This window comes from Myiozetetes cayanensis, unplaced genomic scaffold (genome assembly GCF_022539395.1).
Source record: "Myiozetetes cayanensis isolate MyiCay16 unplaced genomic scaffold, myiCay2020 scf2-11, whole genome shotgun sequence".
In the NCBI taxonomy this organism is placed as follows: domain Eukaryota; kingdom Metazoa; phylum Chordata; class Aves; order Passeriformes; family Tyrannidae; genus Myiozetetes; species Myiozetetes cayanensis.
Genome location: NW_026087411.1, coordinates 9,051,856 through 9,322,252, shown reverse-complemented (window position 1 = coordinate 9,322,252; position 270,397 = coordinate 9,051,856). Strand labels below are relative to the sequence as shown.

General features: G+C 42.2%; 2 protein-coding genes and 1 long non-coding RNA gene across 5 annotated transcripts; all 3 read left to right on the top strand.

Moving 5' to 3' along the window:
- The first annotated feature begins 61,795 nt into the window (after positions 1 to 61,795).
- LOC126640197 (uncharacterized) lies at positions 61,796 to 90,877 on the top strand. 2 transcript variants are annotated; one of them, XR_007628955.1, is made up of 5 exons: positions 61,796 to 61,839; positions 79,512 to 79,651; positions 82,970 to 83,093; positions 87,185 to 87,397; positions 90,752 to 90,877. It is a non-coding gene; the product is annotated as an uncharacterized LOC126640197 (long non-coding RNA). The 2 variants fall into 2 exon arrangements; XR_007628954.1 differs by having other exon boundaries at positions 82,967 to 83,093.
- A 14,090-nt stretch (positions 90,878 to 104,967) lies between these two features.
- SPTLC3 (serine palmitoyltransferase long chain base subunit 3) lies at positions 104,968 to 186,293 on the top strand. 2 transcript variants are annotated; one of them, XM_050315788.1, is made up of 13 exons: positions 104,968 to 105,436; positions 107,604 to 107,769; positions 134,408 to 134,599; positions 136,181 to 136,335; positions 137,169 to 137,317; positions 147,408 to 147,532; positions 149,745 to 149,838; positions 158,989 to 159,094; positions 166,479 to 166,698; positions 168,824 to 168,950; positions 180,428 to 180,563; positions 181,580 to 181,709; positions 184,041 to 186,293. In XM_050315788.1, exons 2-13 carry the CDS (start codon positions 107,656 to 107,658, stop codon positions 184,152 to 184,154), a joined length of 1,662 nt encoding a protein of 553 aa, XP_050171745.1. In that variant the 5' UTR covers positions 104,968 to 105,436; positions 107,604 to 107,655; the 3' UTR covers positions 184,155 to 186,293. The 2 variants fall into 2 exon arrangements, with proteins under 2 accessions (XP_050171745.1, XP_050171744.1); XM_050315787.1 differs by lacking the exon at positions 104,968 to 105,436 and having other exon boundaries at positions 107,235 to 107,769.
- A 28,756-nt stretch (positions 186,294 to 215,049) lies between these two features.
- Positions 215,050 to 255,229, top strand: ISM1 (isthmin 1). Its single transcript, XM_050314564.1, is given in 9 exon segments — positions 215,050 to 215,396; positions 215,398 to 215,497; positions 215,499 to 215,517; positions 216,161 to 216,663; positions 237,264 to 237,500; positions 246,003 to 246,270; positions 249,300 to 249,443; positions 251,558 to 251,647; positions 253,324 to 255,229. Coding segments are annotated over 9 exon segments (2,226 nt in total). The 3' UTR covers positions 253,842 to 255,229.
- The last annotated feature ends 15,168 nt before the right edge of the window (positions 255,230 to 270,397 follow it).

Genomic DNA, 270,397 nt, shown 5'->3' with positions numbered 1-270,397 from the left:
CTGTAAGGAGAAAAAAACCTCTTCCTTTCTCCTTAAGAATATTCACATGCAAAAGCTAAGCCCCTGCTTCACATCTTTGTTCTGGAGTTTGTCTCCCTGATACATTAATTCATGGAACACAGGTGGAACATTTTCATTGTTAAGATCCAAATTAAGCTGTCTATCCTGTAAAGGATCCCCCCTGCCTGAAGCAAAACAGAACTGTTAATGCATTTTTTATAAACAATGCCATTAAAGATGCATGAAAGATGTGTTGTAAATATTAAAACGGAATTATCACTTTTTTTTTTTTATCCCTTACTCAATGAAACATAGCCCAAAAATCTCCAGGTCAAATTCCTTCTGATGCAAATTAAGCCAGACCCTTTGAAATGCAAGTGTTTTGCCCATTCCCTTTACTACAGTGTTGCAGTTTCTTCAAGAGCTCTGAAACAGCCCCGTGAAGTTGCTCGCAGATGTGGCGAGTTCAGTTGTGGAACTCACAGTGCAGTAGTCAAGCTATAAAAACACTTGAATGTGAGCAGAGCAATTACAGAGAACATGTATGAATATTTCAGGAGGTGGTGTGGTCTCCTCAGCCTGCTCCCTGATCAAGGCAGGTTTGACATGTCGCTGCAGGGCTTTACTTGAGGAACCCTCGTGAGCCGTGTTGGCCCGAGGCTGGGCGTAGGCATCTCCCAGGCACGTTGCCTGCTAGGCTGTTATCCCACCTAGTGGCTGCTCTCCCTTCCCACAAGACAGTTTTTTTTTCCCCCATGATATCAGTGAAACAAGTCAAGGTTTGATGTATCACCCCGGTTAGCAGTGAATGTGCTCTCACATTGCTTAGTCAGGTGGTCAAACCCGTGCCCTTGCCGTAAGTGCCTTACACCGGGGACGGATTTCATGCTCAGGTGGGTGTTCACATCATCTAACTTTATACATCAAATATAGATGCCTGTTTAATGCAGCCAGCTTTGCAGTGAGAGTACTCTGCATCACCTCTTACTTATATAATCACAGAATCACTTAGGTTGGAAAAGACTTTGAAGAGCATCGAGTCCAACTGTAAACCCAGCACTGCCCACCACTAAACCTTGTCCCCAGGTGCCACATCTACATGGATTTTAAATACCTACAGGGATGGGGACTCCACACCTTCCCCAGGCAGCCTGTTCCAATGCTTGACAACCATTTATCTGAATACATTTTTCCTAATATCCAATCTAAACCTTCTTTGGTTTATTTCTTTAATCCCTGCAGTCCTTAAATGCATGACTCGCGTTGACTGGATGGTCCAACTCTTTAGATCGACTTATCTACCCAGAAGAATCTCTTGATTCTTTTCATGGTCTGTTTTCCCTTGATTTGTTGTCAGTCTTGCTTTGTGGGAAAGAAGAACTCAAGAGTAAAGGCAGCTGAAGTTCCCTGCACGTACCTGAAGAATGTCCATTGCTCACTGCAGAGCAGAGATTTAATAATGAAAGTCACCCCAGAAAATTAATGATTAATCTTAATCTTTTTTTTTACAGAATCAATGAATCTTCTTCAAAATGTAGAACTATAAGAATTGTTTTCATGTCTATTGAAAAAAAAAAATCACATTGTTAGAAAACAAGACCGTTTTCCTGACCATCATCCTTTACTAAATAAGTCTCAGTATTTAATTTCTTTTCCATTAAGCAAAACATAAGAAATTAATTCCTTCAGTCTACTGACATTTATTTAAGTGAAAATATTCCCACCTGTGCTGTCTCTGCCAGTGCTCTGGAAGAAAATTTTCCCTAGAAAAGTGAAAAAAAGCACAGAAAGCTTGACGCACGCTTTCTTTTTCTTTTCCTCTGCTGTATTTTTTTATAGATCTATAATTTGGTGATGAAATGCATTTACCACCAGTACTATACTCAATTTAACAGTCAGCTCCTTCATGCAGGAACCTGTAGCTCCCTCCTCCCTGAGCTGCTTGCTGCGTGCAGCCGGGGAAGCTGTTTCCCAAGGCTCCCAATTAGCTGCCTTCCCAAGCTGTCTTTTCCAACTGGATCAGATATTCAAGATTCCCTTCATGTCTCCCTGCTACCCTTTAATTTACATTTCCAGCAGTATCCTCTGCAAGTGGTCTGCCACCTGGTTATACCAGGGAAAGTTTTGCTGGATCGGGAAGCCCATTGCGGGGTGCAGGGAACCAAAACTTCTGCAACCTCCCAATGCTGCAGATTCCTGATTTTGATTTTCCTGGGGCTGAGGGATGCTCATGCAGTCCGTGGATGAGAGGGTTTTCCATGGCACAGTGATCCAGCAGGTCAGTGTCAGTGCACAGACATCCCTGGTAAAAAAAGTAAAAGAAATAATTCCTCACATTTCTACTACTTTGTTTCAGAATTTGTGCTATTTAAGACTTGTGGGCAGCCACTCACTATCTAAAACTTATTTCCAGACAAAATCTGGTAATGAACTCCCACTTAACTGATGATCAGTTTCCAAAAATAATCGCTCTGGAATTAATGATGCAGGATGCTTTTTTTTTTTTGTTTTGTTTTTTGTTTGTTTGTTTGTTTGTTTGTTTAATCACTTTATACCAAGATACACCAGAATTATCAGATCAACTCTAACAGGATCTTTTACTGTAGTCTGAGATCGTAATCTTCAGACTAAAATGAAAACATCACCTTAAACCTGCAGCAAAGAGCACCTTCATGCTTGTTGCAGTTGATCCTTCCTGCAACAGGGAGGATCAACAGCATATTTGACCCTGTATTTTGAAACGTGTGAACTCAAATGTACCTGAAATGCAAAGAAACAGGAGGGGGAATAACCTTCCCCCCTTTTGCCTCCTCTGGAAGGCAGAGGGGAATTTCTCTTTGCACTCAGGAGTGTCCTGTGCTGTAAAGAGTTCATTGGTCTAATTTCTGTGTAATGTGACTGGACTATAAAAAGGGGGGTTTGGTGCTTTTAGTGTCTTTTCTTAAGGAAAATGAATTTTCAGGCTGATCCACTTCCAAAGTTCAAGCAAACACAGGGTCCAGGCACAGCAGCGGAACACACACAGTTATCAAGATGTCTCTATTTTCATTAACAGCTAAGGAAAGCCATTACAGTTCTGAAGCACTCTGCTTTTGTCTTTTGCAGAGATCACTTAGCTGGAGATAACTAGGGAGATGCCTGAGAAAAGGAGCAATTACAGGTAATCAATAATCCTCAAATGGCAGCAATTAAAATTCTGGGGGAAAAAATTATTAAAAAGAAAGCAGGCAAGGTAACGGCAAATCATCCATCAGCTATTCAGAGAGCTTTTGCAGATCTCAACTTGAAGAGAGGAGGAGTTTTTAATTAAATCATCGTTTGAGGACGCCATTGATCCTTCATGTGTGACAATTTAGAATGCAAGAAACAGCTTTGAATGGCCATAATCGTAAAAGATGTGTTTGTTTTCCCCCAAAATGAGCCCCTTGCCTGGCTATGGAAAAGAGATGATTCTGCTGAAACAATGCGTGAGAGCTCTCTGCTTTTAAATGATCTAATTTCCATCTCCTTTAGCTGAGTCAATTTGGTGCAGTAACATATGTCTTTGTTTCCAAATAGAGACGTCTGTAGACAGCATTTTCCATACAACTTTGTCCCTTGCCCCAAGAAGATAAAACCAGTGGATTAGGATTCCACAGGTGTTGTGTTTCCATGACATGAGGCACTCGAGCAGATTGACTCGGGAGGTGCTTTTCCTCTGCTCCAACCAGGGCACAAATTCCATTTTTAGTGATTCTCACCAGCCTTTTGGAGGCTCAGCCCTGGGGGGGTCCCTCCGTGTCTTAAAGGGGCAGCAGGGGTGTTGCATCCTTAGAGAGGCACCTGCTGCTCTCAGAAACAATGGCTGGTTTGGGCTGGCATCTCTCAAGGCTGCACAAGTGTTTGCTCCTGCTCACTGATGAGGAGGAGGAGCTCCCAAATCCCTTGGCCAGCTGCTGGCCAAGGCTGGGGATGAACTCAGGGTTGCCCAATCTGCCTTGTTATGACCTAACTGGCCTCAGGTGGTGGGTCGGGGGTGTTCCTGTGGTTTTTCCTGTGTGGGAGAGGGGTATCTCTGTCTAGCCTGAAGCCTCACCCATGTTGCAGGGAGCAAGCCTGAAGTAGTAAGTTTTTTTGTGCTTTCTTTTATTCTGTGGAGTTGTTTTGTGTGGGGGTTTTTTAGCATTTTTGCCTTTATGGTGGTAGAGTTGATGGTTTGTTGGATTGGAGAACATTAACTGCTGTGCCTGGGGCTGGTTTGCCAGAAAATGTGAGTGTAACCTTCTGTGTGTTAAAACTAGAAAGACTCAGCTCTGCCAGGGCTTTGTATAACTAAAAACATTGTGGTGGTGATGATGTTTGTGTTGGGCTTGATTCTGGAGTTGTGCTGTAGGAGTCTGCTGACAACGGGGTTGGCTCAGGTGAGGGACTGTGCTCTCTGTCTCTCAGCCCCCCAAATCCCCTCAGAGACAGACAGTGGGTTAGAGATCTTTTCTCTTCTTGATTAAATATCTACAGATGTATTGAAGCTGGTGAGACTGCTCACGGGGGAGAGATTAAGTATTCATGTGAGCAATTGCAAGGTGAGGCGCTCGACCTTGCTCTGCCTCATTTCCCTGCCCGGCTGTACAGCAGAGCAGTTAACACGACCTGCCTGTGTCAGAAAGGAAAGGTGTTTGCAGTGTCTGTCTCTAGTCACCTTGGGGCATAAAAGATGGCACCTTTGGGGTCACATACAGCTCTTTTTCTTGTAATGTGCACCTGCATTTTGGGGCAGTCTGAAGGAGATATTATGAGTTGCCGTGTCAGTCCCCTTCTGTCCTGGTGACTTAAACTCCCAGCTCCCAAGCTTTGCCCAGGGAGCAGGTCCTGCTGTCAAGGTGCAGGCAGGGGTTACAAACCAAGCACCTACTCTTCCTTTCCTAAATAGATCCAGAAGGCCTTCCTGCAGTATCCTTTTTCCTCAGGGCTCGAGCTGTGGGGCTACCTCAAGGTGCTGCCTTCACACCAAACTCAGCACACCTGAAAGGCTCATTTGAGCAGCCCAAAGGCTTTACAATCAGTGTATGTCCAAACACTGCTTTGCTGTTCATTCTCTGCTCCTTTAAATGGAAACCTGTAGGTAACTTTTCAGAAAGAGTACCATGTGTTATTAATCAGCTGGGAGAGGTGAGAAAGCTACTTTAAGTGTTCAGTTCAGTCTTGTTTTTCTTCTTCCACTTGGTAACAGCAGGGCAACAAGCTAAACTTCATGGTGCAACAGTTGTTATTTAATAAGGGTTGATAAAAAGGCATCATTTTGCATCAGAATGGATGCCCTGTAGTGGATGTCACACCCTGGCTAGTTCTTGGTCTCTTGCAAGACATTTGGGCAAGGGAAAGCTCTGCAATAAGGCTGGGCTGGCTGGTGGCTGGGAGATGTTTGAGAGGAACCTTCCCTTTAAAGTTCATTCCCTTTAAAGAAAAACATCCTCATCTTCCCTCAAGTACCCAGCACTGCTGATGTTCAAGTTGCAAAACATCTGTGCTTCTCTGCTTGCCGCTTTGTAACAGCACACAGCTCTCCAAACACTAAATTTGGGTCCCATATTGTGCTTGTAGGCAAGAAAATGTCTTCTCTGAAGACCATGACCAGCAGTACTTTGGGGAAAAATAAAACAGAAGATGCTCTGTCTTTGGGTTTTTTGGTTTGCTTTTCTTTTTTTGGTTGGTTTTTTTTTTCCCTATAAGGTTTCTGTTGGATGCTCTATGGTGACGAACCACTGAACATTGCTCTGTGCTCTCTGATTTCTCTCATTCCTATATCTTTTTGAGGAGGAGAAATGGAGCCACTTACAAACACAAACTGATAAAAAGAGTGACCTCTCCGTGACAGCTGATGTCTTCATCTTTTGAGCTAGGTCAGAGTAGTAATTAGAGGACATTTTCTTTGTCCTCCCTTCGACCAAAAAGGAGAGCAGCTTTAGGCGTTTATAAATCCCTCCCCACTTGTCCACATCCAATGTGTTGGCCCAGTTGCCCTTTGGTTTTTCCAGAGAGGTTCAGAAAGCCCCAAGAGGTACCAAAAGAATGATGATGCTCTCCACCATGTGAGGTTTCTTCTTTGTCATCTCTGGATGAAGCCCAAGCTACACTCTCAAATACACAGCATCAGCAACGCTCCTGGGCTTCTCCTCTTCCTTTCTGCTTCAGTGCAAAGGTTAAAGCAGGTGCCAGTTTTGCTTATAACAGGTTTAAAAAGGAGCAGAACTCAAAGGAAGCCTCACCAGCACGCTTTGCTTTCCCACCCAGCAGGGATGAGCCGTGTGGCAAATTGTTTGTTAAATTGAATCTCGCGTTCTGCGCTCCAGCAGGAGCAAAACAAGAGGTGCCACAATTACAACTTCATTCCCTGATTACCTGCCTCAGCGTGGCAGCAATAAGCATTCACAATTTGTCCCTGCATGGCCAATTCATCTTTAAACTGAAACGGCATCTTAATTGTAACCACTAATAGTTGGCTTCAATCAAAAATCACTGTGAGCCGCTCCAGCTACACTGGCTGGGGCTCCCAGCACTCGCTTTTGCTGGTTAAGGGACTCAAATGAGATCATTGTGGGTTTATTTATGTATATGATCAACAAGGGGGGGGGTAGGGGAGGACTGGCAGCCATATAAACTCTGGGGCATCTTTATCACTTGGCATTAAGCTGGGGAGACAGGTCAGCTGGGATTTATGGGTTGGTGCGTGCGGCTCCTTTTTACAGCTTTTGCATGATTTAGGCAGAGCTGGGCTTATGGATGGAAAAACTGAGGGAGGGGAGGGTCTTGGGTTTTGATTTCACAGTTCCTGTTGATGACAGTAGCTGTAAATTTCCAGGTATTTTGCAGTGAGGCTGCAGCTTTCAATTACTGGTGGAGAGATGCAAGTGTCAGCAAAGCTGAGTGAGAGCAAACCCTTTTCCAAGGCAAACGTTTGGGGGTGAGAGTCTGCAAAAATCGCCTGACGGATGTGAAATCTCTTCCTGGTTTGTGACAGACTGAGATTAAACCTGCAGGCTCTTGGGTTCAGCAGCTGAGGACAGAATTTAACAGTTTCCTCTTCTTACAAATCCTGGGGATGTTCTTCTCTTGTGAGCAGCGCTGACTCTCAGGGAGCAGCCACCCTCCCAGGGCACCTGGAGGTGAAATGCACGTGCAGGGCCCAAGCTGGGGACCCATGAGGGTGGCATGGAAGCAAGATAGGACCAACAGAGCCCATAAGGATGAGATGAGACTTCAGCAAGGGCTTCCCTAACCCAGAGAGGGACCTGTACCTGCTTTTCCACCCCATTAAATCACACTGTGGATCGATAGCAGACAAATGACTCTGGTTGCCAGTGGCTGGTTTGTGAGATTTTTCTTTATTATGGCTTCAGCTGAAGTGCTACCACAGAGGGAGAAGGTTGAGACTAATCTAATTTCTCTCCTAGGCGATAATTACCCAGGTATGTAAACCCTGAGAACGAGGCTTATGCTCCTCCTATTGTAAGATTTCAACTCCCCTTCTAAACCCATAAGTACAGCTCAAAGGCTTCAAAATCACTGCAGCAGTGAAGAACCTCTCAGGGTAACTGAAGGGAGGGGAGGATGGGCTGGAAGAGATGGGTCAGTGACTCCGCAACTGCTGTATGGCCCTGCGAGGCATAGGAGGAAATGGCAAGTGCTGGGGGCACAGCCGGGGGCAGGCAAAACACAGCTCCTAATTCCTGTAGACACCTCAGTGTCCTCTGATGTCAGAAACAAGGTTTTGAGATCTACTAAAGGGTGTTTTCTTGCTCCTCAGCACTCTGAGGTGCTCTGTTGACCTCAGGGAACAGGAAAGAAAAATGTTTCCGTACCACCCTGAAGGCTCAGGACGAGCTGCTTCCTCTTCACGTGAGTGTGCAAACACTGCACGGCCTTTCCCCAGCTAGGGGTTCCTGCTGCTGCTCTTGCACGGCTGGGAAATCAAAAGCACTTCCACCAAATAAATAAAGCTGCTCTGAGGGTTTCCTCCTCCCTCTGCCTGCCAGCATCTCTGAGGACAGATGATGTTTAACAGCTCTGTTCTCTGCTGTTAACTTCACTCCTTTTTGTGTGTTTGTACTGCTGTCTGCTCTGTTTTTGCTGTAGGAAACTCCTTCCCTTGCTCGTGCCTGTGTTGCCCCTTGCAGCTCTGCTTCCTTAGAATGGAGCAGCTGTATCTTCCTTCTCTGCTTTTCTTCTTTTCACTGGACACCTGAATTACTTAATATAGCACCCAGCTCCCCACCTGCCCCTGGCCACAGACCTTCAGCCTGTTTGCTGTTAGATGCCCCGTCCCTGGAAACATTTTAGGTCAGGCTGCACAGAGCTCTGAGCAACCTGGTCTCTGCTTGTTGAAAGGGGGTTGGAGTAGATGGCCTTTAATGGCTTCTTTCCAATCCTAACCATTCCTTGGATGGATTCTAGGACTGTCAGGTCCTATACACTGGGCTGAAGGAGGTTTTATTTGCACTATCCATGGGTTTTCAGACCAGGGGCTGAGGTTCAACTGCTGCTTTTCCAAAGCAGACTAGATGAAGGTGTGATGCTATGCAAAAGGTAAAAGAGTTTAATCGCCTCATTCACGTTTCTGATGCCAGACACACCAATAAACAGAAGAAATGTTGGATAAAGACCAGAGGAGTTTGCAATTAACACATTAAACAGATCTACCAATGGTAGGATCAAAAGTTGAGTAGGAAGTGAAACACTCGTGCGATGTGACTGTGGCTTTGTGTCGATGATTTGATTTATGCTGACGGTAAAGGCCCATAGGAAACTGATGCTGCCTTGTGAACTCCCTCTCCTTTCATGTAAACTGCTTCCCACAGTCTGGCACCAAACAGATAATTTCTCTCTCCTTCTTGCCTCTTTATAACTGCGTAATCTTCAGGATCTGATTCCTGCCTTTGCTGTGTACTCACTCGTTGCTAAACAAACTTCTGTACGTGTGCCAGGCAGTATTTTGTTGACAAAAATCACTTTGTCACCAGAATTACGTGTACGTGCCTGATGAAATGCCTTCAAGTGACAGAATGCTTTGAGTCACGTGAATTTAGTCAGCTAAATGATACTGGGGTATTAAACCAAGAATTTCATCAGACTCCTTCCTCTAAGGGAAGAATTTCATTGATCGTCTCTGAAGTTGGACAGACCTGTGCAGTCAAATGTATTTATTTGATGAACAAGCCTGTCATGGCCTTAAAATTGCTGCAACAGGACACAGACTCAGGGGGAGCTTGTTATTAGGGGCTTAAGAAACAAACTGATGTGGTGGGGTCAGGACTGAAGTTTCTCTGAGACGTAGCACTAGGTGGGATTTGGTTTTTGCACATCATGTCTCTGTGGTCGTCACCGCAAGGGGTGAGATTTTGTTCCCCATGTGACTTTCATGATAGGAAATGTGGGTTTGGCAAAAAAAAAAAACAACCAAGAAAAAAACCCACATAGTTTTTTGAGACACTGGGAGAAGAGTGTCAACATCACGCAAAAACCAGAATAATCAGATATTGCAAACACAGTGGGGCTTCCACCTTTTCTTGGAGACTTTTCTATTTCATGGTCAGCTCTCCTGAATTTTCCTAGGGCAGGCTTAGCTGCTGCTCTGTGGGTAATGCTAAAGCAGGGACGTGCTCTGCTTGTCTCCTCTGCAGCACCTATAACTTTCTCTTCTCAGTGGTAGAAGAAATATGGTTTGGGGGATGGAGAGAAAAATAAAAACCCTATATTTTTTTTGTACCCAGAGAGGTCACAGAGACTAAAAACGCCACTTGGTTTTGTGTGTGGTTATTCCTAATGATGTGGTTGTCATCTATTCTACCATAGAACATCTTGATTTAATCTCTTGTGTCCTTCTCCAGCTGGATGGTGGGTGAAAAGGGATCCCCAGGCATTCATCTCTGCTGGGATCCTACATACAGCTATAATAATTAATAATAATGATCCAAATTATTATTCCTGGTGTGCCTTTGGCTGTGTGCAGATGAGGCTCTGAAAGCCTTTCAGACAGAGGGATAAGAAGCAGTTACACTGGCATGAGACAGACTCAGGCTGAATAGGGTAAGGCAGTTTATTTGGAGTATTACTCTGCTTTTTCACCAGGGCACCAAGTTGGGAAAAATCAAGGCACAAAGGGTTGTTTATATGCTGGTTACTCCTCAGGTGGCTGCAGAGTCAGGGTAAAGCCACCTGTAAATTCACCTGGGCAGTTACACCCATTGCTGAAATTTCTGGCTTGTGACTCTCTGTTGCTACCTCTAATGAAGTATTCTCTTTATTTTAGTTGCTTTTGTTTGCTGTTTTGCTGTGGGATTCCACCAAGATTCTCAGTGGGACCCTTTCCAGGGACCCTGCTTTTGTGTGCACTTCTGTGCCTTTCCCCCACATCCTTCTCTCTGGGACACACGCAGAGACTTTTCCCTGTCTCTCTTCTCCATGGTGGCCAAGGGCTGCACAAGCAATTAATGCATTAGTTACTTGTTCCCTCTCTAAACTGTGAGGCAGCATTTTTATAATTAAAACATGAAAAATGCCTCCAGGTATGTTTGTGAAGTCAAAACCCCACAAACTTTAGTCTACTATTGAGCAAAGACAAATGTATATGTGGTGTCAGAGCTGGTGCTGCTTCCTGTTAAGTGAGGGGTTTTTTTCCCTTTTGCCAACTGATTCATCTCTAAAATAAACAACCAGTGTTGAAATTAAAGCACATTAATGTAGCTGATTTGTAAATAAAAAGGAGAGTTAGCCAGACAGAGCAGAAACATAAATAGAGACCAAATGTTGTAATATAATGAGAGACGATGCTTCTGCTTAGAAAAAGATTCTCATCCTCCTGCACGCTCGTGGTAGTGGTGGGCAGGCACATGGGCTGCTGGTATAGCAGAAATGCCATTGCCTAATACTGCAAATGGTGAGATGAATTTGTTATTTGAATGTTCATCAGTTATAAAAAGCATTTTGAAGGTCCACAGCAGTTACTCACTCGAAGGGTTTTCCTGGAAACGCTTGTCAGAAAAGTTTATTTTGGTGAATTGCACTGTAAATATCCTGTCAAGCCTGGGGGAGTGGGAGAAGTCCAAACTTCCATTACTTCCTCTGAAAAATATCCGAGTGTGTGGAGGTGGTTTGGGGTTTTAATAACTCTCAGTATAGAAACAGAGAGGTTTCTGGTCACAGTAATTTGGGGGACGTGGCTGAGCGCGTTGTTGCTCCCCCGTGAGAACAGCCTGCGGATGGATATTAGGACCGAGATTATTCAGTAGGACGCACTTGTGCCGCACAGGGAAGAATTAATTGACACCTAGATGTGTTGGGGGTAGGGACAGTGACAACATATGATGGATGGAAGGCGCAGCAGTGAGAACAGATGTACAGCTGGAAGGACAGTGTGATAAATGTGCAGCTTGATATTTACAGTGCCTGGGAAAACGCTCCCGATCTGATACCAGCTCAGTAGCTCAGTCGTGTTCGAGTGCGGTGGTGACTTGATTGATTTAATTAGCTCTCATTAATGGCAGTGAAGGTAGTTCAACAACAAGCAAAGGAGAGCCGCGCTGAAGTGTTGCATGTTAATTGCGCGATGATTTGTGTTATGGGACGGCTCTTTTGCGTAAGTACAAATTAGACGGTGAGTTGTTTGGAAACACCGGTGTCGATCCTGGCTGGGAGCAGGAGATGTGAGAGGTGACACTGCTGCATTGTGCACCTTCCCCATCCCAGCACGGGTTCTCTGTACCCCAAGAAGGTTTATAGCCTCCAACAAGGCTCTGGCCACAGCCCGCAGAGCTCCTTCCCTTGTCACCCTCCTCCCTACTCACATGAATAAGAGGAACCTTACAAATCAATATTCTCATTACAGCTTATAAATTATTCTTTTGATCTACATTGACTCTGAGGAGGGAGCAAGCTGGCCCAGGGAAAATTAAAATAGCCCCTAAGGCAATATCTACACAATTTTTAATTTTTTTTTTTTTAAACCTTTCTCATGATAGCATTTTCCAATTCAATTTGGGGCTCTTCAACAAACTGCAAAATGACAACATTTGGTCAAACAAGCAAATTTCCTTCCCACAGTTATTATTTCATGTAAGATGTAGCTAAACTTGATATTGCCTGACTTATGTGGGAGTTACCTGTCTCTGCCCCGTGCTTCACTGCTCTTTATAGCTCTCCACGCAGACATGGAGACCTGGCATTTTCCATGCCCAGAGTTTGCCTCAGGCTGAGCTCTTTGGAGATGTCAGACGAACACACCTCCAAAGATCAAGATAAGGACGAGAGAGCACCTCCTGTCTGTTTAGTAAACTAATTGTAAGAGCTATTTACTTCCCTCGTGCCTGGGTGAGGAGGGGAAGCAGGCTGAGAGCAAACACGGAGGATGGGAACACGGTCAGCAGCAGTACCTGTGTGGCATTGCCTAATCCTGCTGTGCCTGGAGAGGGAAAACTGAGGCAGATGATGGAGGTGGTGGCATGTCCTTGCTGGGATGTTATCACCAAGGAGTGATAAATTTACAGACTGTTGGTTTAGAGTAGGTTAAACCCATCTGGGCAAATCATCTTTCTGGTGTTGCGTTTTCTTTGTAGGTGTTGCTTCAGTGACCTTAGAACTGTTTAAAGGGGGATTGTTCGTGGGTGGTGTTTGTGTCCTGTGAACAGAAACCCCAGTGGGGCAATTCCCAGGCAAGGTGTGCATCACCAGAGGCTGCAGCTCGGTGCAAGTGCTCGTGGAGGTGGTGTGTTTGTCCTTTAAAGGAAGGGTAGGGCTTCATTCTGGTCTTCAAAATGGTTTAAAGGAATGGGAATTAACAAATCTGTCTTGCCTTTGCCATTTCTTTGTGAAAACAAACATACTGGGTCTGTGCATGTGTGGAAGAGGAACGTGACCACACCTCCACCCCTTCTTCAGGAACCTTAATGCTTGATAACATCGCAGGCAGATCTAATTTTACAAGGAAAAGGCTGCTTTTGACTCCAGTCCTGCCAGACACAGACTACAAAACCTCTGTCTGAGGCTTTGAGTCCCTTGATCTGCCTTGCTGCAAGCTGAGGAGAGTAAAGATGAGCCTGCCTCCGCCAGCACTCTCCAACTGCAGAGGCACTGTGAGCTGATGCTTTCTGAAAGGTCAGAAAGGACCCCAAAATGCCTTTCTCAGGTAAGGGTTTGATCCCAACTGTGAGCACATGGGCAGAAATACATAGCCCAGTTGGACTCACACATCGTGACTGGATGAAGCCCAGAGACGCTGTGAGCTGGATTTCAGCGCTCAGTGGGGTCTTTCCTTTTGGAAGCAGTTTAAGGTACCATCCTCCACAACTGGGGTTTCAAACAGTCCAGCCTTAAGGGATTTGGGAGCTGTTTACAGGCTGGGCTCCGTGTCCCTTGCCCACATTGGATGAGCTGGTTGCTCTCTTTGCCTGTGCCAGCCTTTGCCCTCTGAGGGACAGTGGTAAATCACAGCAATTTGCTCCAGCTGCAGGGCAGCTTCATGTGAATGCACATGGGAATGGTCTGTGTAGGCAAATTAACTGTACAGCTGTCCTGGCTCATGAGGGCCACTTTAGGAATGAAAAGCAGTGTTTAGGAGCTGGCTCAGCTGTCTTCTGGCAAAGAAGGCAGCTCTCCACCTTTCTTCCATGCCTGACACAGTGTTCAGAAGTGGTGGCAGAAGCAAGGTGTGTGCAGTGGTGTGTGCTCTCCACACACATTCCAGGGCTTTCTGGACTGGAGGCTGTTCGTGTTCAAGTCTTACCTGTCTTGTCCTTTTGCCCCTGCAACTTTCTACTGATATCATGGGGAGCATTTTTGTACTGTGAGAAAGTGGCTTCTGTGGGCACCTTGGACAAGCTGTTAATGGGGCCAAGCCAGGGAACTTGAGCTGTGGTGACAGAGCTGGTGCAGACTGGCGAGGGGCATTTTGAGGTTGCACATCTCCAAATCCAAAGGGACAGTGCCTCCACCTCTGCACAAGGTTTGGGAGGAAGACTGGCTGCCACCTCTGTGGGGCTCAGAGAAAGTAGCCATTTCATGGGCAAGAAAAGATGTGAAATGCTACTTGTCTTGGTGGCAGAGAGGAATCAGGTTCTGCATTTACGGATGCAGTGCAGAGTAGTCAGCTCTTGTGTGATTAGGCAGGTCACTGAACTCATTTAACCTGTGGCTTTGGCAATGTGATGGCATTAAGAGAGGGCTGAGAAAAGAGTTTCTCTCCTTGAAGAAATTCATAGATGTTGACCTTCTCTTTTGCCCTGAAGGAAGGCGAAGAAAGATGAAAATGAAGAGGTTCTGCAAAGGCAAAACTCACTGTGGTTTCAATTTATTGCAGCCTTTTTTACTCCATCAGGTTGTTTTGATGTTAAGATTAAAGCAACTCCAGTAAAATAAATTCCATGATTATTTCCCAGAGGTTATGTGTGTTGAGTGCAGTTTTCCAGAGGAGAAACCCATGTGACTGGAAAAATTCCCACTAGAACTTGAGACCACCAGGTTATCTCTGCTGGGAAGGACAAGGAGGCCCCAGCACTGTCTCAAAGTGTGTCAAATCCTGTGGCTGCCCCTACAGCAATGCCCTGAGCTGGGGTCAGCTGAGTTTTGGGATTAGAAGGACAACTGACCAACAGGAATGAGGAATCTCTCCCTTTTTACTATTTCAAAGACTAAGTGCTTGGTATTATTTAAGAGAGTTTTGTCCGTTTTTACTAACATGACCTTTTTTGTGTGTAAAACAGAAGGATTTCTGCACAGAATCCACTCTGGAAAAAAACCTGAAACTTTCTGAGTAACACAGCTGAATTTCCTGAGGTGTAACCCTTTCTCAAACAATTCCTTTCCAAAATACAGTCCCTTGGTTTATAGATTTGATGAGGAGATAACATAGTGCAGAAGGCTGCTTTACACCCTGTGCTCTTTCTACACCCAACATGAATGCTGTGCTTTTCCTGAAATTGTCTCCAGCCCTGTTCAAATTCTATGGAGAACTTGTTTTAATAACAACTAGTCTAAAGAAACAAATTTTATTATCTAAGAACAAAAGGGACCCTGGCTTTTAAAATATACAAGCTGCCCATGTGACACACAGACACCCTCTTTGAGCAGGAAGGGAATGAATCCTGCACCTCCTGACTTGGTGAAGGTATTTGAGAAAGACCTTGGCCTTTAATATTGTTCATATACTTGTATTAAAAGCCCTCCCTTGATGTTCCCAGCTTAGCAAAATCCTTTGTTGCCGTTGTGGAGGCAGGTTTTGTTCATCACTTTGTCAGCTGTGTCTGGGGAGTTATTAGCAGTTTTCATTAAACCAGAATTTCGGCTAAGCAAGTTGCAATGTTCCAAGCATAAATATAATATAGAAGTTGTTGAGGGCTGGTATCATGTTTTTGGGATGGATAGCTGCAGTAACTTCATTTCTGAAAGGACTGTGTGTAACTGGATAGAAACTCAGTGAACAGACAAGCCTGAGTGAATGGTGCTTTTGGACAGAATTAGTAAAGTCCTTTGGCTGTCTGCAGATGAAACCATTAAAAGAAGCCTGTTTGAGTAAAAACCCTTCATTTCCATTGTTATGCAGGAAAACCTCAGGGGATCAAAGGTATGTGTGTCTGCCTTGGCCTGTTTTCTACTGTGAATAGGAAGGTCATATCTGCAGCATGTTCTGTCCTTCAAAAGATGTCAAAACTTCCCCTCTCTCTGGAGAAAGAAGGTAACTGGCCTTGAGAATGAAGGTGACTTCTCCCAGGCTGTCACTCACCTAGTGCTGAGGCTCCATGCTCTGGTTTTTGGGTGGGTTTTTTTCCCTTTTCTTTTATGGGACAGTGAAAATACAAAATCCAGACTTTCCAGCAAAATAGCTCTTAATTTGATATGCAGGGAGCTGGTTAAAGGATGTACTTTGCCCTGTACATTTGGCTGGATTTTTTTTCTAACACTCTTATTTGGGTTTTGCCTCAAGTTCCTGAATTTTGATGCTGATGGTGCTGTGTTTTCACTGTTTCCCATGTGAATGGGTTCCTAACAGCTTTACAGGAGTAATAATAGCCAAGCATGGAAGCACATGCTCGGAGCAGCACAGAGGGAGGCCAATTGAATAGGGAAGAAAAGCTCGGAGCTGCAATTCTACAAAATCGGGTCCTCTTTACATTGGGCCCAATCTTCCTCTTCAGGCAAAGATTTTCACTTGCTACAGACACAAATCTCAGCTAATTCTTGCTGCTGCTGCGCTACCAATTTTACTGCCGTGGCGGCACTGATGGAATTGCTCAGCAGTAGGGCACATGTCTTCTCACCAGCCTCTCTACCCCAGCCATCAAATACACTTTTCCCTTCCTCCTACAGAGCCTTGAGCCACTTAAAAAGGGTCTGAAAGAAATTCATGTGGTGCTGAGCTTTGACAGCATCGAAGCTGCTGTACTCATCAGGCCTTCCCCTTGTGCAAGTGAGAGCTTTTTGTGACTGTGGAGGAAGGGCAATTCATTTTCATCTGTCATTCCCAGTTTTAGCCTTTATCCCAGAGTTTTAGGAATAAGCACAGCTTCCCACCAAGAGTCTGCTGTTTGTAGCATTTTGTGTGATGCCCTCATGTCCGCACAGCTTCAAGTGACTGAACCTGACTTGGTTTACTGGTTTTGCTCCAGAGAATGTCTCAGCTTTCATTGTGGCTCATTCATAGATTTAGGGATAAAATACTGCACCAAACTTATTCAGTATCTTCTTCTTACTGAGCCTTATTGCAGTGCCCCCTGCACATAGATCAGAGCTGCTTAGCCCCGGGTTAAGTCTTGCTGGAGAAGTGCTCAATCAATGAGAAAAGTGGTTGGTGTCAGGGATGTCGACAGGTAAAGGCATCACGCTGTCATCACGGTTTTTTGACTACGGAAAGATCCTAGTTAGGAGACTTCTCTGAGAGCACTTAAACCCTCATTGCCCACTGTCAAGAAGCCAGCTTCTGGATTAAGGAGGTGACAAAAAGGCAATTGAAAATCACTGCAGGGCAAGGGCCTGTGATGGCATTTGCTCAAGGCAGCAGTGCTGTCCTTCAGCATGCAAAGGGGGAAATGGTGTTTGCTTTTGCCCTCACAGCAGGGTCTTTCTGAGCGTGGCAAAGCTTATAGTTTGTAGTAATTAATGTAATGTTACCTTGTTGTTACTCTGGTCATCTAAATGTCACTGCTTCTACCCTCACTGGTCTTTTCCATTTAGAGAAGCCTGGAGAACATGAAAATGAACCTTAGAGGTGCTTTATAATAAAAAGCCTCATCGGGGAGGAGGGCATTTACTGGGCATTTGAGGTGTGTGGAGAGACGGAGGGTTGGGTTTCCCCCTAAGCAAATGTATGCTCAGATCTGTTCTGAAAGAGGCAAATAGAAATGCTTAACTTTGGTCAGCCCTCTGAGGAATTTCTGGCTTTTCTAAAGGTTCTGTGCCTTCCTAAGGCAGATGGTTGTTCCCAAGTCACATGGCAAAATGATTAGGTGAAGAGGAGAGCACTCCTTCTACCCTGGCAGAGAAAGGAAAGCAACTCAATGCCAGGGCATGCAGAGGGAGCCTGAGCATTTTTGTTGGGATCACAGGAACACACAGCTTTGGCTCTGCTTGTTTGTAGAGGCAGCAGCAAGAAACACGTGAACCCTACATGCTTCAGTAGCCAGCATAATTGAAATCTATGATAAAATGTAAATTAACAGAGGGGAAAGTGGTCCTTCCTCTTCCATCTGAGGTGTTTGCATCCATTTTATTCAAGATGATTGCGAAGAGTGGTCCTGTCACTTGAACATCCCTCTCTAAAACCAAATACAGGGTGAGAACCCAGTACCCTTGATCCTGACAAACTGTAACCTCTGATGTTACGGGGCCAGAGAAATGTTTCTGAAAAAGGAATTTGTTTTTATAATTTATATATGTGTGTGTGTGTGTGTGTATATAAATGTATTTTTAAGGAAATTGTAATAAATCTTGTCACAGAACATGCAAAATCGCTCCAGTGAATGGCATGCAGTATCTGCCTGGGTTTGCCTGTAATTAAGGAGCCCGGTGCTGTTAATTGGACACATAAGTGGTAGGCCCTGATTCGACAGTGCATTTGTGAGTCCCAGTGTGTGAGACATTCCCAGGAAGCCACAAAGAGGATGTTCCCTTGGCTACAGAGGGATATACTTAAGTGCTTTTCTGGAAAGAGGCCATCAGGAGTCAGGTGTAGGGACTGGCAGAAGCAGTAATAGAGCAGTCAAGTTGCTTTACCTAATGGCCTTACAGAGTGGCATCCTCTTTTCCTGAAAAACAATAGGAATGGGGAACAGGATGTTTACGACCAAAGGAAAGGAGTCCTGTGTGTAACACAGCAGAGATACAGGCCCAGGGTGATGGAGTGGATTTTCTGTAATTAATTTTTTTTTTAGCTTGCTAAATGTCTTAATCTTGTGGGATAAAACCATCTTGTGCAGCCAACTGCTGGTGGATTCTGTAGGAGAGGTGAGAATTAAGCTTGTTCCAGGTTATTTACTGGAACAGCAGAAATCTGTATTCAGTTATTCAAGCAGCTGTTGTCTTGCTATGAGGCTGAGAGAGGCTGTGAGCAACGTTCAAGAAACTGGCTCTAAGGGGAGATGTCTCATTTTATTGGTTCCATTTGAAAAATTACATTCCTTCATTTCCTCCAGAAAAGAGCTGTGATCTCCTTCTCCTCCCACTCGTCACTTGCAATATAGCAGCTTTGTGCAGCATGTAATCACAGTGCTGGAGCAATAATACTTCATCCAGACCTGCAAGGGGCCTTCAGCTCCCCAGAAACACAAGGGAACTGCAGTCAGAGTTTTCCTACCTTCACCAACGTGCAAAAGCTCTCTGGGGCTCAGGGGATCTCAGCCCAACTGCTGAAATAAAGAGACTTCTGAGGATATATATATATATATATACATGGTTTTTTTAACCCTGCAGGCTGAAAGAAATGGCATCCACAGCTAGTTATCCCTTGGGGGTGGTGGAGAGGAAAAAAGCTGAAGAACAGAGACAGGCAGACGTGTCACTAAATTAATGTACCTGCTCTGCTGTGGGACAGCCACATCAGCGTCACTGCTGTCACCTGGCACCACCACGGGCATTGAGTGAGAATGAGCCTGTCACACTTCATTTGCCAGGCTTTTGATGATGGATTTGGTAAAAATCATTGCCTGGGATGACGGACTTTTCTCTTGTATGAATGACAAGGGAGCAGGGGATGGATCCCGGTGGCATCAGAGGGGTGGTGCAAAAGCAGCTGTAATCTCTGGGGAATGAGCAGAGGAGGAATCCCAGCTGTGGGCAGGGAATACTGTGGAAAGCCTGCAAGCTGCAACAGTGTATTCCCCTGTGGGAATAAGCTCCAGCTTATGATACATGCACAGAGAAGCCCTGAGCCCTAGTAGTGCATCTTGTGGGGGCTTCCCATTAATTTCCTAACTCATGGATGGACTTGACTGCTTCCATAAGGGAGCACAGGCTTTCAAATAGGGAGATACCAGACATCCAGAGGTGTAAATAATGTGAGCTGTTGGCGTGCAGGAGAAAACCTGACAGATAGGTCCTGCAAAATTATGAAGCGTGTAAAGAGGGCTGGGGAAGCTGCAGGCCAACTTTTCCTTTCCTTCTGTGGAGACTTTCCAAGGATAGACTACTATGAGAAGTCTCACGTTTACCATAATGGCAGGGCTTCCAAATCTGAAGTCAAAATTCAGGTAGTCTGCAGCCCTTGGAAACTCAGTGAGTGATTCAGTGGAGCTGGGCTGAATAACTGGGTTTGGATGCATTTGGATTCCCAGCTTCCCTGGAAGTTGATGTCAAATGTGCCCTGTGGCATCTGAAATACTTTTAAAATCTGTCCCTAAATGCATTTATGCCGCAGGAAGCGTTGGAGTCCACAATCAAAACATGGAATTTATGACAAAATCGGTCCTGTGGCAAAGCCTTAATGCTGCTCACCCAGAAATTAACACATGCAGCACTGGTTATGCTGCAGACAGAAGTGGAGAAAAAATGTATATTAAGAGATATTTTTTATTATCCTGAATAAATTAGTGAAGTATCCCAATCTCCAAAGAAAATCTTCCTGGACAATGTTACCAGAACAATGATATGGGCTCAAATAATCAGTGATGTCTAATTGCTTCAAGAAGCAGTATTTGGTTCATGTCCCCTCGTGGTGGGGCACAGCTGTGCCTGTCTGTGCACTCACTGCCCTGGATTCTCACATCTCACTGTCACCCTCAGTACCCTGAGTTTTGTCTGAGTCCCACATTGGTACAGGCAAAGAGGGCCTGGCTTAGCAATGCCCTGGGTGTTGTCCTGTAAAACTTTCTGGTGGGCAGCAGCTCCCTGTTTTGGGTGCCCCTTCTCGACTTCCCCCCACTGGAGCCACGCTGGCCTCTGGGGCAGCTCCCCGTGGGAACTGGTCACGTCTCCAGCCTCTCCCCGTCAAGCAGGAGGACACACTTCTTCACCTTATTTTTGGAGCAGTGCCAGCTAAAGCAGGGCTATTAAAACTAATTAGATAAATATATATGTATTTCGTAATCAGGCAGTTAATTATGGCTTAGGGAGCAGATGGCAGTCCCTGGCACTTACTCATCTATTCGTAGCTGGTTTCAAGTGAAGTGTATATATATTGCAGCTAATTATGGCACAATGTAAAATATGTAAGTAGTGGTGAACTTGGCCCTAGTCTCATCCATGTCTGAGGAATGCAAGTTGTTTTGGGAGATCTGTACCTACTGTTCCCCTGGTAACACCTCTTTCTTCCCCTCTCCATAGTTTGGATGACAGCACCTGGCTTATTATTAGAGCTCAGGCTATCAACTTCTTTTTTTCTTTAGAAGATTATAAAGTGTTTTACTCGGTGTTTTTAAAATCCAGATGGGTGGTACAGAAATAATGAGAGCCCTACTGCTGCTGGAAAAATATGGAGATAGGAGCTCATCAAAACATCAAATAACCATTTGAGTTTTTTACCAATGTCATCTGTAAAATTAGTTTGCTAACACCTGTGAAACGTTATATCATCTTTTCACACATCCCCCAAGCTGGAGTTTCTGTTGGGGAAAAAAGAAAATAATTTGCTGAAACAGAGATTAGGAAAAGCTTGGAAACAAATACGGCAAATGAGGAGGCTGAGTTTTGGCTCATGACACCAGTGCACCCTCCATATGCTTCTCCGAGTCTTTTCCTCAGCAGGAGAGGCCCTTCCTGAGCCTGGAGCATTTGTGCTCTCTTCAGTGTCAGACTAGGAGATTATCAGGTCTAATTTAATTTGAGAGTGTGAAGGTGCTGATTTCACGAAGGGAGAACAGGGAGATGGGAATTAAATGTCAGAGGGGTATCAGCCTATGTGCCTGATGAACCATAGGTGGTTTATTTTCCTTAACAATTCTAAGGCATTTCGTTCCTGCGTGAATTATGTTTTCAGGCCACTGTTGTCTTCAGCTGATGTGATAACACCTGAAATGATGTGATCTAAATTTTTTGAGCTTGTTTTAACTGAGTTCAAGGTATATGAGAGTAAGTCTACCTCTAGCTGGTGAAATCCCTTAAGCCTTGTAGATCCTGGCACTGAAGAGCTAAAAGAATCCATCACAGAAATAGTTCATGAAGTCCATACTGTTGGTTCTGATGAAATTTTTCAGTCTGTACGTTCCCAGGTCAAGGATATTTCTGCCTCCTGTAGCTCACTATATGTATGAAATGCTTGCTTTATTTAAAAAGCTTTAGAAATTTTATAGCAGCTCACATAAAATTGTGTGAAAGGCAGGCAATTACTTTCTCTTCTATTTTTACATTGTGACTGAAGAAGCAGAATATTTGGGAACATGTAGTCCCTTTACATGCAGTCTATTAGGTCTGCGTGAATATATTCATATTCTGATGACATGTAAATCAGAAGAATAATGGTGTTTTGTCACATGAAGTAAGTGCTGAGATCTAAACACTGAAACAACATGTTTTGGAAGAGCAAGTTGTGTTTGGTTTGGGGGTTTATCCCCCAAAGGGCAGTAGTATTTAACTTAAAAAAAAAACCGCAAACAAAAAAACCACGACCAAAACATTTTCAAGTCAAGGCTCTGAAATGAAGTATTTTATTTAGATAGTCTTGATAGATATTGTTTTATTTAGATACTCTTGAAGGATCAAGAAAAAATAAAACTAATTTAGTGCTGTTTTCCCCATAGCTTGATTTAATTATTTTATTTTCCAGTGAATCCATCAGTTCTGGTGGTAGAATTAAATTAAAGAAAATGCTCATTGTTTTCAGTAAAATGGTGAAAATAGAAGGATGCTGGGGTCATGCAAGAGGTCTTTATAGTTCAGGAGTATCTAGTAGTGAGTAAAATAAGGAAGTGGTTCCTGAAGAAGTCCACTATGCATTGCGCCAATTAAATGATAAAGGTATATAAGTACAGGATAATGCTGAAAAACTAAAAGCACATTCCTTTGGTATCGCCATTGCCAGAGTTTTAGGAAGACAGATCTTTGCAGGCTCCAGGGACCCCTGTGGATGAGCATCCTCTGTTAACTCAAGCTTCTCCCCACTCCTCCTGCCTTTGGAGCTGCTCTCTTTCATTCTGCCCGGCTTTGTCCCTTGTAACCTTCTCAGAAGCACAGAGAAAATCAACTGAATTATACTTGTTTTGGGGAGATTGGAGAATAATGGAAGTGGCTGTTATGGATGTGACACACAGAGTGCATCCATTCATCCCTGAGGCACAATGGATGGAGGTGTGAATTGATTTTGACTGCACTACCTCCAGAGCCAGGACTTCAGCAGGAACCTTACAAAATAAGACGAATGGTGTTCCGCAATGTATAGAATTATATTCTTTGTTCCTTAAACACATCTTATGCTGAAGAGCATCCAGGAAAGTTATGTGATCAGAGAACTCTGTGGGAATTCTGGTAGTTTCTGGTGCTCTGGAAGGGCTTCAGGGAACTTGCAGTCTGATGCACGCTGTCAAATTTGCCTGCTGGGTGGTTTAGCAACGAGTCCGACGAGGTCAGCCTTCTTAATTTGGTAACTGTGTTGTATAATGTTTCTGTCTTTGTGATTTATCTTTATTTCTGGTATTTTTTTCTTCTTATTAAATCATAATTTAAATTTTAATTTTGTTAGAGCAGAACACTTTTGCTGTCACATACAGAAATAAAAGTGACATAAGCATCCCTGCGTAAGCACATAGTTGTGCTGCAGGCCAGGAGGCACTTTGCCTGCATAGGGATGTTCTGAATTTTCCTTCAAAGATCAGTTCCTTCCTAACTTTGTGACTGACTGTTGTGTGTGTGTGTTGACAATATTAGCCTAATTTGGCTGAAGTTTTTGGCTGGTTGCCGTCTACCATTTTATAATCTAAAACCTTTTCTCTTCTGTCTCAGAGTTTTATAAACATAATATAAATTCTTAAATATTTATTGAATTGACTTTTAGATTGAATGCATATCCCGTTTACAAGCATTCATTGTTCTCATTTTATCTCAGAGATTAAAAAACATCTGGGTTAAAACATCCAGTATTTCCCCAAACTATATCATACCAGAAAGGGGTGAGAAAACCCAAATCTAGAACAGTATTAATGAACCTGTAGTATAGCTCATAGTTTATTGGGAAGTATATTTATTTTCTATTAATTTGTTTAATGAAAGAATGACAAACAAAAACTTATTTGAAAAGCAAAGATTTATTCATCATTGATTTATTCATCCATAAATTGCTGTGGTGCAACTTTGAAGTCCTTGAAATGACACTTAGAGCGTAGCAGTGAGTGCTGAGGGTTTCTATAACCACAGGTGATCAGAGCTGGAGAAAAAATTCACCCAGAGTGTGTCTATTCTATATATACTAAAAAAGAACATTTCAAGGCAATGGAAATAAAGAGGACATAAGCCCCCAAATTCAAGTCCTGTGAGCATAGACAGGCTTCCAGCTCCTAGAAACACACAGCCTTTTTCCCCTCCAACTAAAATTTAATCCTGTTAATCTAGTGCTGGACCTCCGTAATTTGTTCATTCATAACTGGAAATTAATTGCTGACACAGTACAAATGCTATTAAAATTATACTGTAATAATCACATTTGTAAACTCGAGGAGAAGGAAGCACTTGGGAAGGAAGAGCAACCTCATAGTAATCAAAATCACTCTTGAATTTAGTGCTTCTGTAGCATTGTTAATAATAAATGCAAGGCTATGTGTCCTGCTCCAGCAGATAATTATACTTGACCAGGCTGAATTGATTTGCTTTGTGTTCAGTTGAGCTGAACTGACATACAAGTGGCATACAAGTAAGTTTATGGCACCTGTCACTCTTCCTTGATTAAATGACCTTTTCAGAGATACAGAATTAATTTTCTGAAACGCTTCTGACTAGGAAGGAAACTACCTTGTTCGCATTGGCTTAGGACAGGCAGGATTTCTTCCCTCGATTAGAAGGCTCAAGGAATGCATAAATAATGTTTAATTTATCCCATATACCGAACCACTCAAAATCAGAATGAATCTTGGAGAAATCCTGTCCCTCATAACTGTGATTCGTGAGATACTTTCAGTCGTTCTTATCTTTGCCATTGAATTGCCCGTTACTCGAACACTTCCCCAAAGGCTCTCTGATTTGTAGCAGCCCACAAAAATTTAAGAACTCAGACTTGTAGCTATGATGTGTCTAAACATCCCTTTTATCACCATCAGCCTCCAGCTGGGAAGGTGACGCTCCCTTTAGTGGGAATCTGCTCCCTCCATTTTCCGCCCAAGCGCAGTCAGAATTTGCTCTTGGTTTAGAGGTGGCCCTTGCAGGAGTCAATCATTTGCCAGTCATTTCAGGTAGCTTAACTGTGTTCAGCCAGGTGATTTTTTTATGCTCCTTGTTTAGTGGATGCTTTTAAAAGTTATCCTATATGGTTCCAGGGCGTTGGGTGCTCTAGAGGATGTCTGTCTATCCTTGCTCTGCAAGAAGTGGATGCTTCGTGCTGTAACGTTCCACTAACAAGAAAATCAATATCTTAAGTCCCATCCTGTTACAGTCTTCAAATTCACTCGGTTTAGATGTAAATTTTTTAATCTTCTCTGGAACTAAGAGCAAGGGAAGAAAGCCCAGCAATTCTGTAAATGGGTTTAGATCTTGAAGGATGTGACTTACAGGGCAACACATCTTGTCTCTTATGTTTAAGGCTGAAAAAAATGTATACACAGTATCCTCTTTGGTATTGACGTGCCACAGGCAGCAAGGACAGACTGTCACAAAGCCTGGTTCCATCGTCTCAGTGTTGTAAGCAGACAGGGAAGGAGCCAGTCCCTTTGCACTCTCTGTAACAATGCAGTTTTCTGCTGCAATGTGGTTTGCTTTCTGCACAGAAGAAATCAATAGACACTGAGGAAGGACAGTGGAAAACATTTGGGTGCTTTTAGTAGGCATTGACTCATGCAGCTTGTTTCATCATGGCAATCTAAAGCAAGAGCTTAAATGTTTCTAACTCTTTGCTCTTGGTGCCAGAGCTCTCCAGATGGTGGATCACAGTCCCATTGCAAGGAGCGTTGCATGGATTTATTGCCTTCCTGTTTTCTTCCTTCTTTCTCCTCACGTTGCTGTTATTGTCCGTGTGGAGTGAGGAAACCCTATGGACTGATGGAGTAATACTCTGGCACAGCAAGGACTCCTGTTATTTTTTTTTTTCCATTATGAGAAAATTAGGGGGAAAAAAAAAAAAAAGTGATGCTGGAATCTGTTGTTTCCCTGGAGAAAGAAAGGAGGTAGACCAGGGTATGGGGCACAAAGCTTGGAGAAGTGGGAGCTGTAGGCACACACTGTAGTTGTTCTGGGAGAGTATCACTATTCTGCCAAAATCCACCCTGTCCTGACCTGACTGAGTGAACTGAGCTACCGGGTACAGCTTCTGTCTCCTCTCTGACTTGAGGAGGTGTTAAAAGCTTGGCTAGCAAAGGGCAGTGCTGCCAGGTGCCCGTCCATCACTTGCTTGTTCCTGTTCCCCAAGCAGAACAAGTTTTCTCCAGACACTGGGAAAAGTGTCAGTAATTTAAACAGGTTTTGCTGGTGAACCGTGCCCCCGGCAAAGCCTCGCTGCTCAGATCCTCTCCCTCCACCCTCGGGAAGCCTGGGGTGCACTTTGAGCTTGCTGTGGTGTATCTTTCCTGACGTGGTGTGGGCAGAGGGATGTGACCTTGCCCTGAACATGGTTTGAATTACGGACTGGTTTCCTTCTCTGCCACTCCTTGTTTGCAAAGGGGAGATGACAATAGTTCTCTTTTCCCTTCCTTCACGTGCTTTTGGTATTTCTGAGCATGGTTTTGAAAATCCTGATGGTGCAGCTCATGAAAAATGTAACTTGTGTGTAGTTGCAAACACAATGTTAATGCATTATTAAGAATAGTGTAATATATTGATTACTCCATAAGTCTCCAAGCTTATACCTTCCTCCAATTAGTTCTTGATGCTATAGGCTATATAATTAATGATGTATTGTCATATATTGCATATATTTTAAGGTTATCCGAAATTTTCTTGAGGGAGCAATTCATATAATGTTGCAAGGAAATCACCCCTCAGCCTCCCAAACTTTTAAATTGATATTGAATGCAAAATAACCCTGGTTATATGATTTTAACCCTTCTGGGGAGGAAGGCCTGGAAAAATGTTTCAGGCAAAAACCTTTGAGTGAGGCCTATATAACCCCAAAGTGCTGCCATAGCTGTTCACCCTCAGCAGTACAAACAGTGGAGAAAAGGCAAGGCCCTGGGACAATTGTTTTTATCAGCATCAGGCTTCCAAACTGTGTGAACTAGACAATAATTGAGAGGAAACTAATTTAGTAGCGATTTCTATGAAGCCGGTAGTCCCTGCCTCAGTGCCCATTTAACTTAGCACAGCAGGGAGCCTGAAAATATAGACAGTAAAATTCGCCTTTCATAATGGATGAATTAATTTAGCCAGCCTAGTTAATTCAAATGCAAATTATGTGTTGAAAGTGTCCATTATTTATTGCTACATCTGAGACTCACTCTCTGTTTCTCTCCTTAATTTCTGAAGTGCAGTGGAGAAGTGCTGAGCCACTAAACGCTCTCTTAGACGCCAGCCAATTTTAATACACTTTCAAATGACGTTTGATTTTTATTCTCTTGCTTTAAGGCTCATTTTGGGGTTGTTTATTTGCTTTGACTTGTTCGTGGTTTCCAGCTGTGGAACATTTCTGCTGCCAAGCATTTCATTTTCAAGCGAGCGGTTGGATATCAGGAGGAACACCTCATCCCAGCTGGATGACCACTGCCAGTTGCATCCTATAATGTCCTTCAAGTTAGGTTGGAAAGCAACTGTGTGGTCCTGTTCTGTGGGAGTGTTTGCACATGGAATTGTACTGGCATATGTAGGAGTCCTCCTATTTTCTTCAGGGCAGCTGGTGTTTGGTATTCTTCCCCCCACCAATTAATTTCATGACATTGTAAACTTTTGTGGCTGTGTTTTGAGTAAGGACAACCACCACCTGAGATTTCCTACCTTCACAGGAGGATGATATCCTTTTGTGGAGGTCCAACCATCTTGCAGTGGCAGTGCCAGTGCCAGAGTAATCCCAGGCACCGCCCATACAAGACTACCCAGGGTAATAAACATTTTATTTGAGAAGAACATAAGAAAGTGAAGGTAGAGACAGAACAAAAGAAAACAATGGGATATGTGAAAGTTGTGTTCTGGTGGTATTTCTAGGGCTTTGTTTGTTAGCGTTCAAAATCTCTCTTTGGGATTATTGAACCATAATCATAGAATCATTTAGGTCAGAATATACCTCTAAAATAATTGTGTATAACCATAAACCCACCCACCACTTCCAAGCCCACCACTAAACCACATCCCTAAAGCACCATGTCTGTACATCTATCAAATACCTCCAGCGGTGGTGAATCAGCCACTTCCCTGGGTGTCCTGTTTCAGTGCTTGACACCCTTTCAGTGAGGAATTTTTTCCTAATATCCGATCTAAATGTTCCCTGGAGCAATTAAGGCCATTTTTTATTACTTGGGAGAAAATAATTACCAAGTGGAGGGCAGCTCTTGTTTTACCAGTGTCCCCTCCAGAGCAGAGGTTCCCATTTGTGTCAAAGGAAGGTGGCATTGTTGGACCCATCAGCCAATTGCTCAGGGGGAATCCATTGCAGGCATCTAACAAAAGATGCTGGAGGACTCCCACAAAAAATAGATAGTGGCCAAGTAGGAAATTGGACTGCAATTTTGTAGAGAGTAGATGATGATTAAATTGTTCTGTATTGAACAGCAAGTAAAGTCCATTTCCATTCACTCTGTGCACATAATTTGCCCTTCCATGTAGAAGGGGAAAAATGCTGTTATTTTCGCCTGGTCAGACAAATGGAGCAGAATGGTCGGACACCCTTGTAAGGGCTGCCAAATTGTTTCTTTTCACAAGAAGAACAGTTTTTGCTAGACATGGCTCTCCATTTACCATTTTCCTTCAACATTCTCCAAAATTTCTGCATAAAACAGATGAGGGAAGCGCTGTGATCCTTTCCCTCACAAAGGTGAGGACTGATTCTTCATCTAAGATCCTGAATAAAACTCCCAGTTTCACTGGCTTTCCCATCTGGAGATGCCAAAAGCCTGAGGACCCAGCCTGGAGCTATGTATGCTCTGTGAGCCCTACATAACAACCTGGAGAAGAGAGCCTGAAATATCATTTATTTTCCCCCATTTATGTTCCTTTGAGTAGGGAGAACCTTTCCTTTCAAGCAGTATCTTTCTACCCTGTGAACATCATCCAGATCTGATGGCAAGGGTCAAACTGTGCATGTTATGTTGCTCCATGTCCTCCCTATTTCTTGTCTTGGATATGTTTTCCCCTGCACCAGCATTGTTAAGTGCTATTTCTATTCTGCTGGCAAGCACTGGGAAAACACACAGTCTTAGACATGCATCTGGGAGAGCAGGATATGAAAGAAAGGAAGACTGAGAACTTTGCTTTGTGCTCTTCAGGTGCCCTGATGTTTTCAAATTACTTGGATATTGTGGCCTCTTAGAATTTAATTGGGAAAACATCCCTGATGGTAAAAGAATTTTCTTCTTTTTTTAATATTCCCTTTGTGTTAATTTTCTACCCATTTCTTAAATTGGTTGATAATTGTATTCCTACAGTGAACATTTGGGATTATTTTTCTTAATGTGCATTGTTTTTACTCTATTCCAAACCTGCTTGTTCTAAAAAGATTTTATTTTCTTAGAGAGGTTTTAGTCCAGATTTAATTTCTTATATTTAGGCTTTGTACTGTAGCAGCAACCTTGCATAAGCACTACAGGTCCTTACAAATTTGATAATTATATATCAATTTAGCTTAGCACATAGTTTGCAGCCATGTATCATCTGTTGCTTGCAGCCTTAGCTCAGCTGGCGAGGCACAAGGCAGGGAGAAACACTCAGAAAGGAAAGTGCTGTCCATCAGCCATCCCAAGTCTTGTTGGTTCATGGGGATACTTAGTAAGAGATATCCCTTATGACAGATCTCTTGGTTCAGGATGGTGCAAAGAAGCACTTGCTCTATCAGTCTCAATTTGAGCCATGTTCAGTAAGAAATCTTACAAAATAAATATCTTAATTTAGGTGGAATATAGCTGCTGCAATTTAAATTTATATGCTACCTCAAACCGAATTAATTTTCAAGTGTAGACAAGCTTTAAGCACTCGGAGGCTGACTTTTAATTAGTGAAGCTCTGACAGCACTGCCACAGAGCTAGTTTATCTTAATGATAAACTTCATTAAGTTTTCCAAGCAACATAAGAAAATGCAAATAAGGCAGAGCCCCTTAAAGGGCTTGTGACTCCTTCTGTAGCTTTTATTACTGATGTGATTTTCAGTCATAATCCCATCAGCTCCCCCTCATTATTGTCTGTGTCAGCTGCATTCCCAACTTGGCACTGTACCCAAGTATTTGACTGGTACAGCGTTGCCTCTCTGTGAAGATGGCAGGAGGTGATGCTGGTTTTGGGAATGATGTCCAGCCATGGTCCTGAGCAGTCCTGCAGGGTTTTGCACCATATCTGTGGGAGATGGTGCAGGCAGAGTCTGACTTTCCTGCTTTCCAAGACACAGACCCTGCTGCGTGGCCATACCCCAAGAAGCAGAGTAGCTGCTGTAGCTGATGTGGCCCCATCCCTCAGAAAACATTAGTTTCCCAAAGATATGTGTGTTATCTTGGAAGATTAACGTTATGTTAACATATAATTTTCCTTCTGCTGGGAATATGAGCTAAATAAGGTTGGTTTTGCCTGTGAACGCCATTGAGCTCTCAGATGTCTTTGTTTTCTGTGTTAATCAGCAACCTGGAGCTGCTTTACTCTACAGCCTGAAAACTGGAGCAGCTGCAGTGATCCAGGGAAGGATGAAGTTGCAAAGCACATACAGCAAAACCAGGGCATCACACCAGCCAGGAGATTAAACACTGCTGGCAATTTTCTGCAGCTCTGAGACAGCTTTTTTTTTCAATTCCTTATCAGGATCTGGTCAGTGACTTATTTCTGTTCTGCTCATAGGCAATAGATTTTGAGTTGTTTGGTGTGTTTGGTTTTTTTTAAAAAAAAAGCCTCATTAAGAAATACAAGAAATATAGTGACATATATTTTTTTATTTAGTGGAAAGCAGCAGATTCTTATTGACATTTCCCTACCTTCCCTATACTCTCAGGACTGCAATGAAAGCCAGCATCAAACTTCTGGAGCTGGCCCAGCTCCATGAAAAACTAGGCCTAGAAGAAAATTTATTCTGGGGAATGAGAAGGAAAGAGATTTAGAGGAAATAAAGTTGGTTTGTTATTAGAAATAAGTGGGGGACAGTAGAAGGAGATAATGTGTTTGTTTAACAATGATTTTATTACACATGTGATGTACAGTGACAGTATGTTAAATTTCCTAGTCAACAGGGATCTATACAAAACAATTTGTGGCAAAAGGAAACAGATGCAGTTCTGTCTGCAGCTTCACACATCTGCTCTGCAAGCCAGCGCTCTGCCTATAATTCTTTAGGAGGGATCCAATAAAAATGATATCAAATTTTATTGTGTTGGTGGCACTAGTTATTAGAGTGAGGAGCCAGAAAGCTTACCCAGGGGCTGAACTTTTCCCATCTTTCGGTGCAGAACAAATGATGAGGCTGTCACTGGTACCAGTGATACTACAGTGTGAAAACAGGAAGAAATCCTTTTGGACCATTGAGCATGGTGGAGTGGGGAGGGTAAAAACAAGTGGCAAAGCTCAGAGATGAGTAATAGGGAAAGATGCACTGGGAGGGAGGGAAATGAAGTGTTGAAATGGTATTTAAAAATAAAATTGAAAAGAAAAAAAGAAAGGAACCCCCAGAAGTTACAGAAGAAATCTGTAGAATGTATCTGCCCCTGCTCTATTCTTTAATGCTTTCAGATATAATTTTCCATGCTTGTATTCTGAATTTCAATGGCTGTAGGTAGGGAAGTGAAGCAGAGTGGAATGAGGTAAAATAAATAATACCAGCTTCCATTCTGGATCAGAACATCTACAAAAGGATTGGAATGAAACCCAACTGACCTCCCTTAAAATCAAAACTGTGTCTTTTTGGATTAAACCACATAAATTCCCCTTTGTGGGGGGTCCAGCACAGGACTCTGAGCTACCCTGGATCAGATGGAATCAGGTCTGTGGAGGAGTGTGAGGTGCTTCCCAGTATAACAAGGATGCTGGGTCTGAGCAGCTGGTTCTGTTCCAATTTTTTCCTTGTGATGGCCTAAATTTGAAAACCCCTGGTTCGAGAGGGTGTTTATAAAGCCACTTCTTCAGGGCGTGGCTGCACTGCAAGTTCCAGGGTGCCCCAGGTCAGAGAGTTAAATCTCCTCACGCTCTTCTGGGGCTCTGGTGTTCCCACCACAGCCTGAGGCTACGTATTCTCTGTGTGACTGCCATGGTCTCTGGCAGGTCTCTGGCCCAGGAGGAGGGTTGTGCCAGTTCCCTGAGGTATTTTGCCTCCTGCCATTGCCGCTGGGGTAGTGGAGCCGGCAGTGGGAATCAAGCAGGGACAGCAGAGGCAGGGAAGGGGGAGCCGCTATGTCCTGAGGGGCCGTTGGCTCCCCTCACGCCTCCTCATGGTGCCTCGCCCTCTCCAGAGTCCTCACCACCTGTTTGCGTTGTACCCTCATGCGCTAAAATAGCAGGTTTTGCTATTTTTGTGTGCTATGGGTTTTCCTAGAGTTCAATAACTAAGAAATCCCAGGTGTGATGGCGCGTGCTCTTACTGAGGCGTTGGGTGTGGCAGTCTGGGGGTGACCGGCATTATTCTATCTCCCTGCTTTGCTTGGGTGATCACAGCTCTGAGGTGCTCAGTAAAACTTCTCGCACAGCCCAAGAACAGGCCTCAACTGTTTCCTTGATTAAGTTATTTTTATTAGCAGGGCCCTTTATCTGCCAAAAAGGAAGTTCAAAGTGCTGGTGGAACAACCCCTCTCATTCTAGTGAAGATACTGAAGTGAAAGCTTTTCTGGTCATGTATCCTCCATGAAATGTAAATAAGTACCAGGCTACGAAGCTTTTGCAGAATACAATGTTATTTAGAAACTGAAAGACTCTTGCCAGGTAAAACAAGGGACAGATTTTTTTTCCCCCCCCTCTAGCAACAAAACACTGCACTTAATTCCTTCAAGTTTGTTAAAGCTTTGTGGATATGTATTAGGGTTTACCTTATATTTAAGCTAGTTTAGTTTATTGAATTATGATAAACATATTCAGATACTAGAAATCCTATCAAAATTAGAATTTATTTTCCTCTTGAGGCTTATAGAATTTGCAAATAAATCCCCATTAAAATATAACAGAAGTTAAATCCAGAACCAAAGTTTAAAAACCTTCAGAGAGTAATGTCCAAATACAACCTTTTGGGACTTTAACCTGAAGTGATTCAATGTTTTTCATGTAAAAATTAATTTCTGTTTGCAGAGCCACACTGGTGGTTCTGCAATATTTTATCCTGACTTACATTCCTGAATCGTTGCAGTGACCTGTGGGAAGTGTAGTTCCTCTGCAGGCTGAGGTGTTTTGCTAGAGAGTTGCATGTTACCACTTTAACGATGCTAATATTTTGACTTTATCTCGCCAACCAAATATTGCAGTACCAGTTTACTTAACCTGAGGCAAAAATATTTTGATCTCACTTGCTAAATGAAATCCAAATGTTTTCGAAAGAGCAGAGCTTTTCATTCCAAGAATCTCTTTTCCAGCATAAGTGTATTTCAGTGGAACACTCTGGAGCCATTACAACTTCCAGACTCAATTTCAAAAAGCACAATCTTTTACAACCTCGCTTGCTAGATATGACCAAACCTTTCTGCGTGTCTTTTCTGAATAAGCAAACCCTTGCTTATAGTTGAAATGAAGAAAACAAACTTTTCAACATTGATCTTTAACTGGTTAGTTAGGAAATGTTTGAGGAAAAGTTTTGCCAGGTAAATACATTCTTGATTATTTTAGGATAAAATGAGTCAGGAGGATAACTAGGCAAATAAAATGGGTCAATATTTAAGAACAGTTTTATGAGTTCTACACAACTACACAGGAAAAGCCAATGGCAACGAGATTATGGTGGCAAATATGCTTAACAAATGTGACGTTTCTGATGCTGTTATGACCCATTCGCTTATCCCAGTTTGAGCCTGAGATATTGATCTGTGGAAGTCCTAAACTCTTCTGTCATGCTGTATGGGTCTCATCCAATTCAAATGGCACATATCTATTATGATGCCAACTTTTACAGTATAGTTTTTCTGAATCTAGCTCTATGACCACTATATCTTTGTATTTTGACTCATTACAATGTATCCTGGTAAAGCTTGTAGTATTCAAGGGCAGTCTTTGACTTATTTTACAGGTGCTTCTTAAAATGACTGAACTGCTGTTATGCAATTTTATAATTTAATTAGTAAAGACTTTAACATAAGCCTCTGAAAGCACACATAGGGTTCACACTGAAAACTGGGGAGTTTTGCTTCTTTGACAATAGTTTTTGCTTATCTATCAGTAGCAGATATTAAGCCTTGGTGGAGCAGGCCATTTTTAGCCTTACCTCTTAATCTGTGGTAGAGACGTTAGTGCTATTTGCTTAGAAGAATACTCTAAAATCAGAATGTAATTTTAATATGTTTGGTCATGAAACTTCACCTTTTAGCCTTATTTCATAAGACAAATGATATTTTTATACCAAAATCATTAAAATTTAAATTCAGTCTTTTTGTGTATAAGCAACTAAGTCAAAACTTTTCTCAGCACACTGCACAATCAAAGTAAGATAAACTGCCCCTGGAAACCAGCTGTCTTGACCAGCTACCTGAAGAAACACAGAACTTACATTAGAATGACAAGAGTAAGGGGCCAAATTCCTTACTACTTAAGGTTTTGAGACATCAAAACAAAACAAAAAAAAGGGCCATTGTAGCTTCAAGTTTTTCAACTTTTTACTTCAGCTCAACAGACGTCTCGTGTGTTAGCAACAGGGTGGCCTGAAACTGGGTCTTGGCCTGTGCTGACAAAGGATCTATTTGCTAATTGCTGAGGATGATCCAACTGGAACATTTGGATGCTCTCAGAACAGCAGGGTGCACAGCCTATTCAGAAACCTGGAACAGATCACTGGAAGGCGACAGATTCGGATAAACCCAACAGGCATGAATTTCCAGTAGCGTCAGCTTCTGCAACCCTATTTAAGTGGGAATGACTGAATCCACAGATTTATATGAGGTGATGATTGTTTATTTTTACTTTGTGTTAAAAAATAAGGTGGAAAATTGGGTTAATAATTCTGAACAGGTCATTTTTTCCCCTTCAGCTCCCTTTCATTCATTCCTGGCTGAGCAAATGTTTTCCTTGATTAAAGGACTGCATACAGTGTCAGAACAAAATGCGCTTTTTGCATATTTGCTTATTCTCTAAAGCTGAAATCACTCTTGTGTCGGTTTTCTGGTAGTTTTCATGGTTCAAAGACCCCCTCAGAAATAACTGAAAGAGGTGTCTTGCAGAAATTCAGTTAGCAGAAAGCAATGTAATGAACAAGCCTGTTTTGGAAACCATGAAGTGCTCTCATCCGTAAGAATAATCCTGAATAAACTCTCTGATAGCCTGAAGCCCAGCCTGTTCTTTGTGGACTTGTGGGTAATTGCCACGGTGAAGAACATGCATATATTAAATTAAAGGTATGATTTTTAAATTTTTTCTTCACTTAGTTAAATGCATTAAATCCCATACTTGCTTCACTTAATGTCAGCATAAGGCTCCAGGCATCCTGGTAATGTAATAACCAATGGAGTCATACACAGGGTTGTTCTGTGGCAGGTGACAGCACAGCTTTGCATTAATGTGAGGTTTTATTAGTAACACTAATATATTCTCTTGTAGGGACAGTGCATCTTGCAAAAAGGTTATTATTTTTGATTTGTGTAGTCTGGCTGTATTTTATACTGCATTGAATAATGCCACATTGGGGAACAGCCAACCACGGGTGTGTCACCTGTAAAAACAAACATCTTGCTCGACTGCTTTAAGTTCAACCCTTGCTTTTCTCTGCTTGGATTCTGAGTTGTGGCTGCTACCAAAAGACAGATTAATAACCATGGGATTAGCAGCATAAACATTGTGTGAGTGTGTGTGCTGCAGAGGATATGCCTGATCTTTAGGAGACGACAAAATAAACTCATTTATGCTTCAAGAGAAGCAAATCAGCCTCATAGGCCAGCAAAATTTTCCATCCTATTTCATAGAACCATGCTGTAATCAGCATCTTAAATTGTATTATCTATAACATAAGGTCATCATGCAGGAGCCTGGTGGCTTATGTGAACTGCAAATCACTGCCCTGGTAAAAGAGCTTTGCAAGAGACACCATAAAAGTCCCCCAAACTGAGAAAAGCCACAGAGAAATGCTTCTAAATACAGAGCAGCTCCTCTCACAAGACAGCTGGCTGAGAATAAATAGTTCACAATTGTAAATCAGTGGTTATTTCTTGTGATATCAGTGATGTTTCTTGTTGTATTATGCAGTCACTATGAGACAGAGAGCATTAATTCCCAGAATATATATACATTATTGTGTTACAAAAAGTACACTACAGACAACAAGGAGAGTTTTCAAAAGCAGCAGACTGACCCAAGCTAAGACAGCCCATGATCAGAGACCTTTTTGGGAGCTTTTGAAAATTCACAGCCAAAGGGTTTGGGTTTGTTTTGTTCCAGGAGCAGGGACCTGCTGGGGGTGTGCAGGAGGTGTCTCCTGAAACCTTCTTGGAGGTGGCTGTGGTGGCTGCCTGGTTCTGGTGCCAGGATGTCCTGGAGACAGCCCCAGGCCTTCCCTCCCTGCAGCTGATCCACCTGTCTCTGGATCTGGTTCCCAGTCAGCACAGTTATGTTCCTCTGTGGTTATTAGTGTCCAGCAGGATGGACATGTAGGAACCCAGAGAGACTGAGGGGCATTTTGAGTTCCTACAAACATTTGGTTCCTACAAACTATTTGCCAAGTGTTTCTTATAAATCCCCTATCAAAAATAGTAAGATCTGTCAAAGTTCCCTGGGATTTATAACAGCCTAATAAGCATAATAAATGACTGTATTAGCAGAGGGAGAACATGCATGGCGTGATTAATAGATTTTTCTCAAAGTCATAGATAAAAATGAACAGCAGAAGAAAGGAGAAGCTTCATATTAACTCCGTGGGAGCTCTTGTATTAATTGGCACATAATCAGGTACAGCTGCTAATAATCAGGCAGCTCTTTAAACCAGCACACACAGAGTACTGCCAATGCAGCCTGAAGAACTAGAGATTAGAGAATATACAAATATTCTTTGAAACTCAGGTTGCTGGATCAAAGTCCTGTTTTCTTATAAACTTATGGATCCCTGGTCCTGGGTTCTGTAACACTGTGGGATCCCCTCATGTCGTAAACCATCTCTTCTCTCTCTTCCCCTACTTGCAGGTCACTGAAAAGTATCTGTCAGAATATCCTTTTTTTCTGTGTCCTGCACCTTGATAACACCGGTCTTCAGAGCACTCAGTCTTTGTGATGGGACATTCTGCCTATTCTTTCTGGGATCTTCTTTTACTGGATATTGTTGAACTCACCTCAGAGCCACCAGTGGGCCACACAAAGGCAGGCAAGTTCAAATAAGAACATAAACTCAAGAAAGAAGATTGATTGTGTAGTAACAAAGGATTGAACTCTTGATTACTCCCTTGGAAGCATTTACAGGCACAGCAAAAGAAGCCCCCAAACATTTCAGAAACCTACAGTGACTCTAACAACCACCTTTTTTCTAGCTGTCACTTAGGGTTTTTGCTCTCAGCTATCAAAGTCAAGGGGCCAATTCAGCCAGATGCCCCCTCCATGGGGCTGGCTTTCTGAGCAGGTTGTCATCCTGGTGTTTCCATTAACTTTAATACTCAAAGGTTTTCTTGTTACTGTTGAATGCAAACAAAGCTTCAAAGACCTCTCTGCTTCTTTGCTCACTTAGGGTCTCCTGCCTCCCTGCAGCCTTAGCATGGGGGCTTTAAGTTCACACAAGTCTTAGTGGGACATCTTTAACATGAAGCATGACAGCTCTGCTTTGTGAAGAGGGTCTCTGGAGGACTGAGCTTTTCCAGTTCCCTTTAGAAGGTGAGCTGAATTGAATTTAGAAGCATTTATGTAACGTTCTGTTAATCCCTTAAGTCTACTTGTACGACATTTATGTCTTTTGGCTTCATGACACTCCTGCAGTGACCGTGCAAGCCACGTTGCTACACACTGGTCATTGTAAGGTTTGTTCTGCCAAACAGAGATATCCCAGGAGTTGGGTTATGTTGCTTTAAGAAGGGCTTTTGGGACTCGTGAAACGCCATTTGTTGCAATCAGTCCCAGCTGTGACAGCTTTCATGTGTATCTTTACAAGGCTAATCAGAAGCTGCATTTGTTCCTTCTCTGCAAAATACCCCTCTCCATCTTGGCCTAAGTGTTCCTCATACGAATATTCATAAATATTATATTAATTAAGTATGAGAGATGGTCTTTCTTCTCTTATCTGAGGTTCTTCCTCCTGTTCATGTCTGCTGCACGCTGACTTTATGATCTTTTCCCCAGACAAGAGAAAGGATAAATGAGTAAATACAAACACTTGTGTGAAAGCTGCTGCCGGGTGTTGCCTGGCGACTAATAGCTGTCAGAGCCAAATTACCCAAACTGCTCTGGAGACACAGGTGATTAGCAAGTAGGGACCTCAGGAACAGGAAAAAGCGTGAAGGGGAGATTAACTGAGTTCAGAAGAAGCAGCAAAGGTTAGATAGTTAGTGATGTGCAGGCTAAAGCCCCCGAGGTAATCACTGTTTTTATTTGTTGCTGCCTTTTTTGTTATGCTGATAGTAGAGTGTCTTTCCTTTCTGTTTTTTTAAATGCCCTCGTTTCCTTTTTGGGCTGAACCCTGTGGTTTGCTTTTTCTGATGGAAGTACGAAGGGTTGGGATGTGGGTTTTGTAATTTCCTTCCAAAGGTGTTACTCTAGCGAGTAAAGCTTGCCCTGTTTTGTGCATTTGAAAGGCACAAGCACAATAAAAGTGTATGCAGAGTGAAATCAAAAGTATATGAGGTAGGTCTTGCAGGACATCACACTGATGTTACTTATCAGCTATGGTGGTTGTTGTTGTTTTGTGGGTTTTTACAGGTTCATTCAGAGCAAATAGGTACTAGATAAATCTTTACAGCTCGAAAAATATGCTTGGAAGCCTCTTCTGCTTTTTAGATATGTACAATTCATTCTGGTTTTCAATGTACTGAATGTGAAGATTTCTCTTTAAAATACACAGGAGTTTCTTATCTGTCTGCATGGCGAGTCTACAGAATTTATTTCTTTTTCAATTTTCAAATAAGAAAACAGGAATGTGGCTTTTGATTGGAAGGAAAAATAAATATGAGGAAAATAACAGACAGCTGGGAAAACCTGGAGAGAATGGGAATAGTGTGTAAGAGTTATTGAAAACTCTGAAAAAGAGGTATGGGCAACTATCCTAACTTTGTGACTATGCTTTAAACTCTGCCTCAACAGTTCCTTGTATTTTCTGAAATGGCTTTGCCTTGATTGTATTTTAAAGCTTAGAGATTTTATGCTTATTTTTTTAGTTTTCAGAAATGCTATGCTAAAGAAATATGAACTACTGAAAGCAGGGCACACATCCACTCTGGGGTGCTGCTGGTGATCTCATTTACAGGAAAGCAAAACATTGTGTTATTTTGGATATACCCTGTGTGTATCTCCCTCTTCATTTAGTGTGTAGTCAGCACTAAAAATAACATTTCACCATATGTGAAGAACAAGAAGTGATCAATACAAAGCCAGGCTACCTGCCAAGGAAGGTTGTGGAGTTTTTGTGGGTTTTGTTGGTGGTGGTGGTGGTGGTGTGTGTTTGTTTGTTGTTTATTTGCTTGATGGGTTTTGTTTGTTTGTTTGGGTGTTAGGTTTGTGGGGTTTTTTCCAAATATCAAAAACATAAAACCATGAAAGAATAATACTGTTATGAACTTTATTTATTCTGTGTTGTTTTAAAAAAATAATTCTTAAATATTACTTCTTTTTCCCATTTTAGAATTCTCAAAAGTATAAATCCTGACAGTTTTGGAGGTTTCTGGATTCTTCTGAAGACACACACCAGGAGCTGTTATGCCTCTTCTGAAGGTAAGAAGAGTTACCATTCTTTTTTTGGTGTAGAGGGAGAACCAGTGAGCTTTAGTTTCCCCAAGGCCATGGTTTGTGTGCAACCAAGTTTTCCTGTATGGAAAAGTGCTGCAACCACTCAAAAGATCAGATTTGGTGTCACCCTGAAGCAAATAGGCTTTTTTACCTCTTTGAACTGCAAGAGCAGCTTTGAAAATATCTTTAGTGTTGCTGTGATGAAATACACTGCAATTGAATAGAACCATTTGGGCTAAGAATGAAAGAACTTTTATCCATTAACTTAATATATCTTTACTTGCTAAAGGTATGTGGTTAAGATATAGACAGTGCTACAAAGAGATGAGGAGCCTGGTGCATTTAAGATTCATCTCATGATGATTCATCTCTCTCAGGAGTGCACTCAGAAATAAAAAAAACATACTGAAGACAGTTCATTTCAGTCCTGTCAGAGGATCTTGGGATAGCAGTGTTGAACGTCAAAGCAGTAGATAGGAAATAAACCCAAAACTTCACTGGGAGCAACTGAAATAGATGCTTTTGTTCAGTATGTTTTTCCTATCAGATATTATAACAAGTCCTCTATTGGAATGTCTGTGGGTCAGACCCTCGTGTAACTCTGACAGAGACCCTTGGTACTTCTGGTGTCCTCGAGTTCTGGGACTCCAATAAGTTGGAGCTTTGTTTTTCTAGTGTAAAAATGTGTAAATTAGAATAAGTTGCATGAATTGTACATAATAGTTCACTCTGGCTCCTTTGCAAGTGTAAAAGCAAAGTGTTGTGTCTATTCATGGACAGCTTGGCTGTTTCATTCTGTCCCTTATGCATTCAAGGGAAGATCTGAGTTGTAACACTAGAGAGATTCTCTGACCAAAACTGTGAGATGGTTTTGTTATTCCTTTAATTTACCCTTTTCTTGTTATGGCTTTCCATCCAAAAGGAGTCTCAAGTTCTATATGCATTTCTCTGTAAATCTTTCCATTTGCTCTGGCCTCAACTTGCTACCCACAAACTGTATTTCTGATTAAATTTTGAATCGTAATAAGAGAGAGAGAGAAATGATACATTTCTTGCACCTGTCCATGAAAACCTGGGTATAAATCCACATTGTGGGTAAGGAGGCAGCGGGAGGAGAGAGTTTTGTCTCTGTTGCTGCAGGTGCTGGCAGTGACAGGAAGCAGACAAGGTTAGTTGTTGTTTACCTTCCCTAGAGCCTTTTCCTTGCCTGTGTCCTGATAAGTCAAGCTGGGATCATGCAGAGTCGTGTGAGTGCATGGGAAGCTTGGGAGGGGCCTCAGGTTTTCCAGGGAAACCTGAAGCCAGACTCTGCTCTCACCTCGGGTGGGAAGCGGAATGAAATGTCTAACGCTGGGTGACCTCATCCTGGCAATGAGGTTGTGAAGCGAGGGCAATTCTGAAATGAAAACTCTTTGCATCTGCAGCCTCAGGCTGGGAATGATGAAATGACTGTCATGAGGGTACAGCTCATGGGGGGGCCCAAATACGAAGCAAGCTGAAATTAGGCTGCTGGTCAGCTGCCTATGCCATGTGAAACAAGTGTATATGGTTTTCTAAGAGCTTCTGAAAGATGTGCTGAACTGAGAGATGTTGAAAATGGCAATGCAACTTCCTTCCCTTTGCTTCTGCTTTCTTCTTCCTGTCTCAGTTCCACCTCGTCTTACACCTCCCTTTTGTTAATCACTTGAGCAGCACCATTTCCCCCGGCACCTACCAGCCTACAAATCTCTCTCACTTTCCACCTGCTTCCTTAAAGATTAGTTTCGTGTTGTGATCCACCAGAGTAACCCACCACACACCTACCTGCAGAGATTGCAGGAGCAGTTTCCCATCACAGACAAAATCCCATCAAAGCTGGAAATTGTTTTCTTTATGTGAGTGGCAAGGCAATTACCGAGCTGAGTGACAGGGGTGGAGGAGGGAGTGCATTTACACCAGGAGCTGTTGCTGCAGCAGAAACTCCTGGCAGGAGAGCAGTGCCTGACTGACATCCTTTGGCTTATTATTATGGGCCCTGTATAAATGGAGTAGAAGCAATGACTGTTACTGCATTTCTAATCAACAAAGTGTTATGCCAGTAATTAAGTTTCAACCGACTTGCATCTCCTTTCTAGGAATTAATTGGAGGCAGATATGCAGATTGCTGGTTAATAATAGAACAGTTATAGTTCTATAATCACTTTCTCCATGTTTATCAATTTGTTTGATTGCTTGTGTGGCAAATATTTGATCCTGTATGTGTCTATTAAGCCGTCAGAGTGTTTTATAAACATCATTGTTTATCACGTTCATCTTAAAGTGCTGCAACTTGCAGATCCTAATAGCAGCAAATGGAGAACTTTATTTTGCAAAATAGACAGAGAGAGGCCTTTCAAAGAAAGCTCCAGATTGTCCAAACCACATATGGATGTCAGAGATGGGAACAGTGTGAGCTGTGTGCTGAACCTATTTTAAACTCCCACTCATGATTTCCAAATGCAGCACTCTGTCAGAGAGCAGGAATAGAGAATTTTGGGAACTATAGCACTCGTGTAAATAAAGGCTGCAGAAATCTGGTTTGGCAGAAGTGTTAATAGTTATTATATTGCCATTTGTGGTGGCAACTAAAACTGGAACTTAACGGGTAGGTGCAATGAGACTACAATTGATTGGAGAACATATTTATAATGTTTACTGCCCAAAGAGGCCAAAAAGGTTTGCAAAGGTATTGTCATGTTTTTTTAAAAGGTGACGTAGGGCTCTGGGAGGGGAGGGAAAATACCCACGTGTTAGTGGCAGATGCATGTTTTGTCTGATGACCAACGTGTGCCACAAAAGCCAAATCCAAATGCACGTTCCCATAACTTCCAGGAGGTGTTTCCTTCAGGAGAGCAGCTCTGCACTAGCACAAGTTTCAGTCTGTTCAGCACCCACTCATTTGCAGCTGCCTGGAATACATCTCCTGGCCATGAATTAACAAATTGACAACTCTATTATTGAACTGGGAGCCAAATATCCATTCACCAAAGCCTGGGCTTTGTCAGTGTGTGGGTTCTCTGTGCCTGCATTCCTGTCCTCAGGATTTCTTGCAAGTGTGTCCTCCACCCTCTGATCTAGCAGACCAAAGATAAAGTATTCAGGCAGAGAGTCAGCCAGCCAGTGTTTTTATAAAATAAACTGTGTTGTTTGGCTTAGCTAAGCTACTTTCTTACACCTCCTGGAGGAAGAGAAGGCTGCTTGGGAACAATCATAGCGTAGGAGTGTGAACAAAGAGTTCAGCAGAAATCCAGATGTATGTTTTATTTATACTGAAGTGAAATACTGTTCCTTGTAACAGCTGATTTCAGGTTTATACATGAAGCCTCTGGACAGTTCTTAATTTACTCGGCAACCATCGTGCACAGGAGTGAGCTGGTTTGAAGTTTGTGCCTTTGGGATTGCACAGGATTGCAGAGTGAGGCCCTCCAGCCTCCTTATCTACCAGGAAAAAATGAACTTGCTTAATTCGGATTTTCCCCTTGTTACATCTTTATACAAATGACTCTCACCGTGAACTTGCAGCTTGTTTTTAATCAGTTCCTGGCAATATTGCTTTGAAAACACCCTCAAGTAGCTCTGGAGAAAAAGTAAAAACTCTTATTGTTGTCTTTTTTCTATTCCCCATTTCTTTGACTTTTCGGCAAAAGCGTTTAATTTTATGTTTGAATGGCAGGTGTTGAAGGTGGTGCAAAAAAGCAGATGCATAGGCAAAAAACTGAGTTACAACCAACAAGAGAAATGTATATGCAGGAACCACTGACAACTAACCTTCAGATACTTGAAATAGACTTGAGAGGTGATTTTATTTTTTCAATCTTGTTTAATCTGTTCTTGAATTAAGGAAAATGATGAGAACCTCCAAACTACCTTTCAAAAGGCTTCCCATTTTAGCTCTCCTTACTGAAACTTGGCTTGAAATTGCTCCTTGCTCTCGATGAAAATTTAATTTCTCAGTATATTCACTGGACGTGAAGGTTTGAGTTTGTAACTATCTCTGCAATTACATCTGTGACACAATAAAAATCCTTTCAGTAAAATACAAAAGGTGACATAATGAAAGATTTATGTAATTTTATAGCGGAAGAATGAGGAAGAAAAAGAAAATGTTTCTGAGTGAGTTGATAGGAGGAATGTGCATCGTGGACTTTAAAAAGGAATCTTCTCTGTTATAATTCATCTCTTCCTTCTTCTCTGATCCACCAGTCTGGAGTCCTGTCCTTTGAATGCTTGAAAAGTCCTGCCACTTTTTTTTCTTGAGGGTCATCAAATCCAGTTCTGTAGCTCATGTTTTCTAGGTCTCTGCCTGTTTTCCTGACTCTCCTCTGCCCTCTCTCCATTTGAGCCACACACGCCTACAAGTAACAAACCCACAACTGTGGTATCGAAGCCATAAGAGACTGATTGCAAAAGTCTTTCAGTGAGAATTTGTTCTATGCGGAGATTTAAATCACTGCATGAGTAAAACTGGTGCTTTGAGTCAAAAGGAGCTACATTGTTCCAGGGTTGTCCTCCTCAAAAGTTTTCCAATTAGGATATCTGCAACTAAGCACAAAGTTTCATGTAGGTCTGGGTGATGCTGAATGGTGTTTATAAGGCTTGTTTCACCATCATCAGCATTCCTGCAAGACCATGGTGTCTGAATGCATTGTGATTTCTAAAGTAATATCCTCAGAGCTGAAGCTTCAGCTGCTCATTTAACTTTAAATATATCAAAGTCAGTTTTCAGACTTGTTTTAGGGGAAGACCACTACCTTACGTCAGTTCAGCCTTCTCTCTGTTGGATATAAGGGGAGCCCCAAAGAATTATAGACCCAGCTGAGGTGTGCCTGCTGCTACCTTAAAGTAAAATGAAGATGAATGAGGGCTCCAGATGTTCAATACCTCAATCATATAGAAAATCTGTAGCCCAAGTCACTGAACTATTTTCCTTCTACTAAATCAGAGCGAACTGTGGTTTTAGCAATAATCCTTGTACAAGGTGGTGCTCCATAAAATGACTACAGAAAATAAAAAGGAATCAGGTCTAATGCTGAAAGACAAGAAAATGAGTTGTGTGGTGGTTCTGCTGGATATTGCAGAGCCTCTTAACCTCAGTGGGGACTTATTTTTAGGAGAGAAGAAACTGTTCATGTTCTCTCCAGCGAGGACTGGGAATTTTCGTGATAATGAAAGGCGCTATGAGAAAGCTCTGGGGATTTAAGGCTTGTTTTCGCTGCACACAGAATTGCGGAAAATTTCCTGTTAAATAAATAAATAAACTTTGACTGGGAACAGCTGGCCATAACTTTCTGAGCCAATAGACCTGAGCATCTTCTCTCTGTTTTCTTCCTCCTCCTCCTCGCCTTTAGCTGATAACATACAGTTTATTTGTCATGGAGCCAACCCATCCTACCATATGCTTAAAATGCCTTTTCCCACTCCTGTCTCTGGTGCAAGCACAAGCTGCTTGCGCCGTGTTCTGGTAGAGGCAGGAAACACCCTCAGGAAATGTATGTGCAAAGGCAGAACAGACTGTTGATTAAAACACCAGTGTTGACTTGAAAACGTTGGCCTGGATATTTCTGGTATCTCCAGGCTGTGCCAAAACACCTGCACATCCCACCACCAGATGTAACATGCTATGTAAATATTAACTGTGTGATTTCTTTAAAACTAATAAAAAAGAGTTATCCTTCCCTTTCTCTCATCTCCAGGCTTTCTGCTCTCTTCCTGTTTATCTGGATTGCTTTTTTCTGTCCCCTGTGGCAGTTGTTTGGTATCGTGTAACTTCCTTGCAGTTCAAAAGGAAAAAAAGATGGATAATTCAAATATTAAGACTTCTGTTGAGACCAGATAATATTTTTCAGCTGAAGCAGCAATGTAAAGAAATTATCTTTATGGTGCAAATCTATTTTAATAATGGTTTTTAAAAGAAAATAAGCTTTCTTTTTGTACTGTGAGAAGATGAAAAAAACACCCAGATCTTTGCCCTACTTTGCTTTTTGGTATGCTGAGCTGCAGAGACTCAACTAGATGTGTGAATATGGACCAGTAATTACTTTTTCCGAAAGAACATCTTGTTTCAGCAGATAATTGTGGTCTTGGGTATCCCCAGTGTAGTTTCAATGGATGATGTGTGGTCCAGACTTTCCCTTTGATTGACATTCTGCTTCTGATTTATACCAGCTGCTGAGCATCCCAGAAGTACAATTTTCTGACTTTAGGTCATCCTAAGTATTTTGTAAGGTTTAACAGTGTATAGGACTAGCGCAGGGTCTTTGAGTAACAGGAAGCGATTTTGTAGACAAGAGTGCATTAAAAAAGTAATACTCATAGACTGGGTATAAGGCTTTCCTACTCTTTCCTGTATCTGAACGTTTCATATCTATTTGATGTTTCATCTCTTCAGATCTCTGGACAGAAAGCTGAAATCTCTTAGCCATTTCCCTGGAGAGTAGCTCACTTTTCATGTACACCAAGGAGTTTCCTTAGGCTGTGGTACAGCAGGAACCTGCTTTTCAACTTCAAGACAGCTATAAATGCCAGGGAATTGGGGAAAAGCAAAATATTTCTTGAAAGCAAAGGAGAAAAATTGATTTACCCATTATACTTCTGTCCTCTGGTCATTCCCTGCATCTCTCTGACAGGAAACCACAAAATTGAGTCATTTTCCTGATACCAAGGGAAAATGCGGTATCAAAGAGCATTACTTTGTGTTTTGCTATTGTTACTTTAGTATAAATATATAGATTGGTATGAAAGGTGCTCAGAAGAGATGATTCACTGTCCATAGCTCAGAGTAATGAGTCCTAGCAATTTGTTTTTGCAAAGGTTTTCATTCCTGTTGTTGCAAAATGTAGAGTAGCAGTTTCCTCTATAGTCTGTGTTTCCCTTACATCCCTAAATAACTCTGACATTCACACTGAAGCTTTGCAAATTTGGTAACTTTTTGAATATTTATTTTTTAATATCTATTCTGCTTTGAGAGATTTTATTCAGCAGAAGTTTAGTGATACAGCCACAAAATGACGTATTGACTTCTAGCTGGCAATTAGAATTTTTATAATATTTTTTTTTCATTTATATGAGATCTGTCAATGCTGTGATAACCATCAGATTCTAGATAATTTAGGTGTGTATTCCTGGGGGAGGAGGGTGAGGAGGAAAGGGTGATATATCTACAACTAAAATCAAAGGGAATGGTTTCTATTGACATCAAAATGCATCACAGCCATTAATTCTGCTCTCAGTTGAAGCTTTTGTCCCAGAGGGCTGTATGACCTTCTGTGTGCTGCTGAAGAGCTGCATTTCAGTGGGATGTGCCAGGCCTGCTTTCCTTGGGATGGACTAGTTGTTCCCTCACTTTCAGTGGAGTGACTTGTCTCTCTTTCCTGGTGTTCCATAACATTGTAAGACAACAACGCCCTTAAGGCATCCTAAACTTTGTCAATACAAAGCGAAAAGAGGAAGGAGAAATCGGGCACCTCTAAATAGAATTAAACAGTGAGAGGATAGATGCAAGCTCTATGCTAACATGCTTTGTGTCCAAAGTACCTTGCTGTACTTTAAAATAAAAAATAGTAGCTTACCTGGAGTATTTTTCCAGGCAATAGACTTGTAAATCTCCTTACAACTACTTCACTGTCTTTTCTCTCCTATTTGATTTACCCATGACTTCCTGACCATAATTTTAGCTTGTTCTTGAGCTCACATTCATGTCTCTGTGTGAATTAACTGATTAAATTCTGGTATTCAGAATAAATATTTGTTTTAGGCTTACCTTTTCCCATCCTGCCTGTTTTAACAAACAAATGTAGCCTGTGTTTTACCAGCTAAAGAATATAATCCTCTCTCCGTCTTTTTTGTGCGTTCTCTTTGGGTACTGGAACGTCGCAATTAGTTCATCCTGAAGCCCTCTCTTCTCCAGGCTGAAAAATCCCAATTCCCTCAGCCTTTCCTTATAGGAGAGGTGCTCTATCCCTCTAATCAATTTGGTGGCCTCCTCTGGACTCACTCCAACAAATCCCTGTCCTTCCTATGCAGGAGATCCCAGAGCTGGATGCAGCACTGCAGGTGGGATCTCACCAGAGCAGAGTAAAGATAAGACAGACTTCTTTCCCTCTGGAGTGTATCCCACACTGCTTGCCATTTCTTTCCTCCTCGTTCCCACTAACCTTAGTGGTGAGACTGTGTTCCAGAGCAGGTTTAGCCTTATGGGGTGGATGCACATCAGCTCTAAATCCTGTGCATTGAAATGTCTTATGCAGAGTGAGACCTAAAGGAGGGCAGATTCTGCCCTCTGTGACCACACCAGGCATAGTGTATAAACCCAGCTTTTTCTGTGGTGTGAACTAGAACATAAGTAACAAAGAAAAAGACACTTAGTGGAGGTGAAATGCATGAAAGACCTTATCACATTAAGTAAATGGTAGTGAAGTGCAAAAATGTTATGTAGCACCTTGTTTGTCAGTAAAGGGTATCTGAAGGACAAGCAAGGGCTCTTTTCTTTCTTTTTCTTTCCTTCTCTGCCCCCTCATTCCCACTAGGAGTTGAACAGTCTGAATCAATTCTTCATAAACTTGTTATCCTTACCTGGATAAAAGAAAGTAGCTAAGCAGTCATGTAGTCAGGTAGGGAAGGAATGACCTATTCCCTCTTTGGAACAGAGTTCCTTGATGATGTACCATCAACTTCCAAGTCTCTTTTCGGTATGTTTTTGGTTTTGGTGGTTTTTTGCCCTGCAGGGCTTTATACATTTTCATAGCAGTGTGGTTTTGGGTTTTTTTCTCTCAAGTCCTTGAGCTTCTAGCTCTGCTATCTGAACAATCTTACCTTTGCCTACAATTTCACTTTTCTTATCTTGGACAGCTCTACTCTATTTGTTTTTCACAGCTCATTCTCACAACTTAGCAATTTTCTCAGAAGTTTGAGTCAAGGTTACACAGCTGTGCTGTATCAGCTGGCCTTGGATCACAGACAGCTGAACCCCTGGGATTACTGCCAGAAAGTGAGGACAAGAAGTTAATTCATCTTACTTCTAATCTAGCATCAAAGTTCTAGTCTGAGTAAGTCCAGGTAATTTGAACAAGGATATTTTAATGAATTAGTCCTGAGAAGCAAAGAATGTCAGAGGTAGTAGCTGTCTGATCCTTGTTCTAGTCTTTCTATTGGAGATGCTTGAAAAAAGGATTCTCACCCAGCCTTGCTTGGAGCTACTGAGGGAGGTGCATGTAGGGGCCCACAAAATCATCATGAGGATCCCAGTATCATGGTTGTTTTCTCTGGGAATAACATCTCTTTAAAGAACTGAAATGGGAAATGCTATTCTTTTTTTCACTCTGAAGCTGTTTGGTAAGTCTGGGTAAAGATACAGATGGACCTGCAGCAATGTTGAGACAGCCCCGTCCTCAGATTAATTTGCAGAATGTAGCTAATTACAATGACAGCATTTGTGCTTGCTTTTCTTCCTGTAGCTTCTGTTTGCAGTATTCTGTGGCTAATAAAACTGTCAATTTTCTTTTACTTCAATAAAAGGTCACCCCCCAACAACAACCCTGTGGCTCCTAACAGCTACTGCCTTTATTAATATTTAAAATGTACACAGTGATATTTCCAAAAGGTCAGACTTTTAAAAGACATAAAATGTCATCCCTAATTCTTCTCCCTCCCAGCCTTTTTCTCTGCCTCCTCTTCCCCGTGCAAGTTTAAATGTTCCATTTTAGACACAGCATTTAGCATGGCTTGTGTTAAATCAGATAAACATCAAGTGTTTCCCTGTTGCAGTAGTACAGAGAGGCAAAGGATAAATTTGTCACTGATTCACAGCCCAACAACTTGTGTACATAGTTTCCAATTCTGGCTGTACCACTGATTCCCTTGAGTTAAATGAGTCATTTGTTCTGTCAGCTCCTGATTCAAGAATGTGTTTAAGCCAGAGCCTACCTCCAGGCAGGTGGGGTCAAGAGGGTATCAAGGCTTCAGCTGTAAATAAGAGATTAAATTTTTCCCTCCCTAAGGCTTCTGTTCTTTCCATCTAACAGGCAGTCTCCAAAATGAGGAAGGTAATACTTCCCTCTTCCTAACCTCAGCTCTCTCAAGATGGCAAACTCTGCGTACAGGCTCAGTTTCTCCAAGTATATTTATCTAAACAGCAGCATCTCTTTCTGCTCTGCCTGAAAGAGAATTGAGAAGGGAAAGCATGAATTTCCTTTGTCTACTGGCCAGGTCAGAAAATGGTCACTTTTGCCATAGGAAACATGATCATCAGGGGCTCAGAAGGTCATTTGATGCATCCTCTGCCCAGAGACACGATTACCAAGTCTCTTATTCCTGGCAGAAGCTTGGTCACTCTGTTATCCTGCTGTATTTTTAATCACTCACAGAGCAGAGATTGCTTCCAGGCCTGTTTTGTGATGAATCAGAGATTGTTCACTCATATTGCACGATACATGAGCACTACCCAGGCTCACAGGAGTCCTGGTGAATGAAGGATTACTGGATTCTTTCTGAAGTCCTTTCACAGAAATCTGAATTGCATCTGCGTGATCCTAATGAGTTGGTGATCCCTGTCTTTTTCTCAAGATTCTGCTGTCACACAGCCTCTCATTTTCTAGACTGTGACTGGTTATAACATCTATCTGAAAGCACTCAACGAACTTCATCACCTCCTCAAACTCAGCATCTTCAGAACAAGATGAAACACTGAGGAGAGAGCTCTTGTTTGTCACTGGGTTAGTCCCTCTGCTCTTTTCCACGTGTTATGACAACATATGAAAATGCTTAAAGAGCTGGTCCCTGACCAGTTACTTCATGGTTATGGTTACTTCTCTTGCATGTTCTTATCACATCCACTTTTTTTTTCATGAGTTTTTCTTGTATAGCTGCTTATTTTGCCATAATACAGGGTACTGCATCAGACAATCCAAAAATACAAGTGAAGGGCAGCCATTAGTTTTCAGTAATAAATTACCCAGTAAAGATCTGTCAATCTGGAGAAAGATGTCCAGTGGACAGAGTTCAAGCCTGGGGAGGAGTAGCTGCTGCTGTTCCTTAATGCCCATGACCAATTGACAGCAGATTGTTATTCAAGTCCTTCCTCCTTTCAAAGATTATATTTGATTTTTTTCGTGACAATATAAGAAAAGTACTTTCTGTGCTGAAAAGGATTAATGGCTGGTATCCATCAGTCTAATTTTCTGTAAGGAAATTTCAAATCCAGCAGAGAGTCAGAAATAAGATTTTGTAGGTCTGCAATTTGGTTTGGGTTTGTTTGTTTTAAAGGATTAAAGTTATTAAAAACAAAAAAGTGCATTGGTTATGATAGCGTATGATAGAAATACGATTTCCTGCTGTGGTTTGTACCTAAATTTGAAACCTGTAAAAATCCCCAGGCAATGTGGCCAGGTTAAACATCTTGCATTCAAACCAGTTTGACAGTCGCAAAGTTAGTTGTCCCTCTATCCCAATAAGGTGATGATGGAATTGTGGGGTGCTGAATTCCATAAGGAGGGCAAAGATTGTTAGTGTTTCCTTCCAAAAAAAGAGGGGGGGGCTTGGGGTAAAGGACAGGAAACCCCCCTTGGGTGTAATATCAGATAAATACTCTTGGGGATCATGAATTAGGAGGCCTGGATCAATGACCTCTTCAGCTGAAAGAGATTCAAACTTACATTTCTTGGTCGCCAAGGCCAGACCCCGTTTCAGCTTAGACCCAGGTGGTCAGAGTCACCTGCACATGTGGAGATGGAAGGGGTAGGAGTAAACACAGCATTGCTCTCCCAAAACCTGAGTGCAGCACAGTAAATGCTGCTGAGAAGGGGAAAGGGCTGGCTGGAGCAGTTAAGTGCAAAAAGGATCTGTGAGTCCCTGTCCAACATCATCTTCAGGCTACATCTGAGTTCATCAGGCTTGGAATGCAGGGAGAGCAGTGGCATTGAACTGGTAAACATTCATTTCTTTCTCAGTTTATTAGATGGCTTAGGCAGCTACCAGCAACCTCTTCCTCCTTCAGTGTGCTGGCTTATTAATCGATTTTTAGGTGTTAAAGTCTCACTGTGCTTTGTACAGGGTTATTAGAACCTGGCTTGAATTGTGTGTCCCTCATAAATCTGAGCCGAAGGATTCATGCAGTAGTTCTTCCAGTTCACCTGTGGGTAGGTGTGGTGAAGTCTACTTTGGAAGCAATATAGGAAATTATTGATCAGGATTTAGGATATTAGGAAGTGATGTTCAGTGATTACAAGCTCTGGAGCTTGGAAATGTTTTTGTGCTGTGTTCTTCAATGATGTATTAAGAGAATAACGTGTGGGAAGAAATGCTTCATTGCATGGATTTTGGCCAAACAGTGCTCAGGACACACTGTTAAGGAACTGGTCTCCTTAGTATTCCTTTTGGATGTTATAAATACCAGGGTAAGAATTTCAGTCCCTAAAATCTTCAGAAAAAGGAACCAGTGATGAATAGTGAGTAATGAGCACAGCTGGAACAGGACTGGTTGAAATCAGGAGCACAGAGATGTTTGATTGTGATTTTTAGGGAGTGTAATCTACTATTTGTGGGCTTAGCAATTGTAACTCCCTTGGGTTTTGTAGCTCTACTGATTTATCTTTAACTACTTTGCTAGTGGTGTGGTTGAAAATATAGCTGTAGTGATGTGTTCTTAATGAAAGCATAAATATCTGAGTGAATGTAGCTGGCATATCCCAGGCAGCAGGAGTTTCTGTACAGCCCAGTGAAAGGTGGCAGTGAGTAGAACAAAGCAAATTAATAATATGGGACGTTTTTGATCAGGAATTCTTAAAAGAGCCAAATGTAATTCTTATTCCACTCACCTCTTTGTTTCAGGGAAGGAAGCAAGTTAAAAAAAAAAAAAAAAGATACAAAAATAGTGTCAAAAATAGTTTGTGGCTTATTTTTTGTTTTCAAAAAATGCCTGGGTTTATTTTATCTGAATTAGCTTTTTTTTAAAGATTTTCCTTTATAAAGTAAGGAGTTTAGAGCTGTAATGAAGCGCTCCATTTAGAACTAATATGTATTTAAATCTAATTTAGCAATTTTTACTTTTGCTTATCACTGTAAGGGTTTTTCCTTTGGATTAGGTAAATCAGATCCCTTCTTCCCTTCTATGCACAGTAAGCTGAAAGTATTTTTGGACAAATCAAATAATTCCTCATTAGAAAACTCCACCCGCCTACTCATCAAACCCCAGACATTGTCAGGTGAGTTTATCAGATCAATACTGCAAAACTGCTCAGGATTAACAATTAACCGTGACTAATTGTGTAATCGCTGCACCGTGGAGGTGACAAACATATTCACGGCACTTCACAGCCTGATCCAGATTTACAACTCGGCTCTCCTTTGTCCCAGCTAAATACCTTTTACCCTAAGGTGGGTGATGTTTGAGTTTAGCCTAATTGGCTTTCTGTTTACACCATCAGTTGTGCTAAACCTCGCCCAAGCCTTAGTTAGTGACCCCTCTGGTGTATGTTACCACTGTGCACATGCACAGACCGGATCTTCTGTCTCTTTTCTTAGTCTTCAGGAGGTCTTTAATTCATAATGTATGGGACAGAAAACTAATGAACGGTATGAGAAAAATAGGCAACTGCTTCCTTTTCAATATGTGGAAGAGTAATATCTGTGTAGTCATCATTTTGGGTTGTTGTGGTTTTTTTCCTCCATACTGCTGTTTCTAAAGAAACATGATCTAAAGATCACCACAACAGAAACGCACCACCTTTCAATTAAATCTGCTGAGCAATCACCAGTCTTAAATTCTGACTTGCAGCAGTGAAGTTTAGTGAAAGCGAAGGCCACCTGTCTGAATAGGATACCTGAGACCACTTTACCTGTGGACAGCTGTGATCCTGCCCTCACTGTAGACCTCCATTCTGTATTTACTGCCTTGCTTGCAAAGCAAATTTATCTTGCAGCCACACTCATTGCTACGTAATCATAATTAACACGAGCAAACACAATTACTGCAGGGCTCCAACAAAGGAAGGGTATGCTCTTACCCATTTTCCGCCTTTTAATTTTCCACTTAGCAATATTTTATTAAAGATAAACAGAACTCTTGTCAGCAGAAGCAGTTTTCTTCTGTGAGCAGTGAAAGAGGGGGATCTAAGATAAGCAGACCTGAATCAATAGAACTGAAAGGTTACTGAAAGCATAAGTGCTCCTGGTTTTGAAAGCTAAGCCAAAATTTATTTTAGCCAATCCATCTCACTTGGTGTCTCCTTTCTTTAGAGATTAATATAGTGCTAGAAGGGAGTGTTGTTTATTGTCCTCTCTTCTTTTATTCTGCTCAACCATGTTCCCTCTGAGAAACCACAAACAGAACAACCAAGGGCAGATGTGGGGCAGAAAGGTGGAATTGTGGTGCAGTGAGCAAGGGCTGAGGAAATGGGATTTTGGCAGGGAAAGAGGCAGAGCCAGGGAATGCTTTTGCAGGGTTTGTCCCCTCCCTGGCTTGCACCAAACTCCCAGAAGTCTGTGTTATTGCTAAGTTGTAATAACCTGACTGAAGCCAATTGGAAGCTTCTCTGGAGAAAAATTCCCTCCATCCCTGCTCTAGTGAAACCTTCTGTGCTGTAAAGGCCGTCTGAGGAAGGAGCTTGCCCCTGTTGGATAAGTGCTGTATCACAGGCTCCAGTAACATAGGACAGTTTACAAGGGGAAGACCACAGAGGACTTTAAAGACTGCTCATTTAAACAGCAAATAGTTGTGCTTTGATTTTTCCTTTGCATTTCTTGCCTGAAAACCAATCTATAGGTATAATGGTTTTGTTATTTTTACTTTTGGTGCTTTTTACTTTTTCCTGTATTTCCAGATTTCCAAGGTGCTGTAGACTTGTGGATGATGGTGGTTTGTGGCTCTATTCATGCAGCTAAAATGGCAACTTTCTAGGACTAGTTCTGTTACTTCTGAAACTGAGGGCTGGATCTGTGTAGAGCCACAGTGTGATTCTACAGAGCTCTTTGACCAAAGATATTTGATCAAATTTATATGATATTACCGTGGCATTTTCCCCATTTATAATACTTCGATTTAGTCTGTAGCTAATGCCTCATCCTCTGTGATTCAGTTTCAATTTTATTGACAAGAATTACAATGCAGTTGCTAAACTGGGATGCACTTCACAATAAAGGTAATTACATTACTGCTGCAGTATAGTTCTGGTTCCCTTATATGTTTTGCATTTCCTAGTCCAGGTAAACCTTCCTGTTCTGCCTCACATTTTTTTATTTCATGTCTTTATGTTATACTCAACAGTTTAGTTATATGTCTGTAGCATTGCCAATAGTTCCCAGATTTATTTCTTTATCCCTTGATATAACAATATACTTATTTTCTTGGAAGGAGTTCAGCTTCACTCCTTAGCATATCAGGGAAAATCACTGTGAAAGAATGACATTTTGGTGAAATTTATCTGCTTTACATACAAGTAGGATAACAAGAAGCTCAGCAGAGCAGCTCACCAGGTTCCCTCCTCCCTTTAGCTTCACATACAGTCCACTTTCTTTTTCTTAAATATGATCAACTTGCATACACACGTTGTTGAATGACAGAACCTAGAACACAGATTAGTCTCCCACTTAGGTCATTTATTATAGATTTCTGTTTCTAGTCAGTTAAAAATTTCTTCCAGTAGCTGTTAGATAGAGCTGGAATGAGGAAAGTAAATAGCACCCCTAATTGCTGACCACAGGATATAGAAGAGGGTTCTTGAACAATTTTTCTCTCTAGAGACTGAGCTGCCCTCAGCCTGCCCACCAATAGTTTGCTCATCTCACTATTATTCCAGCAACTGGGAGTCAGCATTTCAGCAGTTGAGAGGGAAACTGTTTTGGTTCCATAAGCAATCCAGAGAAGTACCAAATGTATGGTTGGAAAGAGATATAAATAATTAACAGCTACATTATGGGTAAACATATATGGATCCTTCACCTTTTTTAGGCTTGTGTTAATACTCCATAATGGCAATGGGACCCCTATGAATGGATTATCACCTTCAGATGAAATACAATGATATGACATTTAGAATTCATTTGTCCTGCTGAAAAGGCAGTAAGCTCCAAGGTGCCTGCTGGAATTCAGATAATCTAAGTTTAATTACGAGTTCTGTCACAACCTTCAGATGTTGCTCCCTCTACTGCACATTATTCCTTTCTTGCATTGCCCACTTGACTTTCCTCAAGAAAAACTTGCTGTGGAAATACCTGTAGGTTTTAGTTCAGTCATGCTGCTGAAAGCTGGGAGAAAACAAAATTGTTCTGTCTCAAAATTCACAGTGCTTTGTGCTTTTTAGACAACTAAAAACTTAACAGGAGAATTACGACCTATTTGAGGGTGACTAAGCCAATTTGTTACCTAAAAAACAGCCACTGAGTTTTTAAATTATAAGAACTTTCAAAGTACTACAGGTCATAACAGTGAAAAGGTTTTTTTCACTACTTTTTTTTTTTACTTTCTTACTCATCTTAAGTAGAAATAGAAAAGTGCTTCAGGTTCCCCAGAACTTTCTTTTTCCCTTCTTAAGAAAACCCAAACCATTATTCCCATTAAAAAAAAAAAAAAATCACATAATTTTTTCTCTATTCTTACTGTTGCTCAGTGCCATGACCCACCTGCTGTGGTTCACTGTGCCATTGGTAGGTTACAAATAATTGAGGTTTGTGTGGCTGGGGACTTTGGCAAGTGAGAGTGAGCTTGGTGGGTGTTCTTGCTCCTTTTCTTTGTTTTCATTTCAGCATTTTTAATAGTTTATCCCAAAGTAGTGCTCAGAAAAGTAGTGGATCACCAGCTTTTGCTGGCAGTGTTGAAAAGAACTTGTTTCAGTATCTCAGTATGTGCATGTGCCTTCAGAAGGGCAGTTCAAGGCTGGCCTATGAAAACTTTTTCTCCTGCCCTGACCTTTTCCAACCAGCTGATGTTGGCACACGTAAATAGCAAACTGTGCAGATGGGCTTGGTTTTTCTTGAATAGACTGAGAGCAACAAGTCTGGGGAGTGGTACATTGAATTTTGATTTGAAACTGAATCCCCAGGAGTGGGAAGGTTATTTGACTGCTTCAAACCCACTGAAATGCCAGTTTCCTGAAGAAGATTAATTTGATATGGGGGGGAGGAATAAAAATCAAGAGCCTGCCATTCTAGCTTGAAGATTGAACTGAGACAGGCCTTGTCATGTGTAGCTGGCTGAGTTTCTTTCACGTTTGAATTTCACTCCTTGAAAATGCTGAATTAGCCCATCTGTTCACATTTAATTTTTCCTCTCTGCTGGGACTCGTGTTGGTCTTCTTGTGTGTCACTCAGGCACGTTTCCAAATGTAAAGTATTCATTGCTTTCTCCTGAAATAGTAAAAATGATGCCTGTTATCCTTAGCTAACAAGAGCCTCCTAGGATACCCTGTAGTACAAGGAACACTTGTCCCTAGAACATGTGTGTGCTTCATCTGTGCAATGCCTTTAGTTTTCTTGGATGAATATTTTCCCAAAGACTTAACTGTTAAACTCTGTGCTGGGTGGTGTTGCTGCCCCAAATTGTTTTAACTACACTGAAAGTGTTCACACTTTGAGTAATGCTTCCTTTAAATGAAGAGCAACAAGGATAATTAAACTGAGTTGGCATGCACTTTAAATTAGGGGAAAATTTAAGTAGCTTACAGAGGATTGAATGAGCTATGAAAAAAACCAACCAGCCACCAACAACAAATCCACAAAGTATTTTACAAGCATGATTTACTAGTTTTTAAATTTATACCTACTAGAATCTGTACCTCACAAAAAGGCTTTGCTCCTGCCTCAACTTAAAGTCAACTTCTGCCCTCTTGCCAAGAAAGAAGTCAAGGGCTTGTCACGCATGTAAGCATAAAAATGAACATTTGAAATATCTGTGATCTCAAAAGCTTACTTATATAGCACTCCTTATTTTTGCAGTGAATAATTCAATGCCTTGCAAAACAATACAAGAAAGCACTAGAAATGCAGAAAAATATTTCACCAGAAGTAAGACATGATTAGTAGCAGTGTTTAAAATCAATATGTAAGAACTAACCCTGTTCCTGGAAGTGGTCACTTTTTCAAATTTTGGCTTGAGAAGTCACTCCTGCAGGGACATAACACTGTCAGGCACTGAACTTTTCCAGGTGACACTTGAAATTTCTTCTGTGAACACAACACTCTCCTCAGTGAAAGCCAAGGAAGTTCAGCAACAACCTCTTTGCTAGTTCATGGAAAGAGCACAGATGTGGTGGCGTAAAAACACAGCACAAACAGGTTCTGTAAAGCATAGGTTAATACTTTTTAGTGTTAAAAATATAAATGAAATTACCTGAGTAGCTCAGTATCCGTTAAATTCCTGCTGATTAAATGTTGCTCTCCGTTGTTTTGATGTCTCTACTTGACAAGAGCATTTAGTTAAGTCCCCAAAGTCACACATAGTAAAGCAGATCTTGTGCAATGGGTAGGTTGGATTTGTCTAAGTGGAAATTAATAGCTCTGAAAACCATTGCTGGGTAAGATGCAGCAACAAATGCCCAGGTCCTGTGCCTCTTCCCAGCTGAATGCTGGATGACCTGAGCTGCTGCTTAGGGTCACACAGTAAAGCAGCACCAGGAACTGCCTGGGCTGCTTTTTGCTCAGATCTAGTCCTGACCGTGGTCTGATGCTGGTGGAACCCCCAAGCCTTTTGGGGTCTCAGATGAATTCTGAACTACTTGTTCCCTTATATTTGTAGCCTATAGATTCCTCTCTTCAGTATTGTGTGTGCTTCTGCCCCCCTACCAACTGCAGAGTATCTAGTGTATCCTATTTGCCAGCAAGCACTCCTAACAGTTTGGTGACTGCTAGGAATTCTACCCTGTAGCTGTCTGCCGTGTTGGATTGACTCAGTACCTCGTGTGGGAACTGCTGAACTGCTTTGCATGGCAATTTGGTACAGGGAGAGAGGGTAAAGCAGTGCCTGTTACCCTGGTAAGAGGGCCATGAGCTGCAGCAGCTGAGCTGGGCAGCATCAGGAAGCCTGGAGAAGGGAGAGGGCAGGAATGAGTACCACAGGCTTGAAATAAACTGTCTCCCCTTGCAAATCACAGTGCTGAGGTGTCTGGGCCAAGTGTTGCCTCAGTCCTACCTTCTCATCCTTGGGCTGCTTTCAGAACTCGATTCCTATGGACCTGATCCCTCTGCTCTTGGAGTATTTTGCCATATGCTGCTCTAGGGATCTGTAGGCACACTGTGGATAACTGTACCCTCTGTCACCTGCACACCTTACATCTGCTCTCCCCAGGAACAAACAGACAGCTTCAGTGAGTTAGAACTGACACACATTTGACCAGAAGTTCCTCCACACTTCAGGATAAGTGTGGATTGAGAAGTGTGTGTATCTGTATACCTTGGCACAGAATTCTTTTGCTATCAGATATGATTCCATAGAAGAGTGACAAGGCATAGATGTTTCTCTCTAGGTTAACAAAAGAGGTCTGGATACTCTGTTTGCTTGAAGAACTGTACCATTACCTGATCCATGGTGGTTTTCAACAGCTCACGATCTTACTGCATCCTGGTTATCAATATTACACCAGTTCCTGTGACTGGGAATTATCTACCTGTGCTACTTCATTCTTGGTAATTAGAGTGACCCCTTGACAGAGCAATTGCTCTTTTCTGCTGCTTTTTTCTGTGCTCAGTCGGATCCCTGAATCCTGGGCACCATCTCCCAGGTTTCCAGAGCTGTGCTGTCAGAAGGCTCTGTGGTGTGCAGCCTCCTGTGCAGCCTGGCTGCCTTTTGGCACTGAACCAAGACCCTCCAGAACTGACAGCTATAGTAGAAGATGATGTATTACACCTACTAATTTCTGGATTACTGCACAGCAGTTTACCTATTTAAATTCTTCTATGGAACTGGGGACTGCCATGGATTTCAAACAGCTGTTCGCCGCCATTGACACTTTCAGAAGTTAATAAAGCTGACTGCAAATTGACCATTGAATAGCAGGAGGGAAAAAAAAAAGGTAGAAAATCAGCTGTCTCTGTTGCACAGAAGGTAGCTCAGCATCCCCTGCCTTGAAGTGTGAAGTAACAGAAGTTTGTTTTTTCCCCTCTTTCTAGTGAGTTTGAATTTCTAAACTTCTCATGGGTACTGTAGACTGTAAATAGAATTTGAACTTCTTAACCTCAGGTCTCCACAGTATGCGAAGCAGAGAAGAAATCTTTTTAGGTACAGAATATTCTTCTTTCCTGGCACAAAGCACTCTTGAGTAATTTATGACAAGGAGAGGAGAAACTTTTTTTCTTAAAATTGGAAAGTACTTGCTAACTGGGCTTTAGCTGTGTATTGCTTCCCAATTCCATGGCCACAGGCAAAATGGGTCATTAGGTTTCTTTCTGCGTCTTTTCTTCTTTCTCCTGGGCAATTTTTCATTTCTCATTCTGCCTTTTTCCTTACATGATATTAAACAAAGATGTTTGTGCCTTTTCTTCTCTGTATAACGCTGAGGAAAGCTGAATTTTGTGTACTTTTTAATATATTTTGAATAGATCCTATCCTGCTCCTAAAAATTGCAGAACTGTTTTGCTGTGGCTTCTGACAACCTCATTAGTTTGTTACCAGAGGCAATTCATTACAAATCTCAAAAGGAGAACAACCCAAATATGCCTGTGTTGGGGCACCACTGAGAGCCAGACAAAGTAACTGGGAAGGAACTAACCTCCTTGGCTACTTTCTTGGGGGTTTTGGTTTGTTCTTGTTTGGTTGGTTTTGTTTAATGGGAATTAATGAGATAATGGAAAAAGTTATAAGAATGTGAAGAACACATGCATCTTCTGTTCTATACATTAATTTTAACTGCATCATTGCATGCATTCCTTGAAGACTGCAGGATCTTGTGGTCTATGAGGACACTATTCCAGATGCAAGTTTGCTTTGTACCTTTTCCGTTTTGTGGGAAAAAGAGAGGCAAGACCTGAGCTATGTCTTTTAATGGTGCTGCTGTTTCAAAAGCCAGTCCCTGAGGAAGTCTTGTCAGTATGATGAATGAGAGTTTAGAAAACAAGCATGTGCTAATCAAACAGGAGTGTGAGGTGGATGACTGTTTAATTTTTGCCAGAAAGTGTAAGCAAAATGACCAGTTAGGTTTTACTGGATAGAAAATGTGACGAGGGATAAAGTCTTTACTTGCTGTGCTAAGGTGTTTTTATCCAAGTCCAGTGGTCTGACACATTTTCTGACAGTCCAGCCTAAAGCTTGCAGTGTGTTTGCAGGGACATGAGGGAGAAGGTTACAAAAGCAAATTTTATCCTTCTAAAGGTCACGTGCCCAAGGCACTCTCTCTTCTCACTGCTGAGAGATGCTCCAAATTCTCTGAGTTAGGCTCTGTGGAAAAACAATGCAGGACAAACATATCCTTCCCTCTCTTTTCTCTCCTTTCTTCCCTCCCCTGGACAGTAGAAGAAGCTGAAAGAGATTCTAGTCTTAGTCTAAAGCAGAGTGTGGAAAACAGTCCCCAGAATCCTGAAGTGGCAGAATTTGGAAAAAACATGAAATCTTCATAATTAACCTTGAAAAAGGTGCTGTGATAATGCAAGTCTGGTGGCTGCCTTCAGTCCTAATGTGCAAGATAATTTGCAGAAGCTAATTTTCTGGCTCCTTTTCCAAAAAGGCCCATAAAAGCACTGATTGGTTTTGCTGGTAATCTGTCAAACCACAACTGGACTGAAATCATTACTTTATTTCACGCAGGCTGTCAAATAGTTTTCTCCACATTAATTCTCAGCCACCAGTGACTCTGGTTACATCTGAATCACTGACCTGGAAAAGCTCTGAAAGTCGCTGCCAATTCCCCAGAGCCATCCAGATTCCCAGTGAGAGACAATTGTATGGGAGACCAATTAAAATAGCATCTGTGAATTAAATAAATCTATAAAAAGCATCTATTTTCCCCTGCAATGTGCATGGAAATTAGCAGAGCTTTTTTTTAAAATAAATAAATAAATAAATGCCTGATGAACAAATAAGCCTCTTGGGAGAGGAGGGGAGGAGATAAACTTTCTCCTGCATAAGCTTGGAATAATGAAAGAGCAAATGAAGTCAAGCAGCGCTTCATGCAGGTAGGAGCAAAGTCTCTGTCTCTGCCTTCTGTGCTGCTGCAGCTGTAACTCTGCCACTGGGAAAATGAAGAATATGCCTCAAAAGAACAGGAGCAGAAGGAAATTTGCCACTAATTCCGTTTTCTCCCACTTTACAGGCTGTATTGCAGGTTGACAGCAGTAGGAATAGGAGTGGACAGGGACTGGCTGCCTAGATATGGTGGAGAAATGTGACTATTTTAAGACTCTCAAGGCAGAAGGGGTTGCACATTCCTTATGCTCAATGTAGGTGCTTCAATCCCCTCTGAAACCTGAGGTACTTTATCTGTAGCTTACTGTCAGTCCTCAGGAATACAGCTGATTGGGGAAATGCTGAGGGAGTTGTTTTCTTGGAATTCTATCCAAAGCAAAATGCATTTCAAAATTGACAGGTGGGGTTTTTCAGGAAGAAAGACGAGGAGGAGATGTTTTTGAAACAAGAAGTTTTGAAAATCGCTTATTTGTATTTTTTCCAAATTAAATATTTTGGTTCACTTCATGTTTATAATTTTATTGTTGATGTTGCCATTTGTCCAGATTTGGGATTTTGGTGTCTTAGATTCAATTCCACTGTGGCTTTTTTGCACAGTAAAAGAAACAAAAATCAAAATAACCTGAATATCTGAAGAACTAAACCAACCTTTTTAAATGTCCCTGTTTAGATACTTTTGATGCAATTTGTGCATTTTCCTCTCCGATTTGGACTGAAGTCATGTTCCAAATCTCTGTGACATTTGAGGAACGAAAATTCCTGTTTCCCATACAGACCAGGCATCTTGTCTTTACTTCCAGTTAAAAGAATGATGAATGTTGTCACCACTGCTTGATAGTAGTTTAGGATGGATTAACCTTCAGTACTAAATCAAAACTGTGCAGACAGCTTAAGATATACAGAGTATTTATTTTTCTTTTCTTGTGGTGAAGCCTTTTCATTGTTCCTTAGATAATGAGAACTTTCCTACCTTTCATGTAAACTTTTAACTACATGGTTTTGATCATTTAGCTGATAATCCTACTGATGCCTTGTTTTTATATATATTTGATCAACTGCTTGTAACCTAGAAGTAGGTTTTAAGTAGTTTCTGACCAAAAATGATTGGCACAGAAAAAAGGGAGCTTCGACAGGGAAACTAAACCTGGTTTTATTCCAGTTTTTTTCTTCAAACTAAAACAGGCCTATTTTTATATAATTGAGTTGCACAGTTTCATTTTGTAATTTGTGGCACATATCACTAATAGAAATGCTCAATATATCAAAGAGTGATGTATGATAAAGGGTTCTGATGCAGAACTGCAGGCATGGAAATGGACAGTTTGTGATGATTGGCAAGACAGTTGGTGAACGCAGGTGTTTCTGAAGCTCCTGCCTCCCTATAGTTATTTGTCTTGCAACAGGCATTTGCCAATAAGTCCATTATGATGGTGCTCCTCATGACCTCTAATTTTCTTCCCTGCTTTCTTGCCATTTGCCAAAGATGCTGAGCCACTGCTTGCCAAGAGAGAGCCATACCCTGCAATATGGTCATGTGTGTTATCCACCTAGAGCTCAGGCCCAGGCAGGTCTGCAGCAGATTGTCCTGCTGCTTTCTGGGACCTCCAGAGCCTGCTGTGTGACAGGTTTTCTAGAAGTTTGTCAGTGAACAGATTTGCCACCCACAAAAGTACAGACTGCTTCGTGCATGTCAGGTTGCTTGATGTCAGATTTCTTGCTAGATGAGATGAAGGGTAAAATAATAGGTTTACCTTCAAAACATAGCTTTGCAAACGTGGAAAAACTTATTTTTAAAAGTTATTTTTAAAACAACAACCTTTTTTTTTTTTAATGTTAGATTGCAGTTACTCTAGAGTTTCTTGTGGTCTAAGCAGCAAGAGTTGGACTCTACAGCTCTCTTGATTTTATTGCTAAAGACAAATCTGGGAAAACGTGGCATGGGAAATCTGTCCCTTTTCAAGCTTATTGTTTGATTAACTCTTCTTTCCCATTTTTAGATATTGATTCTTGGAACTTTACAGATGTTGGGACATACTTAGCCTCATGTGGCCATTACTCTGCTAATGCTTACCCTTCTGGCACAACGTGATTTTACCTCTGTTTGTCGCTGCCACAACCCAGACTCTGCACTTCCATCAAGCTCTTTATGGTGCTCTCTAACAAGTTCTTAACTTTAACAGACACTGGGTCTTTTTTGTGCATCAGAACCCAAGAACTTGGCACCTGTTTAAGCACTGAACTTCACTCTTGGAAAGCTTTGCCCGAGTTGAGCACTCGGAGCTGCTCCAGCCTGGCACTGCCGTGGTGCTCTCTGGAGGTGTGTGTTGGACTCTAAAGGCTGACAGTGTAGACAGGGAGCTCTGTCGTGTTATTCCCGTGGACCTGGATGTGCAAACTTGTCACTTTCTGTGTGATACATTGCGTCTCTCTCCTTCCATCCACCTGGGATGGAATTATCCATGGAAAAAAAAAAAAATATGAAAATTGGATGCTTTTCTGGCAGACGATGATGCTTCTGTCACAGTTGGGGTTAAATATAGGAGGGAATTGTAAAAGGAACTCTTTGATTTCTGAGTCTAAATCACTACTACCCTGTGTCTTCAGAGAGTTCTGGATCAGGCCCTGTGTTGTTTTCCTCGTGCATTGTAACGCTCCAGCCCTGGGAGCTGCAGGCTCATGGGCCTCAGCTAAGGGGTTTACTTTCAGATAGAGATATAGGGTTCTTTAATACCTCGAGATAGTGTCAAGAGAATAATCCATGGACTCATTCAAGGGATTTCTGTGTTAATTTAGGGGGGAAAATAAGGGCACTTGGCAAAGGTTCAAAAAGGGCACTACACAAGCTAGATAAAATGTTCCGCTGCAATACCAACACAGCACAACACTTAAGTCAAGATCCAGTCTATCCACAGCATTTCAGTGAAAATCCAGTCCCACCAGCTCCAAGCCACTCAAAGCATCCAGAAAGGAGCAACTAAAGAGAAGCAGAGGGGGCAAGAAGAGAGGAGAAACAGGGAGAGACAGATCATACAGCTACCACTGAAACTTTGTGGCAGACCAGCTCTCACATGTCCAAAGGGCAAGGCCACGACACGAGGCAAACACACGCCTATGGTTTTATCTGCTCTGGTCCCTATGATCACCCTCCCCAGGCAGGGTCTCTGACCTGCTGGCCACTCTGGGGTTCCAGGCCAGGGTGAGAAGCAGTGTTCCCACTGTCCCTGCCACTCTGAGCTGGGTTAGGGGCTCCAGGGTGTTACAGTTTTCCTGAGTTCTTTGTGACCAGCAGCTGCTCCGGGGCTTCCCCATGTGGGTTCCAGGCGCTGTCGTGAGGGACAGGACACCACTTCATCTCCAGGGGGTTCGACCCATCCCTTCCCCCTCCACACACACACTCCCCAAAAGGTGGCTCTGACCTAATTAACACTAATGTGGTGTCTAACATGCCTGTGTACCTAGATAATGCCAGTATCAGCTTCTTAATTGTTCTTAATTTTTTCCACAAGTTGCAGAGAACTGGAAATATTCCAGTGCCTGCTACCAAACGGTAACATGTTTATAACCAGTCTCTTACTTGAACAGATTGTATCTCTGGAGTTTATTTGCTTTTTTCAGAGCTATTCTCAATTCTTCCCAGGTCTTATTAGCCATCATTTGAGAAAGGGGGAAAAAATAAACCACACTTTGATTACACATATTGATCTTATATCTTAATCTTTGCTGCTCAGATACAGGTATGTCTCGCATACGCCTCGACAGACTCTGAAGATTTATGGAGCTTGAAATGATTAACTCTGAATTCAAGCTCTTGGTTGTTTTTTTCCCTCCTCATTTGGGGTTTACTTTATTATTCAATGGATGGACTAAAACTAGCTCCTTCAAACAGGTTCTTAAAAGCACATGTATAGAAATAGATCTACTATCCTATTTACTCAGGGGTGAAATCATATTAACATTAATACTTCATAAGCAAAAACACATTGTGTGCATAGATGATGTGTTAGTGCCCTGAATGAAAGGAATTTATTTTTTTCCTCCAACTCTCAGAGCAAATTAAAGCTTGTTCATGCTGACTGTTTCTGACTGATAGGAAGCTTATCATCTGTGCCCCCCCCCATTCCCTCAGTAAATAAACAGATATTTTTACAGTATTTCCAGAAGAGTTCTTCTAAAAGGATTATATATTCTATAGGGGTTTACTACTTATCCTGCAGAATTGCTTGTTATTCCTGATATCTTCTCTACCATATCACCTGCTTCTGCAGAGGAAACTGCTTGCTTTGTGGAGAGCAGTGAGCAAGCCAGGGGTGGGCAGGAAGAAGGGAAACATTCACTTTGGTCCTCCACTTAGCCCTGTCTTTACCCAGTCCCTCTGCATCTTTGGGATCTCCAGCATGGTTCTTGGGTCAGAGCTATCACAAGGCTACCTCTGTAGAGTCTCTAAATAGATGAGATCCATGGTCTGTCATTGCTTAAGCAAGAGGGATACCATGGTACTACAGGCAACTCCTGAGCTGCTTTCACCTTGGGAATAACTCCTTTCCTTCTCTTTCTTCCTAGTTCTTCTTATGGTACACATGGGTCACTCAGACTGTTCAAATAATCCATGCAAAAAACTAAAATCTAGGCAGATAAATACCAGTTCGGATTAAACTTTCCAGTGACACAAATGCCAATGTGTTTCCAGTAGGATTTCCTGCATAGACTGTTTTCATGAGCAATCTTCCCTCCATCCATCCTTCATGGATCAATCAACCTTAGTTCTTTCTGCCAGTGGACCCACTTCCATCCTCAAGGCCCCACTTGTTAGGTTCTGACTATTATGAATAGAGGTGGTAAATTTATGTCACAGTGGCCCACAGAAAGCAGTGGATTTCTGGCCAGAATACTCTTCTGGCTGCCTCTTCATGATTGCTTGGTCTTAGATGAAGCAGTCTTAAAGGAGGCCTGATCCCAACTGTTCTGAATCTTGGCACAGGCTTGGATATTTCCTAGAGGCATCTGAAGGTCTCCATATTGAAGGGAAGTTGTGGTATTTGCTCAATGAACCTTATTCCTTTGTCTTTATAGCAACATTTCAGATATTCCTTTCTGTCCTGTGCCAACATGGCCCTGCATCAGTTTAACAACAGCTTCTGGGTGACATGACTGAGGTGTAAATGGCAAGAGTAAGATAAACTCCAAGTTACCATAAGAAATACATTATAGAATCATCAATTTTGTGACATCTTATTTTGGCTTCCCTTTTGCATTGCACTTGGCACCTGGTCATCATCAGTTGCAACTCACTTTTAGCATTATTTTAATCTTACCTGGGTTAAGGTGAACTCAGTCATCTGCATTCATTTTATGGTGCTGTAATGGTACTACTTTGCTTGTGCTATTGTACTAGATTAGTTTGGAGTGCTGTTTTTAACCCTGAGCGTAGTGCTGTGCAGATTCCTGCTCTAATAACCCCACTGAAAAACCCTGGATGCTGGAAAGGAAGGGAATTTAGCCCTGCCAGGAAAGCATGCATAACAATCCAAAAGGAATGGAGGCTACAGCTAATAAGTCTTTGCTGTTCCAGTCACCTGACCAGCATTTCCAAAAGACTGAGATCCCAGTCTTTGGTTCTCAGTCTGCAATCAGCTTGGCTATGGATTTGGAATAGAAACGAAGTAATAGGTTCTTGGACACTGATCAAGCACTATTAAGCAAAACCCATCATAGGTGACTTGCTGAGCTAGAACAATACTCTGTTTCCCATAATAGTCAGCGCTGTGCTTCCAGAAGGCAGCACCAATTATTGTCCAGTGGACAGTATAATATGCTTACATATCGATTTTCATAAGGCAGGAAGGATAAGACTTTCATTTTGATGTATTAAAAATGCACAGACTTACAGAAAATCGGTGCCAAATAGAAGCCTGACTAAGCAAAAAACGTGGCTTGGACCCTTTTCACTTAAGGGACTGACTGTTCTGAGGTGGTTTCATGGCAGCTGTATTTATCAGAGCGTGGATCAGAATAAATCACATTATACTGGAGCCATTTATTTGTAAAAGCCATCAGCAAGACTTCAGGACACATCTTGATGTCTCTCCTAACTTGGACCATAACATTTTCTCTCTTAGAAGGACCGCTGCACAGACCAGGGTCCTCATGGATGTATTGTAGAGCTTTATCAAATGGTCATGTGTGTCTCTAGTTCTACATCCTGTGGTGTGGGAGAAAACCAACAGTGCTTCTGATGGGAATGAGAACTGTGCCTTTCAGAAAGGGGAAGGACACTCTCTGGTTTGGATGTTCCCTTAAAGGCACGAGAACTTCTTCCCTGTGGTGTCACAGCAGGATTCAGGATTACTCTAACTCCCATTCCACTGATAAAAAATGCATGAACACAGATACTCGTGCTGGTACTGTTAAAAAGGTGATTCCCCCTGAACTGGCATTAGCATTCCAGCACAACTCTCCTTGTGTTTGCTGTTTATTAGCTCTGTCTACTCTTTCTTGAACGTGCATTCACTCTTCTACAGCTTTCTTGTGGTAGTGACTGTATAACGGAGTCTTCTGTGTGTTTTAGGAATTTAAACAAATGTGACTGGTATGAATGAACTTGCCAATTTAGCAGAAGCCTTGTTAATGTGGATTTTCAGTTCTCATTAGCTGATCCAGCAAGGGATCTTGTTTCCACAGGGCTTGTGTTGGACACAGTGGCCCAGCCCTGGTTGGAAAAGTCCTTTTTATGTAGAGAAATAGGTTAAGATATCCAAGTGTTGATAGACATCTCAGGGGCTTGATTAGTTAGTTCTCATACCGTCCTACCTACCAGAAATAAATTTCATAATATCAGCTAAAATAACCAAAAATAACAGGAGAAATACTGAAAAATGGGGGCAAAGAGAACATCCTCAGCTCACAAAACCTGTGCTGTGTCAAGTGGATTATTGTGAGAAATCCACGTGCCAATTAAGAACTACGGGAATGTTTTACTGCCCAAAGAAAAATGTGTTTAATTAGCATTATTCTCCAGTATGTTTTGCAAAGGGCATATCTGAATATTCCAAAAGAGTCATATAGCTAAGTGCCTAGAGCCCTGACATGTTTAGGAACGATACCATAATCACGTACAATTTCATCTCTCTCGTTTCCAGTTGGCGTTGAGGGCTGTCATGCTCGCAAAGCCAGCAAAGCACACGTCTGCTACGGCCTGGGGGGTGGAAATGAAAAAATTCATAGGTTTCAGAGAGATATATATGTATATATTTCTGTATTATTTTATAAAGGAAATATAGAAAATATTTAGCAGGGACAATAGGAAGCTGACAGCCACCCAGACGGGGTGAGAGTAAAAGTACTTGTTTGCCAGAGGTTGGAGTTACAGTAATGGGTGTGGATGTCTTAGCAGCACTTGGAAAATTCCAGATTTGATGCTGTTATGCCTGTCTAAACTGTTGGAAGATACAGGTGTGTGTGCTACTAACATTTTTAATGTTTGTGGTTGCTTATTAGTTTGGAACTTCCAATCAGTGATTGCTTTTCTGTTTTTCAACATCTGGTTTTTTAATTAAAAATCCCTGCATAATTTACAGCTCGTTCCACATCAGCTTGTTCTCAGAACTGTTGTCAAAACCAGTTTATTCATTGCTCTGTCTAAATAAGCAAAAGGGAGACAAAAAGCCATCAAGTTTCCTTAATATTGTTTGATATGATTAGATTTTAAAAAAACACTACTGCAAGTGCTGGTGGTAGGTACTGTTCCTTTACATTTGGTGGCTCTGTATCTCAACTCCTTAGTTTCACTTCTAAGCGCTGTAGCATGTAGGCTTAATTTTCTTGTGCAATCTGAAGCATTAACATGAAAAAAATCTTTAAAGCTTTCTTGCAAGATTGTGTTTGAGTGATTGTGTTGGTCAGCAGAAACCCCAACTTCCAGTTTGGTTCGCTCCATTTCTTCTTTTCCTACCTTTGTGACAGTTTTGAGTAGCGAAGGTTTCTGTCCAGGACACAGCAGAGGCAGGTGCTCATGCTCCAAAAACACCAATGTTTTTGTAACAAAAAATGAACAACAAACTAGAGTTGAATATATATGAGTATATATAGAAATGTCTTGCTTTCAAACACAAAGGCATTTCATCTCTTTGCTTTCTTTAATAGAAATGCTATGCCTAGGCAAGATAATTTTTGTGTTTGTTTGCTTAACTTCTGCCTGTTGCCAGGGATTTTTTTCAATACCCATTATGTTTGTGTTCAGATTGTATAATATTTCTTTTTACATTAGGCTGTTCCATTATGGCAGGCACACAACAGCAGTACGGGGAAACAATAAACAGATTTTTACAATGTGGTGGAAATATATGGAAAGAAATATTATTTTTCTTTTTAGCAACCTTTTATTAAGCCAGAAGTTTCCTCCAGGGAACAGACAAAGGTGATCCTCACAGTCTATTGCAATGTGTATTAGCTAGTTTGGTTCATCTTTCATTTTGAACTGGCTGCGGATGCAAATTGAAACCTTTCCAAACAGCCTTGAATCTTTCAAACCTCCCAAGACCTGAGCCTCCATCTGCAACTAATTTTGCAGATGATTCATCTCTTGTCTTCAAAGAAGATACGGGTACAAATTATAATCGTACTAAGCCATCTCAAACTTCTGAAATGTTCGGATGAATACAAATTTGCATCTGTTTTCTTTACAACAGACTGAATCAAAACTTTTACACTTAATCCCCTGAACTTTTAGAGCACTGAGTGCTCTGTAGTTGTGCAAATCAGGCCAGTCATTTCTGTGCTTCCCCATTACTCTTGGTGTCCATCCTGAGTGCCAAGTCCATCACACTCAGAATTTGTCCAAGGCTAGAGCATTTGCTAACACAGAGTGACAGGCCAAGTGTCCTGAGTCCTACAATTGGTTTGCATGTCATAGTGCAAAAGAGCATTTCAACAGATGCCCAAATTACAGCCAGAACTGCAACTCAGCTTGGCTGAATAATACTGAGCCCGCTCTCCATGTGTAAATCTTTGCCTCACCCTGGGGAATAGCTGGCTGCTCAAGTGCACCCAGAGAAAGCTCCTTTCTAAGAGGAGGAAAGAGGTCTTTGCACCCCGGTCTGCAGTGCACTGTCTTTCCTAACCCTGCCTTTCCACCACCTTTCCAGATTCCCCTTTGGTATTTAGTGTCCATGCTGCCCCTTTCCCGCCTGTGCTCTCAGACATAGTCCAGGCAAAAATATCGGAACAGTGCTAACACATTTTTAATGCCAAGTTTGGGGTCTGTGTCTGTGCTTCCAAGCAGGGTGAATCTCCCCTGATTTACTTCAATGTCAAGAGCACCTGGGCAGACCTTTAAAAATGTCATTTTGGTTTTCAGTCTTTACTTATCTCTCTCTCTTGTGTCAACACTGTTACACACCACAGAAGGTCTGAACTCTTACCTCTTCCTTTCCTTGCCACTCCTTGCAGCTCCTTTTCTCTGCTTTGGAACTGCTGCTCTTTTCCACAAACTCTCTTCTCCTCTAAGGTGCCTCATCAGAGTTCACATGGGTCACCACCTGACCTTCACCAGGATGTGGCCTAGTGCATCTGGCATCTCTCTCTGATTCTGGTAAAGAGAAGTTGATGGTGGGTCACTTCTCTGTTGAGAAGCTTTCAGAGGAGTTTAGTTTCTGTGGCAGGACAGCTTTGTGTGTTAACCTTACAGGAGCTTCTTCCTGATGCTATGCAGTCTTAATTTTACACACTGTTCTTTTTTAGAAAAGTCTGTGTATTCCTTCTCTGTCCTAGATGTCCCTTCTAGCTTAGGTAACCCGTCTCAAATGCAGTAGGTATTATCCACTTCTTCATTTTCCTTTTGTGTTCTATGTAATGGTAGTGCCTGTGTAGCAGTCTTACTTGTCTAGACCGACTGTGCCTGTGTTTTGAAGCACAATACAGTAACTACTATGAAAAAAAAAAAAGAAATAGCGTAACTATTTTTTAATTCTTATTTGAAAAGCATGAGGTCAGAAAAAAGTTTGATGCCAGCGGTACTCAAAAAAATGCTGCAGTGCAAGTGCAAAGCTTGCTGTGATGGGTGCACTGGACACTTTCTTGGATATCATCTTCCAGACAAGTATATCCTACAGGGATCCAGTTCATGCACTTTGAGACAACCCTATGTCATGAGGAAAGTAAAGCATGTAAGGACAATTGGGAGATTTGTTTCAAAACAGTACATAGATCCCAACTGTGTTAAAGAGGACTGATGCAGGAATCCCCAGAAATGAAGGCCTTCCCAGAAAGGTGTGTGCAGGCTGCCATGTATCTTTAAAAAACCATGGAAATGAGAAAGAAGGATGCATGCTGTGCCGCGAATTCCTGTCCTTTGGTGGCCCATAGGGTGGGACCATCATCAGAATGTGGTTGAAAAGGAATAGATCTGCATGGGAACTACAGGATCCAAGTTTGGAATTAACCTTTCCTTTACAATCAGCCACCAAACTGGCACATTGGTACTCCCTGAGATTTAGCACCTCATAAACTGGCAGCCCCAAATGACCCAAGGATCTTTGAATTTCAGTTGTGTTTGTGTGTACTTTTGTTTTCATGTATGCCTGTGTTCTATACCTTATACCTAAGTTAGAGCATGGCAAAATAACTGCTTCTTTTTTAAGAACGTCACACAGAAGTATGGAAATATGCTGATTTCAGATACCTTTGCAGTTCTGTATAAATCTTACAGCCAGAAAGCCCTAGCATGCAACAGCAAAATCAGACTGCAGAACAGAAACATTTTGTATTAACTTGTAGATTAAATTGGTTGCATAGAAAATGTATTGCTGAGCACTACACGTATTTGTGTTTCTGCAGTACAATATAACTTCTTAAGTCACTGTGCCTCTGAGGAACTGTGGGATGCCTCCTTCTACAGGAAAAATGGAGCACTGGGTAGTCTTGAATCTGATGTTTGGACTTTTTGACTTAGGGGAGGAGACGAAAGGAAAGGATCAAGGTGCTTTGGAAAGGAACAAGTGTGGAGAAATAGAAAAACTGGACTACCAGTGAGTAGAATGAGAGGTCTGAGAGTCAGATATCAAGGCAACTGTGACTCTGGGCCAGATACAAGTGAGACCAGAGGGTCCACAAGTTGGCTGTGATGGGGTTCCACGAGTCCCAAGATTAGGGAGACCACAAAATCTGTAAGTCTGGGGGGGTTGACTAAGTGGGATCCACTTGCATGTGTGTCTCTCTGCATGAGGCAAATGGAGATTAAGGATCCAGGGAAAGACACTGGATAGGCTGAGTGCTTAAAACCAGTTACTGGAGGGATGTTGAGTGTGGAGGCAAAAGTGTTTGTGGACCAGCAGCTGGAGTGGGGCTGCTGGTCCTGAGGTGCCTGCAGCTGGGAAGAGCAAGGATTGAGGGCAAGCTGTTGGATAGACTGAGTGTCTGAGACCAGTTGCTCGGTGTGTTTAGATATATGTGTTTATATATGTGTAGATGTATATGTTTATATATATGTATATGTTTATATATATGTATGTGTGTGTATTTTCTACTAGCAGGCTTTAATCTTGCTCAACCAGAGAGGAAGGTGAGGAGGCTGTTGCTGTTTGTGTGAGTGCTCAGTGTTTCTGTCTGCAATGGCCCCTGTACCTGACCATGTGTCCATGCATATATTTGTTATATACCTGTGTTTTTATGGGTACCTCTTAGGAATGGATGCCCAGACTCGCTGAACCTGGGAACATGGAGCTGCAGCAGCCTCGCCTCCATCTGGCTACTGCATTTGGCAACATGTTTGTCACAAAACTCCATGAATGCTAAAAAGCTATAAGGTATTCAATATATATTTTTCTATCGGGACTGCTGAGAAATAACAGTAGGTCTTCATGAGAAAAATGTTGCATAAATTGCTTCAGACCTCCTGCAGCAATAATTTGCTGCTCTGCTTGGTGATCGCTGAAAGGCTAAGCCAGAGAACAATATTCTGTTCTGTACAGGCAAGAGCAGACTGGATTTTGTTTGTGTGTCATAACATCCATTCTGTAACAGGCTGGAAAAATCTGCTGGGAAAAAAAAAAAAATCCGATGAGGAAGAAAAGTTAGTTGGCTGAAAAAAATGCTACCGAACAAACGCACACTCCGTTTCTAAGCAAGTTCTTGTGCAGATGATATACTGCCCTCACTTGGTACATTTCACTTCTGCTGACAGAAGTCCTGCTGCAGCTTGCTCATAAAACATCGTGACAGAAGGCTCAGAACAGTCTCCCATGTTAACCCTGGCGAGTGCATGATGAAACCCCACCAAACCAGCGTGGGGTCCTTTGAGCTACGTTCCCTATTCATTTGTACGTGGGTTCACACAGAGCTCGTTTGAAGGAAATGCTTCCAAACCTCTTGGAAAAATCTAGACAACAGATATATGGCTGTGAATATTCTTCACAGGGCTCTATTCCATTCATTGGCTTAGTCTGGGAACTTTTGGTTTGAATAAAAAGAGAAAAAATGTGATGTTTCTAAACCACCAAGAGGCTTAGTCACAAAATTTAAATACAACATTGCCCTCAGAAGATAAACATCTCACAGAGCTCATTTCAGGACTTGTTACCTTGATATCTTCTAGACAAGGAGTTGAAACCTAAAAGATGAGCCACTGTTTATGCCAGTTTTGAAGTTCCTCCTCCTCCTCCCTGCTGTCAGTCTGTTCTAGCATAAGTAAAGTTACACGTGTGTTCTGCAGGTGGTTGAAGGGTCAGTAAATTGGCTTTTCTTGCACTGGAATATATTTGGTTATGATCTGCTTTGATTCTTACTCATTTTCTGGGAATGGGCCATGTGTAGTTGTAGGTTAGGCAATAATTTGCTGACAGACTGGTTGTCAGAATAATGCATAATTATGTTTTTCTTGGCCTGACTCTGGTGTCTCAGCAGCTACTGTCAAGACCAGCCTTAGGGAGACAAATCACTGCTGTTGCACCACTGAAACCAGTTCAAGTAACACCAGTATTACACCCACAGCCTCCAACTGATGATACTGAGTGTCAACAGTGATGATGGCTGAGCAGGGAATTTGCATTTAGGAGCACTTGGTTGTTGCTTTTCAGGAGGATCCATGACTATTCAGATCCCTGCTCTTCCTCAGACCTAAATTCAGTATGACCACAAAGAAATGTCAGCCTTGGAGGGAGACAACCAGGTTCCCCTCTTGGTAGCCTCTATAATGCAGGGGAACACTGCATAAGTCAAGATGTACAGCAATGGAGAAAACAGCTTTAAAATACTGTCTTAAAAAGGATAGGTTATGCATCCACATTACAGATTCAATAATTTTATTTGTACAAAATTGGCAGACTTATACTACTACTATGTTCTCTTCTGTTACTGAGAAGACACTGATGTTAATTTTGGTCAGCCGGTGGTGATTATTTCACTGTGGAAATCAGATCCTTAGCCTCTGAGCAAACTGTGGTAAAAAAACTTTACAACTTTTTAATATTTTTTCTTTCTCTTTGCTCAATATTAGCTTTTCAGGTAAAATCTTGTTCTGATCTGAGGGCAGCAATCAGTAATGCTGTATAAGCTGATGTGTACATAATCTTCCCATTTTACTCCGTAGGTCTGTTGCCATCTTTCAGTTTGTTCTCTCATCTGATATTTCTCAGAAATGTCTTTTTCACTGATCTAAATCCAGTCTGGAGCTATTATATGACAGACAGATTACAGTGTTCGTGTGCTCCCATACTGAACCAAGCTACAAATGAAAAAATAAATCTTGCCTCATCTTGAGAGTTGGTACAAATGTAACTATCTGAAGTTGGTAGACATGTAACTGTCTGAACCCACAACTTTTACTTGTTTTAAATGTCTTCTCTATCTGGTTTATAACTTCCCAAATGATTTCTTTCGAAAACACAAAGAAGAAGGTGAGAATAATCATGAAATTTGTACTGCTTTCAACTGGGCTTGCACAACTACCTGCAGTGCAGGGCTGTGAATGAGAAGGCCCAGACAGACCCCTCAGCAATTTGTTATTGCTGTGATGCTCTGAACCTGTATCATGTGTTACATTCACAAATCTAAAGTTGGACCTCACAGTTTTCAATTTCTTCTTCTGTTGTCCAGAAGTTCATGTTATTTTTATTTTTGCAGTAGAATTTCATAATCCCTAACAAGGGTTAGAGCTATGTTGTTTGGCACAAATTCTGCCCTTGAAACCCTACTGTCCAGTATAATGTCCAGTATAATGAATACCACAGAAGAAAAACAGTCAATGGGAATAAAATTTTAAGTGTCTCTTCATTCATAGTCGCAGTAGAAATCAGAGGCCGCTATTTGGCCTTATAATGTGTCTCTTCTACTGATCTTTGTCACATCCTTAATAGTGGGAAAAATCAGGTTATGGAAGCCAGGATCAGCTCCTTAATAGTGTGACACTTCCCAAGAGTGGCCGTAAGGTGACAGGATCAGTCTTGCCAATTCTTGGATGCAGCTCTGTCCCCCAGGACCAGCCATGGGAAGAAAATCTCTTGCCTGCACCTCCCATTCTTTTGCTGGGCTGGATCCATGACAGATGCAGTAACTTTCACAATTAATGAAGGATACTGTGATCAAGACTCATCCTAAAGGTCCTTTATGCCATTTCAGTATAATAATATGTATTTTAAAAAGCATGACTAATTTACACCTGCTATATGTGGGTAAAAGTCTGTAAATTGGCCTCCACGTCTGAGAAACCGCTTGTAAATAGAAAGCTGATAATTATAGGTATTATTCTTCTCAAAATCAAGAAAATGGACATATTTAAATCGCGACAGTACTGTGCAAAATAATAGCTGAAGTGCTGAGTTCCTCATTCCCACCATGGGCCCTCCAAAACTGTGTCAGTGTGTTCATGGCCAGTGCAGGAAAGTTTGCCCCAGATACCACTTAAGATCCAGCTGTTCCATGACAAGGAATATTTCCCTTGCCTGAGCAGTCCCTTCAGGCTGTGATTTATTATTATTATTCTAACATCTGCAGGCCTGGTTGTGCTGGGGATTGTACAAACAAGGGTGACAACTCTCACCCTTCAAATCTGCTGTCAGAGACAAGGTAAAGCAAGTAGGCAGGTAAAACAAAAGGCTAAGGTTGAGGAGGGATGGAGTAGTAAAAATTAGACATTTGAATATGTGGTTCTTGGGGTTTATACATTTATTTTTATAAAAATATGTTTCTTTCCTGATGTGTGAATTTCTGGTAATATATCAGAAGTGTAAGGATATAGCAGGGATTGATCAGTATTGTCTGATTTTTTTTTTTCCACCTGTGGTGTCTGTGATAGCCATTTTCAAACTGGCTTTTATCATGACATTAGTATAATTCACCTCAGCTGTATTTTGAGGCTGATGTTAATCTGATCAGAAAAAAAAAAAAAAAAAGAATTAAGCAGTATTGCTCACTTCTAAAATTAATTTAAAGCTTTCTGAATGCCCAGATCACAAATGTTCCCTACCTAATTACCTGATGCCCTCTTTCTGTGTGTCATTGTATTACTTTTTTTTTTCCTCTTTTTAATATTATGGAAATGTAAAATAACTTGACCTTGAATAGATACCTTGTGGGGATTCCTTTAATATATGCAGTGAATTAGATGAATGCCCGTTGATAGCTAAAAGAATTTCAGCTCTTCTATTTCATAACAGAGCTTTGCACTTCAGAAGCAGAAAGGTTCCTGGTGTGAAAGACCATTTGAATTTGGTCATTCATTGCATTTTTATTAATTTGTAATATGTCAAATGAATAAGCGATCTCTCTCTCTCTTCTGCTGATTAAAAAGTTCTATTAAGAACCTGGATGATAAATATATATGATATGAAATGAACTGAGTTATAAATCCAAAATGTAGACATAATGTAATAAGCCACCTTTTCCTCAACATCATACTCCATTTTTCTAATGTGTAGACACCTATTGTCAGCTTAATTATTTCAAGGTAAGATCAACCTTAATTAATCAAAGTAGACTAAGGCTGTCTTTGCATTATTTAATTTTTAAAAAGAAGCGGAGTAAACGTATTCATCATTCACACAGTGCACATAAATTAAGATACAAGAACACAAGAGGTTATACTAATAAAATGAGTCATAGTAACCAAGTATGGAGTTGGGGTTAATACTTCATTGACACAATGAGGGACAACTTGCTGGCGTCGTCTCGGAAAGAAGCATTATTTTGTCAGCTGCCAGAGGTGCCAAGCAGAGAGCCTGATATAAGGCAGGCAGAGGAGAGGGATGACCCTAAACTGTAAGAAAAATGGGCAGATGTCAAGCTTATTACCAGTTTTTTGTATTGTCTGATTCCTGTATAAAATGCCTCTAAAATCCTGAGTCAAAGCCAGCCGTACTGTTAATCAGTTTAAGTAATCAAGCGTTAGTAATCAGGGCATTAGAAGTAATCCAAAGTTTGTTTTTAAACAGCTCAGATTTTGTGTGGTGGTTTTGGGTTTGGCTTTTCTTTAATGGATGCAAACCATGTTTATCAAGGGCCTGGCTCCCAGCACTGACCCTGCTCACACCTCATTAGCTCCACTTCATGGCCCCATTTGGCATCTCAGGTAGGACCCGGAATATCAGTTTTGTGTCCACCCCCTCACTCAAGGGTAGGGTGCTTATGTAAAGACTTTGGAAATTACATTCCACATCTAGAAACAAATCAGTTTAAAATCCAGGATTGGTGGGAAACCTCTCTCATTTTCCCACTCTCAGTGTGTGTGTGTATGTTTGGGGAGAAAAGGGTGGGGAAAATAGGTAAATTCAGACCTGAATGGGGTGGGGAATCATTGGGTTGCTGGTGTTCCTATATTGGTGGTGCAACCTCCCCTTTCTCTCACTGCAAATCTGGCAGCTTTTCCTCAGAGCCAAGCTTCATTTTTTTTTGATTTTTTTTTTTCACACAGCCTTAGTGCCGTGTTTTTGTGGCAATTATGTAAATTATATGTCACACCACTGCATATTTTCCACATCATTTGATTTGACCTTTAAAACTAATAAGAGAATTATCATTTTTGTGGGTAATTTGTGTTTCATGGTATGAGACAGCAGGACAGGGACTGATGGGGAGAATATCAGAAAACACAGTAGTCATGTTACAAGATAGTACTGGAGGGCCATATGCAGTATGCAACTGTGGCTGCTGTGAGCTCCTGAAGAGTAAATTAGAAGATACATTATGAAATAAACTTCCCAGAAGGGAATTTTGTTTCTAATAACCTTCAGCGAGGTCTGGGCTAGCCATTGTTTTTTTGGTTCATAATTGTTTCTAATACGTGCATTGATATCTCATCATAATTTGTGTGTAGATATGGATATATATTTCAGGTAATGTAATAAAGAAAATTACTCTTTCCATACAAATGGTGATAGGTTATACCTCATGATGCATATGCATGTCTAATCCCACTTAATCACACCAAACTCTAGCTACATTCTCCTTAAGTAATCAATTCTGCTGCTTAAACATACACTGTATAATTTGTCAGTTATTTTTGACCAGTTTTAAAGCTGCTGTAATGAGCTTCTCTATGCATCCACTTGTTGAACTACTATGAAAGGCAAAATGATAAAGGCAAACAGAATTCTCTATATATTCTCTTCCCCAAGATGCACAGAATAAGCATGATGTTAACAGATTCATCAACAGCACTGTAATACTCCTTTCTCAGCCTCCTTCTCCCTCAGAAGAACCTCTGGAAAGTTCAAAGTGTCAAGAAAATTGTTGCAGAATTGTGATAAGACACGACATTCAAGCAATGAAGACTTCCATAACACCGCCTAAATGCCTTATTAATCTAACATGTGTCAGGTAAGATTTTCTGTGTGTTTAGGATGACTCCTGGCAGGAGCACAGGATTTTCTGTGTGAGCTGTGGTTCAGGGAGGGGGAGGACAGAGTCTTATTCTTCTGACAGAAAATTAGTATTTCAAATGCATTTAGCAGTGGTGGAGAGCTACCCATACACAGAGCCCTAGGAAGTGATGGGAAAGGTCCCCACCTGTATTTTGACCACACGACTGATTTTTATATGGCGTTTAACTCTCCTTATTTTTTGATTAATCCCCAACAATTTCATTTGGTGTTTGTTTCATTTTTGCTCTTTCCCTGTTCTTCAGTTCCTGTGTTTGTTCTGCCATGTTTTGGGTTTAGTAGCAATGTGTCCCACCACAGCAAAGCCACAAGGCAGTTCAAGTACTTGAACATGAGCTTCTGGTCTAGGCTTACCATGCAATAAAAATCTACCTTACAGGTCAGATCAGAAACCAAATGAAAGCAAAAAAACCCCCCAAGGCCTTTTTTGCATAACCTGATTAATTTTGCGGTTGCATAAGACCTGTGAGCATCCTGTAAATATTCTTCTCACCTTGAAAAGAAGCTTGTACCTGTTTCTCCTAATCTTGCAATGCATTTGGTTCTTTTTCCCACCTTCTGCTTCTTTTTTCAGCTGAACCCACTTTTTCCTTTTCCTTGACGCAGCATATCTTCAGGCTTTTTCTTCACAGAGAGAAATGTAACAAAAAAATACCAAAACCATCTGACTTGAACACAGAGGCACCCAAAAACTTCATGCCAAGTTCCAGCTTTTTCAAGGCAAATTACAAAAATGCTAAAAGCTTAGTAACTATAGCAGCACAAACACCACCACTACAATATGCCGCAACAGATTGTTCATATGTCACTATTTTTCCAAAGTTCCCTGGCAAACATTTCCATCAGTAAACAAGTCAAGTGAAAGAATTGTAAAATGGCCAGCAAAAAGCCTCACATCTTCTCAGGGTAGTGAAATAAAATTCTGCTACTTATCACTATTATGCTGTTCTTCAGCCCCTCTTCTTTCACCTGTGCTGACAGACTACAGTTGTCTTCCTTTCTGCCTGCACAACGGGGCTTTTGCTTGTCATGCCACCCTCTCCTTTATATTGCAAGTTTATCAAAGCAATGTCATGTCTAAATGTTGGGTCCCATTCTCACCTGGGGGGTGAATTTATGTAGATCCATTAACTTTGTGAGAAAGATGACAAATCGTGTGAGGTGGTGAGCTGGCACGGCGTGTCTCGTGCAGCATGGTGCACACCAGTGGAACTGAAAAAAGAAAAGCGTTAATAATGCCAGTTCATCAACACTTAGAGACAGATTGATGATTCTTTTTGGTTTTCTATTGTCTATCCTGCTTTGCAGCTCGATGTGTCTGGGTATCATCAGAATTTATTGTTGAATGAAGTGTCTGGGGAAGAGGCCAATTCATGCTGTATGTTAAAGATGGGTAAATGCTAAGAGTTTGAGGGTTCGTACTTGATTATTACTGGAATAATTTTTTGAAGCTACAAAGTATGTATTTCTACCATGCCAATACATACAGCATCTGAATCTGGATTCAGATGGAACTGGAATTGGAAAATCACTGTATTTCTGGATAAAACAACTTAATTTACCAACATTTGAAACTGTTATTCTACCTTAGAAATGGAGGGGGTTTTTTTCCCTGTTGTTGATAATTCCTTTTCATTTGAATGTTCCTTAAAGTTAAGGAAAATTACAATAGATTGCATTATAACATTTGTCTCTTCATATATTGAAATAACCTGGAGAACTCCAACATTCACTGAAGCCAGTGGAAGTTTTGCCATGAATGAATTTAACTTCCAACTCTTAATGCTTTCACTTAGCACATGAAAGGATGTTCTGGCTGTGCTTTGACTTTGGCATTGGCTGGAGTTCCAAGCTGTAGGGATCAGTGAAAAAAAACTGTATGAGAAAAAGAGATATTTCATCAAACACCCAATCTGATTAGAAACAATACAAACTTGAATGTGTAAATGTATCTTTTACTAAGAAAAAAAAAAAAAAGGAGCTATAAATGGCCACGGATGTAAAATGTTGTGGAAGTATCCATAACATATATCTTTAAGAACAGAGAAAATATAATATTTTTTCTAGGCAATTCAGAACTTAGCTAAGTATCTAGGACTTTTCTAGTTCAATGGAAGTGCATGAGCAAGGCTTGGGACAGGGAATGGAGCACAGTAATCCTTCCTCCCTCTTTCTGGCCTCATCAGCGCTGAATTCTCCTTTCATCTTCTTGGGATGGGGCAGTGAGTGCCTGTGGAGTTGACTGCCAGGTGAGAAAGGCTTTTGGATTTGGGAGGGTTACATCTCTTTCCCTCCCTATCCAAAAAGAGGGAATTGATTTTGTATTCTCTTCTGTAGTGTTAAAGCAATGGGCAGTGTTGCTGGGGAACAGATCTCCTTGTAAAGCCCACTGCAGTGTGCAAAGGGCGTGGGGAGCTGGACATTCTTGTGAGCCACAATATATATCAAGTCATGTGTTAAAATGCATTTTATTTTATTGCCCTTTCTCTAAAAGAACTGTTCCTTCCTCCAGAGTTCACTTCAGCTCTGTCCCCTGGAAGGAAAAGAGAGGGGCCCTGCAGCAGTTACTCTGTTGTTCCCACATGGCTGGCCACAGTGTTTTATCATAGCAGCAGCATAACCAAAAGCAATCATTAAGTCAGAGTCCCAGGCTGTCCCCTGATCCACTTTTTAGCAATTTACACATTCATCACTTGCTCTCATGCCACCCATCCTTGACTTAGCAAGCATGATGGACTGCACAAGCAAGGCTTTTTATCAGAGCTTTCAGAAAGCTGCATCCATACATCACCTTCCCTGTTTATTTCTCCAAGTGCCCTTTTGCAGTGCTCCTTTCTTCCCATGCAACATCCCAAGAGCTGTGGTAGAGCACTTGAACTATGACTGACTTAACTGGTGTCATGAACTGAGCCTCCTGCCCTCGCTGGCCTGAGTTAATTATGACAAAATTAGCAACAGGATTTTAATCTTTGTTCAAGGAACCTCCACAGTTCACACAATGAAATAGTGTTGAGCAGCGTGGTTGGCCTTCTCTCCTGCATTTATTCCTGCATAGCAAAGCTCTGAGTTCCCAACAGGCTTAAAAAGGCAAGAGTACAATGCAAACCCATTTGTGACCTTACTGTTGATTTATTCTCATCAGCCAACAGGTGCCTCAGACAGAATTCAAACTAATAAATGCTAAAAGACAAAACTAACAATGAAATTACAGTGAAATGTGTCAGGACAACTTCTAATCCTCCTTTTTTCACAGCAGTGAAAAGATGAGAGAAGGGAAAAAGAATGGAAAAAAAGGAGGGGATGGGAGACAAAGAAGAAAATCCTGAAAGAGTTAGTGTCCCAGAGAGCTGCATAATGATTAACAATTCTTTTCTCAAATGGTAAGTGATTCTTTCTCAGTCCTGGATGACAATAGAATCATAACTCCATCAAAATTACTTTGAATAGTCTCGTTAATGACACACAGTCTTGGTTTGTCTCTGCCTCAATGTCTGATAATATTTTCATACCCGCTATTGAATGTGTGTTTAGCTTTGTCCTCCTCATTTGTACAATACATTCATACATATCAGATCATCTGCTTTTGTACTTGGATGTTCAACAATTCAATAAAAGGTTAACAATAAAAGGGAGGTAAAAGAGGGGGAGGATAAGATGAAGGTTTCTTTACAGTACAAGCTAACTAAACAATGGAAAGTGTATTATATCATCTGTAGAAAGCAGCCTACTTCATCTACTTCTAGCCACAGAGGATATTTAGAAATCACAGGCTTTAAATATGATTTATTGAAGTACAAGCTTACCTTCTTTGCATAGACTAGAGGTATTTTCTTCTGAAATAGCTGATTAACAGAAGCAGCTCCCTTAAGAACAACTGCACAGAGTATTCTTGTCAAACCCCTACCTTGTATAAATATTTTTAATTAATAGATGCCTTCATCAAATACAAGAAAAAATTAAGCATTAATGCTCACCAGAGATCCTGCTATTAGAGTGATTATTTTAGATATAGTTTCATTTGCAGATGTCATTAATTCATTTTTAATAGATCACTAATTTAGTTTTATCTGTCTCTTGCTCAGTTTTTGCCGAAATTAACAGGCTGTGCTTCCTTCAAAGCCCACAGCTTTCCCCTCCCACTTCCTTCAGGCTCTCTACTCTCCACAGAGTGTGTGTTTAAATTAGCTGCACCACTGCAGGCTGAGATGGCGATTAATCTGCACATCTGCCACCAGAGGGGAGTTAACGGTGTAGCTGGGGGACTTGGAGCAGAAAACAGCGTTACTGCTGCAAGTCATCTGTGCTGTTTGGGAAGCAGTAGTTGTGTCACACAGGAGCAACCTGCCCTTGAAGTATCTTCTGCTCCAGTGAGTGGCAGTGGGGATTGTTGCACAGCACATAAACCTCCTTTTGTCAGCTTGCATTAACCATGGAATTGACTTGTAAGACATTTGTACCTGGGGAGAGAGAGATGAGCGATGTCCTGTCTGTGCCAAAGGAAACATCGGTGCCTCAGCGCAGAGGGGAGATACCAGACCTGGTTTCTTGGAAAACTACGTTGGTGTGTTCAGAGTTTTACCCCAGCTTCTTCTGCTTTATAGGTGTTTAAATTGGAGGTTTCTGTGCAGCTGTACAGGAGAAGGTGGCTCCCAGAGCAACATGTCCAATAGCTGAACGTGAGCTCGAACAACTCTTTATTTGTTATCCGTCTCAGCAGTTTTAGGCTTGTGCACACAGGGTTCAGTGCATATGACAGCACTTCATGATTATGCTGTTGACAGGCTGAGAAATTTGGGGCTGTTCAGCCTGGAGAAGAGAAGGTTGTGTACACTCCTCAATACCTGAAGAGGCCCTACAAGGGAGCTGCGTAGAGGGACTCCACCAGGAGCTGTAGTGATAGGATACAGAGTAATGGCTTAAAACTGAAAGGAGAGAAATTTAGGGAAATTTAGATATAAGGAAGAAATTCTTTACTGTGAGGGTGGTGAGGCACTGGAACAGGTTGTGGCTGCCCCATGGAGCTTGGAGCAACCTGGTCTAGTGGGAGTTGTCCCTGCCTTATGGCAAGGAGATTGGAACGAGATGAGCTTTGAGGTCTCTTCCAACCCAAACCATTCTATGATTCTATGTTGCTACAAGTATAGTGTCCAGGATAGCAGGAGATGGGGATAAATGTTCTCTCTCCCTTTAAGACTGAGAAGTAAAGGAATGGAAAATTTCTTTGATCTGGTACAGAAGAATGGCATGACTTTTTCTTTCACTCACAAGGAAGAGCTATGGGATGAATCTAGATCTTTTTGTCCCAGTTCCTTGTTGTTTTATTACCTGTGAGTGGTATTTCCTAAAGGGCAGCACCGTAGTCCAGTCAGCTTTGCTCCATTGTAGTCAATATGTACTTTATCACTGACTTTAGAATAAATAGAGTACACAGTCAACCATTACAAGACAAGAAACTGCTGATTTTATATTGATTTAGTGAGTAAGCTTCTCCAGCAGTGCGTCTCAGCTTCCAGCTGGGGATATTTCTAGATTTAATTTTAATCAGATCTCTTCTAAAAGGGATTAAAGGGTGCCAGTTGTGATGAGGACCCTGGCGTTTCTACCTTCTGGAAACACTTTTTTAATTTTATCTCAGCAAGTTCATGTAATATGAGCAATGTTTCTGTGGGGATAATTTTGACTCTTACTGTTCTTAGGCTGAATATGAACCAGTACCTCATAGATTTAAGGACCTATCTCAGTCAGAAAACTGAGAATTTTAATTCATAAATTTTCCAGTAAGTGACTGGGTGGAGAAAGATAATAATATTTTTAAAAGACTTATACTGTGCATTATAGTAAAAAAAGACAAATATTAGTGCAATCATTTAGGTATTTCTGAAGAACAGTTGGATTGTGGGGACCATGAGAATCTTCCAAGACCACACTGTATCTAGGAAGGGAATTCCTGTGGTTTGGCAGTGAATCTGAAGTAGCCAAGCATAAAAAGAGAAAAGTCTGTTCATAGCAATTTAATATTATCAGCACTCCTAAAACGAGCTTAAGGAATAACTGCAGAAATGAGGGCAAAGCATAGTTGTCCTTCTTGTGCCTTTTAAGTCAGCTCCAGTGACAATGGGCTGCTGAAGATCCTGACAAGGAGATTGAGGTATGCAGTCTGAGCATCCTCAGAACCTATATCAGAACCTCTAAAAAATTTCTGATAGGAATTTTCCTAATTCTTGGGCAGGACTACGAGCAACTGCAGAAACTTAAGAGCTTGACACTAAAGGTGTGAGGAGCACTGTCTTAAAGACTTTGCAGTAGCATGAGATGTCCTGTCCATATCTTGAAATCCAGCGCGGGTCTGTTCACTTGCCAGATCAGCAGATCTCACAAACTTCAACTCAGAAACATAAAAAGTAAAATATTCTGAAACAGCAGGGAATTTGGTAAAAGAAGAGGTGGAGACTGCAGGGAAGAATTGCAAGTTTAAGTTAAATCTGACAGCAGATTAAAGTAACAAGAAAAAGTTTGATAGCTCCATTATAAATGCATTAACTGTAAATATGAAATGCAGCTTGCTTATAAGGAGCTGTCGATAATGTCCATCAACACTGGAATGAACAAGTACTTGTATTGATAGGAGTCCTGGCAGCATTCCATAGTGCCCCTCTCTGCAGTGCCCTCTCCGATGCGCTCACAGGGAAGACTTGCTGAATGTCACTTGTCCACAGCTATTGCCACAAGTTATTTTTGCTGCTAGGGTTTTTAAGTTTCATGTAGATGCCAAGGTAACCTTGGCATATGTTAAGGAGCCCTGGCTGTGATGGTTCCTCTGTGGGTGACAGCCTGCTCCCGAGGAGAGACTGTCCATCGCTGTATCAGCCACATATGGAGATGAGTGTCTGTGAAGAGCTCCCACAGGTTCAGCACAACCCAGCAGTCTGGACAGTTCCCGGCATCTTGGCAATGGAATGCAGTCATCTGTTCAAATAAATGAAGTCCTCCAAGAAGGAGGCCTGCTGTATGCAAGATAGTGAGACCACGGGTTTGAAGAGTTGCTGAGAGTCTGAAAAGAGATTGGTTCTTAGCTGAGACTGTGGTGGTGTTTGTTTGGTGAGTCCCCACTGTGCAAGGACTTATGTAAACTATAAAACTTGCCCTTAGGCTGTGAGCTGTGTCAACTACTGGACCAGAAACAATTTACCTGGGGTTGTTTCACTTCACAAATACAGTACCTTTTAATAGATTCTGCTGCCATATAAATGTGGGCTACGTATTTTTTCCAGTAAAAACCTGGCCATTGGGGTTTTTTTCTGGCGTTACACAAAAAATTTTGCCCGTTGATTGTTCCAGATTAAAAACCTGCTGTGCATTATATGCTTTCAAAAAAATACACCCAGGCATCACAATAAAGGCAAGATTGTCTGTATTTGCAGAAGAAATGAGAGGTCCTTTTTCACTCTCCTGTTTCCAAACGTTTTTGCAGGTTGAAGTGTCAGGGTGGATGGAACAAGAAGGACCTCAGGAATATCATGACTGTAATCAGTGTCATATCCCTGGTCTTCTGCCTGTTCTTGTTCACCAGCATGTGAATGTGCTGATCAACACCCTCATAACCTTTGGCAATTTGGCGAGATTGGACTCTGCTGAAAGATTCCACACAAGATGAGGGTTTGATACCATGTGAATTCTCCCCAGAGTAAGTAACTGTAGATAGTTTATTTTTTTTCTGTTATCACAGAAAATAAACCTTTTGCATATCTCTTAATCACCATCACTCTCTTACATCTGGTTAGCACGGTTTTGTAAACAGCTGCGTGTCGAGGAATGGGGTGTTAAGGTAAGTAAGTAACAGCAGAAATTACATTTGCTAAGTTTTATTTTACCTTTCTCTTGTGAAATTAGAAGCGGTGTTTTTCCAAGCATATTTGTTTAGAATGATTACCTGAGTAACTTTGAGCTATAAATTCCTTTTGACATCTGTTCAGAGGAGGCAATAATTTATTTGGCATGTTAGTCATGTGATAGCATTTCTGTTCTCTTAATGGCTGAGCCATAAACATTCTTATCAGGATCCCAGGTTTTATTCTAGAATAGTGAATTTGAAACTATTTTTCTATGTGGATTGTTTGTGCTCTTTTCCACCAGAAATGCTTATATAAAAAAAAAAGAGATTTAATCTAGGCAGTCTGCTTTCTGAAAAGGAATAAATTTATGTAAATGGAATTACAACCCCCAACTGGGTTTCAACCTTGGTCGACTAATCTGGACAAAAGTATGAGCATTTTAATGACAAAATGCTATCATATTGTCCTCTGTCCTTATTTCTCTTCAGATCTTCAGATTTCTGAAGTCTCCATTTCATGTTGCATTTCCTGTCTTTCCTAAGAGGAGAAACCAGCCTTTTTTTGACTCCTGCATATAAAAGAGTGCAAATTCCATGAAGCTTCAAGAATGTGCCTCAAATCCAAAATATTATTGAGTTAAAATTGGTATCCATGCAAACATCTGTAACTTTAGCTCTTCTGTCCACTAATCTGAACTATACACTCTTTCAAGATGTGCTTATTATGTCTTTTGAACAATGAATTTGTCCATAATGAAGTAATTTATTTTAAATCCTAAAGAGTAGAGGGGATTTCACCATGACAATGGTGATTAATTGTAAATCTCTGTTAAGGACTAGAGGTGTTCAAAATTATTCTCAATGAGCTATGGAAATGATTAATCTTTTTTTTTCTTTTCTCCTATTTCTGAACTGATCAGGTTTTCTATGAATGTGTTAATTGCTCCAAAATTCTTCTAACTCTTGCCACTTAGAAAAAGGCAATTATTAAAAAGGGTTTGGGGTTTTTTTAGGAACTATCTCCTGCTACTAGTTCTTTCAGAATCTGTTATTTCTTTTCAGGCATTTGATTTGTCTGCTTAAGCAAGTCTTCTGTTTCTACACTATGGTTAGATAATTTAGTCTGTTAAAATGAGAAAATCACTGAAAAGATCTAACCCATAATGACTTGCAATATTACTTTCCAGCATGGATAATTATTCACTGACTATTTGTGAAGTATTTAGGATTCATAAACATCTTCAGGGCTAAAAACATTTGTCATGCAGATACACATATGCAGTTGTTAATAATAAGCCACAAATAATAACTGAATGAGCTGACAGTGCTTATGACAAAATTATTCACTTTTTTTTTTGTGGTATTCAGCCAAGTCTCCTTAGGGTGTGTAAATAACTACTGACTTAGAGATTCTAAAGGGTTATTTTCCTGATTTCCTAGATAGTGTAGACCAGGTACTCTTGTGTAGTTATGCTGGTTGATGGTTATATCCATGTGCATTTATTGTTTTAATTCTGCTGAAAATACATAGACTATGAAGGTTTAAATAAAAGCAGAAAAAATCTGGTATAGAAATTGATGAGGCTGAAAAAGAAGAATGTTTAGTACAGCAGTCACATATTTAAACAGTGCAGCTCTTGTGTCATAGTTAAAATTTTCTCCATATACAAGGTGGAACAGTTCAGATAATTTCTCATTCCTTCTTTTTGCAAAATTGTGTAGAATCCTGATGGGAAATAGATTCCAGAGAACAGTGACAGTTGTTTCTCTGTAGCAAATATGATTGTCAATGGAAAGAAATGCAAGACAGCCATCTGTTGGCTTGTGCAGCAACCTGCTTGTTTCCAGGTCCCGGGGTGGGCTGCTGGAACCCCAGATGGGAACAAGTTCTGTGCTCATGGTGAGGGCAGATGGTGCTTGTGGACAGTTTAAATTCAGGATGAGCTTAAGTCCACTAAGAAGTAAATGTATGCGTGTGAAAACGGGTCCTGGGAGTGCTGCAGACATCTGGGATGCGGGCAAGGCTTTGTCATCAGCAGGTTCCTGGGTGTACAGGGGATTTCTGCATCTTTTCCCAAGTAACAATTCTGTGCTGCAGAACTTTGTGACCAGCTGGCATCAAAGGTGGTGGGTTCAGCACTGATCCACTGCTTGGGGAGAGCAAATGTGCAGCTGATCTCAACATGTGTGACAGTGTAGTACAGGAGACTTGCTTGTCCCTGGACTTGTGTGACACCTTCAGGACTGCCTTGTAAAGAACACAAGGGTGAAGATCATAATCGTTCATCTTTAAATAGCTAGGTTAGTGTAAGGTTTGAAGTAGATATTTTGGATCTTTTTATTTGGTAGATTGTGGGCTATTGCTAAAAATGTTTTCAGTCATACAGATCATTAAGTGATACAATTAATAACTGGGTCTTTGATTGCCCAGATCTCCTGATCCAGATGAACAAGGCTATGATCCGTTATCATTGCCATTCATGCTGAGGGTCCTGAGCCAGCATATCTTCTTTCCCATCTCAGATACTCTCCCAGGCTTCTATTTTGAACTGATTTTGTACCTCTCCTGGAACTGGGACTATTTAGGTAGGTTTAATCCCCAACACAAAGGAGGTAACTTCAGCCTGCTGTCTACCTCCAGATCTTTTTATTAGATAGAGGCAAAACAGTGGATAAACTGGCTCTCCCTCGTACCACAGTCTTCAGGGTAATGCTTGAGCACAAGTTCTCTCTGTTTTGGGCATCAATAACACCAAGAGCTCTTGATATGGTACCATGGTGCTGTGTGTTTGGGCAGGGATTTTGTGAGCCTCTCACCTGTTGCTGCTCTCACTGGCCAGTGCAGCTACATGCTGGTGCTCAGGTTTAAGCTCGCAACCCCAGCAATTTCAATGGAGATTTTATCAGTGTTCTTATCTGGCACAAACTGTACAATTTTTGAGAGGTCCCTGGCTTGCTTTGTTTTGTTTTGTTTTGTTTCCTTTTTTGTCCCTGCTGAGGCAAATTACATTGGAAGCTAGGAAAAAAAATTGAGCCAGTGTTGAAAATCACCTCCTATATGTTCCTCTGAGTGCAGATAGATTGAATTTCAATTAAAAATTAGAGTGAAATGAAAGGTCACTTGTTAATTCTAATGTAATTTTAAATGGGTATAAATTAATTTTGTTTTTTCTCTGCCTTTAAGTTCTTTCATGTGTTCTTTTGCAGGTCAGTGAAATCACAAGAATGGAAAACAACCAGTGGGTTGTCAAAGGTCAAGGCAGAGGGCCAAGGGGGTCTGAACCATAAGAAAGGTACCCAAATAATTGGTTATGCCAAATAATGGAGCAGAAGGCTATGCTGGTTGAACTGCACTAATGATTTGTTTGCTGCATTTTGAGGCAGGCACCCACTGTGAATATTTGACACATGTGATTGCTTTGGTGGAGATATGCAAGTTGTTTGCAAACACCAAGGATTTGACCACTGCATTCCATGTGATGATCGTGTCTCATATTGTCAATTCCTGTGCTGTTTCCCACCCCCTCCCCACGTCCCCCTCCTGTAATTTGGCTTGGATTGTGACAACTTCTGGTTGTGATGCATTTATCCCACGTTTTATTACCAGTAGATTAATATTCTGTTTTAAATGAGGTTCAGCTAATTCTGAACTGATAGAACTGGAAGGGTAAGGGATAGGCCAGTTTGTTAACATCTCTACAGATCCTACTGTGTGCTGAATGCCTGCTGCTCAGGTTGTAACTGTCTGAGAGTTTTAAAATTGTATAGAGAGAATCTATGAATTATAAATTCTCTAGCCCCTAGCAGAGGATCAGAATTACCCTTTGATATGGCCATATATACCCTTAATGCACAAAAATGTTCTCTAATGTGTACAGGAGGTACAGTCCAGTGGTTTCAGTTCAAACTCAATGAACAATTCAGTTAAAAAGGCATTCCAGTCTCCGTGTATGCAACTATTAGAGTAGGAATAATCCTCATATCCCACTTGCTAATACAGTCCTCTTACTTGAACACAAAGCCCCTGAAAGGATGGAAGAAAAAGGTTATACAGTTTCAGAGGAGATGCCTGACAGATTGTGTGCTGGTGTTGAGAAGCTGACCTTTCTCCTAAGTAAGGTTTTACTCTTGCTTCATCAGCAAATTGTAACAAAAAAGGTCTAGACTGGTCCTGATTTTGTGTTATATTGAATATGAATTTCATGGCTTTGCCTCCATTTTAATCTATAAAGTCTGGATTTTTCCCTTTAATTTAAATGACCTGGTTTTGAAATTGCTGACTGTTACTCTTTGGGGGCATTCACTTGCAGAAGCTCCTGGGGAAGAAGGGGCTGATCCTTAATGTCAGAGGAAAGTACAACTTTTATCCTGTGTACATAACTTCATTTTCAGCACCAATCTGGAGTGGGATATGGGAATTGGTGTATTGGTGTGCGTTGAAGGAAAAGAAAAAGTAAAACAGCTTCAACAAAAGATGACAGTAGGTGCTTTTATGTTACTGAAAGCAAAACAAAAACCCTTAGAAATTCGTGAGCAAAAACAAACCAGTTTTTTAAATAGCACAGAACAGTTTCCCAGGAATTCTGAAGCTGTTTGATTCTGTTAATAACCTTCTCAAGATAGAAGAAGGTTTTTACCTTTGTTGCTCAAGACAGATGAGCTTGTTAAAGCAAGCTAACAAATGTGGATTGTGTCACTACAAATACCGAGGGGGAAGGTGACACTTCAGGTGCTTGCCTCTGGCTAAGTCTGCGAGGCCAGTGCTGTGTTCTTATCTAGGCACAGCCTTTCTGCTTACCTTACAATAAATTAAACTGACTACTTGTCTTCACTAGGGCTGGAGCAGCTTTATTTTTGGTTTGTTTTTTTCCTTTCTTTTACCTCAGGGTAACTAATACACCTTTGTTTTCCTGAGGTAAAACATTGTGAAGGAGAGACACTTTAGTTTACAAGATCAGTGCTGTACAGCTGCCTAAGGTTGACTTACCTCACAGTGAACCTGAAGTACTCTGACACTGCTGTCTTTTTTCCTTTCTGTCTTTTTAATTTTTTATTTTTTTTTTAAATACTCACCCTTGTGTGTGCTAATTACCCCAGCTAAACACAGGGTGTCCTGAGCAATGAATGAAGTTGTTTTAACTGCAGCATTCCAAAGATCTGCTGATACAGAGATCATAATGCTGATGGTAGAATTCCTATCTGGGAAGTAGCTTATCCCATAGGCAAGCAATGCTCTTTTCTTTCCTAGTTATTACTCCAGTACATATTTTAATTTGATTCACTTGTGTGGCATTTTGCTGTTCTCCTTCCCAGATGTACCTGCTCAGATTTAGCTACTTCTAAAGTGCTTTTCCAGCTGTGCCACTGTCATCTGCCCTCCCCTGTAATTAACTTAGGACCAGTATTTGGCATCTCTGCACAATTTATCCTTCCACCTCAGAGTGGCAGCCCAAGATTTTGTGACTTCCCTGCACTTAAACAGGCAAACTCCATTTCCCGTGATTCTTATTTAATTGGTTCTCTTCTGTGTTAAACATGAATTAATAGGTCAGGATTCTGACCCTATTCCTGTGCCACTTCTTCATTTCACTGTACAATGGCAAAAACTCTGTATATCAATATATTAAAAAAAAAATTAAAAAACAAATTAAGATTTCCTTCATTCCTACTGCACCCAGTATTTCCTGACTATACTATTAAAGAAGTTATACTGGGTTAGTTTAGATACTTTTTAGCACTTAGTCTCACTTTGTAATGTTAGAAAGGCTGGTCATAGCTTCGAGGTCAAAAAAACTCATGGAATGTTTCAGCTCAAATACATATTTCTAGGAAATGTATGGCCAGAAAGATTTCTCTGTTTTAGTAAAGAGGTTAAAGAAGTTGGTGAATGTTCAGTCCTTTCCAATATAGATTGGAAAAGCCTACTGCCTCAACAGTCTGAAAAATCTTCCACTAGGTGTCCATTTAGTTTTACTTCCTCCCTTTAAGTAAAAAAAAAATTATCCTCTTAATTCAAAAAGTTTTAGGTATAGATTTGCTCAGAGCCACTCTTGCAATAGCGTTCATCAGTGCTGCCTGTGGCAGTTCAGAAACCAAAATTCAAGTGAGCATAAGCTGGATTTAGCATAATGCTCTCAAGCATAATCAAACATAATAATAACTTTTGATAAATTGGCCAGCTTTCCTGCTAATTTTGTGATTATCCCAGAAAATGAAGTGTGAATTGTACGTTCTGTGCAGTTTGCTGTAAAAGTCGTTTGATCAAGCAATTACTTGACCCAATAATGTTTAGTAATCTTTTTTTAATTGTACAAATCGTTCTCAGTTTTAAGGACGCTCCAGTAATTGAAGATGTGCACTTGACTTTCTAGTCTTAAATCACAACACTGAACATTAACCCACCATCCAACTGGCACAATCCAAGCCAAGTAAGAAATTAAATGGGTATATTTTTGGATGTTGTCATGTATCTGTGTGAGAGCAGGCTATAGTTCAAGGCTTTCTGCACTGTCTGTGCAGCAGCAGGTCTGCAGGTGCCACCAGGGCACCACTTTGCAACCATTCTCTGGCAAAAGGAGTTGTGTCTTTTGTCACTCACAATGTTCTACTTCTTCACCTGCAAATGAGTACCTCTCCTGTCAATTTTAGACTTCCCCAAGTGCTGTGCTGGACTCTCACTGGTTTTATAGCTCATTGTATGACCCGCCTCTCAAAAATGTAAGTAGTGTAAGATAAAAAGCCTGACCTTTCGTGGCCACTTTAGCCTAACCTCACTTACACAGAATCCCACCTGCTTGTGTTTGAAGGTCACAGTTAGTGACATTACAATGTGCTCTGACAGCCTCTGATGCATCTCTCAATTTTGACAAAGCCCATGTCCCTGGCAGCATAAAAAGCCTCCAACAAAGCTGTTTGTGAAAATGGGTGTAGAGGGGATACTGTGACTTTGCTGAGAGTTTTTCCTCAATGGTTGTGGGGTTTTTTTGTTTGTGTTTTTTTTTTTTTCCTCAATGGCCACTTTAGGCTGAAGGTGCTTTTGAGTACAAGTGCTTTGTTCAGTATCAGGTTCCAGATAGCTGTGATTGCAAAGGCTTTTCGGAAGGGTTCAGATCCTGTCTGGTAAGTCCAACCTTTAAACTCCCTTGGCTTCATATACAGTGCAGGAAAGGCTTCTCTAATTTAAACCAAACACTGAAACAGTCTCTTAATGGCCTTGTGTTATCAACAAGAAGTTGGCATAAAACCCTCCTTACCCCCTCCCTGCAGAGGAACTGAACCTCTGTAATTCAGGAAAGGCTTTTTGGCAGTGTCTTTGGCAGTCAGGGTTGCTGTGCCAAGACTGCTACCTTTACATTTCCTTTGGAAAAATGTAGTTCCATCAAAATAATTTCTTGCAGGGCTATTTCCATCCCAAATATACTGTTGACAGATATGTTTGCAAATGTTTCAGTTAAAAAAAAAAAAATCCACTAATTTATTTTGCTTGCATTTTCCCATTTACTTTTGTCTTTTTCATTTCCTTTTATTTTGACAGACTATTATGCTATATTTTCATGTTTAATGTTAAATTATCAAAGACATTTCAGTATTTCAAGATTATGAATTTTTTTCCAAAGTAGGACAAAATAAAATGCTGAAAAGTCAGGCTATGCAACAAGATGGAAATTCTGTAGCTGGTTTCATGTTCCCATCTGTGCTTTTGAGCTCCAAGAACCTGATTCAGAGCCCACCAAAACAAATGGGAATCTTTCTTTCAAACTGAATTATTTTCGTCTCAATTTTAAGACCTAAGAATTTTCAAGAGTTGGCTTTTATTCCTCCTTTAATTTTAAATATTACTGGTGTATCTTCTATGAAAACCCAGCTGGCAGGAGGATATATTCGCTGAACATCCACATTTAACCTACCATGAGAAAGTGAGAGGGCTCCCGTTTTCTTCTGTGATGTAGAGAGTGTGTGTTGATGAATTGAATGTGGAGCTGAGATGAGGCAAAGAAGTGACCTGGTCACAGGTCAGTATTCAAGTATGAGGCTTCAAGTGGTTCAGTGTTGGCTCTGAGCACTCTAACAAATCCTTGATGCCACCAGTAGTGCTCCAGGAGAAGAGACCAGGTCACCTCCCCTGTCACACTTGCATGAACCTGTCTGCCTACTCAAGGTAACACGGGTGGAAATGATAAGATATTATCATGCACAAAGGGCTTCCCTCATGCTTGGTATATTCATAGAGCGAGAGTTCCATAGATGAGGCTGAAAGCTGCTGCTCTAAGACTTGTGGCTAAAGCTCTGGAGATCCTCAGAGTCTGCCCCAGGGACAAACCCTTGTGAGAAAATCTTGCCAGAATGAAGTTGGCTTCTCCCCCTGACTCAGAAACTTTTTGGTGGCCCAAGCAAGCCCATTTCAAGATCACAAGACAGTATCTACCATGCTGACAGTGAGTTAAGTTCATGTGCTTTTCCCAACTTAGCAGCCCTAGGAATTGAGTCTTCTGTAGTGTAGTGTGACTTCAGCATCCATGGGAATTGTGACAGTAGTTTTTTCATGCTTCATGTGTTTTTCCACCCTCTAAAATCATTTGTAAAGAAAAAAATAAGGTGGACAGGTGTTTCAAGAAAACCCTCTTGTGAAATTTCCAAACAGTTGGAAAGACAGGCATCCCACTGAAAAGAACTTCTGTTGTGAACACTTGGCTTGTATACATTTTCAACTTGCTTTCCAAAGAGAATGATGATGCAAAGCAAACATAATACCAGGACCCCTTTATAAATCCTTTGGTTTCCATCTCAAAAAAACTTTTTTTTCTTGTCATGTCAACATTACTTTAATTAGAGCACTGGTGCTTTTAAGGAAGCACAAATAATTGCAGGGCTGTGTTTCATACACATTCCCAGCCATCAGAGGTCAGTGCAAGTTCATTCATCCAAGCAGCTTTAAGGTCCTTTATTCCTCCAGTTTTACACAGCAAGTTTTTGCTAAAGATGAAAATGATCCTCCATGTCTATCACATCTTACTAGGAAAGATGATGTTTTGGAAGAGTGAGAAACTACACAAAATACGGTGTGGCAGGAAAAGCACCACTTAATGTTTGTTCTAGTTTTGGAAGTGTAACTCAGTGATGGCCAAAGGATTGGAATAGGTGGAATAGCTATTACCAAGTGGTCTTCCAGATTTTGGTTAATGCCTCTGCCTCCTTGAAATCTGTTTGACATTAACCCTACTGGTTATGAAACAAGCTGCTAGGAGGGAGCCCCAGGACAGCTACAGCAAAGAACCTCCACCTTGCAATGTGTTATTTCAGTGGCTCGTTTGAGTCCTGTATTAATGGGTCACAGCCAAGTGCACTCTGAAAAAATATCTAAATAGTCTTCGGTTTGACAACATAAAGGTTTGAAGGCTGCATTCTGTGGATTTATAACTGGTTTTACAACATGCTGTATTTACTTCCAAAAAAAAAACCCAAACCCTTGCTATAAACCACTAAAAATCAAAAGTGTAACAAAACTCTGAGGAAAAAAAAAGGTTCAGGAAGATCTGATTTTATTTCCCCAAACCAATACTTTTATCTATATCCTTCTACATCTGTTTCACTGAAAATGTTTCCCTAAAGGAACATGAATAAAATTTTATTTGGCTATAGGGTGGGAGAGAGAAAGAAGGACAGTGAATCTAGTGGTCTTAGTCCCTGCTGCAGAAAGGGGCTGAGAATCTCTGTTATGAATGTGGCAGAGAATGGATTTGAACTTCTGTCTCACGCTATGAAAATGGTCTACCAGTTATGGGATCTTTGCCCTCTAGAGAAAAGAAAAAAAAAAAAGGTAACTAGAATAAATTTAAATGTTTAGGAAAAAAGAACTTTCTAACCAGTTTTGGGTTTGACCCAAAAGAAATATTGAAACATAGAAAAATTCTATGAAATATGTTTTTTCACTCCCTGGACAGCAGAAATAATAATGTGAACTGCTTCTTATCTGTAACTAAGCTATGAAAATAAAATTCGAGCATAGAAGGTCAGTTGAAAATTAAAAATGCAATTTATTAACTTGATTTTATTGGAAGAAACACTGAAACTCTGTCTTGGATAAATATTACAAAATGCTGCTCAGCTAGAATTGCCAAGGCTTCAGGTTCAGCATGGATCTCACTGTATTCGTTGTTTATCTTGAAGCCTAGTTCCCACAGCCATTTATCATCTGCACATCTCAGCTTTCATTTAGACACCATGTTGTTGCTTTAGTGCCTGTAGAGGACCATATGAAAATACAAAAAAGCACTAACTCAAGTGTTCCTCTGCTGCCATTAAAAAAAAAAAAAAAAGAAAAAGTATGCGAAGCTGATCTCACCAAGTCCCATTGCTTCAGGAGCTGGGGCTACAGGAGAAAACATTAAATGTCATTAGACTCGTGATAAAACTGTGCCAGTTGGCAGTGCTGAGTGTGGGAAGGGAATCCTCTCCCAGTATCCAGCTCAAACGTGAGTCCAGGAAATACACATTAAGAGAATTAGCATTGAACTGACTAGAAAACCTTCATAGTCCTGGTGAATGATTTGGGAAATACCAGTATCAGATGCTGTCAGGTGTAACCAAAGACTAAATAAGGCAGAACCCTGATTTTTGTTGCCACATCAGCTACTGTTAATGCAAAAGTCTTTGCTTTTTACTGCTGTTCACTCAGTAATAATTAGCTGCCTCCTGCACCATTACAGTATTGCAAAACAACTTGGGTTTTACTAACAGTGGTACTGAGTGACAGAGATATGCTGTGAGGTCTTAGTAAGGCCATGACAACCTTGGAAAAAGAAGATTCCCTAGAATCCAAACTGTAACCACATTTAATAATCACGATTTGAGAAATGTTACAAGAGTGGCCAGGAATTCTGCTGTATCTTATAAATAGTTATTCTCAGCCTTACACTGTGAACAGCTGTATTGATTTGATTGGAAATCCCCAGAGTACATATGGACTTGTAGGAAGGCAGGGATGTTTGCAGGAAAAGCTGTGGTGGTCTGGGAGTGATTACTTTGTTAAAAAGACTTAAGTTAAAGGTGTTCCTTGTAATCAAAAGGTCATGATAAAGCCAACAGTGGTTCGAGTTCTTGTGAAGTCCACTCACAACTCTAATTAAGCATAAAAGAGGAAATACGGGGTTAATTTTTTGCTGTTCTATACTATGTGAAATCTGGGATTTATCTTTAATTACACTGCTTCCCTAAGCATCATGTGGAAGGTGGGTTTGGTCTGAAATTTCTTGTGCTTGATGTCAGGGTGGATTTCTAACTTTCTTATCAAGTTTCAGTAAGACAGTGAATTAAGTTTGTAAGAATACAAGTGACTTTAAATTAGGCCTAGATAGATCCAAGTATAAATCTTAATCTGGACAGAGTGCCTGGAATCAACAGAACCCTGTAGAGCAACATGTGTCTTCCTAAGAAGGCCATGACTCACTGCAGGGTAATGACAGGATTTTTTTATTTCTTCTCTAGATTTTGTTTTTACACAGAACTGCTGATTGTGGTGTGTGTGTTTGTCCCTCTGTCTTAAACATCAAAATCTGGACCTGGGTGATACTGAAGATGTTGCAAAAGTATTACATTTTCCATTGTTGAGCAATTCTGGTTATGTCAGAGAATATTCTTGAGAGATCCTTTAGTCAAACTTAGATCACTAATAGACCATCAGGCTTCAGACTGGGCAAGTGCCAAACTGTCTCAGTAAAACTGTACTGATCTTGAATTTAACGATTCTAATCTTGAATATAGTGATTAGCTGTATATCCTGGCCTTGGAAATCTAGTGATAAAGATATAACTTCACAGTGATTTAAAAGGGTAAAACAGTATGAGAATTCTGAAATTCTTTGTGACAAGGGGTAGCACGTCCTAAATTGGTTAAATTGGCTGCTAGAGCTGACAAAGGTCAGAGTTTGAAGCATGGCAGTTGCTGTGGGAAGGAAGGGAGGAGTAAGGGCTTTTTCCTGGTGTTTCTTTCGCAGAAGTACAATAGTGAACCTCAGGCTTGAGAATTTCTTCCAACAGTTCTCAAATTCTGCTCCAACCCTTTTCTCTATACACCTGTTTTCTGTGGAAACAGACTATATTAAGCTTTGCCCCACCCTGATGGGGGTCATGCCCCTCTGTCCACTACAGACTGGTGGGTGTCCAGCAGCCAGACCCCACAGCAAAGGGGACAAGCTGAAGCCCTGGACCATCAGCTGAGCCAAGTGAAGACCTTCCAGCAACACTGCCTTTGCCATGGTGAGTGCATGGCACTGCAGGGAGGCTGGAGCTGGGGATCCAACCATGTGGCGTAATCTAAGGGATTGGGGTGGTACTAGGAATAGGTCTATCCCGTGGATGAGCATAGCAGGGAACCAGCTCAGGCACTGGAAACCTTGGCAGAGCCTTTCCTGCTGAGTGTTTAGTTTTTGCCTATCTCAGTCACAAGTCTTGACTCACCTCTGTTCCATTTTTAGCAGATAAAAGGAAGAGAAGGAAACCTTTTGCAGAGAAACATTAATGCTGCAGTAAATCTCTGACATCAGCTGCTGTTTGCCAGCACAGGGCATAAGAGGCGAGGGAAAGAGCCACTCCAGGTAAAAAAGACTGTTCCATATGTCCATTGGCTACAGTGGAAGTGCTGGAACTGAAGGACATGCACTAAACTCACAGCAAGTTGTAGCTGATCACTTAACGGCTTGAAATTTTAGCAGTGTTGAAAAATCAGCCCTCTATCGTGGGTCACAGTCTCCTGTGCAGAAAAGGTTGCCTTGAAGTCCACTGCAGGCAGTAGGCTGCTAAACTGTGGTTGGAATAGTCACCTCCCAGGCTAAGGCATGAATAGCTGGAGACTGGAATGAGACCTGCCTAAAAGTACTCTAAGGCCTGACCTTCCTGCCCTTCTTCAGTGATATGAAATATGCAGCTTTGTTTGACATAAGGATTTGTTTCAGAAAAAGAACTGTAGAGACTGGAAAAAAGTGATTCCAATTGATTCCAATTCTTTACTGAGATCTGACAAACTTACCTTGTGTAATATTAAAATTAGAAGTTACAGGAAATATAAAAATGAACAAACACCACAGAAAAGAGTCTTTAGTTTTCTGATGTCCTGGCAGGAGAGTTGAAAGAATCCAATCATAAACATGAGTGGGTTTAATGAAAATCGTGTGACTGAAATTAATGTGTTGAATAGGACCTGTTGCTCTGGGAAACCTTCAGATTATTTTATTCTATGCTAAATGCAACAGCTTTGAGCTGAACTCTTGGAGACCTGGCTCCTGAAACATGGCAGTGTTTTTGGAATACTGAGTGTGTTCCTAAATCTTCTGTAATGAATCTAGAGTGTTTCAGACTTGTACACTAATTCTTAAATACAAATAACTCCAAGTGAGGAATAACATTTTATTTTGATTTGAAAATTGTATAATGTCATTAACTATAAGTCTTAAACCAAGTTCAAAACCACCTATCTCAGAACTCTGTGGATTTTAAAAATTCTTGGAATAATTTTGTAATGTTACCCTTCCTGTATTTGGCAACAATTTCTAGCATGAATTTTTAAATGCTCACTCACCCTTTCAGCCTCCTATCTGACCCTTGGTGCCTCTTCAGATCACCACTGACTTGAGTGAGGCATGGAATTGAGAAAGAACTGCAGCTAAGTCTACCAAGAAGAAGGAAAACTCACAATAATCAAAAGAAATTCTGCACAAGTGAAAATAGCAGGTTTTGGGGGTTTGGTTTGGTGGGGTTTTTTCTCTTGAACTAAAATGATCAGTAACAAAACTATAGGCAATGACAACAGGAAATGAGACTACAGAGAGCCCATGTATGGAGTGACATTTAACACAATAATCTAATTCTGTGTCATGTCTTGAAATTATTTTTTCACTGGCAATGGGGATGGCAAATAATCCCCTGTATCATTTCACTAAATTTAGTAATGCTAATAAAAAGGTTTTGAAGCATAACTACTGCTTGGATGAGTATTGACCTCATTGGGTCTAATTCAATCAAGTGCTTCATTGAATGAGTAAGAATTGCAAAACGGAGCCACTTGTTAGATTGAAAAATGGGGTATTTTGCAATGCCTCTTTTATTTTCCCAACTGAGTGGCATTACTAATTCTCATCTGGGCCTGTGTAAATCTCCTGCTTCTGAAAGCACTGGACAATTACATTCCAAGAACAATAAGCAATAACTTCTAAGTTTTGTGTGGAATTACTTCATAATTTCCTGCTCAGAGCCTGAAATTTCATCATTAAGCCATGTTTGTTTTGTTCAGTTTTATTAGTAATACTAAGGTGATTTGTCTACCTGTTTAAATATCAGTTGTCTTAATGTTCCAGATGTTTGTAGCGAAGAACCACTTGTCTGAATCCATGTGGTGATGACACAGAGAAGGACCAGATGGCACAGAGCTGTCTTTGCTCCATTAATCACGCTAGCAATTGGAAACAGTGACAATACTACACTGGCTCGTTGTGAATTATGGAGCTCAGCAAACAAATTAGCCTGACTGGCAGGAGGTCTCAGAAAAGTAGACTGCAATCTGCCTTGGACAGCTATAGAGGTCACATCGCTGCTGAAAGAGGTCAGGAGAGAAATGTCCCAAGAAAGAGATTTTTGCTTCTACCTGGTGCTTGTAAAGTTTTTTTTTAGCCTTTGGCTTGGCTGAGTAGTTCTACTGACTTCACTGGGTCTACTACCCAAGTTTTTTATTTAAGGAGTAAGAACTGCAGATTCAACTCAGTAATAAATTTCCAGATAAGGATGTAGTAATGGCATGATCCTTGTAATTGGAAGAAGTGAAAGCAAAAGGCTTTTACTTGTGCTTACTGTTGGATTTTTGCAGCAGGCTTAGTGTCACTCTTTTGGTCTTGGTGCCATTTTTCATATTACTGTTGCATTCTAGCCAGATGTATTTTATTTTTTTATCATAAGATGAAGACAGAACTGTATCAGTTTGGCAATTTATAGAGTCTTAATCCTTGCAAGGAAATCCAAGTGCCAGGTGCTACGAACGTTCTGGGGTTAAGTACACATTCCTAATCAGATATGTGTATCACATACCAATCAGAGACGTATATCAGATAAAAAATGCCAACAAATCCCTAATGTTATGAGCACTCACAGCTTACTGACATCTGGATACACTGAGAGAACTGGTTCTGGTAACATTGCTTAAGAAACCAGGGTGACGGTATCTTTATATGCTTCTGGCTTTCAACCATTGTCCTGTCATCTTACTGCACATGGTGAAAGAACATGAAGGTGCAGAGGTGGCAGGAGGCAACCAGGCCAGCCCCAGGGCTCTGCAGGTGATGGACCTGCCAGACTTGGAGGAGCCCTGCCTGTCGTACCATGCCCTCCCTGTTGCAACGCTGGTTGCGTGCATCCACCTGTGCCATGGTTCTGAGGCGCTCTAGATTATTCCCTGACCAGTATCCAAGCGTTTTGTAGATGCTTCAAGTTGTGCAAGGGCACCTGAGGGGATCTTTCGGCACTGGGGTGCAGTTTCACAGGGATAGTGGCATATCCCTACTTATTCCCACGTATGTATTGGCTAGAGAGGGTTTAAAGAAGCAAACATGGATCAGTGGGTATTCCACGTGAAAATTTAGGAAATTTAGCCTCTAGCCAGTCCTGGTGAAATGTGGATGAGTCTCAAAAGAGACCCGTGGGGATGACTGACCAGCTGATGGCTGGTACTTGCTGTTGCTTATGTTGCTTTGTTGTTATGGTGTCTCCCTATTAGTTAATTTATTTCAGGCTCATTGGTGTTGTTATGTTGAAGTCATTTATTTATCCAAGGCAGGAGTTGCCTCTGACATCCATGGGTCCACATATATTAAATATAAAAATAAGTCTTCTGTGGTATACAGAATTTATGAAGTGGATTTCTGTTGTGAGAGAAGCAATTGGGAGAACCAGAAGGATTTTTTCCTGTGTACTCCACTACTGGAGCATGCTCTGCTGCCAATTTAAACATCATTAGAATATTGACTTTTAACAAAGGAAAAGACTCGGGCTCCCAGTTTTTTCAGCTCCTGTTTGACTTTGGTGTCTGTCCACTGAAAACAAGCATAAAGCTACCTGATGTCTTTGTATAAATCCTTATTGTTACATGTGGCATTTAAATGTGCATCTGTCATGAACTGAAATTATCATGATCTTGCAATGAGATTGCAAGACCATTTCACAACTGTGCCATAACTAACTGTAGCCTGAGATGAGTAGGAATCCTGCAAAATCCTTCTGGCTTATGACATGACAGCTTTCTGGGGAAGAGCTCTCTTGCTTTCTTGCAACATTTACTTGTTTTATTGGTAGGTAATCCAATACTGCCATTATAAATGAGGATGTGGTGGATCCAGTATTGCTATTAAAAATGGGGGCATTGTGGCCACTCCAACAACACTAGATGTCTGACTGGGCCAGAAGTCTAATGGAAGATTAGATATTTTTGTCCCCACTTCGTGAGTGCATCAGCAGAGTTCAGCCTTTTATCCTGTCCTATGTAACAATGGGAGCGCCTGGCAGAAAAGTGATTTTCTTCAAACACTGGGAGACTGCTTAGACAGAGCCCTACCCCTCCCTTTTCCTCTGCTCCGTTGTTAAACCTTGGTTAATTAACTGCATCTATTTTTCTTCACTTTTGCACCACGCTCCTCAGCAATTTGTCTCAGAGCATTTACAAAGGATTTAAACCCTTTTATCCTGTTTTCAAGAGGTGAGGTGGTGAAAAGCCAATAGCATTAACAGGATAATGACAAAGCAAGGAATAAAACCTAGAACCTGGGAATTCATTGGTGGCTTTCCTACAGATTTATAGTAACTGTAGTCACGTCTTGCAAACTTTACTAGCATCTTTGTAGAGCATGGTGTGTGGTCTGCTACTACCCTTAGAAATTCATCATCTTCTTGCCAATGTAGGAAGGCTGACCAGTGCCCAAGCCACTAAAGAGAAGGGCACATATAATCTTAGTAGGATTGGTGTCCCCTGCACTTAAATACACATAGTTCTTGTACAGTCAGCATAATAAATTTTTTTCCTTCCACTTCCCAGAATGGTAAAAATAAACAGGGTATTGCTAGTGGTGGTTTTGGTGTTGCAAAGCACGCAGTTATCAAGTCCTTCCTCTAGTGTCCAAGCAGCATAGACTTGCGTATTTTTGAGGGATAGATTTAAGTGCAGGTAAGCAGTAGCATGATAGATATAGAAACCTGAGTAATACATGGCTTTGAGTAAGATGGAGTTCTGAAGGGCAGAATTCAAATTTTTTTTTTTTTTCAGGAGAAATGCCACATTCTGTTTACAGATCCTTTCTGTTTATTTGACCAGAATTGTCCCTTCTATAAATCTTGTGCTCTGAATGGAATCAGAACAAGAATTTTACTCAGCCTCTAGTGGTATTTGTTTTGTGAGCACTGGCTTTTAGAGCATGGTTAACAGATACCCAAAGGACAGCTCTTCTCTGAGCTTTTTTTAATTGCTCATTCAAACTCATAATTAAATGTGGTATCTTTTTTTTTTTAAGTGCTATTTGTTTGTGATTTAAAAATGTTCTAGACACTGAAAACTAAAATTAATATAACATATTTAATTCGCTATTTTACTCATGTAAAGTCACTGGCGTTTCATGGGCCTTGAAACAGATAACAAGTGCAGACCTAGAGCCTGGTACTAGCAACAGAATTTGCATTATCTAAGCTGTTATCTAATTGGAGATTCCACCTCCCTCATGGACCTAATTGGAAAAAAAAAAAAACCACACAAGAGGCATATGAGATGTTAATTATATCGCCTTGTGCCCTGGAACGTGCGGAGCCTGTTGGGAAGCACATCTGGCAGAGGTTCCAGCTGGGCCAGGGGAACAGTGCTGCTCCTCTGGTAAGTGTTCTGGTCTTACCTTTGTCACAACAGGGTGAAGTAACTGACTGAGCAGAGGGCATGTTTTGCAGATGTTTGATGTGCTGTGGCAAGCAGGGATATAATTTCCAAATGAGAAGGCTTGGTGGGAAGGGGTTTCCAGGGGCAGAGCGAATGCCTTATATTACCTTGTTCCATTTACCAGCGTGCCACAGGTTATTGGTATACAGGGAAGTATTACTAACCATTTTTCCTGCCTCATTCTGGCTTATCTTCATCTCAGTCTCATCTTTTCCTTGCAGATATCAACTCTTAGCCCTTTAAGACCAACAATTTATTTTGTCACTACATATTCACAATTCATTTGAAATTGAGTTATCCTTACAGATGTCTTAATGAAGCCTAAACAAGACTGATTCACACGGAAATGAGGCATTTTTGCCTAGGAAAAGCACCAAAAAGACAAAACCTAGGAAATCTGAATTCTGGTGGTGAATCTGGTGTAATTGTGAAGCAGAACATTTTTGGTGTTTTACTGTTTCTGTGTCATTTTAGTCTGTTAAGGGAATATTTTCTTGACCCAAACTACTACTTCCAGTCTTATTAACTGAAATACATAAATAAAAGTTCTTTCCAATGATAAAACAATCAAGTCTAGTTATAGATTGACTTTTTAGCTTTTTAAATTGTGCTACTCTCTAGTGTATCCTGGAGGGTTTCTACAGTTCTGTACTGGAAATCTCTGGATGGTATGAAATGAGGTGAGATGGAGAAGGAAACATATACAGATATTTCTTTTAAACACAGATCAGTTTGGATCTCTCTCAAGCAGGGAGCAAAGGTTTTCCAGCACACTGAAAACTCTCACTTTGCAAATCACTTTGAAGAAGAAAATACATTTTAACAATTTAATACCTGTCTAAGACAAGTTTACAAAACCAAGACAGTGTTTCCCTGTGTACTTTAACAGTGCTTCATTTAATATTTAGTCACCTGTATTGCACATACTCAAGTTGTAGGCTGTTTTTTCTACATATCACTTATATTTCATTGCCAAGATGGCACAGTAATTTTTTATAATTAAAGTACTTCAATATTTCTGTTTTCCCAGCCTTTCATCCTGTTTTTCAAAATTGATATTATTATACAGCTTTCCTTTAATCTTTCTCCACACTAATTTTAATTATTTTGGAAGGAAGGGAGTCTATTAAATACCACCAGATACCTCTATGTTTCATCACTAAAATCTTAAACATGAGAATTTAGTTCAGCAAAGACAATATATGTATTTCCACAATAAGTAAACATCTGTCTTAAAAGATGTATGTTAGTCCCCCTTAGTAGTTTCACATGTGATTAAAGGCTGGCTTGTTTTAAAACTGAATTAATCAAATTTATAAAAACTTCACTTCTCATTAATTATAATAGCATGCCATTTATCTGGCTATTGGCCAAACTGAGTTTAAAGGGACAGTTCACTCAAGTGAATGCCTGTGCACGTGTCTGTAGGATAGAGCCAAATATAATGTTTCTAGCTCTAGAGAAATTTTCATCTTAATACCAAAGTGTTTTCCATTTCCTTGCATAGTTAATAATGTCATTATTAAGGTAATAACCTATCGTGTCACCTCTACAAGAAGATTTTTTTTTTTAAAAAGGGGGAAAAAAAGTCTATTCTACTCAGCGCAATACTACTTTTTGCATCTAATATACTCGCAGCAGGACGAACCACGTAACTTTAAAATTTTTACTCTGTTTAAAGTTTCAGAAAATTTTGTTAGTTTAAATGGAATCAAATAACTCTTCGCTGACTGTAATTTGGAGAAGAGGAACATAAATGTTTCTCCACGGGGAGGTATTTAAGAGGTGATGTATCTTTAAGTGTCTCCGCCTCTGAATCCACCCACTTCTTGATAGCTGCAGCAGCCTTGTTGACTCACCGGAGCCGTGTTCATGCAATAGCCAGCAATGAGCAGTATTTTTCAGAGATTTTAAGAGCACACCTCTGCTATGTATTTGGCGTTCTAGCTCGCTGGGGCTGAAGGTGTATGAAAGAAAGTTTTACGTTTCGAAGATATTGCAAAAGATAGTTCCTGCTCTCATCCTGGAAAATCCTGACGGACCAGTTGGATACCTTTCAGGCCTTAACCAAGAACTTTATCTTCTCATCCCACTGTCTTTTTTACAGTAGAAAGACCTGAGACACCCTTAAGAACTGAGAATCTGACTAATTTAAACAGATGGCTAATCCCAGTGCTGTCTGCAATGGACACCTACATCATCACCATCAGAAACAGAATAACCTCTTAAAAAGTGGAATCTATAAGAAAAATGGAATTACTAAAGGAATGAAGGTAAGGTTTGACTGTTTGTGCTAATTGCCTCAACATTGAAAACAAATAGGTAGTTGCAACATTACTTATTAAGCTAGTTTTACAGCGGTCTTAGTCTCCATTGAACAGGATGTATGGATTAAGCTTGTGTAAGTTTGTAATCGTGGGACCTAACACTGCTTTTGTCTATCCTCTTAAACTGCAGAGAATTGCAAGTGCTCATGCAAATACTGTTGGTCCCATGGACTAACTTAGCCTCTAGTTCCTATCAAACACAACAAACACCTGCACGCTGAAATGTAGTAGCTTCCTTCTAAAGCTTAACCGGTGGTGGAGTTGACTTTGCAATGTATTAATCACTAGTGGAAAGCTGTTTTGTCAACTAAAGTGTGTGTGGATTGAAGTGTGATTTGTTGCTGTACATGTATAACAAGAATAACGAAATGTAGGCGGGGGAAGCTGCCTTTTCTTGATGTTTACATTACTGCAAGGTCGGTTTAGCTCATGCCTGCGCTCTCCTTATGCCTGTTCTCCAGCCTTGTACTGCTTAAAATCCAAGGCAGTTTGCTTACTGTTTTCTGAAGCTTTGAAGCAGCACTTCTCACTTTACGTGAACGTTTTGTAGAACAGCTGGCATGTAGCATCCTAAAGAATGAACCACAAAACCAACTTTGTCGAGCCCAAATCTTAGAGGTTGTCTTTCTGCAATGCCTGTTCTGACTGGGAGCTCGCAGTCTGTCATGCAGTGTCCTAGTTCTGGATCTCGATGTGATCATTAGTAGAAAGCCTTGTAGTGACTAGAAAAGGGCTGGCTTCGCAGCATGGTTTGATGGTGAGAGGGGGATGGAGGAGGCTGCTTTTGGAGCCTGAGTGCTCACCTGACCATCCCAGCTGGAAGCTCTAGGCAAGCATTGTGTAGAGCGAGGCGAGGGCTCCGCTGTTTTACAAATAAACTGCTATCTTCTATCTTTCTCTAAATGGGGCTCTCACACGCCTCAGCACTCTAATGAAGGCACGCCCAGTGTCATGCTTAATGATTGTCTGGCTTTAGGTGTCTCCCTTGGTATGAGTGTTTCCCAATCGTTGCTTGTGCTGGATGAGGAAAGCAAAGAAAGCTTGTGCAATGATTGAAAAAGGCCTTTCTTGGATTTGCTTCCAGAAACCTAATCCAGCATATTTTTACATATCACATATACCTCCCTGTTGCTTTACACATTAGTTATTTGCTGCAATGATGTTCTGAATCTTTGCTTTCCATATAAGTGATAAATTTCAAGGACTAAGCTTTGCTACTTACTTACTGGTAACCTGCTGCAAATGACTGATTTTGAAAGCAGTAGACTCCCAGGAGGGGATTAATTAGGATTTCCTCCTTAATAAGAGAGAGAAGTAAAGCAAACAGCTAGAGAAGTAAAGAATAATATAACAGAGGTTGAGCAAAAAGGAAATTAATATTGACCTGAAAGCAGTGGCAAAGAAGGAATTAGTAGATATACCTGCTAGATTAGTCAAGTCTTACAAGGACTGTGTGGTTGGAGGAGAAGGTGTTTTACCCTGCTGTGGGATGTGTGAAAGTAGCACTGAGCCATTGGTAAATACCATCCCCGGCTGAGGAAGTGGTGAGGAAGTGAAGCCTTAGAAAGTTCAGGAGGCTTGTCAAAGGCAGATTTGGTAAGTCTGGGTCTAGCACTGTGTTCCAAGTTATGTACCATTTCCTCTTTCTCGCTTCAAACACACTTTGGGAAAGTAGGAAACAATAACAGACAAGAGTCCTGCAGGAACCAGGAATGAGATTCCTGTCTGGTCTGTTTCCCCGCCCCAGCTGCCTCACCCTGTTCAGTGCTTATATGCTATTTTACAGGAACAGATACTGTTCCTTCCTCCCTGCTCTGTTTACATGCCTTGCTGCTGGAGGTGTGCAACTCCACACGGTCTTCCAGTGCGTTTGTATTTGCAACTCCTCACTGAGATGTGATTCCCACTTTACAGCTGGGATCTGAGGAGCAAGGAATACGGCAGCTGGATGCACAAGGAAGCCTGTTCAACACCCAGACTCAGGTTTCTTGTAACTGCAGTCATTTTCCTCCCTCCTGCCTCTTGTGCGCTTTATCCACCATGCCCCAATTTCCCCTAACACTCCAACACACACACCCCTCCCCATGTGCTTTACAGCGATTCAGTAAATTAATTGACCATTGAACTCTATATAGGAGAAATATAGTGCTAGGATATTCAGGGGATGTGACTGATGATGCTGGTTCTAAAACTTGAGACTTGTGGGAGTTCTGAAACTCTTGGGGTCAGTTACAGCTGTGTTGCTTTGCAAGGAGGGGAGGAGGGAAACATGGTTTGCAAGAGGCACCCGGTGCAGAGGCTGCAGTGAGAGTGGCACAGTGAAGGCTTCTAAGCCAGGAATATGTAGCAATAGTTGCACACAACTGACTGACTGGAACATCAGGCTTTGCAGAATTCAGCTCCATCAACCCTTTTTTTCCCAGGGAGCCCACAGGAAGCACTGGCTTCAAGAAATGCTGGCTTTGGAAACACTGCTTTTGAAAACACTGGCTCAGGAACAGTGTGTTTTGCATCTTAATGATGTAAGAACATTTTGTGTGTTTCTGAAATAGAAACAGAGAAAGAAACAGAAGTAGAAAAGCAATTCTGATACCAGAAAACCCCCCAGGTTTCTAAAGAAAGGATTTTGTTTAATGGGTTGGGAAAGGTAATTAGGGATGATCAAATGTGGGGGAGTAGGGAAGCTCTCTTTGCTTCTAGCACTCTGTAGCATACTAAGGACAGAAAGCAGGTAGCTGAGTGATAAAGAAGCAGTGAAGCATCCTACCAGAAGAGAAGCTGTTGCTTTTGGGAAATGATAAACTGCTTTGGGGTGGGACTGCTTGTTTGAATAGCTTCTGTGATTATTTTAAGTTTGACTCACTCAATTCTAGCTGATAGCACAGACTGTCCTGTACTGAGGGACACCAGGCTTAACCACCACCCCCCACCCAGCCTCACTGCATCCTGGCATTCTTTGGAAGTTGGGCCACAGTAAGACCTAAGCTTTGGGAGGTGGGTCATGGACCGTGTCTTAGAGTTTGTTAGTGCTTCTAACACAGATGCTTCGTGTTCTTCCAGAACCCGTAGCCTGGACTTAACCTTTATCCTTTATCAATATCTAACAAACTCACTTATGTAACTGTATTGACCAGGAGAAAGTATTTTCCTAGAGATGGTTTCTTTGCTGTTGCATTGCTGTTAATTGGGTGCCAATTATAGGGGACATTGGAGTTTTAAAACAACAGATGTGTTTGTCCAGGGGAAACATTTTTCTCTGTGGAACATGTGCAACAATTTTATTTCTTTGATAGATCATTTCCTTGGATACCTTAGACTCCAAGACATTATAAAGCTATTTGCAAATTCATTATTTTGCCGTTCTGCACTGAGAATGGCAATGACCTGTAAGAAACTTGCAGTCTACAGCCTTTTCCAGGGCTTTCAAGCTCCTTTCTGAAAGCAAAAAAGAGCCTGGGATGAGATCAAACCCAGTAACTTCTGCCCCACTTATGGGATGGACCAAAAATGCGATGGTCTCCAACATTTGGGGGCTGTAAAATTCAGAAGATGTCTATATTTATTTTCTGTCCTGTGCCATCTGCACCTCCTTCTAACTGTTCTACTCCACTATTGGTTTAATATTCCAGAATCCAGTCTCAGTTCCTTCCATGCTTTCGGCTCCTCCAGTTTTCTTCCACTCCTTTCTGCCCTACAATGTCATTTATTCCCTAGTTAAGAAAACATTGACTGTCTAACAGGAGAGTCATGAAAGGAATATGCCAAGCAACTGTTCTCATAGGGCTAATTTTCTTGCATGTTGTAAAGACCACCTGTAATTTTTTTGCTGTCCTCTCACAAATGTAGACAGCACTTCATGTGTTTTTTGGCTACAAACTCAATATAAATGTAGCTCAAATATAAATATACAAATATACAAATTATAAACTCAATACAAAACTCAATATAATGAGTCCTGCAGGAAGAAAAAATAAACTAATTCCCCCAATCAGAGTCATGGAATAAAGAGTAAGGAGAGAGGGTTAAGGCTGATCAGGTTATAGCCTTTCCAACTGTTTGCAGCCTCAGTTGGGCAGCCATAATGATCTACCAACATAACAACCTTTTTCTGAAATATCTTCACATTTTGGTGTCAGTTTGGGTAAAAACAACAGAAAGGGAACTTTATTGGTCCCAGCTAAGGCTTTTGGACCTGTCCCATTGTGCATGTGTTTGTGGAAAGTGCCATCCCCGTAAGCCATCTGGGTTTCATAGCTATGGTGACAAGAGGGAAAAAAAAAAAAAAAAAATTGAGACTTGGTTTTCAGGCAGATTCTCTACCAATGACTACACCTGTTGCTTCAGCTGCACCACAGATATGAGTGGCCTTCTCATCCTCAGTTCCTGCCTTCTTTTCTCCTTGGTTTCGAGCCCCAGAAATGTGTTGCTCTGCACCTGCACTCTCAGCTAATAATCACAGGTCTCGGATCCACACCCTTGTTTCTGTCATCTGCCCTGCTATGTGATGAGCTCAATGCAATGGAAGCAGGAAACACTTCTGCAACCTGAGATGTCACCAGTTTGTAGGCACATGTAACAGTCACTGACTCTTGTGGAAATGTTTTAAGTGTGTTGCATGAGACTTTACATGCAAGGCTGAGATTTTTCGGATAGCTCAATACCTAAGTGTGCTCCATGCTTTCTTTGCCTCGGTTTTCACCACTGAAGTCTTCCAAGGCTCTGTGTTGTCAGATTACCAGTAGTGGAAGAAGACTGAATCATGGATCTCTTGAGAAATCTCAGCCCATACAAGTGCGTGAGATCAGGAGGGAAGCACCCAAGTGTTCTGGGTGATGTCACGGTGATATCATACTACCATCTTTGAAAGGTCCTGGTTATCAAAGATCACCTGATAACTTAAGGCAGATGTTGCACCTGTCTTCAAAAGATAGATGATTTCTAGCAATTGTTGTGTCTGGGATCAGAGAGAGGAAGGAGACTGGGAGCAGCAGGCACAGATGGACCAAAGATAAGTGATGTTTGACTGACTGTCTTCAGTGATGAAGTGACTAGGTTTGTGAATGAGAGGTGAGTGATGGTGTCATCTCCCCTGACTTTAGCAATAGCATCTTCCTGTGCTGCTGGGGATATTACGGTCTCGACGGGTAGACTACTCTATGGGTTAATAACTGGCTGGATCATTGGGCTCAAAGGGCAGTCATTAATGGTTCATACTTTGCCTGCAGGCTGGAGAGGTTTCACATACGGGCAGGGGAAGCAGGAATCAAGATGCAAGTAACAGCAGTGGGATGTGTGGAGTCTTTCAGGGCCCGGCTGGGACAAAACCCTGAGCACTCTGCTGGGAATTTGGTGTTGACCTTTGAACACCAGGATGAACCAGAGATCAGCTGAGGGCCCACCCAGTCTTAGCTGGGTCTCTTGACCCTTCAGTGCAAGGTGGCAGCATTTCTGTGGTGAGTCAGCACCAGTGATCTAAAAATGGAAAGAATTGGTGTGGAACCCCAGTGGGGCTTCTGTAGGTAATTACCTGGCAAGCAGCTTGTTCTTGCTCAATAGAAGTAATTAGTAAAAGAAAGCCATGGGGTGGCTAGTCCCATTGCCTGCCTACTTATGTCCCTTCAGCATGAGAATTAATTACCTTTGCAAGCTCTAAGTGGCTGTCAGGCTTTCAGAAACCAGAAAGGTAACACGCATTTTCTACCTGCCGTGTCATCGAGGGACAAGGGACGTGGCTGGTTGTGTTCCATTGCAGAAGCAAGGTCATGAATAACAATGAGCAGATAAGGGCTGTTTAGGGACTCTCTGGGTCTCTGTGTGAGGTGCTACATGCAGGATGCAGGAATGACCACAGAACCATGGATGACATGTGAAAGTAAATTTATTTGCATTACCTTGTCAAATGGGGGTTCCCTGAAGCAGCACATGGGCAGAGACACGAGCAGGGACACCATAGAACTCGGTTCATGCTTGGTCTTAGCTAGAGGATCACCAGACCTGCTGTTTTTACCTGTATTTCCAGGGTTCTCACAGGTGTAGTTTACCTCCCTGCTTCAGTCTTTCCCACAGCAGGGCAGGAATCTCAAGCGTGTTCAATAGAGTTCAATATAATCTATATATTATTGAAACACAGACATTCCATTTATCCAACACACAAAGCTAAGCAACAATCAGTATGATTTAGGTGTTCTTCTACACCTCAGCTGCAGGTTGGCTGGGCATGTTTATAATTCACCTCAGCAATCTTCTGCTATGTTCCCACAGTTTCTATAAAACCTGAATTTTCACCACAAAAATGGTTAGGATTGTGCTGCCTCTCGGCTTGCTGTTTGTAGGAGTGCAGTGGTGGTTCAAATCCTGCTTTATAGGGTACTAGAAAACCACAAAGATCCCTTAATTTATCACGATATGTAGGTCTGTTCCTTCTGCCAATAGACGTATGAACTTCTCATGATTATTCTTTAATTTCTTTCTAAGGAAAAATTAACTTTCGTTGTGGCTGGGACTGTGGCATCAACCAGCAAAGCAGGAAATTAAATGTCCCTACAATGACCAGTGGCTCAGCCAGAGAATTCCTCCCGTTCCTGGCAGCTAATTTTTCCACAGAAAATACTTGCAGAAAGGAACCAATACAGAAATTTTGTCAGGCTATTGCCTGAGAGAGCTGTCATTGTGGGATGGATGTTGAACTGGGAAGAAAAACATAATTTAAGGAGAAGAGCAGGCAGCAGGAACCAGCAGTATGGTGTGCCAGACCAAAGAGGAGCTGGAGTATTTTGCACTTTAAGATACATTAATTCAACCAGATAACTAAAGCACTCTGTGAGATATCTTTAGTATAAAAATGTGAGGTGAAGAGGTGAATTTCCAGGGTAGATGCCATCTAGGTACACCCATGTCTTCAGCACAAAGTAACATGTAACCTGTTCTGCCCAGGTGGCTTTCTCCCTCCTATGGTATTTTGAATTTCTAGAAGAACATCCAGTGTAGATGTAACACAGCAAAGCTTCATCGGTTTTACTGATCATCTTTATGGAAATCATTCAGCTGTATCCTTTCCTTCATTCATTTGGTCAAGCACAGGCATGTATTCTGTTGTTTCCCCCCTCTTCCAAAAAATCTGTTTTTCTCCCTCAGTTTACCAAGAACTGGGGTATTTATTCACTTAGCAACAGGAATATGGAAAGACAAATTTTATGGTGCAGAGCTGAGACTCTTAGCCGTTTCAGCTGACATCATGCTGCACTCTGCTTCCTCCAGGAATTTCCATTTGAGTTTTTGCTTCCCTGCTGCTGATTCATATGGTTTGAGGAGCTGCCATACATCTCTCTCTATGACTCACATGTAGCTATCTGAGACCTCAGCCTGGCTAATCTCACAGCCCAAAGCTGTCAGCCTACACCTGGACTCACGGCAATTTGTACCTCCTTGAGCTTTCCTGGGGCTGTTCTGCAGGACAATGCCTCCATCTGCCCCAGCGTTTCAATTTCCTGTCCATTCCTTGTGTTTCCACAAAACTTTGTGTGTCTTCTGAAAGGAGCATTTCTCCTTCTGTGGTCACCTTCCTGCAGGTAAAGGTAAGCTGCAGTCAGGTGTTTATGCAGGCTGTTGTGGGGGAGGTCACTCAGCCTGATGAGAGAGCAGGATACAGATATTTCCACCCAGTCTTAGCAGCCTTGTGTCAGTGACTGTAGTGATGTAGATGGCAACCTTGGAGATCAGGGAATATAACTTGAGAAATAAATTTAAGACCACCTCTGCTTATCACATTGTACCTCATTGTGCCCTGAATGACTCCCAGCCTTGTGATCCCATCAAATGTATCTGTCTCCTGCTCAGACCACCTGCTGATCGAGCTCAAAGCTTCAGGTGCTACACAGATCCCAACACCAAACTACCAAACAATTCAAAGCAAACGAGATTTGGTGAAGGCACTTCAGGGTCAAAGAAAGCATTTGAAATATCGATATGTTTTCCCTGCTTTTCAAGATCATATCCATGCAAGTTCCTGAGTTGGAGCTTTTGAACTTGCAGCAATCTCTTGACATGTCAGTCATGCTCCAAAGGGAACATTTTGCTTTGTCTCTGGCACAAAACCGTGTGTCTGCATGTCTCTGGATGTCTCTTCTGCATGTAAGGCAAGACTCTCCTCTGCAATTTTTTCCTTGCATCACTGGTATATAAACAGCTTTTTTGTTTGCATGTGTGGGTGGTAAGATTATCTGGGAGGTTCTAGCAGATATCAGGGTGTGTTAATCTCAAAGCAGGAAACCTTCTTGGCTTTTGATTGTTTTATTTTGATCAGAAAGGAAACAAAACCCTATTCCAACTGTTTTGATGCAATCTCCACCCCTTTTCCTCCCTTCTAATCACAATCCCCACGGACAGGTCGTTGTCCTTCGTTCCTTTTCGCTTGCTTTGGTTTACAAAAGAGCCAAAGTGAGATTTTTATAAGCTTTTAAGTACTAGTGTGGTGCATCTGTGGGTGAATACATAAGGGGTGTTACAAAGCAGATTCTCATTTCTTTGTGTGTAGAGTCCAGTTTCATCTCAGGTTAGGAAATTATCACTTTCAAATAATCTGGGAAGTAGTTGAAACTTGCCAATTATTACTTTTTGGCTCTTGGTACATTTTTTAACTGGTGTCTCTTCAGGTTGAACTCAGAACCTTTGTTCCTCAAATCTATTTCTTACCCATGACCAAGCAGGAAGTACAGATTCCAAAACAAAAAATTGGGTGTTTGCCAAAACCTACACCTTCTAAAGAAAAAAGTTAAACATTTTTGGTTTTCATTCCGTGACAGGTATGCTGTTGATATATGCTATGTCTAATCACTTTTCCTTTCCATAATCTGTGTTTATTTTCAGATGGATATTAATGTAACTGACAATGTTGACATGCAGTAGTGTGAAATGTTGGACATGCTGTGTGCACTTGTAGAACTTGGCAAAATAATTACGAGTTTGTGTCCTGGGACAGGAGACTTTGTGCTGTGGGAACTGAGGAGCAGCTTTCATAAAATTCAGTCCCACCTTGGGTTAAGCCTTTTGTCCCAGGAGAGGTGTAATTTGTTACATTGCTGAAGAAGAATTAATTGGCCTCCTCACATCTCTTGGTCACCAGTGAAAGGTAAAGAAATAAAATTAGGCAGACAAGGACTGTCTTGAGCCAAAGATACGCAGGATGGAGAAAGGCTGCAAGGAGGCTGTTCTTTCCCTGTATGTCTAAGGATGGAAAGCTGAGCAGGCCCCTTGGTGCTCAGTGTAGAAATCTAGAAGAAATCTGCTGTTACAGCAGCAGTTTGCAGCATAAAGTGATGTCTGCAAGATCATTCCATCTCCCTCCATGTGCAGTGTCTTCCCAAGCACACAGGTTCACCTGTACATTTCCAATAAGCCGTTCCCTGCCCTTCATTAACATCTGGGCTCTTACTAGATTTCTGTTGGGACGAGTGAAATCTCTGCTTTTTATTGTCTTTCTCTATAAATGAAGCCCTGCCATCACCTCTTTGATTTGGTAAAGAAATCACTGAGGTTTGCTTTCGAGATCCATATCTGGAGGTTATGCAAGAGTGAAAGTCAACATTCACTGCTGGTAATAAACAAGACAGCATTAGCAAGCACAACAGATCAAAACTGGAGCCCTGTCAACTTCCCTCTCATTCTCAACCCAAAGTATCAATCAATTAATTTATGCTTTTGAAAATCTTGTGTTGACTTCCTTATGCTTACACCTCAGCCCAATTCAATCAAGCAAATCAGAAGATAAAAATCAGCTTTGCCCACCAATAGGTAGAAAATACTTTACAATTTGCAGAGATTAGTAGCAGGTTTTTATAGCTGTGATTCAGTCTAACTGAAGACTTTTGGAATTCTTGCACGTGGGCTGAGAATCACATGGATATATGTGTTTAGTGATAGTCTGCCAACTCCTCAACAGTTTGTGAACTAGTCAGCCACTTTCAGCCCAATTTAACAAAGGCATGTCATCCACTCTTTCCTTGGTTAGGCAGCTGGGCACAGGAGAAAGGCCCTGCTCATTCCTTGCTGAAAGAGAAGGTGCAGTGAGAACTCATTCCTCCAGTGCCCTGGGGAGTGAGCAGAAGAAAGGAGATTTGATCTATGTCCCAAAAAAAGAAGGAAGTTTCTCTCAGTGCATTCCTTTATTTGACACCAAAGACAGCCAACATGAGACGTGCATAAAACCCCAGAATTTATTATTCCCAGAGCTCACAGTGCTCTCTTTACTGCTGCTCTAACTCATTTCTTCACGGTGCCTATCTTATCGTTGCATTTCTCTGGAATTTATTTAGTCTGTAAACTTGCTGAGATAAAGACATTATTTTTTGTCTGTCCTTGTAAAATACTTGGCACACATAGGGTCAATGTCTATTAAGGGTAGCTTTATTCACAGGGATTTTTATCAAAGTCTTCCCACTTCTTCAAATAGTGGTTTGCCATCAGTGTTGTGTAAAGCAGTTGCTTCTCTCCTGTTCTAGCTGATGCTACTAAGCCGAGATGGAAAATTGTGGTCTCATTTCTTGAGGGACATTTCTATCAGTCTGTCTACAGGTGCAACTTGAGTTCATGTTAAATGTTACTGTTTTGCTGTAATTCCACTCTAATTCAATCAGGCATCAGTTCTTCATCTTTAGAACAGGCTGGTCCAAAGGTGAGCAGTTTCAAACTCATCGTTTTCACGTGGCTGGTGTTTACCCTTTTCACAAAGGCTGTGTAATTTCAGTTCACCTCCTGTTGGTCGAGGAAGGATCTCACCTGCTCAGCACTGGCATTCCAGTGGGAGCTGTATTTCAGAACATCAGTTTAAAGACAGAAATGCAAACCTCTCACTCTGTGACAGGTGATTTCTGTAAGCTCAGGCTGGAGGTTGATGGTGAAGCATTTTGGAGGGCTTTGACTGCTTCTACCTTGAGACTTACGTGATCTTAATGAGAATATTTTGGTTTTCAGGGCTACCCATAGAACTACTTGAGCAGATATCCAAGAAAGGCTTGTGCCTTTAAAACATAGCCTGAAAAGACTAGCAGAGGATTAGTTTTCTTGTTACTTTGAATGATTTTTTTGCTGGAGAAGCTAATGAAAACATCTCTGCACTGTGATGTTTCTCAGTAACTACCTGCCATGGCTGACTGACAATAATATGGTAGCACTGTTTGCTGCTTGTTCCTGCCTTTCTTTTTTCAAGCCCTGTACATCTTCCTGGCTTATGGCTAACATTTCAAGGCTACATTTAATCACTACTGCAGAGTGTGGGGCTGCTCTAAATGCCCACTCAGCTGTGTGGAAAAAAGAAAACAAAAAAAAAGAGGAATTTTCCCCAGGATTGAGAGATGGGCATTGATCTTGTGTAGTAAATCATACTTGCCAGCTATGCCTTCTTGGAATGGGAAACAGCTTTATCTATGAGATTATGATGATAAACAGAGTTATCAAGTCTGATGATAAATTTTCTGATTTAATTTCTTGAGGCTTGTTGTAGAGGTAAATGAACTAGTTACTAAATTACATTCTATGCTATTGGGAAAAAAAAGGCTTTTCTGAAATTGAAGCAACTGCTGGAGTGTTGTTTCTTTATTAACCTCATTTAACCATGGTTAAAACAAGCAGACACATCTGTGCTTTATCTGGTCACATTTTCTGACAGATCACTGCAAAACTGAATAGGAGTTTTTGATTTTTGGCTCTCTTTTCAGCCCATACTGTTCAACGTGTAAGATTTAGCAGAGCTCATAAACAACAGTGTTTTAACGATCGATTAGGTAAGAACATTACCAGGACATTGAAAGATGCAGTGTTTTGAAAAGAATATTAAATTGGGGGGCTAAAGGGGATAAAAATGTGTACACGTGCAAGGCTTTGAAAGGGAAGGATGTCCCTAAAAGCTTCCAGGGGCAGGTCCTTGTGTATGGATACTGGTCACTTTTGCAATAGGAAAATTAGTTATTGGTTAGTTTCCATATAAAGGGTACTCATCAGCTGGATATAAAGCTGCTTATGTTGTAAGCCAAGCAGGTTACAGTTGTAAACAGTTTGGCTTAGGTCTCACTTTCACATCTGTTGCAAGAAAAACGTCCTTGGGAACGAGACATACATGCATTCAACAATTTGTAATTATTCCAGTGTCAATATCAGGGACAAGGAATCAGAGTTGAACTTCTGTAACTCCTCCTCACCTTCAAGTCCAAGTCAGTGAAATCTGTGCTAGTCAGTGAAGGCACAAAGAGCTCTCTCCCGAGTGACAATTGGCCGGTCCGGGTGGAAATGAGGGAGCGAGATAAAGCAGTGGTTGGACCGGAGAGTCCGGCTCGCTCAGTTGTCCCGAGGAGGAGGAGGAGCTGCTTTCAGCAGCGTTCAGCAGTGTGGTAGCGCTGGGGTGGAGTGAGGTGGAGCTGCCCCAGGCAGCAAAATGCGCTGTGAGAATTAGGTCAGGCAAGTGCTGAGCGCTGGCGGTGCCGGCGTAGCCGGGGGGCAGAGAGGGAAAGCCAGGAGGAGGTGAAAGGTGGATGGGTTGAGTCTGTGGCAGGTGATCTCAGCCAGGATGACGGCACGGAACCAAAGGGAAGGAATGGGACAAGGAGGGGAACATGCAGACCTGTAAGCAACTGCAGTCTCAAGGGGAGTTATCTTTTTTTTTTCTTCCTTTCTTTTTTCGTGAATAGCAAAGAAATAAGATCGGCAAGTGGATAGCTGCAGAAACGTGAATTATTTCACAGGCAGCATGTGTATTGACTATCACTCTGAAACGAAATACTCCAGTGTTGACTGAGCATTCAGTTAAAACAGAAGCAGCAGTGGTCTGCTAATACCAGCTTGTTTCCATACTCCCAGTTACAAGAATTCCAACACATCCTCTTTTGTAACTGTTTACAACACACTTACTCTGTTTGTCTGAGCATGTAAGAGTACTTTAATCCATTTTGTCATACATTCTTCAAGGATATATTTAACTTTGTTACAATTTTCTTTCCAGCTCCAAAATTGAACTTGCAGTATTTCTGGGGAGATGTGGACTCCTCTGCAGCGTGTCTCTTGAGATACCAAGAGCAGATTTATTTGAGTGAGGGCTGTGTGTGGGACTGAGATGGGTCTTAGGAAATGAGGATAGAGTTGCAGGTTTTTCTGTAGGAATGCAAGGCTTCCACGTTATTCTGCTGAGATTTGTAACACAGGAAGAAAGTTGTTAGCACTTAACTCTAGTTCACTGAGGAGACACGTGGACATATATGGAATTTCGAAATAATTCTGCCCTCCTTTGCAAACTAGGCGGTCATATTTTTGGAACGGCTCCCACAGAAAATAAAAATATTTCAAAACTCTGTGGTCTGTGATCTTTTCTCCTGACAGTGCAGGAATGCTTGTGTCAAATATTTTCCATTCCTGGCATGGATTTATTCCCCTAGAGGTTATGTTCTGTTTTAATGCAAATAATCTACATGGTGTGATGCACCTGAGTGAGGATACTTTAAAGACTTGACATTCCATTCCAGAACCTTAAGCATAATTATCTTCTTTTCTATACCTTCCTGTATATCCTGTATATACCTCCCCACTGCACTGTCTGACAGTTGCATTTTCAATTCTCTAGGCACAGTGTAGGACCCAGTCTCACTACTTGACTGCTAGAGTTCCAATTCAGTTCCTCTTCCTTTGTTTAGGGATTTTTTCATTTAAAAAACAATTTCTGATCTGTTTTGTTCATTAACCAATAATAGAGGGGACTGGATTTTACCCCATGCTCTTTCTTATAGAGATTCTGTGAGAATGAAGCAGAAATGCATTGGGCAAGGCAGACCTGTAAGTAAACTACCAAACAGAATCTGTGTTTTATAATATTTGACATGAGGTCATATAATCTCTGTGCATGCATTTCTCTGACTCTCCTGAATTGGGCATAACCTTTTCTTGGTACCTTTCAAGGTCCCTCAGAGAAGCCAGAGCCTTTCACTGTCCATTTCTGTATCATCTCCACACAGCAGCTCCAGTAGACACAGCTGTACTCAGCACTTGCCTTGGTCTGAGCTGCCCTAACCTTCCTTCATCCAAAAGGAAAAACCTTTTATTCATTTCCCTCTTACCCTGACTTAAAACCAGAGCTCATAGTGCACTTCAGGGGTTAGACTCTAGAAGGGGATGGAGATATGAATTGCCATATTTTTTTTGCGTGGATGTGGGCAAGGCTCAAGCCAGACTGTTCCTCTGAGTGAGCTGACGTAGATTCCAGAGCCACTACCTCTTGCAGAGGGAAAGCTCTACTAAGGGATATCCTGCATCCAGAAAGCAGCATCAGGCAGCACTTCCCAAACCTGCCAGCTCCCGTTCAGACTGGGAGCCAGGAGCCCCTGCGTGTCACTGAGGCCAGACCTTGCCTTCAGGCACTGCAGAAGCACCTGCCACATGGACTGACTGGCTGTGGAATAAGGAGTGTAGCAAAGGGAATAACGTGTGATCTCCTGCCAGCCTGGGCTGGAAACACTGCTGGTTAAAGGGAAGAGTAAGAGACACTGTTGGAACTATCAGGTCCTCACCTATTCAAGCAATTATTTAAACAGGTAACTCAAGCTAATGACATAGTTTAGCCTTTGCAGCTGACAATTCTGTTTTTCTGAAAGCAAAATTCATATTTGTTGGAAGTTTCTCTCCAGCCTTGTGCCGATGGCCATAGCTGCATTTCCTGAGTGGTGAGTTGTGCTTTATTTGGAGCTCACAGTGCCTCCCTCAGCTGTATTCCCCCACTGACAGACCCTGGATTGTGCCTTGTGAGTCCCTGCTGTTAGGCAGCTTTACCTGTGTTTTGTTCTAAGGGCTTCCACTTCCTTCCTCCTAAGCAGAATGCAGAAAAAAATGTAGGTGCAGGCACTGCAAATAGTAGTATTTTACTACACTTCCTATTTCGTAGCAGCTGCTATGCTTTAAGACATTAGCTTTGATCCATGAAAATAATAAAAAAAAAAAAGGTGGGGAAAAAAGAGCAAACCATACTATCTGGTATGAATTTGGTCCCCACAGGGGCATATTCTTGAATTATGATGGTTGTTGGCATGTCCCTCTGGTCATTCGTGATTTTGTGTCAACTGATTTTTTTACACAGGCTAACGTTTTCCATTAGTCCATAAGGGAGCTGTCAAGTTGGGCACATAAAACTTCTTAATTCAGTTTAGGATGATTAATTTCATATTGAGAACTAGGGGACTACAGAGCTTCCTTCCCTGTGGAAGGGGAAAGCATGTAAAATAAGGAATTATCAGAGTACACAGAGTACACATAGTATTGTTTCAGAATTCACTGTACAGCAGTCTGTCTGCAGCATCTAAATACTTACTTACAGGAGTGTCTCCTTAGACAGATTTTGTGAGGAGTTTGTGGGCATGAGACCTCAGGTAATTTGTTGTTTGAGATTTTTTTTGCTCTATTGTAACTGATTCTTTATTAACTGATTTCTACCATGGGGCGTGTTAGTGAGATCATATTATTTTGCACATTTGGACATTCCTTGGAAGTAAATAATATTTTTCTCTCCTAGAGGGTAAGATGTAAGTAGGTAGGGAAGTGCATACATTGTACCTATATCCCCCCTCTTAGGGGAGTTACTGGATGAACTAAAGTTGTCAGAACAAATTTGAGACCTCTCTCCATTGCACTTAAGAGATACACCTGCACCTTTTGTCACTGCTCATCATTTGCCTCATTGCACAAATGTATTTGTAGCAGCCTTTCTAGAAGGGCACAACATTTATCTCATACTCAGGTTTGTTGTTCTGGGTTTTTTTGTTCGTTGGTTGGTTTTGCTGTTTTGTTGGGTTTTTTTGGGGTTTTTTATTTTGGTTTCTTTTTTTTCAGATGTGGAAGGGTAGAAGTGCAACATGAGGTCTTCTGAAAAGTTTAGTTATCTTCTCTGTGAAGTGTCACTGTCACTTATCATGTAAAGTTTAAACAGCAACTTTTTTTTTTTTCCAAGTAGGAGACTTTGACCGGTATTTAAAAATCTTTCTGTTATAACGGGCTTTAAAACTGTGTTCCCTTTTAGAGAGGGTGAGCCTTCCTTTTGGCCTTTGTTGACAAGAAGTAACATTGGGCATCTTCTGTCACTCCTGAAAGATGTCAGGTAGCTCAGAAGAGCGTGTTGTTGATCAGAGCTTCAGCACATCCCTTCTAGGTGGCCCTGCCCAGTCTTTGCTTTGCCAAGTCCTGTTGCTCCATCTCAGTACTTCCCAAACTCAGGAGCACAGGCATAGATAAGTGCACCAAATATCATATCTTTCAAAGGATTGATACACTAGAATGGTGCTTAAGATGTTAATGGGATAAAGGTAACAGGAGTAGTTTGTTTGGCCACAAAAGAGGGGAAAAAGTCTATATGGTTTTTATTAGGCAGAACTTCGTTCCCAGATTTGTCAAGTGGGATGAACAGATTTAAGTTCTCCGAATATCAACAGAGTAATATTAATTTTATTTAAATTTTAAGCAGAAACTCTGTTTACCTCCTTGCTTCTTCCAACATGCATGACTCAGAGCTTCTCTCTAGCTGCTTGTGTTTCACCCTATGAAAACGTGTTATCAGATACTTCCACAGTTCTTTTTTCTTTTTGTTCCACATTTCACATCATGCTGAGGTTTCTGAACGTCAGGTAAATGGCAAAACAGATCATGAGGCTTAAAAGTATTTTGAGATGTCATCTTGCCCATTTCTGTACAACAAGGCAGAAGCGGTTTTATCTAGGGCTGATTTTATGCTGGAATATCTTGAAAGCTGTTCTGGAGCCTCTTAGCCCACAAGCTGTGCCACTCTGCTTTGGGAGTTTGTGAAAACTGACAGCACTGCTTTCTGCTACTTTCTGCTGGACAATATTAACTTTGGTTATACATAAAATGTCCCTGCCAGAAGTTTGTTCATGTCCATCTGCAACACCTCCATTGCTCCAACTTCACGCTGAACTACATTTATCAATAAAAAGTTCTTTCCAATGTCTGATTTAGATCACTTTGGCTGTGATTTAAGCCTATTGATGCTTATCAGAGCATAGATTACTCTCTTTCCTCTTGCTATTAGGAAGTCATCAAGTCCCAGAGTATCTTTTTCCAGTTGTACAAGGCAGAAACTGACATCAGTGGGAAGAGATGGTCTCTTGCAGAGCTGTTGTACCTGGAGAAGTCCACCTGTTGAGTTCCTCACAGGTATAGGGGTGGGCATTACTCAATAACAGATTGAAACTGCCTTTTCTTGGTGTTTTTCAAACAAAAAAAATAGCTAGAAACAGACAGTACTGTTTCTGTAGATTTTTAGGTGAAAAAAACAAAAGTGGTTGGCTGTTGTTGGTTAAACTGTAACTTCTCTGCATTAGGGAAGAAGTTGGTGAATCTGGGTTACTCTGTAAACTTTCTGTTATTCTCCCAAGATAATTTGGTGATGGGTGAGTTGCAGCTCCTGTTGTGTTGTTAAATTAAATGGTGCCCTGATTTGATCACAGTTGTGATGCTGGCTTTGGTAAAGGGCATCTGACTTTAATTATGCCATGGTCACTGCTGCCAAGTTGCCCAACGACTGGCTAAGTGAATTTGTGTCTTCTTGCTTAAGACAGCTTTTGAAGACAGTGTTTGAAGGTGTCAAGCTAATTCATTTTCTTGACATGTTCATAGGATGGCTGTCTCCCTCATCTTCCTTGAAATCTTCTGTCCTACAAACCTATGTGCTATGCAATAAATGAATTTATTCTGAATTTTATTCACCCTAGGGTTCTTTTTTGATGCTGAATTCATATCCTAGCTCAGAGATGGACCTTGTCTCCCCTCCTACTAAGTCTTTAGTCCCCCTACCTGTCACACTAGCAACACAAGTCTGATTGCCTCTTTCTTAGCTGTTCTGGAGAAATTCTTCTTTCCTCATGATTAAATTGCTGGGGGTTTTTATTATGGAATTTTTTATAATTCTCTTTCCTCTCCATCTGTAGTATGCCAAGATATCTTTATTTAAATATAATTTTAAAGTAGTTAATTACCTTGGAGGAGGTAGCATAAATCCAGCTGAACTCTGATTGCATGAACAAATTGGCAATGACTTTCTCTTTCATCACCTTTCTGAAATATATGTTACTCCTTGCAGTAATGGGAATATCTTGGAGGGCACACAGTTTAAACTTTACATGTACACAACTCTCAGAATAATTAGAATAATGTGCAAATTATTCTAATTACGTGCAACTTTCAGGTAGGAAGTGGGAAAACTGTAAATTACATTTGTGTTCCTTTAGCAAGGGATGTATTATGCCTCCTGGAAGTTTATCCAAACTAGTGCTGTCATCTCAGGAACCAAAGATGGGCTGAGACTGCTTCTGAAGGTTTAGCACATTGAGATTTAAGCTGGTAATGTATTTGGCATCCAGGATCCATGGCCACATCCATTCTCATAGGGAATGTTTGTCTCATTGCTAAACTTTTTGTCACCTGTGCAAAATCCTGGCCCTGTGCCATATAGTGGGAAGAGGTCTGGGTTCCAGTGAAGATTCATTATGCAAGTTTGTGCAGAAGATACAGCATTTTTTTCACAAGGGAATTTTGCATGGAGAGGAATTTGATGGCTAGTTAAAACATTTTCTAGTGTTCTTTGCAAAGTCACTGTGAAGAAAATTGAGTTGTTGGATTGCTTCATGTAGATAGTAACTCAGAATCCACACTGGGCAAAATCACTGACAGTCTGGTTAGAACATCTCAAGTATCTTTTCCTGTCAAAAATGTGTGTGAGATCCATAGGATGAATTTCTAAATGCTACAGCACTTCTGGAAGAAGTTTCCTCTATTAGTAGATCATCGCTGGTGATGTCCAGAAACCTGACAGCCTTTCAAGTGGTACCACTTCATCATCATCTTGTTTGTTTGTTTATTTTTAAAGCCAAAGCCGTAGGATTTGAATGATCAGGAGATGCTCTGATTCTCCCAGGCAGGCAGTGTGATTCCTGTAGCTTTGGAAATCATAGCAAACACTCTGTGCAACCTGACACCACGAACTACGTTGGGATTGCTGTAACCAGAGCATTTCATGCAGTTCTTCTCTCTCTGATCCAGCATGCCTGGCTTTCTATCCTATAATTGCTGTAAGGTTTGGAAACACCTTCTGGTGTTTGTAAGTATCTCCCTGGGTGATACTGAACTTCATTGCTTTGTCTCTAATAATTTGAAATTAATAAACTCCATCTTTGTCCTCATGCCTTCCCAGTTACATTAAGCTGAGTCACTTGGAAGTTTCTGGGAGTAATGGCAGAATAATAGTTGTGTAAGGCCAACATATTCCTTTTTCTTCCTAGTGTTTCTTATTATTGGTTGCAATGTATAGATGTATAGCCATTGGAAAAAGAATTTTTATCTCCCATGTACTGTTGGATTTAAGTGCCTTAGTTACTTGGTATTGGATAGTAGATGTTGTGGTTTATATTACAATTTCTAATACATGACAGTTCAAAATAACGTTTTCTAAGATTTTTCTCCCCATCATCAAATTGCGTTTTCATGGTTTGCTACTCGCATTTGTCCCAAGTCTGTGCTGTAAAGAGTTGTATGTGACTTTTCTTTTGAGAAATACTGTAGTGTGACCATTCTGCAACGTGCACTTCTACTTGCTGGACTAAATTCATACTAGATGAAAAGATGTGCTGATGTTTTCTCTAGGCTTTACAAAAATTGCACACGCTAGACATTTTACTTAATAGTTGCAATTGAACATTCATTGATGCTGGAGTGCACGTGCAGGGCTAGAAATTCTGATATACTGGGATAAGAGACTTCTTGACTGAATAAAAATATCTGTATAAAAATATACAAAACTAAGACAATGAAATGTGTACTCTCTTGAGTTCATATTTCATCTTGTTTGGAACTCTTGCCACTGCTGAATGTTCTTCCTGAACATTATTTATGAGTAATTCTTCTGTATCCTCCCAACCTGCCATGTTACACTCAAAAGTATTATTTCAGCATCAGAGGAAAGGGTTAGTCTGAAAATTATATAGTATGTGTATTGCTTTCCTAATTACATAACAATGTTTTCTATTTCACAGTGTATTTCTAATGCATTTGTCACTCACATCTGCATTGCCATAGTATTAGTGTCATAGTCAGCTTTGCAGGACTTGGTTATTTGGGGCTGAAAGGATTATTGCAAGGTGAATATGTTGGCGTTTAACTTGTGTTCAGCTGAAAAGATTATGCAAGTCTGGAAGGTGAGGATCCTGCCTCTTCCTACCTTCGTGGTGTTTGCCTGTAGTGTGCTGCCTTGGAGGGAGGCTGCATGGTTTTAGTCAGTCATTAGATGGCAGCTGGTTAACAAATCAAAAGCCATTTCCTGGTGGTTGTGAAAAGGATGGTGTAGACCCAGCTTTTATACAAACCTCAAGCAGCAGAACAGAACAAGCAGCATTTAATACTGTTTACACGGAGCACACTCTTCAGAGTTTTCGAATTGTTACGTTCTAAATCTCTGGCAAGTTCAAGAGTGCATGGATTCCTAAGTTATTTTGAAGGTGTCTTCTATTTCCTAAACCTTCTGGACAGCCTTGGAGATTTTTACTCTTGGTCCTTATCGAGTTGTTTTACTACTAAGTCTATCTTTTCTTTCTTGAAACTTCAGTACAAATCAACAGTTATTCTAAACAAGGATTCTGCAGACACACTAATAAGAACTGAAGTTTTGTTTGGCTTGGTTGCTACTTTTAGTTTGTATTGTATGAAGGTTATACTTTCTCACGGCTTTCTCACGTTGCAAGAGAGGCTGTGACCTTCATTTTAGCACCACACACTTGAAGTGAAGGATATCATTGCCAGGAAATTTGTGAAGTAATCTACATTTGTGTCAATAGTATATTCATTAAAGGGAACTTTTGATTTTCATAATTTCAATTCCTTTTTTTTTTTTTTTGTTCTCCTGGAAATTTCATACAGTCATACTCAGAATCCTCCAGTGTCTAATGGATACGTAGGTAATTTGGGGGAAAATACAGTAATTTTGGCACAGAATTGCACACCAGACACTTCAAGCTGTGACTGTCCAGTGGCAAGACCTGAGTGGGGTTCAGGTGGACTATATACCCTTCTCATGGCTGAAATGGAACCCTGTAGTACCCCATCTTCATCTTCTGCTCCAGAAGGTTACAGGCCTCTAAAGTTCTGTCATTTATTTATGTCATTATTTATGTATATATTTATATTCTTCTCCATGTGGCTGCCTCACACATCCTAGGACATCTAAAATCATCTCCATTTAGGGTCCTGTCCCAGATGCTCTTCCTTAGCTGCTGAGGAGGAATAATCTGTTTAGAACCAAACCATCTGCGCTCATCAGATGTTGCATCAGTGGTTCTGTCTGTTCTCCCATCAGTTTGTTGCTGTAGGAATGCACTGTCCTGGTTTGCTCAAGATTTTCACTGTCATCGTGAAGTCTGGTAGATATTGAGCTGTCACGTAGCTCACAGTTTTCAACACTTATGTCTTCATATTCATATCTGTCTGGGAAGCATTATGTAGATCAGTCAGCTTGTATTGTTTTTTAATAGGTTGTGTGCAACAACTTGATAAAGTCTGATCCAGAAACATGCATAAAATCAAATTTCATCTGCTTCTGGATCAGATTTTATTCCTCTCAGGGCACTCATATTCAAAGACAAAGACTTTATTGTTCTCCCAGTAGTTTTATTTGAGGATATACCTGTCTGCACCTACTGCTGCCATATTGGAAGTGGCCAAAATAGCTGAAAAATATTTAATTAAGGAGAGGTTTCAGAAAGCAGATTGGGATTTCTGGGCTTCTTTAGAGCTTGTTGTCTCTACAGAAAGATTTGCATAAAAACATGAGTTCTTAGGTCTCAGTTTCCTTGATGCAACTCCATTCACACAGGTTTACTCATAACTTGTTCCAGCATAAGTGGTTACCTCTTTGCTGGTAAATTCATCGGTGCCAGCAGACAGGTTTGGTACTGTACACACAGTCTGTGCTGTTCAATTCTTCACTCTCCCCTGGATGCAAATCTGCCTCATGCCAAATAGCACAATTGCAGAGGCTGCAGGACCTAAATGCAATGAAAAAGTATCTCCTAACTGTAAGGGTAGCGTGAACAAATATTTAAGTGTTGTTCATGCTATTGCATAGCTATCCTCTATTATTCTTTGCCAATGCAAATATATTTTGCAACTGTTCCTTAAAATGGTGTTGCTAAGAGTGTTCTTAATAGACTTCAAGATTATCTTACATTATTGTTAGAGCAAGCTATTTCAATCAAGATTGTGTGTCCATTATATTCAGTATTTTATACTGATGACCATTCCAATAGCGCTGTTAGATTAGTTGTCAGAGTTATTTTCTGCATTTTAAAAAAACTGAAAGCATTTAGGAAAGGATCCTTTATTATGGGAGAGTTTCTGGGTAGCTACAGAACATGGGAATCTAAGAGGTGTTGCACTTCAAGCTGATTTTGCTGCATTGGCATCACTCCTGTTGACTTCCTTGGCATCAAAATCTTGCCCAGAAATTCTGTTGTTGCAGGGACTCAACACACCGAAGTTGCACACCCTGATTGTGCTTTTGGTTTCCAAGAAGTCAGTGAAATCCTCTATTTTGTCAAATTCCATGGCAAGACATCCATCTGATTGCATTTCATCTGTAGCCTTCCTGCATTTGGGTGTCTTTATGCTGCACCCAGAGATTCCCTACTTGGAAAACATTACTTACTCTGTGACAGGCTACTGAGAAACTGTTTTGATCTGGAATGCCAGCAGAATTTTTAAAACAAGCCAATAAAATGTGGATTAGAGTACACAAAGGGTATTTACTCAAGATTTTTAAAGGCAGCCAAACAATGAAGTTGCTGAGTAGCTGGGCTGCTGCTTAACTTGGCCTTTTTGCCAGAGGAATTGGGGGTTACAAATAAAGGATTTTTGAAAAGGTGACCTGGGAGATGCAGGGAGTGGAGTCCCCCAGGGATCACTGACTGGACCTGTACTCTCTCCTGTTTTCACCAGTGGTCTGGAAAAATAGGTGACAAAATATGTTGACAATACAGAATTCTTCAGGTTAGTGAAAAATCAGGCCTGAACAAGAAAAACACGACAGAACTTTCTCATTGGAGGGGAAAATGGTCCTAAGAATGCAGAAATAGCAGTGTGATCTAAATAAGGTATTTTTGCAGCTGAGAAAGGATATTTGTGAAACTGTGAGCTGTGGCAAGAAGGCAGATAATGTTAACAGTCTTTAAAATGCAACAGAAAAGAAGATAAAGCATTATTTGCAGATGTATAAATCCATATTGTGCCCTCAAGTGTGTATGCAATTTTAATTCACTTCCTCTGCATCTCAAAAAGGTTTTATTGAACTTTCCAGAGTGAAGTTTTTAAAATATCAATTTTTTTTATTTATTCTTTTTGGGTTTAAATCCGTATTAGGACAGGGAGACTAGACTAGAATTATACAGATGAAGATTCTTGTAGTTTGGGGAGACACAAATGGAGAGACAGAATTTATTTAAGTACAGAAAATTATTAGTTGTGTAATTGGCTGAATAGGAAAGCAGAAGGGACAACAACAGTCAAAGTAAACTGTCATGAGGCTATCAGGTTTTTTTATTATTATAAAAAAAGGAAACACATTTTTTACAGATTAAATCAATCAACAAAAGTTGCAATTCATTTTCCCAGCATTTGTAGGTATAAAAATGAAGAACACATTCATAATTATCCCCTGATGACTTATTAAACATGATAGCACAATCTCAAACCTATACAATCTCAAACCCAGCAATTGCTGGAAGTTGGGAGAATATATATATATATTTTTTAGAGTCCTTGCTTAATCAGTTGCTACAGTTGAAGATATGGAGCTAGAAAGTATACTATCTACTGCAGATGTTATTACAGATAATGATATACTAGGAGTGCACAATTCAGCAAAGAACCTGCTGAACTGTGCAGAGCAAATGGTGTAACTAATAATCTTTGAATCATTTCAGGCATTTGGAGGAAATCTGCTGTATTTTATTTCAGTGCCAGCAACACCTGAATGACGTCTGTCTTCACTGTCCACATGCTTTAAATGCAGTCTCCAAATCCACCTCTTTCTTCTCAAATGAAACTTCTTGATAACGTATAAAAAGTCAACAGTAATGTAACACAAAATGACAATTAGCCATTCATCCTCTGACTGTTTGGGCTGGCTGAAATTGCTGAACTTCCTCGTGATGTTCAGTCACCCCTACCCTATGCTCAGATTTGAACTGCTGCACAAAAACACTACCACTTTCTAGAAGCAACAAATCCACTTGTTTTGTTTATTCCCAATACGAGACTCTTTCTCTAGTTTTTTGTGGAACTCTAGGGATGGAGGAAGTACTTTCTGGTTTCCTCGCTTCAGTTTTTAGACAAGACGTCACTGTATTTTTTGAGTTTGTTCTCCTAACTTTGGGCTGTTTGAAGACTCTTGGTTTTCCTCATTCATAGACTGGAGAACGTGGATCACATCCTACTGTGCCTTCTTAGTACTTTACTACCATGGGTATCATTTACTACTAGATTGTTTTTATTGAGGACAGTAGGTGATAGTAAGTTTAAATACAGTCATCATACTGACTGCATAAAATGGCAGCAGCTGAAATAAGAATTCCACAACAGGAGAGTTTTACTGTGGAAGAAGTGTGTTGCGGTTCACAAGTCTGATAGGAGCTTCCCTGTTCCTTTGCCAATAAGATAGACAGCAATAAAGTGTTTCTTAATAAAATCGATAAACAGGAACAGCATCGTTCTCTCCTCTGGGCTCAGGTGTGTTATCACAATCATCACAGCTTGATGCCGATTGAATCGAGCACATCAAGCTACAATGCCAGTTGAATTTCCACAGATGACATAAATATGCTCTTAGCTCGTGGCAAATGTAAGGTAATATGACCGAGCTTAATCCTTACTCCTGAAATATTTGCTTTATCTGATGGCTGTGTGCACAAAGCTGTTGTGACTCATGTGAAGTTTGACTTGACCATGTATTTAACTCGTCCTCATAAAATGTTTTTCATGGTAAATAGGTTGCCCTAAAAGAGCAATTAGCTTGAGGTAGGAGTGCATGTGGAGCATTGCTTCAAAGGTCTACCCTCACATGGTGAGAGCCAGCCCTGCATTCCTTCTCCCTTGCATGGCAATAAGTCTTTCCAAAGCCTAAAAGTGGTTTTGTTCAGCCCTACCAGCACTTTTTTTCCTTTTTTGGGTTTCCTCCAAAGCCTTTATATTCTCTCTTGTGCCCAAGACCCCTTTTTCATTTTTTCTTTTTTTTTTTTTAATTTTTTTTTTATTTCTTTCATGCCCCAAAAAACTTCATGAATCCAGAACTGGACAGCAAGATAGAACTGAAATCAAAATCCTTTGAAGATGAAGACATTTTAATGCAATATGAAGATCAGTAATACTCTGTCCTACGATTATACTGAATTGGCAATTGGTTTTGATATGAATATTCTATTTCAGCTTGATACATTATGTACCTAGATAATCCCACAAGCAGCAATGGTATTTCTTCATATGCTGTTAGTCTTGCTTTATAATATGATCAAAATGTTTGTCTTGGATTTTTTTTCTTTTTGTTAAACAGAGGGAACTGTTTTTTCTGGATTATGTTTTGTTATTTTTGAATTGACAAGTTGGATGTTACTAGACAGTAACTGTACGGCCATCCTATTTTGCAGAAATAAGGGAGTTACCTCTCTTTCAAAGAATAATCTCATGAGCCAAGTGAATATGAGTTGGTTTGAGAAGATTGCAACTGCAGAACTTAGCTTCTTTAATTTGAGAATGGAAATTTTAGAATATTTTCATGACAAAATATTTTGTCCACACACTGTTGTGAATATTTAGAATTTGCTCACAATGGGCTCACGAATTCCAACAATCAAGGATGTCTGTGTGTCTCTTTGTTTGTTTGTTTGTTTTCTTTTACTCTTCTTTATTTTAAGTACCTTTAGAAGTATAGGAGAGGTCACTGAAATGGGATTAAAAGCATTTGTGAAGTCAGAACAGAAATGAAGACTGGGATCATAACGGTTTTGGATACTTCCTCAGATCTGAGGAACATCATGGTAAAGCTGCCCTGTTTTAGGCAGGATTTTGTTGTATATAGGTTAGTTGCTGCAATGGGTTGCACAAGACTTCCAGAAGCGCTCAGGAACAGTGTAGGTGAGTTTTTAATTCTGCCCTTCCCTTTTTATAGCTCTGCCTTGCAAGACAGAGTATTGTGGTTTCCATTTAATCACCTTTGAAATAATTGTCCAATTACACAATAATATATTGCCAATCCTTCATAAGTTTCACGTGTTTCAAAATAGACAAGGGAGTGGTGTTGGAGACACCTGCGATTGAGGACATTGGTGGAGAGGTGAGAAAATGGAAGATATTTGTAGTGGTCAGTAGCAACTGCAGCATTAAAGGTTCTCCTCTTCAGTGGGAGGTCTAAATGTCCCTGCTAATTAGAGAAGAAGACTCGCCTCCAGGTCTAAGGTCTGAGCTTTGATGAGATGAAATGTATTAATCCCAAGTTTCTGTTCTGTATTTTCAGAAGAATGGCGTGTCCAATGGAACTCTCTACAAAAAGACATTTATTGAGCACTTTGAACAGGCACCAATGTATGTCGCAGTTTTTACTTTCGTGGGTTTTGCAGTGGGAACAATATTTGGCTACCTGCGAGATTTTATGAGAGCCTGGGGACTAGAAAAACGTAACGTTGCTGCAGAGAGAGAACAACAAAAAGTATGTATGAAAAAGACATTATGTATCCACAGCTGAGTTTTTTTTCTCCTGCTTGCAAGTGATTTACAGCAACCTGTCGAACTAACAGGGAATTCATCTTTCATCTCAGAGAGCATTGCATAAGGATGAGGGAATGGCACACACTGCACTGCAGTGGAGTTATATGCGTGTGTACTCTTATATACCTATATTAGGTTAAATCATGATTTTTACCTAGAGAAATGTTCACCTTGGTTCCAAGAGTGCCATAATACTCTCAGCAAAATTATATTTCAACATATTAAGTCGATCCACAAAAAAAGAAAACTCAGGAATGCCTTATTGTTAAATATATCGTGTTGTCAAATCTCTTAAACCCCGATCTTCCTTTGTCCCACCTGGCTGCCCTCACATCCACAGGCAGTGATTTTTGTAATTGCTGGCTTATGTTTCCTGAACTGCTGCTCACAGAGCGTTCAGCAATCGTGTCCCGGCACAAGGCAAATGTAGCCTGAATTCTTGCATGTCCTGACTTGGACTTTTTTCATCCCACATAGTTCTAAGTGAAACTTACACCTTAGCAAGATCAGTTGCCTTCCAACTTTGTTTAGAATTTTTGCTTGCTCCTCTTTCTCTGTGCAGTTTGAGTCATCACGTACAGTAACACCTGGCAAAATGAAGGAAAAACGGGAATTGTGTTACTGTTCCTCTTACAAATAAAATTCCTGAAACTGTTTCCTGGTTTATCTTTCCAAAGCTGCGTGCACAGCTTAATGAATATCATTTTCAGTTCACTTCATGGTTTGGCCATTTGTTGATTCCAATTGTGCCAGTTAAATTTTCTTGTCCCTCACCATGGATTACATGTTCATTTAATTCTCCTACATATATTGACTACATGCCATGGTATTTTATAGGTTTTTGTATCCAGTGTCTGGCAGAGATATATTGCTATTTCATATAAAACTTTGTTTAGGTTCCTTACATTCTTTAAATTTAGCTTCCAAGTAAAATCCATAAATAGAAATTGTCAACCAAACCAGTTGTCTTAGCTGGCTGTTTCCATACCTAGTCTAGGCCAGCAATGCCCAGATCATTTATACTGGAGTAACTTTTATCTAATGTATCCAGCATTTCTTGAAATGTAATGAGTTGTTTATCCTAGTTTTGCAGTCTGCTCCACACATAGCACGATGCTCAATTTGAAGCAGTTGGTTTCTCCAAGTGAAAGAATCTTTAATTTTTTCATTTCCAACTTTCAAGATACATATGGAGAGTTAAACCAACTTGTTGACTGTTTAAAAAACCCCGAACAATTGACAACACTCCCCCTCCCCCCCAAAAAAAAGAACCCAATCTAAAAGCACAAGCAGACAAACAAAAAATGATTAAAAACTTCACCCCTTAAACAATCCAACACCATGTTTCAAAAGAATTAAAGTAAGATACTTGATGTTTGGAGTTGCGTGTGACATAAGAATATGTGGCTGTTACAGCTCTCTGTTCACTAATGAATCTGTTTTTCCTTGTTAATTTGAATAACTTGGGTACAGAAGCAGACATTTTCCCAGCAACATAACCCTGTGCATGTTTTCAAACCAGGACTTTGTGCCACTTTATCAAGACTTTGAGAACTTTTACACCAGAAACCTCTATATGAGAATACGGGATAACTGGAACCGGCCAATTTGCAGTGTCCCTGGGCCACAGTTTGACCTCATGGAACGTGTTACAGATGATTACAACTGGACATTTAGGTGAGTCATCTTACACTCTGCACCTCTCAGCTTCAAAAGAATACTCCAGGTACATCTGCAAATTGCTGACAATCTGACCCTTTCCCTCTGAAAGGGGTTGGAAACGCAGTATGGATTTCCAAGTCAATCACAAGTGGGTTTGTTTGGCTGTGTCAGCACAAGTAGAACTGCTGATGCCTCATTTATAACAGCAGACCTTTACTTAGAATATTACAACAAGATTTCTTGTATCCCTTGGTTAGGATTGAAATCACGATTTCTTGCATTGTGTGAATGTTGCCTCTTGCTCTCACAGCGAGTCTTTGGCAGCGGGTTTTAAGCAGATTACAGCTTGAAGATTTTGGTGTATCACAACTAAATTAAACAGCTGTGGGAATTCAGTGCACAGACAATGTGTAGGTTGGCTATATTTCAGTTTAGTGAGAATGCGTCTTGATGTTTCCCACAACATTTTCATCATGTTTAATTTCTCTGTGTGTGTGAGAACACTGAAGACTTTGTGGAAGTTGGTGACAATTTGCTTGAAAAATTGTTCCTTAAATGAAGTCTTATGTTGGTTTATTTATTTAAATCCACAAAAGCAGCTTTTCACCTAATAACCAGTATATTGCCATCTACAACTTGGCTTCTAGAAAACATTCTGACCAAGAAACAGTATTTAGCCAGAAAAAAGAGAAAGGCTGTGAAAACTTTTGGGTTGTTAAAGGATTATAAATTCCCAAATAGAACAAAATTTGGTAGGAGAATTTTGGTGTGCCTTTTTTTTTTTTTCCCTTTTCATTTGTTGTTGGAGAGAAGGTTGCACTGTTGTTTAAAATTTGCTTTAATTCTAGGTTTACAGGAAGGACTATCAAGAACGTAATCAATATGGGTTCTTATAACTACCTCGGCTTCGCAGAAACAGATGTTAATGCTTTGAAAACTGTGACCAGAGAGTTAGAAAAGTATGGGACAGGAGTCTGCAGTACCAGACAAGAAATGGGTGAGTAAACAGCTGGATGGCCACCAAGGTTTCTGTAATTATATGGGTTTTTTTTTTTCACAGATATCTCAAAGGAATCAGATACTTAGAGGATTTGAATTGTGTCAGCAATTGTTTCATAATTCAAAGGGTTGCTGTGTTTTATTTGTTATCACATGAGGGGTTTTTTTTCAAAAGGAAAGATAATTCTGATTTTTGAAAAAGCAAAACTAAATGCCTGGGATTTTTAATGATGGAAGTAACAGGCTTATTTTTTAAGAGAAGTAAAAACCACATGGAGACTTCAAGAACTGTTCTAGGGCAAATCAGTTGCATCACAGATTTATATCAGTTACCACACACAGAGGTTTCAGATTAGTAAAATGAGCTTTTACATAATTATTTCTTTTTAATCCCATGTTCTAAGAGCATATTGAAATGTTTTGTGAGGCATTATTGGCACAAAATAGAAATATCTAGTGTGCCTTTAAGGATTAAACTCAGGAGGGCTCCATCTGATTTTTTGGTTTATTTGTCCTGTATGATTTGTCTGCTTTGTTGGTTTGTGGGCTGCATGTAGTGTTACCTTTCACTTTATATTTTTACACAAAGCCATGCATTCTTAATGGTAAAATTAGTTTATGATTTCAGAGAACATTTCAAGCCGTAGAAATGCAAGGGATGGTTTCTCTTCAGACTTTATCTTTCTTAGGAGTTAATTAAAAAAAAAAAAAAAAAAGGAAAAAAAAAAGGTACACTTGGCAGACTGGAGAAGTCTTTTATAGACCTTTTTTTCCTAATCCAGCAACCTGAAAAAACTTTCAGGTTGCATCTCTTGAAGTAAACTCTGTTCCTCCAGAAATCTTACACAAAAAATACTGTATTTATTTTGGGTCTTTATTAGTGTCTCATTTGCGGGTGAAACAGTAACATGAACCTTGCCACCTGCTTCTTATCTTGTCAACATGCTCTGATTTGCCAGTAATAACTCTGTCAGTGACATCACTCAGAGAGAGTTTACAGATTGACCTAACTTTCCTTTTGTAGGTGACCCATCTGGTGACTGCACTATATGATTTAACCTTAACTGTATGCTTGAAAGTGGTCACCATTTCTAGTCATCTAAGGTACAGGAAGAAGTATTTCTCCCTGTCTTTTTTTCTCTTGGATTTTGTATAAGAACATTCCAGCACATCTAAGATTATGGCTGGTGTTACTTATTCTTTAGCTTTTGCAGAATTTTCTTTAATGGAAGATTTGTGTAACCTTGACTTATTCTGAAGAAACAAACAAAAAAAAAAAAAAAAAACACCAACAACTTATTAAAAGATTTTTCGTTCATTGGCCCTGGCTCTGTTGGAACCTGTCTGTCACCAAGACCTATATAAACAACCTAAATAAGCCTCATAGTGTGATACCCTCTTTCCTTCCTCCTTTATCCTCTTGTGCTGCCTCAGCTCTGCTCTCATCACAGATTTGAAAAGTTCTCAGTTAAATATATATACACGTATACTTTCAAGTGAGGTAGGGAAGGGTCTGTATGAAAGGTCTTACCCTTTTTTAACTATCATTTGTCATCTTCATCTTGGAGAAATAGAACAGGCTGGATTTGTTTCTGGGCAGATCACATTTCAAAACTTTTGTTGCTATTGTGTGGCTGAGCTAAAGTGGTTTGAAGTAAAAATGCAGTGAGCTGCAGGAGCCAAGGCTGTAAATTGCCTGTGGGGTCTTAATCCAAGAGAGCACTTGAACATATTTATATTTTCAAGCTAATTGACTTTGAAAGTATTGTTCTGCTTGTGTGTGCATTTAAGTGTTTGGCATGCTTGAGTTTTTACCTTCTTTTTGAGAAGGATCATTCCACTACTTTGAGAAGATTTCAGAGGGAGGGGAAAATAAGAAGACATAAGTGAAAGTGATTTGAGTGATGTTTGAGAGAATACATGATGGTAAAACTGTCCTTTGCGCTCTTCTGCTTACACTCCTCTTGTAATTGTTCAGTCTGTGGAGTAGGTGTGCAATGCTGTCATATGACAGTGTTGTTTCAGATAGTTTGCTCTCAGACTAAGTTAACGTGAATGTTTTAACATGGTTAAAACTGATAAAAACAGTGGCTGACCTACCTAGATTTGTCCTCCCTAAAAAGATTAAAAACTTTTCACTCCATTTTTAATTCCATGCTCTTCTTAAATGATAATAATAAATCACTTTCTTAGCAAACAGTGTCATTTAAGACATGTTTCTGAGGCTTCTGTGGGATTTTGAATGTGAAAGAAAAATACTTTCCTTTTTTTAAGACCAAGCTAGCTATTACCCCTTAGGAGCAAGATCTTGGAGTTACAGGGTGTAGTTCTGTGAAAGTATTAGCTTATTGTTCGGTGGTCAGAAAGCAAATCAAACACTAGGAATTATTAGGAAGTGAACAGAAAGCCAACCACAGAGCCTTAGTATGGTGCATAAAGCTACTGTTTCCACCTAAATGCAGGAGGCAGCTCTCCATGCTGGAGGCTGGCAGACCCAAGGAGCTCTTTGCAAAGGAAGCTGCAGATGCCAGAACTTTACACATCCTTGCATTCCAAGGGGCACTGGCCACAGGCAGAGGAGAGATCGTTGATAGGAACTAGAAAAACACAAACTGTTATCTGATTCAGGATGTCCTTAAGCTGCAATTAGTCAGAAGCTGGGATACTACTGTGTTTGTTTGTCCTGCCTTCATTCTACCCCAGACATCAGTACGAGACCCCTGTCAGATGAAGGATTATGAGTAAAAGGGACTTTTTTTGTTGTGTGGTACATTTAGTACTAGTTGTTTAGCATTATTTAATGTAATCAGTAGTTTAATATTAATTTATATTATTACTTACATGCCTACAGCCATTGCTAGACAGTCATTAATAGTGAATCTGTTGACTGGTGAATCATCATACAAATTTGACTTGAACTAGGAACACACACATGCTTGTATTGTTATGAAGCTGGGCAGTATTTACAACAAAGGTAGCATATAAGGAACTAATGAAGCAGTAACCTGGGTGTTTTCAGTGTCTCTGAGTACACTAAGATTAGAAAGGTATTAAGACAAGATACTTAAATCAACAAGAAAGAGATGCACATAAGCCTGGGGCATGACTTCTACGAGCAGTAGCTTGGGTGAGTGTGTGAAAGGGGTTGTTTGCAGATGGTAGGCAGAAGGCAAAACCCAGTGATGATGGGTCTGCTTAGAGGGGAAATACTTTTCAATTCTGTGTGGTATGTGGGATGACAGTAGTCCCTGAAGGACCTTGGTGGCAAAAATTTAAGCATAAATAAGATTGTTGGGGAAATTTCAGAGCAGCTGGAGATGTAGAAATGGAGAAAGATCCTCTTGGTCAGAGGGGCAGGGTGGGAGGAAGGATAGGACCATTCACCTGCAATGCTAAGAGTATTCTGAGCACATCTGAGAATGGTGAGGTTAAACTTATCGAAGCCAGAGGAGAAGATGCTGCATTAACTGTGTGAGATGCCATGGAAGAATACAGAGAGATCTGCACCTGTATCTGACAAAATTGTTGAAGGATTTAAGTAGCCATCCAGTATCTAAAGGTGGCTACAAGAGAGCTGGAGAGGGGCTTGGACTCAGGACAAGGGGGAATGGCTTTAAACTGACAGAGGGGAGGGTTAGATGAGATTTTAGGAAGAAATTCTTCACTATGAGGGTGGTGTGAGGCACTGGCACAGGTTGCCCAGAGAAGCTGTGGCTGTTCCATCCTTGCAAGTGTTCAAGGCCGTGTGGGATGGGGCTCTGAGCAACCTGGTCTAGTGGAAGGTGTCCTTGCCCATGGCAGTGGGGTTGGAACTAGGTGGTATTTAAGGTCCCTTCCAACCCAAACCATTCAGTGATTCATTCCATAAGTAACTGGACACCCAACTATTCAGGTAACTGGAGTGTTTGGAACGTTAGGATATTTAGTGTACACTACCCCCAAAAAATCTCTGTACCGTGTTTTGTGTATTTTGATCTGCCTCTCAAAAGTGTTATTTTTTAGCTTAATAAAAAATGCTGACAAATAGGAATCTAATTTTGAAATAGCGTGTATTCCTTCTATATAGTGGGGAAAAAAATGACAGAATGACAACTTGAGTGTGAAGTCCTTTTTTCCCATGCAAATGGATGTATTTTAATGGCTGGAGTGGGAGCTGGCTACTGTTGGAGGCAGACTCACAAGCCTTTTGTCTGAGCCCATCTCGTCATTCTGTGTTTACAGTCAGCCTTTTCTAAGCAATATAACTGAAAATTATTGACAAACAGGCAAATTAATCTCCCAGTTGCTGCTTGCAGGTGATAAGAAAATTAGCGAAGTTACACTTCTTTTAAGATAAGGCAGATTACCGTGCCCTGAACACACTCCTAGGCTTAGCACCGGGCTGGTGACAGGACTGTCACATGGACAGCTGGTAGTTCCAATGCTCCATTTATCTAACTCCCCATTATTCCTTATGGAGATGATCTACATGAGTAACTGGAGCAAATGTATCATTAGTGCTACTTAAGCAGCCAAGCAGGATTCCTGCCTTTTGAAATCCTTCTCCTGTGATTATGCCTTGGACCAAAAGACAAGATGGAGCCTGCACAGAACACTTGCAGGGTGATTCACTCTGGAGGGCATGGTTAGGAGATCACCCTTTAACACCTAACTTGCACTCAGTTGTAGGGCTTTTTGTTCGTTGGAGGATTTTTTTATATATATTTGATTGTGATCTGATTTCTAAAAGGCAGATCTGAAAAATCTGTGCCAACATTTAGTAGCTCCATCCTCTTCACTTCTTCTGTTGGGTTTTAAGGCCTAGTATAAATTTCTAGTAGCATTTCAAGATGGTAAAAATATGTATTTCTCCATTCTTTGTTTTATATCACTTCAAAGCTTTAATTAGGGCTGGCTTGTTTTAAACTCAGTACTGAACAAACACAAATAAATGGTGCATTTTTTCAGTTAAGAGAGAAAAAAACTAAAGTTCCCATAATTTACAGTTTCCAAGTAGGTACTTAGGGAAAAATACAGCCATGTAAATAAGAATCTCTGTGTGTGTGTGTATGCATTTCATAACCTTGGCTACTTTCTGGTGTGGTATGGCATAAATTAGGAAACATGAGAGGAATTTTCTTTTGTCACTTCTTACTAACATCATTTTCCTTTTTGTGCTTACCCTCTCATAAATAGCTTATCCAGCTTCTGATCAAAGGGTCAGGTTTGTTCCTGGTATTTCACCATTGCAAAAGTATGCTTTGCAAAGCAAGATTAGGCTCTGGATAGTCCACCTTCTGGCAGGTGGAATTTAAGGTGTCCAGAATAACTTAAGGGTTGTGTGACTTGTTTAAAACTTAAAATATCTCCTGTATATGATGTTATCTATGCATGTACATGCAAATATTTAGATACTTAAGGTACTGCCATCCAGGCTTTGGCAGGAAGAGGTTGGATTTAAACTGTTTTATTAAACTTGTGTTTTTCTAAAGGGAAAAAAAGAAACAAAACCAGAAGATCTAAATTAAACTGTAAAGCTTTGTAAAAATGAATCTACTTTTTTTTTTTCCTGAGAATCAGTAAATTACACAGATACAGCATTAGATCTATAACACCCACAGCATCTTCGTGGTATGAAAGCCCTATCAGCTGGTAGCAATGTTAAGAAAATTTGAGCATGTCCTATATCTCAAATGATTCCTCAAAACCCACCTATTTTGAGGCTGTTTTATGTGTTAAATGAGGCAACTACATAATGCTGCAGTGTAATTCTCTCCCTCTCTTGCCAGTATGTCTCATTCTACAAGTTTAGGCTTTGCTCTGGTAGTGGGCTCTGTAGGACAGTTGAGACCATTTGCATCATCCCCTCTGAAAGCATGGTGTAAAGAAATAATACCATTTCTACACCTTCTGTTTCTTCATCCTTCTATAAATAACTCATCCGGTCTTGCTTTTGTAAAAGCACATTATGTGTTTCAGTGATACTATTTTTTCATCTCTGACAAATGTCCTAGCAGGGTGAGTTTGTGACCTTAAGTTTCAACTGTGACAAGGAAGTTCAGGTGTTTTGTTCTGTTCCCCACCCTCCTAAGGGTGCCTCTGACAAAGCTTCATTTTCATAGCATAATGGCTCTTATTCACCTGGGTGAGTCACATCAGGGATGCACAGGATTCCCAGCTCTTCCTTTTTCTTCCAGTGACTTGTTGCTCATATCAGTTTACTCCTCCACCTTTTGGTTTAATGTGAGGCAAGCAGGGATTTTCCTGTCTTCTTTGGGTCTCAGAATTCCAAACACAAAATTCTGTTGCAGGATCCTGTTGCCAGTTGTCAGCAGTTTAACCAGTCCGTGTCATTAGTGCCTTAAGAACCTGAAAGACTGTTTTGGGCAGACTAACCAGTGGCACAAACCACCTTGTCCAGGCTGAGAGTGTCAAAGCTAAATAATGACCGTGGACCATGGGAAGTGCATTTTCAAGCTTTATCTGTCTAGCAGACTGACAGTGACTTTTGAGCCCAAGAGTATGGGTGATCCTATGAGAAAAACCTGTCAGAACACAGTGTACTTCATGTTCCCTGTCACCAGAGTGCAGTGACAAGTTAATAGAGGGAACTGGGTCATCAGGTTTTGAAAAGGAGGGGATTTGCTTTGGGAAGAGAGAAGTGTGGGAATCTGTGGAGGTGGCTACCATTGTGAAAGTCCACTTTTGATAAGATCTTTGGTCTTAATGCCTATACAGTCTTGGGTCACAGTAACTCCTGCTGTACCATAGTGCATTCAGCTGTTCGGCAGGGAGGAAAAACTTTCAAGTTATTTCATTTTGTCTCTTAAAGATGCAGGTGCCCTTCTCTTTTTTTGTCTTAAATCTTTCCCAGGAAGTTGGTGTACATTATTTAGTTGTATCCCTGTTGTGTGTGTCCAAACCAAGCTGTAGTTGGCATAAAAATCAGAACAGGTGGAGGATGGGGGAAATTTCTAATGTCTGTGTATGGGGCAAGTGTAGAAGTTATCTGTTTATGCAATGTATTAATAAAAATGTATCCAGTGTATCACTTTTCATTCAGCAGATCATGATGCTGGTCTAGAATCTAGCAAATAGAAGACGTTTTGAGGGCCATGATAACCTCACTTGACACCTCTAAGGTTGTATTTAAGGAAGAGCAGTGTAATTACTGCCTTTCTTATGTAGCTTGAGATGTTGATGTTGAGTTGTTTCAGGTTGTGCTGATTCCTTTGGATCAAATTTGCATCTGGTCTGGTAGTGCTGTTTATGCTTGTTGCAGGGGTTGCTGTGACCAGCTGGGAATGCTAGTGGAGCAAGCCCCAATCCCAGCAGAGCGTATCTGCCCCCTTGTTTCATCCAGTGGAGACAAGTGAAATAATTGATGTCATTTACAATGTCCAAGGACTGACCTATACTGGAGATATCTTATGAAAAGATTAAATAAATGCATAATTTATTAAATAAATAGCCCGTTTAATTGAAACCTGGCAAAATGGAAGCTGATATGCTTTATCACCTCTGCTCAGTGTATACAGCTGTCATGAACCTCCCAGTGTCAGTACTGCTGTGTATTGTTTTGCTTCTTCAGCACCTCATCTCCCACCTACACTATTGCCATGACAATTAACGTAATTCAGAACCAGGGCTCATTCTGCAAATCTGTGTCATTCAGGTTTTTGTTTTGCAAACTGATTCCAGGTTTTATTCCAGGATTTGTGGGCAATAGCCGTGTACAACATCATCTCCATTCACTCTTAGGATTACTAAATAATAAGTAGGGATCGGTCACTTTCGGAATGTTTCATCATCACAAAATCAATAAAAATAGGTCCAAATATGCTGTTCCTTTGTGGGTCATCTAATAGATGCTTTAACAGAACAATCTGTATTGAGTCAGGCTCTTCTTGTTTGTAAAAACAGAAAACATATGATGCAACCCCAAAAAGCAATTTAACTCCACCCCAGCAGCGTCAGATTTATCCCTGGAAAAGTCAGGGACAATTTTGTCATGCCTTAAAATGCCTCCCTTGCAAAGCACACACTGCTTGTTTCTCGTGCTTTCACAATCCTCCTTCTAATTCCAGCTGTGATCACAGTGTGGTTGGCTTCAAGCTTCCATTTCAGACTTCATCTACTTTTGTGTGCTGATATCCCTCAAGTGACAAAAAAACATCTGCAGGGAACACTGAGCGGCTGGTGATGCTGGAACTCTTAGTTGTCTGTGAGTGCTTGTAATCAGATTGAAGACTAGCTGGGTCAAATTTGCAGAAAATATAGAACTAGCCATAGGAGTATACTCTGAGACCTGGGCTGGGCTTACAAGTTAAGATATAGATTCTCACCCACATTTCCAGTGAGCAGCTCAGCTCTGAAACACTGGGTAGTTTTGTGTTTCATGGAGCTTGGCTACTAGATGGTGGCTGTATGCAGAGCCAGCATGTGTATACTGGAATCTGCAAATTCCAAAGATAGCCGTCCTCAAAGAGCTTCATGCAGGGTCAGCTCACATCTACTGGAGGTTCTGCAGAGCCAAATTTTCTTGTCCCGTTGCAGAACTTCTCAGAGCAGAGAGGCAGCCCTGCTCCATGTGCAGTCAGTGTGATACAAGGAGTGCAGAGACACTCTCAAACTTTGCCAGAGTTGGCTCAGGTGTAGCAGAACCCAGGCAGGCTCTGTGCAAAATCAGCACTTCTGTTCTTTGCTGGCCATGTAAATGGTTTTCCACAAGCCCCATGATCCTTGTTCCTTATCTCCTGGCTCCTGGAGAATTACCTGGCTTCAGGATAAATACTTTGCACATTCTTTTCCACGTGAATGTCATTCCTACTTTAGATATTTAATGAGAAAAAATAATGAAAACACTACTTCACTGTACCAGCTTAGCGTTGTTGTAGAAACTGTTCTTCTGCCATTTATATTTGACTTTTTTAATGAACTCTCCTCTGTGATGAAGATCATCTTCCTGACTCATCCTTCTTGTTGAGACGCTGCAGCCAAGCTTCTGCATTCCTCCATTCATCTCCCTTTGTCCATCACAGTGAACACAGCTTTCTTGTCCCATCAATTGTAATTCACTTTGCCTATATTATTGTGACAGCAATTTGTGCAGTGCAAGTGAGGTAAGATATTCACTTGCCTAATTTTTTTCTCCTGTTCCCTGATTGCAGCCTTACTCACAGGGGAAATGCTCGGTCAGAATCCACACACCACTCTCTTTCCTTCCCCACGGATCATCCTGTAAGAGTTCCTTCTGCCTTGGTACCTGCAATGCACAGCCAGGCAACCAAAGACTAGAGAGCTGGCAAGTTGAGATGATTCCTTACTGTTCAAAGCTATTTGTTATCTCAGTCTCTTAACACCACCCTTTTGTTTGTTGCCTTTTGTATTTTGTCATCCTTCGCTGTGAGTTGGGCAGGAAGGATACTGCCTTTGTTGGGTAGCTGGAGCACCTTATTTGTTTGGAGACTTCAGGCACTAATATTAGATATTTGATATGCAATAAAGAAGGCTCTCTGTAGTGTTGCCTTATCGTTTATGTTTGTTATTGAGAGGAAGGGGAGACTTATCAGTTATGGAGAGTAGAATAGCTTTTATACCTTCCAAAGCAGAAACACTTTTGTTTGTCTATCCATGTAAAATCCTGATTAAGGATTTTGTACACATATGTAGGCACTCAATTAAAAACAGAAGAATCTTGTGACTGATTTTTGTTTTCACATCCAGAGAGAATTTAAGAATGCCTAAAATGTTTTCCCCGCATTTCCTACCAAAAAATGAGGTATTTTTGCCCTCATTGCAAGGGAGAGAAAAAGGCAAAAAATTAATCTTCGAAATAAACTATGTCAAGAGTTGTTACAGAAAAGGGAAGCTTTTTTGCCACAGCAGCTGCTTTGCTGCCTTAACAGCTGCAGTATTTATTAGTATTAGTCACAGCTGGTTTGCACCCTTGCTTTCTCTTGCATTACCCCACATGCACAGGGTACAAATGAAAAACCTTCATTTATAGCTTAATAACACATTTCTGGCCTGATCTTCTGTACATTTTTGTGCCTTAATAGCTTCCACAGTTTAATGAGATTTAATATTCCCTGTGCTTATTTCTGCAGGCACCCTAGACAAACATGTAGAACTAGAGAAACTTGTGGCCACGTTCCTTGGTGTGGAAGATGCCATGGTGTTTGGCATGGGCTTTGCCACTAACTCGATGAATATTCCAGCCCTTGTTGGAAAGGTGAGGACTTTCTAAAGGAACACACACAGAACAATCGTTTGTTAATTGTTTGAACTACTGCTGCAGAATTCTGGGCACTCACTGAGTGGAAAGGCTCGATCGAGGAACAAAGCTTGGTATCAGGAATGTGTGAGTCACAAGGCTGATGACCTTGTGACCTTACAAATGCTCCTTCACCGCTTTTGCTAGTGCTGAGCGTTGCTATCACACATATCTAACACCAATTTAAGGATCAGGGATATGGCTGTTTAGCTCCTCTTAATGAAGTTGCTTCTCCCTAAAAGGTAAGCAGATGTTGTATCCCTTGACCAGGTGTTATGGGGTGAAGTATTTGGGCTGCTTGCAGAGATACTGCCCAGCTGCCTGTGGTGAAAGATGACTATTAGGATAGTTTTTACAATGCTTTCAGAAAACAAAAAGCACAGTTCTTTACCATTCCTGATGAACAGAGCTCCAGCCAGTCCTACCAAGAAAGCTGGCAGCAAATGCAAGTCTGAAGTTATAACCATATTACAAAAATAACCATGTTACAAAAATTGGGTTCCTAATTGGGTGGTGAAGGGGCTTCATCTCCAATTTGGGGTACCTAACACAAAGGCATGAATATCCATCTCCTGTCAATCCTGACTCTGGGCATCACAAGCAGAGACACTGTGCTGGGAAGGCTGGGAGCTCCTCTTTAGTTCGGCCAGGTGTGGAACAGTGTGAAGTGTGTCATGCAAGAACAAAACATTATTTCCCTCTTGGTGGAGATGGAATGAATTCACGTAGTGGTGTACGATCAAAAGTTCTTCTGAAACACCAGCATAGAGGTGAAGGCACTTCTTCACTCACTATTGAAGAAGAATACAGCTTTTGCAAGAGATTTCTGAAATATGTTTATACGAGTGTTGGGCAGGGAGAGCTGTTTCAGCTGCCCAGAACATGAACTTCAGTCTGCAGTGGTGCTGGAGAAGTTGTCCAGCACTTTCAAGGGGAACAGACACAGAGAATTAACAAAGGTAAATGTATGAAATTGCAAAGGTCACTTTATGAAATTGCAGACATATATAATAGCTTAAGATACTTGTCCCTTGCTTATAATAATTTTCCCTCACTTACCAGGCCTTATGTGGAGACTCAAGCCCCTGTCAGACATGAGATATTTAGATAAAAGTAGCACAAAAGATATTACTGTATGTATTCTATATGTATTTCACAATTCAGTGTATATCATTATACAATATTATTATATGTTATATATTACAGATATTGTGTAACTTGCCCTATGTTTGGGAGATTTTTTCCTGTGTTTTCCTCTGTAATTAAGCCTAGCAGCTACATTTTCTTGTCAAGGTGCATATACACTTACTGTTAGTGCTGCATACCAGTCTCTAGGAAGACTGTGTGAGAATCTCTCAACCTAGGCCTAATCCATGATTCCAAAAGAAGTATTTACTTAATGTTGTCTTGCCCTTTGGGTAATGAAACCACAGCACAAGATGTTTAATGGAAAGCAGAGCTAAATTAGGGTTCAGGCTTGAATTTCAACTGTGAGTCCTGGCTCCTGTTAATTTAATAAACAAATTTACTTCTCCTGCATTTCTATTTTAGTTTCTAAAAACAAAATGAGTTTTCAACGGAGTTAATTAATAAAAAGTGTATTCCAGGTCAATTGTATATGCATTTACCAGAGAAAGGCTCTGCCTAGTGCCTAAACTTCCCTCAGAGCTTAATGGAGGTGGGACTTATGAGATGAGATCTCCTGATCTCATTTCTGCAGTGGAAAGTGCTGATGTCAGTCCAGCTTTTTTTTTTTTTTTTTATTACTCCTCCCTACACTACTACTGTCATACACTTTATATATGGGGAGGTGGTTGCATTTTCTTCACAACTCAAAATAGGCTGTAGGCAGGTGACAGAGGAAGCAACATCTCTGGATTTTACAGTAAAACAGTCCATCTTCAATAGGGTTATTCGCTACTTTTCAGTTACAGGAGAAATTTGATCCCATGAACCACCTGAGAATGTGCCTGAGAATCTGATCCCACAGTTTCTGCCTGCCTTGGCAGTGCACGCTGGCACCTTCAGAAAAGTGGCAGAAAATCCAGTTCGTGTTTAATACTTACATCTTAAGGGGTGCAGTTCTTTATCACAGATGGGTGTTTGTGCTGACACACGTGTCAGCAGCCTCCCAGTTCGTGCAGATACTCACTGTGCTCCTTCTCCACAGGGCTGCCTCATTTTAAGTGATGAGTTGAACCACACTTCTCTCGTTCTGGGCGCGAGGCTTTCAGGTGCCACCATTAGAATCTTCAAGCATAATAGTGAGTATTGAAGTCGGAAAACTTTAGAGACAGAGTTGTTCACACCTCAAAGGCAAGGATGCTTTCTTTCAATGCTTACTTTGCTGTCAGTTCCCAGGCAGAAAAGATTAACTGTTTAATGTTACGAGTGATTTCTGGTGGGAAAAATTAAGAGTTGCAATACTGTAATTACTGTTGTGTATGATTTGTGTCATCAGGTTGGACCTTAATTTCAAAATTCAGTGTCGTCTTAATCCCGTTGCTGTCTTTCTGACATTCTGAATGACTCTGTGGTGTCATAATGGGTTTATTGTTATTGTCATTCTAGCCCAGGCAGTAAAACATGCTTATGAAAACATGCTTCTGTTTCCAGCAGGTTCAGTGCAGCCAGAGTTCCATTCACATGGCATTACTTTGAAGCAGTTACTCTGAATTCCTAGTGATCTAATGCCAAAGATGCAGAGGGCTGTATCAAAAGCATCCTCCCAAATATTCTTCCAAGTAGAATTTTAGCGTAGAAACCATGCATTAACTTTGCAATCATATAGTTATCTTCTAAAATACTCATACTTTTTAACTTTTATTTAGTTAATAATGCTGCTGTGGTTACTGTCAGAGACATTGGGACTGCCTTTGATGACGAGTTGTTCTTTTCCATTTTCCCCCATTGCAATTCCCCTTTCCATCCTCATTGCTACCACCAAGCAGTGATTGCAATAGAGGTTTAGAAGCTAGAGAAGTGGTGAGGAGTAAGAAGAGAGATCTGATTACCTTTGTAAATAGCTAATACAGTCCCTTCTCTTTATGAAGTGTTGTGTTCAGCCCCAAGGAGAGCAAAAATTAATTATGCATATGTTGTAGAAGGCCTAAGGACGAGTTGGAATGAAAAATACACCATAATTATAATGTGAGATGTTGTTATAATTAATCTCTATTCATAATTTGGGCAAGAAGCAATTTCTGAAGATCATTCAAGAATTAAAGATCACCTGAACACAAATATTTTTACGAAAGTAATTATTCATAGATTAACCTGTAACAAAACCCAGCTTGGTTCACTTCCACAAATCTGGATACACTAAACATGGTTTCTGTACCAGTTTTGTGTTTTTTTTTTTCTTTAGTTGTCCAAAGCCTTATTCCATTCAATGATGAACTCTCACTACTCAAACCCAAATGTTCTCTGTCTCTCACTTCCCACAGCATTTCAAAGAACATTCCAGTTTGAGGAGTGTATTACTGTCAGCTGTGAAGACATCATCTGGAGCTGTCATCCTCACTTTAAGGAATTTGGTCTCTAACCATCCCTCACTATTTCATTTCCCTCCTCAGAACCTGATATCTAAGCTTGTCTGCTTGTGCTTATATAAATTAAAGCTGATGCTCTTTTGAATAATGTGTGAACCTAAAAATAATAGTGAGCTATCCAAAAAGCACCAATCCAGCACTGGAAAATGTAGACAGTTCCTTTAAGGGTCTCAGCAAACCTCAGTGGAAGCCCATCCAGATTGCTTTGGAAAACTTGTTTTTTAAATGAAACTGTGGAAACTTTTGCAAATACTGTTTGGAATTTGAGTGACAGCTTTTGTCATCACAATTTTGTAGGCTTTGAGCCTGAACTTAAGCTGCATTTAAGGAGCACTTCATGTGGAGAAGCTTCACACACTTAAGCTTTCTCTCAGCCCACTGTGTCAGTTTGTTCGTTCCATGGTTAGAAAGTTCTTTAATATTTCCTTAATCATACCCAGACGTTACAGATCTCCAATAGCTTCTAAAATCACATGTGCAGAGATGCATGTCTGTGCCTTTTGCTTTGGAGGAAATAGGATGTGTACTGGGGGAGATAGCACTGGAAGGTGTAATCCAACAGGACTGCCTGTGCCGGAAGCGCAAAATGAAGCAGACAACCTTGTTCTCTGTGGTTCTGTCAGGAAGTAGTGTAATACCAGTCAGTACAGCAAATTAAATAAGGACACAAGTAACCAAACTTCCAGCTTGGATTGGGAGGGTTCTTTTCAGTTAGGCAGATTCTTGTTTTGTTAGATCAGAGCTGTGTTGCTTGTACTCCCAAATTATCCTTCTTGCTAATCTGTGGATACATAGCATATTTCCAGGCATGCCCAAACTGTCAGAGTATGTTAGTGCTGTCATTGTCATGCTTATGAACAGGGGAATTGAGCCATTCTCCATGTCACACTGCTTGGTGTGAGAGCAAAGTTCCTTCTGCTGTATTGGCCCTGTGCACAAATAGAAGACTTTGCACCTTGAATTACCACTTTTAGATCTCTAACAAGCATTAATTTCAGCATCATCCTTTTTGTTACTTTTGAAATCCCACCCACCCCTGTTCTAGTTAAAAAAGGCCATACCCTCCACCTCCTCTTTCTAAGGACAAGGGATTGATGTATGTCATTTCATATACAAAAATTAATGACCCTTTAAAGAATCTGGCCCTGGGCATCAACTGGAGGGAGTTACCCGTCAAAGGCACGGAGAGGGCCCTTTGATGAGCAGCTGGAGCAATTCTCCAGCAAGGTGCAGAAACACACTCACTCTCACTCTGTTTTATCTCACACTAAAGATAAAACAAGATACGCCAGTCAGTACCACCACCAGTGCCTGAGACACGCTCTCTGTGCAGGAGCATCGAAACAAACTCAAATCAGGCAGCAGATTTGGAAGTTCCCTTCTTGCTTTGAGAATGCAGCTTGGGAAATCAGCCTTTATTCCATGCTCCCTTGCTGTTTTCATCAGCCTCTTGAAATGCTGTGTAATACCCTTGATAAAACTGCCGGGAACATATTTACTTTGGCTCCGACTTCCTTGGTTGCGGGGGTGTAGAAGAGACACTGGGAGAAGGGTGAGGTGTTAATGTTTGTTGCATTTATTATAAAGGGGGGGGGGAGATAATTATGTAACAATTTAGTGAAGCAGTTATGTATTTTCTGAACTGTCTGCTTCCTGAATATAATACAAAAAAACCTGCAGCGGGTGTGTGTTAGTAACCTCCCTTCCTAACAAGCTTGCAGATCTCTCTCCTTTTTCCCCCCTGTTGTTGAAAAACTGTTTGTCCAAGAAAAATTACAGGAAATCCTGTTATATGATAAAAATATTTCAAAGAAAAGAGAGTAAAATCTATGATTTAAAACTTGCTACTGAAGCACCTTCATCTTTCAAAAGCTATGCCGTGTCTAATTCTATAAAACTGTGTGATTTTATTTCAAAGCATATAATTTGTAATGCTGGATTGATTTTTCATCTTTCAGAAGTAAGTAACTATGCTTTTATTATCAATAAATAATTATTTCATTGGTAAGACAAGAAATAATCTCTACCTATTACCTCAATTATATATAATGTAATTCTTAATTCTTACAAAACTTAATGGAATTCTATTTCAGTAAGTGGGTAACTCTCTTAGACATGACACTTTGCATAAAATATCTAAATAGATTGTCTAGAACAGACAAAATTTTTAAAACCCTCTGCCTTTCCCAAGTAAAATAAAAGGCATCCATTTTGACAAAAACATTGCACAGGTGTATGAGAAGGTTTTCAAGCCTGAAAATGAATAATAGAACAAAAATGTGCTGTGGACCTCTAAGTCTGTTTGTATTTGGACGTAGGAATGTGCCCTGCATCCTGCCTGCCAGTGAACAATCCCTTCCTTGTAAACAGACAGGAATTTACAGGTTTGGGCTGAGAGAAGTGCACAGGCACACCCCTAGCAGATCATCTGTGTGAGAGAGATTGAAGAGAATATTCCATTTTAGCCCCATAAGTAAAAAACTACTGAGCAGGACATTCCCTTCCTGTGGACTCTCATTAGCACTGTCTCTATTTTTCACCCTGCCCAGGTTATTACCAGCATGGCACAGGGGTTTTTGGGCCTTATAGGGACTTTTTTCTGTTGCAGGGATTTGTGAGTTTTTGTGGATGCAAGCAGCAAAGCTCAGCTCCCTGGAGCCCCTGCTCTGATGAACTGATCTAGGGGATTTAATTTTTTTTTCTAATTTTATTTTAGGACCTCAGTAGTCCTAAATGTACGTAGCAGTGTTTTAGGGGACTAAAGTTATTCTGACCTGCCCATAAAACATCTCCCTTTTTGTCTTTCTGCTGTGGTGTGATCACCATTCAAGTTACCATTTCCCAGGCAGTGATTTTTTTAAGAAGCTGGGAAAGAGTTGCATTCCTACACTGGGAATGCAGGCAGCAGCATGGTCCAACAACTGGTATGCAGTGGGAGAAGGTGGATGGCAGTGTGGCCTTGCTCAGTTGATGTGCCAGAAGGTGTGTCTGATGTTATCCCCACTGGCCCTGGGCTCCAGGGAGTCTCTCCTAGCTTCTCCAAGTGACAGGCAAGAGGGTCCTTCAAGCTAATATAGGGGCTTAACTCAGATGGTTTTATTTTCTGGCTCAGGGAGAGGCTGTTGTATATAAAAGCCCTTTTTCAGGACCTCTGACCTTTATCTTGGTTAAATATTAGCCAAAATCCCTTGACCCTTCCAATAAAACCTGAAAATCAAAACCAAATATTTAACCATTGATCAGCTTGTGATTTTATGAAGGGGTCTCTGTTACAGCAATTCTGGGTCTTACACTGGTATCAGGTGTTCCTTCAGTGGACAGATGAGGGTCTTATGGACTAACTACATCTAAGTGAGTTCTGTTCTTATCAGCCTCTATAAGAGGGCACCGTACAAGGCTTAGGAATTGTTTATTCTTTCTAATTCTACTACATTTTCCCCATGTAGCATCGATTGCAATCCAGTTTTCAGGTTTAGATTTGCCATTCCATGAAAAAAAAAAGTCTGTGGGAATGTTGTGACTGGGCACAGAAATCAGGCCATGTGGGAAAAAATATTCCCAGTTCTCTTCATTGCAAGGGCACTTCACTGAGCAATCAGAACAAGTGATCCTACGAGGAGGGCAGGCACTTGCAATTTTCACCTTGGGTAGGTGAAAAGCCAGCCTCTAATCTGGTGCTTTAATCCACATCTGAAATGGGAATGAGGGTAGTAGGTTCCTAACTCCTCCTTACGCACCTTTTCAGTGTTGTGAAAATACAAAGGGGTTTTATGGGTTCTCACAGGTCAGGTGGTTGATGACAGCAGTGTGTCATGCAAGCATGAGCTGTTCAGGTTTCCATACAAGATAAGGTTTCCTGCTTTGGGCAACATTTGTGAATTTATGTTAGTCCAACTCTGGCATTTCTCAGTCTCCTCAGTCGAGTTACTGCTTTGGAGTTCAGAAAAGAGTGCCATGAGGACACAGTTACCTGAAGGAGCTGTAGTTACTACTGAAGGAAATTTTAGAGGGCAGAAGGCCCTAACTTTTTAGTGCAAATGTATTTTCTAGCTAAAAAGAAGGAAAGAAGATGGGGGAAAAAAATAGTGGAAAACTCTCAAGTGCATACCTTTAAGCAAGCAAGCAAATAAAATAGGGGGAAATGAAAGAGACAAATAAACATGTAAAAATTAGCAAAATATCTCTTTAGTTGCAAAACCCAAAGAGTTTGCTGTGACTTAATTCAAGACAGTTCCTTAATTTATTTTTTTTCCAGAGGTGTAAGTGGCCCTTGAATTTCAGAAGTGAGAGCAGCTTATAGCTCTTACAGAGCAGGATGAAAGGCACATTACCCACTAAGGTTTTGTCCTCCCTGGAGCCTCTGGCCACTATCAGAGACAAGATTATTGCAGCAGATAGGTGGACTGCAGCCTAATCCAGTTTGGCGTGTCTTTTTCCCTGTGACACACACAGACGCTGCCTCAGCCAGGAGACTGGAATATCCTGCTCCGACCACGCTGTGGCCGCGTTTGCCTTCTCTGATTTGAGAAAGCCATGTCTGACTTGAGCGTGAATGGGGAGCTTTCCTGAGTGAGTGCCCTCTGCTTTCACAGAGATCTGGATTGGTTGAGGGGCAGGGAGTGGAATCTCAGGCTGTTACGTGGCTGCAGGAATCACCACTCCCACCACCCCACTCCAAACGAAGAGATTCCTGTGTCGCCACAGCGTCTGCAGGAACTTGGATGAGAGTGCAGAGCGGGAGAAACTGAAAATCGAGAGTTTGGAACACAAAGTGAAAGAAAGAATATGACAAGAGTAGTAGTAGCCTGTTTATTTTAATTAAGCAGCATTCAGCTGACATCATGCGGGAGGTTTCCAGCCCACGCAGAGGGACGGTGATGACATCCCCAGCGTTGCAAGTGCAAGGATGAGGGGTGGAGACACCGTGTCTCCCTGAGCGTGCCTGGGAGAGGGCAGGGGCCCCTCCAGGAGCCTGGTGTCCCACCTGCACTGGAGGCAGCATGACACACTGCTGCCTGCCCAGGTCCAGACTCGTTTCAGCCCACTGGCAGTTTGTGTTCTTGTGATATTTCTGTTGAAGTAACTCTGAAAGATCCCAAACTAGGATTGTGCAAGTCCACTGAGGCACTGACAGATCCACTGTCCCCTCTTGGGAAACTTTATCCTCCGTATTGAGACAACATGCCGTAGGTAAAAGGTGGAAAGTGAGACACTGATAGATCTGTGCTTTGAGTAATTGATCAGGAGGCATTCTTACCACCCCCTCCTGTGCTGGTGAGTGGCTGTTTGCCATTGCCACTGGTAACCCTGGGCTGGGGATGGTCAAACCAGGAAGGACAGTTATTTTCCCTATAACTGGTTATTCAAGATGGACTCGTGCAACTCATCACCTCAGTGTCCCAGTGTTTCTCAGTCTAACTATATTTAATGGGCAAATAATTTGATATCTGAAAGTCACCTGGGCTTGCACTCTTGATTTTCTGGCCATTCAGTATATCCCACTTTCTGGAAAGCCTAAGCACAAGCATATAGAGCACTGTGTCTTCACTTTGAAGAGCAGAAGCAGCCTGCTGTGGGGAATATTAAAGGTTCCAGATTTTCTCCTCCTCCCTATTTCCCTTTTCCAGATGAGGCACTACAAGCACAGAGTTAAAAGGTCAGTAAAACTCATTTGCACCTGAACAAATCGTGTTCACTCTTCTGGCCTCAGAAAGTGTCACCCAGACGTGTTTTTCAGAATGAAACATCAAAAGGAAGTGAGATAGCTCTGATCTTGCAAACAAACATGTTGTTAGCCTGTATTCCAGCAGGACTATGTTACATGTAAAGTCAGGTAAGCTGATCCCTCAGAGAGGTTCTCCCTTGCCTGTGCCCTCATGTAGCAAGTAGTTTGGACAGAGGATCTATTCACATCCATGTATTTTTTAAACAGAGTTATTGCCATTTCACTTCTCTTTATGTCCTCATTCCTATTTTTTCCCCCATGTGAATGTATGTTAAAACAACTGCATCTTCAAGCCATGCTTTTAGCTCAGAGGCAAAATGTCTTTCCTGAAGTCTAGAAACAATCTGGATGGACATGTAGACAAAACACTGAATGGAAAGACCCTGCATGTTTCAGAAGAGGGATTCAAGGGTCCCAAAAGGATTTAGATGGCAGTGGCATCAGTAGAGAGTAATTCAGTGGAGAAAAGGGGGCATCCAAATTTTACTGCGAGTGAGCATTCTGTTATTCTGGAGGAGCCCTTTAATGCTCAGAACTTGAGAGGATTTCTAAATATTACCCACTCCAAACAAAAGAGAACATGAGCAGCTGCAAATGCTGAGCTGGGTTATAACTTTCTCTTGTAAAGCACGAAGGAACTTTTATTTCCTTGATTGCCATCTAGTGGAAACTGTGCTGTCTGCATTGCATCATTCCTAACAGCATTTCCATCTCAGAGTTCACTGAGCTGTGTGTGCAGGTGATTGCACCACTGAGATTAGGGGCAGCTGATGTTCTGTGCTTTGTAAAGTACAGCAAGGACTTGCTAGATCAGGAGATTACTCTGGAAGGTGCAGAGTGGCAGAGGTGTCGCTGAGACCTTCATCTTTCACTGACACCAGTTCTTGTTACCAGCAAGAGGTGAGGCATCAGGATGGAAGGATTCAGGTCATAACCTTGTCATCTCTCAGGTCACAGGTCATTCATGATGCACACACTTGGTGTGCAGATAGCCACATCCAGTCAGGCCAAAACTGAAGTGTAGATCAATATTAATATTTCTAAGCTGTATTCTCTTCACTTGGGACAATTGCATTGTGCAGATTAACTTAGTACTATTTTAGAAAGTTGTAACAACTGTATTAAGATGTGTTACTGAAACAAATGGGGTTATATAACAGAAAAATGCCACTGATTTTCTCAGTCCACAGTTTGAGCTGATCTGTAGTGTTCCTTACAAGACTCTGTAAGGTGTTCTTTGAAAACATTTTGAAATGTCAATCCAGATTCCTGAAAAGTACCAGAATAATTAATTTTGGAGAGTGTTCATTTATGTGGAGGCATCAGAATGCCGGTTAGATTACAACTCTGCAGAGAGTCGTATTTGGCCTGACCTTTATTCCTGTGTTGTTTTTTTCTTGCTTTCTTCCATGTTTTTCCAAACATCAGTGGCTTTCCTTCAAGAATTTTATGAGATTACCCACACTCAGCTCAAAAGAAAGCAGCTAAGTGTCTAACATTGTTCCAGGCCTCCTTATATTATAGAGTCCCACCAGTGCCAAGCATTTTGGCACCAAATTAGTGTATCCATGCCATGTGCTTGTATTCACTTGCCTCCCCCTCTCTCATCAGCAATCTTTTGCTCACTTTCCTTCTTGAGAAGGACAAGATTTCTCCTCCTGCCACCCTGATGTGCTTCATGCAGCCTTGTCCAAACCTTTGCTGAAGCAGTGCATGTTATTCATGAGCCTGTCATTGGAAAGCACCCAAAAATTCACTATTCAGAAGCCCTGAGACACTAAGAGCATCAGCAACCCCTACAGAGAACTGCTTGCAATTAGCCTCAGTAGCAAAGCAAAGTGATTCCCTTTTGCCTTTAAATAGAAATGTATACCAAGAATTTCTAGAAGTTTCCCAGGTGAGTTGTATAACTGGAAGATTTTTGTAACTCTCCTAGTCACTAGGCTGTATTTAATTAAATCAGTTATTGGGTCTTGCCTATTAATAAAGGGAGTTTATCTTTAGGACAAATTCTTCTTTTTTAATGTTGTCTTTTCCTGTATAGGAAAAATAGCACCCAGGAGAAAATCGAAAAGTGCTTAAGAAAAATCTTTGTTAATGTTTTTTCTTCCTCCTTTTTTTCTTATTTTTAAATAAAGATATGCAGAGCCTCGAGAAGTTGCTGAGGGATGCAATAATATATGGGCAGCCTCGCACCCACAGAGCATGGAGAAAAATTATCATCCTCGTGGAGGGCATTTACAGGTATGTGTGTGTTTTAGAAAGATGAGTGCTCTGTCATTTCTGAGGACAGAATGATATATTGAGTGAAGGGAACATTGATTTAGGTATCTGAGGGAAATCTTAACGAGATTGGAAGTTACAGTAATGTTCTGTGATCTCATAAATACGTTGATTTCCATTATATCAGTCTGAACCCTGGATCCTGTAGCTTCAATGAGGTGTTCTGAATCTTGGCTTAGCAAATCACAGTGGAGTGGGAGATGTATTTAAAGCAAGACAGATCAGCTGGTGTTTGTTGTCACAGATGTGGTAAAATTCATGGAGCTATAGTAGGTGAGTTCTGCTAAGTGAGTAAGCTGAGTTTTCTGGAGTTGTTATGCATGGGCAGATCAAAAGACAACTGCACAGAATTAATTAAGCTCTGTGTGTCCAGTTCTTACCCAGCTGCTGGAATCTAAAATCTCAAGCTCAACTTCGGCTAAGTGATATCAGCACCTTTCTGGTAATTAGTGCTGGATCTAATAGACTCACACTTTAACAGAAAAACAATTAAAAGACTGGCTTTTTAAGAATTATATAGTGATATTCCATGTCCGTTCTCCTAGTCCCTGCAGGAATTCGAATGAGAGAGGTGCCTTTGAGAATCTATCAGATAATATTGGCATCAATAATACCTGCAATTATAGGGCATCCTAGTCACGTAGCTCTGGTTCACTCTTGTGGTGCAGTTTACACCCAACCAGAGAGACAGACAGTCACTAGAGTTGAGCAGCAAAGCAGTGGCACCAGCCAGACTCACCATCCTGGGCTGTTTTCTCCAACCTCTCCAGTCAGGAGAATGTTACTGGGAAGGCAGCCATGGAGCTCATGGATGGCACGGAGAGGGAGCCACTGGTGAGTAAGTTAGAGAAGGGAAAGGTAGAGATCATGAAGAGAAGGGAAGGGCTCAAGAAGCAGTGTTTGTACAGTAAGAAGGTTTTCAGGTATCTAGGCAAGGCTGCTGTGGTGATGACAAGAGGGGAGGAGCAGGAGAAGGATAATTTGGGTAGTAGCAATACCTGCCCCAGAGAGAAGGGATGACATGGTTTATAAAAGCAGCATTAAACTTTATGTGCAGGGATATCCTGTGCTGCTGAAATACAGTCAGGCTGGATGGGCAGTTGCTTATGCTGTTTTACTGTGAAATCTTGGCACAGTTGAGCCAATTAGCTTTTTTTTCTGTAAGAAATCTTTTACAATCTCATGTCATCACAACTTCGTAGTTGTCAGTGCTTTCTTTTCACCTAACGTTTTCCATCTGCAGAGACCAAATCAGTCCTTATCTAAACACCTGTCAGTCAGAGCTGAAACAGGTCAGCAGCAGATCAGCTGATCCAAAGCAGGCTGAATGTGTCCTTTCAACCAGAATAAACAGAGCAAAACTGCAAATAAACATTGCTTGGCACTACTAAAAGAAAGCTCAGATTTAAGGACTTTGATCATGAAGAAATTAAGTGGACCACCAACATTTTACTGACAAATATCCCCACTGGTCACATGGCTGGCAGAAAAACCTCCAGCTGCTGAGCTTTGTTCGTTTTTAAATCCTTTAGCCTGAATATTGACCACTAGAGAGCAAGAAGGTAGACTGCTGACACAGAAGCATAGATCATTCCAAGCAGTAGGACAAACCCACTGTCAGATATTTACTATATTAACTATAATATAGTAAATATTGTATGTATTTCCAGATCTATGTTTGATGTAGAGTTTTATTTTCCTCTAGTTTTGCAGTTGGTTTTAAAAGGAGATTTCGTTTTCCAAAGATCAAAGAACCTTCTGTTGGAATGCAAAATAAAAACATGTTAAAGCTCAGAGTACCTCACTGAAAAAGAAGCATAAAGTTCCTTCAGCTCCATAAAGGCTAAATAATGTGAAGACCACTCATGCCCTGAGTGTCTGTGCTTCTAACAGGCATAAAATAGAAGAAAACCAATGCTCAGCTCTCTGACAGTCTCTCATTGGAAACCAGCCCTAGCAGTAGCTGGGTTGGTTGGTTGATTAGTTGTTTTCATAGTCCAGGCAGATCAGAAATTGAAGAGTGTGGTTTGGTTGTAAAGCAGGTCTGCTCTGGCTGCAGGGCCGGTGCCACCACACCCCACCGTGCCGTGTCCCTGCCACCACTGCCAGCCCTGGGCACTGCTGGGAACAGTCTCACAGCCTGGGTAGTCTAATCCAGTCAGTAGCTAAGAACATTAAATATGAAAAAAAAAAAAAAAAAAGCTGGAGAAAGACATATTAGAAATACTCTTACTCTTTTTGTGTGCATGTTCTTTCCTTTCTTGGCCCACACTTGTTGAAAGACTAAAATTTTCCAGCCCCATGTTGGCTAATGTTAAGTTTTCTTGAAGGTTTGCCAGATGACAAATTAACATTCATCAAGAGGGTTTAAGGGGAGGTAGAGTGGAGTTAATATATTCTTCTTACAATAGTTAATACTGCTTTTTTTCTCTTTTTTTTCCATAAAGGATTTAAGTTATGCTTCAGGGACAGCTAATACGGAATTTAAATAACTTGGTCAAAGCCATTCTCCGAGTTAAAATATCTTGATTTGCAAGTTTGGCTTGGCAAATTTTTACAGAAATGCTTTTTCCAGAGATGCAAAAGAAAACACTAAGCTTTCCTTCTTTAAAAAATATTGTTATATGGGACACCATAGTCTTAGTCTGGTGATGTTTATGGTATGGAAAGAAATTTGCCTTCTGTTTCCATTAGGACTCTGTTAAAGTGTTTACACTGTGCATAAGCCTGGACTTACCAACTGGCAAAATTTGAAAAGGGTCATTGTTAGCCAACACGAGCATTTCTGGAAATCAGACTTGTGTTTGAAACCATAAGCCACAGATTTTTGCTTGGTTACAACTGAAGACAGAATTGGCCCCTCGACTTGGGAAGCACTCGAGCTTCATGGCAAACCCATAGCAAAAAGTATATGTTTGTTTGCCTTTTAATGTCTCTATTATCTTAGAAAGAAAAAAAGAAGAAAAATTCATCAGAAGTAAATATAACTACTAGTGAAAGCTGGTTCTTTAACTTGGACCAGCCTAGGAGCAAATATATTCCCTTTGCGTTCCAAACTGAGGGAGACCGTCTCACCATCAATCTTCAGCACAAAAAGCATGAACAACTTTTGGCAGTGACCAGGGCACAAGTTAAACTGACTTGCTAAATCATATTTTTATTATTCAAATTCCAGCTAATGTTTTCCTTGGCTTCTCCCATTTCCAGTTCAGGATTAATCAGTTACTGTGTTCTTACATGGTCCGTGGTGGGCTTCTGCTCTCTTCCATGCCTATTTACTGAGGAGTCAGATAGGCCAAGGCCCAGGGCAGGAGTTATGGGGCATCAGAAACTGATCAAAACAGATTGGTTTTCATTTAGTTTTTTTCCCCTGCTTTTAATTTAATTTGGGTATTTTCCTGTCCAGCTCAGAAAATAGCTCTGATCACTTAGATATTGTCCAGTGCCTTTTCATGTGAGTTAGAAGTTCCTTGGGATTCAATGCCAATAGTGTAGGAAATTTATCGGGGTTATTTTTTATTTCCTGGGATTAAGTGACTGGACTTCCAGAAAAGAATGAGGTAGCATTTAATGTCTTTGGCCAGGGACCAGCATTAAAGGTTAACATTTCTATCATTTCAGTGTATGGAGTTGTATTTGAGGGCAGAGTTGGAAGGTTTCCTTAAAATTATTGCTCTAAACTACAAAACAGAGATTGTTGTATGAATGTACAAGGTTTATGTAAGAAACCAGTGCCTAAAGTAACTGCTAAAATGGAATGAACTGTTAAAATTGGGAGTAACAGGCCAGGAAAGGACAGATTTTCCCAATTACAAACTAGCCTAAAAGGGGAACAGATAAACTTTTGAAATGTTGAAAACATAGTGGTACTATGGGGCATGTTTAGAGATGCTGAGTGACACAGTTATGAAGTAGATAACATGTTGAATATCAGTAAATTAGTTTTCATGACAGGAAAAAAAAATAAATTGAAGCTGTGGTAGCAGAGTAGGATGTAGAAAACTCTTTTCCCAAGAAGTTTCAAAATAAACTGGGCAGAAAAACATCCTGACAAGTTGGAGCCTCTGTTCCAAATGGAGTGACCATCACAAGTGCTCACCTCCTGTCTCTCAAAGCACCTGCTCCACAGTTCATCAGCTGCATCAGGAAGAATGTCAGTGGTCTGATAGGGATTGAATCAAGTTTCAAACTTCAGTGTTCCCAAAACTTGGGGTTATCTCCTCATGTCTGGAAAGTAGGGTCAAACTGAGCTCAGACTAACTCAAGCTTCTGTGTCTGTCCACCAAACAGGGGTGACGAGGGTCAGCTGCAATCTAGAAATTTTTCCTCCCTGAGACAGGGTGTCATAATGAGAACATCTGGCTTAGGCAGAGCCAGTTTACGTTTGTCTGTATCCAGCTCTTTGGATGTGCCCCGGGGGCTTGAGCAGATCTGGAAACAGATCAATAGGTTTGTACACAATAGCTGTTTGTACACAAAGCTAAGTGACACAACCAGACTGAGACAGAACCATTACAGTTCACTTCTGGCTCTCTGGTTTAAGGTGAGTTGAGGTCAATATTTACCAGAGAATTCAGTAAACTTTCCATTTGGGCTTCCCAAGGGGTTCTGTGAAGTGAGTTTTATCTTGAAGCAGTTCTAAACAGTGTTGAGCATATCAATAACCATCTGCCAGGGTCAAAAGAGAGACCAAGAGCAGAGCAGACAGCAAAACAGGTCATCTTTTCCATCAGGAGGGCTGAGGCCTGTTTGAATGGCAGCACTGAATGCATGCATGAATCCAGCAGCACTTTATCCATGGACACTTCAAGGCCATGTTGGGATCTCTGTCAACCATTATAACATTTATGTCAGCCAGCATCTTTCCAGAGCAGTAAGTCAGCTCTGAAACTGAATACAAGTGCCTTGTTTTGTGTAACAGCTTAGAGTTCCAAGAGAAATCACCTACTCATATGAGTAAGAAAAGTTTTCATTAAATCTTCTTAGTGGTTAAATCTTGCAACAGCCATTGAACCAGCTCCATGTATTCTGGGATTCAGCACAGCTTTGCTCCCATTCCACAAATATGCAGCATTTTTAATTTACCATTTTTGCTCTTGGCTTTTTAAAGTTAAATGCTGACTCTCCCATCTGAATCTCCATGAGCCACTAAGCCTAATGATGTCCATATAAATGTGGAAAAACTGTTACACTGTCCTTCTCTGCCTAGCTGGTCTGCCCAAGCTTTGCTGGAAGGTGGAGGGTGGGATGGCTGTTTGCTTCCCTCTGCAGAGGTGCTCCTTGGCACTCTGTCCACACACCCACCCTGCAGACTGACCAGACACAGCTGAGAGCTGCCAAACACAGCAGGTCCAAGCACACCCAGTGGCTCAGGGTAGTTTTTAGCTGACTAATGCTTTGACTCTGGGCTATGTGAGGACTATGGGCTCTGCCCCTGCATTCATTAGGAAAAGTAGCTGTGGTAGTTCAAGTTCCTTCTCCCCCAGCTGCCAAGTGTCATTTGGGAAAAGTGAGAAAGCCCAGTCTTCAGGAGCTTGCAGTACAAGCCCACCCTTCTTTGCTGCAAGGGACCATGGTGCCAATATACAGCCCCACAGTTGCCTCTTTTATGGCTGGGCAAGACAGAAGGGCAGGATTTGCCAGCAGTCACCTACAGCCAAAATTATGCCTCCAGGCACAGGCAGCCAGGCTCTCTGAACATCTCAGTATGAACAGCACAGGCAACCCTTGTCCATGACTACTCCCCCGTGCTGTTAAACTAATGGAGACTTGCCTATGGGCAGGTCTCCTTCAAAACTGGAGACCAAACAGTTTCCAAGCTGACTCAGGAGACCAAAGGATGAAGAAGGACTAAAATTGTCAGAAATTTCTTGAGTTCTAAAAGAACATCCTGCTACTTTTGTGGTTCCAAACTTCCAGCTCCACAGTGCAACTAGAGTGGCAATAAAAGAGCCTGTGAAAGCCACTGGTCCAGGATCTAAAAATTCCCAAGACATCACTGATTGCACTGCTCCTTTATACTTGCTACTTGGGAACAAACTCATGTTTCTGCTCACCTGAAGCTCGTTGCATTTGCAAGTGGGCTGTAGTCACAGAGCACTGGTTTTTCTGGCACACAGGACACCGATTTTGTGTTTGATAGGAAGTTTTTAGCATTTAAAGACCAGCTTACTAGAGCTGGTGGAAGAGATAGTGAGTGCATCTGAGCATATCCAAGCGTAGCTGTAGTCATCTCAGAAAGGTTTTCGAGACGTAAGTCTTCACAGCATTAACATGGATATGTCATCTTTATGAGAGCAGAGAGCATTTCTTATTTATCTCCCTGGGCTTTCATTTTGCTGTACACCTCCTGTGTGCCTTCCCACTTACTGACAGGGCTGCCAATAGTACAAAAGATTTGTTATCTTTTCTCCTTTCTACAAATCTCAATATGCCACTAATCATAGAATGGTTTGGGTTGGAAGGGACCTGAAGGATCATCTACTTCCAACCCCTTTTCCACGTGCAGGGACATCTCCCACTAGACCAGGTTTTCAAAGCCCCATCCAATCTGGCCTTGAACCAGAGATGCCCCCCAGAGGTGGGGCATCCACAGCTTCTCCGGGCAACCTGTTCCAGTGCAGGTTCAGAATATTTCCCTTCCATGTATGGCTGTAAGAAAGTAAAAAGAAAAGGAATGGAAACTTTTTTTCCTCTTGATTACTAGGTAGCAGGCCACATTCCTAAAAAGTACATACTGAGAGCAACAATTGGCAAAAGTGGATTTGAGCTGCCTGTTCTAACCCCTGATTTCTGTTCACTCTGAAGACTGTGGCTGCTTAAAATTATGGCACCAGCTGTGGGTTTTCATGTGGCCCATCTCCTGTGTATGTTGGACCCAACTCCCCTGCACCAGAGGAATTTTCTCTAGAGCTGTTATGCCCAAATATTGCCACAGTAGCTGTTGATGAAGTAAGCAAGAACCAGACTGAGTTATAACAGTTCTTTTATAATTCATTATAATATTTGTTTTGTACTGATGAATTGTAATGTGCTGCTTTGGGTGACTATCTCCCCCTTGCTTTACACATTTCCTCCTCTTTTTTGGCATGCTATCGATTTGCAAATGTTCCAAGACTTTTTGACTGGTCTTGATTGTTCAAATCCTAAAACTTCCCTTTGACTTTATTATACTCACCTGCCAATGGGAAAGGGTTGCAAGTTCTCTTCGAACTGTAAGAAAAAAATTGAGGTCCCAGAAGCTGTTTCATGGACTAAGGCAATTAACGACTATATTTTTCTGCCAGCATCTCAAAGACAAAGAGTACAGGAGTTGTTGCTCACCCCTGATTCTCTCCACCTGCAGCATGGAAGGGTCCATCGTGCGCCTGCCGGAGATAGTCTCCTTGAAGAACAAATACAAAGCCTACCTCTACTTGGACGAAGCTCACAGCATCGGCGCAGTGGGAGCAACGGGCCGAGGCGTCGTGGAGTACTTCGGGATGAGCCCCGATGACGTTGATGTATTAATGGGAACGTTCACGAAGAGCTTTGGTGCAGCTGGAGGATACATAGCTGGCAAAAAGGTAAAAGGGAAGCATAAACAATTTAACATTGAGGGGGTGGGAAGTACTTTCTTACTAGGTATGATGCGTTTCAGTAGCTTTTCACACAGACGGCTTTGCATGAGCGCCGTTCTGAAGTTTTAGTACCATTTTTGCCTGGATCCCGAACGCACATCAAACAGTCAGACTTTCTTCTTTTTGTCTCGTGTTCACGTTATGTAATTTGCTTGAGCTGGGTATTTTTTGTGCCACCCTGATCATTGTTGTTTGTCTTGGAAATGTTTGGACACGCTGTGGTTGGCTAAATATACTTCCCTACATTAATTTGCATGCGGATTGCTCATTACTTTGTTTCGCATTTGCAAACAGTGTGTGGGGCAATATTGAGAGATTAAAACCACAGTTTTCATCCGCTGATAATAAAATTCCTAAACAGTTGTGGATTGACATAGTTGCATTTTTTAGGAGAATGGACAAAGAGGGTTACTGAGGGCCTTTTGCAATAGTAAATTGTGTGTCCTCGGTTGCTCCGCGTACATTAACAAAACAATCTCTTGCCAACAACAGATGTCAACAAAAGTAAAGCTGAGTTTGCTTTAACTGGGGGTGTAGAAGGGAAAGCATAATCAGCACCATTGTGAAATGTCATCGGTTTTGTTGCTTGACAGAGAGATCAAGTGGCTGCTGATTATTTGCCCTTTTCAGACCCTGCTGAATGTATTTTTTAAGGAGTCTGCTGAATGAGTGGGGAGCCTGTTTAGACAGCCCATATGGTTGTTGTCAGGATAACATTAATAAGGGTAGCCCTACAGTAGAACAAAAGGGCTATATGAAAGTATAAACTGTATATTTCTTACTGTCTCTTTTGGATTTGCCTCTGGAGATCTTAAAACCGGGTGTCATAGTACGTCAAGAGTCAATTTGCTTTGTCTCCTCGCCTTCCTGAATTTATATCTGAAGGCTTAAGTCTTACCAAAGACAATGTGGCTAATGTAACTAAAAAGTATAGAAAGACTAGACCTGTGAAAAGTAGTCTGAAGTAATTCATGCTCTAATCCTCGGGAGTTACTTTAAATGAAAACAGGTCATTCTTTTCACGCCTGTGTGTATCAGTAAGCTTTGCCTCAGGCTTCTGAGCCTTGGAAGCCTGCTCACCCATTCACCCACTTACATTCATTTCTGCAGCCAAAAATTCAGGGTGGCACTGTTTATTCTGCATCAGCTGGAGCACAGAAGCCTTCTCAGCTATTTAACCAAACCACTTAGGAGTACAGTTGCAATATAGCCATACATGGCCTGTGTAAGGCTAGCTAGGTCTTTATCCTCAGCATTGGAGTTACTGCATAAACTCATACAGCTCATTTGGCAGTAATTTGTCTAATCCCCTTTGGGTTGGTTTTTTTTCTGACGATTTTTTTTTTACCAAAGTCCAACTTTCAAGAAGGTGTCATCCCTTTCTCAGTAACATGAATTCAGCTTTTAGCATGGTAACCGCTACTCTGATGTTATGCACTAGGAGGTATAAGCTGTTGTAACAATGATGATCTTAATAAGATCTGAATTCCTACCAGATCCCTGGATTCAGGAGAGTTACCAGTGCTTTTTACCTACAGTACATCAGTGCTTTTTCAAGGAAATGTTAAAGCAACTATACCAACTCTAACATGACTGTCCCTGCCACACTGATGGAAAGTTTTGTTTGAAAATTTCTGTGCTAACAGACAAAGATAGATCCCAATAAGGTGCTTTTCCTGGTTTAGGTCACGAGGCAGAGAAATTATTCTGAAGTCATGTAGGCTTTGCTTCCTTCTCAGAGAGCAACTGAGCAGCATTATTTTAAGTGCAGCTGTTCATTGGTCTTGAAATTATTTTGGCTCCTTTGTAATAAGTCTTAGCACAGAAGTAAACATTATTCTCTTCCAGACTTGTGTTTCAGCTGTAACTGCCCCACTTACTTGGTAAAGTATTTGCACCTGCCTGATGTTCCTTCAGGCCATGTATTAAACAGTGGCAGCCAAGAAAGCAAACCCATAGCTGGTGAAACGTCCTCTTCCCTTTGCACATTCCCACTCCTGCAGTAGTTAAGGGGAGGACCTGCTGTTTGGCCAGCTCCAAGCTCACTCATGCTTTGTTTTGCTTGTGTCAGGGCCTTGTGGACTTTTTACGAGCTCATTCTCACAGCGCTGTGTACGCCACGTCCATGTGTCCACCCGTAGCGGAGCAAATCATCAGGGCAATGAAATGTCTCATGGGACTAGATGGCACAACACAAGGTAAGCCACCTACTTTCACTTCCTTTATTCCAGTTGCTACCAAAGCATCTCCTGGGTGTCATCCAGCAGCAAAGTTGTACGGTAATGCAAGGCAAAGGAAATCATTCTTACTGCAAAATTAATATCCAAATCATCATACTTGAAAGTGATATCAACTCTGTTTCTTTTTCCATGCTCATCCACATGCATCAGGGATGGAAGTATTTTGGAATTCTGGCTCAGTAGTTCCCAGCCCATCCCGTTTTGCAGCAAGAAATAGAAATACATGAATTTGCCTTTGAGTATGTTATCTGACTTTGTAGGAACATTCATAAGAACATGCCTTCATTTCTGGGCTAGGTGCTATCAGTTTAGCTTCTTTGTAAGTGTGGACCTTCAAAATGGCAAGCAACTCAAACATGGTGCAGCATTTCAGAACAGGTATTGTACGTTAAATGACAGTATGAGAAGATGATTATAATAATTCCTACCTCACTCAGACATCAGTTAGGGTGTCCCGAAGCTAGTTCTGATGTACATTTTGTCCCAGAAGACTTGGCTGCTTGGTGGCTTTGTGAAAAATCAGGTTTATTTCTATTCCTCTCCTGAAGTTGTAGATGCAGCTACTGTCCAGTCCTCTGCTTTCTATACAGCAAGCAACAAAACAACTATGTGACATAGCTATCTGCCACTGTTTCAAGGTGACGCTGATGTGGATTTGATGTTCTAGGACTTAAATCCCAACATGGAGAAAAACTGATGGATTTTCAATTTGTATAGTTTTTTCAGGAATTCCTGAGAGTCACGTTACAGTGAGACATGCAGCTGAAGACACAGATTCTGCTCTGAATTGCAATCTCTCTTATACTGGTCCAGCAGCACTTTGCTGTGCTGTTTTCTCTTTGTCTAAGGCTAACAGAATTAATTCTGTATTAGTCCTCCCTGATAGATTTGACTGGAGTAAGGTGGAAACAGGGAAAAAAAGAGTAGATGAGAGCAGGTGAGATACTGCTCGGCACTATTCTGTTGCAGAGCCCTAGAGGGCAGTTTCAAACCACGATAGACACGAAGATATTAAGGCATTTATCACAGCACTTCAATGAGGCCAGAATTTACAATACCCCAGAGTACAGAAGGAGGGATAGGGAATCCAGTCCCAGTGCCAAATTCTGCTGCGTGCAACAGCAAAACTGCGGCACGATGTGCGGATGATGAGCAAGCGATGGTTTTGTTGTTCTGGCAGAGAAGTCAAGAGCATAGCAGCTGATTCCAGCTCAAAATTTGGAAGGTCAGGCTTGCATATGCTGATGCCTACATGCTGTTCAATAGAAGGGACCAGCTCTGACATCTTTCTTCCACCTCGGGGCTGTGCGGGGCTGCTCCCTGCCCTGGCGCTTGCCGTGAGAGGGCGGTCTGACACTGAGCCTTCCCAAGACTTCAGGGACTGGGAGATGCTGTGTGTAAAACATGAAACATGCAGAGCATTTCCAGGCCTTCAAAGCTTGGTACAAATGCTCTTCAGCTAGCGTGATTCTGTGTGCAGTTCAGTAATGGGAGAACTTGGTTCAAGGCAGGGTCTTTTGAGATGTGCATGTCTGTCTTAGGGCTGCGAGTTTGAAGCGTTCTCTCTTCCAGAAGCAGAGTTGTTTAATGACACAATGTTTGTCTTTCTGCACAAAATAAGAGCTTATTAAAGTCTTCTGCAAATCCTTTATGAAATAAATTAGTGCTTTTGTCAGGTTTTAAAAAATTGTCTTGTAATATGAAATGCAAATGAGTAGAAAAACAAATGAATAAATCATATATCACAACTCTAGAGCATTGCACAAAGGCTAGCAAACTGACTATGATGTGTAAAAATGTTTCTTGTCCTTCTGAGCCAGTCCCATTATTTTAGTCCATTGGGTTTTCTTTCATGTGGGCCTCCCTTCATTAGGCTGTCTTGTGGACTACAAAAAAAAAAAAACCACAACCCAAAACACAGGAAAAAATGCTGTGCTGGACCACATTACAATGCTGCTTTGGCACCAGAGGGAGGAAGGTGGCGGCTTAGAAAGGAGGGGAGAACAGAAGGGAAAAAGCACTGTCTCTTCTTAGATGTTTTTATGCCAAGGACAACAGTGACCTTGGCAGAGTTCTTTTGGTCTGCTAGCATAGAAAATGGTGAATGAGTAGCTGTTGTGAGAGCGTGAGCCCTGTGGAGCAGAGACACCTGACAGAAAAGTTCCAAGTGGTACGCGGGGTGGTACGGACCATTTGTTCTCTGGAAGCCTGGTAAATCCATAGGAAGAGTTTATTTTGCAGTTTATCTCTATTTACATTCTCTTCCCACAGGATGATTTGGGGAATCCTTTGTAAGGAGATGTCTGCTGATGGCTTGTCCTCCAGAGGTCATTTCTATAGGGGAGGGAGTCTTGCAAAAATTACTGGGAATGTTTTACAAAAGAGTGAAATTAGAGTTTGCTACGAAGTTCCAGGTGAACTAGAGAGTGCTTGTTGAAAAGGGGATGAAATAAGGGGATGACAAACATCATAACACATAAGCATGTTCTTGTATCTGAACTTCACGACTGACTCCTCAGCAGATTAATAGAAAACTGAGAGAAGGAAGACTCTTTAGTCATTTAAATTGCTTCTCAGAAAAATCTTTATTTTTTAGTGCTTCACATGGTATTTTATATTATTCCAGGCATGAGGCTTTTACTTTCCTTCACTTTCTTGCTAGTTATTCTCCACTAATTTGTTAAGCAAGCAGGTGATCTAGAAAAGAGTAGAATAGGCAGAATTACATGGTAGGTAATGCCAGAGGCCAGAAATGCAGTAATACTGCATTATCCTGGTGTTGTATCCACCTGATTGATCTTCCATATTTTCCTCCTTTATTTTTAATTAGTAAAACATGGTTGTTCATTTGGAAAAGGAATGAGGATGTGCATTGCTAGGATAGGATGAATATACTGGATGCCTGACTGCAGGATACGGATAGGTGTTTATAGGCACAAGGGGTACAGCTTCATCACAAGGAAAGAACAGGTTAACTCTTTAAAAGTAATTCTGTGCAACTTAAACTGTTCAGCTGGAAATTATCCACAGCAGGAGTCTGTGTCAGGCTATGATGCATAAAAGTGTGGGGATGTAACTGGGAGGATATGGCAGAGCCCACAACCAGCTATTATAGTTTCCTTCTTTTGTCATGTTTTCTGTGATGACTTGAGAAACGGAAGGACAAGAAATGCTGAATTAGGAGAAGGTAGTATCTCCCTCAAAACTGACATACCCTGTTGCTCCTGCCTAGGAAAGAGGAATAGATTGAGGTCACTATGACCAAATGCTTTGTTTCTTGAGTAACTTATATCAAAAGAGTCAGAAGCTGACTACAAAAAAAAAAAAAAAAAAGGCAAATGTATTTCCATTTTCATGTGAAATCAAATTTTTAGTAGAGTACAAGTCCCATATTATTCAGTGCCATGTTTTACAGGACTCTGAAAATCGATGGCTTGTAGAACAAGACACATTTGTTCCTAGTACCATAATGTCATAGATACCATCATAGCTCCTATAATAGAGTTGTTCTGAAGTGTATGAACTCCTGGCAGCTTTATTTCCATTAGGAATGTCATAAGGCAAGCTCCACAGTTCAGTTCATCTAGTCTATTTAAAAAAAAAAAAAAAAAACCATTTTATTCCTCTTAAGCCTTTGTGGCCTTTTCATCTCAAATGTGTCTCCACTCATTTATTAGGAAATATGGGAAGCAGAAGTTCCCATGCCATTTACTCTTTAAAATTCATAATATAGATATTCTCTATGTGTTCTCCTCATGGCTTCTCATTACACAACTGGAGATACCTCAGGAAATTCAGCAGCTGCCTTAGTGGTTTTATCCCCGTGATGAGACTGCAGTTGACTCAGAGTGTTTGGACCCTGCACAAATTTTCAAGTACACTTGCTTGCATGCAACACAGCCCCTCCAGCTGTGACCTTAGACCTCTTTTTTCCCCCCTTTCTGCATGAGAACACCAAAAGCATATTTTTACATTTAAATTTGATAGGTAAAAAGTAGAACCACTAGGCAGACGCAGTTAAAAGACTGTTAGAAAATCCAAAGCAATTTTCTTGATGACTAATAATAGATTATTGTGGTGTAAAAAGCAAATTGCAGCATTTGCAAAGGCGTCATTTTTCTGTTTAAAGCATGGCAAACAATAATTCACCAACAGCAGTGGGCATTTTTCATATGTTTTTATGGGATGCTGAAAAATGTGAAACCCTGTCCTCTGGAATCTACTGTTAAAAGACTTGTTATGTTAAAAGATAATTCCTGAGGTAGTTTAGTTTTAAAGTGTTTCTTTAAAGTGCTAATTTACTATGCCATTTGTGCTGATTGGTTTATCTTTTTGCAACTACTAGTTTTCATTTTTGGTTTTAACAAACTCTTGAGTTCTTGCTTTTGATGTCATTCAGATTGGGAGAAGTGGCAGAACGCTGCTTTCTGTTTTGGCTTGGCATCAAAAAAATTGTTTTTAAAAGGTTCCTTTTTAAAACATTTCTGTCTGCCTTAGATTTTTTTGCAACTGGAGGACCAGCTCCTTAAAATCAGTTTCCAACATTTTCCTCTGCTATCTGTGCTCAACAGTCTTTTGAAAAAAATTAGCTTTGCTTTGTCAGGGTGCTTTGTAAATTCAGAAACAATAGTTCCACATCTCTACAACCTGGCATAAGGCAGCCCTGATGCAAGGAAAGAGCTGTCTTGTCCTCTGTTTTTCCTTCTCCCCATGCCTGTCCCCTTTCTGCTGCCCCTTCTCCCTCCACCAGTCATGCAGCCATGCAGTGAATGAATCAGAGAACTGATCTGAAAAATAACCAACCCTCCCACAAATGGTCTGCCTACAGCCCAACTGGTTCCCTGAGCCAATCTGCCATATGGCTTCGTGAATCCCAGTGCCATCACTTGAGCAGCAGAATAAATCTATGCCAGACTGGACTGATCATGAAACTGTTGCTGTGAGCTTTAAATCTGCAGGTGACTTAGTGGTGGACCCCTTGAACCTGCTCTAAACAGCCTGCAGAATCAGTCATGCTGAAGTCTGAGTTTTTCAAATTCTCATTTTGTTGCTTCTCTCAGGCCCTTATCAAGCAGAATGTTCCCAGTATGTGGTTACATTTCAAGCCCTTAAGCAAATCTATTCTGTGTTTGCACAGCATTGGCTCCATGACCAGGGCCCCCAGTCACGACAACGGTGAAGATGCTAATGATGATAATATGCTGTCACAAATACTATTTGTCTAAGCTGAACATCACAGATGTTTTCCCAGCAGTGGGTGATGAAACAGCTAAATTCTAACATCTTTACTCCAAATGAGTAAGACATGCTGTTCCAGTGAGCCACCTGCCACGTGATCTACCTCCCACAGGAAGCCAATTGTATCTGTGGATGGCCAGTTGATCTGAACAATCAAGGGCTTTGGACTAGTAGTGTTTGCAGTGATCTGCAAGATCTCTGAGGGTTGATCGGATTCTACCTCATTCGAAGTCACTTTATCCATATTCAAAGTTAGACTCGTAGTGTAGTCCTCCAGCAGACCCTACCCAGGGATAGGTGTCCCCTGTATCCCCAAAAATGACACTGGAGGGATGTGATCAGACTTGGATGCGACCTGTAGCCTGTCCCTCAGCAAGGAAAACTCTCCCCAGGGACAGCAACATGCAGCTCCACGACAGAGTCCCTTTGTCAGGATGTCTTTGCTGCACTATCCCTCCTCTGCTCCAGATGCTGCAGTGCCCGAGGAATGCAGCGCTGTTATCAGCCTGGGGAGCACAAAGGAGAGAGAGCAGTGCCTTTTGTAAGGGCCCTTAGATCCCTGGCACCTCAGGAACACCTAATGGGATGCAGATGGAGCACGCTGTGCACTGGCTGGTTTTCAGCAGCAGGACGGACCCTCCTGGTGATTAATCACCTGTGCTGGGAGTAAATAAGGCTCAGCCAAGGCTGGCTGCCCTGTCCCTGCTTTCGTGCAGGATGCTGAATGCTTACACTGTAGATACGAATATAGATAAGGTGCTGTGTAGGCAGAGCCGAGTCATTTGAGAAAAGAGGTAAAAATTACAAAATCTTCTTCTCCTTTCAGCTTCAACTGAAATTGGCACTTTTTCTCCCTTTAATCTGCTCTGGAAAGTGTTTTGCAGAAGTTCACAGTTAAAATTGGACTGACTAAATAAGTCCTAAAGGGCTTCTTGAGCAGCTGAATTAAGTTGAAATTACTAGATTTCTAGTTAGCATTAGATTGTAGAAGAAAATGTCTGCACTTCTCCCCAGTTCATAGCAAAGTTGGTTTTTTATGAAGATTGTTTTATCTGAGAACATATTTCCTTTAGGCACCCCAGTTTTATAGCATGCTATTTGTGATTTAATGCACATGGAGGTACACGTGTGTTACTCTTATAATGGAACCAGAGGGGAAAAAATGAAAATCTGTCCATCTGCAATAGTTTAGTGAGGAAGAACTATTGTTTTCCAAATTTTTTTTTCAGCTTATGAAAGTTTGCTTTTTACTATCTAGTTGTTAGTAGAGGAGGGCAGGGAGTAGAGTTCTCCATCCAAGGAACACTGACACCAGTATGTAAAAATTTGATTGTGTAACTAATTATCTAGAACGATCCTATGAAACAACAGCTGGAGAAGATTAAAGCAGGTGGATTTGGGTCTTGAAGAGTCCACCACGTGCCAAAACCCACTACGGCGTGGGATTATCTTTCCTGGAATGGGTTCAGGAAAAATAACTCTCCTTCAATTAAAATACACCTGAGATCTTGATATGAAAGGCTACAGGTTGCTTATTGCTGTTTTCAATACACTGAGTCAGAATTTCCAAGGGTAGAAGCCTAGAGGACGAGTTCAAAGGTAGAATGTTCACGCAGGAATTCGACACAGCCAGTTTCTCTGCTTTATTAACATCTTGCAGGAGGGAAAAGCAGACATCTCTGGAGAAGGAAAACAAATTTTTTTTTGTTGTTGTTTCAGAGAGCTGATAGTTTTACTGCCTCTTTCACTGCCAGGATAAGGCCCTCAGCTGGCATAAACCAGCAGAGATCTGTTGAGGCGCTGGAGCTGTGCCAGATAAAGCCATCCCAGGATGAGTAGTCAGGATACCTTCCTGCTGTCAGATGCCAGGGCAGCTCCTCCCTGAGTGTGTGACAGAACTTCTAATGAGTCTGTTACTCCAAGTGGCTCCCTTAAAAAGCTTGTTGCTTCAAAGAAATTATGAGCAAGCCACTATCTTTTATTATTTCTGTCTCTCTGGCCCTCTCTTTGTATTTTTACTTCAACCAAACCGTATTAATTTTGAGCTATAAAGCTTTCTAAAAGCCTGCAGAAATTAATGAGGGAAAGCCGGTGGTATGCAATGATGCGTGTCAAATAAAAATATAATCAGCGTTTTTCCCAGAATTGCCAACACCTTAGGACTTCACAGTCAACCAAATATTTTTTAAAGTGGTGCAACAAACGTAAACTCGAAATTTGCCAGCAGTAGGTGGATTGCTGATGCAGTAAATTCTGGTTTTCTCATACCATCCAGGCAATTAATCCTGTGCTTCAAAACGAGCCCAGTAAGCTGGCTGTGTATGTTCCAAGCAGTGTAAAGGTAACTTGGGAAACTTGAGAATCGCTTATCATTCATTTTTCTCTCTTTCTGTCCCTTCTTAATTCAGCTAAGAATATGTAGAGCCTTTAATAAGGTCATTCTCTACCTTAGCTTAAAACTCTGGAGCACTAGTGGGCTTAGTTTTAACTGCTGAAGGGGTTGTTTTTCCCTGTCCAGTCTGTTTTCTCCAAACATATGCTGTGTTGAGGTTCATATATTTTATGGAATATAACTCTCTGGGTATTCTGCATGCTGTGCTATAAGCTCTTTGCACAGACTGTAAATCCTCGAGTATTTTACAAACTAAGAAATTTTTAACACCTATATTTACTGTTTAGGGACCTGATCCTCTAATTAGTGCCATACAGGTAAATTCTTACACTCACATAGTTGTAGCCATAGCCTTTTAGCTCAAGGGTCTGCTCTGCAGATTTTCACTCAATAAATAATAAAATATGCAAGATCACAGCCTTAGGAATCAAAGAAAATACTTTTTAAAAGCAGTGTCTTTGGTTAAACAGACCACAGTGAATCTGGACTAAGATCTGATTCTAAACTGAATTCACCACTCGTCATCTGCAGTGTAGGGGGAAAATTGGGCCAGTGTGAAAAAAAAAATAAACATTTTGCTCACATCTGCCTACTTATCTGACATTGGAAGGTCCCATAAAGGAATGAAAAATATCTAAAATACAGCTACGAACTTTAAGGGTTTTATTGCTCTTATCGGGACAGCATATAAGACGGCTGTGTATATGATGTGTGTCTGTGGTCTTTGACCACAAAACTTAACATGAGAAAGGAAAGTGTTGACACTTGGTAAAGAAATAGGTTCCTCCCAGCCACCCACCCACAAATACAATGTGTGTAGCAATCGTCTCCTAATGTGCTTTTTTCCCCCTCCAGATATATGTGAGTGCTCTGATCTTTTATTTGGCTCTTCAGTGCATCCCTGCAAATGACATTAGCATTCTGGGATGTTGCTAAAACATTCAAGTGGCTCTTTTGCATCAGCACTGGCTGGCTTGAAACGAGCTCCATAGGGAGTCTCTAAGGGGATCCCTCCCGTCACAAACTGGTTGAGGATATAGAATCAGTGGGGGGAAGATTGGAAAAGGAAGAGCTGTTTGACTTCTGGGGGGTTGCCTGAGCCTCCTCTTTCAGCTCTGATGTTTCCTTTGCTGTATTCCCCTTCTTTGGACTCTAAATTTCCGGTACTGGAAATAAGTAGGGATGAAGTGATCAGTTCTGGGCCCAGCGCATGTGGTTTGATAAATAGGGAACAGCCCGGAACCTTGCGTGGCTGACACTGAGTTTCCAGCTTTGTGGTAAACAGCTGAGTAGAAAGGAGAAGGCAGCAAGTCCTGAAGTGCACTCGCCAAGAACATCTGCATTTGTGAAAACTTTCCTAATTGCAAATCTAGTAGTTTCAAATGCTCTCCAACTGAGAGGTTGGAAACTGGCTCAGGGGCTGCAAAGATAGCGAGAAACAGCAGTGGGTTTGAGCCCCCAGTTCAGGTCAATCCCCTGCCCTCCTAGTTGTAATTTGGACGTTGAGGAGGTGCTAATAAAATCTTTGCAAATTCTAACAAGGGGAAAAGTCTCTCCCTTTAGACTTCAGCCACATTACTCTGCAGTTCTCTAACTCCCTTTCCTTGTCATCATCTCCCTTCCCCTCCTCCTCCTCCTCAATATTTCCTCCTGTTTCTTTGAGATCTACTACACCAAAAATATTTTTGGAAATACCACAGACTATTGTTTTTATTAGTGACTGGAAAGCTTTGTAGTAGGATGCTTTTGTGTTTCATTTGTTTTCCTTGCTCTGACACAGCTGTTTTTGTTTTAGCAGCATTAGAGAGATGGTTAAACTGTTTGTGGCCTTTTCTAACCCAGCAGATCTCTTCCACTGAATTCTTTCAACTGAATGACTGAGACTGTAGCTAACAGGTTGTCTGCGTGGGCAGTTTTGTGCACAAAGTTACAAATGCACTGGTTTTATGAGATCTTCTAATTTGTTCAAGCAAAACACCGATCACTGGGAAGCAAGTCCCAGTTTCCCTATAAATTTCCCAGCCAGAACATTGACAGGACCTTGACTCGGGAGGATGCAGAGCAGATGAAGCAGTAGATCTTCTTCAAACCTGCACAAGTTCAGAAATGATTGATGGAGGAGAGGTTGATGTAGCTGTGGTGATCCCCCACCTCAGCCAAGAAGGGAAAGGAAGAAAAGCCAGGCAGGGGCAGAATGTGGTCTGAGGACAAATCTGCCAAAGGTGCCATGTAGCAGCTACAAATGCCGAACTGGCCACTGTGGTTACACAGAGCAAGATGGGAAATTAGGAAACAGGCATCCATGCAGAGAAGGGTGACAGCAGAAGGTAGTAAATGAAGTAGACGAAAAGTAAAGTAAAATGAAAAAGCAAATGGAGAGTGAAAGTTGTAATTCATCTGTGCAAAGGCATCTTAAGAGCAAAGGGAAGAGAGGAATTGAGTTGCACTGGAGATTTCAGTGCTCGTGTCGAGTGACACAACATAAGTGATATTGAAAGTATGGGCTGATGAACGGCAGGAAAATGAAAGCTGAGAGTGTATCTGTGTCCTGCTAAATCCCAGTCTGACCACACACTCCCACTGGGCAGACATAAACTGCTGCACAACAATCAGGTTTAGAGACCTGGTCTGTTTAACAGTTGGGCAGTTTTGTTTCTGGTGAAGGGACAGACCCGGCTCTATTGGCCGCGTGTCTTTGTGAGCCCAGGACTGGCACTGGGGAGCCGTGTGGGTATGGGGGAGGTGGCACCATCCCTGTCAGCACCTCACAGCACTGGAAAAACAGCACATGCATCAGCTCACTGATGAAACGTAATGCAGGTAGAGTGGTGAACTGACATACTGTGTGGCTCTTCCCTTTTTATGCAATGGGTTGGGAAGCATTTGCACTTGTCAGAAACCACCTCCTTAGTGGCACTGTAAAAGAAAAGGCTGAGATGTCTTTTTGAGCACATTTTTTTTCTCTGCTGTTTTTGGTCTTTCCTTCATTAAAAATAATTGGTTTCAACTCTCCTGTCAGTTTTGCTGGGGATTACAATCGTGGATCGATGAGTGAATAAGGCCAGGGACAATGCAGAGAACAAATCCTGTGTCTTAAAGTATTGAATGACTAAAGTCTGTTGCCAGATGATGATATCAAGATAATACTAGCAAGAGAAGAGGACAGAGAAACTGAGCAGAACTCAGTGAGGGATTGCATATGTAAATGCATGTTAGAGTAACTGGACTTATGCTGCATGTTGGTAATATGCAGAAGATCAGATCTTGTATAATAAGAAAGTAATCATGTACCTTCCCTCTATCCAGAAAAAATTGCAACAAAAGCATCAGCTTGAGCTGACCCAAAATGCAGTATTTTCTGCTTTAAGCTTTATTACAGTCACTGAATAAATAAACAAACAAGCATGTATGCACAGAATTAGCTAAGATATAAGAGGATCCCTGTGGAATGTTGTTAATGAGAAAAGATACTGGCTTCTGTAGGCATTGGCTGTTCACCTTATAGTCCATTGAGAAAGAACATATTCTATTTACATGTCCTGTGTCCACAGAGACATGTGACTCTTTCTGCATAGGGACTGTTTCTGCCCATGGGAAGGCACCTCACAAGTACAGGAGTATCACTCGTCCATCCTACAGTGCCAAAATAATCAATGCAGTTGCATTTAGCTCCTTCCATGTTTTAATTCCCAGTCAAATAGCAACACGAGCATTTCAGCCACACTGTTGCCCACAGCCCTGTTTTTTGCCTGTTACCAGATTCCAGTTGTGATCTTTGCACTGACTGTTCTCCTGCTCGTTTCAGGGCTCCAAAGAGTGCGCCAGCTGGAGAAAAACACAAGGTACTTCAGACGAAAACTGCATGAAATGGGCTTCATCATTTATGGCAATGATGATTCTCCTGTTGTCCCCTTGCTCCTTTATATGCCTGGTAAAATAGGGTAAGTGCTGAAAAAAACCTGTTGGCAAAAGCAACACTATTCAGGCTCATAGGTTATTTGGTGTACACTGTGGAAAATGTAGCTCTGTGTAGTAGATGCTTCCTGGGAAAACAGGCACTGTTGAATTCATCATTTAGTTCTGTTCTCTTTTAAATTTGGCCCTAGACTTAATTTTGAGTTGTTCCACTGCTCAGAATTTAAATTTTTTCTCTTACCCTTTTTAACGTGTTCTGGAATAATATGTTTGGTAACATTTTTAATTTGGATTTCTTTTGTTTGTTTTTTTTTTAATTTGTACTCATTAAAGGAGGCACATTGCCTTTGATATATGAATTGGTTTGGATGGATGTTTTTTCCCCATCTGATCTTTGAATGATCTTTGCATGTTTTACCACACAGTTCCTCTCAAGCAGCACTTGTGCACTGACTTGGACACCCAGACCAGGAGTCAGTGGTGGTAAACATAAGGGTTGAGCTGTGGGGAGTATTTGCAAGTAGCTTGGCATGACTGTGTGCTCCAGGTCTCATACACACCACAAAAAAAGCTTCCTAACTGGCAGAGTAATTGTGAGAGCAGATAAACCATGGCACAGATTGTTTTATGCCTGTTGATGTGCAGGAACCAGCCTCATACACCTTCCAGAAGCCAATCCTCTTCCATGCTTAGGGGCTGTGAATGCCCATGTTTTTATTTGCACTCAAAGCCTTTCACTGACGTAAATGAATAGTGTGTCTATCCTGAAGTGCCCTCTCTGCCATCACACTTCCAGTATTTGACACCCATTTGGCTTCATGAGCTGCTAAGCAGCAAAGATTCTCAGTCCTACTGGTAAAATTCTGGCTCTTAGGGAAATCAATGGGAATATTACCATCCACTTCAAGTGAAGACAAGTTTTTACCTATTATACCTATATTATATATAATATTATTATTACACATGGATGTTTTCTCTCTGTGTCCATTACTGGAGATAATTTACTCTTGTGGGTTTTTTTGTTTTCTTTTTCTCTCCTTAGGGCTTTTGCAAGACGCATGTTAGAAAAAAATATCGGGGTGGTCGTGGTTGGGTTTCCAGCTACTCCTATCACAGAATCCAGGGCTCGGTTTTGTGTGTCAGCTGCACATACACGGGAGATGTTAGACACGGTAAGCACAGCAGATGTCCTGCCAAAATTAACTTCAGATGCAAAGGAGGTTGGGAGAAGCTGTGCCTTTCTGTTACTTTGAATCTCAATAATTCATTTTTTTACATTTGTTTTTCTGGCCTTGTCACTTGATCTTTAAAGGCGTTTGAGCCTTATATATTTTACTTTTTTAAAATAAATTATGGGACAGTTAACTTGTTATGTTCTATTTCTATGAGTGACCAAATCTGTCATCACTAATAAAGACCTACATGAGGAGCACAGCAAGACAAAAGTTAAATGCTAGGGCAGAACTATCAGAGTAGGAAACCTGAAACGATATGGAAATAATTGAAAATCAAGTTTTCCATAGCCGTTATCTCCACATGTTTCTCGAATTGCAGAAAGTGTATGGGACAGCCTTGGGGGTACAGGTGGAAATTGCAAACAGTATTTGGAACTGTTTGAACCTAATTAAGTTTAATTGGTGCTGTCTGGCCTGTCTCAGTTCTGTATCTTTCTCTGATATCAGCAATCCCGTTAGGAGTATGTTGAGACTTCCATCGTAACCCTCTGTTCCAACACAGTCAGAAATGTGTTTAAAATAAACTCTTCGAGATTTTCCATCTCCCTTTCTTGCCGAAGGTGTTTCTGGCCTGGCTTGAGATACGTTCTTTCATTCCCAGAATAAGCCAAGACAAGAGGCTTAACAGTAAATGTCAGGCTTTCTTTTTCCTCTCTTTGCACAAGTGTGATGGTCAAAGTACAAAAATCTGTGAACGTGGAAGGCATTTGAGTTAAAAATGCCACTCCTTCATTCAGACAAGCACCTGTGCCTGCAGAGAGCTCTTGGCTCTACGTTGGCATCCTGAGATTCACATGGATCTTGAGGCTGGAGCCCTACCCTGCTGACCAGCTCCCACACCAGTGTAGATTGCTCTCAGACAACATAAAAAAATCTGCCCTGCACGTGTGCAGTATAAAATTCCTTCTGCTTTTAAAGGTGCACTAGTTATTAGCAAGGCACAGTACCATAAAGACAATATTTCATAGAGCAGGGCATAGCTATTGTGTTGGCCACTGTCAGCTTTGGCTGTTGTGCTGTGTGGATTTTGGCTTCTGTAACTCATAATAGGTGATGAACTCGATCTGAGGATTAATCTCTTGAGGTCACTGCTTTGATTTTCTTCCTCTCCCCCCACCCCCAAATGTCAAGCCCAGTACATTTTTGGGACATCGTTTCATGTTCATTGCTTGGACGCTGCTGCTTCCTGGTACCACTGGAGGTCTGAAATGCTCCCCAGTTATTACTGTGTTTTTGCTGCAGTACTCGTGGCATTCTCTAAATGTCCTTACAGTACATGGAAATGCCCTGAGCTGAATTACTTGCAGATGGAAAGCTTTTAAGACAAATGCTTTGTGAACATGCCTAAACACAGGGTAACAACAGGTAACAAGCACAATGAAAACATTTCCCTTTGGCAAAATTTGTTTTGAATCTCAGCCTGGAACTAAAGAGGAAAGATCCATGAAAGGGCAAGCTCCCAAAAATAACTTCCTTAATGACCTGGAAGCTATCTCGCTGCATAAACCATTACTAAATGACTTCTTTTTTTCTTCACTAGCTCATTTTAGTGGCTTAACAGAAACAGGCTCAAAATCAAAATTGCTGTTTTCTTCCTTGATGCCAAAAAGTTGGCTGCTCTTGAATGTGGGTCAGATGCTGCGAAACACTGAGCTGCCTCTCTGTGGTACAAAGTTCCCTGTCTGCTTTTTGAATCTACTGTGAGCTGGGGACACAGCTCAGCAAATTGCAGTACAGTATTAATTAATAACAATTAATATTAATTCTGCCTGTGATATTAGTCTAAGATAATGGAGTGCACTAAAATCATCTTAAACTGTTCAGGCTGTTTATGTTGACCCTGATCAGCACTGTGGGCTGAGTCCTAGCTGAGAAAATGCAGTGGCAACTCCAGTCCTTGGGAGCTATAGGCAAATACTGAAGTATAACCTTACACATTTCTTTTGCAAAAGCAAAGGTAACTTTTTATCTGGCTTGTTATCTCTCTGTGTTTTTAGAAAAAGTGATTTTTTTCATTTGAGGTCAATTAATGTGCTTCCTAACAAACCGTAACCTCCTGAAGGAGTAAATTCTGTTCTCACAGATGCTGTTGTACATCTGTGACTGCATTGATGTTCACTGCGGTAGAATGAATGCAAAAATCGCCCATTTGTCCTTTAAACTTTCTTTAATTGCTGTTTTTTTATAACCTTGTTCTGCTGTAAAGTAGAGGTTACTAGAACTTCATTTCTTTTCCAAGAGAATTGACAAAGTAAAATGGTCTTACAGGTTTTGAATGCTCTGGATGAATTGGGTGATTTTCTACAACTGAAATATTCCCGGTATTCCAAGTCATCTCATCCTGAACTGTATGAAGAAACTAGGCTTGAACTTGAAGATTAAGTTTTCCACCTCTGAAGAGAACATTATGATGCTATGAAAGGGCGGAAAACCCGAAAACTGAAAAACACGAATGCATTTCTTCCCTTCTAAGGACAATTTTTATTTCTCAGTTAATTGAAAGGAGGGGAAGCTCGGGTGTTGCATCTTGTTGTATCAGATTTCTGTATTCAAGAGACTGAAATATTGATACAGATTTGTCTCCCCAGGAGATCTGTCCTTCCTACGGTGTTTTTGATGCAGGATGAATGCATCCATTTTTCGAGTTGCTAAAGTACAGCTTTTGGTATGGCCCCTTTTTATGAAGAGGCTCCAGATAGTCTTAATTTTGACTGAAATAATAAAGTTTAACAAAAAAAATGAATAGGTTCCAGTGTAATATAGCTGAGCTCCATCAGTGAGACTGACTTTTATCTGTTAAAGGGCATAAATCAAGACCTCGGCGTGGACTGCTACAGAGGAATGAGCAGAAAGTGATCTCTTTTACTAAGTTGCACTATCATGCATTTCTCCAGTGGACAGAAAATGTTAGAAAAAGGTTAGTGCTGAGAACAAGAAAAGTAGCCTGGTCAGATCGTCTGTTTCTGATGGCAGATTATGGGAAAGGGAAAATGCCTCTGCCCATCCACAGACCTTTTCTCAGCCACTGAAATGCACTCTAAGCTTTGAATTGTACAGAAATTTGGGCTTAGACATGAACAGAAATGCTTTTGTGCCAACACATTTGACCTACAACCTATCCCATCTTCTCCCAGTGTAAGTTCTTTGTCAGGGCTTGCTCCCTTTTCATGGAGAGTAGTAAATAATTTTAATAACCGTTTAACTTTCCCGTAAAAACCTTGATCAAAACAGTCAGATACTTGCAGTTCACAAACTGCAGATGACATTTATGGGCCCATTCCTAAGTTTCTTGAACTACTTATGGGCCTAATAAATTCACTAACAAGTGCATAATGCTGAAGCTGTTAGTTATGCAGAATGTGAAGTTCAATACCATGAGCAGTTCTGCCACCTGTTAAAGAGAAAACTCCACCATTTCTATGTGTTCTGAAGTCATCCATGTAATAACATTTCTTGAAATATTCTTGTCTGTTTCATGCATGTCAGGGGTTGTTTTTATTTCAGTTTTTTGACTCGTTTGTTCTTCAAATAATTGTTCTGTCATCAGAGGGGGAAGATATGCTTGTCCTCTTGTCCCCTGCCTGAGTGACAATGCTCAAAGCCACCTGAAGGAGTTGTTGCAGCCAGCCTGTAATGCCACAGCAGCATTATCCTCAGGTTTGTGTGGGCTGAGTTGCTGGAAGGAGGTTGGAGGCTTTTTCCCTTTTTTTTTTTTTTTTTTCAGCGTTGAAAAGCAGTTCTGCAGCTTTAAGAATGAACTCCAAACAATTCCACGCTATCAAATGTCATTGTAAACACATCAGATGAGAGATGTTTAGCTTTCTGTTGCACAGATGTACCACACTTTCATGTTCTCTTGAAAGCTGTGGTGTAAACTTAACCCACAGCTGCAATATTAGATTTAAGAACAGAACAATTAAATTGTGGAGTACCAATTACACTATATTACTCCCTGCTTGTTAAAGCAGCTTTCAGGATATAACATGGCTGACTGATTATGAGGGCCCATTTTTTGTTGGATTTTTGTTGTTGTTGTTGTGCAAGTTAATAAAAATCCAGTGGTGCTATAACTTTAAGAATTGATTACAACACATTCCATAATATCAAGTGTCGGCTTTAGGAAACGTATATCAAGGGCTGGGGGAGGACTAAATGGTGTGTCATATGATTCTTCACTTTAGTAGACTTGAAAAATGTTGCAGAGGTTCAGGGGAGCTGTATTTGTGGATAAGAGCAAACCCACTGTATAAATAATTAAATACTCAAGCACAGGACAAGGAGAAATTAGGAGACGTGAACTTTGAGTAACCTGGCAGTTTGTGCTGTACAGCTTTGTTACATGCAGGGCGAGTGCACTTAAAACTGTGAAGGAGATGGGATGAGAAATTTCTGCAACCTGCTCCTGGAGGAAAAGCACTGAACTTGATCTATTGCTTTTTGATCTCTATTGCTGAACATCTGTGGCCAGATCCTCAGTTGACTTCTGACCTGCCATCTTGTGGTATAGGGCCGTAGTTTATATTTCAGCAAACGTTATTACACGTGCTGTTGCAGGCAACACACTTTTTCCCTCAAAGAGAGGCCTGAGACTGATTAAACTACAGAGCGATCACTTTTTGTACCCCTAGAGGGGAATGTTTTCGGCCTAAAGCCGAATTCTTCCTGCCCTCAGAACATTACTCTCACTCATATTAAAGAGACAGGACAGCTATTTTTCAGAGACTGTCAGTTGATTTATTATGTGCCCTCTTCTGATTTCTTCCATCCCTTACACATTAGAGAAAGTACAGACTGACTGCCCCTGGGCTTAGGGAACAGTTAGGGAGAAAACTGTGTTCCATTGGTGCAATAATAAAACTCACAGAAACTTCAGTCTTTTAGATTTTCCCCATGAGGCTTTGTTATGATCTGGTGCTTGCTTTTCCCTGGTTTACATGCCTTTTAATAGATTTAGAGTTGCCCAGCATTTGGAAACTCTATTCTAGCTAGTTTAAGAGAAAAACTGACTGAGTACCTATTAGGCAATTAACACCTCTAGCATAAGGAACACGTATTTCCTAGAATGTACTCCATTTTCAGGCATGCACATTCTTGGGAAATATAGCTCCCTTAGATTGCTTTAGAAGGTTTTGTAGAAGAACTGCCTTCAATAAATAAAAAAAAAAAAGCCCAAGTTGTCATATTTTAATCCAGTGGAAACGTAGGTATAACTACACTAACTTTTTGTTGTCAAGCTGCATCTTGTTACCTTACATAAAATGTTGATTGACCTTTATGGTATGGGAGGACTTAAGGGTTTCTGTTTGATGGAGTATCTGGATTGTTTGCCCTTTCCTGTACCTTTATCCCCCTTCATCTTTTAGAAAGTCTCAATTTCCTGATCTTATCAAACTTGTCAAGGTGGTTCCCCCCTCCACCACTCCTGTGTCTCTGTATTGTTCTCTCTGTTCTGATGCCTTCTGTCTTCTGGGTCGGGGGGAAAGCACGCTGGCAGCTGCAGAGGACCTAAAGTGCACCAGTTGGCTTTTTGGGCAGTGCCTCACTGCCTGCTTTTCCTGGTATCCTCATCAGCTCCTGCAGACTTTAATCTTCCCTTTCCAAATTAAAATTTCCTACTGAAGGTGCGAAATTTCTGCGCTGAACCGAATCTGAACTGCCCGAGCTGTTGAACCAAGAATGGGCTTGTTCTGTCATTTGTGCAAGCGCAGACCAGGTTAAGTCTTGCTTTGAAGTCACTGCTGTTATTTTAAAACCAGTACAACCGTGAGAAGAAGCTACCAGCGTGAGGTGAGCTGCCTGCATTTATTTCAGAAGGGTTTGAACACTGATGTCTCTGGACTGTTTCACAACTGCTGCTCTTCACCCAAGATATGGAGTGGATTTATTTAAGGTAGGGTTTCAGATTTTCTTTTTATTTTATTATATTTTTCAAAGGGTGTTTGGTTAAAGGTGCATCGCATTTTTCTGCATCCTGCTAAGTACAGGGAATAAAGTAGTGATGTAAGAAAAGCAGTCTGTGCTTAAGGTGTTTATGTACTTTTTAGCCTGCTTAGAAATCCAATAGAGATTCTCCAGTATATGATCTGCCTTTTATTTGTGCATAAAGTTGAATTGTTCTTCAAACTAAAACACAGATCAGGACCAAATTTTAGAGAAACCACACCACCAGCTGAGAAATGGCAGATGTCATGCTGATATTGGCAGCTGAACATTTGAGCCTCCAGATGCCTTGGAAAACAGTATGTAGGTGTTTCCCTCATTTACTCACACATCCAGCATTGTTTGTGCTCACTGCAGATCAGTCACAAGATAATGAGGACAAAATTTATCCATTTGGGAGGCAGAGCTTCAGACCTGTCAAGATGGTCCCAAAACCACCACCCATATGACCACACAAAAATAATAATTAAGCACCATCAGAACAGGAGTGTGGGGTCTGAATCAGGCTTGTTGCTCAGCACTTACTGAAGAGGGGAGTGGGTTTCTTTCCACATACATAGCGTGTCACTGACAAGTGACATAAGGGAGCACTGATAAATCCATTTATATCATGTGCTAATCATATTAAAAGGGTAATGTAGAGGCACAGGAGATGGAGAAACACGGTGGGCTCAGAGACTTGGATTAGATCCAGTTGTGTGCAAAGAATTTTTTGGTGCAAGCATTACAGAAGTTGTTAAATCTTTTTAATCAGATGGGTGGAAAAGTGGAAAACGTGGTCTTTAACAGCAAAATAGTGACTTCAAGGTAGACAAAGAGAGCTATTGCACGTCGTGTATTACTCCAGTTTGTTTATGAAGAGAAGCAAGGGTAGATAAGGCACCATGGCAGGTGACCCTGATACTTGGTACTCTGGTCATTTGGAGAGTCGCTTCCAGATGTTTTGCTAATGCCCAAAAGTGTTTATTGTTATCAATATACCCGAGTTCCACAGCTTCTGCTGCAGGGGTAGCCAGGGTTGCAGTGATGCTTGAGCCACTATCTGTAACCAGCTGTGCTGATGCTGAAAATTGTTCAGAGATCATTCTCATGACAAGCGTGCACAGCATCACCGATGGTTGGGATGCCACCCCTGGGAGCGGCTGTGATGTGGGGACAACTGCCTGTGCTGCTCTGCCAGGTGTAACTGATGTGGCTCCAGGACAGGCATGACAGGCTGTCCTCTTCTTTGCAGATACAGAAGGACATGGGCCGTGGGTCGCTCCAGCAGATGAGTTTCTGGCAGTTCAGCTCAACCAGAAGATGTGGCCATAGGAAAGCAGGGAAGTCTAGAAAATCAGTTCTCACAAGTAAGTCAAGTACTTGTAGCAACAGACAGAGAAATGTTGATGTGTGTGACATGAAGCAGCGGGGCTTTCCTCTCACTTCCACCAAAATTCTCTCAAAGAATTTGCTGTGAGCGTGAGCTGACTGTGATATCCTGTGAGTGGGCCAGCATTTATGTATCGTCCAGTTCCCGGAGCTCAGAACTCATCTCTCGTTCCATGAAATGTGAAGTGCCACCAAGTTTGTTGCTCTTATCTTTGGTATCTGTATTTCCCCTCCCAGCACCTCAAGCAGCAGGTCTGTCTCACCAGTTCAGAGCACAGCATGAAGAGGACAGCGGAGCCTGGTGGGGTCTGATATGACCCCTCATGATCCGTGGCGCAGCAGTGAGTGAGTGTTTCTTGGCACAGGCTGGCTTTGCTGCACTGCAGATCACTTCTTGTCTGAACTGGGTTCCTCATTGTGTTTACCTCTCAAGCAGCTGTTCTGGAATAGCCCAGCAGTGGTGAAATCAGTGGGGACGTTTCAAAAGCATAGCTTTTCCTGCATGTTTCCTGGAGCCTGGTCTGACACGAGTATCCTCCTTGTGTCCTACTCTCCCCTTGTTGTTACCACACAAACCTCGTGATGTCTTGGCTCTCTGCTCTGTTCAGAAACTGTTTTGTGCATTGCTGGGGATCCTACTTTCATGTGGGAGCTGCTTTTCTAACAGCCCTCACACCAAGGACACAGCTACTCTCAGACAGAGTGGTCAGAAGAGGCATGATATTTTTTTATAGTTCCAGAACCATCTATTTATACTTTTAGCATTTCCTGGTGTGCAGAGCATCCTGATACAAACTCTCTGACTCCCACTGCACACTCTAATACCCATATTTTAAAAACTGCTCAGTGAACCACCGTAACCTTTGAGTTAGAGCTCTGAACTAGATACAAGAGACCCAGTTCTGGTCTGCCTCTGTTCTGCTAAGTAATTACAGATGAGGTACATTAGTGTTTCTTGCCTGGTTTTTATCCCTCTGTAGCACTCTGATAGTGATCCTGGTTTGTTTGTAAAACAATAAGTTGAACTGATGAGAAGAGCTACAAAAGAGTGAAGTGCTGGTATTATCTGAGTGGTCTTTGAATTTCTACATCTCAGAATGTCTCCATTAATCCTGTAAAAGTCATGAGTACTCTGTTTACCAGACCTAGTGTATGAGACAGTACAATGATGAAGACTAATTATAAATCATAGAAAAAAAATAATTCTGGAAAACAGATTCCTTTAACGTTTCCATTCTGTGCAGGCTTTGTGAGTGTCTTACTACAATGATGCCAGTTGGATTAGAAAGCTTTTTAAAATGTGGACCTATCTTTTCAAAGATTTGTAGCCAAGCCTTTCCAGTTTGTTAAAATGTAATTAGTGTCTGCTTGTTAATATGATGTTCATTGATTTTTAAAGTACACAGACTTCAAAGCTAGAAATAAATAAATAAAAAGAAGATAATTCAAACCAGAGTGGAACAGCTCGGACAGTTTTACTCTTTTGCCAGGATCCCAAAGCTGTTGTGTTCAAACAATACCACAGTTTGAGTGGAAATGTGAAGATTAAATCCAAACCCTGCATGTCAGCTTTTTTGCAAATGACTATCCAGGATTTCAATAAAATGCCCAACCACAACAGATTATGTTGCAGGGATTTTTATTGCTTAACAACTTGTGATAGTCTCCCGTTTCTCTAACATGTCTTGTAAACCAATGCACCTGGCAAGGATCGGTGAAATTTTGGTACCTAGCTCTGTTAGGCTCTTCTGAAGAATAATTTGAAAGGAACCAAAGAGGAAAGGGTTCCCAAGATGATGGATGGTTGCAGAATTTCCTGTTGCACATCAGTGCAGTGTGGCACAAAACGGTGTTTCGTACACAGGTGTGAGACAGAATTTGACCACAGTCATGGAGGAAATGATACAAGCACTGAAGAGGCAAGTGGAGGTAACTTGAAATTCAGTCAGGAGTTCAAAGATATGATCCTGAGGAGACAGCAAAAGCAATGCTAGAGAACAATGCCTGAATGAGAAGCTGGCCTTGAGAAGAAAAAGGTGGAAAGGGATATCCAAGGGACAACCCTATCCGAGGACAAGAGAGAGGATGAAATTATCTAATGCAGGAGAGATGAAGCTGAGCAACAAATTTATTTAACAGGAGAAGAAAAACAATTCAGAGGCAAAGAAGAAAGGAAGGGAAACTACCCCCCAAAGACAACATGACAAGACAGTGGAGACAGCCAGGATTGAGACTCCACGGGGGAAATGAAGGGGGAAATAAAAGACAGGCTGATTTTCAGACAAGAAGAAGAAGAGATCCCAGCACACCAGTATGACAGGGTTATCCATGACAGCAGACAGGTTCCTCGATGGTTTAGAACAAGGAAGGAGTTTAGAACAATGTGGAGCTGAAAAGCAGAGATTCCCTGCTCGTCCATAGAATGGTAGATGTAAACCAGGAGCAAAGAAATAAGAAAAGCAGATGGAAATAAGGATTGCCTTCTATTCTATTCAGGACAAGTCACACTGTGGAAACAGGTCAAGAACAACCCAAACAGAGAGAGGACCATGCTTTAAGTTACAGATGCTCTGGATTTTTTTCCACAGAGCTCTTGCAGTCCCAACAGAGAATGATAAGGTAATAAAAGTGATATATCTCCTCAGCACCAGCTCTGTGAAGGAAGCTGTTAAGAGGCAGGCAGCAAAAGCAGATCCTTCTCTGAGGGCAGTCTCCATTTGGCCCTTTGTGATCCTTGCCTCCCAGGACTAGAATTTACAGTGAGGAAAGCCAGCTTTCACATGTAAAATAGTGAGAAAAGGGTGCAAGAGCGCTGTCTGATTTTCATGCTGGTTTTTAACAGATGGGGAAAGAAATATCTTGGTAGTGAATATAGCAAGGGACAATGGACCCAAGAAGAAGAAAGGCATACTGACAACAAAGCATTCTGTGCTGGTCCCAGTACATGAAGATGTGTTTTTTTGTAAAGGTTTTGGAATTGCCATTCACTTTAAAATTGCAGATTTGCTGTGTGATGCCATCCATGGTGAGCACAGGAGGAGGTCAGCTGTGTGATAACATCTAAGCTTTGATTTCTGTATTGTATACAGCATAAGTGTTCTGGTCTCTATCTGTTCTTCAAAAATCAAGGGGCCACCTAAGTTTTAAAACTGCTTCACAGTCGTGCCAGACGGTACTGACAGGAGATGTAGTCAGTGAAAACACTTTACTAAGTGGTAAAAAAGGAAGTGGGAAAAGCCAGAGAGGAATCATTGAATTCAGGATTGCCCAGTTGCTTTAAAAATTGCTGTTTGTAACCGTGTCCTGATCTGTCTTGTCGAGCCATCCCATGAGGCTGCAGACATGGCTAGATTAAAGACATTTCAGTAATAACTCTCTGTTACCCTGGTTTGCTTTGACTTAACCAAGACTATAGAAAAAGGCATCTCTGTAGACAGATGGGAGATAAAAGATTGTAAATTCCTGCAAAGTTTAGGGGATGGTAACTTTCAGAACAGGCATGATGCTGATGACCACGAGGGAGCAGCAACTGCTTTCTTTGATACTTCTGAAGCCAGCAGCAATATCTGTGCCATGAATTTGTCCATGGATGCAGCACACTGAATATGTTTATATCATCTGCAGAAGTTTAAATCACCAGCAGCAAAAAACAACAGTCACCAATGAGCAGAGCTTTGAATGTGAAGTCAGGATCTTCTCTAAGTATGATTTTATTTTAAAGATTGTCTTGGGGATTTGCGTCTTAGTGGTGTCACTGCGGGGGGAATCTTGAGAAAGAGGAATTGGCAGGGATGATGCTCTTGAGCCCAGGAGTTAAATAATCCTCTCCATCTGGGATAAGAAGTAAGCTCAGGTCCTGTGGGTAGAGGGCAAGTGGCAAAGAAAAGCAATGGTGTGGTAAGAAAGCATCGAGTGAGAGCTCTGAAACATCAACCTGAGAGAAACAGTAATGAAATCAAATTGTAGTGGGTCTGTTAGCCATGAGGGGAGAAGCAAAGAATTGAGGCAGGGTTTAGTGAAGTTGGGGGATTTACTGCATGTGACAGCAGCAAAATATAGTCAAAGCTTTGACTTTGAATGTGTCCTGAGGAGCCCAGCGTGGTGGCAGAAGTGTGCTGCAGCATGGGCTGCCAGTGAGCAAGAAATCAAGGGAATCAAAAGACAATGTTGGAAGACTTAAAATAATCAAGGCATGAGGAGATAGCATGGATCCAAAGACCCTGAAAACCATTGATGCAGGGGAACTGAAGACCTACAGGGGCAATCAAGAGCTTGCTTAGGCAGCACACAATGAAGATTTGCCCATGGAAGAGAAGTTGTAAGGTGGGTCACAATCAGTCAGCAGAGGATTAGATAACACACTCCAGGGAACAAGGCAGGGATAAAGTGATGCTAGGTGTACAGGATTGGATTTGAGGACCCACAAGGCCCTGTCCAGCTTAATCATCTACGATTCCATGGAGACAGCAATGAAAGACCTGCATTGTCTCCCTAAGAACTAATTTCGTTAGGTATGGGCTTAGGTCACGTATTACAAATAGGTCTCTTTTATGTAGGATTCTAGTTTGGAGTTTACAGTGATTGATGGATTCATTAAAACGTCATCACTGCAAGGGACAAGAGTTTTCTGTTTAAAAATAAATAAATGACGACAGAAACAGCAAAAGAGCCTTCTGCTTTTTGTTCTGATTCTCCCTGCAGCTTAACGTGCTTCAGGAGGCTGCTTGGTGGGAGAGAGAGGAGACAGGATAAGAAAGGATTAGCAAGGGATATCAGCATTTCACTTAGATCTTTGGCTACCTGGTTGTTCTTGAATTCTACCCCCCCACCCCAATGCTCTTTCTCTTTGTTTTTCTGAATGTCACGTAAGCATCGTTCTGGTGCCGAACAATGCTGGCACTGTGATCTCCCGTTTGCTCTGGAAAAGGCACTTGGCCAAATTCTCAGGTGTTTATAACTCAGCTTTATTGTACAGAATTAAGCAGAGTTACACTTTAAGATCCAACCCAGTGGATTACTGCTTGTACAGCTGGGCTGTCTTTTTAAAAGTCAAATTAGTCCGTATAGAAAGATTTTCTCCACAGAATTTGGCTGTCATCCTTGTGACAGTATGTTATATTTTCAAGTAGATCCCATGGGCCAAATTAATTGCAGTGCTCTACTGATGCCAGTGATGTTACCCCAAGTGTGAATTTGGCCCCCATTGTTCTGAGGCTAATAGATTTTTTCTTTTTTTTTTTCCTTTTTTTTTTTTTAACGAAAGTGGATCATAAAATATTCTCAGATTTTCATCTGGTTTTGCTTATAATAATTATCCTTTTCTGGAGCTGAGTAGTGAAGAAAATATTCATATTCTTCAGTGTCTGGTATAAATTGCAGTGCTTGTTTGCTGCAGCTCAAGACACAGGCTAAGGACAGAAATTGGTGCATTTGCCCATGTCTGTATGGACAAGGTACAGACAAGGTGTCAGTGAAACACATGAATTTCCAGTGGCTTTTTATACTTTAGGAGATACTCTTCTGGCAGCAAATGCATCAAGATAACACTAAATTCCACCCTTTGTTATTAATGGAGAGAGAAGACATGTTCTTTTTAACAGATTTCCGTCTTCTTGAAATAATACCTGTACAGCTTGCAGAATTAATACTGCAGCAGGGAGCCAGCATATTTTTGCTGACAGCTTGCACCCAGTTAGGTCAGAGAAGGTGTGAGATGTGATAAAAGTAAAATTAGCTGAACCAGGCAGTTATTACGGCAGGTTCCTACTCCTGGTCTGAATGACATACCTAAGGGAAAGCGCAGCTGGGGCTCCACTGTTACCATTTTTGAGGGAGAGGCTGGCTATGGATTGCACTCAGGTCATACCTGGTGCTCCCAAATTTGTGTTGAGTGAAGTCTTTGAAGAAATGCCAAGAACCGGAGTGGTCTGGTTGAACTGTTGCATCACTGTTCAGTCCAATGCTTTTATTGAAGATTTGAGGAACATCAATGAAAAAGTTGACGTGGATGTAGGACATGTCCTGAAATGCCATGTAAGGATTTGAAGGAACTCTACAGGGCATAAATTTATTTATAGCAAACCCTAAGGCACGAAGTCTACAGCTGGAATTCTCCATCCCTCTCTGCGCCATGGGGACATCTCACATATCCTTGTTCACCAGACCTTTTGATCAATTTTAGATTGCCCTGGAGTAGTCACTGAACAGGAGTGCTCCTGATTTGTGGAAAGGCATCAGTTTAAGACCTTGACCTTCTTTAAAGAAATAGATGTGAAAATGAAGCCTCTCAGGCTTAGGAATCTGTCTCTGTAGATGCATTTGAAGCTTCATCTGGGGCAACCAACCTTCAGATTCCACAAGAACTGCAAGGAACTTTGGTTCTAAAGGAGCTCTTTCTCTATGAGCTCAGCATCCTCTGCCCTAACACACTCCAGTAGGGTGTCTGGCCCTCTGGATGTTCAATGAAGAATCAAAGACCACTTCTACCTCTGTGCTGTTGAGAGTGGGAGTTATTCTTGAGAGAGAAATGCTGATATTGGATCAGCCCTAAAAGCAGTGGTGAAAGCTGTTCTGTGATTGTGCAATTTTCTTTTCTTTCTGTTGTGAGTAGGGGTGTATGAAAATGCACAGAGATTGACCCTGTGCCCATGTAAACAGTGTATCTGAGAAAGCCATACTTCTTGATGAAAGGGAAATAACATCCTGAGCAAACAGATAGAAGGTACCTTAACAACAAAAAAAGAAAGATGAGGGATTTCTCACTCCTAGCTGGGTTGTTTTGGGGTTTTGTTGTTGTTTTTTGGGGGTTTTCCCCTGCAAGAAAGAGGGAAAGCAGCTGAATCTACGTGTTTTCTGAAAGTCTGTAGGGAATCTCTTAAAGACAGATCATTAGACAAAGAGGCCTCTCTTGCTGGATTTCTCTTAATTTGATATGAATGTTTAAGTACCCTTTTTCCTCGGAGTTTAGGGTCTGATTTCAAATGGTTTTAATGTCAAAGACAGGCACAATTTGCAGTAGCATAAATTTGTCTCCAGTGCATATAGGAGAGCTGTCAACTGGACATAACTGCATGTACTGCAGGGCATACTTCATGCTGTTCCTCAGGGCTGTATCCACTGTCTGCTACTCACTTTTTTTGCCATCTGTTCATCTCTCAGAGGCACTCTGGGACTTCAGTGCAACTCTGCTGTCCCGTTAAAATGGTCCCACGTCTGCAGAGCCTTAAAATACAGAAGTGCAAAACAGGAGACAAGTGGGGAAAAGCCTTTCTGGGCCTTTAAAATTAAGTTGAGGAAAAAAATCAGAAAAACTAGAAAAACATGTCTGCTGTCAAACACTGTCTCCTAGTGATGTCTCCAGGCAGCGATGTTCTGAAGGACGAATCCTTGTCTCCCATTTTTAACAGTTGTGGTGATGCCCTGTTACCCTTAAAAATGGTGGAATCTGGAGCAAAGCTTCCCTGATGAAACTCAAAGCCAGGTCGAACTGCCTACTTTAGGAGGTCTCATAAAATCCTGCAGTTTAGGTCAGTTGTGCTGCTGTTTGCAGGCTGGGGTACAGCTCAGTGTGAATGCAGGAAATTTACTGTAACAGGTGGAAAGCAGGCAGTGCTTGGTAATCCAGCCACATCATGCTGCTGCTGGAGGCAGCACCACTCAGTAATTTGGCACTGGAGATTCTAGATGGATATAAATTGCAGAAATTGAGGGTAGTTTTAAGGGTGATGAATACATCAGAATCAAAGTCAGGACAGGTTACTAATTCACAGGGACAAATATTATCCATTTTCATCCTGATCTGGTTGAATCCAAGTGTTACAACATGGTTTCCAAGCCTCAAGGGTGAGATTTTTGTCTCTTGCTTATAGCAATATTTATATCAACCTTCTTACCTCATAAGTTACTAGGGAAATTCCAGAGACCTAGGACTGGACAAATGCTTCATTATTTTAGAAGGATGAAGGAGGTGACCCCCTTCTCCCAGCCTCCCCACGTAAATATAGGCCAGTGAACCTGATGTCAGTTCTGAGACAACCGCAGGGAAATCAGAGGCACAAAATAGCTGACACTGAGTTAAAGTGATGGTGACATAAATGACACCAGTTAGTATAGTTTTGATGAGAAAAATGGTGGTACAAAATAGTTTTTACATGGCACTGCTCAAATGTAACACATATTAAGTGAGTAAATTGATATATGGGGAGGGTATTTTTATCAAGGTCCTGCAGTGATGTGTTCTTGCCCCCAGGCTATTCATTATTGTTACAAAGGATTTGAAAGGAAAAAATAAATAAATCAGCTGCTGGAAAAGTTGCAGATATTCCATAGTGGTAAACAAACAAGACAGGTCAAGTCTATAAGGCAAATTGCAACACTCGGTAAAGTAGAGTCCTCTGAACATGTGTTTTAAACCAGCAAAACGCAAGGTTTTTGAGGACATTTGAGAATAAAGGCTGCAGATGACAGCTTGCATCCTGGAACCAGTGACTGTGAAAGCCTTGGCCCAGATACAGGCTGTGGGCTTTGTCAGTACGTATATGTGGACAGACTGAATCCAATCCTAGCCATCCCAAAATGTGTTCGTGTTAAATCTGTCTCATCAGTTGTTCTCATTAGCCAGACCACTCTGTTTTTCAGCCACTGTGCAAACTCCTGTAAAAGTCTGCCTGCTTAGGACAGTTTTTCCCCGTTTTCCCACAAATTGGAGAAAGGCAGAATGTACCTGATTTTGAATTTGAAAGTTAGATGTTTCTTCTCCCTCTGAAATGCCTTATCATCAGTAGTGAATATCCTGCATTTGTGAGTGTTGCCAGGTATCACACACACCAATTACGTGGAAGGAGTCCAGTTTTAGGACAGCACTGACAATTTTAAGAGAAGAAACAGTGCCCTGTGGAAATCAGGGAGTTGAAAACATCTGAAAAGATCTGTTGGATAAATGATGAAGTTGGATTGGGAAAGGTCGCTCTTGCGTTCTTAAAGCTCATCAACCCTTCAGGACAGAGCAGTTCGTATTGTCCTTCCTTTCAGGTAAGAAAGGATTTGCCAGGTACTCAAATGGTAAGAAATTCCAGGATTAAGTTATCTGTGCAAACTAACATAATTTTCCTTGTAAGACATCTTCCCATTGCATGACTGCTGTTGATTTTTCCACAGGTTCCCTAGCTTATTGATTTGCCACTTGCATTACTATACATGCAGGCTCCTAAGTGCTTTGTGACTTCTGAAAACGTAACACGAGCTGTAAATCCCTGGGGTGCTCTTAAAAAACATCATTTAGTTAAGTCACAACAGGTAAGCTGCCAAAAATGAACAGCAGCAGCCAGCCCCACGGGCAGGGATATATGACAGGTAGGGAGCCAGAAGGCATTTCCTCACCCTCTTGGACTTCTCACCCTCCTCCATAAAACACCAGGGATGTATTTCAGAGCCTGAGAGGGAGGATCAGAGCTGATGGTGAGCAGCAATTCTTGGCTGTGCCCCAGGGTGGGAATAGGCCACGCTACAGTGGTGGGTGGTGGGAGATCTGGTCTTCAGGTTGCTCCAGAAGCAGCCTGGCTGTCACAGTGTGCGCTGCTGGCAATTCCCATGAACCACGGGAGAAGCTGCAACACTGCACTGGTGATGATACAACCACTTCTTATGGAAGTTCTTGCTTGTGGGCACAAAGTTTGTTATTGTTAAGCTCTAGAGAGGTAGCACAAAGGTAAACACTTGTTCACGTTCATCTGACCAGGAACACTCCAAGATAGTTTTCATCTGGACGTTGATGGTAAAGTGGACCCCTCCCCTACCCAGAGCAGGGCTGCACTCTTTGCATTATTCACTGGAAATGGCATGTTTTGTCTGGAAAAGGCTCGTGGCTGGTGATTTACCCTTTGCCAGACCACCCCAGTTAAAGATTCCCAGCTTTCCAACACTGGTGAATAGCATCCTTTTCCTGAGCTTTTGGATGAAGCTGGATTCCCTCCAGAACCCTCATGCTCCACGTTCCTGCTGCACCCTTCCTTGCTTTCAGTGAGCTACAGGCTGTCCTTCCTCCCGGCCTGATCAGCACCAGTCAGGCTCAGACCCAAATAACAGCACAGCATTTTGACTGAAAGGACCTGAAAGATCAGTCAGAGCTCCCATAGCTTATATAGTCTGTGATGATGACACATCCATTTGTTGGTTTGTGTCTTTCTGTCTGGGTGTATTTGGATTAACTGTAGTGTTAGGTACTCTGTCAGAAGGTGGCATGTCACAGAGCCCAACTGCTCTTCCAAGAGTTGTTCTTCCAACTGCAACTCTCTAGAAGATCCAAGCTATCCTCTTCTAAGCAGTGTCCTAAAATAAGAAGTGAGTGTGTTTTTGGGTTTTTTAATCAAAATACCTCAAGGTGTTCATTTCTCAAGCAAGTGGATTTGGCTTTCTAGCCAAAAGTATGATTGTGAGAGCCCTCCCTTTACAGACTTTTTTTTCTTTTACTGTCTTCCAGCTGCTTTGCCCTGCTACTTGTGTTGCAAAGGCAGGAAGGCTCCTGGATTTCCTGTCTTTACCCGATGGACATCACTTAGCATCCAGCCAGAAGGCTTGGTCGGGATGAAAACAATATTGAATTTTGCAGGTCTCATTTATTTAAGAGAGTAAAACGTCTTTCTTTTCAAAGTGCTTCTCTTTAGCTTTCATTTCCTGTGCACAGAGTAGCTTTGTCTCGAGTACAATAATTAAGTTGTTGACCTTCCTTAGAGGTCAAACATAGCTTCCCCTTAGAGAAAGATAAAAACAAGCAATAATAGATACTTTGACTGGTTTAAGATACTTGGTCTGCCTATCTGTGATGTTGCTGTATTTTCTGCTGGATATTTTTCCCAAGATAACTCAGGGTGACATGCTGTTTATCCATTTATTTTGGTAGGTACACAGTATTTACTGGAGTTGCCTTTCTCCCATTCTTTCTGAGGAAAAAAAAAAATTCATTGCAACTACATCAAAGAGCATAAGGTAGGATGAGTATGGCCTAATGAGAATGTGTCATGGGGTTTTAAATGGCATTTTACTCTTTTTTAATTATTATTTTTTTCTCTAATCATCTGAGAATTATTTTAAAAGTCAAAAATAAGAATGGAGAAGCCCAGGCATCTTCAGGCATTATACAAGGTAAATGGCCATTCTTTTTTATATTGCTCTTTTTCTTTTTATATGCAAACAAAGTTTTTGTGAACAGTTTTTGTATGTAAACATTTACATCCTCCTCCTTTTAAAATTACGTGTTTCTAATTTTTATGAGGTTTTTTTTAATTGTTGTTTACTTGTTTTTAAATATGACTGCTAGTTTGTATTAATGTGGCTAATAGTCTGATGTTACATTCCAAATAGTATAGGAGGTGATGTCAGCAATTCAGTTCCCAGTAGCTGTGCCTGTGTGCATAAGTGAGGCACTGATTAGTCTTAATAATTATTAGCAGCAAGTTTAACTTCTTTTATATAGAAATGAGAGATCTTCTCCATGGCGTGGATGCTGGGGGAGTGGATTATGCTTTACAAACTGGGCAGGAAATAGAAATGCCCACAGGTGGAAGAAATGCATTAATTCCAGTGATAGGAGGCTGTATTGTTCATTCCTGCAAATGGCAATAAATGCTGGGATTGTGCAGCATGTGGGATGAAGGAAATGCAAATACAGGCATCCATCCCCACTACTGGAATAGACTGGGGCAGCCTTAATACTTCAGAATTATGAAACCTTCTGTTCTAAACCCTCACATTCCCTGTACCTTTCTTATTCCTTACAGAAGCCTTCTTCAGACGTTTAGAGTTCCTTTTCTGGTGCAGACAGAATTAAGTCTAAAAGTGCAAGTGTATATAGAGCCATAAAAAAGCCCATTTGTACTCTTGGAAGCAGGAGAACTAAGTCCCATCACAGCTGAGACCGAGTGTTCCCTTCATCTCTTGCTGCTGTGGCACTTCATGGCTATCAATACATGAGCAATCCCTTCCTCATTCACCAAAACCCTTAAATTCATCCCACTGTGCCATCATGGTGAATTCCAGTTAAATATGCCTTAATGAAAGGGGGGGAGTAAGTGGAAAAAGTCAGGCCTAAGCAAAGCATCTCTTTTGTTTCAGAAGCAAAAGAGCAATTCTGGTATCTAATTTTGGCCCCCTGGGAAATGCCTCGGTACTGAAGTGGTCAGCACCACGTAAAAACCTTGGTGAGAGCCTGGTATTCTCCACTGCCAGCAGTCATTCAGACTTGTGTGGGCACCCCTCAAAACCCCTAAGTAGAAGCTATGGTTGCAGTTCTTGCAACCATTTTAGGGCTTTGTAGGTAAATGTGGTCCGGCAGCAGCAAAAGGCAAGGGGGAAAAAAAAAAAATCTGTTTCTAATAAAGATTAAAAAATATTTTTGAATGACCCTCCTTGTTCCTTACTATTATATGGTATTAAAATATAAGAGCGCAGCCAAGGAGAATAGAAAACAAAGAGAAAAGCCTTTTAAAAAAATGCCACATTTTTATATCCTTTCCCTACTAACCCACCACAGAATTCAAGGGTGGGGGATTCGAGGGCTGAAAGAATCTTCATATGGTGCCAAAAATTCCCCACAGATCGCTCTGGTCCCTCAGCATTTGGCTATTTAAAGCAAACACATTGTGTTTTAGATGCTGGTTTAGATCCATTTTCCATATGAGGAGGTGGGATGTAATTAATTAGCTGTTCTTTTGATTTCTGAGTATCACATGTACACTTCATAAGGGCGTGTACTTTTGACAGAGGCTAGAAAAAGGAAATAAACTACAAGTTGCACCACTTGAGTCTTCTGGGTACAAATGATGGATCAGCAGGGGATTATCATGTGTATTTTATTGCTACCAATGCTGATTGAGTCACACGAGTGTTAATACAAACCTAGGGAAAAAAACCAAAAAAATCTGGATGAAATCACAGTAACAGAGTTTAAAGTGTTTATTTTAGACATAATTGCACTGTTTTTACATAACATCTTTGATCTTTAAGTTGAAAAGGGGCAAAGCCAGTAGTCCACAGTAGAAGTAACCAAAGATAAACTCCTCTGTAGAGTTTAAGAAAATCAAGCCCATAGTCAGAGATACACACGTGGGCACACAGAGCAGGGAGGTGAAACCTGGGCTTCAGCATGCCAAAACCTACAATTCATTGCCATTTCACCCAGTGAAGTCCCTTTTATGGATTTTACAGTGGCTGCATTCATTTGAACCTTTATGTGGATCATCTGCCAGAGGAAATCCAATGCAGTTGTGAAAAATGAGGGAAAAATCTTTACACCTCCCAGTCAGCATGACAAAAATAACAATACAGCTGCAAAACTGGAGTGGCCAGCTAAGTCCTCCAGGCCTTTCATAGCACAGAACTCCAGCTGCCCTTGCTCCATGACCCAGTTGGCCACAGATAGTTCTGGAGACCCCTCAGAGAGTCACTCCAGACTGGGCGCCAAATTCACCTTCACATCAGCAATTTGGTGCCTCTTTCAGCTTCACAAAAAAAACCCCAAAAGCCTCTGTCTTGCAGAAGCAGCCAAGTCCTGTGTGTCTGCTCTCTTACCAGGACTGAATATGCTCATCAACCTTCAGACCCAGGGAGCTGCAGCACCAAAGCAACTGGCCTGTGACCTTTTGGGTCAGGGGATGAACCAGAATAAACAAGCTCCATAGGCCCATTTATCTCTCCCTTTTATTTTTCTTCTCTCTCTCTTTTTTTTTTTTTTTTTGGTTTGTTTTCTAAAGCTGAGGAGCATCTCCTGACTGAAATGCTTGCAGACTGAGGGCATAATGATACACTTTAATTGCACCAGTCCTTTGTCATCTTTATCTCCACCCAGAGGAGAGAGGAGGTTTGCAGAGGAGTTGTTGCCTCTCTGTAAGATCTGCTGATGTAGCTGGGAAAACAGACTAGATCTCTCTTGCACAAGTCCTTTCTCTTGGAAGAGCCCTCTTCCACTGGAAGGCTAAATGTGTTCAGGGCATTCAGCGAGTCCCTCCCTGTATATTTGGGGAAAATGAACATCGTTGCATGACTGTTCTGTTCTTTACTTTTTTTTCCTTGTGTGCAGTTTTCCAAAATGATGCCTGGAGGGTTTCATGCAGGCTGACTCTCCCCAGGCCCTCTCTGTAAGAGCAGAGGAAAGGGCAGGTTCCTTTGTGGGGTGTTTCAGAGCCAGAGCCCACCACAGCTGCACCAAAATGCTCTTGTGAATAATTCCCCTCTTGCTGAGCTCTGGGGGGAGGGCCGTGGATGCTGTAGGCTAAGAAAGGCCCATTTGGATCCTCCCATGACTCCACTGTCCCATGCACTGTTGGTCTGTGAACGCATGTTAGTGCAAAAAATGAATCCCCCTTTTATGACAAATGTTTCAAAAACAAAGCCGTAAAATTCTCGACTGGGTTATTAACTTTAAATGAATTGTTTAGGTTGTTTCCTTCCACACACCCCACCCCCGTTAACTTGTTCTTGAGGGGAATGTATTTATGGAGCCATGTGCTTCTCACATGGCTGAGGCTAAAAATAACTTCAGAAACTCATTCCAGCTAAAACTTAATTTCAAATCCAGTTTGTCAGCCTAACACAGACTACAACTGGTCTCTTAGCCTGGTTTCTTTATTTGCAGCGATAGCCTTGATCAGTCTTTTGAGTGTTGATTATTTCTGGATTTCCTATACTCTACCTCTGTTTTATAATATATAAACAAACGCATTCCTGGGCCTAAGGAAAACCCCCAAATTATGTGCAAAATTCATTTTCTCTGTATGTCCTGAACTTCCACTTGGGCTACAGGCAAACTTAGTTCCTCTCATAAATACCCATGTACACTGTGAAGACAGGCAGAATCAGCCAAGGTTTCTTGTTCGGTTTGGGTTTTTGGGGGGAGAGAGAGGCTTATCAGACATTGCAAGTATATTGTCTGAGTACTGAACTGGTTTTGCAGGGTTCTTTTTTGTCAGTGATCAGCAAATCAGATGCTTCAAAATGTCTGAGCCCTCATGGGTCAAATCCTCCTTCCGTTTAATTCAATATGAGTTTTGTCACTCATTTTAAAGCAGAGACTGTAGCCCATAATAGACAATTATGCAATTCCTGGATGAAAGGGATGTTTTCTCCTTGCCCTAGATAATTAAGTCCAATGGAGAATCTTTCCATTCCCATCACTAGTTGTTTTTTTTTTTAATTGGTCTTGAGATGACTGTGTCCTGAGCTCTGAGGACTGAAATCCTTTGGAAAGGAGACTTTGAGGCGGCACTTTATGAATCTGTGGGGCAGCAACAGGCAGCTGAGAAAAGCAAAAGCAGTGTCAGTAGGTTCAGGAAACTGCACAGGGACCCATGTGTCTACTGAAAAAAAAATACAGGAGTCCACATTAAAAACTAGGTGGAACACCACTGATTTTACTAATATTATGCTATCTGGGGAAGAGATTTTGGTCTTGTAAAAATGCTTAGGTTTACAGAGAAATTCTTTGTTCCTCTGGTTTCAGCACTTTTCTGGCTGAATCCCACTCCTCATTTCGACAGTGCTAGGGATTATTTATTAAAAAGCATGGTCCTTTTTGCTTTCAGAAGTGATGTCAATTAAAGATGCTGCGTTCTCTCTGCCCAGTAGGTGGAAGAGATCATTTCCCTTTGTGCAGACCAGTTGCTATTTTACTGGATCTTATTCTGTGCACTTTTATATCTGCTCCCTTCCTTCATTTTGGTCCGTCTAGGCCCCTTCTCACACAGGAAAGTTCCCTTGGCCCTACTTGTCCTATGGGTTTTATCTCTTTGTTTATAGTTTTGATGTAGAGGTATCACTTAAGATACTAACTGAAATGACAGGAAGATGATATTTTCAGCATTATTTGCTCCCCATCCTTCACAGCTGTTTCTCCTGAGCTCTTCCCAGCTCTGTCATGAACTGCTGATCATTCATCCTGGCACCCAGGTTAGGAGGTTTCCCTGAGCATCAAGCATTGCGTGGGAGTACTTTTGCAACATCATTTCTGCTACATTTTTCTACTCAGACATCCTTCATTGTTGCACTGTCTATTTGGAATGGAATTTGTTCTGATTTTCCTTCAGCTCTGTTTAGTTTTATCAGTTTTGTGTTACCTGCTAAATGTAGCTTCTCAGGTTTTGATAGATAGATAGATAGATAGATAGATAGATAGATAGATACATGTGTAAATGAATTAATTGTTCTACTTTTTCAGTATTTACTGTTTAAATAATTTTCATTCAGTGGCAGAATTTTGCCCTTTCAACCATGATTGCTCAGTTCGTTCATTCCTGCAGATTGGAACACACTTTGTGTTTGCATCATCCCTACCTGCAGAGAGGGGGAAGTTACACCCCAGTATTTAAGTTATACCTGTTTCAAATTAGAATAGTTAACCTGACTGCAAAACCCGTGTGTCCTTTAGCCTCGAGGAACATCGGGAGTTAAAAGGGCAGAAATCGGATTTCAGGCATCTCGGTAAATGCATGCTAAAACCTAGCATTTAACACAAAATTATTTCTTAATGGCATTTTAACGCTGTTGGAAGGGGCTACAAAAGGCAGGAAATTCAGAGTTAGCGCTTCCCTGTGCACCATCACCTTCTTATGCGCTTGTTGGAGCTGCTGCTCTGTGACATTATTATGGCTTTGGCTGCTTCTCCTTTGTCTGCACAGTCCGGTTTCTGCAGCCTCCTCTGACCGTGGTGGCCTCCAAACCCTGCGTGCTCTGCAGCAGCAAGTGCCACCATGGGTGAGACTCCCAAAGGCAGCTTTAAGGCTGGAGTGAGGAGCTGAGTGTTAAAATCTGCAGGTACTGGGGTTTGCCTTCTGCTTCGGAGCCTCTTGGACCTCATTATTTCCTCTATACATGTCAGCATTAGCAATGCAAGTTTAAATCAGTATCCCACTGGAAGTTTGAAGGCTTTAAGAAAAAAAAAAAGTGATTGTGAGATTAATCACAGGAGTGGAACAGCAGATAAACAGTCCAGGCTCGAACTACCACAAACCCCGCCAGTGATTAAATACACAAGCAAAAGTTAATGTGTGGACCAAGCTCAGCGCAGCTCCAGGGGATTAAAGACAGGTATCCGAGGGCAAAATCTGGTTTGCTGCTTGGCAGGGACAGAGATTTGGAAACCCCGTCCATCGCCGCATCCATGAAAAATCAAAGGACAGCAAGCGGCAGACAAAGTTCAGTTCTCTTTGAAACAAAGAGCTGCCAAAATGTTCATGTCAGGGTTTTGTTGGTTTTTTTTCCTTTTCCTTTGGGCAGACAGAGCTGGGTTGGAGCTGAGCAGCTCCCAATCTCATCCAGGGAGGGGAACGCCGGGACCGAAACAGAAAGTGCAAAGACAGGCACGTGTTTAGGGGAGCTCTGCAAACACCAACCCCTGCACACAAACCATTAAGTATATTGATGATTTGGAGGTTTTGCTTCGGCATCTCGGTATTGCCTTTAATTAAACTACTGGCAATGAAGTAGTCGTGTTTTTTTGCGTTGGGTTTGAATTTCTGAAAAGCATAATTTCAGCAGTTCTTCTCTGTTCTTGCCCATGCACACACAAATTGCTTTAGACAGGAAGAAATTGCTTTAGACAGGAAGAATTTTCTAAATTGAGTTAGACTTGAATCAAATAATTGAAAACCTATTTCTAAAACGTACTGTGGTGCTTTGCATTCTTAAAAAAAAAATTCCTCTATTCCCAATTGTTTTTCAGTAAACTCTTGTCGGTCTGTTTAAAGTTCTGCAAGTGTGAATATTCATATTTCAAACATCTGGCTTGCAAATCGAGCATTTCAGAAGTACTATATCCCCGCTTACTACAGAATTGTCAGTAAAATTTTAGCAACAACCAACTGGTTTCCTCGCCAAGGGGCCGGTTCTGCATTATTCACACAAATAGGCTTTTTTTTTTTTTCCATTGACTGGAATAGGAGCAGAATCCATCCTGAAATAGTGGCCCCCCTGGTTTAATCCATGACAAGGGACAAACAAATAGACCCTTTGAAATGAGTTTCATCTTTTGTGTCCCATTTGTTGTCTGAAGCAGGTGTCAATTGGATCTTTTCTTGTCTCTCTGTGGTTGAAAAGCAACATGTTGTAGTTAAACCCACTTGTAAATTGTTGTATTTTACAGAAAAACTCCCCCGGGGGTCTACGAAAAAGCTACTTGAGGTTAAGTACCAGGAGTTAAAAAAGGGTTAATTTGCTCCCCCCCCCCCCCATTTCTCATTCTGTTTCAAGTTGTTTCTTGTTTAAAAAAAATATCTCTACTGTCTCTATATACAGTAAAAAGACTTCTCCATACACAGGGTCTGATCCTGCCTTCACTGAAGTTCATTTATTTGTAAATCATGGAAAAGAATTTCCTTTTATAGCGGGCCCAGCTACAAAGTTCCTATTTTCTTGAGCCAACAATCTTATCAACCACCTGCTTTGTTGGATCTAGGGCTAGAAACTGCCTCTGAGTTTTTAATCTTGTGAAAAGGTGACTCTGGAACTAAGACTGCAAGGGGCTGGCCTGACTGCCCTGCCAGCTGGTCATACTGGTTGGCTTTCCAGAAAAAAACCACTGCCAGCAACTTCAACGGCAACAATAAGCCCACACATCACACATTTTGAAAGAATGACGTTATGTGTAAGAAAATGCACTGGAAATGTAATGTATAAACTGTTACGTGATATAACTGCATAAAATGAACAATGTTATTTAACAGGGCTTGATCAGATGGGGCTGTGCTGTTTACGGTGAGTGCACCAGTCTTTTCTAAAGCCTCCCCGGGAGGATTTGTGAAGGGTGGCACCTCCTTCCGAGGCCAATTCTTACTGCGCGAGGATGTTACCAATAAGGAGGGAAGAAAACTCTTAGTTGTTCATTAGCAGCAAATAACTGTCTCAGGCAGCAAGGTGGAGCTCCAGGTATTGCTTTTCCCCGAGCCGTTTTGTTTCACGCTTGCTGTTGTCTTCCGGGTGCTAGAGGAGCGAAAATCTTGCGCAGCCAGGTCAGCTGCCGTGACTAAACACGCGCTTTGGTCTTTAGCGATGTCCTCAGTCGCAGGCACCCAGGTGCTGCACCTTCAATCCGTTCTCCGCCTGTCCCACCCTCTCTCCCGAGTGATGTAAAGCCACCACAGCGTGCAGAGAGGAGCCTCCAGCCAGCCCAGACGTGCGTCTCCAGCACTTTGTCCGAAAGTTCTGCTTCTGGCAGGACCAGGAGGGATGTTTGTGTGATTTCCGCAGTGCCTGGTGGGTGTCTGTGCTCTCCGCCCGCTATTTAGAGGCACACTCCAGGTGTCAAAGGCTCTCTGGGCACCTTTCTGAAGCTTCTCTCTTTGCTCTGATCATCTCACCCACATCCACTCGTACTTTTACATCCCACCGTGGACAGTAGGTGAAGCTGTTGCTATCCAAACTGTGCCTGAGAGCACCAGCAGTGTGCACATTTGTTTGCCAGACAGCACGCTTGGACTTGGGTAGCAGAGAGTGATTTTCTTAGAATTGAATACTTTAGATGAGAGGCCCCGGAATCTCTGTTTTCTTTCTCTGTTGCCTTATTTGACGTAATGTCACCCTCCTTTAAAGGCACATTTCAAGTTATTCGTGTCCTCGGCTGGCTGGGGCATTCCCCAGGGAGTCCCTCACTGTTTGCTATCACAGGCAAAAAATGCTGCACTACGGGAGGGACAAAAACCAGCCTGGTGGAAGAAGCATCTAATCCAAATGGCCATCCTTAGTCCAGGAGAAATTAATTTAGACCTCAGCATCTTAAAAAAAAAAAAAAAATTAAATATTAAGGGACACGTGCTAATTTAAATGATTTCTTCACCTGCAGTATTTGCTGTTCTCACTGTTTCCTTACAGCCAAATGGCTGTCTAACAGAAATGCCTTTGCTGAGCTCGTTGTCACCATCCCTACAGAACAAAGATTTCCTTCCCCTAAAGAGCTTTTTTTCTGCATCTCAGAAAACATAGATGTTTTAAACGACCTGTTGCCCATTATTCAGATGTCTCCTGCAGGGAATGCAGCGTTTGTCATCAGGCTCAGATTTGGGGAAAGAGAAAGAGGCAAATGGCAGGGGAAAAAAGCTGCCCTGGCTCTTCATGTTTCTGCCACCTTTGTTGAACAAAGTCCTTCTTTAACGACAGGATTGTGGCATTTTTCCACTTGCGTCAGTTTGTGGTGTGCAGTGTTTATCTGGAAACGTTTGCTTTACAGAAGGGGATGTTTATCATTAATACTTTTTGGTTACTAAAGCACTGGCTCAAAATTGAGCTGAGAAATCTGAGTGTAAATTCAGCACTTGAGCATGAGAGGCATTAGAATATGCAGGTTTCAAAACGGAATGTTTCATTGATGTGGCATCATTTTGACCTGACAAAGCACTACACAGAGATATTAGGCAATACAAAGTGTCAATTATGAAGCAGAGGAACTGACTGAGTAAACCCAACAAAATCCCCAAATCCCCTGTCCAGGAAGCATAACTAGGTTAGGCAGGTCCTTGCTTATGTCAGTGCAGCAACACAGCAGTAGGAGTTCTTGTCACCTTGCACAGGCTGTGCTAGAGCTGTGTTAAATCACCTGAGTGAATTCAGGTGATATCATCTGAAGCCACCAATAAATGAGCTCTATTTTCTTCACCTGTGGGCATGAAGGCTTCCCAGCAATTCTCCTTTTAGGAGTCAGCCCTTCATCTCACCCACCATCATAGCACTTGCTATGAATTCCTCCTTTCCCTTTCCTGCTGCAGAGCTGTCCTTCAGCCTCAGCTGGCTTTCTGGATCTTTACTACTACTACTATTTATTTATTTATTTATTTATTTATTTATTTATTTATTTATTTATTTAAGTTTCTGATCTCCAGAGTTACAAAAGTAGTCTTGGAAAAAAGCCAGTTGCAAGTGAGTAATGTGATATTTTCCCCGGGGAAGTGAAGGGTTGGAAACCGTAGGTGTGGAAGGTGTGAATTGCTCTGTTTGTCTATTTTTTTTTTACTATTAGAAAGGCCGCTGCTCCTCTGTCACACTGCTGAACGTAGGACAAGACCTGTCAGAAGTGATCAGGCAACTCAAACCTCAGTCACACAACCCCTCAGGGTGATTTGTAACTTTTTCAGCCATCAGCTGGGCCAGGATCACCTCCTCATTCTGCTCTTGGCTCCCACCAGAGTGTTCCTGTAAAGCTCCTTCCCTTCAGTACCCCCTGCCTGTGTGGGTGCGCACAAGGTGAGCTGCTACATTATTTGTTATATGTAATTTCAATTAATTGACAAATTTGGCTGAGTCGGTTCAGCGGATGAGCCAATTTAATGGCTCACTGCTGCCAAAACAAGGGGCTGCCTCCCTGCTCTGGGCTGGGGCGGGGGCCAGTTCTGCCACATGCCTGGCACCTCCGCCAGAAAACCATCGGGAAAGCCTCAGCTGATGTGCTGTGACTCACTGAACAAGGTGACTCAATCAGGGAACTGAGCCTTTGCTCTGGATCACTTGGGTCCACTGTGCCAATTCAGCCACTTCTGCAGTGCTAAAACTGTGTTCAGAGGGAAGGGGGTTGCTGGTTTCGCTGCATTTCTCTAAAGAGGCAAAAATTGCCTTGTGGCAAGCTCTTGTGAAAGTCAGCGGAATTCAGGCTCTTTGGGCACTTCGGAAAAGCCTTGCCCGGCATGCTGATTCCCACAGTCCCCTACTGCCACATCTTGGCAAATGCTACGCTGCAGTTGCACATCATCAGTACAAAAATGTGCAGCATATTGGAAAGTGAAAATGTGGCAGAGTGTAAAATAAACAGAATTTGGTATTTAAAAAAAACAACACCTAACAGTTGGGAAACTGAGCTGGACTGTTTTCTCCGTTTCCATATCCCATAATTCAGACTCATTATACATTTCCCCTTTTGCTGCAAGTTTTAATAAAGTGGCCGCTGAATTTTCAGCCTGTCACACAAGGCACCGCAGAATTCAGAAATCTTGACCCCAGCTGGTGGCAAAATATGTAGATGGGAAGGAAAGCACTAGAAGAAGCAGAAAAATGGAGAACTCGAAGCTAATCAGTTCTTTTAAAAAGAGGGTGACTACTATTGAAGTTGTAATTTATTGAGATAAAGAAACCATGAGTCACAGAAAGACTTAGGTTGCCTGCAGGGGAATGTTATTCTTTTTTTTTTCCTCTTTTTTTTTTTTTTTTTTTTTTTAAGAGAAGACCCTTGTGTGTGCATTTGCAGCTTACAGCTAAGAGGTTGGAGCTAGAAGCTAATCAGCCATTCTGTCTCCTATCTGCTGATCTGCTGGCGTTGGGGGAAGGGGAATGTGGGCAAACAGGCATTAAATTCCACCGGCAGGCGACGGGAAGGTATTCCTCGATAAGCAGCATCCAAGATGATGAGCCGTAAAGCAAAGCCCCTGTGAGGAAGCAGGGGAAGTGGCAGGGAAAGGTTTAGCCATCTGTCTCAACCCAGCCTTGCTCAATGCTTGCCAGAGCAGAGGTCACCACCAACAATAATAACCCTCAAGAAGCCAGACGTATGCTTTCCATTCACCAATAATCTACAAAGCGTCTTAGGGTGAAATCCTGGCTCCTCTGAAGTCAATGGGAGCTTTGCCAACGACTTCAGTGGAGCCAGGTTTTCATCCCTGATAATTTTAAAGCAACCCCCAGGCTTAAAGATGAAACGACAGCATCCTGGGAGTGGGCGCAGACTGAGAAGGGCAGATGGGGCTCTACCAGCAATGCTGCTCTGAAAAGCTGTCAGATCTTACAGACAGGATGCCTCCACAGCCCTGGAGCAACGCCAGGATGGGCAGGAAAGGGGTACAGCGGACAAGGAGGTAAGCACCTTTTAACTGCTGGGACAAATGGGGCATGGGACCCAAGTAATACCCTGGCATAAAACACAGTGGTGCGCCCACTTCTGTGTCCTCCTCACTTCTGAGATAAAGCGTATAAAGTGAGTTAGGCTGGTTTATATTATATCATACTGTTGTTTTTTTTTTCCTCTCCACTCCTTATCCAGCTATCCCCACACTGGCCTGGGAGGTTGTCACCTGGTGGCACTCATCCAAAGTGAGGATTTTTCACACTTGACCAGGTACAATCGATCTACTGTTCATTTCAGTCACCAGGACCACCCAGCCTCTGTAATGTGCTGTGTCTCAGTTAGGCAATATTTTGTTTTCTCAGGACTCCTAACACCAAGCGTAGGTGCCTGCACTTGTGATGCAGAGGGGTTGGCCCTGGGCAGTGTGGTGGACAGCACATGGGGTGTTCAGACACGATGGGCATGGCAGGAGACAGGAGCACCACCAGCAGGACATCACAGATTTAGCCCTGGACACAGTTTCTTGGCCTGGAACACTGAAGGTGGCACAGTGGCCGTGGACAGCTGTTGGGCATTTTTGTTAACAGGCTGGTGTAGGGGAGGCTATGGGGCCTTTCATCTGGCAGTGTCATGACTGGAGCCAGCAGACCCCTGAAACATCTCCCTGTGAGAGAGTCCTCCCCATGTGCTGGAGGCTGCAACGTGGACAGCCACAACCCCCCATGGAAGCTGTGCAGTGAGAATTTGGGAGGCTTGGGAAGAGGCAAGACATCAGGTAAGCTACCACAGCTTACTGACTCCTCTCACATCAGCTGAGCTACACTACCTGACTGTGTACCACACGCATCGTGTCGCAAGTGCTGCATAAAGATGTGTGAATTTAACTCTGTTTTGAAGAACTCGGGCTCAGTGTGTGGCACTGGTGAGGAACTGGGAGCACACAGGAGCTGAGTCTGCCTTTATCACCAAAGGGAAGAGAATTGGAAGGTAAAAGTTGGAGGTGGAGGGGTGAGGTTTGAGCTGTGAACCTTCACAGGGAAGGAGCTATCAAAGGAACACACCTCCCTTACTACAGCACCACCATCAGACCCACCTCCCTGCTGAGTGCCCAGAACCATATCCCAGGAGCAGCATCCCCATCAGGCTAATGGACCTCCTCCCCAGATGAACTCTGACTTTATTTTCCAGGGACTAGATGGTGGCTGCTGGAGCAAGTGTTCACCCAGTCGTGAAAAGAGAGCTTCCCCCTTTGCCTTTAAACCTGTTTCCCTCCAGGTTGCGATTCAGCCGTCTGGATTCCCCGATGAAATCATCTGCTGATTTAACAGTGTTTGTGAATTTAAATGGGCATCTCTGGTGCACGTGTGTGCACACTGTCCTGCCCAGTCACCCCCTGCACAGCCATGCAGGCATTATCCCAAGTGCCCCTTTCACACCAACATTTTTCAGTGGGAAGAGGCTTCATTTCCTCGGTGCCAGTGGCTGCATCGCTCCGTCCCTCTCCAGCTTTGCACAGCAGCTCAGCGCACGAATGTGCCACGAGGAAATGCGCACCAGCTCGGGCCCATCTCATCTGGATTAAAGATGTCTCTTGGTTCAGTTTCATAAGGCGAGGGAGAACTCGTGTTCCCCAGAGCTCGGCGGCAGATCCATGTGAGTGTTTTCCACCAGGCCGTCACTCGGACTGTTTCGCATTACAAGCCTTCAGTCTCGCTCTGGCTGTCGATTTGTACTATTAAGCTCTGAAATACAGAACTCACATGCCAAGTTTCCACTTTCCTTCAGCAGCCGGGATCCGCCGACAGCCACTAGGTACGGTCAGGCTTTGGCAAACCTGGTGGACACTTGTGCCTCTTCACTGCCTCTATAACCACCCTGTTTTGTGCTCACTGCCATGCCTGGCACCAGGATCACAGCGATGGTGGCAGGAGGAGAGCCCAGGCCGAGCGATGACAGCTGAAGCACATCAGTGTTTTTATCTTCTCAGGATTTTGATTAGCCCAAGGAATGTTTGGGTTAAAAAAAAAAAAAAAGCACCACATTTTTTAAAGGCTATGTGACAGTCCCACAGGCTGTTATGGCTTTATGTAATATGGAATAGGTCTGGATGATTTGCTGCATAACTGAGAGCATCAGTGTGATACTGGGTATTTATCAACAAGTGATTTCACGAGATAGAGGGGTTGTACCTCACTCTGACATGCTCCAGGCAGCCCCATGGAAGTCTCTACCCTGCACAATCACCTGCACTCACTGTTCCTACTGCAGTGCTATCACGGAACATGTTTGTGGATTAAAAATCCTTAAATCTGAAGGTTTGGGGTTTGTGGCTTTTAGTCACATGTTGAACAATACGCCAGTGCAATTATTTTAACCATATTCCTGCCTGATTCCTGTGTATTCACAGACAGTCATTATCACTGGAAGGGAAACCTATCTGACTGGAAGGGTACGGGACATCATTCCAACTTATTTATGACCACAGCCTTCAGATGTACCAAGACATGCAAGAAACCTACCGCAAGCTCTGGCTCTCCTCATGCCCCAAATCTGCCAGCTTTCCAGGTCGGGCACGCTGTGGGCTGAGGCTCCCACGATCACCTCAGTCCCAGCTGGCACTGCATGCTGGAAGAACATCTCACCCTCACGTTGCAGGGACCCTGCTGAGTATGTTGGTCTCGGGCTGAAAATGTTTCGGAATACTTTTCCCCCATTTAGATGTTTTGGTACCAATTCAGCCTCCCAGCTCTGACACACTCGCACAGGCTTGTATCCTCATTCTTACACAAAACCTTCCCAATTGTGAGGAACGACGACAAAGATTCCCAAACTCCCGTCTTTTGATAGGTGACTTTATTTATGCTTTGAGCTGATTTGAGCTGTGTTTGTTCTTGTTACACTGGACTCTGTGTGTCTTGAGCACTCAGAAAGAGGTTTGGTTCCCTCAGACTGGATGCAAAGTGATAATCCAAGCCTGATTTTCACGTATTTTCAAATCCACGTTACTTTTAAATTTGGGGGCCTCCCATCTGAGAGAGAACTTATTTTTTTTTCCCATGGTACTGAGGCAGCCAGCAATCAAGAGGAAGGGAAACAAGAGTGAGAAGTGTCAAACCCCAGTGGCCCGAGTCCTACCAGGGACACAGAGACCTGCTGAAGGGGATGTGTCACTTGAGTGCAGCTCTGTCCCAGCCGAGAAGTGGTGGCAATCAGGACACAAGGTGCAGCCATCTGTGGGACGGGGGTGTGCGTGCAGCAGTGGGGTGTCCTGGCAAAGCAGGGCTTGCAGAGGAGCAGGTCGGGACAGGGAGGAGGGGAGCAGGGTGTGTGTTGGGGGGGCACGCTAGGCTGGAGCATGAGCTGCAGAAAGGGAGAAGGGAAAGGGGGGGAGCAGGGGGAGAGGACAGCAGGGGAGGGAGGCAGGGCAGTATAAAAGCATCCGACACGTACCTCTCTCGACACAGAGCGAAGGGGCGAGAAAGTGGGGCTGGAAGAAGCAGCAGCAGCAGCAAGAACCAGGAGGCGCGGCGGCCGCTTGCAAACACGCACGCACGGTGGCAGGAGAGAGTGCGGCGCTGCCACTGCCAGCCCTAGGGCACTGGAGGGAAGAGAGAGGAGAGATGGAGCCAGGTATTCAGCTCCCCGGGAGGGCAGCGGGCAGCTGAAGCTTTTTGCAGCCCCTCGCCCTCCGCGCTCCCATTCCACTTCCCACGGCCGAGCCAGGAGGTAGAGAGGAGGAGGAGGAGGAAGGGGGTCGGGGGAGGGAAGCAGCGATCTGCCCCTCTTTTCCCCGGGGAAGCTGCAGCCTCCCCGTCGAGGTCTGGGAGCGGGCGGGCGTCGCGGTGCCACCCCCGCCGGGGGACGCGGGGCAGTGCGGGGCGGGCAGGGCAGGGCGACGCCTCGACGGGCGTCGGGAGGGAGGGGGAGCGGCGGGGCGGGCGAGGACACGGCGGCGGGAGGGGGAAGAAGCTGGTCCAGGGGCCACCCCCATCCCCGCGCGCGGAGGGAGGCGATAGCCCCGAGCTCTCTCCTCCCCTCGGAGCGTCCCGGCTTCCCCGCCATGTGAGACTCGTCCCCGGCCCCCCCGCTTCGCCCTCCCTCCCTCCTCCCTCTCCCTCGCACACACGCTGCCGGCTCCCCCCGTCCTCGCAGCGTCTCCCCGCCGGCCGCCGAGCCCCGCTGCTCCGCGCCGGCCGCGGCTCCCCGAGGCGGCGGGGGCTCGGCCGCCCGCTCCCTCGCTCCGACGGCCCGCGGTGCCTCTGGGCTCTTGCAGGGCCGCCCGCAGAGACGCCGCCGGCCCGCGGCCCCGCCGCGGGTACCTGCCGCCCGCCGCCGGGCACCGCCGGGACTCTGGCGGCCGCCGCGCCGTCCCGCCCCGACGTGGCTCCGCCGTGGGGCGGCGTCCCCCGCTGCTGCTGCTGCTGCTGCTGCCGCCGCTGCCCCGCGCCCGCCGCCCGCCCCGCCGACGCCGACAGCGCCGCGGTCCCCGCCGCCCGTCCTGCGGCTCCCGGGGCCACGGCCGGGGCCGCTCCGGCGGCGGCGGCGGCCCCGGTGGCGGCTGCGGCGGCGGCCGCCGCGGCTCCTCCTCCTCCTCCGCCTCCTCCGCGGCCGCCGCCGCGGGGCCCTAAAGCCGCCCGGCTCAAGAGGATGGTGCGGCTGGCGGCCGAGCTGCTGCTGCTGCTGGGGCTGCTCCTGCTCACCCTGCACATCACCGTGCTGCGCGGCGGCGGGGAGCCCCACGCCCCCACGGGCGCCGGCAACCACAGCCAGCGGCAGGTGAGTGCCGCCCCGCCTCCCCCAACACCCAACCCGCGTCCCCCGGGGCCGTCGGAGGCGGACACGGGGTGCGGGGGCCGGCCGGGCTGTCGGGAGTCACCGCCGTGCACCTGCCCCGGCCGCCGCCTCCTTTTCCTTCTCCTGCCCCCTCCAACTGTACTGTCCCGACCGCGAGGGTTCCTCTGCCCCAGGGCTTTCCCTGAGCGTCCTCTGCCCTCCTTGGCTTTACGCTGTCGAGGGCAGAGCTCCACAAGCCGCGCTGGAGGCGTCGAGGCGGCTCCCATGTGTGTCACCGCTGTGTCGCAGGTGGGTCGCAGGGACGACGGCACTTGGGGAGCGCTTGTGGGGCGGGCAAGGTATAGAGGCATATCCCATGCAGGGCACCCCTTCGTGAGGGCACAGCATTCCCCAGAGCGAGAGGGGATCACGCAGGTGTACGGTGATGGGAAACACCGGAACAAAACGCGTGGCTTTCCTTGGAAAGCATCAAGAGACGAGTTGACATTTAGTCTTGAAATAGCTGAGAAACTTAGGATCATAGGTGCTTGTGACCTAGCCAGCCCATTCCAGTCTTTGATCCCATGAAACCCGACAGTGTATTACGTCCAGTAGAGGTAAATGACTTTTTTTTATTCTGTTTCCTTATTTTCAAAGGTGATATGTTTTTATTCAGTATCACATGTTGCCATTCATTTGTAATGGTTGGAGACAGTGATCAAAGCTGCAGAATCATCAACCTCCCCAGGCAAGGCTTGTAAATCTCCCATCAGCTGCATTGGCCCTGAACAACTTTTTTTCTCCTGTATCTAAGTGTTAAAGAAAAACCAACCACCAAGTTGACAGAAAACGTATCGTTATCATCACCATAAATTTACATAAACCGCTCTATCATCCTGGAAAGAATCGTAGTTCCAGGAGGGCGCATTTCCATAAGGCACGAGGAAAATTAAGGAGAGGCCAGGCTGTACTGCTCACTCTGTTTGCACAAAGTGAGCCCACCAGCTGCAGGAGGGAACCCAGATCAGCATCCCAGTCACAAACTGGAGTCAGTTCTTCTTAACTCAGAATAACTCCTGCTGGACTTGGTGGGAGTCCTGCTTGGGAGTGCTCAGCACTTTGGGTCAGGCCCCACCTGTCTCTCTTTTGAGCTGTAGTTTTGTCACCAGCTTGACATCCCAAGATGGTTTTTTTTTTTGATATCTGCAGGATTTCTGGTCATAATGTTTTATAAAGGATGCTTTCTTTCCTTGTGGGCACTTGAAATGCCTTTTGACATGATGTTCCGTGAAAAAGTAAATTTGGAGAGGTTTTTTATGAGGTGTTTGCTATCATTAGAATAACCCTGAATTTGCCTTTTCTTGACAGGCTTGTAACATAATGAGGGAAACATCTGGGCAAGTGGGAACTCTGGGTGATGCCATTTCCCCAAGGAGCTCCATTTAGGGTACTGTTGTAAGGTTAGGGTGAAACAAGAGGAAAATCATCCTCAGATAATTATCCTGGATTATTATCATTGTAGTTGGTCGTCTCGTGAAAAATCTGTTAATTGTTGACTTCAAGAATTTTTTTCTGTCCAGTGATTTTTTTTACAGTTTACTTTAATCAACTCTGTGCCTTTAAGCACCGTGATAGCTTTAGCAGTTCGTATTTTCACCATGTTTTGCCATTTGTAGAATTGAAATTTTTATATACTTCCCAACTGAATCGATTCTGCAGTTATGCACTCGAGAGAGTGTGTCTGTACAAAACATTATGGGGTGTGGGGGGGTAAAGGATATTGATTAGAGCAATCGGTTAAACAGATGGAAGTCTATCAATTTTATTTGGTTTTGTAACTTCCATGGATTCTATTACTAGCTGGAAAATCCTGTAACCAGCTTTAGAAAGTTGCACTCTGACGGGCAGATACTCCCATTCAGAGCATCGTAATACAGATGGCCATGGCAAGTTTGCACTGGGATCTTCTGATTTCGGCAGGTTTTGGGCCGTATTGTGGCACGTGCTGAAGTGAAATGCAAAATCCTAGTGCACTGCACTCCGAGCTAGAGAATCAGTGCAGAAAACAAAACTGCACAAAGCCAGACTTGTCGATAGAAGCGCTTAGAAATCTCTCAGGTTTTTTCTGCCTGTGTGGGTCTGTGGAGAGAAAAGATCGGAAGAAGTGATTAGGTCACTGTTTCATTTGATGAAGAAGTGGCAAGTCCAGGAAAGAGTAATCTTTGCAGCAACTGTTTATAGATGTCTTTTGACATGGCAAATTTGTATCAAAAGTCCCGCAATTATCAATGCGGGGTATTCTGGGGGGCTTAGGCAGTCGATTTGCACAAATAAAGTGGTTGGAGTTGGGTTGTTTTTACGTCAAACAGATTCAGGACGAATCCTTAGTAATCTTAAAATATTGTTGGAGATTTAAATAGTCTAAAATAGAGACTTGTAAGCATTTTGAAGGCTGATTCATTAAGGGAGGAAGAGCTTCTGTTTCTCCCATCCCTTGGTCCTTCAAATGAAGGAAGGATTTTGAAGGATAGGTTTTGATTCCTTTAGGTCTTTCAGTCACGTTGACCTCCGCAATTAATTAGGCTGATAGATGAAAGAAATACAGAAAAAAATCCCTTCAGTCCTAAAATTAAACAAGTTATTTCTTCCTCCCTCTTATTTTTCCCTTTGGTGCCTTTCCCTGCTCTGTATGTGTGTCTCTAGAGATCCCAGATGTCTGGGATCATCTTGTGTTGGTGTGTCTGGCTGCAGTGGAGCAGCAGTGAGGAGAAAAATCCTGATGTACTCTTCTGGTCCTCTTTGGGATGGGTGAGATACAGGCACAGGCTACCTCAGTTCACTGCTGCAGAAATGGGTGCTGGACCTGGTGTTAGAATTGGGTTGTGGTAGCGTGAACTAACACAAGATGGGAAATACAGATTGGAGCTGTAAAATATCTCTCACAGTCTTGAGTTATGAGAGGGAATAAGCCTTGTGTTTCTCAATCAGATTTTATTCCCCTTCTTCCACCTACTCCAAAGGAAAAAAAAAAAAAAAAAAAGAGGAGATTTGGGGAGGGGGGAGATTTTTTTGGTTTTTTTCTGGTGAGATTTCTAGGTCTAATTTAATTAGCATCCAGAATCTCTTGTGCATTCTATTTGTGAATTAAGGAAGTGCAAACTTCTGCTTCTGAAGAAGAGCAAGTGAAGTGGTATTAAGAGATGGAAAAATGCTGCTTCAGTATGTTTTTGTCTTTTTACGTAGTTTTAAAATGAAGGGAAGGCTTGAACATAAACTTTGGAAGACATTTGTAATACTTTACGATGCTCTAAAAATCTGTCCTTTCATTCTGAGAGCAAATATTTCATCGAGAAGTTTATTCCCCTCACTTCTAATTTTTCCGTAGCAGGCCTTGCACACCAAGAAAAACAGTGTTCCCACACCAAGAAAAATGACCTTGTAAAATGCAGTAACAGAGCCACCAACAATATATGCCATAGCACATGAAGTCAGACTCTCCACTGCGGTCCTTGCAGCGGTATTACATTAGCCTGAAGCTCGGTAACTGCGCTTAAAACTGGAGCCATGTAAGAAAACGTAATTTGAAAAGGAGCACAGTGCTGTAAACAGATTTTTTTTTTCCCTTTAATCGCCCTGCTCCTGTCCTTGCCCCCTCCTCAGTGGGCATGTAAGCAATTACAGCGTGTCAGAGACGTTCCCTGAGCCCTACCAGGAGGAACACATTCTGCTGCTTACAAATGGTTGCACAGGAGTCGCTCTCCAAGCCATGTGAGGAGCCCTTTATGGAGCTGAGCTCTTAGATTTTCTCTGAAGATCCACAGCTCAGCACCACGAGAGGCTCAGCAGTGGTGTGTGCTGTCTGCTGCCTTTGCTGGGGTGTATTTTAGTCTTTTCAGGGCCTGTGCATTCTTGCTGACCCTCGTTCTGCATTCAGGCAGTTTGCAAAACGATCTCCAGTCGGATACAGTGGCATATTTCAGCTTTCTGGCTTCCCCGGTTAAGTAGGACTCAAGCTGTTTACTTTGGGAGAGTTTTAGGCTGAGTTTTTTTTAAAGCTTATTTGAGCTCTGGAGCTTTACATTTGGTTAGTTCTAATAGGAACCGATCGTCTAAGTCATCCTTGAAAAACTGTCGACTCCACGTTCTGCATTCCCGTTTTCCAGACTGGCCTTAGCCTGTGTGAGGTGCCAGTAAGTGGATGTACATCATGTATTTAATACGAACACTAAATCCTTCTCTGCCTTAAGAGCAATTCATATTAATAACTCTCAGAGCAGGTGGCTTGTGAACGAGGCAGGCTGACTCTCTGCAACCCAAAATCTCCTTTGGTGAGGTGGTTCCTCGTCACAGCAGATCCTGTTCCCTGCTTTTTGACAGGGACAGTAAAACCTGCCTGGTCTCAGCAGGCTTTGCTGTGTAGGCTCTTAGCTAAAGCTCACCCTTTTTGGCATGTGTTCCTCCAGTTGTGCACTAAGCTTTAGGAATGGCTTAGGCCATGTGCAGTTCATTCTCTCATCTCCCACGGGAGAGAATTATGTGTGCTCTTTAGTGGTTTTGCTAGTGGGCTGTGGCTTGTTCCAGGATCGAGGGGGAGGGAAGAGTCATTAGCTTACGTGTGCTGCTGCTGCTGCATGCATGGAAGCAAAGGATAAAATGGGAAACAAGGGTGAAGGATTGAGACTATTGCACTGAGCAGAGGACCATTTTCTGGCATCCATTGCTCCCAGGAGGGATTCTTTCACCTTTCCAGCCTGGCTCGAGGAAAACTCCAGAAAGTATTAATTAAACTTCATACCTATGACTTTAATTAATTTCCTAGCAAACTAAAGCATCCTTGGTGGAAAAGAACTACCACACATTCAGGGTAGGATGTGACAAGGTTTCTAGTATCTCAGAGTACTGCAGTAATGCATACCAGGGATCCAAGAATATTGTATTTGGTTATGGCTGCAAGGAGCAATGTAAGGCAGGTACGAAAGGAACTTCCTGCATTAAATTTGACCAAGATGTTTGGATGAGGCATATTTTGCTGAGCATCTCTTCAGCTCAACAGCTAACAGTTACTGTACTGCTCATCTTGGTTCATCACTGATAAATACCTGGCATTAAGTCACAGGGTGGCTCTCAACTTTGTCTCTGAAACTATAGCTCAGAGAAGATTTTTCCCAGTGCTTTATAACGAAGAGCGTATTTGAGTTAGTTATTTATGATTTGAGCAAGATTTAGGGTCGTTTCCCTTTATGGTATTGTGCTATTTGTATGCAAAAAAGAAGAGTGGGTGTTGTTCTAAATTCTACATTCTGGGCCATCATGGTGTTCTCACGTCCATTCCCATGGGCCTGGAGCCAGACACAAACCACAGTGACTACTAGAGGGAGAGATCCCAGAGACATTCCTCCTTTCGCCTTTCTCTTCTCTCAGTCCATCCTTACCTGTGCTCTGGGGCTGTGTGTGAAGGGAGTGGTTAAAGGGAAACCTGCTAACAGGGGTTCTGAGCCCTGTGGGGACCAGGGGGCTGACCCATGGCAATGCAAGGAGTGCTGGGTTTGAGACTGGTCCCTGGGAAAGTAACCCAGGAAAGCTGTGATGACCACCCTTGATGACAATGAGAGTAGAGAGGCCAGGCATGGGTACACAGAGGTCCTGGATGGAGCTGGGTTGGTACTTTGCACATTGGTTCATCTAACTTGGACAGTCAGCACTAATTCTGGAGAAGCTTTTATTTTGTAGACTTTTTTGATTGTGTAGAGGAGTTTATTCTCCACAGAATGACACAGTTGGTCCATCACAGCTATAACAGTGATACAACCACATTGCTGCTGGCCCTTTGCTCTTACCCGATTGGCACAACCTCCTCCAGCTTTGGCTGTCAACCCTTAGGTTCAGTCAACCTTCCCAGCTCTTTCTTTTCCTGATTCCAGCTGTCCACAGAAAACAGGAAGCCTAGAGCTGAAGCTCTGCCATTTGTTTTTATGACCCCAACGGTTTCATCATCTTTGTACTGTCTGGTGCTGGTCACTGTGTACTCCCTTGTGATTTGTAACATACACCTTATGACCTGCTAATAGGTAACTGAGCCCCAGTACTTAAAGGTTCAGCATACTAAGCTTTTCCACACCTTACTCTGCTGTGGAATTCCTTTGCTGGGGGGAGACATCTGTTTAACCAATCCAGGTTGCATTGAATGTAAATCGGGAACCACGGTTTGAATTCAGCATTGTTCTTTTGTCTCTGCTCATATCTGCGGCACCTGCGTATTAGTAATCAATGCTGAACTGTCCCAAAACGGTGGAAATCCTCTTCAAAGAAAACAAGGAACAGTGAAAGAATGATTGATTAGGTGAAAACTCGGGGGCTGGGATGTGTTTCACATCTGAAAACTTTGCAGAAAGTGAAGCGCAGAAGACAGTGGTATTGATAATGATGCAGATGATGCAGGCTTTGCCTGCCACTTACATTCACTAGGCATGTTTGAAAAGCTTTCTAAAATCATATGTGACAGACAGTCATTGGTACGTATTCCAGCAGGAAGGAAAAATCAGTTGGAAAGCCTCTTCTTTAAGATGCACAGATTTCTAAATATTCAGGCTTTAGGATTTCTCATTTGTTTTCCTTCGTCAGGTCAAAGTGCATAGAATGCAAGTAATGGTGGGAAGTTATTTTGCCATACTTTTCTTATGCTAACATTTTACTGTGCCACTTTAAAATCTTGAAATGCACTCATACCTCAAATATATATGCAGATAATCGAGCTGTTCCCTTACACAAGCATAAACCTCAAAAACTGAAGCAATTTAGTTTTTCTCTGTGCTTGCATCCTGAAAGTGTAGTGATAGACTAGACTTGGCAGGTCCAACTGTCAGAGTTGTTTGCTTTGTGCTCTTCTGTGTGTTTTGCCAGTCCTCCTTGCAAACGTGGTATTACCCACTTGTGCCTCATTTGTTCTGTTCACGGTGTTGGTTAGTGCTTGTTTTGCCCTTTTGTTACGATTCTTATCTTGCTGTCTGCTTTAAGGCTACACTAATTAGAAGCTCTTTGGATTGACTGAATTGCGTTCTCCATAAAGGATGACTTTTTAAAAGTGTTGTTTTTTCAGTGGCAGTGGGCCTTTTTCTTATTTTATTTTTAAAATCTCGACCCAGGCTTACTGAGGTTGAGATTCCAGTGTTGTGGTGTAGCTCGTGAACAATGTGTAGTGTAAAAAGGGTCTCCAGCCTGAATGGAGGCTGTAGGCACTGTCACAAGTGAATAATGGAGTGAAACTTTAAAGAGAAAAATACAAAGTGCTTCAGTAAGAGGCAGAAGGAAGCATTAAATGATGCAGTGGTTATTCCTGTTGCACTTTAAGACCATTGTGCCTATTTTACAACTTTTGAAGACAGTAAATGCCAGGCTAAATTCATAGTAGAGATGAATAACATTTCCAAGAAGTAACGTAGTGAGCTCATTGATACATCAGCAAGAGCAGAATGTTTCCAGTGCTGGTATTTCCATGTACTTTTGATTCAAAATACCAGAAAAAGAAAGAAAACAAAGTAAAATGTAACTTATTATTGTAATAAGGGATGGCTCGCCACAGTGGTCGGTTGTGTGGCACTGTAATGCTTGGTTAGAGGAGCTGGTGTGGGCGGTACTGGTAAGCAGTCCTTCATCCTTTTGTCCTTGTTTTTCAGTGCTTGGAGAACTCATGGCTGTGGGTCATATCTTTTTCATTCCTCTCTTCTAGCAGTCAGCAAGATGAAAGCAGGCCTGGAGTTGTTCACCTCCAAGCTTTTAATGTTATGGAGGTGTTCCTAAAGACGAGAGAGGAAAATCAGAGGTGAAATCTTTCTCTCAGCACTCTTGGTGCAGTTAGTGCGTGTTGAAAGGAGAAGCTCAAACATCCCTTGACTTTTACGCTGCCGCGCTAGACCTGCGATCTCAGAGTGCTTAAACTGACCTTGCTTCACTGACTTCCACAAAATCAGTGCCCTGCGCTGGCTTCATATCCAAAATCCTCTTGAATGTGAATCTTTCACAGCTCAGTTTTTCTACAGAACTGATAGGCACTTACTAGAAGGGACTTCCATCCCTAAAGCCAAGCTGGGCTTTGGCATGCGGCTTTCTTCTGACGGCGTGAATTAATTTCCATCTATTATGTTTCATTGTTAGTTTCATACCTACTAAAAAAAATCCTGGACTGTTTGTTCCACAGTAGTTGCTCTTCCTTGGGAATTTAACATTTCCTTTTGCCTGCATGGCTGTTGGGATCAGTATTTGAGTACTCAAACCATTTAGTACTGTGTAAGTATCTATAAAACCCACCCAAAGAGTGTGCCCCAAAAGTAGATTCCTCCCTTTCTAAGGAGCAGTTAGAGTCCATGTTGTCCATGGGCCAGGTTTAACTTCCAGAGTGATTCCTTTGCATTCCCATTGAGTTGGGCACTCAGGTACCGAACAACTGAAACACTTTCACTCCTGCTGTGTGCCCAGGAATGCTGAGTAGGAGGTGAGGTCCTTGCAGCAGACAAGCTTTGCTGTAGGATGCGATGGAAAGAGGAGGTGACTGAAGACAGAGCATATTGTAACAGAAAGAGCAGTGAAGAGGACCTAATGATAAGGTGGCTATCTTTTTCAAGCTAGTGCTTCAAAAATTGGTTACACAGCTTTGGTATCTTTATTGCCTTAGAAGTAACCCAGCAGCAGCAGCGTTTGCCGTGAGGAAACCATAATTACTCCACTAGAACCAGCTGCTGAAGTTTACTATGGGTGTTACAAAACATAAATTTGCCTGGTTTTACCTGCCACAAACATCAGAGCAGGATTTTAAAATCAGTACGGGATTGGTCTAGATATAACATTAGTAACCAGCTATTTACTAATGTCTGTTTGCACAAATTACCCAAAGAAATGGAAGGGATTAATAGTTTAAAACAAAAAAAACCCCAAACCAAAACCATAGCTACTTAATGTGGATTCTCTAACAACCCACTAGACACACCTCCTACATCATGTGAGTTGCTTATATACTATTTAATTTCATAGCCAGAAAGTATTTAGCCTCTATTTAGCAATGCAACAACAATAAAACTGTCCCTGACTTTGATGTCTACAGGTACAACTCTCATCTCTGAGAGTGTCTCTGGAAGTTACCTCAGTAATCAGACTGGAGTTTTCAAGATGCCACGTGTATACTGGCATTTTGTGCTGCTGATTTTAAGATTCTCTGGGCTGAAGAAGTCTGTAAAGGTTCACTGCACAGAGCAGGCTGTAACAAAGCAGTTAACAATTCTTGTGACATGAATGCTGCCATTTCGGTTTATTTGAATGACACTGGCATTCTGAATTAAATATATCACTTTTTATTAGTTGGTTGGGTTGGTTTTTTTTTTGAAACCAGCTCAGTATTAGGCATGGGTCTGCATTTTAGCTAAACTATAACCCAGTCAGCCCATGCCTTTTGCCCCGAGGAGTGCCCGGGGTTTTTCTAAGCACGTAACCACAGTGATATTTTTATAAAGGAATGTTCACCTCATGGGATTTTTTTGAAGGTGTTCTATTTTTTTTTCCAAGTTACAGCTTCACTTTATTGTACATGATGTCCAATAAAAAAGATATATGTCTGCGATTGGACTTTGAAAGAGGGCCATGGTGCCTATTCCATTTAAAGGGAATGAAGTCAAGCAGTAAATTTGCTGGTCGCCCTTTTCATATTGACTGTATCTCGGCCAGCAGTTGGTCTTTGATGTTGTAACAATAGAGCAAAGACAGAGGAGGAGGAGGATTAGGACCTCCATAATATAAAAACAAGCCTGCATTCATCATGATTTTTATAGAGCACAGCCCCTGTCTATTGGAGGTTTGCAGTATGGACTTAATGGTCTGCAGAAGAGTGCGGCAATTCTAACATTTGCAGGTGGTTTACAATTCATCCATCATTACTCCTACCATCTCTTCTTAATTCAGTTTGTTTAGGCATTCAGCATTTAACTTTTCCTATGTTCTTATTCCTTCCTACAATAGGAAAACAGATGTTTGTCAGGACAGAGCTTCTGGAGTATCGTTTTCCATTACAGGGATTGATTGTTGTGTTATTTATGAACGGCTGGCTGCAGCTGGCCCATGGAGTATCTATTCCTCACCTTGCGCTTTAGAGTCCAAGCTTTTATTGGGAAAGAACAGAGGGGTGGATATGTATCTGTCTAACATTTTGAATATAGAACTCAAAAGGGACCTAGGGCAGCCACACCGTGCCTGTGTCTTCAGATGTGCCGGAACAATAGTGCTAAAGATGTTTGGCCTGATAGAGTCCTGGAGCTTTTGATATGCATTTAAATGGTAGCAGCACTAGCTCCCGATCCAAACATGCAGGAGGAAAATGCTCATCCACTTCCTGAAAAGGTTTAAGGTACCAAGTTGCTCTGAGTGCCGGTGGGAGCAGGTAGGCTTTGAATTGTGAGCAGAGCTTGGAAAGGGCAGAATAACCCCTGGTGTGCTGTTGCAGCCGTGTGTGTAGCGTAGCAGATATGGAAGGCAGGATGAATGGAGTGTTCCCAGGGATGCAGTGAGGGTGGCAGCAACAAGCCTGTTGCAAGGGGATTCATATCAGAAACCCAGAGGCAGCTCTCAGGAAACCATCCAGGGATGCATCAGGTGAAATTGCTTTACTGCACCCAATTCCACTGGCTTCTGCTTAAGGCATGATCCTGAAGTGTTCCAACAAGGCAAAACACCTGGAATCTTGTCTACCAGACTCCAAAGACACCTGACCCAAGGAAGGGAAGGGTGTGTGGGGGAAGGCAATCTGTGGTGCAATTGACGATGCAGTACTTGATTTAGGGTTGGATCCTGTGCCTTCTGGGTGTTCATATTAGACCTGTGAGTCCAAACTCATGAACAAGTCACTGCTTGCCAACTGAGCTGCACTAGCTCCTTAGATGTCTTATCCCACCTTCATCCCACACAAAATGCGAGGTGACTTGATCAGCAAGTCAGCACTGAGCAAACAATCCCTGCCCAGAGCTCTCACCAAGGTGACAGTGTTCTGTCCTCAGCTGGTCACCAAAGGCACAGCTCGTCAGTGAGGAGTTGTTTTTTCAGCTAACATCTACCATGATGGCCATTAGAAAGGCAACATCTGGTGCAGAAAATGCACACGTGCTGTTTGTGTGCTCTGCTCTATGTCTCCTTCATCGAACCCAGATACAGCAGTGTCTGAGCTGTTTCTGCTTTCCCCAGCTGATGAAAGCAAACCACGTAAGGCTCAGCCAGTATAAGGTGGGAGATCTGGCTAGTTAGAGGCATCACCTAGTGTTTAAAAGGGTTTGCCCTTGAGAGATCAATAGCTCTGAAAAAGCTGCTGAAATCCTTCAGTGGCAGTGAATTTGATTCCTGCTCTTCTTTGATCTGGCATTCATGGCTCTGAGAATAATGCAGATCAGAGCTGCCTTTCGCACCTTCCCATCCCTCTTTCTTCTTCTCCCGTCTGTCTCCTAGGAGGATCATTTTTTCATGTTCTTAGACTCTGGCTGTCTTAACGTCAAGATAAAATGAACTAATTATCTGCATAACATCAGAGTAAGGGCCAGATTAGTACCACCTCTCTGATTTTTTTTTCCTTTATCCTATATAAGTATTTCCAGAATAACATACAAGAGGAGTATGCAGTTCAAATCATGTGTTTGCACACGCATGGACTGTGGGAAGAAAGAGCTGCATATACCAATTCCCTGATATGCACTCCTGCCACTGGTGAAAGGAGCCACAATTACATTGTGTAGTCAGGTTATAAACCCCATAATACTCCCATGACAATTATTGCAGTTGCTTGTAAGAGCTGTATGAGGAGAAAATATATGTATTTATCTCTCTAGCAGAGTTAAATAGCTGGAAGTGAGTTCCGTGCCACAACCTACCAGGAATTGCTCCTCCAACCTGCTGTGCAGTGTTTCTGCTGTATGTGCTTTGGGATCTCTCTTTCTACAGAGCTGCTCTCCCTCCCTGGGATCTGGCATGTTCACTATCCTCTGTACCTCACCAGAGGAGGTGAGGAGATCTCCAACCTGAGCTGTTTACCTTTCCTCTCCTACCTTGCTGCTGTGTCAGGCTGCTGGGACTAATCTAGAGATGCATTTGGCCTGCTCCATGCAGTTTATTGTCAGTGGCGTCTGGGTGGCTTCAGGCACATGCTAAGATTATAACAAGTTTGAAAAATAAAACCATTTATCCTAAAAATAGCTCAGAACTAACTGGTGATCATGGGGCGGAGGGGGAGACAGAAATGAAGATATTTTCATTTCACGTAAGTGTCAGATTCAAAAGCATCTGCCTTGTTCGGTGCATGTATGGTATTCATTTCCTGTCTGCAGTCGATTGGAATGCCCCCCGAGTCGTTTGAAATTGAAAATCGAGTCATGCTTCTTTAATCAGCTCTAGGAAATAGCCCTCTCCCTTACTGTTCTAAGAAAATTTATATATACATGCACAGGATTCATAATGCAGAGAGCCCACGCTTCTCTCCAGGGCAAATCCTTTCTCCCCTCCCAGGCAGGGAAGGCTCTTCACACTGTCTTGCCACGGTGTGCTGCCTGTCTAATCACTTGCTCTTCTTCCCCATCATGTCACTGGAGGGAGGCCTTTCTCCTGTGTATCTGCTTCCCCTGGTTTCCTGATGTGTCACTCGGGCAGTTCAGGGAGATGTAGAGAGAGGGCACAATGTCCACTGCCGGTGGCTTGATACGAAACCAAGGCAAGTGGTGCACTTCATGTGCAGATGCCATTTATGCTTAATGGCTTCCAGTTGCTCATGTATCACTCCCCAAAGTTTTCTGTTTAAATGGAGAGGGTAAAACTGGACACTTGAAAGAATATCTCGCTGCAGGAGCAGAGGTGAGCGGTTCTGAGGCTGCTGCTCAGATTTCTGCTGCCGTTTAGCTGCAAACTCCTGGGTGCAGTGAGTGTTGTGAGGCACAGAGTTGGTGCATAGGTATTGAATGTAAACAAACACTGCCTTTCCTCTGCCTTCACCCCCTCACTTCCATCCCAAGGAAAGTGCGTGTTGGTGGGGAAGGCAGCTAAGGGAGGGTCAGGTAAATTCTCTCGCAGCAAGTAGATGGGGTGTGTGTGTTTTGAGCGTCAAGACTCAAGGGATTTGCCTTTTTTCAGGCACAGAAGTAACTGCCAGAAGCACAGGAAACATCGTGTTTTTGGAATATAACACTTGTCTGCTTTCTTGCTTTCCCATTATTAGCTTTTGCTTATGTGATGAAGTCATCATGTAACTCTTAGTCCACAGGGACTAAACACTTTCTAGTCTCTAAAAACATCTGCCAGTTAACACAGCCAGAGTCACAGACACTTCTGAAAGCATAGGGTGGATATTCAGTGGCATATGAGAGGGAGACACAGAGGCTGGGAATAGCTGTTTCTTGGAAACTAACAAGCTGAAGGCAACTTTGGAAATTGAAAAGGCTTCAAGAAAGGTTACTCTTTCAGCTAGGGAGAGATGAAAACTTCATTTATTAGAGCTGGTTCACCTAGTGAAATCCTAGCCGTAGTGATTTAGTGAATAAACTTGCAAGAGGATATAGTTTTAAACCCAGGAAAATAATTTCAGATGAATGTTTGTTCTCTTTCATTTATACTGACTTTGTGTGTGCTGGCCTGCAAAGCCTGACCAAAGAGCTGTGTACAAAAAGTGTTAGTATTCTGCATTTCCTTTGCAGTTCCGATTGCAGCTTATGGCAGATTTTGCCATTCTGTTGGAACCTGCCATGCAAATTATTATGGAGATTTCAAAAGATGGGTGGGATTAGACTAGTTCAATTAAATTCAGCCAGGGTATAAACAAATTCTTCTTAAAGCTTTATTATACCACTGATTTTATGCAATTGTTTAATAAAGCCTAAAAAGAATTAGAAGTTTCAAACAATTTACATTTTGGCACCACAGGTTATTGGAGTGGAATAGTTGGGCTACTCTTCAGTTGTACATTTGCCTGTTCAGCCACTAAATCAATGTGTCCTGTGTGGAGAACTCAGGCCAGGCAGTGATCACAGGGAAGACCTTCAGGGTCGTGAAGAACAACTAAATGTTTACCACCAGCTAAGGCAACTGAAAATATCTGTTAACTACAAGCAAAACTTGGCACTGAACATCTGTCAAAGCCCTACACAATTTAATTCTGTGTGCTTGGCTTGTCCCCTGGATGGCTGAGTATCTGGTGAAGAGCAAAGCACCAGTGTGCACTACATTAAAAATTTACTAAAGGGCCTCTGTTTTTTCCAGCAGACATTGAGCTGTAATCACCACCAAGTCTCTATTATCAAAGTGTTTATACAAACTGGCAGTTCTTCACCTCCAAGCTGAACCATACTGTTTGTATTTTCCAGCTGAATGAAAACATGAAATACAAGCAAACAACAGAGCATAAAAAAGAGCTGTGATGTGAAATGTGTGTCCACAACATGTAGCAAAAGGTTGCCAGATCTGAGTATACTATGATTGGTTTTCTCCCTGAGCTTGGAGGAAAAAATGTTGTCTGCCAGAGCAGTTCAGATGCGGACCCACTGTTTATTAGCTGTGTGGAGGAGACAGGGAGCTTAGTGAGAGGAACTCCCAGGCAGAGTCTGAACGAGGGATGGGCCAAAGCTTGGTGACTGCAAGTCGATAAACAGGCTCAGTGGGGGAGGAATGGTGTTAGAGCTGCTCTGGCACTCGGGATGGATCAGTTCAGAAGGTTCAACAAGGCAATTCAAGCCTTTTCCTCCACCATGGAGGGTCCTGACTTAGTGTTGGCCACGTGCCTCGGAAGAGCTGCCTGGGACTCCCTAGGCCTTGGATGTGAGGGGACCTCAACACTACGGCCTCTAAACACACATCCTGGCTGCACACCCAGCCCTCAAGATTTTCTGTGTAGTAATGAGGGCTGGAAGTTTTCAGTGTGAAACCCCTAGAATTCAAAAGCTGCAATTCTGCCATAAATGTGCCCAGATGCTTTGGGATTCTGGTTCTGCTGGATGCAGCTCCTGAGAGCTGTTTCAGCAGAACACCAGCTATGGTGGCCTGGGTGTGTCCTGGGGCAGCCCAAGCCCCTCACTGGGAACGCTGCTCAAACCGTGACTGCAGATCAGTGTGTCTACCCTGAATTTCTGCTGTCTCAATTGCAGCAGTATTTGTGACTCCATCCTGTTCTCCTCAGAAACAAAATCACTTCAAGAGCCACCAAAGCTAATGTGTCCCACAGCAGTGAGCTCTGGGATGACTGGGCTTGGTCTTTCCATGGCCAATTTGTCACAAAGGCAGATGTACTGCAAGTTAAAACTGGATACACTGTCATTTTACTGATTTTACTGGACTAAATAGAGAATTGTTAAAAATTACACCATGATTAACAGAATATTATTATTGTTATTATTATTATTTTTACTACTACTACTACTACTACTACTACCAACTGTAACCAGTGATTCATTTTCTGTTTGCACAATGTTTAAAGCAGATGCTCTGTTTTGGAGCCCCTTAGTGAAAGCAATTGTGCGCATGCAAGCCAGTGTAGCCTGGTTTAAATTATTTATGAACAGTGATTATCTAAAACGTGCTATTAATTATTGAAACAATTAGTCTGTGCAGTTCTCTAAAGATAAATAAGGCCTTTCACTTCGTTGCCATATATGAGTGAGGGGCAAGCACATTTTAAGGAAAAATGAGGATGTCTTAGCTGGGTGGTTGATGTGACACTCCTCTGGTCTGACTTCTGTCTGACTGCCTGGACTGTACGTGGCATTAATCATAAGAGAAATCTTTCTCTGTGTATCTCTAATAATTCTTCCCAGCTTTTAACCTCACTGCCTGCTCCTCTAACACTGTCCTTATACCTCCTCCTGGTAGGTCCTGTGCTATTTATACTCATGATAGACAAAAAAAAATAAAATAAATAAACCCCAGGAATTAGATCACCCAAGTTCATTACAGATCCTGGATGTGTGGAGGTGGGAGCCTCGTGTAGTGTCCCGGTGTGTTGCTCGGCCTCCCCAGGCCGGTTAATTTTAAAGTGATCATTTAGCACTAACCTGGAAACACACGACAGCCTTCAAAATGAAAACAATCTGTTTAGGCAGGTGGGAAATGAAAACGGTCCTAATGGCTGTAATGGTTTTCTGTGAAGGCCCCAGGCCTCATTTTGTCTCTGATAGCAATATAATCTTTTATAGCGTCTGTGAAGTTTCCTAATAAATAAATGTTCCTTGTTGCTGGTGGTTGAAGATGCTGTACAGGTGCATCATGAAAGTGCACTGACAGACCGTCGGGTTTCAGTTCAAAACCTCTTGTCAAGATCATTTTACAAGATATTTCAAAGGAGTATACAAGAAATAAAAAAAGCAATGTAGCTGCAGCAGGGATCTAGTAATAGATTCCCTTGCTGTCTGGGAGCTGTTAGCATATAAGTTGCATCAGTTTTCCCAAATTCTTTCAACTCCACAATTAGCAGTGCTTGCAAATGCGCCCTTAGTTTGGCAAGTGGGGAGGGAATAAAGGAAGGTAACAAATATGAAGGACAGAGAATGAACAGCTGCTTCAGAATATTTTCTGTAGCTACAGTAATTTCTTACTTGTCTCGGTTGTTTTTCCAGAACTGGAGATGGGATTAAACTTAAGAAAGAGAGAATTCATTACTTGCTAAAATTGCAGAAAAATTTCCTTTTCCCCTAGTTTGGTATTTTTACAAGTTACCATTTCTGCTTAGTTTCTCTGTGGGGAAGAGGAACAGTACAGTTCCCTGCAGCTCATGTCTGTTGTGACAGAGGGAGAAACAACATGTGAAGGCCAAGGGGGGAGTTAAAATATCCATTGGATTACTGAAGAGTTAAACTGCAGTGTCAGGCAAAACATTTCTCCTGCATTGTCTCTAGGTGCCTTCAACTGTGATGCCAGTGGTAGATTCCATGGTGCAAGCCTCTTCTGGATCACCAACATATAAAATTATCCTCACAAAATCCCTGTGAATTGCTCTTCTTCCATGGTTTACAGATGGACACAAAGGCAGTGATATGCACTGACCTATTGCCCTCCCTTTTTCAGTGATGGGTGTTGCCAGGTGTGTTATTCTGTAATGCAAACAGATTTTCTCTCAAGGGTTTAATTCAGTGCCTTGTCAAACAACTACGGATAATATGTTCCTGCCCTTATATACTGTCCACTCTCGGAACACTCAAAAATCCTAAACTGTTTTTGAATCAGGAACTTCTATAATTATCTGATCCTGTGGGGCTGCAGAACTGTAGCTGACAGCCAGCATGAGTAACCTCTTAAAATCATCTTAATGGAAAGTTTAGAAGTTGTGAATAATCCCGTTAAATGAAGGAAAGAAAGTGTTTTATCTTAAAATATTTAGAGCAGATTCATCATTTGAGTAAGAAACCAATGTGCCTGAATTAGAAATGTCATAACTTCAAAGAAACTGAGTCAGTAGTTCAGAATGAAGTGACACAGCTTTTAAAGGAAGGCAAGCAACACTACTTTCCAAAAAGCATCAGGAATACAAATTGTGTACACCTAAAAATAAATAGTGTGAAATATAAACATGGGAAATAACGCAGAAATAAGAAGAGAAGGATATGCCCCCTAAAAACCAACAACCTAAATTAAATTTCATCTATTAGCTTTGGAACACAAACCCTGTTTTCTTCAGAAAGGATGCCGACACTGCAGTAAGGACACACTTTTTCCTGCTAGGTGGGTCTTGGAAGAGCCTTTGCTGAGCTAATGCAGTAGAATAGAGTGAGCATATTCTTCTCTTTGCATGCAGTTCAAGATCACTTTTATCTTTTTTTACCAGAAATATACATTTCTAGTATTACTGCAAATCATCTTAGACACTAAACCAAGAAGCATCTACCTAAAAACCGGGCAGTCTGTCTCGTTTTAGAAATGGCCTTTCACTCCTGGTCCTATGAGCAGGGAACTGGACCAGTCACACACACTGAGCATTCCCCTTTGCCTGTGTTGCAGTACGACACAGGAGCCCCAAGGAGGAATGGCTTGGGCTCATCCTAGTGCAAAGGAAGGACAAGAGATAACACTGCCTGTAGGCAGAGCACACAATGTTTAACCTGTGTCAGGCCTGCCAGGCATTAGTCAACCCTGCTCTCAAAGTCTGCTCTGGAGCTTGGCTGTCGCTGATGTTAGAAATGTGCACCTAACGTGGAACTGGAGTCTTTGGGTCCAGTGTCCACCCTGAGCAAGCAGAGTGGTCCATCCTCCCATCCCCGCAGCAGCCTTTGGGATAGAGCAGTTATCTTGTCCTCCCTCTATTTTTCTTTTTAGCATTAAACCCCATCTCGTTCAGGCTTTAATTAGTGACAGTCCCTGCCCCAAGCAGCTTGGTAGTGGGCCCGATCAGCCTGATGTCATTATTCACCATGACAATTTCCTAACCAACTCCATGTGATATTCCATCTGTCTGACACTATTAAAAACTTTTTATATAGCCCTTATTATTGTAGTTGCTGAGCTCCCCGCAAACATCACAGTGAGGAAGGGAAGTGCTGTTATCCCCACCGAGGCACAGACAGAGCATGACCTGTCAGGATCACACAGCAAGTCTTATCAGGGAATTAAATACAGGTCTTTAAGTCCTCCACCAGCTCGAGCTGCATGGTATGTTAATGTGGAGAATCAGGATGCTCCTGAAGTGGCAAGCAAATAGGGAAAGTATGAAATTGTATGTGAGAATTTTATTATTTTTTAATAAAATCTTACTTTATTTTTAATAAAGATAAGATTATGGCCATGATACCCCAGTAAAAGTAGTTAAGTACCACATTTTTTTTTTTTAGTTCCTGACCGAAGTAATTTAATAACAGCACAATCACACCTTGTTGTTAGTCAGACTTAACTGAGAAGCCACCAGGAAGTTTATGGTGAAATTCTATTTGAAAAATATGAAGTTAAAGCACATATGAGTTGTCTTAGTGACCCTCAATTTTGTTTCCCAGAGCTTGCTGCCGTGCAATCTGCTTTATATTCAATAATGGGTGGGCCACCAAAGGCAACTGAATGTCCTTCCTGGTGTTCAGCAAAGAGAAGGGTCTATGTTTTAGCCCTCAAATAATGCAGATTGTCAGGAGCACACACATTTTTAGCACTGCACACATACACCAAGTCAGAACAATGTTTATGCATCTGTGCTGTAGACAGATATATCAAATTACCCTTTTGGGTATGACAATACCAAGACAACATTAATTCTGCTGAATCTGATTTTTGGACTCTACAAATGGAGTGCAGCGAGGAGGGGAGAGGAGAACCACCTTTGTTGTTGCTTGAGACAGTTTCACTTAGTCCCAGATTAACTCTTAAATCTTAGTTTATTTAACTCACTGAATATTTTCCTGTAATGTGCATAGATTATATTGTAAAATCTCTTTAAAGGTCAATTTAGAACCTTCTAAGCAAATAAACACAAAATAAAAGGCATTGGAGCTGTTATCTATCTGAGAGCTTAGCTAAAGGTATGCTATGGCTTAATTTGAACCAGGAGAGCTGGATGGAGATTGCATTTAACCAGAAACGCTGGCAAAAATATGCTTCAGTAGAGCCAGAACCACATGTGGCCATTCCACTTTAATTGTGCTTGTTTTAAAAGATAGGTCTTTAACATTTACCCTCTCCATGCTTGCTGTCTCTTTATGAACTGAAAATAAAAACTCCCCAGGCAGTCATACTAAGACCTCAAGCCTGAAACTTTTCAGCTGAGTCAAAACCAAAACCTGCGCTGAGTCTACCCCATGCTTTTCTATTTTTTTTTTTTTTTTTGTAGCCATAAGAACATTGGACTTCTCTGCTGTTTTTTTCCCCCCAAGTCCCCAGGCCGGTCCTAACCCAGGGAGGCCGTGTTTTGATACTAAATGTGTCTCCTCGGTGAGGTCAAAGGCAGTGGCAGCAGTGCTACTGGTGCGGGGGCAGCCTGCTGTAATGTACTACAAAACACCAAAGTACGCTCAACAATAACAAAAGCATTAACCGCTGACCCACAGCTCGGTGAAATTCAATCCCACCATTAGGCAAACATGAAAATGAGGTCCCAGAGGAAGGAAGGTTCAGATGTTCAAGACCAGAGAAATTGGGTGAGGAACACAGGCGACGAGATGGAAGTTGCTGCAGACTGAGGGGAGAGAAGGGAGGTTGCCAGCTCAGCGGTAGGATCTTTTAATACCATAAATTTCAACATGGACTGGGCAGTCAGTGTTTTTACTTCACTTTGGAACAAAGCAAACTGAAAATGATTTATAAGAAGGATACCTTTCACAATTTTTAGGGACACATTTAATGGGACACAATTTGATTTCCCAGGGGTTGCTTCAGAGCTTCGTGTTTCTACGTTCGTTTGAAGTCTGGTGTTTGTGCCAACATGTGGGTGCTCACACCGAGGCTGGAATGGTTCAAGAAGCTGGAAAAGCTAAACCTCCAAGTGTGACTCAGTTTTATATCGTGTCAGATGGTCACAGATTTCTGTCCCAGCAGTGAGCAGTGGGTCTGGGTGCTGCAGGGCTGAGCCAGCAGACAGATGGGGGCACTGGCAGGACTGACAGTTGTCGTCATAATGTGTTGCTTTTCTTCCCCAGAACACACTGAGTGCAGATGACCATTCTCCTGAGGACAGCTTCACCCTGAACCCCGAGGACCACAGGGAATACCCTGATCTCCAGGCTGCCCACCGGCCGTTCCCTAAGCAGCGATTCCGGCAGGAGAATGGGCACACGTCCCTGCAGAGAGACGGACCCAGATCTTTCCTCCTGGACCTCCCAAACTTCCCCGACCTATCAAAAGCAGACATCAACGGGCAGAATCCCAACATTCAGGTACAAATTTATGTTAACATCTGACTTTTTTTATGTCTTGCACGAAGTTATTTTACTAAACCAAGACAACTTTCAGCCTGGTTCCCATGGCAGGCAGTCAGGACAATCTGCCTCTACCAACAGCACCGAGAGGAAATGTATAGGGTATAATATAATATAATGTAGCATAGTATTATATATAAAAAATATATATAAAACATGTCTACTGTATACTTTTTGTCTCCAAGTTAATGCACATATTTCAATTTTTTTCCAAATTCTCCTTGGATAGTGTTGATTGCATAAGTGTGGGGATCAGTGTAGACCTGTTTATGATACCAAGCCCATCTTTGTGATTGCCATTTTGGAGCATATTATCTTCATTGATAATAGATGGGTATTTTAATTTCTGTCTTCGATTTACTGTTGTAAAATTTGTTTGTGAACAGATCCTCTTTTGCTATGCTTTTATAAAATGGAACCATCTCCAAAGGTTGTAAGAGAATAAATCTTTCAGTCTCAGCTCAAAATGTGCTGTACGGAACCGAGACTTAGAGTTAATTTCTACAGCAGCTACTTGGAGTAAAAAAAAAAAAAAGGTTGTCTGCAAGAAACTTTGTTATATGTTATTCCTCAAACTGTTCTTGAGTTTGGAACAACCTCTTACAAGCCACTTACATCTTGAAACTTCAAGGATTTGAAAGAGGAAAAAATGAGTGATTTGTTTTTAATTCAGAGCCTTAAAGCAAAATTGGCATTAATAAGCAGTCCTTTTTAACCAAAACAATAAATTCAAATGCTGTTCTGCCTAAGATGTGCTTATAAAAACAATACACTAATAGATCTGGTTTTCTGGTTAAATTAATTCCTGGCTTCTTATAGTCCCCCAGCCCACAAAATTACCATGCTTTTGATACGTCTAAGAAGTACGTATGTAAAGATGTAATAGATCTGCTGGTGAGAGGCCAACGTGCTCAGAGGGCTGGAGCACCTCTCCTGTGAGGACAGGCTGGGAGAGCTGGGGCTGGGAGAAAGTTCCAAGGAAACCTTAGAGCCTCTTCCAGTACCTATAAGGGGTTACAAGAGAGCTGGAGAGGGACTTTTTACAAGGACAGGGAGTCATAGGACAAGGGGGAATGGCTTTAAACTGACAGAGGGTGAGTTTAGTTTAGTTTTAGGAAGAATTTCTTTACTGTGAGGATGGTGAGGCCCCTGGCACAAGTTGGCCAGGGAAGCTGGGAATGCCCCATCACTGGAAGCGTTCAAAGCCAGCTTGGATGGGGCTTTGAGCCACCTGTTCTGGTGGGAGGTGTCCCTGCCCATGGCAGGGGAGTTGGAACAAGATGATCTTTAAGGTTTCTTCCAACCCAAACCATTCCTTATGATTCTGTGATTGGGTGAGAACAAGCTGCCACTCCATTGCATTCACCACAGATGACTTGCAGCATTTAGAAGCCTCACAGATTTGTGACAAGTGTGGGTCTAATACTTGGCGGGCCAAGGTAGGAAACACGTTCAACACGTGGTGACTGAACACATCTCTCACACTAGGTACAAAAACCCTTTCAGAAATCCTTAGGAAGGGAAGGTTGGGAAGCTTATAAGGGCCACAGATTGTGGCATGAGGTAAATAATGTACATCATTGTTTGAACAGTATGTAAACCAGAGAAGGACAGGAAAAAACAAAAACCTTCTCTGATTGGTAACAGCATGTGATATTTAGACCCAGGGAATAGATAAAAGAGATGGAAACAGTTCCCTGGCTTGTCTTTGTAGTAACTGCTGCTGCTATGACCTCGTTTTCCACCACCTGATCTTGGACATGTGTCAGCAACTCTTGTCAGCAGTTTTGCTAGACTCTGAGAACTGGGAAGACTAGTCCTGTAAACTGGAAAACATTGGGCAACTTTGATCCCAGAGCTCTTGTGCACAAGGATGAGCTCTTTCAGAAACAGATTCCTTAAGTCCTGCATTATATTTACTCTGCATTTACTCTGCTTGCTTAGGTGTGTTAATAGGGATATACAAATTTTCTGGTTGACAGTCCTGCAGTAGGTCAAGCTCATGGAAATAAAACTCCCATTAATTCCTTGTAGAGTCAGAGAAAGTTTATTTCTTTGCCTAAAGGCCATAAAAGGTGGCCTGTTCTTTTAGAAAAGGAAGGGTTAGAGTGAACTCTTACTCTTTACCATATTGACCTGAACAGAAATAGTGACACTTGTTGACTCGCAAATTTCTCATCAGCTGTTTGGCAGGTGAGAGCAGAATAGATGTTCACTTGTCTTTTTGCACAATGGCTTCAGACTGTGGAAGTTACAGTTCTGGGGGTGTTGTTTTAAAAGTCCTCCTGGGATCGTGAGGTTGGAAAGGAGAAAAAAACCAGCCCGTGTGTTAAGATAGCACAATTGCCACATTTTCTTTTCAAAGACTCACAACCTCTTTTCCTGGGCTATAAACTTTCCTAGACCAAAAATAACATTTTTTGAAGGAAATTATACCTGGAAATTTTAAATATCTAGTAAAGAGACATAAAATTCGGACGAAAAAGCAGGTGGAAATGATACTGCAGTGAGTTCTCTTTGTGGCCATTCCTTATCTGGTACCTGTGAGATGGCACTTGCTGTATGATGCTCTGCTGTGTGCCCTTTCAGGGAGGAAGTGGTGAATATCAGAACACCATCCCAGGAATTCAGAAAGCTACCATGCCCCCCAGGTACTGCTGTATTTATCAGACGATAAATAATCAAATGTAAGTACAGCAGACTAGAAAACCCTTTAGAAACAACAGCCAAAGCTGCAGCAATTCAAATGCGATTTGATTCTTTGCATGCAAGACCAGGACAACACTTACTGGCCTTCCTGTGGTGTTCTAGCCTTGTAAAATCTCCCCTCTTTTCAAGTGGCATTTTAGGCTTTAGCGTTGCTTCCACACTGATTGTTTGAGAGTAACCGCAGTAGCTGCTGTTGAGCAAAGTCTGGCTCTTTGGTTTGGGGTATTTTGTTTGTTGCTTTTTTGTCATTTTAACAACTCTTGTCAGTGCCTGGAAGACCTCTGGACAAGAATGGGATTACAAGAACTGATCACGCATTTTCTTCGGATTTCCTTTCACAAGTGGAAAATCCCTTTTGTCTTGGTTTGCACTCCTTTGATGACCTTGTAATTGGACAGGGGTATTGTTCAGAGTAAGAATTGTTCTTACCCCTGAGTAGCAGAATGATGTCACGTGGGAGGTGTATAGGAACCTGCCTATTTTCCATTTCTGATGGGTTTCTCTTGTCAGTTCCAACCAGTCTTCTACAACATCTGCTCTTTGCAGCTGACCCTCTGTTTGGAGCCAGATGTTTCAACTTGAAAGTGAACTTTTGCTCTTGTACCCTCCCTTTTTTTCTTTTTACTGCTGATTTCCCAGGCTTGTGGACTGTAACAAGTGCAGGTAATGACAAGTGCTGCTCTCCTGTTGCCCCACTGCTTTGCTGCTTCCCTAGCAGTGCTCAACACCATGAGAAATGAGCAGAAAAGAGAAAACTTACAGAACCATAGAATGTTTTGGGTTAGAAAGGACCTTAAAGATCTAGTTCCAACCCCCTTCCATGGGCAGCAACACCTTCCACTAGATCAGTTTATTCAGAGCCCCCCTCCAGCCTGGTCACACCTCCAGGGATGGGGACATTTTGTTGGTATAAATGCTCTTCAGAGAACTTGAATCTTGGTCAAGCCTCACGACCAATAGACCTGAAACACAGCTGGGTGAGCTCCAGTTGAGATGGATGTGTTAAACATTTTGGATGAGGTGACAGGTTCCAAGTGAAAACTGCACAGAAACAGGTAGGATTCCTGTCTAAAACCATGTTGGTGTGCCCTGGAAGACTGAAGTAAATCAGTATATGGATTAAATCTGTTGGGATTTTTACCCTTGCTTTGAGTCTCAGGATTGGTAGTAATTCATAGGAGTGATTTGAAGGCAGAAGTTAGTGCTACCTGCTCGGTGATGTGTCATCTTTATAATTTTGCATGAAACCTGTGGTGATATCCACTAGTCATGCCACTCCAGTGCTGCTGTGTTAGCTTTGTTATCTGTTATCTATTTGTTATCTGTCTGTTATCTATTTGTCACCTTTTTTTCTCTCTTCAGTATCTATTTGGTTGCTACCTTCTCTTAAGAAATCATCCACCCAGAACCAGCCACTCTGGGAACATACACAGCTACAGAGAAACAAGGCTTTATGATCTGCTTTTAAAAAAGAACTGCAGATTTCAAATCAGCTCTTCATTTCCCTCACCTCCACCTAGACCATGTGTCACTTTTCACATATTTTATTAGATGTGAGTTTTAGGTATCATTTTATATTTGTCATTTGAAACTGCTGGTTTCACTGCATTAGAAAGCAACACCCTCTTGGTATTATCACAAAAGACTCAGTAGTATCTGACCAGTAAGTCCCATCTCTAATTTAGCACAGGAAGAACTGGAAGGCTCCAGTAGTGCTTGTTTCTTGTGATTCCTGTAAGGCTTAATAATTTGAGGTAGTAGCAAAGCACTGGAAGCACTTTTTTATGTAGCCTTCAGGAACTTGCTAGTCCTCTGGCAAGCTGGAGAAATTAGTGTAGGTAGAGCAGGGGCCCAGAAGGCCACAGTTAAATACCAGAAACTGGTATTGAAAGTGGTTGAACTGTTGCTACCTCTGTGCAGTTTTCCTAATTTCGTGGTGTATGTAATAAGAGCTCACTGCAGAGTGCAAAATCCAGAGCTCTCAGGCATTCGGTTTGGCCCATCACAGATTGCAGATAGGATTGACAACATTACAATATAAATGTTGGGGTTTGAGTCACCTTGTCCTCTTTGCTCCTAGCAGATTTTGAGGGTCCTTTCCATCAAGTCCAGAAAACTGTTCTAAGTGACATGACACAACCAAAAGTAAATCGGTGTCATTACTGATAGCATTTTAATTGGAATTGTTAAGTGGTGTAATGCTACTTTTACCATTTTAGTCTCTTCTAATGAACTCACTTCTATTCTCCTGTTATAGTTACCTTGTTGCTGACTTGCACAGATTCATCTTTACAGAATGGCCAAGTTCTGCATTAAAAAATATGCATAAATTGCACGAAAGACACAGAGGTCAGAAATATCGTAGCATCCACTGCTTGCACAATATTGTAAATGTAGTTTTTCTTGAAACACAATCTTCCAGTTGCTCAGGGCAATGTTTACACCAATAAAGTGAATTCAAAAACATTGTCTCAGTAAACAGGATGAAGAACACAGAACTCTTTGTGCACTCCAACAGGCGGGGATAATATTTATCTTCTGTATATTTTTGGCCAGGAGAAAATTGGATGTTGGTGTCTGACGACATCTGTGCTTGATACACTTGTTTCATTAGAAATTGACTGCAAATTTGTTGGTCTGACATACCTACGCCAATTGCTTTTAACAGTTTTTAGAGGAATGTCCTTAATTCATAGCTTATACAACCATAAAAGAAGTGGCTTCATTTTAGGTTGGAATACTTCTGGGGATGATTGTGGATTTATACAAGAACTGTGTTACCACAGACATTTTGGGAAGCTTGAGGGAAAATAAAATCTTTACAGTTTTGATAATCACTGAAAGAAGAAATCAGCCTTTGAAACCGTCTCCAAGATAGAAATACTAAACCAGATCCTTTTTTTACTTTTTAAGAGGGACATGTTTTTGTTGGAATAGCTATAGAGCGTGAAAACTTTTCCAGAGCTACTCTAAATGCCCATTTTTTATTATTCTAGTTCTAGATCTGATTCCCTTTTTTCCTTCATGTAAACAGCCTCCAGTATAGGAATTGATCAAACAAGTTCCATGTTTGAGGACCATGAATATGTACAAGGAGATATAGATAGATAGATAGATAGATAGATAGATAGATAGATATACACACAAGTACAGTCATAGACTAATGATGTTAAGTCTATCCCTAAGTACTGGGAAGAATTCAATGAATGCTGGTTTTTTCCAAATTTTAGACTGGGAGCAATTGTTCTCCTGAAGCAGCAGCCTCTTCTCACACCTCTGCCCTAACTTTTGGGTCCTGTGATGGAGGGATTACTAGGATTAGGCACTGATTTCGTCCCTGCCTCTGGCAGGTCCATAAAGTTAAATGGAGCTGAGCAGAGCACACAAAGTCCCTGCAAAGACTGCAACAGAGGTGACTGAAGCTGCCTCCTCATTTCTGACAGTGGCAGTTCAGAAAATCTCAGGATTCTTCACAGGGTTTCTTTCACTCCATGGTTTTTATGCCACATATTAAGCAAACACTTTGGTAACCAAAGCTTAAAGCAGCGGAGAGAGGGACATAGGTGTGTGTCAGGCTACCATATTGCTATTTTGGAGTTTTAAATAGGCTGTGTTTTGGAAAACTCATTTTAAAGACCTTTGTAATAAGCTTCCTTAGTGGTAAAAACAGACTGAAGGGGATATCTGATTGCACAGTTATGTCTTGAAAGTAAATTAGTGACAGTGCTGGTGAAAGTCTGACAGTGCTGGAGAGGTGTGTGTACCATCTGCCTTTCCTCACCAGTGTTAGCACCAAGCTCAACAGGAGTTTCTCTAGCCCTACAAACCCTCTTTTCCTTAAACTGGTTTGGCATCATTCATCAGTATTTAAAATGAAATTCCTGTGGTTCTTCAAGCTGTACCTGGCTGAAATAATGCGAGTTCATGCTGATTGACTGTCACACAACTGCAGATTAGCAGAGCAAACGCAATGATTATCATTGGGTTTTTTATCAGAGGGTTTGGTTTGGGGTTTTTTGTTCTGTTTGGCCTTTCCACTTTGCTGAGTCATTGCTTACAGGGTTGGTGTGGTCATAAAAATACTTGCTACCAAAGTTCTGGAGTCGTGCTAATTTTCAGGTGGGGAGCACCAAAGCCCCACTATTGGCCAGTGCTTGCCGCTCAGTAACGTGATTTCCTTTCACTTATTGTGAAAACTCTGTTTTGCTTGGACAGATGCAACAATTTTGAATCCCTGAACTAACCCTGATGTTTTCAAAGTTATGAAATCCATTTTAATTCTTGGTCTGTAGAAACTGAGGTTTAATGAAGTAACTGTGCCGATTCCACGCGCAGCCTGGGAGTGAAATCCCTCTTGTGTAAAGATGCTATTGGGCTGACAACTGCACTTTCCCTTGCTCTTGCCCTCTCTCCCAGTGGACCTTCATAGTAGCCTCTAAGTTGTTTCATTTCAGTGGCTTTGTCTGTGGTCAAATGCAAAGCGTGAAGTAGGTTCAAAATCTCCTTTCTCCAAGAAAAGGATGTGTGGGTGTTGACTGTGCCTGCAGATACAAAGACATGGCAGCACTGCTGCATTGCTTCCTATGTCACACTCCTCTGTAGGCTTCAGGTGGCTGTGACCTTTTCTTTCTTTTTCTTGTGAGTGTCTTGTGATTTTACTAATAGCAGTTGTATAAATGACTTTTTTAGCATAATAGTATGTTATTCTGGTTTTTCTGGGTATATACAATGTGATTTTGAAAGACTCTATAAATAAACATTGAGAATGCCTCTATTAAACTTTATAGACATATCTGATAGTCACTTCTCGTTGTTTAGCCAGTCCAATGTAATCACTGAACCATGAAACATCAGAGCATTTTATGATCTATCTGTGGCCAAGGTTTCTGATGGCTAGTCCCTGCTTCTACCTAAATATGTGCACACACAGTGTTCACAATTGCACATTGTTCAGCACAGAAAAACAACAATCAAGGGTTGCTCCTACACGGAATCATATTTACATCGTGATGTCTGTGAGGGAACGGGGCAGCAAACTTTGAATTTTGGCTCTGGGCTTCTGTAGAAACCATAAGCAGGTTGACCATAACAGGCCATTATACTCTCCAGCATGAAAAAAGGACCTCATAGGGCTTTGCAGCAAGCCCATGGTTGAAGGAGTTACTGGCTCCCATCATTGCCTCAGAGTGTGGTTTCACGTAGCAGTAACAGCTGGGCCGCTGCCAGAGGGCAAGACAGATGCAAACCCAGAGATACCCCGGGCTCTGCATCTTCACCTTCACACTCATGGGCTTACTTAGCCCTATCTTGAGTCAGTCCAAGTCCTTGGAATGGCCTCTCCATTCTCACGTGCTCCATGCTTTCCTCAAATTCAGGCTCAGCACAATTAAGAGTACAGATTTGGTTTTCTTTTTCCTCCTCATGTATGTTCAGCTCTAAACATCTTTCCCCCATAAGGCAGAAAACTCTGCTGCAAAGGTTTTGGGCACAGCAGGGGTTATTGTTTTGCGCAGGATTTTTCCTGGCCTTTGTTCCAAGCTCTGATTCAGCAGAGGTAGCAGAAGGAACCACTCAGCCGCCGCACATCTCTGGGCTCAGTAATCCCCAGATGGTTTTCAACATGTGAGCCCGAGGGTGTCGCACAGCCCCTCTGCAAGGCAGCACCAGGCATTTGTCTTCGCTGTATAGAGAGCTTCCCCCTGACCAGGAGGAGGTACTGACAGCCAGGCCGGTCTGTGTCGAACCCCACAGGTTACCATTGAAGTGGTGGATGGCCCCGACAGCGAGACAGACAAGGACCTGCAGAAGGAGAGCGGCAAGCCCAGCTGGCCAGTGCCATCACCTGACTGGAGGAGCTGGTGGCAAAGGTCCTCCACCTTGACTCGCATGAGCAGCGGTGACCAGGACTACAAGTATGACAGCACTACTGAGGACAGCAACTTCCTCAACCCTCTCGGTGGGTGGGATGGTCGTGCGCCCGGGCACCGGACGTTCGAGTCCAAGGAGCAGCCAGAGTATGGTGAGTTTGCGTTCCAGGCCTCTCATGGGCACCTTGGGATCGTAAAAACGAGCTTGGGGGAAATGAGAATGGTGAGGCATCGCTGAGAGCAGGCCAAGCAAAATAGGATTTTTCAACATGTGGCTTTTGTTCATCAGCTTTTAAAATACAAATCTGTGCAGATGCACGAGCCGTACTGTGGTAGCTGCATTCCACTAGTAAGTCTATAATCTTGCAAATCATACCAGTTATCCCAGAAGAGGGGCTTTTTTTAGTGTGCTGCTTTTAAAAAAAAAAAAAGCAAAGGAAACAAGGTTTTGTATTTATTTTTAGAGTAAGGGTAAGTACAAATTTAGAATCGTGCAGTGGTTTGGGAACCAAAATACAACTATTGGATAAATAAGCAGGATCTAAAACGTGGTAGTATTTGGTGGATACACAAATAAGATGAATTATGTTGGTGCATGTGTGGGGAGTGGCATGTGCAGCAGGAACATTGTGTATTTGCGTGTGTAATTCTCTTCCAGATGTGCCACGGCGAAAACAATTGTTTTCAGCTTGTTGTATGAAACAGTTGCAGAAACCAGAAACAGAGAGGAGCTACAGCTATTCACTGCCCTGATGGGCTCTAACCATCCACATGGGAATAACCCAAGGGAGGTGAGCTAAACTGTGCTCACAGGAAGCTCAGAGCCCCTTGGATTTAAGTTGAATATAAATACAGACAACTTTTAGTCAGAACAAGGGTTCAGAACCACAGTGCTTTTAACCCTGGCACTTTTGTGTTCTCCAGAGTGGCTGTCATGCACTGATTCAGTCTTATTTTTCCCATGATTTGGTTCACTTTAAGTCCTAGAGCCTTAACAATCAAAAGAGCCTTTTTTTTTTTTTTTGGAATGGTCTCTTAAAACACATACATATGTATTAAATTTTGTGGCCAAAAGATTGAAGTCTATCCCTTCTTTTTGCACCTACATTTATTTGTGGGCTGGGTTTATTGCCAAGAATTCGTATCTTAGGTAGTTATTCATTTAACTTAAGTAAAATTGCTTTCACAAGTAATTGTGGTAGGAAAAAAATTAGTATGAATTACAAATGCAAAAATAGGACGAACAGGTTGAGCTCCAGCTGAAAATCTAATATGATATATTCAATATTGCAGTGTAAACACTAGGTAGATAGGTCTAAAACTTATCCTAGAGCTCTCTGCTGCACACCAAAGCATCCGATTAATCAGGAACACTCCTGGCCTTCCGAGTAACCTAAAATGCCACGTGCCATTGGCCGTGTCCAGGAGGATGTAGAAGCAGATCCTGTCCCTTTGGGGCTTTGAAGCTCATTCCTCCCATTGACCTGCTCACGCCTTTCATGGCTCTCCCTCTTCCTGCCCTGCCAAAAATCCCTGCCCACTCTGCTTGCCCTTCCTGGGCCTCCCAGCCTCTTGGACAGGCCTTGCACCTGCTCACCTGCCCTATGCCTTGCCAGCTCACTGAGAAAAAACTCCTGGAAGTTGGAAAAGAGCTGGGAAGGAGAGCAGGGCCAGGGATAGAGGACAGATCACATTTTCCTCAGACATCTGATGCCTTTTCAGACTATTGTAGTGCCTGCCTGTTGGCAAATCCCAGAACCGTGGGTCTTACACATCAATGCTGACCACGGTCCTCATCCCACCCTGGACACTGATTCCAGTGTGGTGGCTTCCCAGTTGTCAGCCGTGTAAGAAAGGGAGGAGAAACACACAGAGGTCCCTGCCACGAGGAACTCACATCTCAGGCAACTTGCTACGAGCGAGATATATAACCTTCCCATACTCCTGGCAATAAATGTTTAATAGCACCCCACAGAGTTGTCGTCAGTCATTACATATGGTACAAATCAAGTTACGTGTTCTACTAACCAGCTCAGGAAGCCCACAGACAGCAGGGCTGTTGGGGGAAGCGGGAATGGCGTGTAGCACAGGGGCCAGGGAAGGCAGGGATCTGTCCCTGGCTCTTGTGCAGCTTAGGTACTCTGGCCTGTAGCTGTGGATCAGGGCTGGCTCAAAGCCACCGAACCACATTTTGCTTTGCTGCCAGTGCTGGCGTAACCCAAAGGAGCTACAGCCGCAAGTTATGATCACAGGGTCAGTTAAATATCTCCTGTAGGTCACAGAGGAAACCATCAGGCCAAGTGTTCCTCCCTCAGCTGGGGAGGCAAAAAACCTGGGATGTGTTCATGGGCTCTGTTTGGTGGCCTTCACCAGGTGGGATGTGCAACAGCAAACAGAGCAGACTAGTGCTGAGGGGTTTAAATACTTACAGGGGCACTGAACTGTAGTGGTGCAGACTTGGTATCCTGTGCCTTTGGCTTTCTACCAGAAGAAAATGAAGTCGTTTCATTTTCAGAAGGTGCCTGCTAGTAAAGAGTTAGATTTGCTTAAACAGTTAGATTTGGTGTTATTTAATAATTCACATGAAACACTACAAATTGCACATTGCCCTCAGTGCAAAACGTGTATGTGGTTCCCTGTACTCAAAGCATATTCCTGAAATATGTTCCCCATTCAAGGCACCAAAAAGCAAAATTGCAATTTTCACGCATGACCCCCAGCTTCCCATAGCCCAACACGCAGCTTGCCCTAAAAATTAATTAACTGGGTACTGTTGTGCTATTTCTGTGTGTTCTGAAAAGACAAAAAAAGAAAACTTAATTTACCCCTCGCCTGATTAGTCTGTGGTCAGCAAACATATTCCTATATATGCAGGGAAATTATGCGAGTAGACTGTTAGTTCACGACCCAGCTTTGCAGCTGAGGATTCTCAGCTGCCAAAAGGTCAAGAGAGAAAGGAAATATTTTTTCAAATAATGTTGCATGCATTTCCCTGAGGAGCATCAAGTGTGAAAACCATTTAAACAGCAGGCTTGCGCCTGGCGCTCGGCCTGAGCTTCAGGTAGAGACATCTGGATCCCATTCTTGTTTTGCCTTCTTAATAAAAAACACTAACACAGTAGTTTTTGGGCGGTAGGAGTTTTGTTTCTTCATTTCCTTCCTCATCTTTGTTCTTGCCCAGATTACATTGACGGGGAGGGCGACTGGAGCCCCTGGTCCCTCTGCAGCGTCACCTGCGGGAGCGGGAACCAGAAGCGGACGCGGTCTTGTGGATACGCCTGCACAGCCACCGAGTCCCGGACCTGTGACAGGCCCAACTGCCCAGGTGTGCTCGAGTTCACGGGAACTGCTGTCAGGGGGAGAGGGGGAGAGGTGATCTCAGAGCTCCTGGATGCAAAGAGCAGGGCCTGTTTGTTCCCTGGCAAGGTGGGAGTTCCGGTGGGAAAAGGCACGGTGGTTTTCAACGCCGTTTATGAAATGGCAGGTCCTTTCAGAGCAATAATATGCTGGTAGATGCAGTCCACTATCCCCTGGGACATAAAAGGCAAGTACAGGCTTTCTTTTGGTCGTTTTTGTGCACAGGCATTTTTTATTCCAAAGGGTGTCATTTACTCTCTTGCAACAAATTTGAATTCATTTTAGAGTTTCACACCAGCTGTGCTGTTACCTCAGTAAGCTCCTGTTTTGCTGTGCAGTGAATGGGAATGCCTGCATGGTGAGCAGGGATGAAGGAATGTTTAGTTCTGGCTTGAATGTATTCAGAAAATACGGCTCCTACCCATCCACAGGCATTGACATTTAAGGTGTCCTTATTATCCCACAGTCTTCGCTTTGGCAAAAGCAGGGCTGAGCACTCAAACCTACATCATGAAAGTTTAAAGCTGCTATGGAAAACCTTCCTGTGATGTTCTTTAAATGCTGCTGTGTGTTTGGCTTTAGACCAGTTTGTCATGCAGTAGCTGCCACAGCGCATGGGACGGGTGCAAGTTCACGACTTCCCAAGATCAGAGAGCAGTGAAAGCAAGCCGTGGTGGTTTGCATTACGCTGAATTTACTTAATGACTCAGAAAGGCAGAAATTCTTAAACTGGAGGTCAGGCCTTTTTTTTAATGAGAAATGTCAGAAGGAAATGTCAGAAGTGCTGGAGAGGAGACTTAGGAGACTCGGTGAGAGAGCTGGAGAGAAGTTTGTCACTCACTGATAGATGTGTGTCTCCATTGCAAGGCAATGGCCGCTAGGCAGTTCAGGAGAAAATTGTTTCTTGGATGCCCTTCATACATCCTAAAACCTCAATAATAAGGGGTTAATACCAGAAGAAAGCATGTAGCCCCCAGTTATATTCTCCAGTATTTATTACCAGCTAGCATCAAACAGTGGCAAAGTTGAAAGAATACATTATGTCATATAACAGACCTCCAACGATCAGTAAGAAAAATATATTCACTCTTTGAGGCTGTGCTGACATTTTTAAAATTACAAGGGCAAAGCTCAGCTTCTGCTGTTTATAATTCCAGCAGTGAATTACTGCCTTGTAATGGGTTCTTGGGTATCTATTATTCTGCATCTAGTGCTGCAGTTAAGGCAAAACCCTATGATAATTTTATTGAAAAGTGGCCTGAGGCTGTTTTGAAGCTTAGCAAGCCACTATTATGGCCCAGTTCAGGAGATCAGGAGAAAGTTCATTGGCAAGGAGATGGATGGTGAATAGACTGCATTATTAACCATATAGTTATCATATATTAAAGATCTTTCTCCTCTCTTTAGAGGTCTTTAATTCAATGGAGAGGAGAAAAAAAAATAACCCAAACCTGTTCAAATGCGTCTTTGGGGAGATATTTGTTTTAAGGCTACCTGGCACAGAAACATTGGGGAAACATTAGGCTGGTCTACAGGCTGGACTAAAGCAGAACCAAAAGGATGTTTACTTTGGCAAGATCAGTTAATACATTTTTCTGGCAATCTCTCTGTCTCTCTACTGATAGCAAACACTTAAGTGGAGGTTGCTGGAAGATCCTGATATGTTAAGATCCTGATATTTTATTAGATAGCTATAAGTGGTGGGGATGGAATTGCTTGGAGAGATTAGTGTCATCTGCCCACTCCTTTCAACTCCCTGGCACTGGGAGAGGCCAACAACCACCAGTCATCTTGTAACAGCATCATTCCACCTTGTAATTCCTGAAAAACTGTTTCCTACTTACAGAGATGAACTTATCCACCCGCCCTCCAGGCATGTCACTCTGTTTTACCTTCCTAACAAACACCACAGACTCCTCGGTCCTCGCATTTTTATAAAGGAACACTCCCCTCCAGCAGCAACTTCAGATTGCTTGCACCTTGCAGAGCCTGGGGAAGGAGGGGATGGCGAGGAGGCAGCAGATTCCATTGTGTTTTGACAGGAAAATGCCTCTAAACACCTCTAACCTGTGTTTGTCTTAGGGATTGAAGACACCTTCCGGACAGCTGCCACTGAGGTGAGCCTGCTTGCAGGGAGCGAAGACTTCAACGCCACCAAACTCTTTGAAGTTGGTAAGCAGCCTAGTCAATCTTTCAGTAATAGATAAGAGACTTTCTTTAGGTTTTTCTTAGGACCAAGATATCGAGTTTAACCATTAAAAATGTCAGTAATAACAGCTATTTATTATCTTGCTTGTGTCTGTGACCTGCACCTTAGTTTGCTTCAGACACTGAATCTTTCTCCTCTTAAGTCTTAGCAAATTCCTGTGCTTGTTTCACTATAAAATGGTTATTCTCTGTCCTAATTCAGAAAAGAGCTGTAAGGCTCCACATTAATGGAGGGGGGAAAAAAAAATCAAACACTCTTCAGCATTTTGCTGAAATAGCCTTGAATGGAAGACACTATAAAAGCATTTTAGATACAGTTGTCACATAAAAAAAAAAAAAAAGGCAGTGACTTTTATGAGCATACATAGCTTTTATAGCTGTGTGTGCTGCAGAGGGGATAGCCAAAGCAATTTTACAGTGCATGGCTTGGTTCTGATCTGTCTGAAACTCAGCCCAACCTCTGTACTGTTCTGACTTCATCCCTCCAATGAACCCACAGTGTGGCCACTCAGAGACACTGAATGCTGGACTAACTGAATAAATAGTGTAATCCAGCACCTCCCTCCTATGGTGGCAGAGCACAATAGTTAATGACAGCCAGGATAGGACTCTTTAAGGAGATAGAAAAACAGGACACAGGTCACTGAGTAAATATTCTGCAAGAATGTTTGCTGTAAGAGTTTGAGGTCCCAGTTAGACCTGCTGCTGCAGAGCCCTGTTAAATAAGTGTGGAGCAAGATGAGCAGGGGGGTTTTGACAGCCCATAGCATGATATAGACACCTTAAATAATGTCTTATGTAGGAGATGTTCAACTGGATTCTCCCAAGACTCTTGCAAAATAATAAAGCGCCAGTATTAAATATGCTACTGGTCTATAAATCTCTTTAATCCCAGCTATATGTCATGGCTCTGGTGCCATTAAATCCTCCTAATGCACAGCCACTCTGATGTTATGTCACATATGCCCTTTTAGAATCTGAATCACTTTTGGCTGCATTTGCCAGCTAAGATGTCAGTCTCCATGTTTGAACTACAGATGCTTGAACTACCCCTTTGGGGAAATGGAGACCCCAATAGAAAAAAGTATTTGTAAATTAAAAAAAAAAAAAAAGAGACTCAATTAGAGATTAAAACGAACTTCAGAAAAAGCAATCCAGGCCTTGCCTGCCATCTCTACTGTCATGAGAAACTTGATCCTTCAACATCCGACGCTAACTAGGTGAGTGTGTTCTCACTGGGGCTCCCAACTGGAGATTGGCACCAAATGACTGTGATTTCCCTGTTTCTGTTGCTTCTAAACCCAGGATAGCGTCTCTTGTGCTGCATGGGAATATCAGCAGCTTAATTAGAATGTGCCAGTTAGAAGAAATGTCACAGATTCTGAGTGGCCTGGTTCTGCACTGTAACTCAAGACTAGCATTGCCTGAGGCCCTAAAATCAGTGCAGGTGTGATTTCTTTACCTGACAAGACAGCACATTAACACATTGCAGGCAGGGCAGCAAACTGTGGCTGCCCATCCTTTCTAAAGCAAAGCACTGGTGCTGAACAGTTAGACTTTACTCATTTGTTATCACTGATCACACCAACTGGGATGCTGCATAATTGTATCTTAAGTTTCCCTTTCCTGCCCTTAACCAGATACCGATAGCTGTGAAAGATGGATGAGCTGCAAGAGCGAGTTCCTGAAGAAATATATGCACAAAGTGGTCAATGACCTTCCCAGCTGCCCATGCTCCTACCCCAGAGAAGTCGCTTACAGCACTGCTGAGATCTACGACCGACTTAAGAGGAAAAGCTTTCGCTGGAAGGATGCAAGTGGTCCGAAGGAAAAACTGGAGATCTACAAGCCCACGGCACGGTACTGCATCCGCTCCATGCTCTCTCTGGAAAGCACAACGCTGGCAGCACAGCACTGCTGCTACGATGACAACATGCAGCTGATCACCAGAGGGAAGGGGGCAGGCACACCAAACCTGATCAGCATCGAATTCTCGGCAGAACTCCATTACAAAGTGGACATTCTGCCTTGGATCATATGCAAAGGGGACTGGAGCCGCTACAACGAGGCCCGGCCCCCCAACAACGGGCAGAAGTGCACAGAAAACCCCTCAGATGAGGACTACTACAAGCAATTTCAGGAGGCAAGGGAATACTGAGAAGGTTTTCCTCCTCAGAGAACTCAGACACAAAGTAGCATTCGTTTCCTGGATGCCAAAGAACTGGTGGTGGCTGCTGCGCTGGCTCCTTGACAGGGGTTGATGAGTTCCTTTCTAATGAATGTATATAGTTGTAATATAATACATAACTATTTTTCACAGTGTGTGTAATTTATAAACACATATCTCTCTCTCTCACACACACCTATTTTTACATACAGACATACATAAATCTTGTCCTGGTAGGATTTTGTACTGCAATAACGTTCATGTAATAATGTGCATTTCATTTTATTTCCCAACTGTAACATAATGGGGGGCTGGGGGGGTGGGCAGCTGCCTTCACCATCAGGCCCCAAGGCCCCAGCTGAGGAGGCACATTTTTAAAAGTTGTTATAAACAATAGGATTGAAGAATGTACTCTTCCATATGGGAATGGTTTACAAGATTAATGCACCTACAGCATCAATTTTCTCTATAATTGATTTCATGACTAGTCATATCTAAGAAGGGAAGATTTTTTTTTTTTGGAGGGGTAATAGTCAAAAGTGAATACAGAGAATTCCTGGCAATTTTTTTTCTTGGAATTCTTCCCATTACCTTCCAGCTCAGGTCTTTGCAGTCCATCTGGGGTAGGCTTGCAGGAAGATGTAGCTGTGGTTTTCCTGAAGGTGGATTGCAGTGGAGTCCCAAACAACCCACTCTTGGAGTCATCTCAGATATGGAGCTGCAGCTGTCAGGGTTTACATCTTATGTTGGGGAGCAGATCTTCAGGGCAGCTACCTGTAAACTGAGCACGCTGTAAGTCTTTGGAGGAGTGAGGCCAGAGAAGTAATCTGTGTCAAAGGAAAGAAAAAAAAAAAAAAAATCACAACTCCTTCCCAGTTTTTAATATGAAGAATGTTTGGATCTGCCTGTTTCTTTCTTTTAAGAAAAGAAAGAAGTTTATTTTTTTAAAGGACAGGAAAAGTGGAATCCACACATCTTTGGAATAAAGCACGCAACCAGCCCTTTCCCCCCATTTTTCTTATGCTGAGTACACAGTGTCCTACAGAAGTAGCTATTCTTTAAGGAAGCTCTCTGGGAGGAACTATGGGTGAGTTAAAATGTCTTAATTTTTTAAAAAAGCTAGCATTATTTTTGTAAAGTATTTATTGAATTGTAACAATAACTCACATGTGGGATATGTCTCTAACGTGAAAGGTTTCTGTAGATGGAACTTGATTGCCAAGAACACGACTGTTGTTAGGCAAAGGTTTTAATTCCAAATTTTTATAAAGTACATGCATACGTAATCCTGTCATTAAGCAGCTCATCCCTGCATTCTTATGAAAGATAAAAATTGCACCGTGGGTAAATAAATACTTACAGTTCCATCCTGCAAAAGACTGCCTTGCTGCAAGTCAGTGTGTTCATTTGGAAAACTAAGGCTCAGTGTTACCAGAGAAATGCCTATTTTGGGGCTCTGTGGTCTGACACACACGTGTGCCCTGCATGTGGAACCTCACACAGCGGCAGAGCCGACCGGCGCCGCGGTCAGCCTGAGCTGGAAGATTCAAGACAATTCCTTCTGCTATGTACAGACACACAGAGCTGATATTTAAGGTCCCTTCCAACCCAAACCATGCTAGGATTCTGTGAGATGCTGCAGATCTTTGGCTCTGTTGGCATTTTGGGTCCGGTTGATGGCAACCCCACAGACAGGCATGGGGTGCCCCCCGCACTAACACAGGCACAACAACCTCGCTGAGTCTGGGCAGGGTCAGGTCTGCCCAGGTAGCCCAAATCAGGGGATTTAAAAGCAGCCTGGGCCTCTAAGCAAAGCTACTGCACATCTGCAACATCAACTGGTCTGCTGAGGCAACCCCAGCAGCTGGAAACCTTGGCCAAGTCATCGGAGCTTCCTGACACAGGCTTGAGTCGGAGGTGGGGGGAGACGTGGATGTGTTCTAGCACAAGCTGGTAGTAACTAAACATGGTTGGTTGAGCAAGAGGGTAAACATGGGGATCACCCCTTAATTTTTATAGAAACCAGATTTTGTAAATTCTTGCAAGGTCATAAGAAGGCTCCACCAGCAAGTGGAGCCAGTTAAATTGACAGCAGATGGATGAAAGGCACAAGGAACTCCACAATCAGTCGCTTCATAAGGAAGACAGGTATTATCTGCAACATGGGGGAGAAAGCTCTGCTGCTTACTTCTCTTTGGAGCATGGTGGGGGAACAACATTCTCGGGTTTCTCTGGGAGGGAGATGAGAGGACAATCACAATTCTCGAAATATAAAACACATCCCTGCACTTTGTGGAGTAGAAAATTATGGTGCTATTGAGAAATGCTACTACACTGTTAATACAGAACATAACACATAAAGTGCCAGGGAAGAGGAAAAATTAGTCTAATAAATGAAATGACGCACAAAGTCTTACCGCTTGCCATTTGCCAAGGCTGGAAACTCTGAGGCAGCCTAATAATCTCTGATAGGACCCACCAGGTGTTTCATAGGATGAGTTCTGGAGCACAGATCTAGAGTATCCACACTTCTGCAGTCTTAAGCAATGGTCTTTATTAAAAACAAAGTCTGTCCTATTTTATAATAAATTATGATCCATTCAGGGCTGAGCTGCTTTTTCTCTTTTCTATTTTCTTTATCTTCTTTATCTCCTTCCCAACGATCAGAATTGTATCTGGAATGACTTTGTGTAGTAGACCTTAGCAAAGTGCTGGAGCTTACCATGGCCAAATTTTGCTCAATCTCTTAAATACAGAGTTGTTCATACTGGAGCAAGACCTGAGGAAGGGTTTGTGGCTTACAGGCACAGGTCGGTGTTTAGGAGAAGGTGCTATTATGTTTCCAAATTACCACAGAACGGGCATATTGGAACACTCAACCAAAGATATGAGGGCGTTGAAACAAGCAGAACTGAACAGGGAAACTGAAACAGGGAAGCAGTCAAGCCATCCAACTTATTTTTAACCCCCAGTCAATCAGCAGATACAGATTACGGCACGGCTTCAGAGTTGAGTTGGTGGGAACGCCTTAAGCTGGCACAGCTGCTGTGAAGGATGTGTGGAGCAGTGCCCCAAGGCAGCCATAAACGGATTGGATCGTACCTTTGATGGTTAAAAGGATGAGTGGGCCTGGCTTCACATTGCCTGGACAGCTGCTGAGCAGCAAAATTCCACTGCCATAACCCGCAGTGATGCACATGGGTTATAGGACAATATAGCGAAAACCAGAACCATACACACAGCCCCGAATCCCCACAGCCCTGCACTAGTTACCAGCTGCACTTCCCCCCCTCCCGCTGTGCAAACTGGTTAGCACTGTCAACACAAGGCATTCCTTGGAAAAATGCTGGGGAGCTCATGGGGCTCTGCCTGTTCCAGACACAGCGTTCTGTGCTGAGGTGGTTGGGGCGGTTGCACCTGACACTTGCAGCTGGGTGGGGTCAGGCCAGTCGAAGGCAGGAAAAGGGGGAAAGTTGCCTCTTCCTGTTCAAGAATCTGTCCTTGCCAGGACACAAAGAGCCTCAATGCCTCAGTCTCTTACCAGTGGTGGTGAGCACAGGCACTGAGGGAGTGCTGGTGATGGCCCTGGGAGCTGCTGCTGCTGCTGCTGAGGAGCTGCTGGTGTTCCCTGAGGCCTTCCCTTGCTTCCCTTCCTGGGTTCTCCATCAGGGCACCCCTGGACCTGCCCAGCAGCCAGTTTGGCTCACAGCACCCTGGCTTACTCTCAGCAGTATTCACCCCTCCCTGGAGAAAGCTACTCACCTTCAGGCTGGACAGACTATGCAGGAACCTGGAGCACACCGTTCCTAGCACGGACAAGACACTGGCAGGGCAGGGGAGCCTGTTCATAACCCATCCAGACACAGCTACTCTGCAGGCTCCAAGGTACCCACACAACCATCAGATGCCACATCAGGGGCAGTGCCACGGCAAGGCTCTTTCTAATCCAGAAGAGGAAGCCTGCAAAAACGGATACGGACAAGCTCGGATTTCTTTGTGCTCACTGCGTGCACCTGCACAGCCATGTCCCTCCCCTCCAAAAACACAAAACCCAGCGTGCTGAGGAGGGAGGGCATCAGCAGCAAGACCACCAGCAAGCACCGGAATTAAGATGACACTTTTCCCAGGAAGCTGGAGTGAGTGTGTGTTGCTGCCTGGCTGCGTGGCACTTCTGTGCCAGCTGAGACAAGCATGTGTTTTTCTATCACCAGTTTCCCCTTCTCCCTTCCCTTTGTAACTTTTAATGGAAAAATGTGTGGGCAGTTTCCATTATGCCTGTGCTGTTTCAGACAAATTGAGGGGTTGGCTAAGAAATCGCTGGTTTCATATTTCATACCAAATACACACACATGCATATATTTATAAGTCCATGTAAATTAATTTAGGATATCCTCCAGTCATGCGCTGTACGGCGGTGTCTGCAGGAAGGGTCCCACAGCACAGCACTTCCTTGCTGCCTGCACAGGGGCACGAGGCTATTTTTGCACTTGCACAGAGAGGGAGAAGGGCCAGGAGGCTGAAATGGCAGCAGTCATTCTTCAGCTCTGCCTTTTACTTTCTGAGTGGCAGGTTTATTCATTTTTCCTTTTCAGCTGCACTGCTAAAGCCACAGATGCCTTTTATGGCTGTGCTAATTTTCTATCAGTTTAGGGAGTTATAAATTTTTCCCTTATTTATTCTCTATCACAAGAAGGATCTGGGGGCAGGGGGGATTTTCAAACATAGAGAGAAGCTTTTCATTCAGTAAGTTGCACAATTTATAAGGGGTTCAGAATGTTATGTTCTGGAAGTGATAGCAATACTACACAGGGCAAACTGGCCAAACCTAACACAACTAAGTGTGGGTGGCTCTAGTCTTCAGAGGAGTCCTTAGATAATATTTCCTTTTTAAAACTGAGCAAACAGTATTACATGTGTTAAATGTCAGAGCTTACTGTTTATGATGGGCCTGACCAACGCTTCACTTCGAGTGGAACAGCGCTTCACTCCGGATTTCAGGAGGGCTCTGGTATGACTCTGAAACATGCCTGAAGCAAGGGACAGCATCTGCACACCAGGGTGGTAGATGCAGGATGTGAGTCAGAAAGTTTGGGGAGCAGAGAAGGCTTGGGAACAAGCTGCCACTCCAGGCACCATCTTCCATGTTGGCTCCTGCCTCTGCACAGCTGGGCTTAACTCATTTGCTGTGCTTAACTCATTTGCTGTGCTTAGCCCATTTCTTTGCCCCCTGCAGCCATCCCCCTTCCCCACTTCCCAGGGGCAGCTCTTGAGTGGATGTTGCTCAACCACAAAACACAGAGCCAGAGCACAGCTGGCCTTGGAAAATCTCTGCCTGCCTGAGTAGGGCTTCCTGAGTCAGGTGAGGAGACAGGAAAGGTACTGGACCATCCAGACACGTGGTTTCTTGTGTCCTGTTGTACCTGGCAGCCTTTACCATCAGGCAGTCAATGGTGAGCACCTCCAAACCATGGCACAGCCTGGCTTTGGACACCCAACAGCACAGCTCCATCTCATGTGCAATTGTCGCAGCTGTTCCAGAGCATCCAGCAAGTGACAGCTTGGAGACACAGCAAGGTCTGCCTCTGAACACCCTGAATTCAGGGCATCAGTTCTACTCAGCCCTCATCTTACAGCCTGCCTGGGAAACAGCCAGAAAAAGTGTGGAAACAGGAGGAGTCTCTCTGGGTTGAAAGGATGCAGAAACAAGAATGGTCAGTTCTGGGAGGAAAGAACTGAGCTGCAAAGTGGCCTCATTAAGAGTCATTAAAATTTAAATCAGCCTGTGGGTATCCTGAAGGAGGATGGTCTCGAGAGGGGCAAGTCAGAAGGAACAAAGCAGATCTTGAAAAGGAGCCGAGCAAAGAAAACACAGCACCTCCACCCCCAGCAGGCTAAGGACTTCCCTTGCCTGGCCATCCACTCACAGACCCGTTCCCCAGCTGTTTCACCACCACTAGGTCCACAACACCAGAAAAGCCAAATTAAAAGGTACAGCCGGTAGGTGTGAAGGGGAGGAAACATTCCCGAGCCTGTTTTCCCAAACAAAGCACACACTGGCCACACGCTCACAGAGCCCGCGGCACAGCGGTGGCTGCACCACAGCTTTGAGCTGCCCGCTAGAGGCCGATGGCAGTGGTTAACCTTGACAAATAACTGTGTTTTGCCCTTGCCCATAGTGGCACAGCCGCCAGCACTCCTGTAATTTAGTGTGGCTTTTGCTCAAAGGGTTCAAACCCCTTCCCCTCACCCCCAAAGCAACCACCCAAAGGGCAGTGGTTTTGCCCCCTCCCGGCACCACCGACGGCACAGCGGAGCGTTGGCTTGGGTTTCTCTTCCCACAAGGAAAGGGAGGCCTGGCCTCACCTTCCCAGCACACAGACAGGAGGGACGGAGCCACCGGGGCTGCAGAGGCTGGAGGTGGGGGAGGAAGCTGACTCAGCCTCAAACACAACCTCATCCATCCCCGCTGGTTTGGGTGGCCTGGTTGGAAACACAGAGCTGTTTTTGCAGAGAGAGGGACTGTCCCCAGTCCCTGAGCCAAAGGGAAAGCAGCACCTTGCTCCACCTCTGAGGGTCACCAGCGCTGATGGGGAGCAGGAAGGTGGGAAGCCCCAAGGTACTTTATGCAAGATCCAGTGCTGCCCATCTGAATCTCATCCCTGGGATGGAAACGGCAGCCAGGCAATCACACGGGGAGCTGGGCTCACCCACACCACAGGGCCACACGGAAAGAGAGCTCAGCTTTGATGTCTAAGTCTCTGCTGGGGGTGTTTGGTCTGCAAACAAACCTTAGAAAGGAGGTGACACCAGATAACTGTGGCTTTAGAAGAGAAGATCTGCAAGGCCCACAGGACTATCTACTCCATCTGGCACTTCTACTGTGAGCTGCCAAAGCATGTTTAAACAGAGCTTGAATAGGGAACAGCAAATTTGATAGAAACAGTGAGATTTTTTACCTCCCAAGAATATCCAGCCGTTTTTCCCACAGATTTGCCTTCTGCAAAGTTTTCCATCACTTTCAGCAGGTGTACAGCTGCTCTGCAACCTCTTCAAAGCCAGAGCCTTCCAGAGAGTCACAGAATCATAGATGTCATAGAATCCATAGAGTCACAGAATGGTTTGGGTTGGAAGGGACCTTAAAGATCATCTAATTCCACATACCATCCTATGGGCATGGACACCTTCCCTCAGACCAGGCTGCTCAGAGCTCCATCCAGCCTGGCCTTGAGAGGTTCACTGTCTGGCAGCAAAACACAGAAGGGAAGGAGCACCACTATCACCCCCCACAGCTCAATAACATCCACCACATCACTGCACCCCCACAACTGCCAGGAGCTGTCAGGCCCTCGTTTGTGCCAACACTCCCAGCTTTCCTTCCCACTGGCTGAGATTTCCAGGTCAAGCCACATCCGGACTTCAGTGAAAATGTTTGAAAGCCTCCTCTGAGAGACTCTAACCCAATATGTTCAGTGCTCACCCTGGGGCACAGGGGACAAACGACAGCCCCCATTATCCTACCACTAAATTTCCCTGTGTCAGCTTTGCACAAACACGGTTGCACATGGCAATGGTTCCACTTCATCCCTGAGCTCTCAGGTCTGGCAGCACAGCTCAGTACCCCTGACAATGGCCACTGCAGTGCCCTGACTTACCCCGAGACACTTCTCATGCCAGATTTTTCTTTTTAATGGGAAGAGGCAAATCCAGACCTCCTGTATGAAGACAATTTGTCTGCTTTGGATAAGTTCCAGCACGAGGAGGGTACTTTATACATATGGGCTCTCTTTCATGTTTGATTGCTGGACTAAGATCACATTGTTGTCCAGCTTAAGGGGGGAGAAAAAAAAGAGCAAAAACCACACAAATCAGGAAAGCATTAGGTAAACTTAGCTCAGAATACATCTTCTGACCAAATGGAGGGCGATGCTTTTTTCGTATAATTAGACCGTCTGCAGGAAGTCAAAAAGAACAAATTGTGATGCTGTCAGTGCTGTGGGAGCTGTGCAGTCCCAGGGACATGATCACATCTTCCCCGCAGCATTAGTTGTCATCCCTGGGCAGGTTGTGAAGGGAGCATGTGTTTGAAAAACCCTCAGAAACTCTGTCATTGAGCTGCAGCTCCCAATGCCATTCCTCAGTCACAGAATAATCATAGGATGGTTTGGGTTGGAAGGGACTTGAGAGATGATCTAATTGCAGTCCCCCTGCCACGGGCAGGGATGGCACCCCCAGACCAGGTTTCTCAGGGCCCCATCCAACCTGGCCAGCCAATGAAGAGACATGCACACATACAGACAACATGCAAAAACAAACCCTGGCTGATAAAAAAGTTTGTCTTTGAATGTTATCTTCAGATTTGCACAAGGTGAGCAAAATGCTGGGTTTGGCAGCAGAGAGACAGTGGCACAGCCAGAATGAGAGCGGGCGGGATGAGTGTGACTGTACCACACACTGGAGGGAAAGAATCTCTGTGCCAACACTTGGTGTCATATAGTAAATGATCCCGTCCTTCAGATAATGTCCCCCTCCACAATAACCTTCTCCTTAATGGGAATGGCACAAACACGAAGGCAGCAATGGGAACCTTGAGCCTGACACTCACATTTCTGCTCAGTGCCTCCCATGCCAAGCAGTGGGGATACAAAGGGCCAGAGCCTTCACCCTCCAAAGCCAATGGCAAGTCTCAAATCATCCCAGCCTGTTGTTTCGGGAATCAGCTCTTTACCAAGAAGAAACAAGTAAATATTTTTCCATCCTCTTCTCTTCCTAGACGTTAAGCAAGAGTAACTTGTAAATTGCTTCCAGCAACTTCGAGACAACAAGGGAACAAACAACCATCAACAGGCATTACACTCATTGCTTCACACGAAAACAGTTATGAGGCTGAAGGGATCCTGACAGGCAATTGGAAAGCAGTCCTTTTTATGCTAAATTTACTGTATTTTAGTCCAATTTTCCATGATTTAAAATGTGCGATGCAATAAAGAGCTGGAATGCCTTCTTTTGTCATAATATTTCACACCCAAGGCCTCAGAGCACTTTTGTGAATCAAACTCTGCCACAGTTTTGCAAAGCAAATGGTTTAGGAAGCAATGAACTGGAAATAGAGGGCAGTTTCCAGAGCTGTTGGTGGTCACAGAGGAGCCCTATAACAAAACCAAAGCAATATCTGGCCTCCCCTCCCTGGTCCTGTGCCCTCCTTGGGCAGATGTCTGCTGTCAACCACCAGTCCCCTTCCCCTAGAGCTCCTCACCTGCATGTCCACACTGCACTGTGCGCTGGCAATGAAAGAAATTCAGAAATAAAGGTGAGATGGGCTCACTGAGGGAGGAAGACCCAGGAAATGGCCAAAGGAACAGTGCACATTTTGCAGTACTCCATATTCTCCCTGGGAATAAAACAGCATGAGCTCTCTTGGCACCACTGCTAAGCAGACCATAGCTAACTGGGACCATTTGAGGGTCCCACTTCAATTCCCAAGGACAAGCAGCCCCACTGCCAAAGCCAGCTGTAACTGGTGCTGTAGACAAAGAGCTCAGAGCCCGAGCAGACAGGAAGGCTCTGCTGGTTTTTGGGGATCCCACACGAACACATAAGGGAGAAGCTTTTAACGCTTCCATGCAGAGGAACTTGCCTACAACCACAGGCAACGGTGATTCAAATCCATCAGGGTACTGGCACTCACCAAAGGGCTTCAGGGGGCTACAAGCTGCTATGGCTTAACTAGACCCAGACAGCAAAGCCCCTCCTGAGAGCATTCACTGAATCCTAGAATCATTAAGGTTGGAAAAGACCTCTAAGATCATAAATCCAACCTTTGACTGAATACAACCAAACCCACCAAACTGTACCCTCCACCACGGGTAGGACTTCCAGACAAAATGGAGCTGGGGCCTTGACACTAACACAGCCCTTATGTTAAACCCAAAATCAATGATCTATTGATGCTTCTTATGAGCCACAGTCAGGCCCTACATGCCCTTGGGTGGGACAGGAAGGCTTGGGCAGCAGGGTTTGCCATGCTCTCCGTACTCAGAACGTTTCTATGCCACATTGCAAATCCTCTATAAGTCCTTCTGGGAGATCTCAGCTCAACAAATATTCATTACCTAATTTTCCTGTAGTTTTAAATCATGAAAATTAATATTATCCTCATGATTTTTAGGGAAACTCACGGTGTCAAGAGAATTAACCTGGCTAAAGCCAGAGAGGAAGGGCTGTGGCAAAACTGGGACATGACTGTAAATCCCTTTTCCCATAGGTCTTCATCTTACTTCTTGAGGCTTAAGCACTACCATGGAAGACCACTGAAACATAAGTAGGTTTAATGGTGGTATTTCCTAAGATTTCAGTGATTATGTCTCACATCCACCAGCAGTTTAGACAGAAACTGAGCAGCTACCAGGTTGTGTGAGACAGAAAAAAGCCTGTGCCCATATTAAACACTGTCCACACCTCATAGCAGCACACAACCAAATCCTCTGTGCCTCAAAGAGCAGGGAATGGCGTGGACACAGCCAGTGCAGGCATTTGCTCTCAGCAGCTCTCGGGAATGCACCGCTCGTGGATGATACGGCATCCTGCATCCAGGAGGGCTTTGTTCTCTGTGGGGTGAAACCTCAGCCTTTAATAAAATTAAATGCAACTGCAGAAGCCAGTAGGGTGAGTCACAAAGCCAGTTGTGTAAGCACACAGATGATGAAAGCACGGTGCCTTCCCAGGGGATTGCTGGGGTCTGGCAAAGCCCTTGGGATGGGCACAGGTTGGGCCACAGCCCCATCCATCACTACCCACCTGGTGCCACACAGGGCTCAGGCAGACAGTCTGTCCTCCTAGCTGCTTTTAAAAGATAACCTGGGAAATGGGACAGGGAGGAGAAGAAGGGTGAGTGCCCCTAAAGCTCCCCCCACAGAAGCTGCTGGCACAGGACACTCTCCCAGCGCGCAGCCCGCAGACAGCACTGACAGCGGGATGCGAAGCGTACGGAAGCAAGGGCTGCAGCATGTCCTGGCTCCAGCTGGGCAGCGTTTTCCTGACCCTTCTGCTCAGCAGGCTCCAAAACCCTCACTGGGATTAAACACCTGCCTGACCAGTGGAGCTGCAGCAGGACAGGTGGCCCCTCGCCAGCACAGATCCTGCCTCTCCTCTGCACTGGCCCTGATCGACTGGCTTATGCTTGGGAAAACAAGGATGTCCACAGAGCAGCACTGGGGAGAGGAAAGGGGGAGCAAACACCTGCAGGTGCTGCTGCTATGGCAGAGATGTTTCAGCCTCAGAGAGGAACCTGCTTGTATCCCCACAGGATCTGGAAGGAAAACAAAGGCTACAGTTCAAAACCAGCTCCAGGGACAGCTGTGCCTTTACGTTGCCATTGTCCCAAGTTTCCACCCCACGGCTGTGAGTGCCTTTGGTGGGGTAGATAGACCCTAAGGAAAGCAACCAGGGGTCGGATCCCCTTTGTTCTCCTCTCTCAGACTGTCTCTTTTCCTTACCCCCTGCCTCCAGCCAGATGTGCTCACTGCCTCTCTCCTGCCAGCCTCTGCGTTCGCCTTGGTGTTAATTCAGCAATTCAATTCAGGAAGCTGATCCAGCTGAAATCCTCAGTAAGGAAAAAAAGAAAAAAAAGTTTCCAACCAGAATATAAGCACTGCCTTTGAACACAAAAAAACCTTCTTAATTTATTTAGAAAAAATGTAGAAGAAAGAAAGTGACTGAAGTGTCTTCATAAAAGTCTCCTTTTAAGTCAAAGAGGAGTGCCATGAAAATACCGACCTTCTAACACTGTAAATTGAGTTGGAGAAGAGATGGTGCCTTTACTGAAAGAGACAGGCTGTATGGAATTCATCACTGGTTTACTCTTTTAAAATAAATAGGCTGGCAAACTTATGATGTGACCTACTTAATTTGTTGTCTTGAAACTTGACGAGCATCTAAGATTTGTTCCCAAAGCCTGGAAAAGGACAGAGAGGGGAAAAAAAATGTAGGCACCATATCCAAATCCCTGTGCTGAGGTGTTGCCTCCTTCCAGACACTACGCTAGGAAATGGCACCATGACAGGGGTCAGTGGCTGTGGCGGTGCTGCTAACGAGAGGAAAACTGGGTTCCAGTGGCCCTCAAAAGGAGGTCTGGTGCTTTGTCCTGCCTTAAAGCAGGTCAAACCCCGTTTCTAGCAGATTTGTTGCATATATATTGAGGAGTTTCCACTGATGGAGGTTTTACTCCACACCTGAGCAAGCCATCTTCCTCACCTGTAAGATTCCTCCCTCTCTGCTTCCAAGGCCAAGTATCCTTTTCTAACAGACAGAACCAGAGAGCAATGCCTTCCCTGTCTCCTTGCAGACATCCTCGATGGAGCTGGAGGTTGTCACTGCTCCAAGCCCTTACTCTTGTCCTCAAAAGAAATGTTCCTCATTTCTTCTCACTTCCCACAAAATGTGGGGTTTCTCTGCCAGGGCACACTTTTGTGGATACGTTTTTGTCCCAGTGTACCCAGTGTATCCAACACACTCCTGCACTTGTTCCAGGTTCAGTGCATACCTCAGGGTACACCTCCCTGGTGCCAACACACCCTTTGGAAAACTCTCCATAACTCACCCAGAATCCATTTTTCTCTGTTAATTTTTTTTTTTTGTCATAACCTAGCACTATATAGGCTGCCACATCCAAACCAAAAAAAAAAAAAAAAACAAAACCAACAAAAAAACAACACAAAGGCAATAACACTATATGGCTCCATCAAAAACCCCAAATCTCCTTGTTCCTTCCCAGGTGAAACATTGAAAAAACTCCCTGGACAGCACCAGAAGTACAGCACCAAAAATGTAGCTCCAGGGCTCCAGAAAACCAAAGGTTTGGCAAGTAGGCCTTGGTACTTTAATTAAAAATCCGTGAGGGGTTTAAAAGTGTTTGGGTGTTTTGGGGTTTTACCTGTAGGGGAGAGAAATCAATTACATCTACCTGGGTGTATTTATAGCAACTTAATCTTCTTTGAGCCCTCATATTTTCTGTGATTCGATAAGATTGTGGCCCTTTAATAAGCTGAAGTATTCAGATCCTTATGACAATCTGGCACTGGAATTGTTTGCTTTAGCATTGCAGATTGCACAAGAGACATGAAAGGTTTCAGCGTAGCTGGAAAGTCACTTTTGATGAAATCACCCATCGCTCCAGGGGCTGCATTCTTTACAATTTGTGCATACTGATGATATGTGTCTTCAGATGCGTTTTGGCAACCCTGTGCCATTTTCAGAAACCCATCTGGGACTCAGGAACAAAGCGAACGCACACGAACATGAGGAAGGCAGAGCTGGCACAGCTACCGGGTGGAATTTCTTTAAGGAAGCTAAATTGCTTGTTCATTTTGCTGGCAGGAAAAGATAGGAAAATGAGTGTTCCTGTTCTTGATGAACTTTGTGATATTGTTAAATCCTTCAGACAACATATAATTCATGGCGGAGCTGTGGCAGAATTCCTTTGCACTTATCCACACTGTGGCTCTCCCTCAAAACACAGACCTCTGCCTTCATTTCATACACAAAAATTGCCCAGATGAACAATAGTTCTAACTTTAGAGAAAAATCAGAACACTTGCCTCTGCATTTTTCGCTTCGTCCCTGGCAAAATTTATTAGCATTCCATTAGCTGCACAGTTTTCTTGCACTACAAGAGAACAAATACAGAAGCAGATTCCACGCCGTGATACGGATTGGCAGGCAACTTCTGAAGAGAGTTTTCCAGGTAATGCCTCGAGCTTTGCCACGGAAACTCCAAAGGGGATGATGTACCCACACCTGGCTATGCCCCTCAGCACCAACAGCACCCAGCAGCCCTCCCAAGGCAGCGTGAGGAGGCATCCCTGAGCCCAGAGCAGAATGAGGAGGTGGCACATAATGGAGCTCTGATCACCAATCCAGCCTAAATCTCCCTCATAGGTGCTGGACAATATCTGAGTTCCACCAGCCGTGGATTTAGCCCAGGACTGCAAATCCTAAGTAATACTCATCCCAGCTTTGCATTTCTCCTGGAAAAGAGCTGTGAATCATTGAAGTGGAGCCTTGCAGAGGAAATCCTCAGCCACAACAAAAAGATTTCATGCTTTATCTCCCCCTCTCAAGTATTTTAGCAGACAGACAGAGGATTTTCCTCCCAGTGACAACAATAACTACGCTCATTGAAGAAAAATATGTGGAACAGGAAGACCTGCATTCCTTGTGTGAAAAATAAGAGTGGTCTGTGCCAACTGCATTTTTCAGGAACAGCTCATCCACATGAAGAAATGGTTGCTGCGATAGAGTAGGACCAGCGAGGCCAACGGTAACGTGCTCCATAACTGACAGATGGCAAAAGCAGGGAGAAAAACATGGCTTGGTCTTTGTTTATTCCAAAGTTTCCATTATTTAATATCCCTCTTCAATCCACATTTGAATGACTTGCGTCTTCCCTGCTCCCACTGCTTTGTGTAGCAACTGTGCCTTATTCCTAAATGCACCATTCCCAATAGCTTTGTTGTTTCGTGTTTTAGAGTCCCCTTGAAATCACCCCGATGTCTTGGGCTCTTCAGGGCATGGATTTGGAAAGTTTGAAGTCATTTAAGTGTGTGCTAAACTTCATCTGTCCCTAAATTAATTCAGCTTGCCCAAGGGATGTGGCTTAAATGCAGTCTGGTAGTCCAGACAAGACCTCTATTGGATTTGATGATGATAAATATTATTAATAATAATTATAACTATTTATAATTATTACTTTTAAGAGAGAATTTAAAGATGGGCAATAAAGAGCTGGGAATATTTGCTAATCTCTTCCAGAGGGGAAAAGACTGACAAGGACATCAGCCTCACAGATGAGGTAAGGAATGCCCAAATTTTACAAAATCAGGTAGTTAAAAAGCAAGTAGAACACATTTCCCACTCTCACCACTGTCACCTTCAGAGCAGGAGCCCATGGATGTTTCCCAGTTCCAGACCTGCTGGTGGCACCGGTGCTTCTCTCCCATCCAGTGGTTTTGCTCAAGTCATCCACGGCTGTGACAGCGAAGGGCAGCGCCTCCTCTAAACAAGGGTGCCGTGACTTGTTCCCATCCTGCTGGATCTGCGGGACACACAGGACAAAACCAAAGGCAGAAGAAGAGAGAAGAGACATCCACGTGAAAAATGTAGGGATGCAACGGAGGAGTGGCAGCACAGGGGCTGTGCACATCATCCCGTGGCCGGGATCTCCCGGGATCACGGAAGAGGCATCCGGCGCCAGCTGAAGGAGCAGGGGCTGAGCCGTGCCAGTCTCACCGTGCACAAACACTCAGCTCCCTTTCAGCCATTAAAATGAATGAAGAGCAAGACTGTTTGGATAAACACCAGCCAAAAGAAACCTTGGAGGCAGTTAGAAAGCTACTGCTTCATACAATATAGACCATGTTTCCAAACACAAATATTACACTTGGCAGAGCCACTCCTTCGCTTCATGAGTTATGTTGCACTTTTTGTTATGTTTAAGTTTGTGCAAGAGGTATAAATAGCTGGGCTGGTATTAAATGAGCTTTTCATTTTTTTTCTTTTCCTTTTTTTTTTTTCTATTTTTTTTTTTTTTTTCAAAATATCAAAATGGTCCCAGCTCTTCGTGGAACAAACACACACTATATTCTTGTGCCTGAATTTTTGTTGCTAATAACAGAAAGCACCATGCAACTGAAAAACAATGTTGGACAGTCAGACGTGAAAAATACATCTTTCCTGTATGAAGTCATTTTTTCAGAGAGCTGTCTGGAGGAGGGCATCTGGATCACCAGATAATTTACATGTGTGCAAACACGCTTAGTGGGCTCACAAAACAATCAGTCTCAGCCCCCACGTCCCAGCTGAGGGAGACTGAGTGAGACAGAAGGACCTAGTTTTGGTTTTTGGTCACAGCTGCTTTGGCTGATGCTGTATTCCCCAAAACCAGAGATAACAGGCAGTCCTGAATATGGACCTACAGACACAAGATGACACTTTCTACTCCAGCTCCTGTAGTAAACCCCAGTAACCACTCATGCCTCTCCACCTCATCATGAGAAGATACCACAACTTGGAGATCACAAAGCCACCCTAAGCCCATTTCAGGTGAATTTAGGCAGACACACACCTGGGGTTGGAGAGGAAATTCTTCAGTGAGAGGGAGCGAGTTGCTCTAGGTGGTCATTCATCCCAAACTCAAACACAACCACATACTAATCACCAGAACATGATATGCTGGAGGCCAAAAGGCACTTTTATTTGTTCTTCGATAAATCTGAGTGTGCACAAACACGAGAGCACAGCAGGGCCCTCACCAGCCAGATCCCCCCCTCAGAGATCCCAGCTATGGCCAGGACCTGACACTGTTTCTTTATCAACACGATGGCAATGTCTACCTGGTTTAACCAATTCCTCCCTGAAGGGATAAAAAAAGTTACTTTTCAAGATGGACATATACTGAACTACCCAACAAGGATGCCAAACGAAATGACTAAGACAAATCAGAGAGAGGAGTGCAAATACACCATTAGTTTAGTGTTGCAGCTTCAGACAGCACA

Excerpts from the sequence above, each read along its gene's own strand:
- SPTLC3 (XM_050315788.1), top strand. The coding sequence starts at position 107,656 with ATGGCTAATCCCAGTGCTGTCTGCAATGGACACCTACATCATCACCAT. Across the intron at positions 149,839-158,988 it reads TAGAATCTTCAAGCATAATA|ATATGCAGAGCCTCGAGAAG; the intron begins GTGAGTATTGAA and ends TTTTAAATAAAG. Across the intron at positions 159,095-166,478 it reads CTCGTGGAGGGCATTTACAG|CATGGAAGGGTCCATCGTGC; the intron begins GTATGTGTGTGT and ends CTCCACCTGCAG.